Source organism: Halichoeres trimaculatus, unplaced genomic scaffold, assembly GCF_033239565.1.
Source record: "Halichoeres trimaculatus isolate MK-OKI-2021-1 unplaced genomic scaffold, fHalTri1.1 fHalTri1_scaffold_18, whole genome shotgun sequence".
NCBI lineage: Eukaryota > Metazoa > Chordata > Actinopteri > Labriformes > Labridae > Halichoeres > Halichoeres trimaculatus.
Window position 1 is genome coordinate 8,802,426 of NW_027437196.1, and position 285,447 is coordinate 9,087,872.

The window sequence follows — 285,447 nt, forward strand, 5'->3', positions numbered from 1 at the left end:
TTCAATAATCTGTTTACAAGCTTTGCAGCTGAAGGGAGGCTAAATAAGATGTGATGTTGGAGCAAAATCCAAGTGAAACAGCAAGAATAAAAAGAGTTTAGTGTTACATATAATCACATTTGTCTAACTGATCCAAAACGCTATAAATTTCCTATTTGCCTCCTTTATTAACACTGCTGTAAGTGAAAAGTTAGCATTTATAAGACAGCAGACATCAGTGCTAAATCCTAAACGTATTTTGTTCAGATAAATAGAAGATTAAATATTCATGTAATACCAAAAATACAAATAGTTACAATCTAATGTTATTTTATCAATAAATCCTATAAGCTCAGATACAATAGCTGCATCTTTCAGACTGACTGATTAAAAAAAAAATTACAAGTAATTATATTATAAACTGTGTATAAATGTATGTTTTATGAAACAGAATTTGTGACTCTTTCAAATTAAGAAGGTAAAGAAACCTCTAGATCTTGTGTGGTTGCCCCATTGTTTGCATTCAACGATAACACTTTGCTTAAGTAATGCAATTTAAAAAAGGCAAAGTTTCAAAATAAAAGCACAGATAGAAATATAATTATCGGGAAGCCATTAACATTACATGAAAGTCATGGAGGTATTATATAATTTTTTTCTTAGGAAAATACAACTTGATTTAACTCCTTTAAAAAAAAAAATTATTACGCTTACAATTTCTAGGTGGGAACACATTTTTATTGGTAATCTTTAAAGGGCATTGAGTCCAGGAAATCGGATAATTGTCACGGAAAATGACACAGTATCAACTGCCAATGAAAGATGTATGTATATGTACTATGCTACTATGTAGTATTTTTTTTCTTTTGTGGGTATTTTAAATTGTATAAAAATATTTTCACTCCTATTTTATTGGGAAAGGGTGATTGGGAGAAGTCAATCAATCCCAGAAATTAAACCTCATAAAACTGTAAGTTTTGTCAAACAACTTTTCAACTCCTTTTTTTTTCTTTTTCCTCCGAGGCAACAGTGAAGGAGGCTTCTGGAATGTTGAGTTTCTTTGAACAGTAGCTAAAAATGAGTGGGTTTTAAAGATACTATTGTGATAAAGTAGAGCGTTGTTGGATCTTTGACTCATTTATACCATCACAAAGTTGGTACAGAGATATAAGATTGATAAAATAAAGCCTAAAAAGTTAGCATGATACCCCCTCTTTAATTTTGACACCGAGCTTTTATTTTTGAGTACAGCTGCAGTGTTTCCGGTTCAAGCTGAGGCTTCCTCCGGGTTACGGTAGAGATTTGTCACATAGCTCTCGCATGGCATGGTTGACAGGGTTAGCTAACGTTTCAGCCACAGATCCAGGGTGGACACTTTTTATCAGCCTGTAACTGAGGTCCAACCGTCAGATCGAGGACTAACTCCGTCTCTCCTGCCTGTCCAAACCTTTTTTTTCTCCCTCTGTGAACAGATTTTCACATTTGTCATTGCTCGATTAGCTGAACGTTGTTCTTTGAAAATGGCGGATGTATCAGAGAAGAGTCTGGACGATTTCTTTGCCAAGCGGGATAAAAAGAAGAAGAAAGAGAAAGGAAAGGGGAAAGAGTCCACAGGTGGGGGACCTACGTCTGCTGCGGTGAAAAAGACAAAGAGGGAGAAGGAGAAATCGGCGAAAAACGATAGTCAAGACGCACAGATTGAAAAGGTAACGGATTGACACACGGATTTCTGGGAACTTTTTTATACCTACTGGTGTCGTGTCAAAATTTGCGTCCGCGTCACAATCTGCTTCCTCTCCATACGTAATATCACTTTCCTTGCTGTCAGTTATGATAGTCAATATTTCATCAATGAATCGATGATATTTCGACGTGAGGCATGAAAACGCCGGTTGCTAGCTAATGTAGCATATGGCACTCAATTTTAAGGGATACCAACTTTTTCAGAACAGCGTTTCTAGCTTTCGTGGCATCCTTTAGCTTTTCGTTGTATATTGTTTAGCCGTTATAAACATTAAAGGCCCTGCTATTACATAACAGTATGACAGTGGCCGTGTGTCGGCTTCTGTCTGCTGTCATTCACTTGTTTGAATCGTGGCTCTCCGGCTAGGCCGGGCCGCCATTTGTCACAAGTTGTTTCAAAGCTAACTGCCATTTAGCTTCAAATGACACGAAGTAACGACTGTGTTACTAAGTTAAAATGTCAACAGTTGAGTTAAACAACATCTCAAACTTATTGGACGTTGTTGAATCACCGTGAGCTAAAGAAAACTTACTCTACGCATCTTTTTTTGCCAAGGAGGACGAGGAATGGAAAGAGTTTGAGCAGAAAGAAGTGGACTACAGTGGGCTCCGGCTTCAAGCTTTACAGATAAGGTGAGGGCCACTCATGTATTTCATTATAACGATGCTGAAGTGGGGACCAGCAGAGGACCATATGACTGGACTCTCCATCTTCCCCCTGGAGTGGATGGGTATACTAGTTTGATATCCATCACTTGGGGCTACACTTGGATACTTGCGTTTTGTTTTTGACACACATATAAAGAGGTATAATACCATTAATATAACTGTGTTATTGTCATAAACCTTAATATTGAATATTTACAGTATGTCATGTTACAAATAATGCGTTATCAATGGGAAAATAAGTATTCTATACGAGGATAGTCTTAATTTCTTAAGTCTAAGTTGTGGATTGATGTAGTTTATTCACAGCTTCAAACAAGACTCTTTCCTGTGCATTTTTTTTTTAACCAAAACAGATAAATGCATCTTAATTTACACCAATAGGCTAAAAAAGTTGTCATATAATTACTTTTTTCCATACTTAAGTTTTTCCCATACATTTTCAAAAGAGCTTAATCTAGATTGAATGTTTTCAGTAATGTTTTTCTTTATTGTTCTGTAGTTTCACATTCTAGGTCATATCACCCACCCTTACTTCCAACCCCTAAAAAGTATAAGTAAACTGTAGCTGCTTAAGTATTTTGTCATTGCAAGTTCTTATATAGTAAATGAATTATTTCATTTATTTACTTGGTTAGTTTATTTGTTTTTTTATTTTTTTGTTTTTGTTTTTACATTTTGGGTTTTTTTATAACTTTATTCAGAGAGGCCGGATTGTAATGCTTATGACATCACCATTTCCGTAATTTTCGCACCAACGTCTATGAAAACTGTCCTCAGTATTCAACAACATTAAACCATAACATTCTCTAATTTATTAAATTATCTCTCAGCGATGAAAAAGAAGAAGAGGAGTATGAGAAGGAGGAGGTTGGTGAGGATGGGGAGATCATTCTGGTTAGTGGAGACAAGGTCTCAGGTCCCTGGAACAAGTCTGGTGTTGCTCCAGCTCCAGCTGCTGCACCTGTGGGTGAGTAAAATAAACTTACCTCGGATTGAGATTATTGTAAATGCGCTCAGGCATTAAGTGGTGTGTGGCACCATGTATGAAACTAGATAAGTGGATTTTTATCTTCTAAAAGGGTTTGCTTTAATTCCCTAATCCTATCTTTTGAAATATCAGGGATTGCTGTGGTCTTGCATGTCTTTTAAAATTCCTTAATCCATGGGTGCACCAATCCAATTTAGTTGATATTTATTTGAACTATACATTTTCTAAATGTTTAACAGCAGTTTGGTTATAAAGTGCTCCAGAATGTACAAAAATTGTAGAATTTTACACCCTGTAGACTAAGGGCTGATACCCAATAGCATGATCAGAAAGGTGCATCCCTACGTTTCTCAAATGTTTCTGATGTTCGAGTTTATAATTTATCCCCATTCTTGACTCTTTTTTTTCCAGAGGAAGTCGAGGTGCCTGAGTCGAAGCCTGCTGGTGTATATCGCCCCCCAGGGGCTCGGCTGACCACCACCAAACGCACACCCGCCCAGGGGCCTCCTGAGATCTTCAGCGACACACAGTTCCCCTCTTTACTGGCCACAGCCAAGCACGTGGAAACACGCAAGTAAGCAGTAAGACTAGTTTTTCCAAACGTGGTGCATTTTTAAAATTTCTTGATTTAACTTGATACATGGATTACCTTAACTCTGTACAATCTGCAGAGGTTGAAGGTTGAACTTTATTGTTGCAGCGATCAATTGTGGTTAGTTATGGTTACATTATTCTACATGGAAAAATGAAAAATTCTTCTGGCACTTGATGGCATCACCTGCTGCCAAATAAGAAAACCATCTGCTACATGAAACCGTAGAACTGTAGAACATGTTTTTGTTTCAGGGACAGAGAAATGGAGAAGACCTTCGAGGTGGTGAAACACAGGAACCGTGGCAGAGAAGAAACCGGCGGCGGTGGTGGAGGCGCTTCTATGCAGCAACTGCAGCTCGACAACCAGTACGCCATCCTGGGGGATAAATAGAGCCGCTCCCCTCTGCCCCTCCCCTTGCCCCTTCAGCACGGTGCAGCCCAGCCCCTCCAAGGAAGCTGAATCCAGCTGCGTTGACTGCAGTCCTGCCACCATCTCCCCACACACACACACATACACAGAGCCGCATTTTAACAAATCCATCCACAGAACACACACACAGATACCCCTTTTATTACATCAGCAACACTCTCTCCATACATTTGGTTGGCAAAACTGAAGGACTGCATCTGAAGGGGCTGCCGACAGAGGGAAAAAATGAAACGGAATTAGCAACAAACACCCAAACGAATAAAACTGCAGCAGCAACAAAAGGCGACAGTCGTCCTTTGTGGATTGTACTCAGAGCAGCAGTTGTGTGGTGCAACTTTCCACCGGACCTCAACCTGCTTCGACAAGGCCACAGAGGATTGACGATAACTTTAGGCAAGACGAATTTACAAACTTCTGTGAGAATATCTATTTTTTTGCAAGATCGTTCTAACCCAATCGCACATGGTATCTTGGGGTGGTTTTTTGAGTTGCGGTTGGGGCTTTTCGGGAGCGGGGATACTACCTCAGCAGTACAGCTGGTGGTGACGATGAGGACTGAGCTTTTTATTTTTTTGTGGTTGTGGCGAAAGGGGTGAACACCAAACCCTTCTTCCCCCTCCCCACACACACATACACACACAAACACACACTCACACATAGAAACTCTTTGATTTAGAAACTTGAAGCTTTGTTTCCTTCCCTTTGTGTTGACGACTCATTGCAAAGACCTATGGATGAGAAGCGACAGGTTGTGGTCCTGCTTTAGAATTTCTTCATAAAGTGGCCTTACTGGTAGAGAGAAACTGCTTCGTCATCTGGAGAGAACTTTGCTTGTTGTCTCACAGGACGCCGCCCGCCTGGATCTCACCGCTCTGTGACAGAAACCTGCAAAACAAAACCCTATTTTGTTCAGGAATGTAGTGCTGTTGAAGTTTGCTTGATGAGTACAATTACTAACTTCATTTTTCATATCTGCTCTTTGATTTTGCTGCCCTGACTTTATTTTGGTCTCCCTGCACATTTTTGATCTGAAAGTCTTCTGGTTTCCAATGCTTCCTGTAGATTGATGGTTTATATTACATTATCAAGAGCAATGACAGGAATCAACTTCTTATATCGAGGTTGTTTGGCCACACATCCCAGTTTTAGATTTCTTTTATTGAAGTTTTTCCCTCCCTGAGTGAACATGCTGTCAGAGAACAGGGTCTACTTCCTGTCTACTTCACCAAACCAACAGAGTACTCTATCCACCTGAAGAGACGTGGGACGCTCATTTAAAACCAGTTGAGTTTTTAACACACGCATAAAGAAAGCTGAAGATAACTGGATAAATGTTCTATGTGTCTGTCCTCTCCGAAGATGTCAGGGAGGGTCGATCCTGCTTAGGACACTTTTGGTGGACGTAGATAATATTTGTAATGAAAAGAGAAGAGCCTAACATAAAAAAAAAATAAAGTGATCCTTGTGAATGAAGTCTTGTCTGAATCTGTGGATGTGGAAAACTGAGATCCCTCACTTTCTCCTCGATGTGTCTGAAGATGTTAACGTTGACAAACCGTGGAGGACATTGCAGCAGTTTTTTGAAAGACTTTTCAAACGACCTCATACTAAAGCAAATTAACGAATAAAAGAACTTTCCTCACACATCAGGCTTCAGATGTTTATTTGAAGGAGGCAGTAACACCAGCAGAGGAATTAAAATGTCATCTCTGTCACTTTGTCGACGTCTGGTCAGCCTGTTCGTGTGTCTGCTGTAATTTTTACGCTCCCTGAAAGAAAGTAAGGTAATGTTTAACTCACGCAGCGTACAATAAAGTAAAACTTAAAAAATAATTGTGTCACACTCTCCTGCTTCAAGTTCTTTGTAGTATTTGTGTTTTTAGATGTTGGAATAGGTTCTTACTTCAGTCACAGTTCCATCAGTTGGGTCGTTTGTTTCAGGTTCAAGTGTTCGTGTGTTTTTGAAAGGATGCCATGAATCTGATACCTGAAAAAAGGAAGTTTACCAAGTTCATCATGTTTAGTCTGAACAATGAACAAATCATTTATTACTCATAAAATATCAAAAACATCCAGATGGTACTCAAAAACCTTTAACCCCCAAAATAGTGGTGCTAGAGGCAAATAACCCTCTGCCAGGAAAAGTGGGACTAGTCTAAAAGGCCAAACCAAAAACAAACAAAAGGAAAAGAAAAAAACTGCGATAACAGAGTTTGCTGCAAAAAATTAGTCAACCTATTCTTCATCTACTTCCACTGATACCTCAGCTCTCTTTCGGCAAAAAAAGAAATGTTGAAAACTCAACAAACACTTTTTTTTGCATGGTTTTATGCCGAACTTAACTTTTTTGTTAAAATTACAATACTGGAAAAAACTTGCTACTGTAAAATTCTTTTTTTTTTTTTTTTGAAACCGATCACGTCACAGCCTATCAGTGCTTGGGAACCAGTGTTTCTCTGATTCCTAGATTTTTACTAACAGTAAATTCTTCAAAACTACACAGAGCAATTAAATTTTTTCTTTCTGCTGTGAGCGTTTTCATCTTATACTGTATTAATTATGTCACTAAAATTAATTACTTCAGTCAAATGCACAAACAAAACCAAAGTATATCTAGAAATGTCTCACTAAACTACCGTGCAAAGGCTACTTGTATTAAGCTAAAGCTTTGTGCATTTTGCAGAAGCTGAAGAGCTCCTGAAGCTGATGTATTTATTGTGATGTGAAAATTTGCTACATGAACATCCAGAGTTCAAAAAACGGATCTTGTTGTTGTTGATTGAAGTTGAGAAATGGGGCAGAAAAGTGGTTTAGAAATCTTTTGGTGATAAAATCCAGATCATGAGCCTGCAGTAAAAAATATTCCTGACATATTTTCTTCATATCGCCCCCTAATGGAGAACATTTTCTTTGGACAGAAGCAGGGTTTGTTGATGTTTACGCAGCATGTAACCCTGCAGAAAACTGACCGCTGATTATCTGATATTAAGAGACAACTGAGGGACAGGTGAGGTTTGATTTCATCACTCTGTAACTATGGCACAGGTATGTTTGAGCATGATTAGTGACTGATTTTTATCAAGGAAACCTTTTAACAAACAGAACATTCATATGTAACTTTCACAGTTGAAAATTGGTCAGTAAGAGCTAGTGGTCCTTGTTTTTTTTTTTGTTTTTTTTTGTTTTGGTTTTTTTTTACAAAATCAAGTATAAGCCAATTCACTCTCCATTTTTTAAGATCTCATCCACCATCAAGTTTTTTCACTTACCCAAACCTTCTGTGGCTGCACAGCTTTTGGCTTCTCAGCCTGAGCGTTGCCTCCCTTTGGCAGCTGAAATAGAAATTCAGAGTAGTTCAGTTAGAATAGACAACTCAAGAAACAAATGCACAACATTAGAAGTCTGGGGAGGTCTTTGTTTATTTTGCAGGGTCACTGACACAGGATTAAAAAAAAACCTGAGCAATACGAAATAAAACAAAAAGATAAAGTAGACTGTTTCAGCTCTGGGGAACACAAATCAAGCTAACAGATTTTAAGTTTAACAAAGTATGAATATATAAAAAAACTTGCAAAATCAAAATAGCATGACACGAACAGAGTTGTTATTGGTTTTTCTTTGTTACTAAATGTGAAAACCTCCCAGTAGTACACAGTCTTACCGAGGAAGCAAGGATGAGCCCCACCAAACACAGCACAATAAGTCCTCTCATTTTAATAAAGTGGTGTCAAATCAGCTGCTACAACAGCTTTATAGTTTTGATGTCAGGAGGTGGAGTCTGTGACACTTCTTTCTTGCTACAGGCGATCAGTTCTGGTTTAATATCAAAGTCCAACACAGAACATTTATTTGCATAAGCGATAGTCTGCAAACAAAGTCTACATCTTCTATTTTACTGATACTGATACCAGATTTAAAATGTGTTTTAACTCTGAACTTTCAACACACTGAAATGTTATTTTTTGTTACATTTTTAAGTTATTGATGTGATATTTTTATGTAACTACTCCTCACAAAAAAGCTTTCTACTATTTTCAAGTCAAAGGAAAAAAAAAACAGTTAACAGTATTTTTGTCTTATATAACTCTTATTTATCTATTTTGTGGTTTTTGAATTCAGGGACATTTGAGAATATAGATCTTGTATACACTAAATACATCAAGTTTGCGGAATGGGGGACATTTTTACCGGCATTTTATTCTATCTATCTTTTCTTTGGAATATACCAACAATATTCTGCCAGCCTTATAATGAAGAAATAGGAAAGGAAGGGTGATTTACACAAATGCTACTGTCTAATGCTGACAAAAAAAAACATAAATAGAAAATAAAATAAAACAAAGAATCAGAAAAAGAAGATTTTCATCCATTCAGTAATACTTCTTCTGGAACTTAAGTCAGTTCTGCATCTCTGTCAGCATCAGTATCAGTCTTTAAAAACAAAACAAAACAAACAAAAAAAGTATCTGTGCTGAGAAAGAAAAACAAACAGAATCCTGACATCCCAAGTCAGAATTAAAGAAAAAAACTCAGATATCTTTTATCTTTTTGTATAACTGGCTTTCAGTGGCCCTAATCTTTTGTTGTAAAATCCTCTCACCTCTGAGCCCTTTCTTTCAGCAGGAGGTGTCAGGATCGTGGAGTTATCACTGGTCGAAGTCTGCTGTTCCTGAAAAATTTAATAGGATGAGAAATAGTTGGAAGTCTTGGCTGATTAGTTTATATATAGTTATATATATATATTTATATATAAAAAGTGAGCCTGTTTTAAGATCAGTCAAAAAGGCCTGACAGTCCCCTTAACAAAGTTTCTGAAGGAGGTATTAAAAGACATAAACCCCTTTAAGGGAAGTGAATTCACTCACTGTTGATGAGTTGGTTGTTGCATTAGTGATCCGGGTTGTTTCATTAGCCGAGTTGGTTGGTGTCCTTTCATCTACAACTTCATCACCGAAAACTGGTATCATACCTCCTGAAGGCCACTGAAAGCAGAAATAGAAGTGATTTCATATTAGTTTATAATATTTGTACGGGCATTTTTGTCTTTGTTAGATGGGATACCTAATGAGAGGAAATGTGGAGAGTGGAAGGTTGAAAAGTTTGGGGCCAGGAGCTGAACCAGCAACTACTGAAGACTGTATCTTCTGTAGCAGGAATGCACTTAAACTACTCAGCAGGTGCCCCGTCAAAGTATGGATTTTTAAACCAAACAAAAAGAAACAAAAAGAGAGTGGATGAATTGTTTGTCATTGTGACAGTACAAAATTTGATCGGTGATTAGTGCGTTTCCTCATTGACTTGATTCTAAAAACATAGAGAGGTAAAACACATTTTCTTAGAGTGTAATCCACATAGATGCAAACAAATAACACTTATTCAATATAAAAGAAAGAGATTTATATGGTTTAGAAAAAAATTAACTTGCAAAGTGTCATATTAAATAACAAAGAAACAAAAAACAACCATTTGTCTATTGTTTCTTGTAAATATTTTAATCTATATTGTTCAAATTTGATAAATAATAACAAAATCTGTGGTTTTGATACAAATCTTTATAGGTAAACATTTAGACCAACCCCACAGCCAAACTCCTATGCAGTTTTGAAGTACATTTGATAGTTTCCATTATGTAATAAAAAAAGATGTAGTAAAAAATGATAAGATGACTTTCACAGAAATATTTTTTTCACCTTTCTAGGCCGTGCGTTAAACCACCACCAATCATTCTGTAACAAGTGCTGGAAAAGCTTGCAGTTTAAAACTGTTTGTATAGTGAGGGCGCTGACCCTGAATTTCAAACAGCAGCCACACAATCAATAAATTAACCCATTATATAGGAACAGCCTGCACAAGATTTTGAAATCTTTGCCTTATTTTTCAGTAAAATAAGAGAATTGGAGACTTAAGATTTGTTAGTTTGATTCATTTTAATCGAACTTAGAATAAGTTAATTTGTGGAAAATTACATCTCTCACCCATTGTGATGCAACAGCGGTGAATCCCACCAAACAGAAAAGCATGAGCTCTCTCATCTTGAAAACAGATAAGCCTTCATATTTCACACACTCCTACTTATAGAGTCCATGTCAGTGGGTGGAGTCTGTTTCTGGTGGGTATTTTTTGTTGTTATATTAAGTAGCCATGGCCTCCGTTTGAGTTAAGTCCAAAACACCAATATCTATTACTTAAAACTTTTCATACTTTTCTAATTAATAGACAACATTTAACTTAATGTTTGTTTTATGAAAAGTGAAAAGCATCTTTTTTATCACTTTGTAACAATGTATGGTACAACAAAATCCAAGTGCAGTTTTGAAACTGATTGGCAAGAAGCACTTCTAGTACAACTTACATAACGAGCCATCATAGGGAGGAAGATACTTGGAAAAACAAACAACAAACGACTTTTGGAAAAATCTTATAGTTTATTATTCTAATCTATAATACTTCCAATTTTTCATAGAGAAAACAAACAAACAAAAAACTTACTACTTTTTAAGTTTTTTTAAGTCACTATTATGATTTCCATGAATGCTCTTATGGTACATTACGAGCGCGCGCTCTGCCACTGCGCGCGCGCTGTCGTTGCCATGACGCTGAATGGAAACTCCAAAAGATGAACACAGAGAATGGACTGCAGCTAATAAAATGAGATGTAATTACCCTCTCTCGCTAAAAAAAAACACCTACATTCAGAGTAATTAAGGTAGTTCTGGTTTATATTTTTTCATCTGTCGACGGTTTGTGAAGCTGTTGACTGTTTTAATTAAATTATCGTCGAGTTTCTTGTCAGAGGAGTTATGAAGGCTCAGAGCAGCGGGGTCGAAGTGTTTGTCCGAATCAGACCAACGGCTAACTTCGCTCAAGACCTCATTGAATGTCTCCCAGACGGCCAGGTAACTATTTTAAAGAACTGAATATGAGGGAATGAGCCGAAAACTACGTTAGCTTGCTGGTTTAATACCATTTTGTAGGGTCTCTTGTTTAGGTTGAAATCAAGCTTGCTTCACAAATTCAGAAAGTAGCTTAAACGTTAATATACGATTATTCGCTTTGTAAGCAGTCACAAGAGATGTGCAGTTTAAATGTCTGTATTTTAGTATTTATTTGTAATGCATTATTTAAAGGAAAAGTGCATATAAATTGACAGAGTAGAGTTTTTAATAATAGAAAAGAACCATAGAACTAAAACCCAATCAATTTAAGCAAATTCAGGCTAATCCCATAGTTAAACTCGGTAATTTGAAATTTGTTTGGCCATGATGAAGCCCAGCAAACAGACTTTGACAGCTCATTGTGATTAAACCATTTATGTTTAATGAATGATTCCTGTGTTTGATTTTTCAAGCAAAAAAATTACATTGCATCCAGAGGTGTAGCTACAATTAGGCAAACACAGGCAGTTGCCTGGGGCCCCAAGATTCCAGGGGGCCCCAAAGCATCTGTTAAAAACTGATTTATGAAGTTCTCTTCAATTGAAAGCATTTCTTTTTTCTAAATCTTACTTCACATTCTTCAAAATACATCAGAAAGCTAAATCTTTCATGATAGTTTTTGGGTACTCCCCCTCCCTTCTTATTCAATGGGCTATTCCATGTTACAACACATCTGAAAATTTGATTCAGCAAGAAAGTGGTAAAAAAAAACTTTTTTTCCCCATTTTTTTCTTATTTTCAACCAAGTGGGAAATAAAAACAATGTTACTCTGAGATCTGAGACAAACATATAAGACTTTAAGGATTTTAAGGACTTTATCTAGCCCGGGAAATAGGATAATTTTCTCAAAATCAAACTTTTTGAGTTGGTGATACACATTATTGTACAAAATCTCTTTTTTTTGATACATAACTCACTGGACAGGGGGTCAAATAAAAATACATTAAATTTAAAATAATAGTACCAAAAAGTATGGTAACTGTAAATATCACCTCTTTCAGTAGATTTTTTTCCAGTTTTATGTTGTGCTTGATATTTACATATTTTTTCTATAGTAAATTATTTTTTTCAATATTTACCTATTGTAATGTTTTTCACTTCATACTATCTTGTTTGTTACTGTTACTCTGTAAATTCCCCACTGTGAGACAAATAAGCTGTCAATTGACCGTAAAAAAATGTCAAATCCAAATTATGTATTCACTTTTTTCAAAATCAAACTAAAGTACAGAACTTGAGGAAATGCATTTGGTTGCGTTAAGTTACCATGTACAAGATTAGCACTGTCTCATGCCTTGATTCTGGGAAAGAGACAGTGGACCCAGGGAAGGCCAGTCTAGCTCTGAGGAAGATGGGTTACAAGGACATGGAGGGCCACATTAACTGGGTTTGCCTTGGGCCCCCAAACGACTAAATATGCCCCTGATTGCATCTCATCTCCCAGACAGTGAACATCCACCACTGGAAAGACTCCAGGCAGCTCCATGAAAGAAAGAAATTTCAGCTGAGCTCCCAGTCTTTCAAGCTTGAAGGCATCCTGCAGGATGTGTCTCAGGAGGAGGTGTACACTCGAGTGTGCAGACGAGTTGTCCTGGGAGCACTGGACGGCTATAATGGTAGACCTGTTAATCTTCATGTAAAAAGTGTGTGGTTTCAGCGACAGGATTATTTTTTTAGGATTTGTTTGTGTTTTTAACATCTTGTGCTGTATGTTTTTCAGGTACCGTGATGTGTTTTGGACAGACAGGCTCAGGAAAGACCTTCACCATGACAGGATCCATGGACTCATACCAGCTTAGGGGCATCAGTCCTCGGGCCCTTCAGGAGGTAACTCATTCATTTTTTATTTCGACACCCTTGACTTATGGGTTAGGGAAAATTAATTTATTCACATACAAATTGATTTTAGGTGTTCCAGGAAGTGGAGAAAAGGACAGAGCATGTCTTCTCAGTGCACCTGTCCTTCCTGGAAATCTACAATGAGACCCTGGTGGACTTACTGTCATCTATACGAGGGTCCCCGCATCCGTCTCCTCGAGTGATGGTGGTGACGGAAGAGCCGGGCAGAGGTGTATTCATCCGAGGCCTGTCGCTGCATCTTGTCCACAGTGAGGAGGAGGCACTCAATCTATTGTTTGAGGTTGGTGGTCTGGAAACAAAACCCCATAGAGTTTAAGGAGTAAATTATCAAACCAAAACACAGCCAATAAAATATGATTATTCTTTTTTTTTTATATATATATATATATTTTAAGAGTTTTTCTTCTGAAACATAACCTTAATAAAAGTTATTTTTCTACAACTCAGGGTGAGCTGAATCGTATTATTGGCGCTCATGCCTTGAACAGGAACTCCTCCAGATCTCATTGTATCCTCACTGTGCATATAGAGGTATGAACACAAACATCTCAAAGGCTTACTACAGTATTTTGTGCTTTGGTTTTGGTGTCTAACGTGATGTTGCCAATAAAGATGCGTTTCTGATGTACAGTCTCACTCACGGACTCTGTCTGAAGGGAAGTTTGTCACCTCCAAACTGAATCTGGTGGATCTGGCTGGATCTGAAAGGCTGGGAAAGACTGGGGTGAGGATGAAAATGTCTGACAAACATGTTAGATTGCTAAAAAATTCACACCATTTCTTACGTATTGTTGCTTTTCTCTCCTCCCAGTCAGAGGGTCAGATGTTGAAGGAAGCTGTGTACATCAACAAGTCCTTGTCTTTCCTGGAGCAGGCCATCCTGGCTCTGGCAGACCGTCGCAGGGAGCACGTTCCCTTCAGGCAGACTAAACTTACACATGCCCTGAAAGACTCACTGGGTGAGACTTGCAGGCTCATGGCTTTTATCAAATTTGATAGTCAATACTTAAATTAAAGCATTTGTGTGTTTCTGCAGGAGGGAACTGCAACACTGTGCTTGTGGCGAACATCTACGGTGAGGCTGCACAGATCGAAGAAACAGTAAGGATTGTAACAAAAAAAAAAATAAAGTCAGATTCTTACCCTACATGGTGTCATCTTTGCTCCAAGTGATCATGTTTGTTGTCTGCAGCTCTCCACTCTGCGTTTTGCCAGCAGGATGAAGTGTGTTCAGACTGAGCCTGCCGTTAACGAGCACATGGCTCCAGCGGTGAGATCACACTCTGCAATAACTGAAATCTAAGCAAGGGTTTATGTCTCATATTCAATAAAACAACCTAAGATGAGCTGCATCCACATGACAAGTCCTGTAAAAACAAAAATCTGCTAGTGGGGTAAAAATAGACAATTTTTTTCTAGTATGGAGGAATTATTCTTATATTAGTTTTAAGAAACTTTTGTTAGTAATTCAGTCATCATTTTTGCATTTTAAGATCTTGAAATAACATTTTTTCTGGATTTGCCAGATGAATGCGGCTCATATTGTGTCAAGTTAGACAATTTTTACAACAACACAAGACATAGACCCTTGCAGAGTTTTACTTTTTGCAGTGTACACACAATACAATACATAATTGACAGCTGGATGCCTAAAAGTTACAATATTGATAATGATGTCCTGTGTCATTCAGGCTCAAATCAAGTTACTTCAGAAAGAGATTGACCTGCTTAAGGAGGAACTGTCCAAATACAATACACTGGTGAGTACAGCTAGCTGGATTATGGACTAACAACACAGATATCTATATGAAAATGTGTAATGAAGGCCCTGTGAGGACTTATAAGTGAAATAGTTTCCATCAGTTTGCCATCCATCCATCTTTTGCCGCTTATCTGGGGTCAGGTCGTGGGGGCAGCAGCCTAAGCAGGGAAGCCCAGACTTCCCTCTCCCTAGCTACTTCGTCCAGCTCTTCCCGTGGGATCCCGAGACGTTCCCAGGCCAGCTGAGAGACGTAGTCTCCCCAGTGTGTGCTGGGTCTGCCCAGGGGTCTCCTCCTGGTGGGACGTGCCCTGAATACCTCACCAGGGAGGCATCCGTATTAGATGCCCGAGCCACCTCATCTGGCTCCTCTCAATGCGGAGGAACAGCAGCTCTACTCCGAGGTCCTCCCGGATAGCCAGGCTTCTCACCCTATCTCTAAGGGAGAGCCCGGCCACCCTAGGAAGGAAGCTCATTTCGGCCGCTTGTACCTGCGATCTTGTTCTTTTGGTCACTACACACACTACTACAGTGTCTAAACAAGACACAAGAGCTTTGCCTTCCGGCTCAGCTCCCTCTTCACCACGACAGACCTGTGCAGAGTCCGCATAACCACCAATACCTAAACTCCTCCACTTGGGGCAGGATCACATCCCCGACCCGGAGAGGGCACTCCACCCTTTTCCGGCTGAGGACCATGGACTCGGATTTGGAGGTGCTGATTCTCATCCCAGCCGCTTCACACTTGGCTGCGAACCGGTCCAGAGACAGTTGAAGGTCACGGCTTGATGAAGCCAACAGGACCACATCATCTGCAAAAAGCAGTGATCCAATCCTGAGGTCACCAAACCGGACCCCCTTGACACCCTGACTGCGCCTAGAAATTCGGTCCATAAAAGTTAAGAACAGAATTGGTGACAAAGGGTAGCCCTGGCAGAATATTTTCACTTTGACATATTTGCCTGTTCATAATCCATGAATTAAAACGAGATTATCAGCAACAAAATTGGTTATTTCTGAATGCTATTTCTCAGTATCCTTGGTTGGGTTGGATTTTCCTAAGTGAATACGAACCCATTTACAGCACTAAGACAGAAAGTCCTTTTGATGACACAATGCTGCTAAGTTTCACAGTGGAAAGAACAGTTTCAGAATGTTTAGATCCTTCTGAGAAAATGTACGGATGTCTTGTGCCTATAAACCGTCTTTTTCCAGGTGAACAAACCAAGAATCACATACGAGCCACTGACTGAGGCCCAAACAGCTGAGATTAAAAGCCAGGTTCAGAGTTACCTCGATGGAAGCCTTCAGGACATCAGTGTAAGATCACTCTTTCTAGAAAACCACATCCTAATTAACCATTTAATGGTATTCATTGTGTCTGTGAATGACCTTTTCTAACAGATCCTAAGTGTCCGGCAGGTCCAAGCAGTGTTCGCGCAGTTCAAGCTTGCTGTGCAGTGAGTATCATGGTGTAATGTGTGCAAGGATTGGTGTGTTAACTGTACGTGACTCAGCATGTTTTTGTAAACAGGGAGCAGGAGCAGAAGGTGAAGGCTCAGCTCTGTCAGACCTCCAGCTCAGAGGAGAGATCAAAATACGAGAGCGCACACACGGCTGCTGTCAAGGTCAGCCAGCGTCAGATGGAAATGAGCTGTAATTCTGTTTGTCTGTTGTTAAAGTGAGTAGTTCATTATGTTGGAGACTTGATGAGATGCTGTGTCCCTGTAAACCCTTTAGTGGGATGACAGACGACGTCCAGGCTCGACAGGAGCCAGAAGTAAGAAGACAAGGGACAAACAAGAGTGAGTCCTGTCAGAATTAGGCAGTAGCCAGCTTACAACATCTTTCTTCTTAACCTTATTGAAACACTAGTTTTTTAATGCACGTTTGGTTTTTCTCATGACAAACAGAATGTTGTCCCACTACAGCAAAAGCAAAAGACAGAGTCCAGGTTTGAAGAAGAATTTGGAGACCGCCTCCAAGTCGACACTGAATTCCAGCCAAACACCTGAGCTGGAGTCACCTGACACAGAGAGCCAGGACAGACAGGAGAGACATGAGTATGTGAATAATCCATCAAACACATATTCTGAATTATTCTGTGGTTGTAAAGTTCAGTGTTAGTATTTTGCCTGCTTTCCCAGCTCTCCTCCACCTAAAGCCGAAGCCTTCGAGGATTTCAAGTCAGGACAGGGAAGCAAAATTAACTCCATCCTTAAGGAGAATAAGACAGTGCTGCTGGAGCGCCACAGTCTCCTTTGCCAGCTCACAGAGGAGGTGAACGCTGTGAAGAGAGAGATCGACTACACTGCAGCCGTCATCCAGCAGAACAAGGAGATGACAGGAGGTACTTTCCACTTTGTGTAGCTTTAAGAAAACTAAATGTTGGTTCCATCCAGAGGTTAAACTGTTTCCATTGTTTGTTTTTGATTGAAGGTCAGTATCTGGCCATGGGGGATGAGCCAGATGCCACTTTATTAATGCAGCTCAGAGACTTAAAGGCTCTGTACCGACAGAGGTATAAAGTGCTGCAGGATATAAAGGCAGAGGTCAACTACTGTCAGCATCTTGTGGATCAGTGCAGAGTGCGGCTGCTTTCAGGTCAGTTCTTGTAATCAGTTTATAACTTCTCCCTCACCAAAGATGCCTCATAAAAGTTGGAGAAATAATCAAGTGCTGTGGTTTTTGTCCTAGAATTTGAGAGCTGGTATGAAAAGTCTTTCCTGGTAGCTGATGAGGAGCTGGATGTAATGATGGAGAAGACGCAAACGCATGTGAGTCTGCAAGTTTGCTGTAGTGGATCTATCTTGTAGGAGCTCCGTTTATTTTTCTTTAAAATACAAGAAAACTTAAATCTAAAAAAAAGAAAAAGGCAAAATTTATTAAAACTTAGCACAAAAAATAAATTTGCGTCATACACTGTTGGAAAGTGCAGCAGAGCTAAGTATGTGGGTTTCACCCATGAAGAATTAGCCAAATCTTTTTTGCCAGTGCCAAACAGCTTAGACTTTTTCGAGCTTTTGGTATTTCCAGGTGCTGACCACAAGGTGTCTCTAAAGTGAAGGCAAAGTTCCATATGCTCTATGGTGTATTTGGCGTCCCAAGAAGATGCTCATCATCCAATCCGCCAAACAAGAGTCAACACCAGAATACGGTGTTGGCATTGGCAGAGAAGATTTGGCAAAAATGATTTTTTGGGGGGCACCGTAATTTTTTTGAATTTCTATTTTAAACATTTAAGCTTCACTGCTGATAGAGAGTTTTTATCTTCTTTTGACTTCAGGAAGAAGATAACCAGCAACCGTTTCATGAGCCTCCTCCTGATAGCAGCAGCTCGGAGTCCTTCTACAACGCCCGAGACAGAACGCTGAGAAGGGTGGGTTGAAATAATTCGGTCACATTATCTCAAAAGTCTCATGCTTTAAAGGATGCGTTTGGTTTATACAGCTTTTACATTGTTTATAGAATGAAGTAGAACAAAATACTCACCCAGAAGGCTTTCCTGATCCAAGCAGTGCTTCGGGAGATATTTAGATCCAAAATCGTGCAGCGGACGTCCGTATAATGGGATCCACCGGGGCATAGACAGCGCCGCTCCTAAAACTGCATTAATCGTCCAAAAACTTGTGTTTTTCACCCATATTCCTTCATGGTCCGCTCCCGGTTAGTCCTCTGCTGCAGTCTGTGTCACTCCAGACAGCGCTGTGTGGCTGTAATGACCTCTGAACTGACAAAGTCTTTGTTTACATTTGCCCCTCAAAGAAAGGAGAAAGTGGAGTCAGCTCTCCAGAGAGTACTGCGCATGCGCAATGAGGCAAACTTTAACAAAGTCTTTGTCAGTTCAGAGGTCATTACAGCCACACAGCGCTGTCTGGAGTGACACAGACTGCAGCAGAGGACTAACCCGGAGCGGACCATGATGGAATATTAGTGAAAAACACAAGTTTTTGGACGATAAATGCAGTTTTAGGAGTGGCACTGTCTATGCCCCGATGGATCCCATTATACGGACGTCCGCTGCACGATTTTGGATCTAAATACCTCCTGAAGCACTGCTTGGATCAGGAAAGCCTTCTGGGTGAGTATTTTGTTCTACTTCATTCTATAAACAATGTAAAAGCTGTATAAACCAAACGCATCCTTTAAATGCTTAGCTTAAAGACACCTTTGTCATTTGGGGTTTTTAACTATTTATCTCTAAAAAAAGGTTTGTTTTTTTTCTGTGTCAGAGGAATAACAGGATGCTGCCGTCCACTCCAGTTCAGAGGAACTCATCTGCTGGACAGAGACGACTCCCTCCGATTCAACCTGTTCCCTAAGTGAGTTTATTTAACAATGTATGTCGTTTTTACAATCATCGGCCACAAAAGACAAAAACACAATGAATCAGCTTCTTAAATGAAAAGTAAAATTTATTATTCCTGAACCACAAAATAGACTTCTTTGGTTGTACAAATTCACTAGTTACAGTCTTGTGTGAGCTCTAACCCTTGACCCCGGGACTTCCGACCCCTTCCCTCTGTACTATTTGCAAGAAAAAGCCCCCAAAGAGAACTCAAGACAAAAGAATAAACACAAAAACTTGAAACACTGCATTAATAATGTAGTGAAACCCATCTGAAAAAAAGATAACCTACTGTAAGTTTAAGAAAAAAAAGATATCAGCCAAATGTTATCAAACAAACTGAATTTCAGTCAGTGAGAGCAACATAGAAAGCTATCATTAGAAGACCCTAAGTTAAATTAGAAGAAATGCTACTACTGTGATTCTGCAAAAATACCCATCAGATACATAAACTGACAGAATGTCAAAGCAGTGAGCTGAATGTTTAATGAGATCAACGTCATGAGAGGGATTTCTAATCAGCTCTGCCTCTCTCAGCTCTCCCAACGAACAAACCAATATACATGCAGAGAGCGTCCACGCCAAGCCCGTCTGAACCCAGACACATCAGCAGTTCAGACACTCGCTTGGTTTAGGTCAAGACTGGCTCAGATTCAAACCCAAAGTTTGTTTCACTTTCAGTATTTGTACATTATTCACACGATAGTACATGACTTTTTTCAGTGGCATCAGATTTAAATTAACCATAGACAGAAATATAAAACACCTGCTACCTTCATGTCACTCTGGAATACCTCCAGATACTTTTAATGATAGACACGAAACTTTCACATTGAAAGAATGAAAATCCCTAAACAAGAAAGGGGGAGTACCGTCGGTTAGAAATGATGCTTAAAGGGCATGTTGCAAAACGCATTTGATATGTTGTTTTATTCTCTCTGTGGGGGAATGTAACAAAAGGCTATCTGATGAGTAAATATATAAAATGAGTTATAAAAGATCCATAAAGTGATGTGCAATATATAAGTTGCAAGGTATGAATCATAACTTGGATTAAAAATGTTTCTGATAACCTACAATAAAACTCCCAAAAGGGTTAAAATAGTGTGAAACAGAAGGCCTTCAATTTAAAATGTTAAAAACAATAAATTACTTAAGATATGCATCGTTATAAGCTGATATATGGCAGTGCAAAAAAAATAGATATGTTGTTTTCCCAAAGATTCTCCATGACCATGAAGGTAGCAGGATGTTCCCTCCTGAATTAATATTTACACTCATATCTGCCCGGATCTAAAGAACGCCCTGACATTTTACAATCTATTCACTGAAATTCTAAAAATATCATTCGACAAGTTAGTATAGCTATAACCCATTTCTTTTCTTTTTCCAGTACGACTTTTTTTTAAAAACAGCAATTCATTGGAGGTGTGAGAAATCAAAAGTAAAATCTCCTGTCACCTCGTTTTAAAAATACATCTGCTTCTACTTGGAAAACCGAGTGAAGAACAAAAAAGATTAATGGTCTGTGAGAAGCGACTCTAGCTAACCACGCGAGCTCTTTCTTGCCAGCTCATCCACTGACTGTATAGGCAAGACTGGCACGCAGGATATAAGTAGGTGTGTATGTGGCTATCAGCTTCATAGTCTTTGCAGTGGTTATATAGGAGAGTACATCTCTTCTATGGACACTCTGTGTAGTGTGTTTAGTGACTCTGCACCTCCTGCGATTCCACAGTGTGTGTAAAAATGTGTGTTTGGGTTGTGTCTTCAGAGTTTTCTCCCAGTGTGAGGTGTTACGTGGGCACTGCGGTTTCCAGGCTGCGGCGGCCCTGCCTCAGTTTGCGCTTGTTGCTGTAGAGAGCCATCTCTTCCAGGGCGGAGGTGGCAGGTAGTGGGGCGGGAACCTCAGCGTCAGGGCTGGCAGCCGGGCCTAGAGAACAAAAACAACACAGCTTCAGTCACAGGACAGCATCTATCTGAAACACTGCTGTGAAGCTGCTTATTCGCGTTGCAACCTGAGCGGGGGCATTTAATTAAAAAGCAGATGGATCCCTTAAACCTGCGAGAGAAGCCCAACATTTAGATCAGCAGCAGGAAACAACCAGGTCCCAGAAATTTGAAGCAAAACACTGAAGCGCCTTAGTAATTTTATCTCCTTCTGCAAATCATTGGTTTTCCAGACACTGGTTTCTTGATTCAGGTTAGAAAGTCTGATACCTTGCAAACTTAATGGATAATTGTTCTGTTTTTTTTTTTATGCATGGCAACTTGAAGGTGGATTGATTGGATTTTTTCACAAAAAAGACTTGTTTCCCATAAGTACCATCACCAACTGTTGCAAGGACGCAACTCTTGGCAAGACATGCATTTGTTTGGAAGCAAGTGACGGCAGGGTGGATCATCTTTCCAGAAAGACTTTTCTTCTCCTCTTTAAAGTGATACTCCGGGATGGAACAAGTTGGGTCCTATCACAAGATTTAGGGCAGAAATTACCCCTACAGCAGTGCTTTTGTGCAGCAGAAGCCCAGGGCGCACGCACCACACACCTCCTCCCTGCTTCTCTGCCGTTTCCTCTGCACTCAGACGGGGCCATATTTTACTTGACCAAAAACACAAATAAACGGACTCCCACCGAAAAAATCTGATATCGGTCTGTATTCACGCTTTATTTAGAGAATTTTCAGCCTGTTACTTTCACATAAAAACACCGCTAAATAAGGCTCTAGTTCTCATCGTGTCTCTTCGTCCTGGCAGACTGCCTGCGTTTGTTTATATCTGGCACGCCGCGCGCGCAGACTGATACACTAAGCGGTGAGCACCTCGTAGCCAGCTGTGGCTCTGCAGCAGAGGTAGCGCCGTTTTACGACACAATGAGAGCTAGAGTCTTAGTTAGCGGTGTTTTGTGTGAAAGTAACGCGCTGAAAATTCTCTAAATGTTCCAATGAAAACATTGAGAAATGTGTTTTTGGTCAAGTAAAATATGGCCCCGTCTGAGTGCAGAGGAAACCGGCAGAGGAGCAGGGAGGGGGTGTTTGGTGCGTGGGCTCTGGGCTTCTGCTGCACAAAAACACTGCTGTAGGGGTAATTTCTGCCCTAAACCTTGTGATAGGACCCAACTTGTTCCATCTCAGAGTATCACTTTAATGGATAATTGTTCTGTTTTTTTTTTGCATGCCAACTTGAAGGTGGATTGATTGGATTTTTTTTTTTTTAAAAGACTTGTTTCCCATAAGTACCATCACCAACTGTTGAAAGGACGCAACTCTTGGCAAGACATGCATTTGTTTGGAAGCAAGTGACTGCAGGGTGGATCATCTTTCCAGAAAGACTTTTCTTCTCCTCTTTAAAATGCTACTATAAGATCATCTGTTTAAGGCTACTTATCTTGGATCATCTTTCAGCCGATGCATTTTGTAGATCATCTTGTAACACTAGTTTTTTGGATCACTTTTTTGACACTACTTTCTTGGATCACCTTTCTAATATTACTGTCTTGGATCGTCATTTTTACGCTACTTTTCTTGTGTTGTCTTTTTAAAGTTGTTTGACTTGGTTCATATTTTTGACAACATTTTTCTTGGGTTGTTTTTTTAACGCTTTTTTTTTTTTGAATGTTGCAGATACTACAAAAATAGCATTTGGAGTTAACCAAATTTGCCACTGATAGTCTGATTCTGAATCTTGGATTATGAACAAGCAATTATATAAAAGTGAGACCTATTGCAAGATCACTTATACAGTCTTGACAGGGCCCTTAGTTATAAGTGTCTTGCTTTTGGATTTAAGTCTTAGGTGAGACTTCTGTAAGCTGGCTACAACACATCATGGTGCTACATTTCCTACCGTAAAAAAACACTTTGGAAGATGAAAATCTTTTGTAAATAAAAGTTTCAGTCAGCACTTTTGAGAAATCCATGCATAACTTTTAGTTACATTAGTAACACCAAATCTCTGATCTATGTTTGGAGAGCAGCAGCAGGCAAAGCACACCCAAGTAGACACACACCCCATCCTGATACCTGGACCCATAGTTTGCCACACAACTGGTTAGATTTTAAATTAAAAACCAAATCTCAGTCTTATATCATATGAAGTGTACAACACACGCTCAAATACATGCACATGGAGTCGTACCACAGAGGCTGCTTATCCCAGGTATTCACCTGAATCAGAAGGGATAGAAAATTCACACTTGCTTACTCACTATTCCCTCTCACAACATGAGTTAAATAAAACACTGAATAGTTCATGCACTCACCTGGGTTGCTGGAGCCATCATCAATGAACTGCAAGTCCTCGACGGGGTCAGGGGACTGGAAGACAAGAAGAGACAGTGAATACCTGGTGGTGGAAGTAAAGGTGTGTCAGTGACCTGTGTCCCAGGAGAGGCCTCCACCATGAGCAGGAGACTGAGAAGATGTGCCAGCCGCTCACTGAAGCACTGAAGCTCCCAATCTGTCAGAGCCGAAAGCCACAGTAGCTCTACTCAGAAGAGATTGGCATGTTAAAGAAAAGGGAGGTTAAGTTAGGTCATCAGTTCCGGGGTTTTGTTGTGATGTGCAGCCAAATCCACAAAGAGACAGCGTTGCAGAGCGACATTGCAGCACCAACACGAGTCACCAATGCACAAAAGAATCCAAGCAGCATGTTCACTTCACTCTGTGTGTAGTGCAAACAACATGATTTATGATTCATATTTGAAATCAGAAGTTAAAAACTGTTGATTAACTTAGGGACCACTGCAACCTGCAAACTCAGTGCTATCTTTATTGTGTGACAGTTTAGGCCACTGGCTGTTGAATCAAGTGTTGTACCGTGCAACTCTTACTTAAAAATGTATCTATATTTCTTGCGTGTTAATTTGCAATCAATATGTGAACCAAAAAAGTTTGTCAAACTGGATAACTTGTAACTTTTTTTGTGTTCTCTTCATCTTTTTTGTTTTCAATCTTGTTGAGCTCTTCTGATGTTACCTGCTTGTAACGTTGCCTAGCTTGTTCTATTTTTGTTTCCTCTTCTTCCCATTCATCATATGTTTTTTTTGGTCCAAAAATGTTGAAATTGACTTCAAAATCCATATTTCAGCGCTCTTGTGTTATCCTCACCCCTTGAAATGTGTGTGATGCGTTGCTATGGTAACGCGCACAGCGGAGTGATACAATGATTTAACTTGACATTGGAATTCTCACTGACCATGGTATAATATTGATTAATCATGGCTACTGTAGTCAGGGGGCATCGCCGAAGTAACAGTGGTAAGAACTGGTAAAAAGGAATTCTGGTAAGTGCTAACGTTAGCTCACAGGCTGGCCTGGGCTTCTTCTCTTGTTTATTGTCAGAACAATACAGCGCCCCCCAAAGCTCTGGCACATGAACTGATCTCTGGAAACGGCTTTTGTGGACGGCAGACACAGCTTCGTCTTTACAGCGCACTTTTTTTGAAAATGGTACAGAAAATAGTTGGATAGGAAAATGTGCGGCTCCGTGTGGATGTAGCCTGAGTTTGACTGACTTATCTGACTGTTTTGTTGACATTCCCTTCTGCCCAGCTCCATATAGTGGATGCATAACGCAACCCCAGCCACTACTGTAGCTCCTATTCTATGCGCCCATATATGAAAACAGTTTTCAAATAGGCTATTCATTGAAGGTGTGCCTTATACTCCGAAGCGCCTTATAGTACGGAAAATACGGTATATGGATTCCACACTTTTGTTACCCTTGGTTTGCAGATGACAGTGGTTCCTAAGTCTCCTGTATGACTACAGTCTTTGTGGTGAACATGCTGATGGCAACATCTGTGCATTGTAGAAGTCTGAAATGTATCGTAACACTTAAAGTAGCATCAGTTCAGTTACATACACCAAAAAGAGAACAAACTCAGGTCAATGTGCACCAAACCACACAAGATCCCACTGTGACAGGAGTGCAGACTGACAGTAACAAAGACGACCATAAATACTCGCCCACCCTACAAAATGAAAGACCACTTCAAGGCAAGCACTGCTCACTCAGGCACCTCCAGGATTCCCCTGCTTCCCCCCTTCAAAGTGAAGACTTCTACTACTCAAGCCTACACTGACTCTCTAACCTGATGACAGGAAAGGAAATCAGAGGTTTTAAAAAGGAAGTCCTGGGGGACATATTTACAGTCTGTGTGATATGAAACTCATGCGTGGCTCAGACAGCTGATGGACGTGAGAGTGGATGAGATGTTTTCCCCCGGAACCAATTCTGGTTAGTGGGATCAAAAATCTGTTGGCATTAGTGCTGAAAGATGACTGGGTGAATGGTTACTGCTTGAAATGCTTTTTAGTCGTGAGTTGTCAGGAAGGGGAACAAGGACAAGAAGGCAGAATGTGAGGAAGACCCAGAGGGAGGCTGATTTAAGCTGTCAGTCATTACAAGTAGAAGAGCAGGAAATTCTGATCAATCACAGAGCCACAACCTCGACTTTACACACACTGATGCCTCTTGATTAAGTGACAAACGAAAAACTAGAGTGGGGAGTCAGCAGGAGAAGCCAGGGGTGATGGGGGGAGGCCGGAGCCCCTGGAGCTCAGCATGCAGCCAGTACCTGGATGTCGTATACGGGTTTGGAAGAAGGAATGGCAGCAAACTGTCGGTAGTCAAACTTCTTTGACGACAGGGACTAGGAGGATAGGAATGAGCAGAGGTCAAGGGAGGAGAGGGAAAAAGAAGAGGAAAGAGGGACAAAGTAAAAGAAAAAGGAGGTTGGAGAAGTCAAAGAGGTGAAAAGGATGAGAGAAGACTAATGGATGATTCAAACAGCCGGCTGAGGCTGATCGGCTGGAGTGACAATGAGCAAGATGGTGGATTAATGCCAATGTGTTTGAAGCAGATCTAGATTCATCCCTTTCCAGTCCTATTGTTGCTTTTCACCGTAGACTCCTGAAATTAAACTGCAGTCCCTGTTACAGCTAAGTTCAGATATTTGATGAGTCACCCTCAGTAAGTCTCCAGAAGACACGATCAAATGTTTACAACTTCAAAACGGCCAGTGGAAAATCTGATCATCAAAAACAGGCCAAGTAATACAGGTCGTGCTTACCAGCCTGCCTGGAGAGGTTAGTCCTCGGGGGCTGAGCTCTGAAACAGAAAAAGTAAAGTTAAAAAAGAAGTAGGTTGAGAAAAACTATCACTATTTGGATTATAAGCAAGCAAAGTCCTGAGTTAACAGCTGCGTCCTACCTTCCATAGGTGTTGGAGAAGGTGTTGGGACAGGCGAGGGGGACTCCGTCAGCTGGTCTAGCGTCCCACGTTTCTTTCCGTCACGAGACTTGGCGATGACCATCTGAGCTTTCAGTGCATCCTGCTCCAGAGACTTCATTCTATGAGGGAAACAAAGACTCTCCGATAAGTATGCAGCAAAACAAGACAAGAAATACCAGAAGAAAAGTGAACAGGGCGCACACACCCCTAAAATGTGGGTGTTGCTGTCACTACTTATTCTGGAGGCTCCTTGTCCTGGTTTGCTGTGTTTCAATTTCACTTTCTCAATAAGAGGCATTCCAGGAAAAGGACCACCTCACCCTCAACTCACTAACTGCTTGCAAACTTACCGCTAAATATGTGTTAGTACTATCAAATAAAGAGAACAGCAAGAGGCAAATGAAAGGAGTGCAGAAGAAAAGAAAAAAGAGAAGGAGGGACGAGGAAAAGCAGAGACGTGCAGAAGCAAAACAGCACTGGAAAGGCAGCGAAGCACCGTCACAGCGTGGCTGTGAGGACTTCTTTCGACCTTTCCAAACTCAGCCTTGAGCAAAAGTACCCCAAAGCACCCCAGCACACCCCCACGATGCCGTGCGTCTGGCCCTGGTGGCTGAGGGCCGAGGAGCAGACCTGAGCTGGGAGGCGGCAGAGGAGGAGGAAGAGGGGGGTTGGGGAGGCTCGGCTGTGCCCTGAGACGCCCTCACTCTGGCCTGGTAGAGCCTCTTAGCAAGGTCCTGCTCATACTGCTTAACATCCTCCTCTAGGCCGTACGGCCTGTGTGCCACGAGGCCAGGGAGGGGAGGGGAAGGAGAGGATGGAGGGGAGACCAGGATGAAGGAGGGAAATGATGAAGAAAAGGAGAGAAAGGCATACAGAGAGAAAAAGAGAAGACAACCAAAGAATGGAAGGTAAAAGACACATCTAAAACGCCAGGAATAAGAAGACTCAAAGTTTAGACAAGAAAATATAGAGAAGAGAGGAGACAAGCTAACACAGAGAACACCGTGTCACAGCAGAATGATCTGTGAACCAATGCTTGGATTGGTTGGTCAAAAGATCCCTGAACCCTTCAGTTGGCTCATACATCAAACCTGGTGTTCATCCACACTCTGATTCTACTGATGTGCTGGAAATAGTCCGTGAAACAAAAGGTTGTTGGCCCTAAACGTCATCTTTACCTTGCTGCTCTCCACATGGCTCTTTTCTCAGCCTCCAGAGCTCGCTTCTCAGCAGGGGACAGGTCCTTGTCAGGGGCCACGGCAAGTTCAGGACTCTGCATTCGGAGCCTCTCTTGATGTCTGCGTTCTGCTTTGGCTGTGCGGATCGGAGCAGCGGACTCTCCTGGGTACACTGGAATCAAACTGAAAAGATGAAGAAGAAGCAGCAGTGAGTACAGTGATGAAAACAGGAGATGATGCTCAGATGTTGATCAGTGTAATCACCCCGTCATGGAGTTGGGCCTTTGGTCATGCCTGAAGCCATCTTCCAGTGAATTCCTCTGAGAGTCTCCTTTACCGTCGACAGATGATGGCCTACAACAAGAAAAACAGTTAGCTGAAGAAGCTAAGAAGAATATATTTGAAGCAGAAATAATGACGAACTTCTCACCCTGAGCTGCCGCAGTAGCTCGGTGGCGTGATGTTATAACACGGTGGTGTGGAGCAGTGCTGGGATGGGCTGGAAACCGGCTCCACCTTATACTCCACTCCATCCAGCAACACTTTCCCAGAAGCCTTCATGTGTGCCATCTGCCTTGCCAGGTCCTCTTCCTCATCCTCCTCTTCTTCATCCAGTAGATACTCTCTTGCCCGCTGCTCAAACTTCCTCTCTGAATTAAGAAGAAGGGATAGGTTTGTAAATTTAAGACAGACTTTTAAGTGTTACTGATAAAGGAAGCTTGGAGACAAACAAACCTTCTTCCTCCCTCATCTTCTTCAGGTCATCCTCTCCAACAAGAGAGACTCGAGGTTTGGGTTTTTCTGGCGTCTGCTGCTTCACGTCAATCTCGAAATACTTCTGTCTGTCCCTGAATGAGCGCTGCTCAGGGCTGTTCTTACCGCTTGGAGAGGGACTCTATGAAACAAAGAGCAAAAGACAAAAATGTTGTTCCTTTCCATTCAATTTTCAAAGTGCACCAGAGGAACCTGCAGGGTTTATTATGGAAGATCAGAACATAAGGGCTGGAGTTGACCCATTTGCCAAAAGGAGCCAAGGAGCAAAAGACACAAGAGGAAAATCAAGACTAACTGACAAAGGAGAAGTGAAGAGAACCCAGCACCACAAAGCTGATTAAACATGAATTAGCTATCAGTCTTATTGACAGATTAAACATTGGTCTCCCAGAGTCCAGGAGCAGTGAAACCGCCACCGTCAAGCCGAGCACACCACAGCCCAGAACACAGAACTGCTGCTGTAGATGTGGCGGAGTCGGTGGATACCTGCAGCTCCATGCTCGGCCTGGAGAAGCGAGGCACTGCGGCCAGGCTCATATACTCCTGACGTGGGGAGGGCTTGCCAGTCGGACTCTGACCAGCTCTTTCCTGACCATCTATGTCATCATCAAACACCTCGTTGTTCAGCTCAGGCTGAAAAGGCCACAGAGGTCGTCACGAGACTGTTAGAAAATATCATTGGCTCTTTGCCTTTTACTCTGAGTATGCTTGGTACGTCAAGTGCATTACCGCCACTGACAGTGTTACCAGCACTACTACAATACCACAGTGCAAAATAATGGCCTGTTACAGCTACAGTGAAGTAACAAGAAAGAAATGCTGGTGACTTTGTCTCGTCACTTCTCAGTGTCAAGCTGTTTATTGACTTTTATTAAACTTTAAATTAGGGCTGCAGCTATCGAATAATTTAGTATTCAAGTATTCTACTGAAAATCCCATCGATTAATCAAGTAATCGGATAAAATACATTTTTGTTTAGTTAAAGAGCAGTTATTTTTCAAATGAAAATTTTTCTCTTAAAGAAATATAATTTTCTGATACAGCATGTCAATAAGAGCACTTGCTTTGGTAGCTCCAAGATTTGTAAACACACTTTGACACATTTTTTGTGCCTTGTACATCTCATCAAATGTTGCGGACCCAAATGGCACCTGTTTCGTAGAATGACCCATTAGTCTCCAAACTCCAGAAAAGAAGCTAGATTTGTTGCTAGCTGCTATTTTGTATAAGAGGTAGCTTGAGGGGTCTGAAAACTCTCTAAATATGACCTCAGCTCTATTTGAAATACCATTCTTTGATCTTTTTTAAAATTAAACGATTCCTCGAGGCGGAGAAAATTACTTGAGTATTTTTTGTAATCGAGTACCTCGAATCATTCGAGGAATCATTTCAACTCTACTTTAAATCAATACTCTAGTAGCCGTTTGGCGATCAGCTTTACTTCTGCTTTTCAAAACTGAAAACCTCAACTCAGATCAAACAAACATACTAAGCACTACATTCATAAGTTGTATAAGATGGTTTTGAAAACAGCCAATGTTTTTGACCCCCTCCTTTTTTTAAACATTTTCTTCCATTTAGTGGAAAAAAAACAAAAGGCTGTGCTATTAATATTTCTGGTGTAGACTCACCTCTGGAGAAGGCTGCTTCAGGTGGAAATTGTTCCTCACACCGTACAGATCCTGAAGAGAGAGAGGATGAACAGAAAGTTGTTGGACTGAAGTAAACTCAGACTGAAGACAAACTGAGGTACAGAGCAGGCAGACTGGTAAGCAGCTGGGATATAAAACGTACGAAAAGAGGGAAGTGATTCCATATTAGTACACGAGCCACACATGGATGAATGAACGAGTCAAGACTGAACAGCAGAATGACAGATGATGCCGCAAAACCGATGATGAACGCATTCCACACGTCACAGCACGTCACAAGACTCCCGACAGGGTGCAGGCTCCGTATTGGACAGCCTGCTCCAGTCAGGAGGGGGCAGGGGGCGAGACCATCCAATCAGCACAGCATGCTTTCTGTTGTTGTGACCCGGTGGAGCCCGGGCAGCATGGCCTACCTGCGGCGGCTCCAGCACTGCCAGTGAGCGAGGCACGGCGGCAAACGCCTTGTATGCCTGCTTGACATTCATGGGGAACTCGTCGGGCGAAGTGGGGGAGGGGGCGCGAGGCTGCAGGGGGTAGTTTGGAGGGGTTGGGAGGGGGGTTATGGAGAGAAATGGGGTAGGATCATATGGAGGAGGAGCCAAGGGGAGGAAGAGGACGGACAGACAGAGACATGAAGGAGAGGGTAGACTATGAAAAAAACCAGCAGAGTTGAAGAAGACTGTGGAGGAGAACAGGTGAAGAGCATGGCGGCTGGTTTCATGTGACAGAGGAGGGGAATATGCAGAGAAAAACACGCAGTAGGGCCTGGAAAGTCCAAAGCCATGAGAGATTTTCCTGAATGAGCTCCTGTGTGAAACCAGGAAGGTGCGATTTGAAGCAGTGCTCCTCATTTTTTCACTTATCCGACTATACTGCTTGTGAAAGTAAAATTAGTGGAACAGTTTAGAAAACTGTAAATAAAAGGAGTCATATTTGACTATTTTTGAAGCCCTTGATGCTGAGTTGGCAGGTGCTGTACCTGGACTCAGCTACCCTGAAATACAAGTCTTCCTTTCTTTGGTTTCAAGCCTCTTTAGAGGCCAAAATCATTTTGATCTTAATCTGAAAAGCCGTGAGACAGCGCTTCGGTGTTTGGAAGCTGAGGTGGCACAGAGCTGAGAGTGGAGAGAAAACAGCACTATGTGGTGGTGAGGGGTCTTACAGAGGTCTGGGAGTTGAAGGGGGAGGGGCCATGCTGGAAGGGGTTTGGACTGTGGCTGTCCGGAGTGACGGGAGAGGTACTTGGCCGCACACGCCCAACTGGCTGGATGGCACCTGGTCGCGTCTGAAGGGAAGAAGATGTTAATGTGAGATCAGTGAAATGATTTTTGAGTAGAACTTTAATCCGTAGTAAACTAAATTAAAGTGATCACAGTAAAAAAAGGCGACAAACTTTGCAACGAATGACAACTAAAAATGAATGAGAGTCAATGGAGGACGACAGCTGCACTGTTTCAAAAGCTCAGTTTTAACAAAGAAAGCTACTCTTGAATACATAATCTTAATCGCCAACAGAAAATCCTCTTAAAAGTTTTAGTTAACAAGTAAAATGCCAGGAAATCTGACTACACACTCTATCAGTCTGTCTGAAGACCTATTGGCTCAGCTTGTTGTAAACATATATTCAAACTCTGTTAATTCAAACTCACTGATGATGGTGTTTCATCCCTGGGAGTGGGAGTGGAGGTGTAATGAATGTTTGCCTGGAAACAAAAAAATTGTTTAACAAAATAAAAAAGATGCATGGATTGTAACATACAAAGACAGTATTTATACTGTTGGAGCTTTTTTAGGATGATGCCAGGCCAAAATGTCACACTAAATCCCCGTTTCCACCAAGTGGTCTCGTATGGATCAGTACAGTTTGGGTCCTGTTTGAGTTTCCACAGCTAACTATGCCTCCCTTGTTAGGCAGGATGTAAGCTTGACGCCGACAGCTGCGTCAGCGTGTGGTATCAACGAATGGCATGATACCACAGCAGCGCAACACAGTGTAACCCACTAAATCCACTGAATTAGAAAGACGCAACACAGTAAACAAGGAGCAACGAGGGACGACATCTAACAATATGCCATTCTCTAAACAAAAAGAAAGTTATCTTCAAAAAGTCGACTGGAGATCTAAGCAACAACAAGGGTTATGTGTTGTTCTTTGTCACCACTGTCACAAAGGAAGTGACGATTCTTTCGACCAATGAACATACTGCAGTGTATCTAGCTCCACCTTCTGGGGTCTGATCAGTATGTATGGCCCCCCAACAGAAGGTTACCAAAAAGTGGGATAGTACAGATCAGTTATTTAGGGACCTGCTCCACTTTAGTCAAAGGAAACACCACAAACTGTGTACTGTACCGACACAAACTGAATTGGACAACTTGGTGGAAATGGGGCTCAATAAACAATGCAACACTAGTGAAATCACCAGCAGGGCGTCACATTTTTCCAAGCCATCTCAATTCCTCTTAAGAAGTTAGATATCTTGTTTGTACAAAGCTAATAATATTGCTTAAAGAGGGGGTTTTGTGCTCTTCTAAAGTTTTATAATGTAACTCTGGTACCCTCGTATAGTTGCTTTGCGTGATTTACACCAATTTTTCCTCACTGTTTTGGAAATGCTTTATTTTAGCTACTGTATCTTTAAGGCTCCAGAAAACCTCCTTCGTTCCAATTGGCCCCCTGGAGGCCTGTCAGGGGCAGAGCTTCACGTTTGAGGTCTTGTGCAATGATGTTAAGATCTTGTGCTATTTTTTTAGAACAGACCATTTTTGAGCGGTTTACAGACAGATTCAAGGATTTCTGCAACATATCATTGTATAGCATCTGAAAATCTGCAAGTTTTAAAATGAATTAGCCTAAAGCATAGTACCCCCTCTTTAAGGACAGGTAACATTTTATCCTGATCCTGCTTTGAGAGAATGAGAAGCCACAGCCTGTCAGTATAAATGCTGAGAAGCAATTGTCCCACATCCAGTCTTTGTAAGGCAAAGCATAAGTCATGAACTGGCCATGGAGAAGTCACATGCTTTTCAGACAAGACCTGTAGCTCATTGGTAAGGTTTCTTAGAGCAGCAGGCACATGTGCTACATTTCTTTTGAATCCAGGCCAGAGCAGAGTGCCACGAGACCCACTTACAAAGCGAGTCTCCCTGCCTGTGCACAGGGAGCTGTTGGAAGAGTGGAGGCTGGGCTACAGGTGGGAGAAGAAGTCGGAACTGTCAATGGCAAGACATGTCTTCTATAGAGAGGAGGAAATGACTCATGGATAAGGAGAAAACAAAAAAAAAAAAAGATGGAAGGAGAGGAGTGGGTGATGAGGCTGCTCACCGGTTGAATTGTGGGAGAGTACGGTGCTTCCCTGATTGGGCTGTCTGTCCGGGTGAAATCGGAGGAAGGTGCCTGGGAAAAGAAACATCAAAACAGTTAACAACATGCACCTGTTGCAAAAAAAACAATGTGGCAGCAAATGACAAGAAAATAATCATTTGTTAGTCTTGCAGAGGATTTGTTGTCCAGTGAATTTAACCAACTACAAGCTCTTGCACGTAAACATGCACTTTTCTGTGCAGGTCGTGGGTCCATGACTGTTGGCCTCCCTCGCAGCTGTTGAGACTGGCATTCCTGTCAATCCGGACGATGTTCTGACTGCACGCCTAAATACCTCACGAGGGGCTCCAGGCTCCATGCTCACAGCAAAAACATGCACCAGTTCAGAATGATGTACAACCAACTGTAACTTTAGCACACTGCACAGCCAAAACATGTTAACCACAGTGCAGGAATTTCAAGGTTTACCAAGTCCAAAATTTATACCAATCATCTCTACCACTTTCTTTGCCCCCAAATTGAGGTCTCTTAGGTCTCTCTAACCTGCAATAAAAGATAATTCTTGATGTGCCAAATTAATTTTTAACACGATTAGCAACCAGTTAGCAAAGCTGTTAGTGGACCACTTTTTGAAGATAAAAGCAAAATATTTATGGTTTTGATTATCATCAATACTTGACAGCAAATTTTGATGATAATTCATTGCTTTGAGTCAGATTCTACAGGATTCTTCTCCAAATCTCGACCCAATATGCGATCCATTTCAGTCCCCCAAGTGAGCGAAACACACTGTGCATTAACACACCATGCTGCCTCCAAACCACACATAGCTAGCCGGGCTTGCCTTGCTGAACAACCACGGCTGCAGCTGGCCTTGCCTCCCGTATCCAACGGGAGGCCCCGACAGGATCTGCTCTCCAGGCGGACGACCCTTTCCTTTCCGATTCGCTACCAAGAACGGATTCTCTTTGAAGCATATCGGCTGAGAGTCCACCAGACATTCTTCTTCGTCTTCTGCTAAACATGTGGAGGAACTGATGGTTGTTGAGGAGCCTGCGCTGTCGGATGTGGTAGTTCCATTTGTTGAGAACTGAGATCCATGATGGATATCATGATCTGCGTTCAGACTTGGGGAGGACTTGAGGTCCATGTGAGGATTTGTTGGTTGAACTAAGCTGAAGCCCAAAGGCTCCAAAGGGACTCCATACTGAGCCTGAAGGGGGGCCTCCATGGGAGCAGTCAGACTTATAGAGGTAGAGAACTGGACAAGGAAGAGTGGGACAAAGAGTGACTCACAAAGACAGGAAAGGCTGCATCACACAAAGGAAGTGAAAGGTTCGAAAGTAAAATTTAAGAGAATGCAAGCTGAAAGTTTGCATCCCAAATAAATCTAGGAAGCATGAGTAAAACTTTTAAGCTTCAGAAATGAATAGTCAATATTTTTTTAAAGTATTTTTGCTTGAAATGTCTGTCCCCAAAAATTAAGGAATCCAAGTACATCTTTGAAGGATGAAGTGTTTAACCAGGCCACAGGCTGTAAAATTCAGAGACAGCTTTCAGTAAATAAAAAAAGAGACAACAAATAAGACATGGAAGAGGAATTCCCCTCTCTTTTAAGTGCTTCTTGAAATAGACACACGAGTCTACAGCTGCTACAAACAGTTCCTCCCATCGCCTAATCTTTCCTGAAGCCTTGAAGATAAATGTTTCAGCCTCATCATTCATGACATGTTGGCTGCTGCAGTGTGCTAACGGACACATTACAGCTCCCCAGGCTCTTGGGTCTCTTCCTGAAATAAACACATTATCAGTTCAGGAAGATATTCTGGCTCCAGATAACTTTCAGCGACTACTGTACAGAGCACAGAGGACAGGTGATGTCACTGACCCGGCCCACGCAGAGAAACCTGATACTGTAACTGAAGCTGTGGAAGTGTCGTGTTTTTACACACTGAGAAACACCTCCTTAGAGATCCTCACATCCACCCAGATAACTAATAGATGTGACCCTGATTATTAAAATAGCCACCCTAAGAATACAACACGCATTGTGAGGCAGTAATGCGTCTCTACATGCTGACTATAAGAGTCTGTGGTGGGATGAGGGTCACTGGGATGGAATGTGAACGAGTGCCCTTTTGGCTCTGACACAGACTGTGAGGGACAGCTGGGGAGTGAGAGGCTGATGCGGCTCTATGAGCATGCCGAGGGGCTGAGGCGGCCATGCAGGGAAAAAACTGTGAGTCTGAGAAACTAGGAACAGAAGTTTTTTTTAACCATACACTTTTACAAAAGACTGTTATTTACTAGGGGTTAATCAATGGACAGACTTGGGTTATTTTTCCAGTTTAACATCCTTTTCATTAAACTATTTACTTCTTGGTGTCAAACAACTAATGCTGTTTCTTCATGATAGACTTTACTCTGGTTATACCAACAAAAATGTGTGTGATATTTTGGCCTTTTATGCCTTTGTTCAGAGAGGACAGGACAGAGGATAGATCAGGAAACAGAGTAGGGATGAGGAGTGACACGCAGGAAAGGGGTAGATCTGGATCGGCAGCTCAGAGTCTAACCTCATACAGCATACAAGCTAGCCGTTCAGCTTTTCTGACGCCAAATATCTGTCATTTCAAATAAAAGTTCAAGGGCAGATTGCAATTCGTAGATTTCAGGGAAAGACTTTGTCAGGAGGGTTTGGTATCAAGAGATGGTTTCTGTTTGGAACCATAAGAAATCTCAAAGATTCATAAAATCAATAGAGCATTTTAGTTTTACTTGTCAGCCTCTGACTGAAAATTATCATTGCAGACCACAATGAGTCTATTAAGTTTTTTTTAAAACTTTTTTCAAATATACATATTTATTCTAATATGATTTATTATATTCTCTTTCAAGAGACATTCTTGAAACATTATTTTTTTCAAGAAAGGGTGATGATTAATGAAACCAGAAGAAAAGTCATTCTCACAGTTGAAAGTTTTCTTAGGGGAGGCAAACTTTTCTTTCTGTAGTGTTGATGATTTTTTTTTTACTTTCCAAAAATTGATAAGACTGAAACAATACCAAATGTATTTGTCAGAAAAACGGTGCAACATAAAAATTGAAAGTTATGACTTTATAGGCCAAGGCTCCCTGTTTGACGCACATCATACTCTAATCGGTTATCTCAAGATTTCTCAATTCAACATTTTAAAGTTAAACAAACAGAATTGTTTGTGAGAAAACATTTCTCTTCTTACTTTATCTTTCTAGGTAGTTATTAAGAAGCCACTGCAGTTTGAGAGACCACGTGTGCTGGAGCAGCAAATCTGACCCTAACACCGCGGGCACTAACAGCTGCTCATGAAATGTGGGTTAAGTATTCTCAGACAATCTAACCAGCCACTGAATTACAAGTAGGGCACAACAACCGAATCGGGATCCGTCTTTTTGAAACTTAGACAACTTTCATTCAACGCTGAATCATTTAACCTGAACCAAATGATCCCAAATAGACTAAAAAAATTACAACTCCAAATTTTTGCAAGTGAAAAATGATCACATGAAGCAGAGACAGATAAATACAAAATGAAGACAAAATGAAGGAAGTAGAAGACAAAGGCACTACCTTTAGGATGGTACCAGAACAGAGCTGTGTCCACACGAACTTACTCCTCTGAGCGTTTTAAGGACTCAAACTGAAACACTTGTTGCCCCTCTCAGATCATTCCCTCCCTCTCCTTCTAGCACCCCACCCACTACAGAGGCTCCATCCAATTCAAAGCCAGATGCAGGTTTGAAATACCGCTGAGGATAGGCTGTTTGATAGCGTGCAGCTGTCCCCTTCCCCCCTCTTCCAGCTTTTTCACACACTCACACTTTCTTTTTTTTTTTTTTTCCCTCCATGGGAGCAGAAAGTGTTGGGCTTCTTCCAGAATTTGACTCTTCCTTGTTCTGTTTTGAATTTCTAGTCTTGATTGGATCCTCTTTCAAACTTCTTGATCAGTGTTCTTCATGTCTTCCGTCCAATTCGTTCGTATGTTCGACAAATTACATCACACTGACTCAACATGTCGTATGGGTTTGGCCTTGGAGCCTCCATCTGAGGTGTTGACTTCGAGGTTATGCACATGCACGGAGGTCGACATTCCTGCTCCTGGAGGGCCAACTGTTGGACTCTGGGTCACTCAGTTTCCCAGGATATGAACACAAGGGATTCCAAAAGATCTATTCTGAGCTCTGAAGGCCATTTCCAACATAGTGCAACTTACACCTTAAGTGGACTGTACTCTTTTTGAAAACCTGTGTCATGTAACAGGGTCATAGTGGTAGATTCAGAATCAAAAGCGTCTTACCCTGTTGACCTTCTGCAGGCTGGTGGTCGGCAGGGCAGCCAGGGTTTTGTAGTCAAGTTTTAGAGGTCCAGTGCCAATATTCTAGAGAGACATGAACAGAAAACAGAGGTGAGAAGAGGAATGGGCAAAACTTTGATGCTAATCAGACGGAGCGTATGTAGAGGGAATCATTTTTAGTTGAGGAAACTGTGTCCAAACTTTTAGTGAGCCTTTCCTTCATGTTGTTCTTTCCTTATACTTGGAAGTAGGGATGGACTGATTATTGGCTGGGTCGATTATCGGGCCGATATTTGGCATTTTGAAGCATATTGGTATTGGCCTTTTTTTTAACCAGAAGGCTGATAAGAAACAAATTCAAAACTACGTTGTTGCAGCTCTGATGCAGCCGCTCCGACTGTCTGCAATCACTACTCAGTCCCCAGCACTGTCCGACCCACAGTACCATCTGATTGGTTATGAGCAAAGCCATGGCTTGGGAAACAGCCAATTTGCAGCCTAGCTATTACAGTTATTGCAGTTACATTGGAATTTTGGAAAACTTTATTTACTGTACAAAACTTAGTTTAGCTATTTATTTTTTTAAGTTTTTATTCAAAGGGGACATATCATGCTTGTTTCTCCTTTTCACTATGCCAGACTAGGATGCCTGTAAAGCATTTCTGCCCTCAGTACAAGTCATTTAGTTCCTTCATTTCCCCACAATAGCGTTCTCAATATCCTCAGTTTAGGCCATTCTGAAGATCTCGTTGAAACACTCCGTTTCGAGAATGACCTCCAGTAACCTTGCAACGTCACAGCCTTTTGTGCTCTGATTGGTCGGTTCTATCAGAGGGGCGGAGGGGGTAGAGCCAGGGGGCGGTTTTTGCAGCATGGCAGTGTTTACAAAATCGCCATATTGGATGGAGCAGACCGAGCGAGTTTGCTGTTTGCCAAAACTTCACCATAAGGCATTGATAGCACTAATAAAATGGCAGAGTGTAGGATACGTCCTTTTGTATTGGACCCCGAGTCAGACCCGGACGGTTCTGCAGCTCAGGAGGAAGAAAATCCACCTCGACACAGATCATCTCAGGACGCTTCAGTGTGGTGAGTCAAACCGGTACTGTAACATGTATAGTTTATACGTTTATACTCGGCTCTTGGTGGGTGTATCCCTCGGTGGTGGTTGTGTGACTAACTGACTTCACAGAGGAGGAGCTGCTTTATCAGATTACTCCAATAAAAAGAAAGGATCCTCGTGTCGTCACAAAGGTCGAAATCTCGCAGCCAAATGTCAATGACCTATTTTCAGAGGCATCAAATCTCGTTCTAGGATATCAGAAAAAAAACAATATCTTATTTTATGAAAATTCAGGGGGTGAAAGGTCTTGTTTTCAAATTTATTACATCATATGTAAGTATGAAATCAGGGATCAGCATGATATGTCCCCTTTAACTTTGTAAAACATGATGCCAAGCCTGGGAGCTGTTTAATAAACTCATGCTTAAAGGTATTTGAATGCAGGTAAGTGTTTGAGTTTGTATTCAAATTTTGACACCAATATTTGCACTTTGACTGCAAATTAATATCGGCTTCAAATATTGGTTCTCGGCCTCCTTGGCTACAAATAATCAGTATTGGCCGGGAAAAACCCATATTGTTCTACCTCTACTTAAAAGGTAAGGTGATATCCTAGAAAATACTGCAATAAGCTGATTCAAGTATCAGCTTAGGACATCCTCAGGTTTAAGAGTAAGGTGTCAGACAATAGATGTTCAACATGAACGCCTGGCATTCAGTCACTTCGACATACACACAGACCCTTTTTTACTTCTGTTGGCAAGCATTTCAAAATAAAGTTCTTATGCGTCACCAAGCATTACCAAAATAAGGGTTTACAAAATAATTATATGACATTTCCAGACACAAAATGCATCTAAACTCTTTTTTTTTTTTTTGCTTAAAGCTGTTTAATCTTTGAAGTTTGACACACGTTATAGGTTTTTCTGGAGATCCAACACCTTACTTTGATACCTAGGGTTTTCTTAAATGGGGTTTTGGAAGGTTTTTCTGCTGCTGCAGAGGTCTTGACCACTCACCATGAATTAAAGTTGCTGTGCTATGTTTCTCATAAAAGTGACTCTTGTCACTTGAGTGAATTTAGAAAATAATCCCCCCAAAATGACAAAGTTTGTCTCTTTTTCTTTTCTCTGTTCTCCGGGGGAAAAAAGAATATCAAATGTTGAATCCTGATCTTAAAAAATAACAGAAGTGATACAGTGAGTTGTTGTTATTTTAAAGTATTTTCATATTAGAGAGAAGTCAAAGTGGCCTATCAAATACAAATATGAAAAGTTTTGTCCTTTTTTTACCCTTCCAATTAAATGTTGGGGCTTTTATTCTCACAACGCCAAACTTATAATCTTCCACCACCAAGATACTCTTTCTCACTGTTATCCTGCACCTACGAGTGTGACACAAAACTGATCTTTCTAAAAGAAAAAAATCCAAAACCATGAAAAGACAAGCCAACGATGAAAGAAATGCTACAATTCGGGAGAGGAAGTGTGTTTTTCGTGTCCCTCTCCACAGACTGTAAGGGAGTCTCACCTCAGTCTCCTCTTCTAGCAGGCGAGTTGCCTCCTCACGCTCCAAACGCATACGCTCCTTCACCAAGAAAGTCAGAGGAGGAGGAGGAAGAGAGTACACCCAACCACATTCAGCCACACAGTGATGCAATGAGAGGTTAGGATGGAGGAGTCACAGAGGAGGAAAGACGTGTTAGGGGGGTGAAGAGGAGGAAAAAAAGTGGGGGAGTGACGTGGAGATGATTGGATGATTTCGTATCACACCAAACACACCAAAGAGGAGAGGAGAGAGGAAACAGAAGGGAAAGAAAGGATAGTTTTCACACGTTAGAAAGTTTTCTATTCATTAGTTATGGGAGCAGAAAAAGCATGCAAGGTGGGACGGATCTGTGAACACTGTATCCACACTGTATCCACACAGGGGACGCTTCACTCAGCCCAAAACAAGATTCAACCTAAAGGCCCCGAACATTTAAGTCTCTTCCCTCCATGAAGCTTTCCCCAAACAGAAACAGATTTCACAGCTTCACTCACCACTTTCTCCATCTCTTCTCGCTCCCACTGTGACGTTTCCCTCACCATCTCAGACTCCTGAAGAAGAGATTTGATAAGCACTTAAAGCTCATCCTTTAACGCGCACACACGGCCTGCTGTGATAGGGGAATCGTACGGCACCAAAACTCAAAGTGAGTGTAGGAAAAACAGCAATCTAGCCGACCAACAAGCCCCCTGACATTCCTCTAGTGCGGGCAGTCTCCCAAAAGCTAATCTGGACAAAATAAACAACTGTGCTGGCGCTTTCTGTGTGCTGAAGTGAAAAGATGGGTATGTGTGGTGTTCATGGTTGGAGTGAGTCAAACTCGCTGTTGTTAAAAAAAATTCCACCTGCTGACACCAAACTGCTGTGGAAGCACAAAAACATCTCATTCATGTGTTGACGCGTTACCACATGATGAGCAGTTTGTGTTATCTGACGGTTTGATTCTGCCTCTTGTGCTTTATCCTGATTACAGAGTTTTATTGTTTAATGTCAGATTTAAAATGTTAGAGCCCAGCGATGGAAAAGAGAAAAGAGACGACAACTGAAAATCTGCAAAGAGCTGAAAACTCTCTGTTTCATCCTTTGTACTGCAACTCAAAATATTGAAAATAAATGAAACTTAAGTAAAATTTAAATGCAATCTGTCAACAATCTGTGTTGTACCTTCTGCATGATGTCGATCTCCTCCGGGCTCAGGTCTCGGTCTATCGAAGAGATGCTCTCCATACTGTTCTTACGTACAATGCCTGTAGCAAACGGGTTGGCAATGATACCAGGAGACGCCTGTAAATAGAACAAAATGGATGTTTGTTTTTTAAACACTGCATCAAAATCTCAACAAAGAAATTACTAAAGTCAAGTTAAAGTTTTTTTTATTTAACATTTAAAAACAACAGGATTTGACCAAAGTGCTGTAAAAGTTAAAAAACAGAGGCAGAAAGTAAATTGTGCGTTTAAAACAAAATAAATGAATAGACATAAATATAGAAAAAGTAAACTCTATATGGTAAAATATAGAATAATCATAACAAAAAAAATTGGTGGGGCGCAAATGGCCTAGCGGTTTGGTTGCGCAGTATGAGGTTTGGGTGGCCACCGCCCTCTGCTATCTAATCAAATGAAACAAAAAATACAATAAAACAAAATAACAAAACAAAAAAAAAAAATAACATCAACAGATAATAAGCTATTAAACTACAGATTTGGTTGTTGAGCCCTGTTTTTGGTAAACCCAATAAACAAGATAGCATAAATAGTGTAACTAGCCCTTTTTTTGCTTTGTACAGTCCCCTGTTTGTTAGGAGTGTTTCAACTGAGTCTCTTTTCAAGGATTAAAGTCCATCTTCCTCCAAACAAGTTCAAAAAGGTTTTTCCAAGTTTATCACCTCTGGTCAGGATGCAGCTGTGCACTGACTGAGAAGAGACGACTGGATCACGCCACGCTTCTACTGGCCTCACTTCACTACACTGGCTTCCTGACAGTTACAGAATCCGATTTAAGATGGTTTTGCTGGTTTTGAAGAGTTAATATGGGCTAGCATTATCATACCTGTCTGAGTGGTTTTTTTTTTTTACCAACATGCTCCAGCTAGAGCTCTGAGGTCAACACATTTTTAGATGTTGCAAAACCCAGGTTCAAAACCAGTAAAAAGGTTCAAAGCTCTAGCATTTTATACCTGTTAAGCTTGACATCTTCACTTTTTAATGTAAGGCAAGACTTAACTGATCTCCATTTAAACAAGTGAAAAAATACAGTTCAGTAAGGTAAGGATAAATATAAACTAAAGATGTTCACAGTGTGAGGCAGAAGTTACTTTTACAGATAAGTTACACTTGGCTATTATTGTTGTTTACTGTCTTTTAATGCTAACTTTTCAACCAAGATTTTTGTTTTTATATTGATATTGTCTTTTAAGCTGTACAGCCTTTTGGTCAAGTATGTTGTCTTTTTTTTAAAAAGGGCTACATAACTGAACTTTGCTTTGACAAAGCCAGTGTATCATTGACTAACATTTCAACCTACCCAAAGACACTAGTTTGATTTGTTCACGTTTCATATGAATTCATAATTTGTATGTATTATGTTAATTTCTCTTTTCTGTTTAGTCTGAATCCAGCGCCCTCTCACCTCCACAGCAGCCACCGTCCGAGGGTCAAAACCGTCGCACACCAGCATGCTCAGAGAGTCTCCCACAGCTCTGAGCACCCTCACCGCCTCAGTGTGCGTCATCCCCAGCAGGCTGTGGTTGTTCACCTCCAGGATGCGCATGCCCACCTGCAGTCGGCCGTCTCGTGCTGCTGCGCCGCTTGAACTCACCTGTTTGAAAATCAACCAATAAGATTCTGGTTTTTGATACAACTTTCTTACATGTTTCACTTTTTTCAAAAAGCAATCATTTCAAATAAAATGTTTCAATATTCTTTTGATATCAAAGTAATCAGCTAGAGTTGTTGTACATATGATGGTTTTAGGACCTTAGAGATGAAGATTCCTTCATCTGTCGGGTCAAAAGGATTCCCTGCGTGTCCCTTTGCTCCTCCTCGTATACTGATCCCAAGCTTCTCTCCAGGCTGCTTCTGGATCATTATTTCCTGAAACGCCACAAACACGGTTTGTCAGGCGTGGCGAGCTTAGCATGAAGGAGTGCACGTGCATGTTTGATTCTTTGTCTAACCTGCATCCCAGGTGGTGAGGGGTCCCTTCGTACTAACATACGGATCTCCTGCTTGTTGGAGAGCAAAGCTCGCACTGCTTCCTGGTGTGTGGCGTGACGCAGGTCGATAGAGTTCACTTCTAAGATCCGGTCCCCAACGCGGAGTCCGCTTTGGCATGCAAGGCCGTGAGGGATCACCTGATGATGAAACAGGCAGCGTTAAGTGACACATGATGAGACTTAGTGGATGCAAAAACAAAACTTGGCCAGTTGTGTGGCTTCATACCTTTGAGATGAACACCCCAGGCTCGTTGATGCCAAACGGATGGCTGGCGTGATCACTTCCTCCCACAATGCTCAGACCTAGAGGACCACCTGACTTCACCAGGACCACTTCCTGTTAGGATGAGAGGGAGAAAAGTTAAAGCCTGAAACCTAAAAAAAACATCAGGTCCCTAAACTTAGCACAAAAAGTACGGCAGTTTGTGTCAGATATATTTTTGTGTTGCAACGGTGCTTTTTGGCAATAAATGTCATACCACTGATAGGAATGGGAATTGATAAGATTTTGTCAATACCGATGCCCTTATCAATTCTGCTTATCGATCTTTCCTGTTGTGAATTTTCTTGGTACAAAAAGTAGCTTTATAGGTTTTCTGTGTCAACAACATTTGATTGAGTTTAAACTGTAAGTGAATAAAATGTAATTGGTCCCTGAGTCTGGATATTTCTGGGCATAATTATACAGAAACAGGCTAAAATTGCACACAATGTGACGTTGATGTACTGTTGTAATATATTAATAATTCAAGTAGGCCATCTAGTGTCTCAAAATGGTTATAGCAATAGTTTAAGGTTTTTGGAAGCTTTCCGTTGTTATGAAGTCAGCCATGAGCCTTTCAATTGCCTGTTTTTTTTTTGACATTTGAAATTCTCAGTATTTTTTTACAAAGAGTTGATGTGATATGTTTCTGTGATGAAAGTTAAAATTCTATTCTTAAGCTGAAGTTATACCGATGTATGCTAACTGCTAGCATATCAATGCAGTTTCCCATAAATGTTAGCTTCAAGCTTGTGCTATTTTGTTATTTTGGTAAATAAGGTGATTTATACCATTTTAAATGTACTGAATATGAATCTCCTTAGAGAGAGCAACGTACATTTCTTTATGAAGTCAGTTCTTCAGTAAAACTTCAAGCTGAAAACCCTAAATCAGAGTTTTCTTGGGAAACGTTATCTAAGATAGCTGCAGCAGACTAGTCGACATAAGGCCTGGCGGCTCCGGCACAATGTAAAGAATTGATAAGGAAATTGTTAAGCACAAAGGCCAACGACATCGACGGATTGAAACATTTCTTAAGGATTCTCAACAGGAACCGGTTTTCGATTCCCATCCCTGATCACAGGAGAGGTTGTTTATTTCCTTTAAAATGGTGCCATATTTGTGGGATGAGCAACATAGTCTGGTATTTGGGTTGTGCCCTTGAAAAAATTTGCCAAATAGCTTATTCTGCTTTACATATTGACTCTTGTTTTGACCTTCTGGTACCCCCAGGAGCTCAGTTGGTACCTGATGGTCTTGTTTGTTTCTTTAGACTTTAATTATCCAAACAGCCAAACAAGAGCCATAGCAAAATAAGCTGTTCAGCATTGGCAGAGAGTATTTGGCAAATTTTTATTTGCTATCCACAAACTCAGCTTTGCTGCTCATTCCACAAATACAGTGATATATGATTTATTGCCAAGAAGCAGTTACAACAAAGAAACAATCTACCAAACAAATTGTCAAACTTCTTGCGCTAACTTCAGATACAGTTGAGTCTACATTTTCTTCTAACCAACACAAATGACTCTACAGCATGCACGTGTATCTCTGTACATTACACTCTGTAAGATCACATTATTATCGCATCACGGACAACAGGGCTGATGTAGCCATCATTACCAGGCTATCATCTACACTACTACATTATTTAAATTCCATCAAGCCTTCATACCATGCACCATCTTCTCTGGAACTGGACAGCATTAAGGATGAAGCGAGGCCCAGATGAAAGACATTAACGCTAAATGGCTTAATGAGGCTTCTGCAGCATCGTCCAACAAACTTAAAAGCTATGAAACGTTTACAAAGTGCTGAAGTCGCTCACCTCGATGGGATACTCGTCCTCCATTTGGCCGAGGTGGTTGGCGTGAAGGCCGTCCTCCTCCTGGTCGGGTGAATCTGACGGCTCTGGAGGCGGAGGGGAGTGGGCTCGTGCCCGGGACTGACCTGGTGAGCCCCCTGGAGCTTTGGGGTCTCGCTCCACCAGGAGGGCGATGGTGGGGGAGGTGCCGGTAAGGAGCGCTACTGCCTGGTCATGCCTGGCCTCTGTCATGTCTACACCATTGATCTGGATCGACAAGTAAAACCAACCACGAGGGGAGTCAGCGCACCGAGACGCTCCCGATGACATGAGCAACGATGAAAAACAGAAACATGCTGGAAACGGCATGCTGCCATCACTTGTCCTCTATCTTACTGCAGAAACAGTCTGATTTTAAATCATGTGAGTGAGTCAAAGTGAGTTTTGTTATTTTAAAGAAGAAGCCGACACCTGGATAGAGCAACAGGAACAGGCAGAGGAAGAGAAGGAGCGGGTAACAGCGGGTCGCTGCAGGCAAATTAAGCTACTAGCAAGAGAAGCCATTTTTATCCACATGAGATAAAACTATCCTAAGCTAGCTTGTGATGCTATCTGTGCTATCTGTTCAACTTTTTATCACCCAGTTCTGCCTTTGTTTACTTAAAACACATGTGGAAGCTGGTTGTTTCCTCAAAATGTTTGATCTTAAGTCAACAAAGGCAAACAGAGGAGTCCTGTAACAATCTGGTTTGATCATTAGCTTCTGGGTTTTCGATTAGGGTTAAGCTTTCAAGCATGCACAACCTTCTTAACTGCCCTCTAGTCTAACGTGACAAGCAGAGGTCAGCACTGACCCGACAGTACCAGCTCTTACCACCGGCTGAGGTGCTGCCGAGCCCGCTGTGACGGTAACACCACGTCTACCATGACAGCAGGACGACACGCTCAGCCCACCCCAGCCCAACACCGAACCCACCACCAAGCAGGCAAGGAGATGCATTTAACGCATTTTAGTGAACATGCAGATGTGAGGAGGACAGCGAGAAAGGAAGCAGCATACAGATTGTGAAGCAGTAAGAGACTAGAAAAGAAGCTGCTGGAGGAGAAGAGGAGACTTGGAAATATAAGCAGAGAGGATAATTCAGGAAGGGCAGAGCAATCTCAGGACGGACAGAATCAACCATCATCAGTAAGTTTACAGTAAAAGTTTGTATTATGACAAAGTCTGACTATATACACGTGCAAGATCTACTTATATGCTGGAGAATGCATTTCTGATCTGAGCTTGGAGTGTGAGTGAAAGATAAACAAACATGTGGAGGTCATGCAGACACATGACATCAGTAAAACATACAGTTCAATGTCAAAAAGAGGTGTATTAGTCACTAGAGTGAGTCTATTAAAGGTGTTTTTCAACAATTCCTGGTAAAACATTCCCAGGAACTACATGGTTCTTGTGGCCTATTGTGTGTTTGTTTCTACAAAGGGCCGAAGATCAGAGTAGATTATGCAAATCAGGCCAGTGATATAAGAAGAAAGAGATAATAGTAATTGCAATGCACCTCCACACCACTAGGAGGCGATGATGATACACTGGCATCCTTCGTAGCACTATGTTAGCATGAAAAATATTCCGCTTTTCCTAGTTTGATTGTGCTTTAGGCTTTTTTGGCTAAAAGAAAAACCTTCCTAATTAACAACAGACTTTGCATCCTTTTCAAACATTTCTGAATTATCATTTTATAATTATCTAATGAGCACTTTTGGACACATATATGAATCTAATCCAGGAAGTATTCCCGAGCACGTCTGTGTTTCAACAGCTGCCCTTCCTAACTCCTTTCCTTTCGACTTTACCTTAACCCCGATGGAAAACGTCACAGGGTCAAGGAAAGGAGGGAGTAAGAGGAAAGGAAAGGAGAACTGCGATAAAAGAGAAATTCGACTTTGCACTTTGATGTCATATTTATGCAGCGACGGCTTCTTCTGACGTTGTAAGCTGTGACAAAGTACAACGTTCCGAAAAAGAGATCTGCAACAACCGCCCTTGAGATCTGCTTTACCTCACTGCAATGTTTTGTGACCTGTTAACATCAACAATAGGTGTTTTTGCTATGACCATGCATTGTCTTTTCACAGCTGTAAGGTTAGGGTAAATAATGTAAAATGTTTACATATTAAAACCTTAAGCCTGCTAATACTTGTTTATCTTTTTCAATTACACATTATCATTGAGAACGATTGTAAAATAATAAATTGTCTCTCTTTTATTGATTGTTTCATAGTAAACATTACTGAAGACCCCATTGTCCTGTCTTATAATTGGAAAGATTAACTTCATATATCAAGACAGATGAAAATATGGTAATTAGTATACATATATACAGTACATATACAACATTATGGGTAATTATGGAGAAAAGTAAATGCTTGAAAGTAACTGCCTTATAAATAATAACATGCAATTATTTATGTGTCCACCAATAAATTAAATGTTAAAGATAAGAACAGAAAGTTATCTTTGAAGCATATATTTTTCTTTATGCCTGCCCAAATGTTTACTCTGTATAAATACAAGTGACATATTTATAGACGTCAGCTGCCGCAATGCATTATGGGGCGTCCTTTCTCCTTTCCTTTCGTAAAGGATGGTCCAGTTTTTCCTAAGCTAAAGGAGCTAATAAAGGAAGCAACGACCTTCCTTTCCTTAACATTTGGTGAATTCGAACAGCCTTTATAATGGCCGATGCTGAAATACTTCCAGGTCATTTCTTCAGCAAGGAAGGTTCCTTACCAAAAAGGAGTTTTTGAACGCACCCTATTTCCCAGGAAAGTTCCTATGATTGAAAAACACCTCAAGTATCCATATTTGCAGCCAAAATTATGCTTGAGTTAGGAGTTAGTGTTAGTTTGAGCTTTAGTGTGCATGTCAAGACTTTAAAGTGTAGTGAAAAGTTTAAGCAAAGGTTCAAATAAAGTTTCATATGTCACAAAATAAACTAGATTGTTTTGAAAAAGGACATGAGGCTGCAAAGACACCCAGGCCCCCGACTATTGCTGAATGTGCTTTGAGATATCCAATTTTAATTTGTGTAATCTCCACTTGAAAAGGAAAAAAAAGATGCTTTGAGCCATGTAATCCTTAAAAAGGAACTCTGTTTTCATCATGTGGTGTGGTCTAGAGCTCCTATAGAGATGAAGGGCTGGATGTGTAACACTCACAGAGATGACTCTGTCGCCCACACGCAGTGTGCTGTCTCTGTGTGCTGCTCCACCTTCTGCGATGCGAGAGATGTAGATTCCCTAAAAAACAAAGAATAAACAATCAAAAATCATTAATCTACAGATTTATTTGTAGAGGAATTACACACATGCAACAGAAATGTTTCTTAAATTGTAACTAAAACAGATCTGTAAGCTGTAAAGTTACACCATAAATCTTCTTTGGTCTCCCTGGTGTTTGAGATCAGAGGGTCAGGGTCAGACGTAAAATGGTGCAAGAGGCTGCAAGCTGCTATAAATCAATCTTCTAAGTGTGAGCTGTCTAAAAAAAGGGCAACCAGTCAGGCTGTGTGTGGTTTTGCTAAATCTGTGCTCCTGTGCTCATTTCCTTTGGGATGATATGTTTTATGAAAATGTGAGCTGCAGCTGCTTTAAAGGTCACAGTGTGTCGTAAATATTAACAAAATACATGAATCAGAGTTAAACAGCAGCTCAGTGCTTGATAATCAAAACACACAGCAACATTTGTTTACCAAATATAACCTAGCTTAACTCATCACCTGCTCCAAACACACATACCAAACATGTAAACACACACAGGAGTGAAGTCCACAGCACCTCCTCCTTACATCAACCAACAACCAGCCAGGTCCCTGCGTCAGTTTCAAGCAGCTTTTGAGGCAAAGGTGAGACTTACAGTCGGACACGCCTGAATCTCAAGTTTATGAGTCCTTTCCTTTGTGGGCCCTGTGAGCGGCACGAGCTGCAAAGCAGTGGCCAGTAGCACTGGCCCAAATATGCGCCTCACCCCGTCCAATTACAGCGACTATCGGGTGTCAAGTCTGGCTATTCATATCTCCGTCGTCCCGGTGACGACTGTAAACGCTGCTGCTGGAATAGACGCTGTTAAAAGATGCTTTCTGCAAACTGTTTGTGAGCTAATCTCCTGTCTACAAGAGTGCATGGATAGCTGCACTGGAAATATATATTTTTTTTCATTAATGTAGGTTTTTACTGTCAGTGACTAAGGGAAATTTTCCTCTACTTCGCTCAAAAACTTTCCAGAAGGGAGAAAAGAGTGTTTCTTTGTCTAACCGTGTCTCCTGTGCGGTATGGCGTGGATCCTTTCCCCCCTGCGATGCTGAACCCCAGCCCCTTGTCGTTTCGTATCAGACATGTGGAAAGCCTCTGCAGAGGCCCGCTCGGCGTTGTCTCCAAATTAAAAGCGAGACCGCTGCTCCGCCTCTCCCTGGGGAAGTAGTCGTCCTCCGGCCTCAGCGGTGTTGTAGTGATGGCGTTCTCCGGCTCCACCATGCGCTCCCGCAGCACCGTCATTGACACAGCAGCACCTGAGCTACGGAGAGCCTCCACTGCGGTGTGATGCTCTGCCTCATGGAGGTCGACTCCGTTCACCTGAGAGGAACAGAAAGAGACAGTAACTCACCCATGTCATAAAAAATGTCACTGGAGACGAATAAACCATGAAGACTTTACCTCTAAGAGTTTGTCTCCCACTTTGACTCCTGCTCTGGCTGCAGGGCCCTCTTCAGACACTCTGGAGATAAAGATCCCCTGCGCACACACACATACAAAGACACTTGATTTACTTAATCTGTGGCTTCTGATTCCTAGAGCTAAATCAGACACCAGGAACACATCCTACCTCGTCATCTCCCTTGTAAGGTGTGGATCCTTTACCTCCAGCGATGCTGATCCCCAGGCCGCCTGTTTGTCTCTGAATGGTCAGGTGGTGCTACAAGTTGAGGAAGGGGAGTCAGCATAACGAGCAGTGAAACTCCTCTAAAAACCATGAGGGACGAGCCCATAAGACTATCTATGTTTAGAGTAAAACTGTCAAAAACTTTCTTAGTTTGAATCCTACCGAAACAATAGTTTGTGTATGTTTAAGGAATGTGAATAAGCTCTACTATACTTTGTATTTACAAGCCATGCAACAGTGGTGGAAATGGAGATGAATGATGGAAGGAGGAAAAAAAGGAGAAATGTGAAAAAAGAAGAGTGGGCATTGTCGTTATATTATGACACTAAATGACTCAGTTTTGCACATTTATACCTCAGCATTTGACACTGTTTATTTGCTATTTTACAATTTTGTGGCAATAAATGATTTTTTTTATGTTTATTGTAAATATTTAAAATGCTTGTGTGTTTTTAGTATCACGGTGAACAGAGCACAAGGACGACTCTTCCCAGATGCCAAGGGCAGCTACACTGATTTAGAAAGTCTTGTGCGCCTTTTTGTTGGTGTGCTTCTTTTTTTATTTTTATTTTTGGGCTTTTACATCTTCATTTTCAGAGGACAGGATCAGAGCAGGTATCAGGGTAGGGGAGAGCAGGGCTACGACATCCTTGGACTGGGTGTAAACCCGCCCCGAGCTGCCTGCCTGTCAGATGGGCCTGTGACTCAACAACCAGGTAAGGCACACGCCCATGAGGCGGGAAGTTTTTTTAACAGAATTAGAATGGACAATTTCTGAAAAAACAGTTATATAGTTATTCACCACTAACAGGAATAATGAACAGGGTGTTATTTTTAAAGAGCAGCCTGTTTTATAAGCGCAATTCAATCACTATTATTCACTGTCTGGTGATATAAAGGTTGCCTTGGTTCAGGAAATGTTGCACAGAAACAACTAAAGCAAGCTCTTTAACATTGTCCTTAAAAATTAGCATAGGAAAAGAAAAGGGATTTGGTTTAGGTTGTTAAGAGGGTCGAGATGAAATTCAGCTTGCTGGTGCTGCTCCTTAACCCTTAAAACCCGACCCATCAAAATTAGCATGAAAATTCAATTTTTTTTGGAGAAGAGATGTTTATTAGGGATGCACCTACATGAAAATTTAGGCTGATACCAATATTCGATACTACAGTTGATGTTATGGCCGATATTTACTGATATCGATATATCAATATTGGTTAAAAAATAAAAAATGAATCTGAGATGATGTGTTGTGGTAGTTCAGAGAGAAAGAGTGGCGCAATCGTAAGAAAAGAGGACCACGGAGATGATCAAAGGATGGAGCGCCTGGGATGAACGAGATCAAAAAAGTTTTGTCCGTTTTTTTGATCAAAAACAGGAAGAGAGACATAAAAGAAGAGAGTCCACTCTCCACTTTTGGTGTTTACATAGTCATAGGAAACAATATTATTTGGGTTTTGAAAGATTGTTCAAGATACTCTGAAAATGCCAGCAGCTAATGAGTTAATATTTTCCAATACCAATAACATGTTGGCTGATGCCGATATGTTAAAAAAAAAAGACCAACATCGGCCCATATTGATGTTGATAATCAAATTTGATAAATTAAGCAGTTTTGGCAACTTTAAAATAAATATTAAAGTAAATATTCACTTTTTGATGCAGAAAATACGTATTTAAAAAATGAGTAACAATCTTGATGTCACTCTCACTGCTATTTCAAAAGTGTGTCGATGGTTTCGTGAGAGCAGCAATACTTTTTTAAAAGTTTTTTAAGGAAACTTTTTTTATCATGTTGATGAGATAGAGGTCTTCTAAACTCCTGTATGAAATATGATACATTTGGCAATTTAGGATGAAGGGAGTGTCAGTTAGGGTGCATAAGTTAAGAGGAAGTCTATGTTTTTTGATGTTATAGTTCTTTTTGTTATTGTTGCATCCGTTTTCCTTTTCTATAATGACCAAGCTGCAAACAAACATCTGTTAGGGTAGTAGAGGCTTTTTACATTGTGCAGACTTGTGTGGTCGCAGATTCATTGTACCGCACTCCAATGCACATGCAAGTCATGACTTACATACGATCTAAACGAAAAAACAATATTAAAAAGGACAGCTGAGCATTCATCTTCAACAATCTGGAGGTCTTTCTCTGGTCTGGAGTTCATTTCCCTGTTTGTGCCATAATATTTGTTCCTGGAGAAGCTTGAGAAGCTTGTGAAGCAGACATCACTCTTTCACGGTGTAACCAGCCCAGTCACAGCAGGGAGACACAGCGGGGAGAGGAGGTGAAAAGAAGCAAAAAGCAGCAGAAGCAGAGGAAAGGTGAAGTAGCAGAGACGCTGTGTGGTAGAACCTGATGCTGGATGAGGCGTGAAAGTGAAGCGTTTAATTTTAGATTTAGAAAAGGTTTAATATGGAGAGCCCTTGCCTTGTCGGACATCCGCAAATTAAAGGTCGGATAGATTGGAAACAAACCCAAGCTTATCTTCCTTTCTAACTGAACTGTCTCAGATACATACAAATAGCTTATCTATATTGTCATGAGGCACTCGCAAACAAAACCTTCATAAAGCCTCCTCAGCATTTCAAGTTCCTCCTTTATTCCTGCGTCCAGGTTCTGCCACACTGGTTATCTCGCTGAAAAGCGGTGGTTAGGGGGTCCCTAGTGATTGGCTCAGATCAACCATTGATTTCTGTGTGTACTACTTCCTCCTCTGAACACGGTTGGGTGGGTGAATGAGTGGATGAGTGAGGGAGGGAGACGGAGAGACAGACTCGACGGGAAAGAGTATGTACAGACCTCTTCCTCCTCAATTCGAGCAGGTTCAATCAGCAGATTATTGACTTGATCAAATGACACCCCCTGTTAGGACAGGAACCAGCGAGAGGCATGCGGATTAGTCAGGCCAAAATAAAAAATATGCTCACACGCACACTTAAAAAAATAAATCAAATGAAAAAAGAAAAAAAACTCATTCTTGACTTCAACACACCCACATTCATCCGTCTGCTTCCAGGATGTGGAGCTCCCACTGTGGAGAGGCCACCGTGAAGCAGGCGTAATCCCATCACACACACTTCCCCCAGCCACCAGAAGCAAATACAGGCAGAGACGGAAAGACAAGACCCAGGAGTGGAGCTGCAGGGCAGTCAGTGTAGAGACAGCGGACAAGAGAGGGCAAAAGCTCCCAGCCTCCACACCACAGAGAGGAAACTCCTCCAGTAACAGGGTTTAACTTAAGACAAGAAGATCCACTTCTTTGGAAATAAAAACTGTTTGAATACTTAAAGATTTTACAAATTTTCCAAAAGCCAACTACGAAAACTTGTAAAAAGAAGTTACACAAACATCTTTTGGGCAATTACTGCATATATATTGCTTAAATTCTGCGTTTTGAGTAAAAAATAAATATATTTAATTACAACGTTTCTGGAAAAAATGTTGAAAATCTAAAATAATAATCTTGTCTATCTCCTTTCTTTCCTCTTTGATCATTATTATCAAACACAAACCAGGGCTTCTTGAGTTTCACATTCCAGCTCTGCCGGTATACGCTTTGGTTGGTCTTTGTACATGTAACACACAGAACTTCATTCATTAACACTCACACACACTCACACTTAAAAGATTGGGTCAAAAAAAAATCATTTCAAATATTTCACTTAGAAAACTACGATCACTGAGGAGAATCATTGACTTCACTCATACTGACAGTCACACAGGCACAGTGTTATGAGAGCAGAGTGTGAAAATGTCATTATTTGATTAAAAACCAGCGGATTATGGTGAGAATTAAGTGCTGAATTTTGCCGGTGTTGTTGCAAAGAAAAGCCGCTCGCAGCTGCATGTGTGATTAGACGTTGAGAGTTCTTCTCAGTGCAAAGAGAAGGGAGTTTTAAACACTTTTATTTGTTTTCTAATGTGGTAAAATGTGTCATTTTTTATGTGTGTGAGTGTTTTAAGTGTTAAAGGACATCACTGTATCAAACTCCTACACTAGGGTTTTCGTGCTCAAGGTTTCGATGTCCTCATTTGCACAATGACCCTGCATGCAACGCCGCATCCTCAAGACGAGCTGGCAGCACATTCCAAACTTAATGCAAGTTTCAAGGTGCTAAAGGCGCTCTATGCATACAGTATAAAGTGCTGACATAGAGGCAGTGAGCAAGCAAAATATATCCAACTTAATATATCCTTATAAGAGGAGGAGTATGGAGTCAGAACACTGACAGCAAGATTTGGTATTGAAATAGAAAACTGGCATTGTAGAAAAAGTTGAATTGAATCTGAAAGAAGGATTGGTATTGCAAAATGTTGAACTGAAAAAAAAGCAGACCTTAAAAAAGAAACTATTTTTTGAGGATTTTTTTATATGTTATGATGTGTTTTTCACTGCCAATATTCAGATATGTTTATAAACCTTTTTTTTCTGGCATGCTCACTGCAGCGTTTTCAGTCCCTCAGCGTTTCTGTTTTTTCACTGTGCTTTAGTGTTTTCCGATGAAATGTCGTGTAAACGGGGCCTAAGTCTTTTTCTCTTGGTCAGTATTTTTAGGGTCGGACGAGGACACTATTTTCTACGCTGCTGTCCTGTTATCCTTCCTCTCTGCTATCTGCTGCTCAGTGTCTGTCCGGTCGCGCACTCTGGTCTCCAATGTGTTGATGAAGGGAGGTTACTTCAGGGCCAGTCGGAAAAGTAATTACGTACCAACACTTCATTAAAAACTGCATGCAATAGGAAAGTAAAAGACTGATCCTGCTACACATACATGGATCCTGAAGACAGTCGTTCTTTTCAGTACCTGGTGTACTACAGGTAAACATCAGGGCAGGTTAAAATGATGAGAAAAAGTCAAAATAACCTCTCCTGAGGTTTACAAATAGTACGCCAGGTACCGTCAGCTCCTCAACAGCCACAGGCGCAACTGACAGTAGTAGTAGCTGCCATACAGGAGCCTCAACGACAGTCTTCAGGATCTGTGTGTGCATGGGTGTGTGGCAGGGTCAGTCTTTGACTTTTTTATTCCATGCGGTGTTAAATGAATTCTGCGTATGTAATGACTTTCCCAACTGGACCTGAAGTATCCCCCCCGATCAGCTCATTGGAGACCAGCGTGCGCCACTACAGGACAGACACCGAGCAGCAGATAGCAGAGAGGAACGACAGCGGGACAGCAGCGTAGAAAATAGCGTCCTTGAAACAGATTTGGGCCCCGTTTACACAACAACGTTTATTCAAAAAACGCTAGAGCACAGTGAAAAAAATCTGTTTACACAGAAAAGTAGAGGAACTCAAAACGCTGTAGTAAGCATGCCAGGCCTGTAGGTGGTGCTATAACGGCTGTCCTTGACGGCAGCGTAGAACATAGTGTCTTCACCTGACCCAAAAAATACCGACCGAGAGAAACAGACTTACTGGCAGTTCGTGAGTTCGAGGTAAACGATCATCGCCGCGGGGGCAACAAGTTGCTGGTAACCAACAGAGGTTGCCCTCCTCTCCTGAATACCTGAAAGTGTGCGCCCCGAGCCCCACCCCGACCCCTCCCCTCCATATCTAAACACTGCCAGTAAGTTGAAACTGAAAAAAAGAGAATTGTAATTGAAAATCTGTGACGCTCAAATAAATAATAAAAAAAGAAAATAAAAACAGATCTGAATACTGGCATTGAAAAAAACATCACAACATAATAAATCCTCAAAAATAATGTCTTTTTTTAATGTCTGTCTTTTCTTTTTGAATTCAACATTTTACAATGCCAATTCTTGTTTCAGATTCAATTCAACTTTTTCTACAATGCCAAGTTTCTTTTTCGATACCAACCCTCACCATCAGTGTTCTGACTCCACAGAGGAGAAACTCACAAGCTAAATGCTTAAGTGTGTATTTTAAAGGACTGAATAATAGAAGAGGAAGCTCTTTCTATTTTAATATCTGAATTCCTGTGTAGTACCACTCTCCTTTACCTTTACTTGACTGGAGTTGCTCTGCTGTCGGCTGTCCTCCAGCTCATCCAGTCTGCGATGGTGCAGAGGTGTGCACAAGCCCTGCTCCTCCTCCTCGTCCTCCTCGTCCTGCTCGTCCTCGGCAGCCTGCGTCGGGGAATTGAGGCCGTCTGGGCTGAATCCCTTCAGCAGCGCGGCCACGGTCTCGGGCTTGGGCAGCTTGGTGATTTTGAAGTGCTTCTTGTAGTGTGGCGTGTCCTTCCTGATGAGACGCTGCTTCTCGGCGGGGATGGCTGGCCTTTCGTCGTCCCCGTCGCTCCTTTCGCCGTCTTCCCCATCGTCCTCCTCGTCCTCTTCTCCCCCTCGGATGATAGGCTCCTCTGCGAAGTGCACAGTGGGCTACAGGAAAGATTTAAACAGGAAAAGTAATTAAAAGTGAGGTCAACTCGTAAATATTGGAGGAAAAAATGTGAAAAAAACTCACCTCGATGTACTCCACCTCCATCTCATCCAGCTCTTCCTCCTCCTGAGGGGAGTGGCCGTCCACAAGGTCCTCCCTCTGCGCGGTCACATTTTGTCTCTCCTCGTGGGAGGTGGCTGACAGCGTGCTGTTCGACACCTGGGAGTCATGGCTCTGATTGGACAGATCACTGAGACGCTTCTCCTGAAATTAAATCATCAGTTTGATAACTCAGGATTCATCCCTGTTGCATACTTCGTACATTTGCCACACAAATTGCTGCATCTACAATAAACCTAGAAGCCTTGAAACAATCATCAGAGTGAAATGTATTTACATGTGGATCATGGAAATCGTCTTCTCCATCTTCCCTAGATGTGTACGCTTCATTCCTCCTCTCCTCGATCACCTTCTTCATCACTTTCAGCTCACTAGGATGCGGTGTAGCTCTGCGCTGAAGCCCCTGAAACACAGAAAAAATGATTAAAAACAAGAACACCTCATTGGATGTGTTTCCTCTCTCTGAATTGTTGTGTTTCCTCACCCTGCGTTCTGCGGCAGCCTCATCGTCGTCCTCCTCCGCCTTGGTCTCCTCCTGGAACTGGATGACTGACACTCGGTTCAGGTTGCTGTCTGTCCAGCTGTCATCCACGCTGTTCTGCAGCAAGTTCTCTGCACAGAGGAGGATGTGAGATGTCAGACTGAGTTAGAGCTAAAAAAAGAGCTTGGGGAACAGAATCTTTGGAAGCTTGGATATGTCACACGCTTACACAGACTTTCTGATATTTCAACTTCTTAACAACTGACCGAGACTTAAATAGAGGAAAAACAATGGCAGACCTTTTGAAGATCACACTGCATTTCTGAGTGCTCCTCACCTAAGCTTGGAGACGGCTGCTGCGGCAGTAAGTAGCACGTCAGCACCTTCTCTCCCGTGCGCTCATCATCCTCCGTCTGGAACTTGAGCATCGGCTGTGATTGGTTCTCTGCGAGCCACATGGCCTTCAGGTTGAGGTTTGTCAGGGCGAAAGGCAGGTTTTGTAATCTAGAGAAAGAAAGATAAGCGTTAGCTTTCATTTTTTACATTTTCAGACGAAAGATATAAAAATAAATCATCATCCACTGAATCCTCTGTAAAAGTCTCTAACTCAAAAATAAAACTTCTGTGAAGCGCTACGGCTCAGTGAAGTCAGCAAGTATTCATTAGAGGTAATCAATGCTAACTTTGTGATGAACTGTTGATTTTCTCAGTACACTTGGATAATTTGATTATACAGTTGCTTGATCAAACCATTCCTCAATTATATGATTATCGATACGATAATTTGCCTATACAATTACTCCATTATTTGATTATATGATAATTTGATCATTCTATTGATCAATTATATGACTATATGATTGCTGGACTGTTCTATTATACAGTTCAATGGTTACTTGATTATACGATCAATTGATAATACAATTATTCCACAATACAATTACTCCATTAATTAATTATATCTATCAATCAATCAGTCAGTCTTTATTTGTATAGCACCAAATCATAACAAACGTCATCTCTTATCTCGTCTTAACCCACCATGAGTACAGGACTTTGCAGTATTTAGCAAAGTTACAATGGCAAGGAAAAACTTCCCTTTAACAGACAGAAACCTCAGACAGAACCAGACTCATAAGATTATTAGGTTGATCGGTTATGATAACTCCATTATTTAATTTTTCTATTATACCAGTACTTGATTGTTTGGTTACCCTGAAAAAAACTAAAATCTTATTGATGGTTTTTGTCTTATTTTCGTTAGAATTGTCTTAATACATGTGACATGAGCCACATTCAACTTATTAGTCCAGGAAGTTGTCTTGTTTCAAGTTATTTATGGACAAAAATAAGGTCCGAATTGCTCGTAAGAAGTAAAAATTTCTTCCGATGGCGCAAGAAAAAATTGCTTGAAACTTGAGTAATGTCTTAAAGTAACGTTTTCTCTTGTCTCATTGGCAGATTTTTTCTTACTTTTCCAAGCAATTCAGACCTCATTTCTGTCTTTAAAGAACTTCATATAAGCAATTTCCTGGACTGATCAGGTGAATGTGGCTCATATTAAGTCTAAAAAAACATTTTCTACTAAATAAGACAAAAAACACTTGATAAGATTTCATTTTTTTGCAGCGTACTAGATTGTCTGATTATACATCTATTCTACTATGATTATATAATTACCTATTTATTTAGTTATATGATAACTAGATAGTTCAATTATACATTTATTCAACTACAATTATAGGATCATTCAATTATTGGATTATTAGAGTTCCTGCACCCCTTCAGATTTAAGGAGATAGTGATCCTTTTCAAGACAGTAAGAAAACAAATATGTTAAATATTATACATGAAGGGACATAACCTAACCATACTAGTTTCACACAGAAAAGGTTTCACTTAACCTCTATTCATTTTTTTTTTCAAAGAAGCTTTTTAGAAGTTTCTTTGGGGACTTTTTGGCTCTGTAGATGTCTCTGTTTTCCGTTGCCAGTTCTGAATCTCAGTGCTGCAGTTTTTCATGTTACTCTCAAAGGTGTGTGTTACTTTAGATGCCCTGTAAACACTGTCTAGTGGTTGCATCACATTACACTCAAGGGGCAGTAAAATCAATTTAAAAAAAAACAAAAAACATTTTAAAGATTAGCTAAGATTGACTTGAATTATTTAATTTTTCATAATTACACTACCAGCTCATCATGTGTGCAAGAATAACCTATTTTAACCTGTGGAAATTTCAACTTCACTGAAATTGGCAACCTTTGACAATGACTCATGGTCTTCTGGTTTACTAATACCTTACTCTCATAGCGTGGCCGTGCATCTTAAAATGTAAAAATGTTACATAGTTGCCCTCATCACTCTAAAAGAGTTGACTTGGAGGAAAGACATATTATTAAATGCTGTTAATTACAGTTACCTGTTTCCAGCCACATCCAGCACATGTAGATCAGTGGCATCTGCGAGCTCAGCGGGCAGTTTCCCCAGCCGGTTATCTCTCAGCGAGAGGACGTTGAGGCTGGCACAGCCGCCGAGCTCTTTCGGCACATTGCCCAAGCGATTGCGGTCTACATTCAGATTGGTCAGCTTCTTCAGCTTGCCCAGGGAGCGAGGAAGTGACTGTAATGAGGGAAAGCCATTAATAAATGAGAGGGTTTAATAGCTGTTAAATGGACACAGATTTTAATGGAGAGTGAAAGTGGTTTATTTCTCCCTGCGTACCTGTAAAAGGTTTTCTGTCAGGATGAGCTCTGTGAGGTTTTCACACTCTCCTATTGAATCAGTCAGAGTGGTCAGTCTGTTCTGGTCCACCTTCAGGATTGACAGCTGTTTCAGGCAGCCTGGATCAAAATAAAACATGAGTCAGCTGAACATGACATCAAATTAAAAACAGAGACAGAAAAGATCATAGAAATTACACCTTAAAAAAAAAATTCTGCTACTTTAATTCCTCTGCAGCTTCTCACTGGCATCATTTTTCCAGTAGAGGGCAGTGCTGGTATTATCTAACAAACTAATGTGTGCTCACGCTTCTACCCAAAGCCTCATATCTCCTGCAATCTTGACTGAATGCCAAAACCTTCAGTGCCCAAAATGATCGATTGAACAGAGATGGGAGAATTTGATTTGCAGATTATTTGAAAAATTCCCGCAAGGAGATCCATTTATTACAGTGCAAATTTATTGCAGGCTTGATCCCTATAAAAACAAATGAAAAAGTACATTTTTAGGGTGAGCTGATAGTCACATGAACTACTCATTTTTTTTATTATTAGCAGATTTTTGGAACATTTAAAAATCATAGCCCATCTGACCAAAACACAAAAATGAAGCTTGCCAAAATTACTGCAGTTCTTCCATTTTGTCCCATTCCTTTCTTATTTGTAAAGAAAAACATAACAAATTAAGTTTTAAGACACACATCTGAGGTAAATATGAGCACTAGGGGGTTTATACAGGGAGCTAATGTAACCTCATCATTTCTATAACAGTTAAACTGATTAACCATATCTATCCTCTTATTTATAAACTGACTGAGGCAATGGCCATACGTCCACTTGTTTGTTTTTTAAAAATACTTTTGTCCACATTTAGCATGCAAATCTGCTGATATGTGCAGCTCAAGGCATGCCAAACACATGTTTGTCAGTGTTTCCCAGATGTAAAACCCGTGCCAGCCAATCAGAATGAGCCCCCGTCATTTAGCTGTGCCGTTTGAGAACTCTGTTTCCCGGCGTCCACACGAAACCATGAAACCAAAATCTTCACTTTGGCCGAAGTTTTCAGAAAACACCCTTTTTACTGTGGTTACATGTGGATGACAAAATATATGCGGTTTCCCAAATACCTGGCCATTCCTTTAACTTGAATGGGACAGATCTGCAAAACTTGAGAACTTCAGACACACTGATATTGTGCGAAATTGCTGAACATGTCCAAATCTTGGCTAAAACGGCGTGCATCAAGGCCCAGCACTGGCCTGTTAAAGGGTCAAAGCTTGTGCCCTGATAAAACCTCGTCTCTGCTGTGTTTTTTCTCACCTATACTGTCTGGGATCACATCCAGCTGATTCTGTGTAAGCAGCAGGTCAGTGAGAGCCAGGAGACCGTTCAGCTCTGAGGGGAGCTCCGCCAGATGATTCTCCGACACGTCCAGACACACCAGTCTGCGGAGGTTCCCCAGCTCCTACACACAAACACACACACACAGATATTAAAAAAAACACTTGTTAGCCAAAGAGGGACAGTGGGAATTGTAAAGAAGAAATGTCTTTGTACTCACTGGTGGTAATGAGGTTAGCTGGTTACGGTCCAGCCACAGCTCCCTCAGGTTAGGGAGAGCACCGAGGGTGTCCGGCTGAGATGCAGAAGGTGAGAGAAAGCCAAAATTGAGAACACAGGTTGACTATTTTTATATTTTTTTGTAGTGCAAAATCTGAGGCTGCATGCTCTGATAAAAAAGATGAAACAGTGAGCTGCTTTGAAAAGCATCGTAAGGGTCGAGACACAGCTGAAAACAGAAATATCTGACCTAAAAAGCGCACAGATGAAAAAGGCATGGCACATTTTAAAGTCAGTTTATGGGACAAATTTCTAGTCTTTGATTTTAAGTTTTCAGTGTCACCGCTGCAAGATTTAAACGATTAGTTTGACTGGGATCTTTTTTTGTGGCAGAACAGACTCTGTTAAGGTGCATTAGTTTACAATTCTGTGGTGAGTTTAAAACATGACATGAAGGAGGAGAATAAAGGCTGTCAGGCAAGGTTTCGTCATTATGTCAACTGTTTGCTCAGCCACCGCCCTTGTCAGGTCATGAGGCATTGTTTACTCTGTCCTGTTGAGACAGGTGGGCGTTCCCGCTGCAGGATACACCGTATGAAAGGCCTCAGGTGTGACAGACTGGCTCTGCCGTGTTTCTCAAGGTAACATGTGGTTGGGATTATGTATTCTAAAGGGAATGTGAAAAAGATACTTGTTCGACATGTCACTGTGTGTAGCTATGCACACATGAGGACCAGAATCTTCTATTTACTCAACTTTAGTGAGTTATGTTGAGTATTTTAAATTACAGGGTTTAAGGGGATTTGGTTACCAAAAGTTCCAGTTCATTACTGCCCAGGTCCAGCTGTTCCAGTTTCACCAGGAAAGAGAGCGACCTGAATACACACACACACACACACACACACACACACACAGAACATACAGTTAGTCACAGAAGTATGCGCCCTGTTCGTTAACATATGCTGACAAATGCTAAGAATGTTTTAAAGGGAAGCTGAACACGTGGGTTGTGCCTCTGTCATGTTTATTCATGCCTTTACTTTTATCACACTCAAGTTCTGCTTTGTGAGGTTTTTCTATCAAATATCTCCTAAGATAAGCGACCCATATGTCACTTACGTGGGCAGAGACTTCAGCAGGTTCTCCCTCAGCTCCAACGTCACCAAGTTGGCCAGGCTAAATAAAAAAAAAGAAAAGAAGAAGGCGAGTAATAGAGACAGAGGAGAAGGAGTTGGCAGTGCCGTGAAGAGAGGACGGGGGAGTCAGTGGAGAAGGAGTGGAGGCAGGTTGGTTAGTCAGATGGCAGGTCTGTTCGTCTGGGCTGCCTGGCATGGTGAGGGGGCTCCTCCATCTGTGTGAGGCCAGAAGTGGCCCAGAGCCCAGAGACCAGCTGCCTCGCAGCCCACTGGGCAGCAGAATCACACTCAAAGACCTGCTTCTCATGTAACAAGGACCTGACGGAGTACAAGTCCTTCAGTCTAACAATTAACACCAGCATGGGCTCCAAGTGGTACAATTTGGACACAAATCTGATTTTGTTTTGTTTCTGTAGTGACATCATCTTCTTGTTGCCTTTTTATCCCATTCCTATTTATTTTAACAGTTGTATTTAACAGATATTTTATTTTCCTCTACGTTTTATGACTGTGTTTTATTTTCTTGTTGTTTTTAAAATTATCATTACCACTTTTTTATTGTTTTATATTTATTTATTTTTCTTTTTTTTTTTTTTAATTTATCTTTGACGGCTTCCAAATTTCTCTTTTGCATACTTCTTTTAACCTCTGGCCCTTGTGGTCTCAGCCTATGTTGTTGAATTTCTATTTCTATTCCCCCCCCCCCCCCCCCCCCCATAGACTTTATAAAACATGGACGTAGTTTCCACGATGTCACCCGTCTGTTTCTGTTACCATGAAATGAAGCCAATACGCCGATGCATCCACATTTGATTCAACGCAGTCTTTGAGCTTCCGTTCTAACAGCTATAGGGTGCCCGTCAGTCATGTGAGCTGAGCTGTGTCTCTGATTGGACAATCAGTCAAACCTAATATCTTAACGGCTGAGTTGGTAAAAAATTCACCTCCAGTACAGTGTGTGCTGATAGAGAAATGAGTGTTTCAGACCTAAGCTGTTTTAGAACCAGGCTGTAAATATGTTTTTTAATGCTATAAAAGTCTGTTTTTTTACTTGTTGTGTATGTGGTTTTTTCAGTCTTTCTGCAGCCTCAAGCAGCTTCTCAATGCATAGATTTTATTTTCTAAACTGGATGCCACCCAATCGTTTTTTCTTGTCTTTTCTACAACTTTTCTTGTACAGTGCCTCATAAATGAATTTATAATTAATGACATTCATGCAGGACATGGAAGTTATACGCCAAGCCATTTTTAAGCCAACAGCCAAGAAAGCCTGCAACACCAACTATAAATGTAATACCATTTGGCAATAAAAAGCTAAATCTATGATGGGAGTGTTCTTGACTGATTTTTTATTACCATTGTCAATATTATAGGCTTTAACCAATAACTTTTGTCATCATCAATTTTTTTCCACTCAAAATAATATTTGCTAAGCCTAAACCTCAAAAACAAATTTGGGAAGCTTTCAGTTTCCAAAAACCCAAGCATTTGTTTATAAAACGATTGTTTCCTTCAACCAAATTCCAGCTTGTCATTCATTTGTATTGTTTATGCAATTTTAAGATGCACAAGTATAATTATATTTAACAAAAATGCAAAATAACAAGTATTTGGACTCCATAATTATCAAATTTGAAATAGCCACAGCCTCAAGAAGACACAAAAGTTTATCCTCTAAAGATTTAAAAATGCAAAATTAACTTATCATCCAGGAGAAAATGAGCATATGTGTACGTACTTTCCTATGTCGTTGGGCAATATCTGCAATGACACATTGTTGAGCGCCAAGTGAGCCAGCGCTCTGAGCTGAGTGAAACCATCTGGCAATCTGGAGCAGAGAAAGCATAAAGAGAGATTTTAAGGGGCTTCCTGTTATATGAGATCACTAGAAGCACAAACACAACAATATGGAGCCTTTTGATCAGTTCAAGCCTCTGGTATCTTTGGTACCTTACCTGGAGAGAGGGTTTCCACTGAAGTCTGCGATCTCCAAAGCTCTGCAGAACTTAATGCTCTCGGGGATCTCAGGAATGTCTTCAGGAGAAAAGAGAAGGTAGAAGAGACGGGAAGAAGCAGTTAACAGAATGGACACACAGATGGAGGCATATTTTACAGAGACGATCATTTCAAGTTCTTTGTAATCACAAGCAGATGTTCAAAAGCAGAAGAGGAAGAGATGGAGGTCGTAAAGTCAAGCTTCACTTCAGCTGCATTGTCCTCTGACTACAATGGTAATTAAAGGAAAAATGCAAAAAATGATGACAACAACCTGTTTCTGGATGCTCCAAACAATGGCAATGTAGAGTTCAATGACAGCTTTGATTGTGTGAGTTGTTGTTTCACAACTGTTTCTGCAGCAGGCTGGAATGTGATGAATGTGATCTGGTCTTTAAAATCAGGGATGTCCCGATCAGCATTTTTTTTCCCCCGATCCCGATGATTTTCTTTCTCCCTACATTTCTTTCCTTTATACGGCGACATCTTTTCAACCCGACTGCTTGCTCAGCCTGATGCACAAAAAAGAAGAAACCTGACACATCGCCCTGACAAGGTAAGAGCCTCGGCCCTCCTGAATGCTGCAGGTGCAGGTTAAGAAATCCCTGCTGAGGCGAGCAGCCTTTGACGTTTATCTGGCTCAGCGATGTCCTGCAGCAGAGGAGCGGGCGCGCAGACAGGCAGACAGATGGGAAAGGCCCTCACAGGCCACTGCGTAGTGCTCACACAGCACTTGATGCAGTGTGGAGCGGAGCAGATGTCTTCTATCTATCTCGCATGCAGGGCCTTCCTGCCACTACAAGAGTGTGTGAGTGAGGAGTGGTGCAAGGACATCGAGAGGGCAAGATAGAGGTGTGGGTGTTGAATGAGTCCAAAGCTTAAAGCCCCACCAAGGGGTTCAGTTTGGTTCTCTTCAGTATGGATCGCATTTTCAGACTAATTTCGAACAAAGACGCACATGACAATAGCAAAGAAGACAAATCGCTGGTTGTCTTCTATCATTGCTCTTTTACTGTGTCACGTTTTTCTTCTTCATTGGATTTATTAGCAAGGTACGCTGTGTCGCGCTGCCATGCCGTCACTCTATTACTCAGCTGATGCAGCACGGCGCACACCAAGAAGAGCACAACTGGCTGTGGATGCCAACAGGATCAGGCTTTACCAATCTGACCCTTACCAAACTGTACTGACTAGGGATGGAACGATTTATGAAAAAAATCTGAAACGTTTGGTTTTCGTGACTTGGTTCGTGGGGCGTGTGCTTCGTTCGGTTCGTGTTTTCCTTCATTTTACAACTCAGTTTGCAGCAAGTATGTAGTTCCGATCATGCATGCACAATTCAAGGGGAAACAGTACAGCAGGACAGTTGTGGGGAAGCACAGTTAGAGGGTGTACCTGTAGCGTTGTGCTTTTCTGCTGCCACGAGAACTTTAGATTTAGCATGAGCTCTGAGGACGGCAGTAACAAAGTGGAGGATAAAACCACGACTGAGTGTTATATATGTATATATGTATTTATATTTAATGACTTTTCAGACCCTCTCGCAATTTTTTTATTTAATGACACCAACTCCTGTTTTCATCTCCTCAGTGGTGTACCATGGTGGGCTCCTCCCCTATCCGAAACACAGAGTGAGACAGTCTTCACTCACAGCAGATGAAATCATACAAGTGTGTGTCTCATATGGTCACACGTGCCGGTCCCCAGCCCAGATAAGGGGGGGGGGGGTATTTGGACATAAAAACAAAAAAAAACAAGAATGGGCAGAAGAAAGTTAATTTGTAGCTCTAAACATTTTATGAGGTTGTGTTTTACCTGCTCTGTCTCTCCCACATTGTTTCTCTTTCCTACATAGCCCATTACAATTACATGCAAATGGTTATGAAAATTGGACAGCAGTCATTTAGTGACTTTTTGTGACTTCTGTGACAGCCAATAGTGACGTTCCTTACTGAGGAGTTGGCATGTTGAAACTAGCAATGTTTCACTCAGCTTTAATGATGTTTTAAATGGGAAACAGCCTCATTCTTTCAGGTTTTTCATGACTATACATGACAGAATTGATTTAATATAACTGGTTAATGGTGGACTATAAGGGTATATGTAATCTGTGGTGTTAAAAACAACAAAAACAATGTACACTAAACCAAAGCAAAAACTGTTACCACAAAACCGTGATAATAACCAAACTGTGACAAAGAAATCTGTAAGTAAGAAAATTCTTAAATTAAGTTGTTATTTTTCTTTTATATTTACTGTAATGGCAGATTTTTAAGCAATCCAGGCATCATTTTTGTCTTTTGATATGTTAAAATAACACATTTTCTGGACCCGTCAATTAAAAGTGGCTCATGTTAAGACAGATTTTGCCAAAAATAAGAAAAACACTTGATTGGATTTCAGTTTAGTGCTCTTGGGTTGATGATAATCTCACAAAGAGGGGAAGTAAGTATCTATGACCCCTGCTGCTTATATGTTGATTCTCCAACAGAGCTGACAACTCTCCTGTTGCTTAACCTCCATTAGAGATCACTTTTACAGACATTACACTGCACACGTTAATCCTCTTGTTGTTGTGTGTCTACACGGTGGTCTCATCAAGCTTATTCTAAAACAGGTCATTAAGTTAATTGTGTGTTAATTGGTTGCACAGTAAACTTCTCCTGTACCGTTTCTGGAGATGTCCAGCTCCACCAGCTGCATGAAGTTGGCCACCTCAGGGGGGAGTCTCTGGATCTCATTGTCACTCAGGCCGAGCTTCCGGAGGTTCAGTAGTCTGAAGAAAGGCTGTGAAGACAGAATTATGGTTTGTTAGTTCAACAAAACATGACTGACAACTGCAAAGAGGGAGGATGCTGTAAGACTTTTTACTTTCAAATTTAAAGAGGGGTATAGTGCATTCCCATACTTTAAACACAGGTCATCACATGGATTCCTGAACTATTTCATGACATGTTGGAGGCCTCAAACACCAAGCTCTGCTCCCTACATAACACCAGAAGGCTGGCCAATCAGCAGGAAGGGGGTTTGTGGAGCAAGAGCCTTAAAGAGACAGACAAAGGCTGTAATAAAGGTTTTCTAAAACACCACTGTGAGAATGTAAAGATACTACAGGGGCACGAGAGGGACAGAATAAAGACTGATTTTTTAAAACTCATTGTTCGGGGCTGGACTTTTCATGCCTTCAATGATAAAAGAGAGAAAAGTGGATAGAGTAGGAAAGGCGGGAAACGGGCCACACGCTGGGCTTAAACCCAGGCCACCTGCTAGAAGGCGAACCACATGGGGCAAGACCATAGACTGTAAAAAAATGGACGTCCGCTTGCTCGGCTTGAAGTGAGGTCTCCACAAAAACTGCTCCCCCTGGTGGCTGGCTGCGGTATAGGTTTAAAAATACGTCTTTCCAGCCATTCCAGATGGGCTGTGGTCAAACTTTAAAAAGTTAATACTCCTCATAGAAATGTTTCTCACGTCTGATTGTTGTGGTAATTTGAAGATATTATTTGGCTGTCTTGTTTCCAAGTCCTCTTTTTTCTGAGAAGTTTCGTTTTCATTAGTTATACGAGGTTAAAAACAAGGCTTCACGTAACGTTTAACGATGATTGACAGCTGTCGTTTGTCGTGTATTTTTTCAGGATCATAAAATATGTCGGGAAGTAGTGTAAGGAAGTGATCAGACTCACGAAAGAAAAAAATTATTATAATTTTTGTCAACCAGCTCCACTCAGATTCTCCCAGAATCCCTCATCGTCTCTACTGCGCAGAATCTGGCTCCAAACTGCTACAATGGTGGCGCCTGAGACAGCGGTAATTTTGCTTCAAAACCGTACAATGATAAATGGCGGAGCCACACTGTCCACTCTATATACAGTCTATGGGCACGACCTTAACCGCTGGGCCATCTGTGCCCCAGAATAAAGACTTTAAAAAGTAAAATAACCCCTCTTTAAGAAACATGGTAACAGAAATATCTTAAATATTGTATGAATGGGGCTTCAAGTTATTTTTATTAAGCAGGATTTTTTTTGTTGTTCATGGAAAAACTCTTACTTACATATGGCCATATGTTATCCTAACTTGCACATTCATACTGACCAACTCTCTAGAGCCTCAAAATGTTCAGTTAAACTTCACCAAAAGACAAAGATAGCAGATTTTTACATACAGTAAACTATAAGCTAAAAAAACTCCTTGAAATTTCTAAAATTATAAATTCTTCTTTGCTGTCAAACTATAAAGAGTACACACAAAGCTTCCTGTATATTCAGACCAGGCTCGTCTCCAGAACCAGTTTTAAAAACATTCCAATCATCATATTCCCAAAAACTCCTCCTCGCCATGGCAACACCAACCAAACAAAGTGGCTTTGGATAGGACGGCGGTGTTGAGTGCTGAGGCTGTCGCTGTGCCAAGTGCTTTCACAAGAGGCTGGTTGTTGGATGGGACGGCGTTCAGAAACATTCCTCCGCCAGCCTCACTGTGAGCGCGTCTGTCTGTGTGTCATCTGCTGTTAGGATGGACAGACAGGACAGACTGGCCGGGAGGAACAAGCCAGAAGTATGCAGTTATTAACCCCTCAATAAGTCCCAGTTCTGGAGCCCACAGAGGACCCAGTGTCTGTCTCGAGCCAGCTCTCAGACACTCTGAACTTGGCGGCTTCAGACTTGGATAGATAACAAAATTGGAGCCTTGACCTTAATTCAAATCAAACTACATGCTGTAAGAAAGAGCCTCAGATGAAAACAACCAGTGTGTCAAATCTGAGACATTAATACACAAAAGAATCCAAGAAATTTCTCAGCTCCTCCTTCATCCCTGGGACTGAAATCTGAAAAATGTAGCACTCTTACACTCCCGTGAGCCGACTGTTGCACAAACACATGGTTACACAGATAACACAAGAGCTTCTTTGATGTGTGTTGTCAGGATTCTGCTTGACAGAAGCGTGAAAACACACAAGTACAAACACTCAAGACAACACACAGACAGAAAGTGCTACAATTATGCTGCCAAGAAAAAGAATGCTCCAGCGCCGCTCTGCACTGTTTCTCTGTGACAGACATTTCCTGCTCTTAGCGTATTCTGCGTTTTTTGAGTTGAGGTGGCTACTGAAGCATTCTCTTTTACACAATCAACACAGGAGTTTGCTGGAAGTGCAAGACAGAGCTTGTCTGTGTTTTTGCAAGATTTCCGATCCAAATGAACAACAAAGTCTTATCAAAAGTGAAATGAAGGGGCGGTATAAATGCAGGGACAGGAGTGAGACAGATACAGAGACAGACAAAGAGGGTGTTGGCTCCCCATGCAGCAGGTGACAGGTATCAGATGGCTGGAACAGGAAACAAGAGCTGTGGGTGACCATGTGACAGAGCCAAGCCCATATGGGAACCAGCCCCCAGGTGGGGGAGGCAACCTGGCTGGCTGACACTCAGGCTGAAGCCTCTAAATTTCGCAGAACACACTGAAAAACTAATGCTGCAGGCACAAGAACACACAAAACAGCATGTTTACTATGCGTTCATGCTGATGGAGCTTGTCTTTTCACAATGAGGCACGGTTCAAGGTATGCAAAGACATATTACTGCTAATAGACAATCAGCCATTACTCCGTGTAGCTAATGCGTTCATCTAATTAAAGCGTCTGCATCAGTGCATTCCTCCCCACTCTTGAAGTCATCCAGAGTTCCTATTAGCAATGAGGGGAGAGACTGTAAACAAGTTGTTATGAACACTCATAAAGATAGCATTCACTTCTTAGCTGACAGTCACGGCCAGGATTTATACAATTCAACAGCCACTGGTTACTATTTGACGATTAATCGAATAGACAATCAACAATTGAATTGATAATTAAGGAATTACTGAGCAATCAAATCAAATTGATGATTAATCGAATTAAATCCCTGATTAATGGGTGGACATTTAATGAACTGAAGATTAATCAAATTGAATCCCTGATTAATGGATTGATATTTAATTTTATGACAATTAATCAAATTGAATCCCTCATCAATGGAAAGGCATCTAATGAAATGACGTTTAATCGAATTGAATCCCAGATTAATAGATAGATTTTTAATGAAATTGATGATTAATCTAATAGAACTCCTGATTAATGGATAGACATTTAATGAATTGACGATTAATCAAATAGAATACCTGATTAATAGATAGATATTTAATGACTAGACGATTAATCAAATAGAATTCCTGATTAGTGGATAGACATCTTATGAAATCAGGATTAATAAAAAATAAGTCCTGATTTATAGATAGATATTTAATGAATTGACAATTTATCAAATAGAATATCTTATTAATGGAGAGGCATTTAATGAACTGACGATTAATGGAAATGAATCCCTGAATCCCTGATTAGTGGATAGTCATCTAATGAAATGATGACTCATCAAATTGAATTTCCAATTAATGGATAGACATCTAATGGATTGGCGATCAATTAAATTGAATTCTTGATTAATGGACAGAAATTTAATTTATGGACAATTAATCAATGAATATTTGATCATAAACAAGAGATGATTAACCAATCAATTGCACAGCCACCAACCCTTATCTTGGGGTCATTGCTCTCAAAGCTGTCAAAGACCAACATTAGGCTAGTTTGCACACGAGTTTTGTTAGTTCAGCTTATTAAGTCAAAGAGGTTTGTCACTGTGCTTAAAGATAAAAACAGTCACTGGGATTTCCAGTCCCTAATCTGAAGAACCATCGTTTGCATGGTGCTTTTGGTAGTAATCCAATATTATGAATCATACCTAATTCATACCACTGCAGTAAGCTGCCACTGTAATTCACCATTTACAGTGAAATTGGGACTCTCCAGAAACTAATAAGAAGTTGCTCCCTTTTAGGGGATGTAAAAGACTGAAAAATTACGGTCTCTGGTCCTGGATTGACAAGTATCTTGACATTTTTGATACAAAGGCAGTTGCTTCTCAGGTTGACCATAAACTATATTGCAAATAGAAAAGGAAACTCCAGCTACACCAGAAATACTGAAAAGTTGGCCATCATTTACAGAAGTATAAACTTAGACGATAACTAATGGTTGGTAGTAAGTTACATGAACTATTCAATTCTTTTTAAGGTAAACGATTATTCAAATAACTGGAAATCATGACTTATCTAGATCACAAACTTCGTCATCTGTAATTTCACAAAGAATTTCTTGGAAACAAATGAGATGCAGATTACAGCTATCAAACCATCTACTCAGACATTAAATGAGATTTAATGTACAATTTGTTCATCTATTTATATTTTCTCCAACAAACAGTAAGACGCTGGACTACTCTAATCGAATTCTGAAACCCAACAACCGCCAAATCCATCAATGAAAACTGGACCTAATGTTCCGGCTGTTTCCCACCCACTGATTAAACAATAGGGAACCAAACAGCGCTATACGGGTCAATGGGTCAACTGGAATAACAAGTGGGAGGAGAGGGATTTAGTGTACCGCCACCGTCTCTTTATTGTGTTATTAGTGTGCCGCAGCAGTCTGCTCAGTCACTCAGGCAGCCTTCACAGAGCCGAGCTGAGCTGGTGTGAGGCAGCACGTTGGTGAGAAGTAGTGGGCTACATTTCCTTTCTCACTTTACAACTGGGATGTTTTAATGAGAACTCCTTGTGAGAGTTGTTTGCTAAAGGAAGGGAGTGAAGCTGTGAGACAGGAGGGATAAATACAGTGAGGGAGAAAGGGAGGGTGAGGGTGGGTAAATGATAGTGTCAACAGAGGGCGGTGTGAGGTCTCAAGTGCGCAAAATAACGTTCTCAATTAATAGTTTGCATTGACTTTGCTGTTTAAGGGCTAATTTTGTTCATGTTACCAAATGGAAAGTATAATTTTAGAAGCTTTAGTGCCACTGTATTCAGAAATGGTAGTTTTGTAACATTTTTAAAGACTTACAGCCCATAGTGTAAAATATCATTGCATATTTCAAACATACATCTGTTTTAGAAATGGTAGAGTCTGCGTTTAAACTTGAAAAAGGAAAATCATTATTACATGTCAAGACTTATTACTTTTAAATGATCTTTTTTTTTAACAAAATATGCACTATTGGACTCGAAAATGGATCATGCAACTGTTTCTATTTTTCAAAGGATACTTCCATTGTAACAGAAAACTGTCTCAAAAAAATATCCTCAATATTACAGTTTATCGACAATAACTGTGGGACAATATATCGTCCCACAAAATTTGGTATTTGCCCACGCCTTAACACAGTCATGAGCACTGCACATTTCTGCTGTTATGTTTTCCGAATTGCTCTGCAGTACTCCTCCAAAACACATGAGGACAGTGTGACCAACAAAATGTATGTTTCGGATGCTGATATGTTTTTTTTCTTGCTATTTTCAAAGTAGTTTTGAGTGTACTAATTTAAAATGAAGCTAATAAATGTTACCATACACAATCATAGACTGTAAAAAAAATGGACGTCCGCTTGCTCGGCTCGAAGTGAGGTCTCCACAAAAACTGCTCCCCCTGGTGACTGGCTGCAGCATAGGTTTAAAAATACGGCTCTCCAGCCATTCCAGATGGGCTGTGGTTGAACTTAAAAAAATCATGACACCTCGTAGAAATGTTTCTCACGTCCGATTGTTGTGGTGATTTGAAGATATTATTTGGCTGTCTTGTATCCAAGTCCTCTTTTTTCTGAGAAGTTTTGTTTTCATTAGTTATAAGAGGTTAAAAACGAGGCTTTACGTAACGTTTAATGATGATTGACAGCTGCCGTTCTCATGTATTTTTTTCGAGGATTGTAAAATATGTCGTGAGGTAGAGTCAGGAAGTGAAAAATATAAGAAAAAAAAGAAAAAATATAATTATTATTTTTGTCACCCAGCTCCACTCAGATTCTCCCAGAATCCCTCATCGTCTCTACTGCGCAGAATCTGGCTCCCAACTGCTACAATGGTGGCGGTATTTTGGCTTCAAAACCGTACAATGATAAATGGCGGAGCCACGGTGTCCACTCTATATACAGTCTATGTACACAATGCAGTGAATATCCCAAGGGAGAATATAATGGAGATGTAAGAATCGAAAAAAAATTATAGCTGATTAGCAACAACTCTGGAAATGTTGACACAGAAAGGACCATATCAATTCAGTGCAGAAGTAAAAAAAGAAGTTTTTGTCATGAGGCATACTGCTTGAGCCATCTCCAGCTCCATCTCGTTAGGTCAACTAAAATATTACGTTAAGTCAACATTTTAGAATTGTAGAGTCTAAGATGAAATACAAAGTTGAGTTTTTCCCAGCTGAATAGGTGGCTTAAGTATCTGTGATCACTTGATGTAAAAAAGTAAGATCATATCTGTGTGTTCTCTCTTAAACTGCTCCAAATTCAGAGACTGAAGATTACGCTAATGGTGCTTCAGAAGGCTTTGGGAACAGACACGGCTCACAGATTCTGTTGGACGGTGATAAGGTTTGACACAGGGGAGGATCTGCTCCGTGTAACACTCACAATGTGACCAACTCAAGCTAGTGTGAAATGAGTTCTGTGGTGCAGGTGCTTCTTCCAGTCATCCTCCATTATAATTATACAGAGAATGAAGCCTCGTCACCCCTGCTCAACCTGAGTCGTAAATACTCCACTTGTCTGATCTGCGTCACTCTGCTTAGCGTGCATTCCACTCAAGAGAGCGTGGTTATGCGCCTCAGGATGTATGCACACACACTTCAGCGTTTTGCAGACGTCCTTAAGTCACAGGGGAAAGGATCCTGTGCTGTAGGTCTTCAAGTCAGCACTGTTTACACAGTCTTAGTATTTTTTTTTAGTTTCTGCTAGAGGTTGCCAAAATCTCTGGCTGCAGCAGTGAGACTCAGCATGTGTGTGTCAGTGGGGCATAGAGCAGCATTTTAACGCGCATATTTGTGTGTTCATGTGTATTAGCAGCCGTGGGTGTTTGTTTAACAGTGTTTATGAGTGTGTTAATGTGTGTTAGAAGAGACTGTAAATTCACAGGAGTGGAATGTTAATGTTTGCAGACCTCACATCACTCCAGAGGAGCTAATTAAAAAGTAACGGCAGATACCCTGAGAAGCAAAGTGTGTACGTGTTTGTGACACAACTGTGTGCTCTCTGTATGCTGATGTTCACAGAGGCTGCACTGTTCCAGTCAAGTGACTCCATTTAGGTTACAGTTTCCCTCCCACATGCCATCGGAGTAGAGAGCAGACTGCTCCAGTCTTCTTGGAGACCGTTTGGTGTGCAGGAGACCGTAGAGAGATCCCAGACACTGGTTATCAGGGTATCATTCATTCATTCCATATCCGTTTTAGAAACCAAAATCGGAAAACGGATTAGGGCTGCAGCTATCGAATATTTTAGTATTCGAATATTCTACTGAAAATCCCATCGATTAATCGATTAATCGGATAAAATACATTTTTCTTTAGTTAAAGAGCAGTTATTTTTCAAATGAGAAATAAAATTTTCTGATACAGCATGTCAATAAGAGCACTTGCTTTCGTAGCACCAAAATTTGTAAATACACTTTGACACATTTTTTGTGCCTTGTACATCTCATCAAATGTTGCAGACCCAAATGGCACCCGTTACGTAGAATGACCCATTAGTCTCCAAACTCCAGAAAAGAAGCTAGATTTGTTGCTAGTTGCTATTTTGTATAAGAGGTAGCTTGAAGGGTCTGAAAACTCTCTTAATATGGACTCAGCTCTATTTGAAATACCACTCTTTGATCTTTTTAAAATTAAACGTTTCCTCGAGGCGGAGCAAATTACTCGAGTATTTTTTGTAATCGAGTACCTAAAATCATTCGAGGAATTGTTTCAGCTCTTAAACGGATAACGACTTGTTATTCAATTTCTCGATTTCAAATCAAAAAACAGAAAACAAATAACGGTCTATTTTTCGCTGTTTTGATTTTGTTTTGAAATTAAAATTAGAATATGAGAGAATTAAATTATCATGGGATTTTCAATCCGTGTATGGTTCGTTCTTTAGTTATTCTGTTTCAAAACAAAATTAAAAAAAAGAAAAAACTGACTTGTTTTTTTGTTTTAAAACCAAAACGGGAAAAACGGAATAACACGGTTTTAAAAATGAAAAAAAAACAAAAAATAATAAAAAATTGTGTAAAAATTGTCTGTGTTATTTTGATATTAAATGTGAACTCTATATAAAAATCAGACATGTAACTCACATTGGAAGTTTATACAGACATGTTCCTGAGCTTTTTTTTTATATATAAGTAACAGATCGCTGACGATCCACTCCATCTCATTCACATTTAATATCAAAATATCACACAAACGAATTTTGACACAATCTTTTATTATTTTTTGTTTTTTCATTTTTAAAACCGTGTTATTCTGTTTTTACCGTTTTGGTTTTAAAACAGAAAAACGAAAAAACAAGTCAGTTTTTTTCCTTTTTTCGATTTTGTTTTGAAACAGGATAACGAAAGAACGAACCATACACAGATTAAAAATCCCATTATAATTCCATTCTCTCATATTCTAATTTTAATTTCAAAACAAAATCAAAACAGCGAAAAATAGACTGTTATTTGTTTTCTGATTTTTGATTTGAAAACGAGAAACTGAATAACAAGTCAGTATCCGTTTTCCGATTTTGGATTCTAAAACGGATATGGAATGAACAAATGATACCCTGAAAACTGGTCTCTATGTTTGTGCTAAATCATTAACCTGAGCAAGATTCATTCTTTAATAAAACTCTGGGTAAAGTTGCAGTGCAGATTGGCATGAATTCTGGGAATTTCGAGAAGCTGATCCAACATCAAGTCTCAGCTTGACTACAAATCCTTGCACACACACACACATCTCCGAGTTCACTAAAAAACGGAAGTCTTACAACACTTTCTTAACCTTTCCTCTATTCTTCCTGTAACACACTTTTTTGTGTTTTATGCTAACACACTTCCTTTCCGCTAAGTGGAATTCCTTTTCACATTCCTGTGAAACATTTCATTCACATTCCTGAGCCGCTTAATCTCATGCAAAATCTGCCCATTCGGCCTGGTCCTCATGTCCCCACTCTTTCCGATATCAAGCACACACACACTGCTGGGGTGAGGGGGTCGGAGAGAAGGGAGGGGATGGAGTTGGCGACCACATGCTTTTGTGCTGGTCTGGATTCTCTCAGTGTCTGGGGGAATAAAAAGCAGAGGGGATTTGGTTGACTGAGTAACTTGCGCGGTCACTCTAACGGCGAGCCTCATTACTGCACATTTCTGTCTATAGATAGCTGCTGTCATTGTGCAGTTGTAGGATAAACGAAACACATGAGTGGCCATGAGCCTGCTTCAAGAATCAGTCCCTTTCGTTTTGCTAGTCTTCATACTTTGAGCAATGAAGACGTTATGTTTACTTCAAGGCTGATATAAATGTAGCAACACAGGTTAAAGCTGCTCTGCTACTTGTAGTTTTTGCAACTCAAAGTTCATGAAACTTCCCCTCATGAATGATACTACTCCTCTTCCCCTCCTCCCCACCTCTCTGGGTTCCCTCCATTTTCCCTGGCAGAAGGACAAAGGCCAAGCAGGCAGTCCCACACAGCAGGGTCTGTCAGTCACAGCCAGGGGATTCCTCCATTGTCCGAGGGGGCACAGCCAAGACGAGAGAAGGAGGAAGCAAGAGACAGAGACGGAGGGGGCTAGTTGTGGAAGGACATGAAAGAGGAATGAAGCAAAGGATCACAAAAGGCAGGAATGAGTAAGAAGGGTAGAGAAAGGGACTAGGGAGGGCAGGGCTGAGCAGAAATAGGAAGATTGTGTGCGACGTGGAGAGAGGACAGCCAGGAGAAAGGGAGTGATGGTGGATAATTAATGAAGAATGGAGGAGCAACAATGGATTCCCACAGAGCTCTAATGGGGACAGAGACTTCAGCCACTGACCAACAAATTATCTCAACATACTACGATCCCTACTCCAAAAGTTCCTTGTTTTTCACTTTGGCTCCTCTGGACATTTTGTCACAACAGTTCTTGTTATTAGTGTAGTCAAACTTAATTTCCAAGTGGCTCCTCCAACTTGCATCATAGACAAGCTGTTTAACAGTTTCAGATCATTACATTAAGGCACTCTGAGAACATTAGTAAATCTTGAAATAGTCTCACTTTTATTTATTTGCCTGTTCATAATCCAGTGTTTAAAATGAGATTATCAGCACCAGAATTGGCTCTTCCTAAAAGACTATTTCTTAGTATCTTTGGTCGGTTCTGATTTTCACAGGATAACACAAATCCATTAACAGCACATAGACTGTACGTCTCTCCGAAAACACTACACCATTCGGCAAAGGTTAGCATTGAGATGTACGGTTTGCATGAGACACATTAGCGCTCCAACAGAGCATTAAGGCTCCGTTTACACATCAACGTTTCATCTGAAAATGCTAAAACGCAAGGGACTGAAAACCCTGTAGTAAGCATACCAGGCCTGTAGTTGCCGCTATAACTGTCTTTTCCTGAGGCTGCTTTTGGTAGAGCTCCACTGAAGTAGAGTTGGGCCAATCATCTGGTGTAGTGGCGAATACCAAGTGCAGAAGCTGAGCAACAGATGCACATTTTGTTGAAAGACAGTCAGCAGATTCAGCAGATTGAGCAGCACAAGCACACATGGTAGTCCGCGACAATGGTAACCGTAACAACGGTACTGTTGTTCTGTTATACGCACTAGCACACAGCAGGGCATGGCGTCAGTGTTTCCACTAAAAACTCCGGCTTACTGTTTACACGGCAATGTTGTTGGTAGAGTTTCGGAAAAATTCCACTCTGGGGGCCATTTTAAAAGTTTGCACAATACTTTTGCGTTTCACCCTAAAACCGTTGTGTCACCAGCTCCTAAATTTAATGGAGGGAGACCCCACCATTAAAGGCGCTAATGTCAGGATTACCCCATCTGTTAGCCTGTTTTATAGATGGCAGGCATTGTGCCCATTTGTCACTGTTTAAGAATTCGTAAAGAGAACGGATGATAAAAAAACAAATGAATTATTTTGAAAAGTACGACAATGTGGAGAAATTTGTTTTTCTTGCTCTCATGCCTTGTTTATCCCTGTTTTTTGGGGGGAATTAGGGGTGTAATGGTACACAAAAATCACGGTTCGGTACGTACCTTGGTTTTAGGGTCACGGTTCGGTATATTTTCTGTACAGTATGGAACAACGCAAAACCATTTGCTTGTTTAGCATTTTTATTAAACCAAAAACTTGCCATTATACAGCGAGGGGGGAGGCTCTTCAAGCTCCGGTTGGTCGTTAGCAGTAGCCATGATGCACAATTCAGACACAAGCTCCTGTGGCTACGGAAGCTCTTTGATATTCATCTTCTGATTGGCTCACCGTGAGACGTCACGTCCACATGATATGCACATGATCGCAAAGCAGGAATCACAGACCACTTTCCTCATGAAAATTAAAACGCCTTCCCTGCGCAACCAATCATAGACGAGTACTCACGTGAATAATAAAGAGCCATGTGCAGCGGCTAACGTAAACTTACTATACTCATTCGAATACAGCACTGTACTGAGCCGAATGGCCTTATGGAGCGGTTCGGCACGGATACATGTACCGTTACACACCTAGGGGGAATGCATGCACAATTCCAAATTTGTTGGACAGGAGTTTTGCAGGAAGGTACCAAAAAACGTGTCTTTGTCTGGGAAAAACACTGTCAATTCTGACCACTAGTGTCGCTGCAATCAACACAAAAAGGATGGTCCTCAGAGCCTTTAAATTGGGGTTTTCTGGCCATGAATTTTTTTTTGATTACTTATCCAAGTCACTTTATGCTTCATACCGTTGACACCAGACTTATGAAAATCTATTTTCTATGCATTGAAAAAAATGAGTTCTATAAATGTGGTTCAGTTTGGCTTACATACAGTTAGTGTGGAGAACCATCCCCTCTGCAAACACATCAGATTAACAATACAACCATAAACCTCCACTCTCACCCTCTCCCACACACACTCCTTCTGTTGCATCAGCTCAGGTGCATTTGTGCACAGCCACAACCAGGTCATCTAAAACGCACGCACAATGCAGCTGCACTCTATACCGCATCTCATCATGTGTGTTAATTCAGTTATCTATGAGAGAGCCTGTTGGCATGTTCGTGCTTTTGTGCCATTATGAAACACAGCACATCCGTGTGTGTGACTGTTTGTGCTTTGCTTAAGTGGCACTTAAAGCGGTGACTACCCTTTCTTCAGCTTCAGTCACTCAACAGGCCACACAGTGAGCAGGGCGTGGTAAAGCCGGGATGACTGACACAGAAGTTAACTCCCATCTACCAACACCTGTCCTGGTGGCTTTGATCTGTGCGGGGAGCAAACACAGCCCAAAGCCAGGACCAGTCATCTGTAAGCTGAGGACATCACGTTCAAGTCACCAAACCCAGGCTGACAGTGAGAGATTGGGAAGATAAAAGCTGTGGTTCAGCCGCAAAATTTCCCTGACAGTGGTTCATCTTTGCTGCTCTCAAAAAGTGCTTGCTAGTGCTAGCTGTAAGAAATAAAGCCTGGGGAAAAGGAAGCATTTTATAATTCTTAAAGCTCTTAATGAGATAGAGCAAGAACTCTGCCTTAAATTTGCATCCCTCACTAATATTCACTTGTACTTCCCAAGGCAACCAGTAGCTTTAAACATACTGGTATAAATCTGTCGTCTTCTTTCTGCCCTCTGGACATCCTGTCCTTTTGCTGTGCTTCCATGTTTTCTTAGCTGTGCCTGTTTGGGGACAGAGTTAGAGAGGAAAGGATGGATGGTCTAAGCTGTCCTGGCTTTGGTTGCTGGGGATTTACATGTACACAGTTTATGTATGTGTGTTTATGATTGTGTGTATGTGAGGGAAGTTGTATATACACTTGGTGGCTTCCAGCGACCGTTTCTGGGTAAACACGGGGCAGACAAACCACCATGAGGAAATCTGCTTTAGGAAACAGGGGGAACTTGCATGTAGCTCGTACAGAATGTAACCATGGCAAGTTGCTAACAATAAACACCTTAAAGTAGACACGGAGAGATAGTGTTAAATCTGAGAGAATGAAAAACTTCTGCTGACGTTGACACGATTAATAAACAACCAGAGGAATCAAGGGCTTCCCCTCCTGGAACTTTTATGTTGCAGCTGATCTTGAACGTTTTGCCTGGTATGTTCAGTTTATAGATTCCTATCTAACAGCTGTATATACGACACCAAGCAGCACTATATAACATAAACAGAAAGCTTATACCACAGTGGTGTCTGTTGATGTGACTCTAGAGGGGCTGAAGATTGAGAGAGAACAGGTGGGCATGGCATTGTGTGAGGGTGAGAGGCTCTCCTACTCCCAAATAGATAAGGAGTGCTGTGGTGACACGTGCAAATGGACTGCATGGTTTTCAACAATGTAATCCTTCTTCATATATAACTATCAGAATACAAATGGAGTTGTCAAATTGAAACTTTAAAACTATTACATTTGAAGCCAGAAAAGAGGATGCTTCACTTAAAATCGGGGAGAAGTTGCCTTTTTCTGATAATTAAATAATTCTTTAACAAAAATGTTTTTAAAAGGAGTAGATTATGTGACTATTATGCCATCCTCAATAGGGCACCTTTCACATTTGAAACGATATGATACCAATTCCTGGAACGTGGCAATCTGTACCGGTGCTCAACAGTACCAATTTTCGGTACTTTTGTGTGTTTATGTAGTAAAAAATATCAATTTGTTGATACAGATAAAATTTTAATTCTTTTCAATTTGACATTTTTATTCTTCAATATATAACCTTGCAATGCTGTGTTCATGCCCAGCATGGAAAATCACCTATTCTTCCACTCTCTCACAGCCACAAGGATGCATTTAGGTACCTTAACACGGTACCTTTTGATTTTACATGAATCGGTACCTGGTACTTTTGACAGAATTCGGTCGGTACCTTTAAAAGTACCTAATTCGGTACCCATCCCTAATCCTAAACTGCATTTTGTTGTTTTTATGCCACATTTCCACCAAGTGGTTCAGTTCAGTTCATCTCGGCACAAACTGAATCCTGCTACTGGCATTTGAAACAATACGGTACCAATGCCCGGTGCCTGGCAATCGGTATTGGCACTCAACGGTATAAATTTTCGGTACTTTTGGTCATTTAACATATTTGTTCTTCAATATATAACCTTGCAATGTTGTGTTCATGTCTAGCATAGAAAATCGCCTACTCCTCCAGTCCCTCACAGTCACAAGGATGCATTTAGGTACCTAAACATGGTACTTTTCAATTTATTTTAATTTCACTTTTGTGACTTGGTACCGAGTACGTATGGCATTTGTCATTACGTATAAAAGGGCCAAATTGGGTACCCATCTCTATTGTTGTATGGATGACTTTATTATGCTAATTGTGTTTTATTATTGTGACATCATTATCTTTTATTTCTCGTTTTTTATACATTTCTATTATTGCAAGCTCTGACCTGTAGGAGACTACAGGCGAAAAATTAGCATTATAGCTAACTTTGGCATAGTGACATTAAAACTCCCCTGAAATGTTCAGTAATTTGCACTTCACTTTAGATAAATAAATAGAGGCCGAGGGGAGAAGTCAGAAGAATGGACTTTCTATAAGACTGTAATCAAGTTTTAGCTTTATGGGAAATTAATTCAAACATTGAACTTAGAAAAGACAACTTCCTGACAGTGTAAATGTTGGAACAATACATTTTTTTATTTTACAGCAATACAACAAACTTTGACAGCCAACAGTCAACATAGTGGCAATCTTGCTTGGCTTCCTACAACAAAGAATGGTGACTGCTCACTTCAGTAAAGCGATTTCCAGTCAGCATTTTAAAAATAGTTCAGTAATCCCTCAACCGTAGCCATATTGGTGGGCTAATCACTGCTTTGGTTACTAAAACTGTTGCAGTGATAGAGGGAGAAAGAGAGGAGACGGCTTGCCTCACCAGCCCTGGGACACCGTGTTCACGACTGTACCAAAACACACAGGAGAGAGTCGCAGCATGGATTTGCAATTCAAACCAGATTCAAATCAGCAGCCAGACTTGAACTTTTGGAGCTCTTACTCTGGCTTGTCGCTTGCTTTGTTTCAGGTGTCATAAAGCACATTGACCAGCTGACTAAAACAATCACAGCACTTCAGAACGACAATCAATAAATCTTTCTTCCTCACTTCCTACTCTGTTAAAAAGATGGGTGGTCACCCTACAGGAGATAATGTAGTGTTGAATCAAATCTAAAGGCCCCTATTCAAAGAAATGTAAATGATGCAGGTGTCTGGAACCTCGTTGAGTCCATTATGACCACAAAGCGAACACAAAAGGAGGAGCCTCAAGTTTTGTTTTCACTCATGTTCTAATAGTGAGGGCAAGTGCACACCGCCACCATTCAGACTTTTGTGTTGAGTTGAACTAATGGCCGGAGAATCCCCGGCGATGCTCTCACACAACAGGAATGAATGAGTTCACAGGCAGATCAGAGTAGGCCCTCCACCTCTCACCTCCACCCACTCCCCCTGACTCCCATCACATGCTCTACCGTTCCCACAAACATGACACAAAACCAGAGGGCCTATTGTTTACGGTCTGCAGAGGACGTTTGGCTCTTTCCTGGATGGGCTGGATCCGGTATGTGCTGCTGCCTGCCAGTTCTGCCTTTGTCCCAGAGTGTGGCTGTGCTGCAGGGGACTAACATGGGCCTAGCTTTGTATATACAAACTATTTTCTATCGTATAAATATACTGTCAACATTTTGTGCTTGATTCTTACAGTCTCTTTCAAGATTATCCTCCTCAAGTTGTGTAAGAAGTTATTGGAAACACTTTCAAGACTGGCTACAAGAAGCCTCTTCACTCCTGTACTACTGGGAAAAAGTCGAGTAGTGCAGCTGAAAAAACTGACTGAGAAGTTTGTGTTTGTGTGTTGCAAGTGCAAGAGCAGCCTCTGCACAATTGATGCATTGTATGTGTTCCGGTTGTGACCTCCCCTCGAAGGATCATGTGGTGCAGTCTATCTTTTCCAGTAACAGTCTTGGCATCCTCTGTACTGCAGTGTGCTACACAAGGATGTGTCTTTATACTGTTCTCCCAGGAATGTACCCTGACCGTTTAAACCTGACCTGGTAGTAGACGGCCAGGAAGGTACCACAGTTGAACCAGCTTTCCTAAACGGAGATAAAGTTTTAGCCCACATTTCTGTCTGATTCTCAAATCTGGATGACACACCTCAACAGTTTTGATGTACAAACCAAAATCTCAAAGAGAAAGACACTAAGGGAGGCAGTAACAAACACAGACAATGTTATTTGAAGAGTCTTCACGTCCATGTGGTGACTTCCACAACAGAGTCATGCTTGTTTTTAGTGCAGTGCCAAAAGCCAGAAGATCACATCGATCCAGGATTTGGATTTGATCCTTGTCCCTTCTGTCCCTTCAACAAAGAGGTTTTAAGATTCTTTAAAGCTTTTATTTTAAAGCATGTGGGCTCATGCGGTGACTTCCACTACAGAGTTAGGTCTGTTTTTAAAGTGCTACTCTGGGATGGAACAAGTTTGGTCCTATCACAAGGTTTAGGGCAGAAGTTACCCCTACAGCAGTGTTTTTGTGCAGCAGAAGCCCAGAGCGCACGCACCAAACACCCCCTCCCTGCTCCTTTGCCGGTTTCCTCTGCACTCAGACGGGGCCATTTTTTACTTGACCAAAAACACAAATAAACGGACCCCCACCGAAAAAATCTGATATTGGTCTGCATTCACGCTTTATTTAGAGAATTTTCAGCGCGTTACTTTCACACAAAAACACCACTAAATAAGGCTCTAGTTCTCATCGTGTCGTAAAACGGCGCTACCTCCACTGCAGAGTCACAGCTGGCTACGAGGCGCTCGCCGCTTAGTGTATCAGTCTGCCCGCGGCGTGCCAGATATAAACAAACGCAGGTAGTCTGCCAGGACGAAGAGACACGATACAAAGATGTCTCCAGGTTTTTTAAAATATTTTATGTTACATACAGTAGATAATTCAATCCCCAAATTCTTCACAATTTTTATCTCAGAAATACTTTCCAAAACTTGTGGACTACTTGCCCAGGCAGTCTCTCACAGAGAGGTGAGCTTCACTTCTCTGGAATGCCCTTTTTGCAAACCTATCACAAATCATCTACAATAATTGGATACTGGTCTAGATACTAGATACTGGTCCAAGGTTTGGGGTTTGTTTGATGACCCATTTTATCTACTTTTAAGCACATGCTTTTGTACTGTTATCAGCACAGATAATCAGAAAGAGCATACGTCCACTACAGTAAGTCTACAAAGTGGTCAAATAGCAGCACCCAAGGGCTGATAGAAAAATAACTGCTCCACTTTAGGCTTTTATTATCAAACATCACCATCTAGCTGCTTCAGCTTCGTTTCAGCCGGAGGATAAAGTTTGGCTTTGAGACGAGCTGGTTGTCCTCTCTGATCTCTGGCTGAGGTTGAGGCCTGCAGATATACAAGAGCAAGCGTCTGCTCTGTGCAAACACAGAGCAGAAGACTGTAGCTCTGTTGTTAAGGGGAAGCCCCTGCTCTCCGGATGGCTCTCCCTGACAACACAGGGTAAACTCACCCTAGCATCAGGTAGACTATGGTCCCTGAGAGAGCCAGTGCCTTGGAGACTAGAGTGTGTTGGCTGAATTTGCCAGGGCAACAAGGGAGTGGAGACCTCCCTAGTGACGCTCGTGTGACAGCGAAATGAAAACTGAGCCCAGCTTGAGCCAGGAAGAACTATCACTGTGATGCAATCTGGCTCTTTGTGGTTTATGATTTCCTACATGTGTTGTCAGTCTTGACAAACACCATGCAGAGCGAACACAGTAGCAAAGACTCTTATCTTTGACACGACTAAGTAGACAAGCATGTCGTTATTTAAGACTGTGTGCCAAATCCCATTAATATGTCATGAAGACGGCATAATTACAGAGTTATCCACACGCCCCTCCTTCACGACTCCAAAGAGGATCAATGTCATGAGCCATCAAAACACTCGCCTTAAGCGCACGCTGATCCACCGAAACACTGCTCCTCCACATGACCAGCGTCATGAACCTGGTGTGTGATCGCAGATCTATAAATACACCAAGAGGGAACCTGATGATACACATAAAAAGAAGTGCACTGTACTTTAGAGCATAGATAGCATGTTGTACCTCTGCCAGCAAGCCATGTTCTTTGTGTTGCACGATACGAGGTGGCAGAGTCCAAACACACATGGTGCATGTATGCCCAATCTGGACTTGCCCTTGAACTTACCTGACATGCTGTTCATGTACTCAAAAGAGCTGCTGAGCTGTAGCAAAGGCCTCATATGCTCACATGATCACTGTGCACAGACTAACCTGTAGAGACACAATCTGCATCTGGTCTGAGCAATCCTTTTAGCCTGCAACCCTTTGCAACCAAACATCAAGAATTAAACCAGAGCAATGAGTAAAGAAAGTCTGAATCCTAGCGAATTGTATGATTATCTACAATGAAGATGCAGGCTAAAGCTGATACATCCAACAAAACCCTAACAATACAATTAGCATAGCTTTTGTCTCATCAAAGCTTTACGTGCAACTGCAACAGTTTCAGCTTCTTCATACTGCAGAGTAGAAGAGATTAAAGAAAAGGTTAAGTGAAGCGTGTGCATGCCCACTCAAGCTGAACTATTTCCAACTTGAGGGTGAAAAGTTGCATAACATAGATCAGATCAGAAAAAGCAAGGACTTTTAATGCATGGTTTTATTGCAAATACATAGAATAGAATAGAATAGAATAGAATAGAATAGAATAGAATAGAATAGAATAGAATAGAATAGAAAATACTTTATTTATCCCCGAGGGGAAATTCAGGAGTCACCGCAGCATTTAAGAAAACAAAAGTAAGAAAGAGTATAGAAAGTGCAAAAATGTCCATAAGACATGACAGAACATGACAGAATGTCGAGAAAAATAAGCAGATCTTTGGGTTTAATACTCACAAAAAATCAATTCAACTCTGAAGTAATGCATTATTTGAAAGGGATGAGTGGTAATTTTCAATTAGCTGTTCATTTAAAAAGACCTGAATAGTTTGATTAACTGGTGCAATTAATTGCTGAACAGTTCCCAGTGACCACAGAATAGCTCTGATGTTTCTGATTAATTGATTAATTGTGAGAACGTTCCAAGTGAGTACTAAATAATTTAGAGTAACTGTTTATTCTATTTGATTGATATGTTGGAATTAGGTACTTTTATAAGTACCGAGTAGGGGTGCACCAATCAGAATTTTCTGGCCGATCATCGATCACCGATCTTTAAAAAGCCTGACATGCCGGGGTACCGATTTTTTTTTTTTTTAAACTGACAGCAAATACCTTCAATGTTCGAACCTTAATTTACTGAAAATCATTGAACAAAACCTGTGAAACAATTAAAAATATATATATGTTTTAACTTAAACAACCAATTAAGTGTCCCAAGTTTTGGGACTCAGAGCAAAAAGCTACAATGGCTGGCTGTCAGACCTTCCAGGAGGTATATAAGATCAGTTTCATACGTAAGGATGGGCCAATTGCTGACCTCCCAAAATTAAGGTGATCCGAGTGATCTGTACTCCATCTGTAGTACCAAGTACCATTTCACATAAAATCAAAAAGTACCATGTTAAGGTACCTGAACGCATCCTTGTGACTGTGAGGGGGTGGAAGAGTAGGTGATTTTCCATGCTGGACATCAACACAGCATTTGCAAGTTTATGTATTGAGAAATAAATGTTAAATTGAAAAACTGTGGGATTTATTATTTAAAAAAATTCATTAACACACTCAAAAGTACAGAAAGTTAATAAAACATAAGACAGTTCCCGTGGCTACAAAATAGTTCAGATTAATCTTGTAATCCATTTGAACTATCAATTATGAATGAATAAATTAATTGGAAAAAGTTCCTAGTTACTGATGAAAAAAGAAGATTATATCCATTAGATTAAGAATGAAGAAGTTCCCAGTGACTTATAAATAGTTAAGAATAATCAATTTATTTATCAAATTAAACTATTAATATTGACTTTTAATTGTGAATAATTTCCAAGTGACTACCGTATCGTTATGATTAATCAACTAATGTATGTGATTAATCAAGAAAAAGATTCCAGTGACTACTGAATAGTTCAGATTAATCAATTAAATAATGAATTTATACAATTAATCTTGAAAATGTTCCCGGTGACTACTGAACAGTTTTATTTTTAAAAAAATGCCAATAAGATTTTTTTTATTTTCAGCCTTACTTAAAATGAATCTTCTTGGTGTTTTTTAGTGTTTAGTGAACTTATAATTCAAAAATCTCAGGGATTAACATTTTGAAACCTATTTCATACACTTCTCAATATGGCTCTTATTAATGAGCACCATCATTTATTGCTGAAAAAGTCAAAATAGCTCACTGAGAAAAGACAATTCAGAACAAACAGACAGAAAGAAGAGCTACTTCTTCACACTTCCATCTAATCCCCTTCCTGGAATTCCCATCTGTGTTTCCAGTCCCAGTCGTTCACAAGCTAGATTAATTAAAACCCCATTAGAAATGAGCAGAGGCTCATATTTAACAAGGCGTAACTGAAATTACGCCTGATTAGCTCGACAATTTAACCAGAGCAAGATGTGTGTGAGTGTCGTGCTTGCTTCAGCGTTTGTCTAAGTATAGAGTCTGTGTGTGGGCTTCACCAGCAGGAATCTGCTGTGAGTAAGTTCAAGTGTGTGAGGGTGAGTGAGAGGAGTGAAGGCAGGGCAAGCTCCTGGAGATTCCAAGCATGCCTGTGTTTCCTCTGGTGTCACGTGCTGCAGTGCAAACAAAGCCACGCAGAGTTAACAATACGAAGGGCTCACACTTTCACACAAATGCACACTCATTTTAAAGAGAAAGTTGTACAATGAGTAAGTATATAAGGAGTAAAAACAGCTCTATTTGACTGTGTTCAAGCTAAATGGGAGCTAGACTTAGTTTATTTTCAACTTACAAAACAATAATGGGACAAATATTATTAGAAAGCTGCCTGGTGGGAGAACCAAGAAAGAGGAGAATACAAAGAGTCGTATTGTGTCGCTGCTATTCCTCGCTTTAAAATAACTGACCTTTTACTCTAAACAATGCCTTCACTGTCAACACTTGCTGAATCAGTCATCAGATTCTACTGTGGGGACCACGACAGGGCCGACTCAGAGGCAAAGATGTCAACACAAATAGAAAGCAAAGCAAAGGGGCATGAACCACAGCGAGTGTGAACTCCTGCCGTCTCCTTTCCCCCCGACATGTAACTTACTGCTTTGTTTTTCCTCGCTGACATGAGCGTGACACATACATGCTTGCGTGCTGTTATGCTGTCTCCCAAGAACCCAGCTGTGCTTTGTGTTGACCTCCCTGATCTGTGCTCTGTCATACACACAGAGACATTCACCCATCAGCACCTCTATTAAGAGACTCAAATTGGTCATGTGGAACAACACACATATTCAACCTAAGATTGTCTTTGCTCAATCACCAAATAACCAACTGTGACCGTGCATCGTTTAATTTCTGACAAAAGAAAGTGTCCACAATCAGGAGTTTTCCACACAGGTGGCCCGACGGCAATATATCATCCCTCAGAAATACTTCAACATTTCAAAGGCAGCACTAATAGCTTCTCTGAACTCTTACGCAGCTGTGTCGCTCGAGGGAAAACATATTTCCGAGATCGTTGCAGGCCTCGCTTTTTTGTCTCTTTCAACATTTTTTTTCAATGTTAACTGGCAGAAATCAGACTCTCTCTTCTGACAGTAAAATACAGATGTAATGTTATAAATCTAATTAAATAGAAAAGCATTTATATGGATTGACTAATCCAAGCAATTGTTAAAAAGAAATAATCTACTAAACACACATTTCCTGATTTTTTCGAAATGTTTATGAGGTGTAGAAAACTTAATGGTAGAGTCCGGGAAGGATTTTCCTAAAAAATAGAATGTCAACTTTGATAGGAATAATCCTGCATAAGAGTCCCCTACAGGCCTCTATACCTGTGTGTCAGTGTCTGTGTCTGCCTCAACCCCCTCCTTAGCCTGTAAGTTGTTGTTTTGGTTGTCCTGGGACGTTTCTGGGCAAAGAGAAGGCGTGGTTACCTCAGCCAATCACAGCACACGCAGTGCGCAAGTGACTCTGCGTGCTGATAATAGTGAGTAGAAGAAGCCATCCTGGGTGGCTATGATAGTGGACGTAGCACAGAGGAAGATGAACACAACCAAAGTGAAACAAAACCCCAAACAGATAAAGCTTTTTCCTAAATGATGGTGAAGCTTGGCTCAACTTTCATTTGCTTTCAGGCACCTGGAGAGCAGCAAAAGTGAATAAAGTGTTTCTTGTAGACATGAACTTTGTCCCAGTGAATTAATCTGTGCATAAACAGGCTCAAAAAACACTTAACAGTGGACACACTATGGCTGATTATAGACCATATATAATCCAGCATGTGCAGCTAAAGACATCATAATTAATAAAACATGGCTGTTTTCCTGGTATGCATTAAAGGAAAAATGGTTCCTATAACACTCGGTTGTCCTTCAGCAATTCACTGGCTATAAGGAGGTCTGATCAATAGTGTGATCAATATGGAGGAGAAGTGGTCCACACAGCAGTTAAGATGAGCCGTAAAGTCCAAAATTGGTAAGTATATTTCATCAATCAGGAGGGGAATATTGTGCATGAATGCAATACATGAAACAATAAAAATGCTGTAAAATTTTTGGATATTGCTTTAACTTTTGCATAATTTACAGACTGGGTATGTGAAGTTATGATATTGATCATGGACGCTTTACAGCAGTGTTGACCAAGTAGAGACATGGCAATGATATACTTTCACAATAACTTATTAAGTTTACTGTCTTATTTTCCCTTGACTATTTTTATAACCTTGTAAGGCAAAATAAGAGCAGCTCCTTAAGTTTTTTCTAATTTTTGAAATGGTTTCCCTCCAGGGAGATAGAGATTCATTTAACTACTTTGCAAAGTTGTTGTAGGCTGGCCAGATATGGGGATGGTCTAAGTATTGTACTTTTACTTAGCAAGTTCAGGATTAACCAAATTTTTTGTGCCAGTCATTGTTGAGTATTTTCACTGGTGCTTTCTTGTTGAGGTTTTTGGATTTTTTTAATGTTACCCGAGGATTTCTGTTCTATTAAAGCAAATGTGTGTAGCTTTCAGATGCTGTAGCAGGGATGGGTAGCTTTCACTTCTAAAACAATATGGTAGTGATGCCCAGTACCTGGCAATCGGTATTGATACTCAATGTAGGGCTGCAGCTATCGAATATTTTAGTATTCGAGTATTCTACTGAATATCCCATCGATTAATCGAGTAATCGGATAAAATACATTTTTGTTTAGTTAAAGAGCAGTTATTTTTCATATGAAAATTTTTCACTTTAAGAAATAGAATTTTCTGATACAGCATGTCAATAAGAGCACTTGCTTTGGTAGCTCCAAAATTTGTAAACACACTTTGACACATTTTTTGTGCCTTGTACATCTCATCAAATGTTGCGGACCCAAATGGCACCTGTTTCGTAGAATGACCCATTCGTCTCCAAACTCCAGAAAAGAAGCTAGATTTGTTGCTAGTTGCTATTTTGTATAAGAGGTAGCTTGAGAGGTCTGAAAACTCTCTTAATATGGCCTCAGCTCTATTTGAAATACCACTCTTTGATCTTTTTAAAATTAAACGATTCCTCAAGGCGGAGCAAATTACTCGAGTATTTTTTTGTAATCGAGTACCTAAAATCATTCGAGAAATCGTTTCAGCTCTAACTCAATGGTACCAATTTTCAGTACTTTTGTATGTGTTTATGTGGTAATAAATATAAAATTGTTTAATAATAAAATCTAAAGTTTTTCATTCTAACATATTTATTTTTCGTTATATAAACTTGCAACACTGTGTTTATGTTCAATATAGAAAATCATATTCTCTTCCTTCCCTTACAGTTATAAGGATGTGTTTAGGTACCGGAACATGGTTCCGTTTAATTTTACAAAAATGAGTACTTGGTACTACAGACCTAATTCAGTAAGTACGTATAAAAGCACCTAATTCAGTAGCCATCCATATGCTGTACAAACACTGCCTGGTGGTTACATCACATTTCACCCAGAGGCTGGTGCAAAAAGTTACAAATAAAAAGAAAAAAACTTAAGGTTATATTACAGTCACATGATCAGTTTGTATATTTATTATTAAATGATTATTTATTATTTGAAAATCACAGCTCCTCTCAAGTAGTTACATAAGTTATATTCTTAGCACCACTTCTATCTTCTTAGTTGTTAGCAATGGTATTGGGAAACCAGGACCCATGTATCATAACTAATATGATATCCTTGACATGTCCCAGCCCCAATGGTGCACAAAACATTTCTATGATTCCGAAAACGTACCACAGTCATTTGGAAGCGCTCATCAATCATAATTGCTTGGTATTCCCCAACTGGAACCAAATGTTCACTCTCTGAAGATGAGAAGCAGCGAGACACGGTACACAAGTAAAGAGATCTCAAGTGGCATTAACACTGCCATCATGGTACTAAACACACTGCTGCTGCCACCAGAGTGTTACTTTACTCCTTATCATGACTCAGGGGCTCTTGGGCTTAACATTCCTTCACGGCTTGGCACGACATCTTGTAAGATGACAGAGGAACAAGGTGTTTTACATTTATTATGAAGTCTGTCAAGAGAGCTACTTAGTTTTTACACCACAACAAAATAGAACATGAAACAAAAAGCGTAGGCACGTGTCTCTTAAACGACTTTTTTGTGCCTGGACTTTACATTTCCTTACAGAGTCCAGAATGGAGATGGCATACAAAAACAGGGCATTCCAAGCCTCACTTGATTATTCTCCCTTCCTGGATGCAGAGACTCTCCCAACAAAAAGGAATCAACAAGAAAAACATTGGCGTCAAAAAGAAAAAATCAGGCTGGCTGGATACAAGACGTTGACTAAGTGACTGAGTTGCCCGGCAGGAAAAAAACAATCAGGTCCCAGTTTGTGGATACTGAAGCTGCTTTGACACCAGTATGAGCCCAGGCAGCTAAACGGTGGTTTAAGTGGTGATACCTTTAAAGGTATTTTTTTTTAAGTGGTTAAAAAAATCTCCCTCTTCTAAATCTTTTACCACAAATATTGTGTTGAATTGTGATAAGGGAGCTGAAGGTGCAGACAGCACGCAGGGTGATGGATATGAGGGCTATCAGGTTTCAGAGACACAGATAGCGCCTTCAATGACTGTGTGTGGTTAGCAGATAAAGGCCAGCGTTTGTGGTTGGTTTTAATGCCATCTCTGGCAACCTTTCCCCCCCACAGTGACATCACTCGCACCCTGCCGGATTAACCTCAAAGGACCATTTGTGATACCCAAAGTGCGGATCCTGGGCTTACGTGTGATCAAACAGTTGAGAAAAGGCATGGGAAAAGGTCACCGGCAAATTCAACGCATCAAACTTCGCTTGTTTGCTGATGATGACTTGCTTTTTTTTGTCCTGAGCATTTCTCCAGCAGCAAACAAACCGCATGACCCACAGGAGAGTTTGACGGATTAAAACTGGTCCCTGCTTTACATTTTAGCTTATGTATGTTGAAAATGAGGATTAAGTGTACAGCTCCTCTGCCCTTTACATCTGAGCTTTCTAAACATAAGCGACTACCTGGTGGAAGAAATCAACAGTGATAATACAGCGTGACAACAAAAAACGGCGTCACTTTGCACATCTTGTCTGAGTTGACTTAACGCCTGTTGTCAACAGATCCTCCCTCCTATCATAGCGCTCCAGCAGGGCATGCAGCACAGACTCTCCCCTATCGCAAACAGCTGCCACTGCCACCACAGCCATCAATTATTCACAGGAGCTTTGCCTCTGTGTTTACCTTTGAGGCTGATGACCAAGGCCGCAGAGAATGGAGGAGTGGTGAGAAACGGCAGGGTGAGTGTAAGGTCCAAATCGCACTGCTGATTGAAAAGTCAGGAATCATTGGACTCGTCATGTGATGGCTCAGGAAGTGCTAGTGTACCAAAAGTCAACAGGATGGAACACAAGAGATTATAACAAAGAGGCTGTGAGCTAAAGAGCAGGGTTGATCTTCTCATTGGTGTGCAAAAGCAATTTAAGGTTGAATATGCTAGCTTGTTTTTGTCAAATACATCAGCTAAAAAGGTATTAAACACAGGAAAACAAGGCACAAACACAGAAAGGGTCTAAATTTGAGGAGCTTATATCAGCTAATGTAGGCATTTTTTTTCAAGATGAGAACAAAATCGTGGCACATGAGAAATCTGCAGTTTTTCCAAGTGTCCACTTAAGGCTAGCTGCAGAAACACTGAAATTGCATACACACGAATGCAAAAAATACTGATTTATCCATTTTCAATAAACTTACGTGCAGCCTAGTACAAAAAAACTGTTCAGGTCTGAATATCTCATTTCTTTCTGCACACACTTGGCGAATACGATTTGACTTACGATTTTTGCCCATATAAGGGCAAAGCTGAGTTTACTGACCCTTGTGGCTCTCTGCCAAGAGGCATAAGCCCCACCTCTTTGCCTCATCAAAACTCAAAAAAAGTTAAAGCTGCAAGCAGCGTTAGACAGACCCCCCTATCGCGTTTCCCTCCAATGTGTCCAACAAAATGAGACCAACATTTTGGCGTTGGTTTCATGTCTCTACCACATTCCTAGCCCCAGTTAGGGCTGTTTTGGTGTGCATAGGTGGAAGTGAGCCTAATGGCACTGAGAGAATATTATGGTATGTCGGGGAGTCAGTTGATACCATGGTAACGTATCCTCTGCTATGCTGAGTGACATCACCAGCTGCTGCATGGATGGAACTCCTAATTAGTGTGACACACAAATCAAACAGAGTGTAGGGGGGGGGGGGGGGGGGGGGGGGTTAAGATAAATTCAACCCACAATTCAACCCCCAATCTGTTTGAAAATATCATGTTTTTGAAGGAAATTTTGTCAGGAATACATTTTTGGCATTTTTAAAGCTGTGGGATTTTTACTTTTTTCTCTAGGGGCCCAAATGCATCAGAAATACTGAAAATATCCTGAAAATAGAGGAATTATTTTTAGAGAAATGTCCAAACTACTTGTCCTATAGGCCAAGATGTTGACTTAATCTGTGTAAAAATATGATAAATTTTGTAGGAAATTTTGTCAGGAATCCAACCATGTAAATTTTAAAGCTTTATGAGTTTTACTTTTTGGTCTAAAGGCCATAATGCAGCACCTGAGGTGTGCGTGCTTGGAGCTGAAATCTGTTCTCCTCATCTGTTAACATGGAGAAGGCCAAAAGCGGTCGGCGACTTTGAGAGCTCGCCAATAGAAAACCGAGCCCGAAATAACACCTTCCTGAACAACTTTTGTAGAGCAGGGTCTAGTCTCTCATGTGAGCCAATTTTCAAGCCAGTACCATTTTTGGTTTTTGACAAGTTAATTTTTGCAGAAAGGGTAAAAAAAAAAAAAAAATCTTATTTTGAAAGGGAAATTGCTGGCTTCCTGTTGGAGATAGGTCAGGGGTATCACTGTATGATTTTTTTTTTTTTTGTCTCAATGAGCTGATCGTTTTGGTGTTGGTTTCATCTCTCTACGACATTCCTAGCCCGAGCTAGGACCGTTTTTGTGTGCCCCATTTGCTGTACATAGCTTATTGTGGGATGTCGGGGTCATGTTTGGTATCATACAAAAAATTTTACGGGATTCTGAGGTGCTTGCCAATTTTGGTGAATCTTTGAGCATGTTTAGGGGGTCAAATTAGCGTTCAAAGCGCGTGTGGAATAATAATAAGAAAGAAACGGACGAAAAACAATAGCTCTTGCTAGAAGGTGCCCTCTTCTCAGGCCGAGGACCCTAACTAAGCCGAGTTCAGCTTTTTTAATTTGACGTCCACCAACGAATGGCTTTGGAACTCTATATTACAAACAAATGGATGATGTCACAGAAACTGCATATATTATGTAGTCTATGTGCAAAACAAGCAACACATCAGCAGAACTTTTGTTGATTTTTTTGAACATGGTGCATTATGCAGGAATTGAACACCAGAGATGCTAACAATGCAAAAAACGCTAAGTGCAAGGTTGCACTGGAACTTCCTTGCAATTTGCCGAGAAGGCTGCATGATTTCTTGGGAGGGAAGAGTGTGTGTCAGAAAAAGAAAGCACAAGATTCTGGAGTCTCTTGGGAAACAGCTGTTAGCTTTGAGACTACTTCTCTAGCTGCTCTTTTCCCCAGTGACACTGCACGTCAGCTCAGACTTACGGATGGATGGATGGACCGACGGAGCACCAAGAGGAGCCCCAGAGGAACGGGGATCAGTGGAGCTCAGCTTCCTGATCCCTTCCTTTAGTGTAGGTACCACAGCCCCTCCTTCTCCTGTTAATCCATCTCCGGAATAAAAATACACCCCCACCACTACTTACTCACTCTTTCACTCACACACACACACTTTACCCCTCTGTCCCCCCAGATTGGGGGAGGGTGGGCAGGCAGGATGTGAGACCAGCTGGTCATCAGCTCAGACAAAGAAACCTGCTGAATGTGCTCTTGCATCAAAAAGAAAGCCAGATCTCTCACGTTGCTGTTTCTTCATGGCCTCTCTTTCACTTTTCAGGCCGGACTGTTTGGAGGTTTGCCTGATTACAAAAGTTTCTAAGAAATCTCTACTTCTCTTTTCCTTCTGCATGGAGTTGTCCACTTTCAGGGTGGGGGTAGGGTCGATTATAACCATGAATTGAGGAAATCTTGTAGTCTAGTGTGAGAAAACAAAACATTCACACTCCATATCTTACTTTGGATCTCTTGACAGTTTGTGAACAAGAGAAGTGCTGGCTTGAAAATGCTTCCCCAGGGCAGGAAAAAAAGAGAGAGACAAAAAGCTGAACTAGAAGAACGATGTGGTTTTACTGCAGAGAGGCCGGTGGCAGGTGTAATTTATCTCAGGGACTAGCCTAGATGAGGCAGTCACAGGGGAGAGACAAACCAGGGCTCTCCAGTAGAGTTAACTGGAAACTCAAGGAGAGGAGACAGAGTGCAGAGCTCAAGAGTACACAGCAAGGTTACGATGTGAAGTGTCCTAGTTTTCAAACCAAACTTCTCTCAGTGTGGGGAAAACTTTTGGCATTCTACAGGCCTCTAAAACCTTTTATAGAAATTATAAGCTACATCGATGCAGCTTCAGTTTCTATACAAAACAACCTGGTCAAAAAATGGTGACATAATCACGCTAAGTAAGAGTTGAGTGAAGGGGCCTAATTTGGGTTTCTCTTGACCCGAGGCGAAAGATACTCAAGGGACTCAAGAGAAAGGCAGTCAGATTTTATCAGCACATTTATGTGCTTGAAAAGAGACCCAAATGGCAGAGAAGTGGATCCCAGAGGAAGCGTATTCTGAGATGCACTCGCCTGTGTGAAGAGGGGGAGGGTTCAAAAATCGTCGTACTGAGGGGCCTTTTCACGGCCGGGTGGAGCCTTAATCTGCCCTAAGAGCACGCACGCACGCACGCACACACACACACACACACACACACACACACACACACACACACACACACACACACACACACACACACACACACACACACACACACACACACACACACACACACACACACACACACACCAGGCGCGCATAAGACTTTAGTGATACGTGTGGATTAAAGCCTGATTTATACAATTGTGTATTCAAGTCTGTGCTGTAGGTTCACAGAGCCTTAACATATACAGAGGCCAACTTAGCAAGCATGATGTGACCAACTAAATCTCAATGCCAAGTAGTATCCAGGCTGAGTGTGCAGAGCTAACTATGGAAGTGTCACTTTATGGTTTTTGTAAAAGGTTGCTAACTGTTGTAATACTCCCTACGTTTAAACAATGCTAAAAATAGATTTATTGCCTCACTCCGACTAAAACTAGACTTTTTAAAACCTGTCCACATGGTAATCGGACAAACATTGCACAAGTCAGACAAATGTTAATAACAATGTGGTTTTGAGGGATGCACCAATCAAACTTACCAATACCTTGGCTGCGGTATCAGCCAATACCAACAGTGATCCAATCTGTTATCAGTATTATTTTCACAGTCTCTATAATTGAGCAAATCTGCAAAATGAGGATGAGCTAGAGAATACTGTATTTAGCAACATCAGGCTTTGACAACTTGATTTTAAGAGTTTAATCCTAAAGATCCGCCAAATATTTGGTCCCTTGCCACCAATTCAGATCAAGCTTTTTGAGACTGTATCAAATAGATACTTGATTGGATCAGTGCATATCTAATAGTCAGGGACCAGACCCACATTTTCCTATGGACTGGTAAGCTTTGACCCACATGTCAAACAGCAAAACCTCATAAAAAGAAGAAGACGACAAAGACGTACAGAAAAAAAATGTATAGAGTCGTTTCAGCATTCAGCACACAACCAGAGTGCCTCTCTGCAAATCCTTGGTCGATTATTTTGTTTTGGACGAAATAAAACCATCAAGAAACAATACAACATTAACTAGCTGAAAGGGCGCTTGTTGCCTCCTTCCATAGCAAAGGTGAAAAAAGTTTTCTCACTAAATTAATTCTCGTATGAGGCAAGGATTGGATTGCCTAATCAAGGAATAACTGTACATAATGTCAGTAGATTTCCGCAATCTTTTAGGAACTGGTGAGGTAGGAAATCCTACTGTAACATATCAAGTGTACCTGGAAGCTCTCATTGGGTAATAATACCAGGAGAGATGTGCATAAAACCTGTTTGACAAAGTCTGATGAGGACACACCCATCAGGGATTTGTTCCCTATTTCAGCAACGGAAACCAAGTTCATATACTGGGTCAAGTGTATGTGTTGGAGTTGTTTCTAGGCTGCTGCTTACTACACCTGCAGAATATTTACAAAGTCACTTTGTACTTTTCAGCAGGTGGAAGTGGCCCACAATACATCTCAGAGCTCATGATTTAGGTCATGGTATGCCTGTAGACTTAATGTACGCCTTGAGACGGCAGAGCAGAGCACACAAAGAGCCATGACATTGGATATGATTGGGGGGGACAATCAGAGTTGTGAATGGACTTCTTTGTAACCTGTCATGGGACTTAAGGAGGCTTAAGAGATGATTGACCCCAACATGATCTTTAAGGGAGGGTTGTTTGTTTTTTTGAATGCAGCAGGAAGATAGGGTTAGGGTTTTTTTTTACCATTTTTATGAGAAATGAACTTAAAACAAGATTTTAAAGGGCAATTAGTTGAAAGAAAAAGCAGCTGAACAAACAACCCCTCATAGACAATCTTCAATCTTCTTTTTGGAGGAGAAAACAGAGCATGGACAGCTGAGGATGTATGCATATGAGGGGAATTCCTCAACAGCTGCTACTCAACAGGTTCTCTAAACTCAGTCTATCCAAATAAGTCATCCTTTGTGCTGCCCATTCCTGCCTGGATTCAGTCTCAGAGAAACAGAAACTACAAATAATGTTCTTGATGTAAATGGGGAGATCATTACAGTTGAGAGTATAATCTAAGATTGGTGAGGCATGCTGTGGGGGTAAGTCAATGTTAAGTTAAGAAACTGTCAGGACGACTAAATCTCCATCTGTCCACTGAGTTAAACCCCTACAAATACCACGTGGACCTATCAACACCCAACAGCACCATGATACATTTCTTTCTATATCTTAAACACTCCAATTTACATTATTGCTCAAATAAAATTCACCCATGTTAAAACATTAAGATAGTTTTTTTTAATATCTTTTCACATTTTGCTTTTTTTTGTTTGTGTCCGTATTGCAGGACACATTTCATTACAATGGAACAATCCAATGAGCAAAAATGACCCTCAATACGAGATACATAAATTAAGTAGTAATACTTTATTCAGCTGTTTGCTAACTACATTCTGTAGCAGGAGAAGAAGAATGGTGGCTGAAGGAAACATTAGTGACAGTCTCTTGGTGACTGTTAATAGTGCTGCAAGATTCAAAAACAGTGAAAAATGTACACGCACGTTGTCACACTGTAGTGTCACAGAAGTTTCGAGGCAGGAGCCACAGGTTCTTGCTACTAGCAACACCTAGCAAGTGCTATTTAAAGTGATACTCTGGGATGAAACAAGTTGGGTCCTATCACAAGGTTTAGGGCAGAAATTACCCCTACAGCAGTGATTTTGTGCAGCAGAAGCCCAGAGCGCACGCACCAAACACCCCCTCCCTGCTCGTCTGCCGGTTTCCTCTACACTCAGACGGGGCCATATTTTACTTGACCAAAAACACAGATAAACGGACTCCCACCGAAAAAGTCTGATATCGGTCTGCATTCACGCTTTATTTAGAGAATTTTCAGTGCGTTACTTTCACACAAAACACCGCTAAATAAGGCTCTAGTTCTCATCGTGTCTCTTCGTCCTGGCAGACTACCTGCGTTTGTTTATATCTGGCACGCGGACAGATACACTAGGCGGCGAGCGCCTCATAGCCAGCTGTGTCTCTGCAGCGGAGGTAGCGCCGTTTTATGCCACGATGAGAACTAGAGCCTTATTTAGCGGTGTTTTGTGTGAAAGTAACGCGCTAAAAATTATCGAAATAAAGCGTGAATGCAGACCGATATCAGATTTTTTCAGTGAGAGTCCGTTTATCTGTGTTTTTGGTCGAGTAAAATATAGCCCCGTCTGAGTGCAGAGGAAACCAGCATAGGAGCAGGGAGGGGGTGTTTGGTCCGAGCGCTCTGGGCTTCTGCTGCACAAAAACACTGCTGTAGGGGTCATTTCTGCCCTAAACCTTGTGAAAGGACCCAACTTGTTCCATCCCTGAGTATCACTTTAAAGATGTTTTTGACCAGAAATTAATTAATGATCGTTAACATATCCAGAGCTTGATATAGGACAATGCTTGCAATCTGCATCCTCACCCTGGACGGTAGATTGACTAACTCCACCGACATCCCTAACATGAACACACAGTGAAAAGAAAGCAGCACACATACACACACACCAAAAAAAACATTAAACCCAAGATTGTAATTCACTCATGAACTCATTATGGAAATGCCATTCAACACTATCAGGGCCCTTGTTCCTGACCCTGCATAGACCTGACCCTTCACACTCCTCCAACCCTGAAGCCTCACAGGCTGAGTGGCACAGAGAGGGCCCATATGCTTTATGTCTGCACGCCACACATTCACAGCGACCACATGAGACATTCTGTCACCATGCATTTATGTCTCCTGGTTGAAGCCTACGCCACAGAGAGAGAGACTGGCGGTTAGCCGTCTGCGCCAAAGTGTTGTGGCGTGTCTGTCGCTCAGCGTTTCAGGGGCTGTGCACCAGGTACACTGTGGATGTTGGACAGGTGTGAGCTAAGTGGTGGGAATTAGGGCTGCAGCTATCAAATATTTTAGTATTCGAGTATTCTACTGAAAATCCCATCGATTAATCAAGTAATCGGATAAAATACATTTTTGTTTAGTTAAAGAGCAGTTAATTTTCTGATACAGCATGTCAAGCACATTAAGAGCACTTGCTTTGGAAGCACCAAAATTTGTAAACACACTTTGACACATTTTTTGTGCCTTGTACATCTCATCAAATGTTGCGGACCCAAATGCTGCTAGTTGCTATTTTGTATAAGAGTTAGCTTGAGGGGTCTGAAAACTGTCTTAATATGGCCTCAGCTCTATTTAAAATACCACTCTTTGATCTTTTTTAAAATTAAACAATTCCTGGAGGCGGAGAAAATTACTTGAGTATTTTTTGTAATCAAGTACCTCGAATCATTCAAGGAATCGTTTCAGCTCTAGTGGGAATGCAATATCTGTCAGGGTTTTCGGATTGTGGGGCCAGGTAGAAGCAGGAGGAGGCCCTGATGACACTTGAGAATTAAATATCGAGACATTCCGAGACTTGTTGAGAAAGAGAATGGATGGCAAATAAGAGTCTTTAATTATCTGGTTGTCTGTTCACCACTTCAAAAAGAACAATAAAAATAAACTGTTTCTTCAGGACTTAAAACTTCTTGTCTCGTCTTTCTGTCACGAGCTTGCTGAACAACATCTTGCTGACGTTGTTTTCTTTGAAACTGCTTCTTAAAGTGTTTTGATTGGTTTTAATTACTGGGTCTGTTTGTTTTGGAGTGGACGAACCATCTGCAGACAATCCAGCTTAAAAAAATAACCGAAGGAAGATTGACTAAAAAGAAAATGAAATATGTTTGTAGCTCCTCTGAATGTACTTTGTCTGGAGTTGCATCTTGGGAACACTGGATTATGAAATGGCTTTATTCAACACAGCTCTCCTTTGAGGTGAAGTAACTGGGACCTTTTCCTGCTTTTTAAGCTGTTTCTGGGGGATTCCCAGCACATTTTAGTTGACTATTCATCAACAACTGTAATTGTGTTTTTGTGAGCAACGTTCTGTCCATCCAAGCAAGGTAACAGAAGACAAAAGCTGTTTCTTGAGATTGCAAGACAATGCAAAAAACTATCTTTTATCAAACTTACTCAGAACGGAGGAAAACACACTGCAGACTGTATTTCAACCAACAGATGCATCCATTGCTGCAAAAAAGTTCTTTTGTTTGTGATTCTCACAAGGTAACAGACGCCCTGTGTCAACTCTCCAGCCTCTGTTGACCTCAACTTGTTAACAGTCTTCATTGGTGAGTGTGCCACTTTTCCCTTTCACCAAAAACCATGACATGCTGAAGGCCGACAATGTGCCTACTGCTAACTTCACACAAGCTCCTTTCTCCATCCCAGCCACAGCCAGCGCTTTGTCCTAATAAACAAAGTCCCGTCCAGTCAGAGTATTTTGTTCCAGAGCTTTAAAGACTGAGAGAAAACAGACCAGCAACCACTCTGTTCTCCTTAAAATAAACTCAACAGAACTTTTGTCATGTTTGAAATAGTCAGGCTGTGGGTGGGGACGGCGTTGCAATTCATTCCACACATGCTTTCTTACACTGCATTCAATCCAGCTTGCCGCTAATGCTATTACTACAGGCAATATGTTGTGTGCCAGCTGTTTTGATAAGAGTAAGTCCCTCTGATCGTGCAAGAGATCCACGCAAGAAGTGTTACATCTTTTACTCAAGGCCTCAGCGTTCTTGTTGATATGGTGCCATGAAGCAAAGATCAGCTTTGCCTGGTTTTGTGACTCAAGTTGGGTGCTGATCCTGAATATGTCACCCAACCAAAACACTATTATTGACATTTACATGTGCGAAGGTACCATGTAATGCCTGCTACAATTATCTAAGGCTGTATCAGCATTACTGAGCAAAATGGCCAAACCCATTTCTGAGGAAGCAGGGAGGGCTTGCTGGAGGGAAGTACCTGAGCAGGTGATATCATGAGCTTTATTCACTGATCATATCTCCTGGAAGGAGCATTTTCACATAGGTTGATTGCATACAGAGTAAGATAGAGGGTGAATGTATACACAGGGTGAGTTTAAAGCAGATAGAAGTAGACAATCGTTTGATCATGAACCCCACGTACCTTTGGTAGCTCTTTGAGTTGGTTGGCATCAAGGAGAAGCTCCTCCAATGTGCGGCTGTAGCGGTACACTTCATCAGGAACAGTCTGCAGGCTGCAATGCCGCTTATCCACCGACTCGACGTGGCGGTTGCAGCGCCACAGGGGGATACACTTCAGCATGTCCGGCCGCCGTAGGGGATTTGGTTGCCGGTGCTACTGCAATCTCCGCATCGGAGTAGGTCGGGAGGAAAGAAGGTACTTTTTTGGAGGGAGTGGGCTCCCTCAATGTCAAATCACTGACCGTGTTCCTACGATGATCCTGAACAGGAGGCCGAAATCCACTTAGAGACACAAAAATAATCCCTTCGATCTGCTCGGGATATTCCCAGTTTTAGTTCAGTCGTGCTGAAGGATTTGTCACCTCCGTCTTCGTGTCATCCAACCCGGAATTGCACCAAAAAACACCAACACATTGGATATCTTCAACTTAACTAAAGTGTTCCCTCACCTCTCACGTCTCCATATAGTAACATTAGCTTGTTTAGCTTTCACCAACATCCCTGGATAAGACCTACAGCTCTGTCAAGGCTAGCTTACAAATATACAACCAACGACACAGCTATGCAGGGACGTTTCTTTTACTATCCTCGTCATGAGTGGAAACTGCTAACACAACCACCTGACATAAATCACAGATAAAATGTTACAACCCAACAGTTAACACTTCCCACGAAGGAAGTCAGCAGAGATTAACCTGGGGCTGCTCGTCCTCACCGGCTGTGTTGTTAGCAGGCTAGTAACCGTTAGCTTCTACAGGCTAGTATGAGCCTTTGTGCTAGCAATCGTCAGCGAACGCTAGGGTAACAAAAAACTACCGAAACACCTTCTTCCTTTTGTGTATCGTGGCGGCATCTCAAAAAAGGCCAAAGGAGCTGCCCTGTTAGTGTTGTTTCACTGCGACGAAGCTAAACTGCAAGCAGCGAGACAAGGAGCTTCACCAACTGCCGCGCATCCCTCCCCTTGTGGAGCAGAGGCAGGTTTGGCGTGTTGGGGGCTGGGCTCGGTGTGGGCTGGAGCAGAGGCCACACGAAACTAGTGCTTCTGTAGTAGACACCATAGCACCACCCAGCGGGGGTAGTTAGTCATCTTTAAGTCTTAAATAAAAGTAAACTAAGAGTTAATTTCTTTTGTAACGACTTTTTATATGTTTTGACAGTCTTTACAGGTGTATATCACCCAATACGGTAATTTAATTCAATGGCATTTCTTATTATAACAATGCCAAAAACTACAGCTGAAGCCACCAAGTCCCTCTCAATTTAAAGCCATGGTGTGGAAATGTTGCCATCATACCAATTCATTATGGGATAAAGTGAAGTGGCCTGGAAAACACAACTTTAAGTTAGGAATTTAAAACTAAACTTTTAATGTCAAGTTTACAAAAGTTGAGAAGGATACAGAAGGTTATATCAGGGTATATGCTGAAACCCAGAGGTTAATTTCAATACCTTTTAAAGACTTTTTTAAAAAACCTTTCAAAAGTTTTAAGACCTCATCGCAATTTTGAGCTGTTGGTAGCAACCCATCTTTAGTAGCTGTGGTTTAAATTTTAATAGAAATGAGGAAAGCTGTAAAGGAATAAAGCAAAATAAACTGTTTCTTCAGGACTTAAAACTTCTTGTCTCTATCTATCCAGGACCTAAACTGGTCCAGGACCAGGATGCGAGCTGGTAACATCTTTGCAGACCCCTCACACCCTGGACACACACTGTTCAAATGACCTTCTTTGCACTGTTTCATTTAAATTTTCATAACTTACTTCGAACTCCCTTTTAGTTTTTATATTAAAGTATTTTTTCATGTCGTGCAGGGAGAGTACCGTCTCAAAATAGTCAAATTCCTTGTATTCTATCAGAAAGTACTTGGCAAAGTAGGTGATCCTGATTTATATTTGATGTAAAACTTTAATCTTCAGGTACACAAGCAAAAAAAGCGACAAGTCATAAGATCTCTAACCTGATCAAATTGTTATAATATCATTTAATTCCAGTGTACATGGTTATATGGTTGATTCAATGGTACTAAAGAAGGTAAAGCACCAAAGAAATTACAACAAATACTTCAATAACAGTGATCTGAAGGAAGGGTATTTTTTTCCCCTGTAATAACCAACTCAACAAATGCTTAATGAACCAAAGGTTGAAGTTTAATCGTAGAAAGAAAAGTGTTTACATGTCCGTGTAGCTTCATGAAAGACAAAAACAAAAATAGGCTGAAGCAGGGAAAATGTTTCAAACAGTTAGTTACAAAATTTTGAAATCTGCACCAAAAAAAAGTCTTCACAGGAAAAGCAACATAAGATGAAAATACCTTTCATGGTTCCTCCCAATGGAGCGTTGAACATTGATATCAACAGCAATAAAAAAAACAAAACAAAAAATAATTACAAATTTCAGAGGCCCGCATGTCTCAGTAAGTGGCTGAAATAAGTTTGGGCAAAAGGTTTTAGGATGGATGCTGGTGAACGATGCAACACGTTTTACGCAGAGAGGTCACTGCTGTTGAATCGGTCTTGGTCATACACCTCTGCGACAACTTTGCGACCCCCGAACCAGCGGTCGTTGAGGGCCTGAATAGCTTTGTTCATCTCTGAGGCCATAGAAAACTCTACAAATATTTTGACAATGATGTCTGCATCCTCCTCTTCGCCTTGTTTTTCTTGGTATATGATGACTCTGTTGACAGAGCCGAACTTGCCGCACTCTTCTGTGACCTCACCCTCGAGGTCGTCATCGATATCTTCTGGTCCTACCATATTTCGAAGTACCATCACTGTGGACTGGAGTGGAAAAAAAAAAAGAGTTAGAGGAGTAAAATCATTGTTGTGATGAGTGGTAAGCATTTTCGTTTTTTCCCCAGGTCTTACCTCTGATTTTCGGAGCAGTTTCTGCATCACCATGTGCCTCGCACTGCTGCCTGAAATGCTCATATGTTCTTGGTCACTCAGCATCTCCTGCCCTGTTCCGTCCTGCAGCATCTCCTCTTTCTCCTCTTTCCTCTCTTGCTGGCCTGAAGCACCAGCTTGATTTGACAGGACGGGTGGCGACGCAAGAACTGGGTTAACAAGACCGACCTGGGGAAGCACCGGTATTGGAGGACGCACAGGGGTCACACCTTTTAAAAGGAGAAGAGACAACGTTATGAAGTGATTAGGCTCTTAAAAAATTCGACGAAACAAGTACTTACAGAGGTGCCATGTGTTGCGGCTCTTGCAACTTAAGAATAGCAGAGCTCGCCAACCAGCAACTAGTGGCGTACCAATGTAAGTGATATTAAAATCAAGCTAACTACATTTTTACCCGTTAAGCAATACTAAGGATGCTACGATTCTGTCTACGTAAGTGATAAAAAAAGAAAAATCACTCGTGCCTTGGTACGCACCTGTGATGACCCCGGGCGCCTGGGCAGCCATAACAGCCTGAGGTATTCCCATTTGCTGACCAAGAAGTTGGGGCGCAGCTAACGCCCCCAGGACTGATGCGCCGGCTACAGCCTCCTTAAGAGAGGGGGCCGAAGACATTAGGTAAGGGAAACACACAGAACACAGCACAAGGCAGCACAGTCAACGATCACACAGTATGGCACAGAGTGAGCTCAACCTCAACTGTTTGTGGCGAGAATCAAAGTCAGAATCATCAGGTATCCTTAGCAGGTCATACATTCTGATATGAGCATCTTGAGTCATGGTTGTAAAGATAACCGGTCAAAGTGTTTGTGCTAAGAGAGAAAACTTAGCTTACACACCCAATCAGTGAATGGGAGGAGAAGTAATAAATCACATTACTGTACAATGTATAGATAACATGACATGATTCAATCTTTAGGTTTGGCTTTGAAAACATGAATCTAGATAAAGCTTAAACCCAGACTGTAATGTGTTTCATAGCTGTTAGATTGACACTGTCTGGGCAACTACAGTTTTAAATAATCCCTGCAGAACTGGCCTTCTCCCAGTCACCTCACATAAAAATAATGCCCATATTATCTGTGCTTTAGTGTCAATTCTAGCTAGATCTGGGTTATATTTACCTGGAAGGCCATTAAATCCCTTTGGAAGGGATTCATACTTGCCTGGGCCGTAATCTTAGCGGTGGCTGCCGCCGCAGCCACTGCTGCGGCAGGTGGCAGACCACCAGGAGTCGTGGGGGTCAGTAGGGGCATGGGCGGAGTCACTGCTTTGCCCACCCGTAGGTACTGACCCCCCAGGTCAAAGAGGTTCATAGAAGACACAGCGTCCAGGGCTGACTGAGGCTTTTCATACTCTGCAAGTGAATAAAACACAAGTTAGTAGCAAAGCAGAGGTAGCGCTGAGAGGACGAGCGAATGAGGGCCCTCTCTCCAGCTCACCGATGAAGCCAAAGCCTCTGTGTCGCCCTGTGGTGGGGTCTCTGGCTAAGGTGCAAGACTTGATCCTTCCAAAGGCCTCAAACACACTCTTGATGTCATCGTCTGACAGGTCCGGGTGGACAGACGCCACATAGATTCGGTTAAAGGCGCGCGCCTCCTCTGCCAGCTGGTCGATGATGGGTTGCGCCTGACCGATGTTACTTGGCCGCCCAACCTATAGCACAGATAATACCAGCAGGGCGACTGAGTTCCGAGTTCACAGTGCGTACCGAGAATGCTCTCCCTGAAATCCCTTAACACCTGCAGCACGAACTTTCGGTAGCCACCGAGTTCAGTCAAAGCCACTTTCCTGATGCAAAGCTAATCTGCAGGATCTGCAGCGTATTCTCTGGTAATTATCTTGTTATTACTAAACTTCTTACGTCTGCAAAAAAAACCTTTCTGGCCATTCAATCACCTCTGCGTTGGGCAACCAAGCACAAAAAACTAGATGATATTTTAAAAAAAAAAAGATAACTTTAATTTTCAGTTCTCTCATTTCAAATTAACTGATTTCAAAACAAGTCAAACTGTCCTTTCCAGATATCCCTCTGCTACACTTTTTTTGACAGCTGCTTCTACATAAAACAGAAATTAGCTCCTGTCAGTTTTTTGGAAACCATTAACCTAGTGGGGTTTTTGTATGCAGCTGCAGAAAGGCTATAGTCCTCATTGGATTAGTTCCTGATTTGACTTTTCACTGCATGTCCTCTCCGTCTCTCTACTCCCAACATTTCCACTCTCTTTCCAAGCTATTCCATCCCTAAAGTCAAAAAAAGGCTTGAAAGTATTTCCAGCGCAACTTTTCTTTCATGTCCTAGTACAAGATTACATTTTATTTTAAATTCTGAATTAAAAAAATCAATTTTATAGAATAAAAAACTAAACTACAAAAGAAATATATGATTTTCTCAAAACACTACATCCATGTGACAAGCTGAGCTGGTGGCAACACCGAAAGGGGACGCATGTCTACAACTTCCTCTCTCTTCCCTAAAAACTGCTCTCCATCTGTCGGACGAGGATCTTAAAATCACGACTGGGATCTGTACTACAGATGAGGCGGCCAAGCAACACCAACCAGGCGCAGCCCATCATCAGCACATCAGGGTTTCAGAGTCGCACGCTGCTGGGCATCCTGGTCGCTAAAATAGCTCTGATGAAATCATGAAAGCACACACACACAAACACACACAGAAAGAACAGCAGCACACAGAGCACACATTCGACAGACGCACCTGGGAATCGAGACACAAAAACAAGCACAGAGGAGAGAAAGGGATAAGTCACATGTGGTTATTTCAAGTCATCAGAATGGTGAAACTGACTCCAAATCCAAAAGAAAAACAAAGCAGGTTACTTTTTTTAAGTCCTCAAGAGAAACTCATACCTACAGACTACTTACCTTAATGTTTCGTCCCCCCAGCATGACCGAGTTCATCTGCTCCAGAGCCAGCTGAGCAGCTTCTGGCACATCATACTCCACAAAAGCAAACCCCTACACAGCGAGACAGCCCAAAAGAAACAGAACACAAAAGAATGAGCAAAGGTGACCCATCAGCTTTTTTTTGTTACACATAATGGGCGTTAAAAGCCACTGACCTTGTGTTTCATTGTTACCGAATCCCAAGACATGTCAATGCTCTTGATCGGGCCGAAGGGGGCAAAGGCCTGTCTGATGGTGTCCTCACCAAGCTCATAGTAAATGGAGCCCACATACACCCGACACATGATGGCGAGGGCACGCTGTCGCTGAGCTGCCACCTGCCGACCGGAAACAAACAACACATGATTAGCATTAAGAGAGAAAAAGAGAGGAAAAACAAAAACACACACAAATTAAAAATGTGTATTTTTCTACTGTGCTTGCTTTTCCCAAAAAAAGTAGTTAAGAGGCCAATTCCAAGTTAGGGGGGTCTGGACAGGTAGACTAGGGAAGTAATGAGATACTGAAATCAATGGACAGAACATTGTGAAGAATGCTAACATGTATAACAGTCATCAAATTTCAGAGTCACCACTGGAAATTACAGTATGATCTCTTTGCTGTTACTTTGGAACAGACAGAATGGAGAAAAAACAACACTAGAGTGATTGACATGCACAGCCCTCACAAATATTTGGCTTCAGAAACTGACCTGTAGTCCGTGGGGTTGCAAGTAAGGTAACAAAAGTAATCGTGGAGTTCAAACGAAATCCATACAAAGTCTTGATGAAAGCATTGCAAACTTTCTTCTCAAGTCTAAGGGGGAGGGAGGGATGCTGTGTCTGCTTTTGCTAGGATAATTTCAAGGCTAATTGTGGTGAATTCATGACATCAAAGACAGTTAACTTGTTCAATGACAGAAAAAAAACTTGACTTTGAGATGGCCAAAAAGGTTCCTGTTTCAGCAGTTCTCTCAGTTTGGTCCATTACAGGGATTGCTATCCCTCTTTTGTCCCATGCCAAGAATTTTCTGGTTTCAAGTTGAGCAAATGCATATTTTTCAGAGAAGTGACTGTAGTTTAAACCTGTTCAAAAGTCTTTCAGAAAGCATTTTATGGCTTTAAAAAAAACTAATGCAAATCTCCCATTGAAACTCAAGAAGAGGGAAGAGCTTCAAAGATGAACACTGATTTATCTCACAAAAGGATTACAGGCAGGTTGCAAGTGCATTAGCAGTGGAGAGCCACGTTCCTTACAAAATATGCATTCTTGGGTTAGACAAAAGGCAGGGATTGTTGCCAAGCAACCAGTAAAAGAAGGGTAACAGTCCTTTTCCATTGGGAATGCGCACAGAAAAATAATTTAATAATCTATTGACCGATTGTAAAGGTGAGAGAGGATCTCCAAAGCCCATTGTCACTGCTGCCATCTGAAAGACAGTAAAGATGAAAAAAGTGCTGAAAAGTAGGTTAGATATCCCTTAGCTTTGCTTTTTCAAAATTTTCATTGCTTTGCTAGATAGACAAAAGCGCTTAAGCTAACACCATAATCAGACACTCCCTCTAAACAACATACAGTTCGGGGATTTGCCTCCCCTAATCTAAGTTACAAATAACCACACAGCAATAAACATAAAAAAAGTTCCCAAAGCATTGAACATGTTAACCAAAGACTTCAATGATGATCGTCTCCATCTGAAAAAGAGCAGAAGCAAAAGCAAGGGCCCCAAGTCTACAGCTGCAGTCTTTCTTTCAGTGCATGGAGGAGGGAGGGATTTAAGACAAAAAAAAAGGAACACTGACTACCTAAACCTACAAAAAGAGAGGTCTGACTGACTAAAAAAAAAAGAGAGAAATTTATCTATCTATTTAGGATACAGACTCACAGGTGACACACACAATACAAACATTTTGTTTCATTGAGGTATCACATTGTTTCACTCAATCTCACCTGCAGGTTGGTGAGCTGTTGTTGCTGATGGGCGATGGTCTGCTTCACCAACACACTCTTAATGCTTTGTTCCATGGCATACTTCTTTGCCTGCGGATGAGGATGAATGCATTACTTGAGTGGACCGCAATGCTTTACAGGAAAATATTGAGCTGAAAGTGAGCGGTCGCACAGCTGATTAATTTTAAAGATTTGAATGTCAGAGGTGCTCCACATTCGGCCTGACAGAGTAGAAAGTGTGCAGGTAAACTGTGTGATCCAAGTAAGTCAGAAGGTAGGCTATTCATTTAACTTAAGTAGGGCTGCAGCTATCAAATATTTTAGTATTTGAGTATTCTACTGAATATCCCATCGATTAATCGAGTAATCGGATAAAATACATTTTTGTTTAGTTAAAGAGCAGTTATTTTTCAAATGAAAATTTTTCTCTTTGACAAATAGAATTTTCTGATACAGCATGTCAATAAGAGCACTTGCTTTGGTAGCACCAAAATTTGTAAACACACTTTGACACATTTTTTGTGCCTTGTACATCTCATCAAATGTTGGGGACCCAAATGGCACCCGTTTCGTAGAATGACCCATTAGTCTCCAAACTCCAGAAAGAAGCTAGATTTGTTGCTAGTTGCTATTTTGTAGAAGAGATAGTTTGAGGGATCTAAAAACTCTCTTAATATGGCCTCAGCTCTATTTGAAATACCACTCTTTAATCTTTTTTTAAAATTAAACGATTCCTTGAGGCGGAGAAAATTACTTGAATATTTTTTGTAATCGAGTACCTCGAATCATTCGAGGAATCGTTTCAGCTATAAACTTAAGTGCATATTAGTTATGAGTCTACTGACGTCACTGTGTCAGCTGGGTTTGAAGCCTCAAAACGTTCACTTCAGAGAAACATATTGAAAGAAAGACCCAGAGCTTCATCTGTCCATCACCACATTACAACTACAAAAAATGACATTACATAACAATTGCTTCATTTTTAAGATTATTTTAGGGCTTTTGATGCCTTTGTTGAAATGATAAGATATCGTGTGCCTTTTTTGCTCTGCGCGCCATTACATTTTGTAGTGCTGTACAAACCAAACAGTGACTATAGGGGCCTATTTGAGACCCCACCACTCCCATCAAGGAAGCCTTTCCATCCAGAAGTGATAAACGTGAAACTAAAAACTGAAAAATCAAGGTGAAAAGTTCATGTTGTCCTGAAATTTTGAAGACTGCAGGTGTGTAAGGGGGTTGTAACAGGTCTCCTACCCTCTGAAGTGCCTCCTGCTGCTCTGGGGTGAGAGGCGGAAGGCCAAGCTTGGAGCCTGTGCCCTGTCCATTCTCCATCGTCAGAGCTTCACCTCCCTGCAATCAAAAGATATCCACTTAAACCATCACATGTTACCACAGGAGAATGGATAATCTGCGTGTATGTACATCCATGACTGCAATTCCCAGTTGAAACAAATCCTCAGTGCAATCAGAAGTCACATCACATTATTCACAACAGGGTATAGATTCAGTGTACAGCATATGCAGGACATGCACCCGGATTTAGACCAGGTGGGACCGGACGAACTCCTTACCTACGTAACCCGCTAATCGCTGGGTCCACCAGACTGAGACAGGAAAGCCCCCGAAGGGAAGAGGACTGATGGGAAGCTTTAACAACTCAACAAATTCTAGTGGGAAATAAAAAATGCCTTCAGACTACTATGTAAAAATAAACAGGCAGCCAGCATCATTTTCCATTTCAGTCTCCATAAACCTGCCCGTCAATTCGTTAATTTAATCAGCTAACGTTAGCGTGATGAATGCTAATGGATTTCATTGTAGCATAACCGTAACGTAAACAGAGAAATAACGATCAAGGGATAAAGTTTATCCGGAGGTTATCTTATTAAAAAGTTGATTTGCAGATATTTATCAACATACTCCCACTAACGTAGCTGCACAATTGTTCTAAACGCACAATATGATAGCGAGGCCTAGTTGCGACAACGCTTCGTTCCTGCTAAAGAGGCTAACATTAGCTAACCTTATGCATTCATTTCTAAGACCCGCGAAGCAAACGGATTCCCGTTAAGACTACATTTTAAAAAGATATTCTACATAATTTAAAATCAATCAGACATTGCGTAATAACTACGCATAGTCCTTGGTGGCAGAATACCGTCCATTTCATCTATTTATCGAGAAATATATTTACCGCAGCCTCCGTAACCGCCATGAAGCACACCGTCTTGGAGAGGCCCTCGCGCTGACGACTCGCGAGATTCCGACTGTTTCAATGGAAGTTATCGCGATAACTAAAACCTCATTATAAATGAATGCAATTTTTAAAAACAGCGTTTGAGCTTTAGGAATACATTACACATCATGCATTTGTTGTTTATATCAGAAGTTAACGCTAAATTGCGTGTAATTTTTTATTTTCAAGGTACTATTTGCTACAATTATGGTCACATCTTTTTGCATTCATATGCATACCAAAAAAGCATTTCCATACTTTTTTTCCCACCCTTTTTTTCATTTTCTTTAAAACCTTTTGGCTTTAGGGTTATAACAAGGCTTAACCTAGTAATTGTCTTTTATTTGTACATATTTCTTCTAAATAGTAAACAGTGTGTAGTCATTTGGAATACATCAAGATATAATGCACCTTTTGCCATCCTTTCTGTGAATTTGTTGCTTTAAGTGGAGATCCCCATTAAATGAAATCACAATTCTAACTTTGTAGTTAATATTTTTTAAGTATGTTAGCAAATACTTGACCCTTTTGAGTCGACTGAGTTGTGTCTCAGAGTAAACCAACAAATAAAATGTAAAACTTTTATTCATCAATACAAGAAAAGCACTCCAGACACATTCTATATGTCACATATTGTTTATTGTTGTCTTTAATTGCAGGAGCTACAATATTTAACAAAAGTTAAAGAACACATCCAAAGGCAAGTGTAATTCAACAAATTCACGGGAACTTAAGTCATCAGACATAAAATAAGACTGATATGGATGCTCTTTTTTCATATTTGAACAGTCTAAACATTCATTTTCTTAGTCAGGTCCTTTGTAGGACTGAAGTGAGACTGACAAAAAGGCAAAATGCAGATTTCTGGATGGTGTCAGGCTATTAAGACATGCAGCTTAATAGATCAAATAAGCCCAGTAGTGGCACTGTTTTGCATTGAATGTTTGCCTCAAAGTAAACCTCTTTAACAGCCACAAACAAATATGTACACCACAGCCTCTAGTAGTTGAATGCTTTGCAAATTTCCAGACTCTTGTCTTTAGAAATACACAAGTAAGAAGGCATGACACAGAGAAGAGTAAGTAGTGTAAGCTATGATTGTACAGCGGGTATAAAACAGTGACCTCAGAGACCCAGGTTAGCAAACGAAGCATTGTTACTTGAATCAAACAAAGAGTAAAATGCTGAAGACCAATCAGAAAATGTTGTATTGTTTCTGCCGTCCACACATATGCGCCAAGATTCTTGCCAAGCAAACCTGGCAGAGCTTAAGGGATGTATTCTATTTTTGTGTTTGTGTGGGCTGCAGTGCGATCGGTGTCAAAGTTCACTCTGAAAATGTCTAGAGAAAAAAAAAGAGAGTGGATGTGTTACTAGAGAATGAAGCAAAATATTCCCACTCTAGTAAGAGATATATTTCATCACATGTAGCCCAGAAAACAACAAATAATGAACATCAAAAACTTAAGGGTGGATTTTTCCTGTAAAAAAAAAACTAAAGACATATTCACAGAAAAGAAATGGAGATTATTTATTTTTAAGTTTTGGATATATGGCAAAATTATTGTGTCTGACTTAAATATCAACAAAATGGCCATTTTTATAAACACCCACACCCTTTCTTCAATTTATATAGTCACAAGGTTTCTGTGATATATTGAATTTTTGTACACAAGCTGCAGCTCTTCCAAACTAATTGACAACAGATGATCCATAAATATACATACAGTGGCTGCAGCTTTATACGGACATTCACAAAAGCCGACTTCTTTAGAAGTCTAATTTATGCATCTAGTTTTGACATTTTGAAAGTCATACGTAGGCTGTATAAAAAGATGGACAACACAGCAGGTTCTCAAAAGTGAAGCCAAAATAAATAGATACTGATTGGCTGCAGTGTAGGTCATACAGCCTGGCTCTTTGTTGTAATAGATGGTACAGAGGTCAAACTTAAAAATGAAAACTTGCAGTTAATTTTCTGAACATATGATTTCTGTCCATGTAGTTAGTTCATTTCATTCTGATTTACATCAATTATTATTTTTTCTGAAAGCTCTGTGGAAAACTTTGGCTACTGTAACACTGCACAAGATTGGTGAATTAGAGGAGGCCTCGAATGAAATATTTAAAATAAACATTGTGCTAACCCAAAGGATTTGACACTTTATCTCTAAGTTTAGGAGTTAGCTAGTTTTTGTTTTGGTTGGCGGGTTGGTAACATGGCTCCACCTCCATACTATACCAAACTACTCTAAACTCTTACCCGACAAAACAGAGCCACCAGCCATTGAAGGAGGTTTGGCATCATTTACGTAAGTAGGAAGAGCTGGTGATGGGTCCATCTTTACATACAGCCTGAATATGTATCACTGAATAGATCGGATGGGAGCGATGCCATTTCATTGGGATTTTTTCGTTGCCATAGCAGGCACTTCTCCAAATCTTTGGCTTTCAGAGCACGTTCACAGGGAAAACCCTTAAGAGCACTGCAGGCTTAAAAGAGAGGCATCATCCCATTTCTTGTCACTACATTTAGGCATGGCGTGTGGATCCAGGGGGAAATGACCTTTAACCCAAGAGGGCTTGCGTTAACAGAAACAGAACAGGCTTGTGCAAAGCTCCTATTGTTCACAGTCAGAAATAAATATGTCAACTAGAGGACGGTGAGTGTTGGACAGAACTGAATCCCAAAAATAAACTGAAGGGTCAGGTTTGTGAGAGAGGCAGGCTTTCTTCTGTGTATGATTAAAATTAAATTTAAGTAGACACTGGAGTGCATACAGGCTTATGAGCTCTAAAATGTCTTTCTGCTGCATTTTATGTAAAACATTTCTGCTCTGAAAAAGTGGCATTATGGAAACCTAAGCTGCAGTATATATTAAGGCGTAATAGCCCTTTTAGGCAGGGGGTTTGTCAATCTTCCACTGCTTTGTGGGATTGCTGAACACAGCCATGATGCCTCAGGCCCTCCAAACGGAGGTTTCTTCCTCTGGAGTTCCTTCCGAAGTCTCTCTACGATGATTTACTGACTGTTGTGACCCGGCATCCTTCGGTATTTGTCCCATTTTTACCCCATAGCTGGGTCAGCTCAACATCACTCTCTCTCAGTTCCTGGCTGTGTGATCCCAACTCTCTTCATCTAACCCATTTGGGTGCTTGGGCTCCTCAGTTTGGGCCAGCAGCTGTGATCCCTTCTCACTGCGTGCTCCCAGCGGCGAGCGCTCTGACCCGGTGTCGGTTGATGGCGTCCTCCAGGAACCCTGCAACCTTCTCACTGTCCTCCTACATAACAAACAAGACAGTTATATCACCAAATATGGACTGAATACACAACTTTCTGCCCTGAGGGCTTTTTAAAACACACAGAAAAATAGAAAAATGTCATATTTACCTCAGTAATGAAGGCGTAGTGGACAAGCTCACTGGCAAGGTCTTTGGAGGTGTCGGCTGAAAGTTTCACACATGAAGTACTTCAGTTACACAAGTCTGGTCATTTTATTTTCCAAATTGTCAAAAAATCTCACAAAAAGACCAATACTGAACTGTGCAAACTAAAATGCAGAAGTGTACTCCTATGTGTCGTTGATTCAGAAGCCATATGTTCCATTTATCAGAGTATTGATGTGATTGGATGTATTCAGAGCTATACTAATAACAAAAAAAGTTGTACAACGGAGCATTCATGTTACTTAAACAGCATTTTAACAAAATTGAATGCTGTCCTCTTAACAAGTTTAGACACATCTTCCCTGGAGTGCATGTTTTCTCAAGTTTGAATGACTAAACTTCAAATTACACATAACTTATAAAACATTATTACATATCTTTTAATAAAAGTTTACATTTGTGACTTGTTTTGGAAGATTTCTGAAGTAATCGGTGAGCTCAGGTCTGACTTACTTGGAAGGATGTCACAGCTCAGCTGCCGATGAAGTTTGTCATCCATCTTCAGAAACAAAGAGAGCTGCAGAGAGATAAAACGTCACATCTAAATTAAGCTTCTCAAAGGAAGACATTTTTGTTACATAATGAAGAAGCCCAACAGAAGTTTAAGCTGAAATGGGCAAAGTACCTGTAATACTGTGTGACTCACATGAGTTTTGGTCCCTTCTTCAATTGACTCCAAGTTACAGTGCATCTGAACAACCTGCAGAGCCAAAAGAGATTTGTTTGCATCATGTATAAACCTTGCATCTTGTGGTTTTCTTAGCAGTGCAATGAATAAAATGATATTTTGCCTCCTCAAGCAGTGTTGTGTTGCAAATTTCTTTGTGTTACATAACCTGAAACATTAACAGCCAGACTGATTATTTAACAATCTTTGCAAAATGTTTGAAGTCTAACCTTCCTGGTCTCTGTCTCCTGAGGCTCAGGCGTTGGCGTTTTCACCGTCTCTACCTGCTCCTGAGACAGGGAGAGGGCTCGGGGGACGGGATGAGGCCGAGACGAGGCAAAGTTCATCAAAGGGTAAATCCCGTTTCTGGAGAGAGGAAAGGACAAAATGTTGAACACTCTGAGTATTACTGACACCTAAGAAGTCGCAGACGTTTGGCCAACTTACTTCACGTCTTCTAGAAACTTGTCCAGTTCCAAAGGAGACACATGGGAATATCTACAGAAGAGGAAGGAACAGAGAAGAGCAGAATGAGTGATGCGCACCAACTGACATGAATCATGTTCTGAGTTATGTGAACATTTAAATTTTTGGTCAAGTCCACAAAGACTGTACAACCTCTATGAAGCTAAAGCTCTGTATATTCTGCAGAAACTCAGGCACTCTAACAGCTGATGTCTTTAAATAAACGTAATTATCATGATGTCAAAATGTGCTTCATGAGCATTCATTGTTTAAAAAACTCATTAGAGGATACAAGACTAGATTTAAGTTATACAATGGAGCAGAAATTGCAGGAAACAGTGCATAAAATGGTTCAGGGTGCAGGAGAAGAAATATTTAGGGCTAAAAATGTTGTTTGCAGGTCAAAATAGTCTTAAAATCCACATCCTTATCCTGTTAGCATGTAGCAATGCAAGAAAACTATTCACTTATCATCTGGTATCAAGAAACATCTGAGGGACAGGGGAGGTTTGATTTCATAAGTCTATAACAATGGCAAAAATATGTTTAATGTCAAATTTGGGGCTAAAAATCACTAAAAGATACATTCGTCAAATCGAGCACTCATACATTTCTTTAAGGGTGAATAAATATGTCAATAAGAGCTGCTAGTTCTTGCTTGTTTGTGTGATTTTACTTGAGTTGAACTCCTTGTCTGTCTTCGTGTTTGATCTCGGCCATGACAGCGTTCGGGTCAAAGGACTTGGTTTTCTCTTCCACACAGTTCTCTGGAAGTAAATCTGAGGATGTAGAGGAAATTTGGACATTTATTAGCAATGTTCATGTTTTTTTTTTCATGCAGTCATAATTTCAACAGTTATGTGTTAAAGGTGCAATAAGGAGGATCTGTTTTGATTGCACACCCAGACACAGATCTCTGTGTTTTATCTCTTCTCACTTCCTAAGTTAATCAGCCGGCGTGGTGTTGTCATAGAGACCGAGACGTGCCATAGATCAATCTGGTCCTAGACGACCCAAACTGAAAGCTAAGAAGTAGCTATTTAAAAAAAATTGTAACCAGCAATACTGGGGCTTATAATCTCATTTTAAAGTGTGGATTAGGATCAGGCATATATCTACAAGAGAGACTTTTTCAAGATCACTTTCAAACTCCTCACAGCCCCTTTTAAAAATCAACTTTTCTGAGATGTTGGAAAACTGGTCTGCTTGCTAAAGCTAAGCAATATACTATTCAGAGAGGGAGAGGACACCTGTTCTTACATAAATGTGATGCTATGTTTTCACTCTCTGATAATGGTTTATAAGGGTTTATGACCTTACATCAAACAGATGCACCATTTTCTTCACTTTTTGAACCAATATGTAAAAATCAAGCTGATCTGATGCATAAACTGGTAAATATCAGCACGGAAAGAAGAGCACATTGACTTTGGCGTGGTTTGTCGGCGTGTGGAGGAGAGAAACTCACACTGGTTGTTGATGAGGCAGTGGGCGGCGAGCAGTTTGAGGGAGTGGACCTCGAACAGGACTCGGTGGAACAGAAGGTCGTGGGCCGTAGGACGGAGCTTGGCTTCATGACGCAAACAAGACTGCGTGAACTCCTGCGGCAAAATTGCAGAAAGAAACTGAGTCCGGCATGTAGGTGAAGAGCCGAACAGTATGTCCCAGTTTATCAAACTTCTCTTTGTGTTCTCGCTCTACTGGAAAACACATTACAAGTCTTTTTGTGTGGTGCGAAATCAACCCAGAAGCAAGGTGGTGTGTGTAGGCGAGTGTTAATAGAGTAGGAAAGTGGGACAGTGTGTCTTCATTATCGTGTTCCTTCTGTTAAGCTGCTGTTTTTATTTAGGACGTGAAGTATTTTTGAGACTCACTCTCATGAGAGGATCTTCCAGAGATTGACCTGCATTGATGATGGCCTCTTTGGACACAGCAGTGTCGCCGTTAGCCTGGATCTCCAACACTGCCATCTATGGGTGCAGAAAATCCGTCAGAGCAATCACACTGAAAACACTTACACAGAGGGGAAACAAAAGCAGGGTGCACACAAGATTATGGGTCCAATTTTGAGTCTTCGAAGGCCATGATCTGATGGTTCTCCTGAGCTATAAGTTTATCCTACAAGTGATTCCACTCCCTGTTCAGGTGAAGATACGGGTGGCCTGGATTTGAAATCACAACATGCTCGGTGTTTATGTGTGGACAGATGTAATGCTCCATGTGAAATGGAATGACAGCCAATGAGGAGGAAGCAAAACAAAGGCAGCCATGATGGAAACAGTGAAAGTGAAGCATTATGCTTAGATGGATGTCAGAAATGAGAGACCAGCAATAACAAGAGTGTTTACACAACATGTCCTGTGAAACTTACCAAAATAAAGGATGACAGGTGTTATGAAGAAATTGTGACCGCAGTGAATGTGCCAGATTGTAAAGCAATGTTTTGCTTGAGATCATCCCATCATCCACCATGTTTGTTTACTCTAAAGCTACATTTGACTTTGAGAAACTCTGCCAGGTTTGCAGTGTTGAGAGTCATGTGACTCTGGCTGACTAATGACTATTACATGTTTAATTCTACTCATTATACATCATGCATGTCATCATACATGGAGCCAGTCACATTTATAAGACTAGAAAAGCACTTAGAGAGCGCAGACCTCCACCAAGCATATTGTGATTGTCACATAACACTCAAGTCCTACTTTAATGTTATACTTTCTTTCAGCAGACTGTCTGCTACAATTTGGTGTTAGTTGCAGGTTTGTACAATAATTTGTTACCTGACAGTGTAACAGTACATATTTCATATTCTGGATCTTGGTATCCAGAATATTACCAGGATCTGGATCGTACTTTTACATCTGTCAGAAATTATGGTGACTTTGTCTTGTATTGTTTTGAAAAGCAATCTGACCATTTATGGTGGAGTTATATACACATATGGGGAAAACGGCCCTATCTCCCAATGATAAAGAATCCTTTTGAGAAATCCTGGATCCAGACGGTGATTCGGATCACCTCCAAAATTTAATCACTTCTTCCTCATCCCATTTTGAAAATTTCATCAAGATCTGTTGACGGAAGTAATCAGTTGTGACTTTAAATATCCCTGCACTAAGCTCTGGGTCTAACCCGAGGCACTCAGGAGCCCTATCAAGTGCTTGAGCCACCTCAGCTACATGTCCCATCTGGTCTGGGTATGCCTCAGGACCCCCTCGAGAGGGAGCAGGAATACATCACAAGGGGAAAAAGATGTCTGGGATGTCTCACTAAGACTGCCGCCGACCGGATGTGATTTCGAACAGGTGTATAAAAATGTATTGATTTTAATTATCCTTCAGTGAGGGCCGAGCTTTGTAGATGTGTTTCTCTTACCTCCAGAGCACAGATGCCGAAGGAGAAAATATCTATGGAGTAATCATCTTCACCAGCTGGAGAAAGGAGAAGAAGAAACAGAAGAGATGGAAAAATGAGATTCATCATTTAGTCTTGTAAGAAAATGAGTTTGAAAAAGCACCACAGAGTTTAGAGCTCAGATGTGTTTTTATGTTTAATCTTTGGTTAAAATATCACATTTTGGGGCTAATCTGTTTCTCTTGGACTCAAAGAACTCACACTTAGATAAACAAAGTAGAATTTTTCCTTCAAACAGCTGCTTTAAGGAGACATAAAAAGTCTCCTTTAATCAAGGACATTTTAGAAGACAAAAACATGCCCAGCTTGATTTCTGTTTTGTGTTTTCACTTGTTCCAGATGGTATAAATTCATGTTGGAAGAAGCTGGTATTAACAGATTTTTTGTTATTGGTGTAAACAGCTGAAGAATAAAACAACTGTTCACAAGTTCAAGGTACAAAATTCCCTGCTCTGCTCTTACCTCCATACTCAGGAGCAAAGAAATGCAGATTCCTCTGCTCATCGCGGTGTTGCCTCCCTTTATTGTGCACATTAGCATCTGGAAACACTGGATATCGCAGACACAGACAACATGGTGAGGTTAACTTAAATTAACAATGATTGTATAGGATATCAACAAAGTTATCTGTTTCTTACCGTTTACAAAAAGCCGATGCCAAACTGTGGAAAGAAAAAAACAGCAAACTATTATTTTTTGTTTAAAGTTGAACTGCAGAGATCAATAACCCCAGAAATCCACAACAGTCTCAACAGGTGCAGTTACATAAAAAGTCCTGTGGGGGGCAGACCTGAGCCAATCTTGATGAGGCCGTTGTGCTGGATGAAGATGGTGTCACACGTCAGGTTGCCATGGATTATCGGTGGGTCACAGGAGTGCAGATAGCTGCCAGAGCATAATGAAACACCTCGTTAAGGGGATTGATGTGGAGACAGATAATCTCTGATGATTAAAATCCTGCAGGAGAAATGAATCTGTACCTGAGAGCAGAGAGGATCTGGGTGCACCACCTTTTCCAGGCCTGAAAGACAGCGAGACAGAGAGACATGAGCGGACCTTTCTGTGTATTTTTATGCAGGAATGCAAGAAGAAGTCCAATTTCAGCTCTGTTACAGTGCCTTATCTGCAACATGAAGCACTTTATTCTTTGATTAAAGCTTTAACTGTAATGGGATGGACAGAATATAAAGGACAAGAGGATGCTGGGTAATCCACAAGCAGTTTTTAAACACTATGAGGATAATATATACATCCAGGAAGACTAAGCCAGCAGGGCTGTTCAGTTACATAACCTCTAATCCTGTGGGAAATATGGATCTGAATGAGGATTTGACCGCAGTACCCCATGCTGCCACAAGGGCACAGACTGAGACACTGTCGGTATGTGATCAGAGTGAAAAAACTGACCTTCACATTCATCGTCTTGTGATTCTTCTTTGTTTTCTTCAGAAACTGCTTCAGGCTGCCGGACGACATGTACTCTGTGATGAATATAACCTGCAGGGCACAGACAAAGGAGAGGCAGAGAGACAGACAAAAAGAAAGAGACAGAGGAGGCGTTAATGAAGCAAAGTGAAGTAAGAGGACAGAAAGGAGAAAGGAGGAGAGGGAAGATGATAGAAAACTGTACCCGGGCCTGGCTGTCCTTCATGTCCAGCCAGTATTTGTGGAACTTGACAATGTTCGGGTGTTCGACCTGCATCAGGTTCTCAAACATCTCCTTGATTTTATCCTAAGAAAGACACATGAGTTAGTATAAACAGAAAACTTGTTGTGTTTCATTTTATGTCATTTTTTTTTTTTTTTCTAATGACAAAACATTTAGAAAACAGTCTTTAAAAGTGCTATGTTATATAAAATAATGTTAGATATTTAAAGCAAAGGCTCTTTTAAACCCAAAGGGTCATTATCCTCTTCATTTCTTTCTTCTGTGCACTTAACCTCATATATTGCAAGCCTTCAGCTTGAAATAAAAGCAAACACACCTAGCCCCAAAATTCAATCACGGAAAAAAAATTACAAATCCTGTGTTTTTGTGCTAATATGTGCCCCAGCGCGCCCCCTGGGTGAGAAAAACGCAGCCCCTCCAGCTACTTTAAGCTACAGCCCTGAATTTTTTTGTGCACAAAAATTATACATGCACCTACAAAAAAGTCTCTTATTACTTCAGAGAATTGTGAACAGGAAGTTTGGAAATAGGAGTAAACTGTTGATGTTTGACAATATATCGGGTATGTGTTTGAATGAACTAGTTGTTTTTTTTCCACATTTGTTGCAGTTTACGCACTTCATTTACTGTTTTAATTTACAGCAGACTATATACTACATTTAAAAATTATTAAAAAATGGTTGAGGTATGTTACTCTTTTCTAATAAGCCTGACCATTTTTATTGTTTGCCTGTAGGTGTGGTAGACTGTTCATTAAAAAAGATGAAGATAGAGAGTGAATGTTCTGGAGGATATTCTTATCTGTGGACTAAAGCCCTTACAAAACATGGAGGTTGAAATGAAAATAGTTTAGGCTGCAGGAAAACCCTGCAGCAAGTTATGGAGGCTGAAGTCACCAGTCACCAGAGACCTAAGATGTATAGAAAAGCGACCCTTGTTTAAAGATGGTTACTAATGAGTAGAATAAAAGGAGGAAAAGCTTTATCAAATGAAATCTAACATATTCTAGTATACTATTAATTCCTGTATGCTAAGGTTAAGAGGGGTTATAAGATGAATTAGTATGATGGATTTGAAAAGCTTGATCTGGTTAAATTTCAGGTCATGCTTTTCAAATTTAATTTGATGATTCAAATTCAGTTTTCAAGTGGCATAAATCTCAGCCTATAAAACACAAGTCCCCAGACTCGCGTCATCACATTCAAATAGCTTGAAGCTAGCAGTGGTAACAGCCTGCATCATTCTATTATAGACAGGCTTTAGCTTTATCATGCTGCATACTGCTTTACCTCCTGTGCTTTGAAGACCTTCTTGTCAGGAAACAGCACCTCGTTCCACACCACCTCCACACCCTCCTCGGTGTCCATGGCCAGTGACGCGCTCTCCACACCTGGGACATTACCTTGGCTCACCTGTAGGGGGCACACACACACATGTGGGAATTAGCTTGATGCTAGCCAACTAGCTGTGTGAATTTTACTAACTTACACTACAAATATAACATTTAGCCTACATTTAGTTATACTTTGTCAGTTATGCTAAGCTAACACACCACCATCAATTTACTGAGTTCATGTTAGCAAATACATGCTACTTTTAAGCTAGGTTTAGAAATGCTAGCATTTGCCTTGAGTCATGTTTTTAATAATCTGTGTCCAATATTTCATATAACAGCTAATGTTTAAGTCTTAAAACCAAAACAATGAGCAGGAAGATGCTAAAACACTGATAGCACATTGGAAGGCTACAGAAATTTGGTGAAAACTAGCTTTGGCTAACCAAACTCTTTTTTATGAAGCCTGAGTCAACAGCAGCCAAAGAAATACATAATTTACACCCACATGAAAGGAATGATAAAGGAACAACAAATAATTTATTACAGCAATACAATATGATGCAATGACACCCTGCTAGCTTTGCTATCATAGCCCAAGAAAGCCCAGAAACCAGGCAACAACATAATTTTGTACAGATGGAACGTAGTTCACTGTACTGATAGTTTATGTACATCATGCTGCCAGTTTAACAAGCGTAAAGGGAGTGATGGGATGAGCAGCAGCTGGCGTAAAGAGGGAAGAGATGGATTAGCAGGAGACCGAGAGAAGCGAGCGGATTGAGGGATGTAGGATTTAGAAGAGAAGTGAGAAAAATGGGAGAAGTGAAGTGGAGTGGAGAGGTAGTGTCTATAATCTGACAGAGACAGACAGCTCAGGGCTCTGACAGCATTTTTTTAATAAAAAAAAAGCAAAGAACGCTCATCACAGGATATTGCTGCCTCAGCGGAGTTCACCTGATGTTACCTCCCAATACTGGATCCTGAAGGCTCAATTCAAGTCCAGAGTTATTGAAAGACCCTCAAATGCAAGCTTCTCCTGAATTTACGATCTTTTAGGACGGGAGTCTGCAACCCTAACCCTTACAAAGAAGCCATTTAGCCTCAGCTTACCTGGATTAAAGTCATTCAGGAGCCACAAAATCGCCATTATCTTCACAATAAAGACAAAAAAAGTGTAAAAAAATTCTAAACATAGTGAAAATCTAGTGAATAATTATCTTTAGATCAGGGTTAGGGTTAGGGTTATTTTTTGTGTTTATACAATTGTACGTGTGATGCCTAACTTTTTTTGTATTTTTAATAAGTTTGCAAACAATTAAAAAAAAGAATTTTTTTTATCGTCATATATATATATATATATATATATATATATATATATATATATATATATATATATATATATATATATATATATATATATATATATATATATATATAATTTAACTATTATTTAACTAAATTAAAAAACCTTTTTTCCAAGGGAGCCCTGGCCAAGACTGGCAGCAAATCAGATTCCAAAATTTTTCAAACATTTTGCAACTTAAAAAATTTACATTTTCAAAAAATGTGCAGTAATTTTTAAAATTCCCAAAGACTGAAATGTCCAAAAAAAAAAAAAAAAGTTTCATAAATTTGAAAAAAATAAAATAAAATTCAAAAACATTCAATTTTTTTTTCCAAAAGTTGAATTTAAATTATTTGCTGAATTTAAAAAACTGCAAAGGTTTTTTTTTTAAAAAAAGCAAAATCTTCAAGAAATTTAAATTTTTGTTACTGAATTTGAAAAAAAATATTGATCAATTTGAAAGCTCCATTACAAGAGGTGATGCATATCTAATTCAACAAAATGTTCACGCAGGATTTTATTTTGTGTCACGGTCTTTAATCATCAATACCCTTTGTAAGAAAAATAAAAATTTGCAGGTTGTCGCAGGTTGAAGACCCTTGTTTGAGGACATTGTAACCTGACTTCACAGCAAAGAATCCTTATCAGTCCAGGAACATGGTCTTTTGGATTTTTTGCTCTCTTTTGGATTCCCTCACAAAGATCGATAAAGTATTAACTTTTATAGCTACAGGGAATGCTTAATTATTGATCTTGGTTCCAATGACCCAAATTAAAAATATAAATCAATCAGTTTCCAAACTTCAAGAGATAACATTACCAGCACGATGCTGCAACCAGGCCAAAAGCAGAAAGTCTAATTTTAGAAACTTTTTCTCTATTCTTCAGTCTCAGACTAAAGGTGAAGTACTTTTGCACAATAGACTATTTTCTTTGAGAAGCAGGTAAAGAGCACAAAGAAAACAGTTTGTCAACACAATCTTTCAGCCTGTCAGCTGTAACACTCTGTTTTCATTGGAGCGATGATGTTGGATGATTTTAAAAAGCACACTAACAACCGTTGAAGCTTGTTTGTATCAGGACCCCAGGTGGGCTTGTTGCTTTGTACAGATTGTGTGGTTTTGAGGTTGAGAGTCTTTAAAACAAGAGATTTAATCTTTGACTTCAGAGGCGACAGTGTTGGCAGTAAACATGACGACAGCAGTAGCTTTTCAAAGCTGTGAGTCAGTCTATTCAGTATTCTTTGTGATTACTCATTTCGATCAGGGTTTCAACGATAGTCAGCTGGCACTCACTTTTGTTCACTGACTCAGTGAAAAGAAAAGAAAAGTGAAGGACAGTCTGAAGAGAGTGTTTCAGACAAGAAGTGTCAGACTGAGGGATACCATCAAGTAAAAAAAAAGGAGTGAAATGAATTGCATCTCTATTTCTGTCTTCAAGATGCACTACACATTTGTAGAAGCGTGTGTAAACCCTTTATCCTACTTACTCTTTAAGATGTTTTTTTTTTAAATTTTCTTCCTGTTATAAGACCACTATTAATTTTTGAAGATAGCAAACAGACTCTTAATAAAGATATATAGCACCAATATTGTTAATGGAGCCCAATTATTGTTATAAATCAGGCTCTGTTAACTTTTACATACAATTATTTAAATACTGTTGACAACAAAGCAGCCATTCCCCACTGATATTAAGCTCAGGGAAGCTAAAGCTAAAATGCTATGGCAGTGTCATACAGCTTTACTCCAGGTTATCCATTCCCTAACATTAACAAGCAACAGAAAAGACAGAATACTAGAGAAGTTTTGGAGGATATATGTTTTTTTCAAAGATAAAACATCACATTGGATAGTTACAGTCAGATTAAGGCTAACGCTAGCATACAGCCTTTTCCCACAAATTTTTCTAGTTAGCTAGCATGGTGAATTTTGATAGAAAGTTTACATAATACATCAAGTAAGTCCTTTATTTATGAGTTAAATCATTAAACTAAGATATAGTTTACTTACAAGCTAGGTAATGTTAGCTAGTAAGCAGTAGGATGTTAGCATTAGCTGGATTCTTGGAGTAGCTGAAGAGCTTATTATATGTTATTTTACTTCAAATTATGCCTGAATTTCATTTCCATCTTTTTCTTTATCCAAATGTAATAAAATTATTTTTTTGTCAGCTTACATATATTTATTTATTTTTTTACAGATAAACAATCCTGAAGTACAGTAGCAAAGCTTAATAACAGCATTTAGCTTCCAAGCCTGAGAGTAGCATCAGAGGAGAATTGTGTAAATTAAGTGAATTTGTGGCAAGTTAATACTACACAAAAGACAAATTGGGACCCATATAATATTTTTGTGACACTTTTTAGGTCTATAAGTTGAACAAAATAACTGAACAAGATTCTTTTACAAGCCTGGAAACCAGCAGGATGTTAGTTAGCTCTTTAAAATTTACCTCAGACCATAAAAACAGCTCCTGAATTGAAGCACACAAACTGTGGTTCAACAGGTTAAGTTGTTTGAAAAAATAGGCATTAAATCTGCAGCACACAGCTTTACAGTGAATCTTCAACATATTGCATTTTAAACCCTCTCTGTAACAATTTCCTGTTGTTAAATCTGATAAAGTACACTCCTCCATGTTGGTTGATTCTGCTCCAAAGTGAGCCTCTGTCTTCATCTTTCATGAAAGTGAAGCTCTGAGATGTGAGGCACTGAAAGCATAAGCAGCACTCCTCTTTCATCATCATCATCATCATCATCATCATCATCATCATCATCATCATCATCATCATGTCTGGGGTCTTTCAACATCCTCTGGTGGAACAGCTGGGAGCTCACACAGAGCTTGATGACGGGGTTGTGTCTAAAGCAACTATTATTTCCACCTCGATTACCGCTTCTTACAGCTAAAAGCCAACCATTGATATATTCTACAGAGCTCTGCTTGTGCCACGCTTCATGACATCATTAGCCAGGACTTGGAGAATGAATGGAGTCAAAAACACCTTCCTGTATCCGGCTCCATAGACGGAGGCTTGTCGACAGAAACCAAACAAGCAGAAAGCAGAAGGAGCACAAAAACCGACATTAACATTCAGGTTTTAGTCATTGCAGTGAGGTTTTCCAAGAAATATGTCCCCCAAGAGAAAAAAAATAAATGTGTCATGAAATGTTTTTGGTCACTGCGGTTTTTTCATGGCTCAGAGCAGCTGTGAATCTCACTGCAGGCGAGATAAGACATATAATCCTGCTCCACTGAATTTTCAAAAGGTGATAATCTGATTATAGGTATTACAGAGCTGGAACACAGCAGAGTGGATTTCTCCGCTTCATTATCTGTAGAGAAGGACTCATGTAAGTCCCCCTCTGGCGTCAAGCCTCGGCTGTTGTTTATTTTCTCCCTAAGTTGAGAAACACTCGTTCCCCAGTCCCAGTGTCCACGTCCCAGAGGCCTGTTGCTTGGTCGTGGCAGCGTGAGACTTGTAAACAGCACACAGATGCTGGCCTGTGATTGGCTGCAGGAAGGGAGGTGGGTTCAGGGTGTGGAGAAGGATTGAGGGATCGAGTGTACATGTCAAAACAACACCGACTTTCTATTCTAATGTTTGTTCGCTCTACATCTGAGCCGGGTTGAACTGGAACTCGAAGGGTGTAACACTAACCTCTCATTACCTCCATGCAACATGTTTCCTAGTGCTTACACAATCCTGTTTTCTGTTTCCTATTTCTATTTTGAGTTGTAAATCAAAGATAATCCTTTATTTCCTGACTTTAACACCCGTGTTAACAAAAGATGAGATTTAAAGCTGCAAGTAGAGCAAATTTCAGCACAGGGATAAAAGTAAAGGCTGCTTTGGCGTCCACTTTAATGACAGATAGGAAATGTAGGGCGTGTAGTGGCTTAAGTCATCACTTCATTCTCTTTTTACATATAAAATAAGACATATGTATCATCTGTAATCATAAGAATATAAACAAAAAAAAGGGTTAGAATAAAAAAAAACTAGAAAAGCACTCAGAGAGCGCAGAGCTCCACTAAGCATATTGTGATTGTCACACTTTTATGTTATACTCCCTTTCAGCTACTGTCTGCTACAATTTGGTGTTAGTTGCAGGTTTGTACAATAATTTGTTACCTGACAGTGTTGAAAATTATGATGACCCAGTACATATTTCATATTCCGGATCTTAGTATCCAGAATATTGCCAGGATCTGGATCGTACTTTTACATCTGTCAGAAATTACGGTGACCTTGTCTTGTATTGTTTGCAAAGCAATCCAACCATTTATTGTGGAGTTATATACACATATGGAGGAAACGTCCTTATCTCACAATGATAAACAATCCTTCAAAAGAATCCTGGATCCAGACAATGATCCAGATCACCTCCAAAATGAAATCACTTCTTCCTTCTTCCATTTTGAACATTTCCTGAAAATTTCACCAAGATCCATTTGTTACTTTTTGAGTTACGTGCTTCACAGACAAACAGACAAACTCTCCAAAAAACACAACCTTCTTGACGGAGGTAACCATACTAACAAAAAAAGTTTGATCTGTTTTCCACTTGTCTCAGCCAGAACAACATCAGAATAAGTATCTTGGAGGTTGCTGATCTCCAGCACCACTATTTCGTGGGCCAAGGCTGAAAAGTTTTTCACCCCTTGGAGCAGCGCTCTCAAACTCCAAGTACCCAAGGCCCGCTGAGCATCCAATCTCATTACAAGGGGGCCACTTCAGGTGTTCCACACAAAAATAAAAAAAACTGAACTACTCAACATGAACTATTTCACAGTAATATCTGGCTTTTCTTGCTGAATGCTTGCTGCCGGACATCTAAGAGTTCTTCTTCTCATACATCTAGGCCACATTTGCTCTGAGGGAGGTGGCAGTTAAAACCCTCAGTTTGGCCTTAAAATGGACATCACTAAGTCTTGACCTGTTCTTTGATTTGTCTCCTTTTTTGCTCTCTGGAATACATTTTGTTGCATTGACAGCTCTTTTTTTTTAGCTGTGAAGCTCATTATGTCTGCTCAACTCTCTGGTCCTTTGCATGCTACTTCATATGTTAAGTTGAATTATGCCACGTGAGGTTATACTCCTTGACAACAACTTTCTCTTTGCATACGAGGCAGGTGTAATTCCCTTTAAACTCCACAGAAATAATCATTCTCCCACTACCACTAACCTTTCTTTTGGTCTTTGAAAGAAAAGTTTTGTTTCAATAATGTTTTGTCAGCGTGACAAAGGTTTTGTTTTATCACCGGGCCGTGAAAGTGGTGGCCCAAGTTTCACTTCAGTTGATATCAAGTGGTGAACTGTTTGAAATTGTTTAGTGGGCCAAACCAGGCATGCAGGACGTGAGTTTGAGACCCCTGCCCTGCCCAGGAGGATAGCTAGACCAGCACACTCTAGGTTTCTAGGTTTTCATCTGCAATATCTTGACCATATGTTTTAGAAAAAAAAGTTGTTTTTTTTCTTTTAATTCTTCAGCAACCTCTGCTATTAATCAATAAATAAATAAAACCAAAGCTGAAGGGCAAAAAACTGCAGTTCCTCAAGCCTCCACTAGAGGCTGGCTTCAAAAGCCACATTAACAACATACTGTAAAAACACACAGTTGGAGGATACTTTTTTTAACAGTCATCTGTTTTGCTGATAAAGACCTTTGTGGCATTGTGGATACAAGTGAATGATTTAACCGACATGTGGGTGTGTCGTCCATCATTTCAAGCATAGTGACCACAATCAATCAGGCTCATTACACATCTTCACAAATCAGTGGGTAAAGGGTGACATCACTGGGTCTATATGTTCTGAGCTCTTTATCTGATTGACTTCATGCTTGACAGGTGTTAACTAGATGGGATGAGCAGAGCATCACAAAGCAAACACTCAGCTGGTTTTAAACTGTACTCTATGTTAGGGGTTCCCAAACTTTACTATGCCAAGGTCCCCACAAACAGCATTTGCTCTGGCCGGGGACCCCCTTTGGAAACAGATAACAATTCAAAAGATGTAGAGAAATGTCATCTTTAAGAATGTATTATTCAATTTTTTATTTACTTTTCAATAGTTAGTATATTTCTTTAGCAAAGGAAATAACTAACAAAAAATGACAGACTCACTCAAAGAAGGCATTTCAGGGCTCTGTCAGCCAAGGTGGGACACTCCTTTCTTACATGCAGTCAGTAGTTAGACAGAGGAAGAGCCTCAGAGTTCAGTTTAGTTTTTTAAATGGCTTTATAACAAGCACAAACCGTTAGGTCAACAGGGGTCATGACATCATTATTACAAGGCGTGGTTGGATAAAATCTGAAACTTGAGAATCTGATTAATATGGCACTACGTGTTGTGTATTCAAGGAAAATGGTTATAAAAATCAAAAAATGAAATAAAAAAAGAAAATAATACTAATTTTTCTCTTCCCTCCAATCTTCTGAGGCCTCCCTTGTGCCCCCTGGCGGCCCCCACTTTGAAAACCCCTGCTCTATGTAACCAACAGAGACACTGGAGGATGCAGCAGGTAAATCTCGTCTTTTATTGGTGTCTTCATTTTCACCAAGATCAGAAGTAATCAGTGAAGTAGGCTAAACACCAATCCAGCAGAATATCAAAGAATATCATGATGCACATGAGAAAAAAAGACTGAGAGAGCTATCTAATCATAGAGTGAGGCGCTTGACCTCCACCACTGAAACACTGTCTGGACCTTTGGCAGTGACAGCTTCATCGCCCTGGATCAAAGCAGCATCTCTTACATGTTCCTCTAAATGAGAAGAGGTGAGGGGCGGGTCTTCAGATATGTATAGTACAGTGTCGCACTTTCACTCTGCTTCTCCCTGCAGAGGCTTCTCACATGAAAGCACGTCTTTGTCTCAGACTGTGTGGGTCCAAACCTCGCTGTGACAAAGAGCTTTGTTTCCCACACATCAGCTTCTCCCCTCGTATCTCCACGACGAAGAGCTACGCTGCACCGCATTAATATTAAACAAGTAGGTTCTGTACAGCAAAAAGGCTACACCCAGTGATCTGCATTATGCAGCCTGTAGCAGATACGTGTTAGGTGTCTGTACTGTATGTAAATGAGAGCAGGCTGTTTTCTGGGCTGCTCCGAGATTTCTCTCTTTGAGACTTTAACGGCACCAGAGAGGAGCAGGATCAAAGAGATGAAATGGGTAAAGGGGAGCGGCAAAAACTCTGCAGTGTGGATCTGCGAACGAGGAGAAATGCAGCCTTTAAAAATTAACCCTGTTCAGTGTTTGAATCCAGAGAGGTGCATGGAGCAATAACCTGAAACTCCCACATCAATGTTTTTAAAGGCCCTGTGAGGCCTTTAAAAAGTGATGAGTGATCTTCAAACAGTCTTGTTTTTGTATATTTGCCGGATCCAAATCCTCAAAAATGTAGATTGAAAGTCTAAAAACAACCCTATGGATTCACTGCATTCAACACCAAAAGGATAGTCCCCACTGCTTCTTTATTACCAACTGCTTGGAATTTTTCTTTTTTTTAAACAATATTTTTATTAAAGTTTTAAAGTTTAGATACATATCAAACTTTGTAAAAAATGTACAAACATTTTCATTTTGATTTATGTCCCCTCAAACAACTGCTCATTCACACATACACAAAAAAAAAAAATAATAAAAAAAAAAAATATATATATATATATAAAATAAATAAATAATAATACAAAAATAATAATAATATATATATATATATATATATATATATATATATATATATATATATATACACACATACATATATATATATACACATATATATACACATATATATGTATGTGTATATATATATATATATATATATATATATATATATATATATATATATATATATATATATATATATATATATATATATATATATATATATACATTTGCTTTGTAAATTTAAGAGATGAAGCTCATAACAAACTGTTCCTTACTGCTTGTTTTGTTTTTTAATTCAACAGTTAAGTAAATCACAGCCAGAAAATGTCTTTACCATAGTTAGTCGACACATCCCTGTTTCTGACAAAAGAGAATAAATTCTTCTGTGTTCTTCACCTGATTTCTCAATAAAGAAGTCAAGCTGACCGGAATCCTCCGTGAGCAAAACACTCTGAACTGACAAGTTTCTCATACAATCCATATAAAAAATAAACAAAAAAACTTCCCTATCCATTCCTCTCACGCTTAAAATCCTTCCTCTTCCGTCAATGAAACAATAGCTGTTTCTCAATTCAGGGGCTGCTGCCTTCGAAAGCTGCATTTGAAGACCAAATGTATCACAGCAGATGTGTCCAAATGTGTCCTACATAGTGCTGCATAATTTGGCAAGACCATGCAATTGTGGTTATTTTGGACAATATTAGAACTTGCCATTGCAATCAGAGAGCGCAGACCTCCGTCAAGCATATTGTGGTTGTCACGCAACACTTTAGTCCTACTTTAATGTTATACTCCCTTTCAGCAGACTGTCTGCTACAGTTTGGTGTTAGCTGCAGGTTGTACAATAATTTGTTACCTGACAGTGTTGAAAATTATGATGACCCAGTACATATTTTTCATAAACCAGATCTTAGTATCCAGAACATTGCCAGTAAAATGTAATCACTTCTTCCTTATCACATTTTGAACACTTCCTGAAAATTTCACCAAGATCCATTCATTACTTTTTGTTTTATGTTGTTCACAGACAAACAGACAAACTCTCCCAAAAACATAGCCTCCATGGCGGAGGTAATAAACGATGAGTCTACATGCTTTACAAAAAAGGAAAATGTAGATTATTTGTAGTTTTCAAAAATGTACTTCTCAATTAAAAGCAAAAAATATGAATTCATATGTTTTGATTTGGGAAAAAAAACAACCAAAGAAACCTTACACAGAAGTGTTTTTCGGCTTTGTTTTAGTCCATTTTTTTTTTTTTTTTTTCAGTTTTTTTTTTTTATGAAAGTTGTAGCCTGTTGATCCTGTATTTTATTACATACAAGTAAGCAAAAAGAAAGGCTTTGTATTTGAGGTTGGGCTCACATAATTCATGCCCCCCCTGCATAAGTCAAAGCTCTGGTCAGGGCACCCCAGTCTTAAAATCCTGGACACACCCCTGCTTGTTGCTGCGTGCCTCCTTGCAGGACCATCAGGTTACTTTCTAATGAATGGATGAATTTCTGCTAAATGGAGAGTTCAGTTTATGAAATAGATGGAGTTACAGTGAGACACGGGACACAACTTCTCAATTTATGAAAGCCAGGCTCTCTAAAGGCTGCAACACCTGAATTTGGACACAACTATTGTCTAGGTAGCTAACATGCTAACAAAGAATCCCCAATGCAAGAACAGACGACACCCAGGTGTCACCCTATAACCCTGAACCATGTCTGGTTATTTCCCTTGTGTTAAATCAACTATACGGGCTGTGTTCCAACAGGCTTCTTTGCATTTCAATCAAAGACAATTCTATTCATAAGTATTTTACATATTTAAACTGAATGTGATTTATTTTATTTTGATTCCTTAAATAAAGAATTTATCTTTTAAGAGTGTTATGCATGTAGTAAAAGTAGATAAAATTGGTGGAGACAGAAAGGGTTAATAAAAAATGGTACGGGGCCATCCCAGTCGAGAAGTCTGGATCCAGCCCTGGAGAGACAGATCCGACTACACTGTGGTGTCCAAATTTTCCCGCTGCTTAATGACCCCCTGTCCCTGTCCGGTCAGCGCCGAGGCCATGAGCCACTGACCGTCTGCTGACCTTCACCGGCCACGAGCTGCTCTACTCCGTCTCTCACATCTCTATCTCTCTTTCTTTCCTTCCCTCTCGCCCCAGGATGTCACGTGTGCGGCACACAACCAGGTCAGCGTCTCAGACTGTGCATGAGTGTGTGTGTATGTCTGCTCAGCGTGAAGTGTAGCGAGATGGCACCAGCCGCTGACGAGTTCAGCAGGGGACAGAGAATTTGCAAATCGACCGTCTAGATCCCCAGTTAGATGATGCTCTGTTTAAACCATCAAGAAAAATGCGAGGAGTTTTTTTTTCCTCTTTCACGTGTCAGATTATCAAAATTTAAACCTCTGCCCAGACCTCGACTAAAGGACCCACAAGGTCAAAGAAGCTCATAACCAGACAGATCAGCACACATCGCCTCTCACTTTTTCATTTTCTCACAAAGTGTTTAAAGCTCCCTACTTAGAGGAATGTAGGACAGAGAGGAGCAGATGGATACAGCGGGAGAGCTGCTGCAAAACAAACAGAAACAGGACACAATGTAGACAAAACAGTGAGAAGCAGGGAAACTAATTCATAGATCCCAGGAGATAATTCAAAAACAGGGAAAGAAGGCTCTTGTGCCCTGCAGAGCTGTGATTTTCATTAATTTTAACTAAAAGACCTTCAGCAAAAACAGTCTGCCTCATCAATCTTATGTTTGAGGCTTTCATAAAAGATTACAAAACAATAAGTACACGCAGATGTTTTTAAATTAGTAGCATTTGTGTTCCACTCGTCTGTGTGTTTCAGTCTGCACCAGGCCTGAGAGATCACACTGTCCACGCTGTCCTCGCTCCCATTGTCACAGCGACAAAGCCCCAGATTTATAAGGCCAGCAGGAGAGAGATGGGAACACCACAGCTGCATTCAAGAAGTGAAAAGCTGCTCAGACTTGGTTGTGATAAGCTTGGGAAGTGTTTGGCAGACTCGTTACATAACGCCTTTTTACCCAGCGACAGTGATCCTGCTAAATTAAAGCGTTGATCATACGTCTACCTGTGGGACGTGAGGGTGAATAATGATGAGTGAGTGTGTTATTCTGTAAACATGTGTGAGTGAAGTGTTGTTTTCACACCAATTTACACTGCAAGTCTGAATCTGTCTGAGTAGTCTTGTGAGCAATTCTTGGGTTTAGTGTTAGGTTCATTTAGCACTTCAAAACCCAAATGACTAAAGCAGCTGACATCATGTCTACCTTGATATTTAAATCTACTATGAGTAACTTTCATTTTGGGATAATTATGGCATCCTGTGAACAAAACAATTCCTCCCATTTCTTCGCTCTTTGTTGTGTAAATATGGGGTATATTAATATGAATCTTTGTCTAATCTTGTGACCATTCAAATTTTCAAATTACTCTACAAAGCTCCAAAAATTCTAAAAAAAATAGTGGTATGCCAATCAATCTAAAATATTGATATATTGATGCCAACTTTGTGATCAGTATTGATCAATTCTTGGGTGATGAGGTTGATACTTAAGTTTCACTTTCTTTTCTCTACATCGCTAATGTGCCCATAGCTATCTAGATAGATGGAACTTTATGTCTTCTGCAGTAAAAACAGAAATTTGTCTTTGACACAGCTCAAAGTACGAATTGAGACACACTTACAAACACAGTAAATGTCACTTTGAAAATTTTATGTCATTTTGTTTATGTGTGAGTGGAAGTGTCAAAGTTTTGCACAGTAAAATTTATCATGTGTTTCCAGCTTTATATAGTTATTTATGTGAAATAGTTGTATTGTTTAGGTCATTTTTCCATTTGGAGTGAATCATTGCTTTGTGTAGTTTATCTGTTGGTCATGGACACCAAACTGGTTTTGTCTTCAGTGATATTTTTGCTGTTTTTGCTTCTGTGTTTGTCTGGTGATCCTACATGTAACCATGGCTGCATTGTTTAAATGTGAAAGCTGTTAGCAGCCTGTAACATGTCAATGCTAACTAGTGCAAGGCCTGATGTTTCCCCCCACAAGGTGAGAAAAAGGAGGTGAGGAGGACTTGCTGGTGGAAGAAGTGACAACATCAACCTGTCCTTCCATCCATTGTTATTGGGAAAATAAGATCTATCACCAATAAGATGGACGAGCTAGCCATGCTAACCCAGCTATAGAGGGAATACCAGAAGGCAGAGTAGCATTATGCTTTTCACAGACATGGCTAAAGGAGCTAACACTGGACATGAACTTGACCTGCTGTGGACAGACAGGATCCAGGAGACAGAGACTGAACAGACTGCTGAAGAAGCCCAGTCCTGGACCCTGTGGAGGTGGAGGCTGGCTGAACTGGACAATGATGGACAAGCTGTCAGCATCTATTTTCTTATGGACCTTTTTTCACTTTCTTACTTTTGTTTTCTTGATTGCTGCTATGACTCCTGAATTTCCCTTTGGGGATAAATAAAGTATTTTCTATTCTATTCTATTCTATTCTATTCTATGTAGTATATCTATATGGTAGCTTTAATTAAAATGTACTTTTTATCAAAACAATACATGTTTTTTGACATGACTTTCTTACATTAAATCCATCAGTAGCTTTTATAGGTATACTGATTCAAAGATATAACACTCCAGTTCTATTTTATGGTTTTCTCTTTTTATAATACCAAAAACAAAGTAATGAGTTATAAATAGCTGTCACACTGTGATTATTTAAGCAGCTATTGTGGGATAAAAGTCACAGAAGAGAGCCATGGGCTGATAACTCAGTCTGATAATGAATTATCTTGCCTCTTTGTGCAGTTTTCACCTTTTATTGAAGAGCAAAGGCAAACATGGAGCCAGGTGGCTGCTGAGGTGATAAGAAGGGTGTTACTTATTTTAATGAGGCCTTTCTTATTTCCTCCTGATAATCACGACTCTGAGCCAAGATACGGGCTCACAGGTTTATCTTAAAAAACATCTATTACTTCTACTTTTTCTCATTGTCCATGCAATGCTGAGTCTTCAAATGTAATCTTTCATAAATGCCTGAACAAATTTTTTTCCTTCTGTAGAGGCTGAGCAAGAAAATGAGTAAACACACTCAGTAAGTGAGTGGATAAATTGGTGAAATGACCTTGAACTTAAATGCAAGAATGTGTGATTGAAGGGTTGTGGAGCTGTTCAGCTCACTGCGCCGTCGGCTCCAGGAAAGATTGAAGGGTCAGACATGGAGCAAGTTCACAGCAGAGTTCAAACTTATCGGGATAATACACTGATTCAGATAGAGGAGATGCTAATTGGTGCTGAAACAATGGATCAGTCATTGGAAAATTAGCCAATTAGCAGTCAGTCTTTGAGCCACATTTGCTGAATTAGCATTTTGAATATATGGAATTGCTATTAATGCAAAAAGAATCTCCGCTGTACAATATGCATCACTTTGAGCAGCACATATCCAAGGTAAATAAGCTCTGCAGGAAATTACACAGTCATTAGGTTTAGCTTAATTCACATAAATTTAAAAAATAACTTTGGCTTCTTTTGATTGGAAAAAAACACACTTGTTTCAAATTTAATCCCGTGGCTGAATTGCACATCAAACCTCTCGTCTGGATGATTATCTTAGATCCTGTGGTGCAGCATCTTGTCTTGTCTCTGTGGGGGTCTGGGGTTAACAAGGTGACCTGTGGTTTGTGTCGTTTCTAATAAAGCAAACAGACCTCAGATCAAAATGGGGTCCAGTCTTGTTATAGTCCTTTAATGTATCAAGGATTAAGGTTGGTTTGTGTGAGTTAAACGTCAAATATATCGATGTGAGTTTGAAAGTATTTGCCGTGTTAATGCTGCAGAGAAGCTGAAAAGGTCTAACCCTCTTTCAATTTTCCTGCTGCAGCATCAAAATACAGAAACTTCCCTTCAGCCCCTGCAGCAATTAGCCTGATTCAGTCTCTTTTTACAGCTCCTGTACAGTAAAAGATTTATGCAGAGTCAAGATGCAGGAAATTGGTATGAATCATCAAAAGCTGCCTCTGCTTCAAAAGCTGATTGATGTTACAGCTGCCTGCAACACTCACATTTCACATCATGTCACTCAGGCAGGAAGGAAGTTGTTGTAATAAATAACACTAACACCTTTGTGCCGCCGCTGACAGGTAAAAGTGCCCCCTTTTCTGTGACTGACATCTTTAAAATGACGTCTCCTTTCCAGTTTCTTTTTTTTTTTCTTCGAACAGGAAGATGCCCTTTAAGAGCTGCCAAGGTCCCAGTTCCAGTCTCCAGCCCTGCAGACTCACAGTCTCTGACTCAAGTCCAGGATGGCTACCGGATTTCCCACGGTAAAAACAACAAGTTATTAAAGGCTCTCTCAGACTTTTTAGCCCTTTACTCATACTTTCCATCAGTCTGTGGTCAGCCCTGGAATGTTAGTAACTCAACTCTCGTAAGTTACTTTGGGAGGCTTGCATTTCATTTCACCTCAGCAGGACTGCATACTAAGTATTTTATTATGATAAAGGCAAATACTCTGCATTTTTTACATAAAAAAAGGAACAAAGCAATTTGTTTTATTTTTTTTTATTCACTTTCATGTGTCAATTGATTTTTGGGCCACCAGGGGAAGCACAGCAATCTTGGTTGTTGTGTTAAATAAATTTGTAAAGTGTTTTCAATTTACATCTATAGCAAATGCTGACACTCAAGTTCAAAGTATTTTGTCTTGTTTTCACTCTTTAGGTCTAACATCAGTTCTATAAAGATTTTTAGTTAAAAACTGCAAAAAAAACTAAAATCTTATTAAATGTTTTTGTCTCATTTTCAGTAGAGAATGTCTTTGTAGGCTTCATATGAGCCACATTCACTTGACTAGTCCGGAAAAATGTCTTATTTCAACTTATTTAAAGACAAAAATGAGGTCTAAACTGCTTGACACAAGTTAAAAAAATTTGCCAATGGAACCAGAGAAAAGTTACTTGTATCAAGATATTTTAGTTTCAAGCTAATATTTTTTGCAAACTTCTCGTTCCATTGGCAGATTAATTTTTCATGTTACAAGCAACTCAGACCTCATTTTTGTCTTTAGAGAACTTATAACAAGACATCCTTTCTGGACTGATCAGTTGAACGTGGCTTATATAAAATATAAAAAGACAGTTTTTACTTAAAATAAGAAAAAAACACTTAATGAGATTTCAGTTTTTTGCATTGTAACTGATGACATAACAGCGTACTGTAACACAGCATATTGTAACAGCATATCATAACAGTGTACCATAACACAGCGTATCGAAACACAGCGTTCCGTAACACAGAGTACCGTAACACAGCGTGCCGTAACACAGCGTGCCGTAACACAGCGTGCCGTAACACAGCGTGCCGTAACACAGGGTGCCGTCACACAGCGTGCCGTAACACAGCGTGCCGTAACACAGCGTTCCGTAACACAGCGTATCCTAACACAATGTACCGTAACACAGCGTATTGTAACACAGTGTATCGTTACACAGTTTATCGTAACACAGCGTACCGTAACACAGCGTACCGTAACACAGCGTACCGTAACACAGCGTACCGTAACACAGCATACCATAACACAGCGTACAGTAAAACAGTGTACATAACACAGCGTACCGTAACACAGCGTACCGTAACACAGCGTACCGTAACACAGCGTACCGTAACACAGCGTACCGTAACACAGCGTACCGTAACACAGCGTACAGTAAAACAGTGTACATAACACAGCGTACCGTAACATAGCGTACCGTAACATAGCGTACCGTAACATAGTGTACCGTAACATAGTGTTCCGTAACACAGCGTACCGTAACACAGCGTACCGTAACACAGCGTATCGTAACACAGCGTACCGTAACACAGCGTATCATAACACAGCGTACCGTAACACAGTGTATCCTAACACAGCATATTGTAACACAGTGTATTATAACACCATGTTTCACAACACAGCGTATTGTTAGGCAGCGCAATGTAATGTAACTGGGCAATGTAACAGTGTTACACAGCCTAACACAGCGTAACACAATGCACCATGACTTAATGAAAAACAACTTATCGTAACCTAAAACATTGTAAAATAACAGCCCAACACGACAGGGAAACTTAACACAATGTAATGCAACAAAATTTAACAGAACACAATATACTGCATGACGTGCCATCTCGCCCCAATACAAGTAAGCACAGATGATGTAAAATGACAAGTGATAAGTCATAATGTGTGTTTTGATAGCAAATTAAATGACTCAAGATGTTTGTATGTTATTTATTCAATACTTTGTAAAATCCAGACAGTCTAACTGCTGTCTGCAGAGAAGGACAAAGGCAGCCACATGTTGTATTTCAATGGTTTTAATAAAATGAAAAAGAGAAATAAACGTTTGATTTTCCTGGAACCCATTTTCAGATTTGAGCCAACAACAGAAGTGCTGTTTCATTTCTTAGCAGAGAGTTGGTGCTCTGGCCCTTGATGACGTCAGTTTAAGTTTAGAGAGTTTCACTGCTTTGGTCTTGGGTGGACATAGGGAGTGGGTTGCTGTCTGATCCACTTAGGGCTCAAAATCCAAACTGGCTCCAAACTGAGCCTCCTTTGGTCTTACCACAAAACTCACTATTTTGTATTTGGCCTTTTCATTTTTTTAGTGTATTCATGGTTCTTAGAAAAACAGCAGGGGTTTTAATCCAGCTGCAAGAGAGACGTGTGTGTGGATTAGCTTGGACAGGACACTGCCCCCACTTTTCTGTAACTTTAAAAACATGCAATCAGTCTGGTTCTTGGAGAGCCTTAACAGTGTCTGGCAGAGTCCCCCTGAGTATTTAAGTTCCACAAAAAGCTGGGTAATTTCTGCCCACTGGATTACTCAATCCATGCTTGTAAATCCACACACACAGCTCGCTTCATTGCTACTACAAACCCAGAGGAAGAGTAATATGTTATGTGAGCTCCATTGACCACACACATCCCCCCTCCATTGCTGCTCCAGCAGAGGTTACTGCAGTACAACTCTTCAGCAAGCACAAGAGGTAATTTGGGGTAAAACCTCAATAGACTTGGCCTATAGCTGAGTGTTAGCCATCCAGCAACAGTTAAAAGCTTGATTTTAGTTCGCAAGAGCGTGTTGAGACACACATTAGCCATTAACACTCCCATTACTGGAGGCAGTAAGAGGAAAACTACATTATCAGGCAAAGAAACCACTTAAAAGGGCGGTTAGATTGTAAGTAGTATTTTCTCCTCCTGGCTATTATTGCGTTCAGAAGCATAGATTGTCTCAGTGGCTGATATGTAAAGAAATTTCTATGTAAAAACAAAGAAAGTGAAAAAAATGGATTTGCATAAGATGACACAACAGAAATGGGTTGTAGTTATCATGCTGTGTTTATCTTCCACGAGGGATTAAGCTGAGTAGTGAGAGTCAACCTGAGCCGTCCCTTTAGCGCGTGTTCAAACAAAAGCCCTGTTGGCAGACGCGCATGGAGACGACGAGCTGCTTTTTTACTGCCTCTTACTGTTATGTAACTTTAAAGACAAAGCTCAATGGGAGGGTTTGTGAATGCACCATGTGGGGGGTGAGGGTCTGTTTTTCTAACCCTTCACCTACACAACAACCAAGGGCTGTCATCTGCAGAGTGTTGCTGATGATGGGTGTTTTTTGGATTGATCGCCAATAAGAGAAAGAGCAGAGAACTGGACGCACTGATGCACTCTTTCAAATCAAATCAATGAGGTCACATGGGTGTGGAAACTTCAAAAACTACTGCAACAACAGCAAAAACAAGATGCTAATTGTGTGCTTGATATATTTCTAAAGAGTCAATTTTTGTACTGAATTAGTCCAACACCTAAGGCGGAAGTTAAAGTATATTTCCTTTTTTGAGTTGGGTTTTAAACAATAGATGTTCTTTAGCTTGGCCCTTCAACAAGAAACCACTAGTACGCAAGCTAGGCCGAAGTTTTTGCAGACTGGGTCTAAGCCTGGCTTGTAGTTAAGCTCATTGACTCCAACCCGAGAAACCATCTCAAATTAATGAGCTAGAGTTTGTAGAGGAAAAAGAGACTCTGTACATTTAGGGAAAATGCGGAGAAACAGCTATGCTAACTGGAGAGCAGTGATAAATCAGGATTTTTGAATATTCAGGTTAGCATTTCAGCATAAAAAATGTCATTCAATAACAACAACTTCCACAATTATGTCAAAACTTTCCAAATTACGTGAGGAAGCATAGGCGCATGTTGTGGGTAAAACAGATGCACTACTGTGAGATTAAGAAGTAGAGAAAAACAACATTGTGTCATAAAATGGCGGTACCTCCGCTGCAGAGCCACAGCTGGCTATGAGGCGCTCGCCACTTAGTGTATCAGTCCGCGCGCGCGGCTTGCCAGATATAAACAAACGCAGGTAGTCTGCCAGGACGAAGAGAAACGATGAGAACTAGAGCCTTATTTAGCGGTGTTTTTGTGTGAAAGTAACGCGCTGAAAATTCTCTAAATGAAGCGTGAATGCAGACCGATATCAGATTTCTTCGGTGGGAGTCAGTTTATTTGTGTTTTTGGTCAAGTAAAATATGGCCCCGTCTGAGTGCAGAGGAAACCGGCAGAGGAGCAGGGAGGGGGTGTTTGGTGCGAGCGCCCTGGGCTTCTGCTGCACAAAAACACTGCTGTAGGGGTAATTTCTGCCCTAAACCTTGTGATAGGACCCAACTTGTTCCATCCCAGAGTATCACTTTAAACCCTAACCCAATGCAACAAATGACAAAATTTATCTTTAATTACAAGAGACCTAATGTACTCATTGTCAGTTTTCACTATGTCTGTGGTATCCGTGGAAACTCTCATTTCAGACCTTTTCAGCCTCAGTCTGAATTGCCTCATCTGGGCTTGGCAAAGTAATATCTTCAGCAACAATTAGCTCTCAACACATTTCTTCAGTCAGAGGAATAATTAGCACACTGTGTAAATGGTGTTTGTCGCAAACCAAAAGTATGTCTTTACTTTCCTTAGGCTGAGGAGCATCTCAGGTAGTATTCTGTCAAGTTGTCACTCTACTGATAAAACTTTACCATCCATAATTCAATATAATGCCACATGAAGCACATTTCAGTCCGTCCTTCCTGGAGAGATCTCTGGGACGTGACCTCTGTCTGCTCAATGGCCCTCGTCCTCACCTTTCAGCACAGCCTGCAGGCTTTTATTCATCAGCTTTATATTTAATTCATCACACATCCCTCTGATTGATGGCTGCCTGGGATGCACTTTAATTCAACGGTGGCGCCTGTGTGAGAGCAACCTGCTCCACTTTCTGCCTCCTGAGCAGCACAAACAACACAGCCACATTCAAATTCTGAATGCAAATTAGACGTCATCTTCCACAACGGCAGATTCATGAGAAGGTGGAAATCTGATTTCAGCTTGTCAAGCCCGAGCAAAATGATATTTCAGCTCAGGAGAATAAATAATGTGAGGCTGGATGGAAATGTCTGTTTTTGTTCAGGTTTGATTTGATTACTTTATGCAGGACTGGATGTTCTCGCTTCATCTTCATTTTCATAACACCACTGAGAAATGGTTCTTGCATTAATTGACGGATAACCACCAGAGCTGTGAGCAAAGATTTTTATTTGCCTGTGCTAATACCAGTGTAGGGGCTTGGAGCAGGTGCAGCTTTTCACAATTTTCTGATTTTTGCTTGGAGACTTAACAGAAATGATTAAAGCCTAAGGCTGAAACTTTTTCTTTTCAACAACTCTTGTTAGAAAGAAAAGTGTGGCTGGAAAAGTTGGTCGAGAGAACACATCATTATTTCAGCAAAGGAGGTTGTGGTTTTGGTCTCTGCTAGTGGGTCTATATTTATGAGATTTGGTGAAAAAGTGAAGTTTGGGTCAAGAAAAAGACCACAAAACTTTGGATCCAATCAGACTCAAAACCAAGTAACAGCACTGACTATTAGGGGTGGGAGAAAAAATAAAAAAATAGATATATCAGGATTTTTTGTTCGACAACATCAAAATCGATCAATAATTCTTTGTCAAAAAATCCTATTTTTTTTTTCAAATTCAAATTCTTCATTTTAGTCTTTGTTTATAAACTGGATTGGAAAAAAGTTACCACTTTTCTCAGGTAGAGGGTGAACTGTTTCTCTCTGACCCTTGTGATGTGCATTTTATGGGAAAATATGGCTCCTGATGTAGTCTGAAGATATTATTATTATTTAACTTTTTCACATGGTCTGGTGTTAAAAAAGCAAACTAAAGATAGCAAAGGTTGTAAATATTGAAGAATAGCGATTTAAATCGAATCGGCACCCCAATAATTGTAATAGAATCAAAACACAAGATAGCATATTGTCCCAGCTCTACTGACTAATCTAGAAACTAGTTTCTGAATGAAAGCAGTTTTTTTTTCTACTAAGGACACTGTTACACAATGAGAAATATACAGAAGTGCATGTACAAAATGTCAAACCAGCATCAATATGTGCAGTAGGGATGCACCAATCCAGCTTTTCTGGTCCCGATACCTGGGCTTTGGGTATCGACCGATACCGATCTTGATCCGATACCAGTGTTAAATAATGACCTACATGCTCTACTGTGGGATACAACTGGTAATTTTTGAGTAAAAGACAAAAATGAGTACATATGGCATCACTGAAGTTAATATTTATATACTTAATGTACTGACGAGTTTGGACCAATCCTTTCCCACCGATACCTGATATAGGTTTGAGGGGCTGGATCGGAGCCGGGAGCCGATACCCGATATCCGATACCCGATACCCGATACCAGGATCGGATCGGTGCATTCCTAAAGTACAGGTATTCCAAGAACATTTTTATCCACTGACGTCCAAGGAATCCTGGTTAATGCAGAAAATGCACTTTTCAGGAGTTCCACTTTGAATTCTAAATTAGTCTCCTTCAGGTTTTTTGCATGAAACTATAATTCCCTGCAACAGAAAGGCATGAATGGTGTCAACCCCTTTGATTTAGTTTCACAGCAAGTCTGGTGCAACCAAAAACAGAGCTGTTGCTGTGACGGGGCTGCACCTGCATGCTTGACTCGTAAGTTGTTGCTCAAATGTGATGAAGTTCAGCGATTTGTGAACTTCATTTGACACAAAGTGCAAATATCTTTTGAGTTGCCAACTGAGCAGTTTGGTAGCTTTTTATAAGTGAAACTTGCCATAAAGTGGTTCTATAGCAAAGTCCCGCAACAAAAATAATTTCCATGGAGTTTTCTCCATTTTTAAAGCCCTGTACAACTTTTGGCAGCCATTTGTGAAACAAACTCAAAATAAAATATTTTTATAAAAACCTTAAAATTACATACCAGATATTTTGCCCACGACAATAATAATATCACAACACAGCAATTCAGCAATAAATAATACATTTTAAGACCATCACAGATTAATTAATCATGATGGTTAATGAATAACACAAAATGACCCTAAAAAGCGCAGGATTTGTGGGGGGGGGGGGGGGGGGGGGTTGTGACATGATGTATGGTGTTGAAGAAACAAATTGTTGAATGAATTATTGACCTTTGAAGTGATAATTGTATCTCAGATGACAGCATACTGTTGTATTGCCTTTCATAAAATAGAAGTAGAAAACAAATACCTGACTGTAAAAGGAATCAAACCAGGATATAGACTTGACAGATACGTAGAAACAGAAGAAGATGACGATATTGGATTCTTAAGATAAAATCCCAAGGCATTACAACGTAAGATAAACACTTTTAAGAATGATACACTCCTATATTCACATTTGAACAGATCTTCAAAGGGTCCTTTTCTACGCAACCAACTTTTCATGTGCACATTTCACACACACACACACTTACACATGCTCGGACACAGACAGATATCCATATTTGGTTTCAAAGGTCAAGACAGAAGCTGCCGGCGTTGAAGTTCAGAAGAATAAATCAACACTTTGAAACCTTCACACACACACCAAACACACACACACACACACACACAGAAACACACACACACACACACACACACACAGATTTCATATCAGCTGGTCAACAAAGCGAGGAAAGCTCTTTGAAGCTCTCTCAGCATATGAAATGTTTCGCAGCATCTCTGCTTGTTTAAGAGTTAAAACTCAGCAGTCCATAAAGCCGATAGTTGTGTTTACGGAGGCTTTACGCAACCGGTTCACACCTGCCAGCAGCTGCGAGAGCTCTCTGCAGGATTTGTGTCATGTTTTCAGAGCTGATAGTCACACACATGCTCTTGGATCAAAGTTATGTAGACAGGGCAGATGTGAGGAGGTGGATGGCCTTGGCCTTGGCCTTAAAGCAAAGGAGAGGAGGACACTCGCACAATGTAACAGCAGCAGCCTGACCATCACAGTCTGCAGTCTCCTCACTTTGAGGGAAAAATCCTTTAAGCAGGCCTCGGACTCGACGGGAATCAGTCAGCACTTAGACAGCGAGAGGCTGTCCAAGGAGCTTTATTAAAGGAGTCATATTACAGCATAAGACAGGAAGAAGGCTCTGACTGAGACTATTATAGCTTTGAGCGTGTGCATCACAATCACAAGACTGTACAGAAAAATTCCCTTCTCAGTCAGACATTAGTCAGACGTTTGCATATTGTTCTACATAAAAGGGCTTATGTGGAAAAAAGATGGACTGTTTTGGACATGGACATTGTCTCTGTGACATCACCCATTTGTTTATGATGCAGAGTTCTGAAGCTGATTGTTTTCTGTTGGCATATGGAGAAGATGACTCAACCTAACTTTGGATCAAGCTAGAATTAAGCAAAGAGTAGGGATGGGAAATCGAGAACTGGTTCTCCAAATGGTGTAATCCATCGACATCATTTACATTTTATCTCAACAATTCCCTTAATTATTTCTTTTTTCCGGGTGCCTTGAAAAACAGTCTCACGATAGTCAGTCTATGCGAACGAGAACTGAAACTTGGAGCAAAAATACATGGCAGATCATGGCAGACGATACTGAAAGTCGGCAAAAAGGACGTAATACTGACCAAAGTACATGCTGTACAAACAGTTTGTCGTTTGATTATTTTTAGACGATAGACTGAGTACCTCTGCTGCTTCTACTATTTTTTTTTTAAATCAAAGAAAGAAATTGATGAGGGAATTGTTATAAAATTGAATAGATAAGAAGAATTGATAATGGCATTGAAATAAAAAAAAATCTTATCAATTGCTTAGTTGCTTTCGCCACTGTCCATGACTCTCTGAATAAAGGCATAAAAAGACAGCAAAATATTTGTATTGATTTTTATTTTTAAAAATCATAAATTTAAATAAGTAAGTATACATTTTAAAAAATATAGTCTTAAAAAAATTTATAAATGAACTACTCATACCAAATCCATTTTTGAACCAGGCAGAAAACATGTTGATTTTTGCTGACATTTTTTTGAATGTGTGTGTATGTGGTTTGGTGCATCTTCAACCATCCCCAAGAGGACACTAAAGGAACTACATTTGAAACTTCAGCAACAGTTTCAAATTTGAGATCAGAGATTGCTGCTTGGGAAGAACTACAGATTATAAGTGGATAAAGAAAATTGAAGCTCTCAAAAAGTGAAGTCAGAACATTTAGAGCTCCCCCTGGTGGCTGGCTGCAGTATAAATCATAAAGCCCGCCTCCTACATTCTTATAATGCTGATTTCTATATTAGTATGGTCATTTTTGTGAAAAAAAATTAGTTTTAAATAAAAATTTGATGCCACAAAAAGATGTTATGCCATTGAAAAGTGGAGAAAAGACTCCAAATGGATGCAAAAAAATGACCAGTTCAAGAGTTTTTTAGGTCTACAGAGCCATTCATAAACCAACTTTTTTGAAACAAAAAAAATACAAGAGGACAAGCTAAAAATACATGACTGATAAAAACTGACAGATGTATGTGTTGTGGGTATTCTGTACAAAGGATTTCTTTCTCTTGCCTCAGACTTCCAGGACAATAGTCTGGCTCGTCTAGCTCGTCTGGCACAGGCTCTTGCAGTGGGAAACCAAAAGTTTTTGTGATTAAGCTCCATTGTTTCTGCCCTGAAAATATCTCCATGTGATGTAACTCTGTTTACATTTGACGGGGCACCAAGAGAAAGGGAAAGAAGTACATCAAAGAACAATAAAAGAAACACAAAGTGCCGCGTCTGCTTGTTAACTAGGCTCCAGAGTAAATGCTGATAAATGAGGAGAGATGAATAATGACAGTTTGATTTATGCAAAACAAATTGGTGCTATTACAACCTCAGTCAGTCTTGTGAATTCAGAGAGGCAAAAAACTGGAAACTGAATTCTGTTTTATATCTGCCAACATTTAAGCAACTTTTTCCAAAAGATGTCTTCAGGGAGCCTCTGTCGACTAGAGATCTCACAGACTCTGGGTAGATCATGTTCGAGTAAGTGTGAGGCATTCCTCTTGGGCCTACGTGTTGGTGGGATGTGAGCTACTCGGACAGCTCCGTGAAAGCCTGCAGCCAACATGTCAACCATTCCTAGAGGATTCCTTTTCATGCCAGCTTCCCCCCGTCTGACCGTCAGAAAATCTGGGTAGCTCCATTTCACACAGCTGGAGAGTGGAAAACGCTGACTGATGCCTCTCAGTGTATCCTCCTGTCATATCTGAAAGACCTGCTCACATTTTACTAACCAAGTGACAGGTTTCCTGAAGACAACACCACTCAGCAACATTTTCATTGACACAGCATGACATGAAAATGCTCCAAGGTGAGAGGGCCAAGGTATAAAAGCACTAAGAGCCAGGTCCATGTGCAGCGTGTTCATAATGGAGCCTAATTGGTTGGACACCATCTGTTCTGCTGTTTGCAGCAGTTCAAAGCTCATATAAGTTCACCATACAAAGTTCACCGCAAAAAAAGAAAAACAACAGATTAAACCTGCAAATACTGGTGTATTTGACATCCTGGGCTGTTCAAACACGACATTTCAGCACAAGAGCAATACAGTGATAGTGGGAAAAAAACAAGATTAGATAAGGTAAGGACAAATGTCAGGATTTATCTCTCTTTTTTCAGGATTCAATCATACTACTCTGTAAATATCAAACAATACAACCATTCATGATGGCTGCCGATATATATCATATTATAGACATGTTTTGTTAAACATACACTATGAGATTTTCTCATTAACGTTCAGTGTTTCCCACCAAAACTACTTTTGTTTTAAAAGCATAATGCAATTTCTCTGCTTACAAAACTGAAAGGACACAGAACAATTTCTGTGATTAAGTTATATTTTTTATCACGTGATTTTTTTGACCCAAACAGAAATGAGCTTTATTCTAATCAGAGAATACAATAGTTACAAAAATGTACCCTCATTAAGTGCAGTGTAATAGGAAGCTAACAAACTAGCTAGTTGTTACAACCAAAAAACTCCCTGTTAACCAACATTTAAAACTAACTAAACTTTCTACAACTCAAAGATACTTACACTAAGAGATATGGAAAGAGTTGTAAAATTTGGGGCTGAGTTGACTGACAGCTCCAGGCTCCTTTAAATCCACCTCTTTATCTGTTTCTTGTAAGGATGTTGTAAAGTGACTAATTTTTTTTATAACAGAACTTTAGATTTGACCAACTAGCTAGTCTTAAAGGTGAGAAAACATCCTGAGAAATAGTGAAAATTCATCACAATATATGGTACTGAGCTCAACACCTGACCTCATAGTCTGCAGATAACCAATGGAAAATGTTTGGCTAATGCTAGCAGTGCTAACACCTGTTTGAACAGACACAGACACAAACAACTTTTTCTCCATTTTCTAACCAAAATACCTCTAAAACATATTGCACAAAAGGATACAATCTGTTTTTGTTTGTTTTCTACATCTAAGAAGAGTGTCAAAATGGCAGCAGCTCCTGCTAGTGGCGGGTGACGATGCAACAGCTTCAACACACTAATGACCTTTGGCCTAATGTCTATAACACAATATCTATAAGTTGTGTTACCAATGAGTTATTCTGGTGCTGAATTATGACGTTGACATTTATCCGACTAGTTAAAATCAAAAGCTAGCTTAAGTTAGCATTTTAAAAATGGTGACTTCCAACCTTTTACTACAACACACTTCTTCAGAAACCAACAGGTGTCATCTCAGACACTATTCATGTTTTTTCTATGGTTACAATGTTCAAAACAAAATTTGTCTGGTAGCTTCCAGTAGCCGCAACTTAGCTAAATAGCTAGCCAGCAGCAGTTAGCTGTTTGTATTTACTGTATTGCTGATAGTATTATTTCAAAGTTCACAGTGAACTTTGTGCACCAGTTTGTTGACCCTGAAGCTCTCTTTGCCAAGTATGAAAGAAATTCCTGATCACCTCGCTCAAAGCCTGATGTAACTGGCTAATCCTATTTAGCTGTTAGCAATTAAGGTCTCAATAATCTTACACTAATATCTTTTAAGGAAACAAAGAATTAAGTTATCAACTTGAAGGACACAAATGAGTGAATTAATATAATCCAATAAGTATATGAAGCACATGAGTCAGCAATTTGCAGCCACATAAACAACAATTAGCAGGAATTACTTAGAGAGAGGGCAAACAGGGGGCATGCTGACTTTAAAAACAAGATATTTCAACACTCTGTCTTTAAACTTTTATAAGTGGAACTCAGCAACAGGAAAATTACAGCCTTCTCCTCCTCCTCTCCCTCTTCTCTGTTCAGCCACCATAAAGTTTATTTGCCAGCTGCAGCTACCACACTTACTCTCAAATGAACTCCTGGAATGCACTCAATATCACAAGTCGATGATAACAGAGGGAGGGTCAGACATTTCCTTCAAACTGTAGAAAGCTGGAGGTTAGTAATAGCTTCCATGTTTGAGTGCTGACTGATGAGTAATCAGCTCCTAAAACCCTCATTTGTACGCAATGCTAATGCTGCTAGCCTGTGTTTTGTATAAACAAGCCTCCTCTGAGCATGGGTGAGAAAAAGCAGCATGGAAACATCAGGAAGTATTCAGCCCCCAAGAAGAACCAGCAGCTCTTATCTTTGTGTGTTCACAAACAGAAAACAACAGTGAGCTCATGTGAACTACGGAGTGACACTGTTAATCTGCTTTGTCACTCTCAACACTCCCGCTGACTAAGCGCCGTGTAGTAAAACTGAACGATGACAGCTGTAAACGTACAGATGAAAGTAGCATGCCACCGCCAACGAAATCGATCGGGTAGGTTCAGAGACGCCCTGGCTGTAAAATACACCGTCTGAAAACATCAGACGGTAAATTACACAGTGTTGTGTAATCCAGAGAAGGTGGAGCCGCACAGTTATACTGCTTGCACAGTGAAAGGCAAGTTCAACTGGTAAAACCTTAAGTTTGATCAACACAGGTGAAATAATTGACACACCTTGCTATAAACATGTGTCCACAATAAGAAAATAAGGTTAAGAAACACTTTTATTTGACTAAAGGAGAATGAATTGAGCGTTTTTTTCCCCCCTTGGCACTATGTTGTGACGTGTGTTGTTCTGTCTTCTTTTCAATATCTCAGTACTTCAGTATTCGAGTATAGTCCAACAAGATGGACAGGATAACTGCTCCCCAAAAGTGAAGCCAAAAAGTAACAGCTCTTCCAGGTGACTGACTGCGGTATAGATTTTAAAGCCCACTTTCTAAATTGTAACTGATGGAACATGGGTTAAACCACAAAATCCTCACTGTCCCCTTACTCATGTCTGAATGCCATTAGCATGTGTCATATACATACCTCTGTTTCCATTTAACAATCCTTTCTGCACTACTTCACGTGATTTTTCACCAATTATGTCAGTCTCCAATACTAAGGTTTTTTAGTATTTAACAAGCATTTTAATATTTTAGTGTCTGAGTTTTATAGCATTTTATTATCTAGGCCAGTGATTCCCAACCTGTGGGCTGCGCCCCCCTGGTGGGCCGTAGAGGTATTCCAAGTGGGCCTCAAATCATTTTCGAAATAAAATATTTTTTGTGGGGGGTGTAATTTTATAGAAATAAAATTTTTTAAAAACTAATGTTGAATGTTGAATCTCAGACACCCAAAAAACAATTTGAAAAGGTTCAAATATTATTTTAATTATTTTGTTTTATTTGTCCTTTAAATTTTAGACATGATAAGCAAATAAGAGACTAGATCCTTTATTGTTATGGGTCAGATCACTTTGCAACAGGACCACATTTCAACATTCAGTCCGGTTCTTTTTGTTCAGTCTGCAATGAGAAAAAAGTGCTCTCAGGGGCCGTTTACACAACAACGGTTTTAGGGTGAAACGCAAAAGTTTTGTTGCTTTTCAGCCTTGCGTTTACACGGAAATGGCGTTTCAGCCGCCCTAGAACACAAACTTTTGAAAACGGCCTCCAGAGTGGGATTTTTCTGAAATGCTGACAACACCGTCGCCGTGTGAACGGTAAGCTGGCGTTTTCAGTGTAAATCCCGATGTCACACTCTGCTTCCCACTAGCACGTACAACAGAACAACAGTACCGTTGTTACGATCGTCACAGACTACCGTGTTGTGCTTGTGCTGCTCAATCTACTGTATCTGCTGACTGACTTTATACAAAATGTGCATCTGTTGCTCCACTTTTGCACTTAGTGTTCCCCAGTACACCAACTCTACTTTGGCTGAGATCTCCCAAAAGCGGCTTCTGGACAAGACAGTTATAGCGCCAATTACAGGCCTGGCATGCGTACTACAGCATTTTCAGTCCCTCGGCGTTTCCGTTTAAACGCAGATTTTTTTCACAGCGTTTTCGCTGCGTTTTAGCATTGATTCATTAAACGTTGTCGTGTTAACGGGGCCTAGGAACGCATTACATGGCCTCCATATTTATGGGGTCAGAGGTGGGCCGCGATTATTTTTTAGACTTAAAAGTGGGCCCTGAGTTAGCAAAGGTTGGGAACCACTGAGCTAGGCAATTGTTTCTTACTTTTTTTATCTTCTTGGATTTAGAATTTTAGCTTTTAAAACAGTAGACTTTGAAATTTAATGCAAAATATGGTCTGTCAATTCTGTTTGTTCTCATTTTTGTTGACTGCTCCATGCACCTTTAACTGCCTGTCTGGGATGAATAAAGTTTTTTGAATTGAACTGAAAATGAAAATGTAGGAGATTTCCACGAGACTTGCTTGAATGATAGGTTTATTATAAATGCTCTCCTAACTGGTTCCAGACACATTGGAGGGTCGGGCCTCAAACACTAAGGTCTGGTTTGTGCAGCAGGGAGCCTCAGAGAGACAGAAGCTAATACAAAGCTTTTCCTCAAATGACCATGAGTATTGGTTAAAAAAAGAATAAGTCATGTCAAATTTCTTGAAACCCAAACTTACAGGCAAATATGTTAACACCTATGGCTTACTAGCATCTTTAAAGTGTGCAGAGAGATCCTCAGGGAATAATGGTTGTTTCTACTAAAGATTTTCAGTTTGGATCAAAGTTGTGAACAGACTACCCATTAGATAAGAGCTAGCCCTCTGGGATTTCTGCCCATGCCGCTAAAAATAACCACAAACCAATGGTGTCATCCATTTAAACCATTCCTTTGTATTCTAGGAATGAATGGATGTGAGTGCACCTCATAGTGACGCTTTAAGCCCTGGGCAACAGACGGCCGCTGGCAGAGTGACCATGTTAACAGGTGGATCAAAGCTTACTGTTCCTGCCCTGTGTTTCCTCTCCAGTGGGGGAAATCTGAGTGGATGTCATTCCTCGCAGGGCAGCTGTCACACCGACAAACATGCCTGCATGGCTGGATTATTATAGAGTGTAAGTCATTAGGAGGATCCCCTCAGGGCGGGCAGCACTTAATGCAAGCCACGACCTGACGTGAGCTTATGAGGGGCGGTCGTTTGTGCTGGGGTTTTGTTTACACAGTTTAAAGGATCATCTTTACGACGAGACATTAAATGCATCATGGACACAATGCACTACAAAAACCTGAATTCCAAGCAAGTGTTTGTCACATTTTTTGTGAAAATTATCTTATTAGGCATGATGTGAGCAATATTCAATAACAGTAATCCATCTTCATCCTTTTCATTTCTACAACAAAACAATAAACTTCTCCCTCCGTGCCTTAAGCTACATTTTATTCATAAAACGACATCCATCCAGTGAAGGAAAACTGTAAAAATATATTTCACGCTCACTTAACTGATCAAAGATGAGATGTGTCAGATTCTTGACAGCCTACTGTTTCCCCTCTGGTGACTGAATTAATGAGGGTAATCCTGAATATCACCGCATAATTACACCACCAAGAGTAATCCAGTGATTAATACACTGCAGGACCTTTTTTCCCAGCAGACATTTGAACTCGTCTCAGCAGGAACAACACAGATGTTGCTAAAGACACAAACGGTGGCCAGCAACCTAAGAGCAGAGCAGCTACCTGGAATTAAGTTAGGTTTTCTCCAAGCAAGCATTAACACATGCATGATATTTCACTTGTCATACACATGCAGGAAATGGCACCTGCTCCTTATATTACATTACACCTCACATATTCATCTGTGGTGTCATTTAACATCGTGACAAATGAATGCAGACTCCCCCCGACCCAGGCTGCCTCATTTTCATCTCTTTGTGAGCAGATGGAGACGGATCCTCAAAATAGAAGATGGAGCAATTACTGGAATGAGTTCTGTGCACCACAGTGTGGGGAAGGGCGTGGATTCACTTCAGGAGGTCTGCTGTGCTGCAGTACAGAGCCAGGATCACAATAGAGGGAGTGAAAATGTTCAGTCAGGGTGTAAATACTACTCTGCTGGTAAAAAAGAAATCACATTTATATCAGGTCCTTTTTTTAAATTCTCACTATGTTGGCCTCTGCCCATTAAAACTGAGACAGGTATTTAAAATTTTCATGAAATCAGCCAGGTGCTACAACTCTTACATGGTTTTCACTATATTGTGTGTGCTGGTGAAATGTGTCTAATGTGGCCACTGGCTACTAGATGGTGGCTGTGCTACACATAAGCTACTAAATACCTACTGTGGGTGTGTGCTCAAGCGCTCTACAACCTGGATGTAAATAAGCACGTGCTTTGAGCTAGAATATTTAGATTAAGTTGTATGTTGGCCAATGCAGATGTTAGGGGTGGGAGAAAAAAATGAAAATTGATTGATCAGGATTTTTTGTTTGACAATATTAAAACCAGAATTCTTTGTCCAATTTTTTTTTCAAAATTAATTTCTTCATTTTAGTGTTTTTTTATCAACTGGGTTGGAAAATAGTTGTCACTTTGCTCCAGCAGCGAGTGAAATGTTTCTCTCCGACTCACGTGATGTGTATTTTATGGAACGTTATGGCTCCTGATGTAGCCTGTAGACATTATCGTTATCATTTAACTGTATCACATGGTCTGGTGTTAAAAAAGTAGAGGTGTCCCAGTCCGATATTAATATCGGATATTGGTCCGATATCAGCAAAAAAAACAAATATCGGTATCGTATCGGAATGCATCTAAAATCTCCGATATAAGCACTCCAATATAAGCAGTCCATTCCAGACTCCGCTCCTGCTGTTTTTATTTGATTTATTTAGGTTATTTTCTGGGTTTTCTAATTTATTCTTTATTTTATTCAATTACTAGTATTTTTTATGTTTAATGTTAAAATTTCTGTTACCCGTCGGTTAATAATAGATGGGTCCGTTTTTCCTCATACCTACTGTTGCTGACTGCTGTTCTTTGTTTGAATAAAATCACTGAATCAAGCCTTTTCTAAAATTACAGACATACTACAAAATAAGTAATAAAAGTATGCATGTTAATGCTGATATCGTATCGGATTAATATCGGTATCGGCCAATACTCAATGCCGCAGTATCGGTATCGTATCGGAAGTGAAAATGTAATATCGGGACATCCCTATAAAAAAGCAAACCAAAAATTTGCAAAAATGTTTAATATCAAAGCATTGCAATTTAAATTGAATTGGCAACCCAAAAATTGCAATAGAATTGTAATATAAGGGCTCATTGTGCCAGCCCTAACAGAAGTGCGAAAAACTGCAGTTCGTCAAGTGTCCACTTGAGGCTTGTTGGAGCCCCATATGTAACAACAACCCAAAATGTCGTAAAAAAAACCTGCCCTTAATGTGATAACTGACCCAACATGTATCAAGATGCTAGACCCAAAAAGTGAAAACAATTTGCCAAATTAAACTATTTGAAAAAAAAATCAAATACAAATAGATGTTTTTTACAAATAAAAATTAAAATTCACAGCCTGGTACAAAAATTGACTTCAGTCTGAACAGCTTGTTCCTCTAACCAATCTCATCTGATCGGGAGATGGGCACCCTGTAGCTGTTAGTGAGGTGGCTCAAAGCCCGCCTCTTCACCTCATAATACCGCAACAGAAGCTAGTAGAGGTTGGCTTTTTGGATATGGTGTCTGACAACAGTTGGTTTTAAAACTCTGCATCCAAAACAGACGAGTCTTTTATCAGCTGATTTGAAGACTGAACTGGAGAAGTACATAACCAGCACAGGCATGGATATGTTTGTAACAAGGATTGGAGGTTGGTGGTGCTAGCTCTGCTATTGTTAGCCACACTCTGCAATTTAGCCACATTTACTTGCAGACTTTGTGATCCTGTGTTTAGCCACTTAAATGATATAATGCTCAATTTTGACTGCTTTAAAAGAGTTTTCTTACCCTAAGACTTGCCCAAACTTAACCAACATTTAGACAAATAGGAATTCTGCTAAACATATCGAATATGAGCAGCATTAAAGGTCGACTTAGCTAACAGTGAACAACTGCCATGTAAATGTCTAGGGTAGGTTTTGGAATGAAATCCTTGGACAGTACTGGTCGTATCTGACTGATTTTATAAAAAGCAAGCATCAAGTTTTGTTGATGAGGTTTAAGTGACAAATTCTTCTGACAAAGGAGTGCAAGTCTTGTCGCAATCTACATGACTCAGGCATTGATAAGAACTAAAAAGCAGCCATGAGCTACGTGACAAAGTGGAGCCATTAGCTTCAGCTGCTGATGGTGTTAAGAACTGGGCCTCTTAACTCCTGATTATTAGCTCAAATCTTCTGCAAAAGTGCACCTAAAGTCTGATTTCTACATGACTGACAGAATCAAAGACAACTTTTCAAAAAAGAAAGTATTTGCCACAATCACGTCCCAACAGAAACAAGTTGTGAGTCATTATTTTGACCGTGTCAAGAAACACCCTAATGTCGCCATCCTGGGGAGGAAAACATTACTCATTATGACAATCAATGCAACCACTGACAAAATCAAAAGCTTGTAAATCATGTTGCTTCTTGATCAAAACAGTGCAGCATTTCAACACTTTGTGCAACCCACTTTGGTCACACTAACAATTCAGTTACATTAATTTGTGCAATCTTTTCCTTCTGTGCTGCCTCAAGGAATTTCTCCATCACTTTCTTTGAGCCAGAGAGGTTTTTTCACCATTTAACCACAGCATTAAGAGATGTTACGCTGTGTCTCACTCCACTGCACAGAAAAACGTATGCTCTGTGTTGAGTCAAGTGTTGTAAATTGACTTAAAGGGCAGTGCACTCATTCAGTTTAAAAATGTAAAACTGTTCCTGCCTACAGGTCTGCTGGGAAAAACAATCCCATGTGCTGACCATGTGACCAGTGTTTATTTTAATGCCTGAGATGAATAACAGATATAACAGCTTCACAACTTTCACCCACTGGCATATTTACTGAGCATTTGTGTACTTTTCAAGCCTGCTGCTCAGACACACCCAGGTTTGCTGCAGAGGGAGACACCCAACATGTACGCATCAAAACGGACAGAATAATGTCAGCGTTTTCTTGTGGATGATTTCCAAACTACCGGACTACAAAACCCCTGCATGATCTCACCTTTCGCTCAGCACAGGGATGGCTTCAAAGGTTAATGACGTTATGTTTCTAAGCCGTTAGAGCTGCTTCATGAAGGCTTGGCAGGGAAGCTGTTGGCTGAGCTTGTCCCTGCAGTGATGGTATCACACGGGTTCATTTTGTTTGTGTGCGTCTCGATCAAACGTGTACAAACAACCAAAAGCTGGCAGCTGTGGCACATTTGCAGCTTGTTGTTTCACCTCAGAAGTATGTCTGCTCGAGGTGGAGTTTGCGCAATAGGAAGGTGAGCTTTTATTCAGCCACTGAGGCATTATGGGAGCAAATAATGAGCTGTAAGTCGCCTAAATGAGAGTAGATGCAAGGAATACATCAATAATAGGCTTTAGTTTGACCTTTAATGGACTTGTGTTAAGCTAATTCGCTCAGTAATAATGACTTTATCAGTTTGTTGGTTGTGCAGCAATGTGTGCAGCGTGTTCAAACAAATTTCTCGGTGGGGAAGGTAAAGTGTGCCTCGTGGTGCCAAATTTCATTATACTATGTTAAATTGCACCAATCTGGAGGATGTTGTTTTGTTTCATATCTTTTTGAATTAAATTGTATCTTATTACCTCGGCGAAGGAAGTTATGTTTTTGGGAGAAATTGTCTGTTTGTTTACTCATCTGGGATAAGGAAGAAAATGATTAAATTTTGGAGGTGATCCAGATCACCGTCTGGATCCTGGATTTTTTTAAAGGAATATTTATCATTGTGAGATAGGGCCATTTTCACCATACATGTATATAACTCCACAATAAATGGTCAGATTGCTTTGCAAATCAAAAAAAGACAAGGTCACCATAATTTCTGACAGATGTTCAAGTACGATCCAGATCCTGGCAATATTCTGGATACTAAGCTCCAGAATATGAAATGTGTACTGGGTCGTCATAAATTTGTATCAGACAGTCTGCTGACAGAGAGTATAACATTAAAGTAACATTAAACTTTTCTAGTTTTATATATCCAGTAGAACAGTCGCACTAAACATTATGGATAATAACTGTCTTTTTGAAAACATGAAATGCTGATATTGTGCTCAAAGTCAACATACAGTTTAACTGTTTATAACAGAGTGGTTCATAATAGTAATGCTTCTTTGCCAGAGACTATACAATATACGGATGTAGTCTCCGTGACATCACCCATCTGTTTCTGATATGAAGTTTTGAAGTCTGCCAAGTTTGGATGAGATAAACAGGGGGGCCTTTAACCTCTTCGCAGACGGCTACAGGGTGCCCACCATAGATTGTAAAAAAAAAAAAAAAAAAAAAAAACCGTCATCTTGCACAGCTCAAAGTGAGGTCACCAGGAAAACTGCTCCCCCTGGTGACTGGCTGCAGTATAGGTAAAAAAATCCAGCTCTCCAGTCATCCCATATGGGCTGTGGTCAAACTTTAGAAAATTAATACACCTCATAGCATTGATTCTCACGTCTGATTGTTGTGGTGATTTTAAGATATTATTTGGCTGTCTTGTATCCAAGTCCTCTTCTTTCTTAAAAGTTTCGTTTTCATTAGTTATGTGAGGTTAAAAACAAGGTTTTACATCACGTGTAACAATGATTGACAGCTGCCGTTCTTGTGTATTTTTTTCAGGAACTGTAAAATATGTTGGAAGGTAGAGTCAGGAAGCAATTAGACTCGTGAAAGAAAAAAATATATTATTTTCGTCATCCAGCTCCACTCAGATTCTCCCAGTCTTTACTACCCTGACTCTGGCTGCACAACTACTACCAATGGCTGCACCTGTGATGGAGAAATTTTGGCTTCAAAACCGTTCAAAAGTACATGGTCGAACCATGCTGTCCACTCTGTATACAGTCTATGGTGACCACCTGTCAGTCAAATCAGCCATGTCCATATACGGGCAAAACTCGTAAGTTTAATAAATTTAAAAAAAAGAGAGAAAAATGAGCTCTCCAAACCGGACTCATTTTTTGAACAAGGCTTACATATGTTAATCATTGCTGTAAAAACCATCCTTTTCAATTTGGTGTGTTTGTGGTTTTTGATCTTTCTACAGCCAGCCCCAAGTGGACACTTAGAGAACTGCAGTTTCTGGCACTTCATTTGAATGGGTGACACTGGAGGACAGATGAAGAACAAGCAACAGGAGCCAAAGAAGTTGTTAACAAGCTAGCTAGCTAGCCTTTGCCATCATGTGTAGCTTTCACTAAATAGCACTTTAAATGCTTTTTTGGACTATTTTGTATAGGTACATTATTGCGTTCTTTTAAAAGCTGTCATGCTATATTGTTTCGGTCTGTAATCCCTTGTAATTGATATGAATGCTGCTCTGACCTGCCACAGACTATGGGTAAAAATTAGTCCTATGGCTAGCTCTGGTATATTTATATTGATGCTAGCCTGAAATTTTAGGTGCTCATTAAACTAATGAAAAAAAACAAGTAAAAGGGATTAGTTTGCCTCTACTACAAAACATTTTTTGTACCAGTTTGGGCGTTACTTGGATATCATATAGAATGTGTTTTTCATGGACTCCAGTCTGTAGGAAATGTGGAACAACAGTTACTGCAAAAGAGAAAATATATAAACCGAATAAAGGAAACACTGAAGACACGATCAATAGACATTAAACCAAAGATATGCGAGTGGTTTGCTGCCTGTGGTCTCACACTCGAATCCTCTGTCCCTGCAGCAGATCGTGATTTTAATTTAGGCAGCATATTGTTGTCAGATGTTGGCCTTGCGTATGTTTTGTTCCAAGTTTATCTGGCTGCCTTTTCACTATTCATTTTAGGCGTGTCTATATTCTATCCTCGTATTGCTGATAAAATTATTCTGTAAAATTAGAGATTCTAAGCATACTGTGTGAAAAACAATAACAGAATGAGTTATCAGTGTCTGCTCTTTGGTGCAACATAAGGAAATGTTGACCAAAAACTTTATTAGTTTTCACAATTCAGTACTCAAATTCCCTTACATAGCATTAGCCAACATAAACTAATTACCATTGACAGTGTGATATGGATTTTTACAGCGACAGACTTGTGACCGGTGACTTGTGGAGTGAGGCACAGTGGAATCATTTTGATGGGTGATCAATGTGTGGAAAAACACCAGGGTAGGGTGTGGGTGCGTTTGTGTTTGTATATTTCCACGATGAATGAAGTTTAGTGGCAGAGAGGTCAGGATGTAGCAGCACATGGAGAGCTGTGTGTGTGTTCCAGAGATAACCTTCAACTTAAATTCTCCTCCTTATCTGGAGCTTTCGGGTGAAGCTAACACCCACGTCTTCACATCTGCTGCGAAGCTCCTTCCCTCTGTAATAATTATTCACCTCCTGAGATGTTTTTTTGTTCTTAGTCTCATACTCTTCACATGGAGCATATTTTTTTTTTATGCTGTGAAATCTCAAGCTGAAACCATGCTGCTTTCTGTGTCACTGATTAAGATGTTAAGACAATGATGGGGTTATTTATGGACAAGAAAGCTGAAAACAAGGCCACTGGCTTCTCTTTGTGTGATGTATCGTCTACTGATCCTCACAAGGAGAAAACAGAAGAGTCAAAAACAAAGCTGCAGATGTGGGATGGACGAGGGCGCCTGCTCCTCAGTTACATTAAATTTAGAATGAAATATGCTGTAATATTTCTGCTACAAGCACAGAAACACCCAGCTCCTCTGAAAATTAAAAAAGCTGCTTTTCCCAGTCAGAATTTAGGATGTCATCAGTATGAAACCTTTTCATGGACTGTGTTTTCTCATAAACAGATAAAAATACAGCAGTAACAGTGAGCTTCATTTTCAGCTGTCAAATTGGGTTTTAAATGAGTTGAAGTTTATTTTTATACAATAACCTGCTAAGTTTTTGAATATACAACAACAAAAAAGAAAAAAAACTTACTTTTTCTTTTTGAAAAGAACATCTATATCCTATTTTTTAATGAATTAATTTTTCAGAAGAAGGGCAATCCTAAAGAAGATTGTCTCATCTTGCTAAAAAAAAGCCCTATAACTTTACTTTATTTTCCATAATTTAGGTGGTTAAATGAATAACCATAGGAAATAAGAGATGCACCAATCCAACTTTTCGGATCCCGATACAGATACAGATACCTGGGCTTTGGGTATCAACCAATACCGATACTGATCCAATACAAGTGTTAAATATTCAGCTGCATGCCCTACTGTGGGATAAGATTGGTGATGTTTTGAACAAAAGACATAAAATGGGTACATATGGAATTACTGAGGTTAATATTTATTTAAATTAGAAGTGTTTAAATGTTTAACAGCAGTTTGGTTAAAATAAAGCTTTAGAACTTTCAGAAATTACTTTTCAATTGTGAATTTTATACCCTGCAGACCAGGGGTGGCCAACCTGCGGCTCTTTGCCTTTCGGTGTGCGGCTCTTTGATCCATTCATTATTGTTATGAGTAGCCAATCAATCTAAATTATTGATATATGGATGTTGTGATCAGTATTAATCAATACTTGGGTGATAAGATTGATACTTGAGTTTCAGTTTCTTTTCTCTACATCGCACATGGGCTCATAGCTATCTAGATAGATAGATGAAACTTTGTCTCTTCTGCAGTAAAAACAAAAATTTGTCTTTGGCCAGGCTCCAAGTACGGATTGAAACACACTTACAAACGCAATAAATGTCACTTCAAAATTTTGAAATCTTTTGATTTTCATCTTATGTCCTTTCGTTTATGTGTGAGAGGAACTGCGTGTGTGATGTGGCTCTTTGTAGTGCCAAGGTAATTTTTCTGGCTCTTGGTCTCTGACTGGTTGGCCACCCCTGCTGTAGACTTAATCAAAGTTTAGCCCTTAGGTTCAAGTTCTGGCTTTAATTGAGCTATTTTGTCCATTTTGGCACACCGTACATAAGCTGCTGCAGTGTCTCCCTGCTTCCTGCTGCCTCATAATGGTGACTACAAACACAGGGCTAATAAACTGCACAAATCACTTACCAAAGTGAAGCATACAAGTCAAAAGTAGAGAGTATTTGTGCTGAATAGAATAAAAATATCACTCAGGTACTATGAGCATACAGGTGCAGCCAGTTGTGATGAGATTCACATTAAAATCCTTTGAAAAATAAACAGATTAAGCTCTTTTAAGGTGAGTCATATCTCTAAGTCATTGTTTCAGGTCACACTGGTGTTGCAGTGCCACATTTACTTGAATATTAAAAGTAGAAGTCAAGATCATAAAGTCATTTTATTTGCATTTATTGAATAAGAAATAAAGTCACAGCTAAGGACTATTTTGGAAACATGACCTTTTTTTGAAATCTAAAATAATGGAATTTTATGTGATAAATGATGCATTTAATTGTGTCTAACAAGTGGAACTGTGATTAATCGTAACTGAAATTGAACAGCTCTGCTCAGAAATTCTGATTATTCTTGGTTTTGTTCAATAAATAGTACAAAAATCCAATTTTCACTTCCAAAGAGCAGATCTTTAAAAAGTCATTAGAATTATGAAAATTTTACCAACACTGTGACTGTAGCTTTGATATTGGTTCACTGAATAATTTAACTACTTGCATCAGCTTTAGCCTGCTCTTTGAACTAAATTAGCCCAACTCACACTCAGCTGACTACATGAGAAGTCTTTATCATCTATGTTTTCCACTTTTCTAAAATTCCCCACATCTCTTCAGATCTACATCCCTTCTCATGTTAAGTTTTCATTCTGGGGGAACCTGTCTTGTATTGCACATCCCAGTGTTTGAGTGCAACCCTGAGTTATAGAGTCAGAGTGCATCATAAAGTCCCAGGTCTAGTGTCAAGATCCTGCATAGGAATCCTACAGTGGTTTATGCTTGGATCTAAATGGAAAACATCAAAATCAAGCTGCTCCTGTCCCTGGGAAACACTGAAATAGATTTTATGTGGGCTAAGCCGATCAACGGATGTGTCACAGTGTTATGGTGGGTTGGTGCAACAAACCATGGGGCAATAATACCTCGGCCTGGCTCGAGAATTGCATAACTGAGGATGTCCAGCATGATCAGAGAGGGCAGCCTGGGTTATTTATTACCTGACACACTCACACACACATGCACACACACACACACACTCACAGACCAACCTGCTCTTTCCGTTTCTGCCAGCGTCCGCACGGGCTCTCCTCCAAGATCTCACTCTCATCCTCGCTCTCCTCCTCTTTCCCCTCCGATCCTGATTTCCTCTCGGGGACAGACATCGTCATTTTACCGCCGTATATTTCCAGATTTTCAACCCCAAATTAGATCTCCTCCTCTTCCTTCGCTCACTCCTTCTTCCTGAAACTGTCTGCCTGTCTGTCTGCTGTGGATCAGAGGAGACGAGCGGTAGCGCAGAGACGGTCCGCCGCTTGTCTGCGCAGTGAAGACTCCCCCCCTCCCCTGATGACACCAGCCGCTCTCAGCCCCTTGGCGCTCAAAACATCTTGCAGGAAAAGGTGGATTTCGCTGCAAACAGACACTCTTCAGTCACAGAGAAAACCCTCTACACTCCCTTTAAATGCAAAATGACAGAGTACTCATTGCAAGGTCGCTGGAAGAAGTGAACAGGGTGGGAAATATATCCCAGACTTCATGCGCCCAAAGCTGTATGCAAAACAGCTCGCGAAATGGTTTTCAGCGTATCTGTCTCGTTAAACTGAAGCCACGCGGGAGTGAAAGCTCGGTCAGTGGAGTGAAATGTTTCCCAGTGGGTCCTCTCGGTTCACCCCACGCTTCATGGATCTGTTTTACTGAAGAGAGAGAAATCTTCGACCCTCGTCCACACGCGTCATTGTCGGTGTTGCTGGATCTGAAGCCGTGGGCTCCTGCCAGGCACGGTGCGCAGAGGGGATGGAGTACCGTAATGGCTGTAATACGCACGCAGCGGAGAATATTTTACGGGAGCCCGTTTCGGCCAGGTAAAAAATAATAAAAAATAAATATTTCTAAAAAAGTATTTATTTTACAATTATTATTTTTTAAAACTTTATTTAAAAAGAAAATATTAAGTGGCAGTGTTAAGGGTTAATGCAGGATGTTTTTACTTTTTGGTGGGTCTGAATGCTTACAATTGGTATAAAAAGTTTTACATTGCTGTCAAAGATCATTTTAGTCAACAAAACTGAAACAAGCTGCAATAATATCTCTGGAAACACATGTGAGCCACAAAGTTAGGGAGACAGGGAGACATTTTTGCATAAATCCAAATGTATGAGAATTCACCATCTTCCTAATTCTAGGACTTTTATTTTTCTACTGTATCTTTTTTAAGCTTTTTGGGATTATTTTACACCTTTTTGCAACCTTTGGTCACGTTTTTGTGGTTGTCTGTTGCTAGTATTTGACATTATTTGCCATCTTTGCAGCTTATTCTTCAACTTGACCTGACATCTACTCAGTGCACTACTTTTAACTTAAATTGTGTATATATTTTTATTCTACTCTGTACAAAGTTCTTTGTTTAATATTGTAAATATTGTTATTTCCCCTACTGCTTAAGTTCTTTTTTTTTTTTTTTTTTTTTTTTTTTTTAACTTTTTTAATATTTAGTGTTTCTCAGTGTTTTTCTATCTACAACATTTGTACTGAGAGAGTGCAGTTTAAACCAGAGTCAAATTCCTTGTATTCTTGGAAATACTTGGCAAATAAAGCTGATTCTGATTCTGATTCTGAACTTACAGAAGAGAACGTTAGCAAATACTTGATACAGAGGCTGTGATTCAGTAGCACCAGGTCTGGCCTGTTCAACTCATGCAGCAATTTGTCTATGGCGGAAATAAGCAGGCACCCATCACCCTCAGAGTCAGGAAAGTCAGGCATCAGCTGGGGCCAATTAGATCCCAGCATGACCTGTGCCACCTCTGACCATGTGCATGACAGCTCATAATTTCTGAACATTTCCTGTATCTTCAATCTCTGCCTGTGAATGGTTTGAGTCTCTTTGTCTCTGTTTTTTCTGCCTTATTGTTTTCTGAAAAAATCAAACCAGTGTGCTCAGTAATGTATGTCAGCACGGCCCAGAACGAAACCATCAAACTCTGCATTCAAACCCAGAACACTGCTACATTCACTGCCCTCCAGAACCGAAACCAGAGCAGGGCACTGGGACGTGTTTATGTGTTCATAAAAATTAAAGAGCAGAAAAGGGTCTTTAGTATTTTAAAAAGGAGGTGGTCCAAACTTTTTTGCAGAAGAAGAAACAGAAACTGTCTGCAGTTTAGCACTGACTGTCAGTGGATGTAGAAGTTTGCAGAAAGGAGCAAAGAGAGCAGGCATGTTCGGAGCAACTGAGTGTCTGATTTAGAGTTCATCAAGACTGAGATCTCACCTGCAAAATACAAAGGCTACAGGCCTTATACATGGATTTAATGCCAAGAGTAGATATTTTCCAATGGGACTTTATATCTGTTTAGACAGAAATAATAATTCTGACAAACTGGCTACTTCAAAAGTGAGGAAACATTAAGAATAGATTTTAAAGTAAGCATAATTTATGTAAAATATTCAAAGAATCTGGAAAAAAAAACTCTGTTATGCATTAAAAACTGACATGACTCTGTAGTGGAAGTCACCACATGGGCCCAGAATGACCTAATAAAACCATTTTTTGCTTAGGCTTAAACTGCACCGTGCAAAGAGGAAACCATACAGAAAGACTTCACATGTAAGTGTGTCTGTTTTAATGAAACCTAGTTTTAGATTATTAGCAAATCATCAAATTCTGTTTAGGGAAACATTTTACAGAAGTGTCCCAACTTTGTTTTGGAAATGAGGCTGGAAATTGTGCACAGGAGCAGTTGTTTCATTTTGAATCCAATGGAGGGAATTAAAGATGTGTAATCATTTTTGTTTTTGAAAGTTATTCAGAGGAAAAGACAGTGGTTTGAGAAGGAAACAAGGTGAGAGTGGGGAGTGACATGTGGGAAAGATGCCCCAAATTGGATTCAAACCAGAGCCCTGGAAAAGCCGAGTGTCCATTAACTTCAAAAGTCTCAACATGGAGATGACTTATATTCTGCTTTTTATCTTTTAAAAAAAAAATAGCATAAAATAATCTTTGTGGTCTGTTGAGTTTTTTTTTAGTGTTGATCTAATCTCTGTTTTGGCCAATCTCTGCTTTACTTGGCTGTGGAGGGATGGTTCACCTGTCTCTGACACTGTTATTTTGGGAGTCTTGAGCAGATAAGTCCATACACAAAAGTGTATCTGTAATGAATCAATTCCAGAGAGTTTGACAATCTTAATGTATTAGCAGTACATCAACATGAAGATAAAGCTGTGGCTGTTTAACTTGAGCTCATTGTTGAGAGAATACGGTACTTAGTGCGCATTTCTAAGTATTAGGCAGTGGTGTGCATTACTTCATGGGAACTGTTATTCCAGTGTAATTCTAGCCTGCCATCTAGTGGATCTGGAATAAAATTACCTCAAAAGTTCTGAAACTGAGAATCAGAGCATGTTTAAATAAACTGAGAGCCCCAGTTCTGCCCATTCTTCTGGCTATTAAAATGTTTTTTTTTCTCTGTGTATGAAGCAGAGCTGACAATGGTGCAGTCTGGACGAGCAACAATAAGGACAGAACACAGTGAAAGGGGCTGTAAAATACTGATGAGTGGAGATGCAAAAAAAGAGACAGTGATTCATTAAGACCTAAAATATACATTTGCTGATATAGGTTTGAAAAAATCTTAAAAATTAGCTAATATGAAAAGAATCCATTATCATTTTATTTCATTTATTTATAAGAGCTTTTGAGCCGTTTTAAATCAGATTTTAACAAAAAGGCTTTTAATGAAACTCTGCAGATTAACTATTTTTATTATCTCCATATCTACCATTTTGAATGCACTTGGTTTTGTTGTTTATCCTCCTTTACCATTTTATTGTTTATTGGCTCAGTGGTTTTATTTACTTTAATTCTCTGACACAGCCTTTGGGTACAACCTGAATTTTATCTTGCACAATTACCAGCGACACATTTTTTCATGTTTGTAATGAAGTATACAATAAATAAATAAATAAATAAATAAATAAATAAATACATATGAGGCTATTAATAAAAAAGACATATGACGTTACATATATATATATATATATATATATATATATATATATATATATATATATATATATATATATATATATATATATATATATATATATATATATATATATATATATATATACATGAAATTTTTATTTTATTTTATTTTCCTTCCTTATTTGAATTAGACAGCATGTCAGCAAATCTGAGTTAAACACAAGAATTCAACCAAACTTTTCAAGTTCTGCTTAAAAAGAAAGAAAGAAAGAAAGAAAGAAAGAAAGAAAGAAAGAAAGAAAGAAAGAAAGAAAGAAAGGGAAAAAAGGAGAAGGGGTTAAAAATGTAAAAATAAAAAAATCATCGAACCATTGTGGACGTGGCTGCAGACATGCAAAGCAATAGTGTGACACCTTGTGGTTACTTGAGGCAGTTACACTAAATAGCTTTCTTGAATACTGGTTAACAGTCCCTGCACCATCCAAGGTTTAAAAAAAAATAAGTCACATATGGCCAATTTTTATTTGAGCTGTCAGGTTTTTTTTAATGTGCTAATCAGGAATGAAATTCTCATATTTTTTCAATCAATGGACGTAATATCTTTCATTTTGACTCACTTCATCTTACTCACTTCTATGGCATTGCCCTGATAACTACAGCCAGATGATATAAGTTAAAACTGAGGGCCTCAACTAGAGAGTATAACTGTTTAAGGAAACTTCACAATCAAAACCAGTGCAACAGAAAATTCACATTTTAAAGGCAGAGTCTGCAGGATTTTTACTAAATAAAAAAATAGAATGTCAATTTTTACAGTGATGATCCCGCTCAGTTGTCACCTCTGGGCCTGTATACATGTGCATCAGTGTCTGTCTCAAACCCTCTCCTCAGCCTTTATGTGAAGTTTTGATTGTGTCGGGACGTTTTTGGGCGGTGAGCAAGCATAGTTACATTAGCCAATCACACCAATTTCCCTTACTATCAGGAACTGGAGAGCAGGTCGGGACAAAGAGGGACTTTCTCAGGGCTTCCCAGGGCTTTCTGCTGAGCAGATATGTGTCAGATAACCCAGTGATTAGCTGGTGCTAACATGCAAAGTCAGGTGCATTGCTCTCAAATCTCCTAAGTAGAAACAGGATGCTACAGGTGGTTGCTGGGCTAGTGAACATGTTCATGTAGTCTCGGTCGGGGGCTGTGGGTGTGGGCTGCAGCTGGCACTGATCCAGGGAGGAGGAGCCAAGATTGAATGTTGTGTTTAACGAAAAATTTCTGCAGACCCTACTTTTAACTTCTGTATACTCTTGGTTGCACAAATGTTCATAACAACACATGAAATTTACTTAAAATGTATTAGCTATGCAAACGACATCACCAATATATGAAAGAATATTTAAGGTTTAGTGTTAGCACACTGAGTTTATACATTAGAAGCTTTATATATGGTAACTAAAAATGTCCCCCACCCTAACGAGTTTTAAATCATGTCTTAAAACTCAGTTTTATTCTTTGGCTTTTAACTCAGCATGAGAGTTGTGTGATCCATGTCCTTTTATGTCTTTAATGGTCTTAACCCCTTTTTTATGACTCTTATTTGTTTCTATGTGTTATTTTAATTGATTTTATTTCTTTTATTGATATTCTCATATGTTATTTTCACTGTGCAGCACTTTGGTGAACTTAAATGTTTTTTAAAATGTGCTATATAAATAAAGTGGATTGGATTAGATTGGATATAGGCGTTGACTTGACTGTCTTTCTTTCATAAAATTTGCTGAAGTACCTTCATTAGATGCAATTTTAGACAACTTCTTGAATACATCTCAAAAATTATATACAATACTTTTCTTGAGTTTATCTATTCATTTATTTGTGATAACCCATTCAGTCTGAAAGATGACAAACACTTGTTAAAAATCTGCTTTTATTAGATGACAGAGTAACTTTTAGGATGGTAAACAGAACTTCATGCAGACATTTAGAGAAGTGAACTTGATGGATCATCTACTTTTTGCCCCTGGAGTCGGCAGAGCTCCAGCTTTTCACGTTTTCCTTGAACAACACCAGGTTTCCTTCATTAGTCAGCTCAAGACGGCAATCCATCTGTGCACCTGCTGTAAATGTTCCAGTGTTCCACCTGGGTACATTAGAGTTGTTGTATATGACCAGGTTACCGTCACCCTGCATGACCACGCGGGAACCATCAGTGCCATCAGTGTCTGAAGCCCACACAGCTTTCCAGCCGTAGATCACAAAGTTACCATCGTGCTGCAGAAAGAAACAGACATATTGAAGTTATTCATGTTTCTAATTTGACCACCAAGAAAGAAAACTACTGCAAAAATTTTGACTCACTGACCTGGAAAACAGCCTTCCACAACTCATTACTTGATTGAAGAGACTCTCCTTTTTGAAGGTCTTGGTTTGTGTTTAAGACATTCTTCATGATTCTGACAGAAAGAAACAAACCAATCCAATGTAGAATCAGGATAAAACACTAAAGTTCAATGAAAATTAATTTCCCCATGATGCTTATTGATGAGTGATGAAACCACTCGATAAAGCAGAAGTGTAAAAGTACTCACAGGCTCCAATGTTCAACACCAGTCCTTCAAGAATCGAGTGAAGATGATACAATCCAAGACGGACCTTTATACATCCTGGGCTACAGGGGTGGAGACAAACAGGACAATCATACACCCTCCCTGTAAAATCAAAAAAAGGAAAATTAATGAGTTGATTTGATTTCCTCATATAGTTCCCCTGCCAACAGTGTGTTTTATTTATTTGTCCTAGTTGTATCCTGGAGCACAGCTAGTCTCCCTGGGTCCAGGCTAAAAAGACACATATTTACAAGCATATTGTATTATTCATGTTAAAAATTACAAGAACAAGAAAGCAACACTTTTTGTGCAAACCATCACATAATAATAAAAAAAAAATTCCACTACACAAAAATTTAGTAACATAAGATATCCATTAAATTTTACAATAATTCCTGTTTAGAATAAAGACAAATGTCTGCAAAACACTGATGCACGGGTTAAGATAAGAAAACTACAACAAGGGTTGCCCCTTAGGAATCAAGTATGATGATTCTGTGTGATATGATTAACATAAAGCTGAGATCTACCCATATATTGTTTTGTACGTTTATAATAAAGGCAAAAAAAAAATCATCACCTGTAGTTCGCTTCTAAAACAGGAAACCAGAATAATATACTAAAAATCAGATTCAACAGAACAGCCATACTACATACTACATGATAAAGCATTAGGTAGTATGTAGTGCCTACTACATACTATAGTCACATGTAGTATGCAGTAGGTTGTTTGGAAAACAGCCTGGGAATTACCTTTCATCAGTAGTAATTTTTTTTGCTGTTGTGCTGCAAGGCGGATTAATTGGACTACAGAGCCACCTTCTGGCCTGGAGTCTCACGCATATTGTCGTGAAGACCTGACTTTTGACGAGGTGTGTTTGTTTTGGAAATAAATGGAGATTGGATCGAAACAAATTATCTTTGTTCAACAAATTACTCTATCACTCTCCTGTTTAGCTTTCTTCTGTTCTTTTTCTTTATACTCCATATTGAGAAGCCTCATTCCTGGAGGTTTGCAGCCTTGGTTTTAGTTTCTACTTCCACAATTGTGTATCAAAATTGCACAACTTAAAGATATGTGGCAGGGTTATTCACTTTATTGCGAAACAAAGCAGAGGAAGAATCTCATCTGTAAGTAGCAAAGCAGAATTACATGATTGACCTGACTGACCGTCTGTGCAAGTGCAACTCACCAATACAAGGTCACGAGGAAAAAACGATAACATGGGAACTGCAGTAAATCAGAGCAACTGATATCAATCATCACTGCCATATCCCTTCACCTGCAGTGTCTCAAAATTCTTTTCTGTGCTGTTTTTGTCCCATTTAATTCAATAACCCACCACAAAAAGTTGTGTGTAATTAACCAGACTTTTTTCAGCAAAGTGTTTTAATCATAGTGAGTCTGCTTGAGGCTGTGGTTAGAGTGGCATCAGGGTGCAATCAAAGAAATGACAGATTATAGCTATGGAGTACGAACCATTTCAATCATCACCATCATGCAGGCTAATGAATGTCAACTGGCGGCTGATAGGCTAAATCTGGCCTACTGTCAAATCTGTCTTTAGTCATCAACAATGAAAAACAGTTTGCATGCAGAGATGCACTTGTCGCCCTCTCTTATTTAGTGGAAGTTGGGTTTGTAACTCCTCTTGCATGGAGGTATTGAGGATTCAAAGTAGAGATCTTTCTCTGACTGACTCTTTGAGGCTTGTATGCTTTGTGTTGTGACGCCTCAGATTATTTGCTTTAGCAACAGCAACAGTTTGACTGAAATGAGGCAAACAAATACAGCATTTCCAAAAGTTGGCACTTAAAGTTCAAACCTATCGGCCCAAAGCTTTTCTACATCAACGTTTCCCTTTCCCTGCTTTGATAGTGAGATTTTCTACTCTTTGAATATACCAAGGAGGCCTTTCTCCTGTTGATGTTCCCCACAACATGCAACACTGCTTTTGATGGATTGACAGCTTGGTAACTTCTCAAACATGAAACCTGAAATACTGCAATTGCCCCCCTGGTGGCTTGCTGCAGTACAGGTAATAACAGTTTATTAACACTGACATAAAACTTACAATAACGTACACTTGAAATGAAAATGAAATTATCAAATAGTAATATATTGCTAAGGATACAATATTAATTTTATTTCACGAGAGGATTTAGCCATCACAGAGTCTGCTGAGAAATGTTTGGCCTTTGGACAAATGTAGTTGAACACTCTGTAACACAGCTGAGTCTGTATTAAGATAAGGAGTTAAAATGAAAACTATAATGTAATTTACTGTAAGTTAAACTCAATATGTTTCCTATTGGGACAATTTTTGTTCATGTTTTTTGGGATTGGACGAGTAAAGTTGAACAGCGATATGCAGACTACATTAACCTTTAAATGAAACCATGACGACCCATTCAGTCTTAAAGAACCACACACACCTTTTCGCTGTAAGAATCTGCTTTTATTAGACCGAAGATAACATTTCAACTCAACTCTGAGAAAGATTTCTCTTACAGTGCACTCAGTTTCGAGCAGCCACTCGAGTAATGACATCACTTCTAGGTGCTCCAGAGTTGTTTATTATCCCTGGTCACCACCAGTCTGCCGTCATCGGTCACCTGAAGGCGGCACAGGTTTTCATTTCCCGGCTGATGAGTATCTGTGTGCCACTTGGCTTGATGTTGGTCATCATACAAGACCAGGTTGCAGTCCTCCTGCATAACCAGTTGGGTCACACCTGTTCCATAAGTGTCTGAAGCCCATATGGGCTTCCAGGTATAAAGCACAAAGTTGCTATCCTCCTGCAGACAGGTGGGAGACATTCAGCTGTTACTGGAAACACCAATGTGACCACCAACACAAGAGAAACTAAAAACAGCAAAAATTCAAGCTCTCTTTTTTTTTTTTAAATTAGATATAATAATATTGATTCACTGATTACAAAAGCTAAAAATAAGACATACAACTTGTTTGGCTTTGAGTTTCTGCATTGAAAAAAGAAAATGACTAAGAGCACTGATTTATAGACCTGGAAAACAGCCTTGAACTGCCTGTTGTTGGACATCAAGAAGTCTCCTCTGTGAAGCTGTCCTCCCTGGCACATGAAGCTCCTACTCATGGTTCTGAAATAAAAAAAGAAACAAAAATATAATTTACACAAACACAAACAATGCAACAGCAACATGATTGTCTTTTCTAATCCAAATTTTCAAAAGTATGAAAAGGTTTGAGCAACAATAAGTTTAATATAAAAGTGTAAATGTACTTACATCCTGCAGTGGTCAACACCTGTCCTTGAAGAAGTGAGCAAAAGTGGTGAAATTTACAACAGGTGAGTTCTTTATATATTCTGGGCTACAGGGGTGGAGACAAACACGATTTGCATGATGCCCTCTTCACTGTACAAGAAAAGCAAAAGTAATCTCTGAGAGCCAGACAACAGGGCTGTTTTTGCTGACAGGGTACAGAAAAAAAGCACATGACACATTTATGCACTGAATGAGTGCCAACATCACAGTTTTCCATCAAATGAGGAATTTTTTCCAGCAAAATGACAACACGGGGCTGCATAGACCCCAGACCTAAAGTAATAATTTATCGTTCTGAAGCAGAGCAGTAAAAGATCCTGGGTCACATTTTTGAATGAGATTTATTTATTTTTAATTGTGTAAAATGTTTCCCTTTCACAGATATGGGGTGACAATGTTTTATGATGTACTTACTTTATGTTCTGCATCCCTAAATCTCAGTACTAAGCAAAGCTATGATGACATTTGAAGACACCATTAGAGAGTCGTGCACTTTGTGCCTGTTGAGTTTGTGAAATGTAACTTCAACAACATCATCACGCCAACATCATCAGTGCCTATGCTTTTGCTTTGCTTTTGAGTCCTGTTGAGATAGTCAGACATAGATATTTCACTCCTGTGGCTTCAGTGATGTTTTTACTACTTTTTCTCCTGTGTTTGTCTGGAGATCCTACATGTAACCATGGCGGCATTGTTTACATGTGAACTCAGCTGTTTGTAGCCTGTAGCATGCTAATGCTAACTGGTGTAAGGCCTGATGTCTTCCCACAAGGTGAGGAGAAGGAGGTGAGGACGACGTGCTGTTTCTCAGGTGTGAGCTAAGAAGTGATGGCATGGAACTGTCCTTCCATCCATCGTTATTGGGAACATAAGATCTATCTCCAGTAAGATGGAGAAGCTAGCTGTGCTAACCCAGCAACAGAGGGAATACCAGAGGGCAGAGTAGCATCATGCTATTCACAGACATGGCTAACGGAGCAAACATCAGACACCAACGCAACATTGGAAGAGCTTCACCTGCTGTGAGCAGACAGGATCCAGGAGACAGAGACTGAACAGGCTGCTGAAGAAGCTCAGTCCTGGACCCTGTGGAGGTGGAGGCTGGCTGAACTGGAGAATGATGGACAAGATGTCATCATCTATTTTCTTATGGACCTTTTTGTACTTTCTATACACTTTCTTACTTTTGTTTTCTTGATTGCTGCTGTGACTTCAATCTAATTGTACTTGTTACAATGACAATACAGTACTATTCTATTCTGTTCTACTCTGTTCTATTCTATTCTATTCTATTCTATTCTATTCTATTCTATTCCTGTTTTCTTATGCTCCTCATAACAACAGTCATGGTGTAGCAGTAGCTGCCTGCTGTTTTCCTTTACTGTCCACGGGCTCAACTGAGCTACACTGACTGCCATTACAATGTCATGATTTTCATTGTGAACATATTACGCTTTCTGGTCAGAACTTTCAACTCACATTGCCAAAATAACTTGGTGAAAATCTTGTTTTTTTCTATAAATCTGCCTATCTCATTTTATTAATCTATTAATTCATCAGTTTATCTTTTGGATGGGATCTGCTCTCCTGTCTTTTTTCTTTATACTCCGTGTTAAGAAGCTTCATTCCTGGAGGTTTGCAGCCTTGGTTTTAGTTTCTACTTCCACAATTGTGTATCAAAATTGCACAACTTAAAGATATGTGGCAGGGTAATTCACTTAATTGCGAAACAAAGCAGAGGAAGAATCTCATCTGAAAGTAGCAAAGTAGAATCACATGATTGACCTGACTGACCATCTGTGAAACTCATTAATACAAGGTCACGAGAAAAACGATAACATGGGAACTGCAGTAAATCAGAGCAATTTAAAGGTCCCATATTATGCTCCTTTTCTGCAGTTTAATATGGACCATTGACGTTTTCATGAAATGGTAGTCACATGTTTTGGTCCAAAAAGCCAATAAATCAAGCACAGCAGCATTGTTTCCAGGCTCTCATAGCCCCTCTGTTCAGAACGCTCTGATTTAGTGGGGACAAAAGCCTGAGTTCCATCATCTGGTTTAAGGGGTATTCTTGAAAGTCATGGGGAAGTTATGTCTCTTTAGCTATGTGTCAAAAACACTGACTGCTTATTTGCCATAAGCTGCAGAGTGGTCAATAATGCATATGAGGCTGTGAAAGTCCTGACATGGTGTGACCCTGAAGTTTTGTGGTTTCATGTTTCATAGTTTCATGTGCACAAACAAGTAGATACCTGGACGTTTTAGTGCGTCTAACACTGGAACAACACTGACACATAGCTTTTGGGCAGAGTATTACAGATCAAAACACACACTCTGGCAAGTTTGTTCTATGCTTTACTTACTTCTCCCCTTTCTTTATCTGGGTGTTGTTTAGTGTTACATATAACCGGCTGAATTGTAGCAACCCATAGTCTTAAAGAATGTAACAGAATCACAACGTACCATATTATTGTCCAACACATCATAGGTTTCTTAGATGCCAGTGGAAAGCAAAGTAGTGCATGTTTCACCTGATGGCCTGAGGACACTGAGCAGCTTCTGTGGAGGGGTTGGTGAGGAGGGTGCTGGTGCTAATTTTGTTGAAAGTGGGTTTTATCCATCTGAGCGTAGAAACTAAAAAGAGCATGGGAGAAATAGTAGCTGATTAAACAAGTCAGCAAAGATGCAACAAGATGCAAAGATGAACAGCAATGAAAATGGCTCCTGTGACTGACCCATTAAACTATTGATAGGGGCCTTACTTTCCATTTTAATCAAATTGGAGGACAAAAATGAAGCAGTTGACAGCTCTTTATTTTAATTTTAAATGGTTGGTTTTTTATTTCACACCAAAAATAACACACTAAATACCTGTGTCTTTCTGTGTCTCTCTGTGTTTTTTACACATCACAGTGGCATTTTACCATGCTGCAGTCATAACAGCAACTTTATGTTGCCCATGCCATCAATCAAGCTCAGACAACCTCTCCTCAGAGCGAAGTTTTGTTTTCGCTTCAGTTTGGAGAATTAACGTTCAACAGTTGCTGAGACAGAGGGTGCTTATTGCTCACTTTAACTTCAGTTATCTTGCAAGAATACACTGTGCACAAACTAAACGCTACCGCTAAAAGCTACTCACCGGGCCAGTTGATTCTCCCGACCGTCGGCCGTTGGCATCGGCAACTACAGCCAGGTTAGCTCTTAGCTCAGGGCAGGTCGTGGATCACGTGACCGAACAAGCTAAATCTAAATTATTTTAATTTAGTTCAATTTTATATTATTTTCGGGCAACACAGCCAGATTTTCTCACGCACGCCTACTAAAAAGTAAAAAAATAAATATCATTTTGACAAAAGGGCACTTTGGGCATCAAGGGGCAAAGGGGCACGTGCTCAAGCACCATCCGCCCCTACGTCTGCACGTGCCTGCTCATCACAACAAAGATCGTCTCTGTTCACGTCTGAATGATTGAGGACACAGTTGTTCTCCTAACTTTTGGCTGCATCCTCCACCCACCCTGGGCCTTTTGTAAGCTTAAGATTGAGAACATGGTCCAAGAGTGTGATAGATCTTTATGTTCCTTTTACAACCAGGAAATTGGTTGATCATTGGTTGATCTGATGCTTCACACATTTCCATTTGTTAGGAAAAAGTCAAGATTGACCAAGGAGTGATCAACCAATCCAGACAGATTTAGAAAAAAAGTCTAATGAAAGTGTGTGGAAAGATGCTAGATATATTATAATAACTTGTTGAATCTTTTTGCACGTGAAGACTTGTACACTGTAAAGAGACACTGTAAAGACTGTTCAACAGAGACCAATGATAATCTATTTTGATAAACATGACAAAAGCACCTGATAATGTAGGAAACAGTAGAGAATTTTACATAATCATTTGCATAAATGTCCCAAACCATCCAAACTAGTTCAAAATAATAAGAAACTGCTTATTTGATGTACAGAAGTGACACAACGATGAGAAAATTGAATAAGTAGTTTAGAGAATTTCATTTCTGATCTTATGAATGAACCAAAGAAAAACTGAAAAGTACAGTTAGGTACTCCAGTGGCAGCATCCCAAATAAAGCAGGGGACTGCTTTCTCCTGAAGGAGTTAAAGGTTGAAGTAGAGCTGTTATTTAATGGCTGGCCGTCCCCTAACAGCCACCACTAAAGCAGCTCGGTAATGGCAAAAAGTTTTGACCTTGAAATTGGTGATCGCAGAGCATTCTGTCAAGTTTTCACTGATTATTGTCACTTGGTCGTGGACATGGGACTCAGAGGCACAATTGTGTGAGACAGTTCTCGATTAAGATGTTCTTTTCTTCCTGTCCAAATAACTGACTTGGGGCGCTTCTTTTTCCTCTACTTGTTGGGTTGATTCTAGCACAAACTGCCAGCTTCTGCTGTAGATGATATATAACCAAGGAGTCCACATTTCCACTTCATTTTCATATTGTTCGCAATCGAGCGGGGCAGGTTTGATAATGATGATGCAAATGATCTGTTCCTATGAATTTCAGTGATGTCATACATTGGCCATGACTAGAGATAACTAAAGGCGCCCTGTCCTTTTTTCAGCTTCAACTGAAGGGGATAATGAAAATGTGTTCCCTCTATTGCATTTTTATTTGAAAGAAGTCCTAAATATGCCAAAATGCCATTGCAGACACACCACTTTTTAAACTTTTGGTCATTGTTTCACTCAGTGATCACTTAGTTGTTTGATTCCCTAGCCTGACAGTACTTTTTTATATGTATGTCTCTGTGTTTGTGTGGTGTCTCTCTAGATACTTTAACTTCCTTCCTCAGTCCAAAAATTAATCTGGGTTGACAGTGGGAACTTTAAATGTAAGCTTTATGGATATAGGTGGGTCGGTAGCAGAGTCATTGTTGAAATTTGTTTTCTGCACTTCAAGAGTTTAAGTTTAGTCCACACAAGTTATCAAAACTTCATCACTGACTTACTTGAATTAAATTTATCCAGGCTGTGCACCTCTCGTGAAATTTCACAAAACTTAGTTATAAAACCACACAGATTAGTTTCTACAGATTATCAGTTGTGCCTTATACTGAAATCTAATCACAACTCTCCAAAAGGTGATTATCCTTCACTGTGTTGATTTGTGCAATATGTTCAAGGACAGACAGGAAATCTGCCTTGTGTAGTCTGCTGCTGTGTGCATCCTTTGTATGAACTTAAGGACATAATGTACCCTACACAACATACAAACTGGGATGGGATGTGAGACAGTGAGCTCTTTTTTGTCACACACACACACACACCCAAAAAGTTCCCTGTTACATAACCACTGCTTTCACTAAAAACCTGCAGGCGAATTGATTCAAGTGGCAGATCTGATGATCAAACTGGAAAGCTTAGTTAAACAAAAGTTTGTGTATGTACGCCTTTTATATTGTTTAAAATCTTTACAGTATGTATCGATTAAAGATTTCATGATCAGCAAAAATGTGTCACTCGCTTCTCTTTGGGATAAAAAAATGATAACACAGATTAAACTGCTGCATGTGAACCTTTTTTTTAAAGGTGTAATCCAATAATTTCTGCAAATCTTTTCAAATTTATCTTTAAAATTTTCCTTCTCCCTCATGTCATATATAGATCATGCTTGTACTGTACAGCAGACCGGATCTATGATGTCATGGTTTTACATCTAGGGGATTCAAGCAGTTAAAGATACTGTAACAGAACATTCAGTTCCCAGTGAAAAAAAGAGAAAAGCACTCCCTCTGTTACCCCTTTTCTCTCCACCCTCAGCTGGAGAAGGATATAAAACAGGAGTGGAAGTCCACTTGCTGCACTTCACTCCTTTTCCTCTGGTCTGGCTGAAGTTGGATGCTCGAGTGTGTAAGTACGCCATCCTTTTTTATTCATCACTGTGCATGAGTGGTTTAACACATGGGAGTTTAGTCTTAATGAAGTTAAATAAAGTAAAACAGCTGCTTAAATCTTTTTTTATTGTGCATGTAGCCTGGAGAACAAAGTGTGCTAATGCAAACATGTTTAAGATGGATGAAGCATTCATTTTTTTGATTGCAGAATCATGAGCAAAAACTACCTGTCCAAAAATGATGAGCTCCGCAGAGGAGACTTCCTGGTTTCCAACAACGGGGAGTATAAAGCTGTTTTCCAGGTGAGGCTTCTAAAAGAGATACATATTATGATGTAACTGCATAAATACTGGGATGTTTCATAAATCATAACACATTTTTTCCACCTGCAGGAGGACGGTAACTTTGTCGTCTACGGCTGGTCCCCCGTGTGGTCTTCAGACACCGCAGGGACAGATGCCATACGCCTGTGCATGCAGGCTGACTGCAACCTGGTCATGTACAACAAGTGTGACGAGCCCCGGTGGCACACTAACTCCTCCAACTCCAAATGCAACATGTGTCGTCTGCACCTCACCAACGACGGGAAACTGATGGTGAACAGAGAGTGTGAAGACGTGTGGAGCTCCGCCAAGTCCAAAGGCATGAAGTGATCCATTTTTTTAAATGTGAAAATTCAAAATAATGTGCAACAAATAAAAACTTTTTTAAAAAACATTGATATAAGCTGCCTTCTTGCATTTCACAAACTAAATGTGGTTTCAGAGTGAAAGGTAAGATATTTTAAAGAGATTCACAGAGGGTCTTGAGCTACAGCACCGATAAACACAAACACTAAAAAAATCAAAATGGGGAAACCTTTTTCTAAGTGGGAAAACAATGAAAAAAAATCACAATACTGGATGTTTTTGGCAAAGTTAACAAAAAAAAAGACGCAAAGCTAAAAAAGACATTAAGAAAACCAAACATTTGAATCAAAAGATGATATTTCAAACAGTATCATCCCATAAAAAATCACTTGAGTGAACAGTCTTTCCTCTGTAAAGGCATAAAAAGCCCTTAAAGGTCATGATTAAATTAATTATTCTTTACAATTTTTTCTTTCTTTTGGAGAAAGTTAATTACAGCTGTTTTCTAGAGATCTTATCCAGCTTTTCTCATTATCTTAAGAAAATGAAGCTTGTTTTCCTGAGAAAAGCTGATTATTGAATGGTGTAAAGATCAAATCAGAGGCGTGGGCTTGGCCTTGTGACAAAAAACATCAACTGGCAGCATGCAGGCCAAATCTAACCCCACCAAAGCTTTTAACCATCTTCCATATTTTTTTACTGGAAAACAACCTAGTAAGAAGAAAAAACTTAATTACTTAATATTTTTCTAAAGGTTCCATATTATGCTCCTTTTCTGCAGTTTTATATGGATCATTGGTGTCTTCATGAAATGGTAGTAACATGTTTTGGTCCAAAAAGCCAATAAATCAAGCACAGCAGCATTGTTTCCAGGCTCTCATAGCCCCTCTGTTCAGAACGCTCTGGTTTAGTGGGCGTGACCTTCATATGTAAATGAGCCTGTGCTGATACCGCCCTGCTCTTCCGCGTCACTGAGAGCGGGACCATGTAACCATGACTACCGAGCTCCGAATGCTCAATGTTTAGAAAACAGCGAAGCTCGTTTACCATAATAAACAGGCTAAAACAACAGGCTAACCGCAGCTTAGCATCCTGAAGCTAACACAGAGACAGGGGGGACGCTGAGGAAAAGCTCTTACATCTGCTCCACAGCACACAGCATTTAAAATACTCACATTTCCAGGGTCTGAGGTTTGTTGGCGGATGGTTGGTAATGCGCCTGGATTCAGGACCAGTCTATTCGCTAGCCCTCTGTTGTACTGTCCAAAGTTGGAAAAGCAGTCGGCCGTGAAGTGACTAGCACACACATGCACAGTTTTATTGAGTGTAGCTGGCACATTTCCTTGAGAAATGAACTCTAGCCACTTAGTCTTGTCTTCTTCCGAGAAGGGAGACTTTTCTCTCTAGTAGGGGAGGGGAGTGGGCGGGGAGGGGGTTCGAGGGTATCTGCTCCGGTGGACCAATCAGGTCAGACTTGCTCCTGATTGGTCAAAAAGGGAATGACTAACGTCTGCAAATCCCCAAACTCCAAACAGCTTGTGTTAGAGCAGGATTTTACATTCACAAGCATTACTAAGTACAGGTTTTGTCATTGTATATCACATTTTGTTAAGAACACAAGGATATAACTCATAAAACATAAACAGTTTTTTAAAATACCATTTAAAAAATTAAAAATGTGCTATTTAGCCATGTCCTCAGTGCCCTTTCCACTGTTTCGTTCAAGAAAATTATGTTTTGTTTTGTTTTTTTTTCCAAAATATTTCTGGATATTTTTATTCAGCTATAAGGGGTTCTTAAGATATTTAATAATTTCATCAGCAAAAAAATATATTTTTGTCATAAATTGCAGTTTAATATTTGTCCCTGGATTTAGTGTCCACCCTGTTATCCTAAGTTACTGTACGTCTAAGAAGGCTCCACCCACATCAGCATGATGCAGTCTTTTGATGTGATGTCATTCCAGAGGAGGGAAATTTAACAGTGGTAAGATTACTCACTTTTCTTTTGTTAATTTAATTATAGTTACTCTTTTATGATAAAGATCTAATGTGGTCAATCATAAAATGTCCACCATGTTATCCCAGTTTTATGAATAAAATTATCAAATATCATAATTTTAAAAGGTTGATTTCTTGTCAGCTATCCAAAATCCTGTTAGCTTAAATGCTAATAAAGCTAGGCTAAAAGATATATTTGTTGTAAAAGGCTTTTCATAAAGCTTAGAGTCATGTTTTGAAGAAGAAACATCAAAATAAAATAAAAAAGATTTTTTTTATTTTTTTTATTTTTTACCATTTCTATGACTCAAAAGGCACCACATTTAAAGACTGACTGAGGAATTGAAATCCATGAATGAAATAATAAAATATCAATTAGGATATAGTATTATTCTCATTTATTTCACATGAACATCTGGCCCTCACAGGGTCTAATGAAAAGTTTTTGGAACTTTGAGAAATGTAGTTGATGATATCTGAGCCAGTGGCCAAGTGGGAACATTTAGGCCCTTTTCTCCACACATCATTCTCCCAAATTCCAGCTCTATCTACAAATAAAGTTGTGAATTCCCCCAAAAATTCAACTTTAGAAATCAAAGCAGTAAGTCAATCCCTATCATTTGCCAGGAGATGGCGTTATTTTGCTGCTTAATGAGAAGCATGAAGAAACAGAGAAAGGGTTAGCTAACTACAACTTACTGATTCAATTTTTGATTTCCAGAGAATAATTTTATAATGGGAAAGATAACGAGAAAAATAAGTTGAGATCACAAGGAAACAAAATGTTTTTGACCCTGACCCCTTAGGGCTTCCGTGGTGTAAAATAAGCTGCCATCAGGCCTTACTGTTATACCTTTTTATGTTGTTGTTTAGTTCACCAACACCAAGTCTGAACTTTTTTCTGACAAAGCAAATGAAAACAACAATAATCTGAACTCAGTTTCCTGCTCTCAGACTGTCATATTGTCACTGATGATCATAAGCAAAAAAATAAAAAAATCACTCATCTCTGTATTGATAAAAAAAGCTCTTTTTATTTGATTCCAGAGCAAATCAGTAGTAGAACGTTGAATAATTCACACCTCATCACTTCATTCCCTTGTTTAAGCCAGAGCTCCAAACTTGCTCACACTCTCTATCCAGCACCAGTTTCCCCTCATCAGTCAGGCGAAGACGACACATGTTGCAATCGGCTTTGGAGGAGTTAGTGTGCCACCGGGGCTCGTCACACTTGTTGTACATGACCAGGTTGCAGTCAGCCTGCATGCACAGGCGTGTGGCGTCTGTCCCTGCGGTGTCTGAAGACCACACAGGTGACCAGCCGTAGATGACAAAGTTACCGTCCTCCTGCAGGTGAAAAAAAAGATCTCCATTCAAATAATGTTTTATTTTTCCTCATGGTTTATGAAACATCCCAGTATCTACACTGTAACATCATTAAATGTTTCTCTTTTTGGTTATTTCTCACCTGGAAAATAGCTTTGTACTCCCCGTTGTTGGAAACCAGGAAGTCTCCTCTACGGAGCTCATCATTTTTGGACAGGTAGTTTCTGCTCATGATTCTGCAACATTCAGAAAATTAATGCTTTATCCGTCTGAAACACATTTTTGCATTAGTTTACTTTAATCTCCATGTTATAAGTGCAATAAAAATGATTAAAAAATTGAAATAAGATTTCAACTTTTTTTTTAAATGAAAAAGACGTTTTTTAAATTTAAGACACTTCACAGAATTAAAATCATACAACTATGCTAACTAACATCAGCACAATCATCTGTAAGCTGCTACCAAAACTCCATCCATCAAACTGCTCATGCACGATTAGTTATAGAAAACAAAAACAACTACTTACAGGCCTGAGCATCCAACCTCAGTCAGACAGAAGCAGAGGGAATGGCAACAGCTGAAAGTCACTCCTTTTTTTATACCTCCTCTCAGCTGGAGGAGGAGGAGGAGGAGAGCAAAAAGGGGGTACGGAGAGGGGAGTGCCTCTTTGTTGTTACTTGGAACTGAATGTTCCAGTAAGTGGATTCAGATCGGCTGGACCCCCTGAAACATTGACTCATGACATCATGGATTCAGTCAGTAATCGATGCAGATATATGATACACATTAATAGATAGATGATATATTCATACTCCTTATTGTGTGCACAAAAAGTGCTGCATCAGCTTTGAACATAATCAAGGAAGTGGTTTCATCCCCCGAGAGAGCCGATGTGCATGTTAGAACTCGTTATAGGTCGTGTAAGGATGTAGCGTGAGAAGAATAAAGGTGTTACATAAACTTTGGCAAATCTCAAATGTCAGTAATAACTTTGATAACAGGCCTAGTGTTTTATCTCACTATTCACTAACATTTCAAGGAGTGCCGTCATTATGTAACAGGGAATCAAAAATCCCCTGTAGAGTGTGTCTTAAAGCAGCTGTGAAGAGTTTCAAAGGCCCGTTTACATGATAACGTTTCATCTGAGAATGCTAAAATGCAATAAAAAAAAAAATCTGCGTTTACACGGAACTGAAAACGCTGTAGTAAGCATGCCAGGCCTTAACTGCCATAACTGTCTTGTCCAGAAGCAGCAGAAGTGGAGAAGTAGAGTTGAGCCGATCATCTGGTGTATTGAGGAATACCAAGTTCAAAAGTGGAGCAACAGATGCACATTTTGTTAAAAGACAGTCAACAGATACAGTAGATTGAGCAGCACAAGCACAACATGGTAGTTCACTACGATTGTAACAATGGTACTGTTGTCCTGTTGTATGCATGAAGCGCGAAGCAGTGTGACGTCATTATTTCCACTGAAAAAGCCGTCTTACTGTTGACATGGCAACAGTGTCGGCAGCCTTTCAGAAAAACCCCACTCAAAAATTTGTGTTTTAGGTGGGCTGAAACGTAGTTTCTGCGTAAACACTAGCCTGAAACACAACAAAACTTTTGCATTTCACCCTAAAACCGTTGTCGTGTAAACGGCCCATAAGTGTTCAGTGCTTTTCACTTGGACTGGCAATAATGGACACTGGAGCCTAACTTTCAGTTAGAAAATGGACAGAAGATCAGAGGAAAGCTAATCAAGAGAGTGATAGAGCACGAGCTGAAACACAGTTTAAACTGTTAGTGATACAGTTGATTCCAACCATAGAATGTAAAAAAATATATACAGTCTATGATTCCAACCCACATGCAGCAGTTATTCTGCAGTGGTCTTTTTAAACTTGAGAGTCTATCAATAAAATGAAGAGTGAGGTTATGTTCGTCTCAGTACGGCACGCATTTTGTGGCGTTTTTACTGACTTATCCCGGAACAGATCCCCAAATAACCCAGACGAGCTGTCCTACTTTTTGGGACCTTTTCGTATGGGTGCCAGACTAAACCGCTCTCGGAAGGTGGAGCTACAACACTGCAGACCGTTGATTGATCGATAGACTCGTCACTTACCCCGACAGCAGCTGCATCCGGCTTACACGTGGCCTACCTCGAGAGGGCACAGTTTGCTGTGGAAACGCAAACGGGATCAGACTTAACTGTACCAAACTGTGCCAGACCGTATTGAACCGGACTACTTAGTGGAATTATTTGTCACTTACCAAGATCTGAATTCTGAGATTTAGGCCTGAACCACACGTATATGGATATATTCCTAAACGCACATTTTTCTGTTTCATTGGGCCTCTCAACCACACGAACACGGCGATTTCACCAACATAAACGGAGATTTTTAAAAACAGATAAAAAAGTGAAGAAATAAAAAAATAAACGGTTGAGTGGATCCGTGAAGCGGTGTTAAACAGCGCTGGTGTTGACGCGATGACGTCAAGCGCCTAGCTACAAGTAGTGATGGTCCGCTGATACCCGAGGCTCCGACACATGCGCCGTAGCTCATGAAGCAAACGTATCAAAGCACTGTGCCGGAGCGTGTATCGGTCACGTGCCAAGTGACGTCCGAAACAGTTGAGTGACGTATGAAACTGTTGAGTGTATCGAACCACTGCTGTGGCTCGGACATCAAACGAAGCACCTGATTTGCAGAGGTTCGGTTTGACAGTTACATTCAGTACTGAAGATCCAACATAACATGATAGACTACTCTGAGTAAAGTAAAACAGTTATTGTAGGGCTAAGCATCAAAATATGAGAATTATATATCACACAGAATCATGTCACATAAAGGTGCTTTGTAGTGAACTGCTACTATATTGGACTCGTAACTAGCATTTGTGAGTTCAATTCCTGTCAAATCATGCCAATGGTAATATATTTCAATTAACAATATTAGACACCTGGCGTCAAAATCATCATCGAAATCTTTTAAGCTATGTGATATTTAAATTTGTTTAGGGTGTAATATGACTACTGTCAGGCTTAAGTATGGAGCTACTGTGAACTTCAATCAGACGTCACAAATACATTGTCTCTATTTTTATTTTTCAAAATGTATTTTATTGTGTGAGAGTGTGAAACCATTCATCCATGCAGTGTACGCAAACAAAAAAGCATCAGTGGCTCAAATCCCAAATGACTCATGAAACAATGACTTCATCGTCATTTCAATTGCACTTCATTTTATTGACCACTAGATGACCTACTCGAGCATTGTATCATTGAAGCCTCGAGCAATGAAGCATTTTTTTCGAACCAGGTGTCGAAGCCTCAACAAAGCCTCGAGCGCCCATCACTAGCTACAAGTCACTGTAGCATGCTTCTTTTTCCTGTGTTTGACTGTGCATGCTCATTACCATCTTCTTCTATGGTTTTCACATTTTGCTAACCTGCCACTTATCAGCCAGGCATGGCATTGCAGGCTTCAGAGGTGATTGTTTTCAGTTTGGCCTTCATATGGACAGAGATATTTCTGTGGTGTGGACGGAGATTTTTTTTAAAATGAGGACAAAGATATCCGATCAAAAAAATATCCATATATGTAACGTATGGTTCAGGCCTTAACCATGGCAGATTTTTTACCTTCTTTTTAAAAAGTTTCACAATTCAGTTAAAAGCAGTTTAAAGAAGATAATCAGGTTCCTTCACCAAAATTCTCTACAAAACAATTTGCGTAATTTAATACTGATGCTTAATACATCAGTTGAAAGTACATTTTAACCACTTGACTGAGTGGGGGGTCCCTGCTCCATCCCTTCATCAGTGAAGTGGTCCTTGGTCTGAAAAATTTGAGGACCCTTGTATTTGGGCATTTAATTGCTGACACCTGAAACAAGTTAGTACAGCAGTTTGAAGACATATGGTTGAAAAAGCTCAAAGCTAGTTACGGAAATGTCAGAAATGTTACAACTGTCCCCGGTCTCCCCTGGAAAAAAGATAAAATTTCCTTGTGTTCCTGTGTTTTCTAGCTTAATGAAGGGGGAATGTGGACTCAGCAGGGTTTACAGTGGCTTCATTTCCTGTGTCCAGCTGCCAAACAGAGCTCCAGCCAAAGTTCAGACTGGACATCTGTACAGTAGGTCGTGTGCGGCGTATTTTTCTACGAACCATCCTGCAGCAGTCCCTTACCTCATATGATTTCATGCTGACAGCGGTAAATCTGGTTACAACTTGTAAAAAGGCCTTACTTGACGAACCAGCAATGACCTTTAGTGTGAATTCCTTTATCACTATAATCTTAAGCCCTTTTTTTTCACCTTTTGTAGGTTGATACAAGCTGCTTGCCCAGACTTCCACCTCTGATTAAAGAAGGTGTGTTTGTTTGTGGGGTGGATTTGCTGAGGGGAAATCTTTAGGCAGTAAAGAATTTGAACTCTTGAACAAGTCCACACACAACAACAAAAATGAACCCAAGTTACATAACAGCGTTTTTATTTTTTCATCACACATTAGGAGTACAGCAACTTTAAGAGAGTTGAATATAAAGAGAAACTGCATTTCCAGATCTTTGTGGCTGCAGCAGAGTTATACACAAACATAAACAGATGCATTAATTAAAAGATTTTCAACAAATGATGCCTTGAAGGAATAAAAACTGGTCTGACAAAGTTAAACAAGCACAATTTACTACATATTAGTGTTACAGATATTTTGCTTTAACATTTGTGGGATGTAAATTTTGTTGTTTTAATAGTTTTATTTTAGCTCTGAACAGCCAACAGTGTGGGAGCTCCGCTGTTGTAACTCATTTTTTTGCAGTGCTCTGTCCTGGTCGTCCTCATTACCTGAAACAAGTCAAGAAACAAGATTAAATCAGGTGATGTTTGTTTTCAATGATGATGTGAAAATTCTCCACTAGGTGGCAGAATAGAGGATGGTTTACACTGAATTTGTGCATTAATAAAAAACTACCTCTGTGAGCCTCGGTCTCTGGATGCAGTGGATGTACGGCTTGGGGTTGGGCTCAATCTGGCCGTCTGTGGTCTTATAGCACACGGCACAGTCCATCAGAGGCTGGAAAGGTTAAAAACAAACATGAGGATGCTGTTTTATGCTATGATCTCTCTTTATGTGCTCAGCTGTTAAAGTTACTTACTCTGTCATTCCTGAAGGGACATTTCTGAGGGCTGGAGTCAGCCGTTCCTTTGGCACACTTGGTGGGTTTCAGGTAGAAGTGATGGTACAGGTAGCTCACACCAAATCCAGACTGTTAGAGTGAAAGATCACAAGACCTTATTAGATGGTGTCGATTCATCTATGCCTGGAAAAAAAACTCTGCAGTCTTAAGTGCCTAATTTAAAGTTGGGTTTTTATTGGCTCTTTTAAGGAAACCACCTGATGTTTTGTCTGACCGGGGCGGCCCCTCATGGCCACAACACACCCTGAAGTGCCCTTCTTGATACCAAACACACACTGAGGTACCCTCTTAAGCCACCCTCTTAAGACCGGTTCGTTTCAGTACGGCGTGCATTTTGTGGCAGTTCCACTGACTAATCCCCAAATCCAGATCCCCAAATAACCAAGACGAGCCGTCCCACTTTTTGGGACCCTTTCGTTTGGGTGCCAGACTGAACCGATCCGTTCTCGGAAGGTGGAGCTACAACACTGCAGACTGTTGATTGGTCAAAAGAATCGTCACTTACCCCAACAGCGGCTGCATTTCCCCTGTTGGCACACAGACTTCTCTAAGTCGAAGCTTGATTGCACTTTGTATCAAAGGGCTACATGCCAATCACAATCCCTGTTAGTGTTTCCACTGCCAAACGTGCCCCCTTGTGGCAGCAGCATGTCATGTCAACAGTAGCATCAGCTACGTGATAGCGTGACACCATAGCAGCAAGACTCAGTGTAACCCACCAATAAATCCAACAAAGAAGAAAAATGTGACACACTAAACAATGAGCAATGATGTGGGACATCCAGCAATTTGTCTCCTTTGTGATTTCCTTGGGGCTCTTTGTTACAAAGCACAATCAAGCTTTGTTTCAGAGGAGGATGTATGTTGCAAGGAGAAATACAGCTGCCGTCGCATGGTAAGTGACGGCTCTTTTGTCCAATCAACGGTCTGCAGTGTTGTAGCTCCACCTTCTGGGGTTGGATCAGTTTATCTTGGCACCCCTGTGGAAGGGTCCCAAAAAGTGGGATGGCTTATCTCGGGTATGTGTGGGTCTGTGCCGGGATTAGTCAGGGAAAAATGCCTCAAAATGTGTGCCGTATTGAGACAAACTGGACATGCGCTAACGCCCTCTTGAGGGGCAACACATGCACAACAGTGCTTGCTTTGAAGCCAAAATCATACACTACAGCGTCCTCTGGCGAGCCACAACGTTGACTAAATTCTTTTTTCTTTTTGTCTTTGCCTTTCAAAAAGTCTGTGCATGCCACTGCTACAACTGATCCCACAAAACCTTTGTAGTTAAATTACAAAGTAGTCGAAGAAACCAGTCAGTTCTAACATGCGAGTATTTTGATGTTTTTGTAATTCTTGAGGCCTGAATTGATTCGATGGAAAATAACTGCTCATTTAACCCGCCCACTGAGCCAAACATCCCTGAGAAGTGGCACCTTATCTGAGTTTTTGTTGGCCAAACCAAACCCCTGCTGAAAACATGTTGATTCAAAGGGCCGTTGACCTAAAGCAGATGCAAAAACAAGTGTGAGACACATTTTCCTGAGAAGGCAGAGGGAGCAGAAAAAAACCCTGGCATTGTTTTTTACATTTGTTTAGTTTTTGATGGAAAACTTAGACTGGTTAAAATGATAAACTACTTTAAGGTTGTTTAAAAGTTTTGGGACAACATTTTCTGTATATCTGCTGTGTCGTTAATTTTATGAACTTCTACTAAAGCTACTATATTTGGAGTTTATAAAGTATCTCTTAATGACAAGAAACAAAATCTGAGTTTTGAATCTTACCTCGATGTCTGACTTTTCCAGGCTCCTCAAAAAGCGAAAATGATGTTGTACCCCAGTGTGGGAGTTCAGCTGCTCCAAGGCCAGATCCACTCCCTTCTTGTAGTTATCAGGCAGCCCATCATAGGAATCCTGTGCTTTAGTGGAGTACAGCAGAGCCCCAGCACAAACCAGCAACAGCAACCCAGCAGCCATTTTCACTGCAAGTGTGTGACAAAGAGGAGCAGCTCTGTTCAAACAGTGAGCACCCTCCTCTCCCAGTGGGATCAATACTCACAGGCAAAACAAGTCCTATTAAGGCTGTGTGAGCAGCAGGTCAGCATCAGAGCGTCTGCCGTCATAACCCCGGGGGGATGCAGATTGGAGCTTGTCTTTCTCGGCAGGGAGTTTCCACAGACGGGAACCATTTGCAAGAAATTCGACTCATATCCTATCACTCAGATTAGTAATCCGTATTCCTGGAAATAAACTCAACGTGCGTTAACGTGTCGTTTGCCCCAGAACAAATGTAAGGGTCAGCATCTGCCAGCAGGAGGGGGGTGAACTTTCACTTCTGCTCCATCAGTTCCCTCTTTGCACAAACAGGAAAGTGGGTCACTTAAAGGAAATGGTGCCAATCTTTGTGCGGTTTCAGTTGGAGAGTAAATGGAGCCATTTACGCCTTTTCCCTCTGGTACAAACAACTTTTAGGCCTTTTGGTCCATGTGGGTCATGATGGCGGGGGTAGAAGGACAACATAAACACTGTAGACGAGTAAAAGTGTTGTTGTGACTCAGAAGTGGGCGATCACTCAGACTTTGGACCAATGTCTGGCTCATGGGGCTGTTGTTGTTGATGTTAAAAGTGGTTAACAGCGCTTCAACCACTGTGCAGTTCCCTAGTTCAGACGTTTATGCATCAAGTAAAGATCTTAGATTCGTGCATTTATTCACGCAGCTGAAAAGTTGAGAGATCTGGGACAGATTGACAAATGCACTTTAGATTACACAAGCACTAAACAATACCCCTGTGACAACAATAGCTTTCCCGTAGCCTGTCTGTGTTCTGGGGAAATCGGTCTTTGTTTCTAATGAGCTAACTACTCATGTGAAAAGAGGCCTGTGCAATAACGCCATGGTAACAGTTGTGTTGTCTTAAAGAGGGGGTATGGTGCTTTTTTTGGTGGGGGCCCCCACAGTGGCTCTACATGGTTTACAGGTCAAATAAAAAAATTAGCCCTACTTTCTCACACTGGTGTTTCAGAAAACTCCTATTCCATACTCTGTCTGACGCCCCCTTTACACAAAAATCACAAAGTTTTAGGTTGGCTGAAACGCCGTTTCCAGGAGGCCGAAACTTTTGCATTTTACCCTAAAACCGTTGTCATGTTAACAGCCCCCGAACTGCTGTCTCTTTAAGGCTCCCCACTCCACAAAACCCCTTCCCTCTGATTGGCCAGCCCTCTGGAAGACTGTTACGGGTGGAGTTATGGGCAGACCTTGGTGTTTGAGGCCCATTCCTTAAGCGCTGACATGCTATGAACAAGTTAGAAGATCCTCATGTGATGACATCATCATTTCAGCAAGTCTGGTGAAGATCTTGTGCTTTTTTGGGGTCCTTTAAAATGGAATACGCTTACCTGTGACCCATTATTAAAGGTTAGACACTGATATGATCAGGAATAGTGACACAGATGCGCTTTTATCATTTTTCAAAGTTTTTCAATTTAACATGTCTATTCTTTGGTATATAACCTTGCAATGCTGTGTTCATGTCCAGCATGGAAAATCTCCTTCTCTTCTACTCCCTCACAGTCACAAGGATGTGTTTAGGTACCGAAACAGGGTACAGTTGATTTTACTTGAATCGATACTCAGGGGTCGTTTACATGGCAAGGGTTTTAGGGTGAAACGCAAAAGTTTTGTTGCGTTTCAGCCGACCTCAAATGCAAACTTTTGAAAACAGCCTCCAGAGTGGGATTTTTCTGAAACTCTGCTGACACTGTTTTCATGTAAACAGTCAGCCGGCGTTTTTTTTAGAGGAAACGCTGACGTCACACTCTGCCTCGCGCGAGGACATACAACAGGACAACAGTACCGATTGTCGTGAACAACCGTGCTGTGCTCGTGCTGCTCAATCTACTGACCATCTTTTGACAAAATGAGCATCTGTTGCTCCACTTTTGCACACAGTATTCACCAGTACACCAGATGATCGGCTCAACTTTATTTCGGTGGAGATCTCCCAAAAGTGGCCTCTGGACAAGAAAGTTACAGCACCACCTGCAGGCCTGGCATGCTTACTACAACGTTTTCAGTCTCTCAGCATTTCTGCGTAAATGCACATTTTTTTCCACTGCGTTTTTAGATGAAACGTCGTGTAAACGGGGCCTTAGTACTACAGACACAATACCTATTGAGTACCTAATCATCAATAAGTCTACGTATTAAAAAAAATGAAAAAGTGTGAAAATGGAAAAGGCAGGATTCATTAGAAATAAAAATAACTACCTTGATATTTTTTATTATGAAAAAAATAAGGTCACAGTGAAACTTTTTTGTTCACAAATTACACTTTATTAATTGTTTTGTGAAACAAAATCAACACTGAAGCTTATTCCCCAAATTTATCAGAAGAGTTCAAAAAATGTGACACAGAAACATTCATCAACGTAATCAAATGTAACTCCAGGAGAGAAACTGGGGACAGAATTATACTTAGGTTAAAAAAACAACAATGTTTATGGAGTCACATTTAGGACCAAATAAGTCATCCCAGAGCTTAGTTTTCACCAACCACCGTCAGAAGAGTCGGGGCTCCGCTGCTGTAACTCATCCTGTTGCAGTGCTGCACTCGAGCCTCTTTCATCTCCTGAAATCCAGAATAAAAGAAGAGTTAATCCAACCTTTTCTAAAGGTTTGTTTTGTGCTTTTGCCCAGGTGAAAGTGAGCAGACTTACTGCTGTGAGCGTCGTCTTGTGGACACAGTGGATATAGGGTTTTGGCTCCTGTTCAATGTTTCCTGTGTAAGTTTTGTAGCAGACTCCGCAGTCTATCAGCGGCTGGGTGAGCGCACACAAACAGACAAGTTAGAGCAGGCGTTCACTCACAGATCCACATTTTTCAGTTTTGTTAGGCAGCTTAAAGTCTGACAAAACTCACTCTGTCGTTCCTGAACTGGCACCCTGTGGGGTCAGCTGTTCCTTTAGGACACTTTGTGGCTTTGAGCAAGAAGTGATGGTAGATGAATTTCACGTCAAAACCAGGCTGGAAAAATAAAGAAGAAGGGATTATCACCTTTCAACATCTTTGTGAGAGTTTTATCTGATGAAACCACAGCATTCTTTTACAATGAGAGCTTTCCCAAAGATATTACTCAAAGTAAATCCCAGGAAACCACTCAATGATTAACCACAGCATGAAAAAGATAAACACTGATTTGATGAGTACACAAACCTCGATGTCTGACTGCAGCAGACTTTTGAAGAACAGAAAGTGTTGCTGGATTCCAACGTGAGAGTGCAGCTTCTCCAGAGCCAGGTCCACTCCTTTCTTGTATTCATCAGTGAGTCTGTCGTAAGCCTCCTGTGCCTCAGAGGGGAAGAATGAGGCCCCAACGGTGAGCAGCAGCAGCAGCAGAGCAGCCATCTTTCTCCCTGTGTGAGGGCAAGTGGGTAGAGTGACAGCCCACCCTCTACCTAAAATTCACCAAACAGGAGGGAAAACCCAGCCCTCTTTCACTGACGGGAAGCAAAAACTCAGACAACGCAGGAAACACCTTTAAAGAGCTTACGCCACTCAAATTACGATAAAGAAGAGATACCAAACAACACAAGTCCAGGCTTGTTTTGAATGTTGGGTTCTATTGTTTTGTCTTTTTGCAGCTGAAACAAATGAGCTGATAGTTTTATTTTCTATATTTACAGCATATCACTGTAATTGCCAACAGTTTCCAATTAAAATTTACTTTTTTGTCATGTTTCTTTTTTTTTTTTTTTTTTAAATGCACCACTGTTTTTTATATGTATTTTAAGTACATTTTTATGCTTTAGTTGTTTTTTTCCTCCTATAATCTTTCTGTAATGGTCACTTTTGCATTGTTTCTTTTTGTAAAAGAACTGCATTTCTGATTTTCTTTTTTTTTTCTTTTTCTTTACTGTGTTCTGTGTTTGTGATGCATTTACTCAGTGGAGCTTTGTTTCCAGTCTTGAGTTTGTTTTCCATTTGGACAAAGAGCATTTTTTGTTACATTTTCTTCATTTGAAGTGCAATTCTTCATTATTTTTTAATTGATTAATTATTACTATTATTATTATTATGATTTTTTAAATTAAATTGTGTTTACCTTGTGCACTATAGGTGTGGGTTGGTGGGTTGGAGTTGGAGTGGGTTGTACATTGATGTGTGTGATTATGTGGGTCTATCAAGTCACTTATTACTATAATTATTAATACTTTACAATAATAATAATAATAATAATAATAATAATAATAATAATAATAATAATAATAAAAATAACAATAATAATAACAATAATAATAATAAAAATAATAATTATACAATAATAATAATAATTATTATTATTATACAATAATAATAATAATAATAATAATAATAATAATAATAATAATAATTATTATTATTATTATTATTATTATTATTATATTTTTTTATGTTCTTTTTTTGGGGCATTTATTGTAAATGTGAAACATTCTGCAGTTAAGTCATACATATTTCTTGGGTTCGGTTTACGCCTCTTGTTTATTTTTTTGAGGGGATTTCTTTGATTTGGAGTAAAGTATTTTTTAATTTGATAAATGTAAACAGTTTTTTATTGTTTGCAAATATCTTTTATCATAACTGATGGTGTATTTTCGTTTGCACTTTCATGTGTATTTCTTATATCCAATGAAAACATCACAGAAGAAGAGGCAGAATAAATAGAAAATAACTTTTATTCATCATCAATATTTCATCCATTAATCCACAAGGGGACATCAGCGGTCGTCCCTCTGACTTTGTATTGCTTTTGAAATGGAACGACACAACGGATCAGCGTTTCACAAATTTGACAGATACTTTGGCTTACACAGACTACCTTCACTTCATTCACAGGCACAATAAGCAAACACAAAACGGACACAGGTATCCACTGCCTTCTTCTTCTCCTGAACACCCTCTTTCATTGTCCACGGCATGATGCAGCCAAATGTGTGTAATTTACAACAGAGAGACTAATCCTTCAAAAACAGCAGGGATGTTTCATACAGCAGCAGATAAATAAAGGAGAGATGTCTGATTTATATGTGTCTCTAAAGTGCAAACTATCGTAATACGTTTGTCGCCTTTACAAACACAACACACACTTGTAGCGGATCACTTCATGGTCCCACAGGCACTTTGATTTTGTGCGCCTTTGTGACAGCAAACAGGCACAAGATCACAGCATCAGTCAGGCTGAGACAGGACAGCTAAGAGGGGGAAGTAGTGTCTGAAATGCACACGTTAGAGTAACAGAGGACCAAAAAATTTAATTATTTGACACAGTCAAAGCTTTAACCAATCCATGTCACACTGATACAACATGACACAAAGCAAAAAAAAAAAAAGAAAACAGAAAAACACATAAATAAAATCCTTCCCTCTCAGTGTTGCGTGGAGATTGTCTACACAGCTTGTGTGGAATTTTGGTCAACTGAGTTAACATGAGAGTGAATGAAATGTTTGAAGTCGAAGCCAAAATAAACAGCAATGTAATGATAAAATGAGGAATGTTGAGCTGTGGATTTGACGTTTTTTCAGCTAATGATGTTTTGACGTGTGAGATATTTGAGCTGCAGCTTATTTTTCTGACCACAAAAGTATTTACAGCAGACGTTTGGCACTTGGACAAAGAAACCAATAAATTACGGTGACTCCCGTTAATCAACCACACCAAGTGAGACCTTTAAAAAAAATCCCTACGTTAGTAAATTAGTGCTCTAAACCTGTGTGTGGAGACAATAAGAGTATATATTCATGTGTTAATTCTCTCATGATAATATGTTATGTAAAAAGGAGCTGTTCTATCTTTAGTATGTTTACCTGCAAGATCTCCCTCTAGTGGTGATCTTACTTCACTGCAGGCACAGAATTCTATCATCTAAACTGCTGCGTTTGAGTACACTAAAAAAAATGCATGATGTGAGTAGGATAGGCTTAAAATCAACACAGAAATTCATTTAAGAAGCACACTTAAGCAACACTGATGTTTAAGGGACTTAGGCAGACTCTCGGGAAGATAAAATGATCACATAAAACACAGTCATTGTTCAGATTTGGTGTGGTTTAAAAAGTGCTACGAGCTTCAGGAGGCGGGTAAAGTGATAAGCTGTCTAAAATAAGACAGAATGAGGAAAAAAACACCTCTCAGTATACCGTTTTGTTTCCGTCGTAAGGCGCTTGGTGAGCGTGAAAAAGCGACGAGCTAGTTTAGCAGTAACTCAGCATGTTAATATAAAAGAATAAGTCCCATTATCCTCCACATATTCAATGTGAATCAGAGCAACCTTTCAGGGCTAAAAATTAATCTTGTGATTCTATCTATTGTTATAGCATTTCATTTAAACTCGAGATCATTCGATTTGGAATCTCTTGTCCCCTGAAATATATGTTTTTAAAAAGTATAAGTGAACACTTTGTGTAATCTCCTCAGACTTTGTTCTCTCTCCCAACAATCGGACAAAAAGCTACAAGAACTGTGAGCCACGAAACAACCAACCAGGCGCCTGACACACTGCACTTGTGTTTGAAAAGAAGTCCAGCGGTGCACAGCGGTGTGGAATCATAAGTGGATGTTTCGTCTTCAGTGGTTGGCGGTGTCACAGACGGGTTTTGATATCATTAAGAGTTCAGCGGTGATGTGAGAGCGCGTTGTTGGTTACACCGGCATGTGCATCTCCGAATACTCATCGTGACAGTCACGCTCGACGAACTTCGGCTCCGCGTCATCGGCGTCCAGCTGGAGAAGAAGGGAGAAACAAGGATTTGTATTTTTGAACAACTTAACTTTTTACACTGCATGTGCGACCAGTGGGAAACAAAAAAATGTTCTGAGTTGCCCTTCCTGATGGATAAATTGTGATTTAAATACAAGAAAAATCTTCATGGATACCCCTCTTGTGGATAAAATGCAAAAGACAGTTCCCCCTGGATGCTCTTTTAATGGATAAAAAAAAACAAAAAAACAAAACATAATAACAATGAATGTAAAATAATAATAATTATTACAATAACAAATAACAATAATAAAAGTAATAATAATAAAAATACATTTATTCTGTACAGCGCTTTTCAAAGTACTAAAAGACACGCAGAATGTGATAAAAAAAACATAAAAGGCACATTAAAAACAATAAAAATGTCCTCTGGATGCCTTACCAGTGGATAAAATATTACAAAAGTTTCCTCTGAATGATCTACTGGTGGATAAAAAAATTAAATTTCCCAATTAAATCCATTCCAGTGGATGAAATAGTATAAAAATGTCCTCTGGATGGCCCTCTAGTGCATAAAATGTAACAAAAAAATCCTTCCGGTGCCTTTCCATTGTATAGAATGTAAAAAAAAATCCTTCTGAATGCTCTTTTGGAGGATAAAATGTTAAAATTGGCCCTCTAGATGTCCTCATAGTGGTTAAAATATTAAAAAAGTTTCCACTGAATGACCTTCCAGTAGGCAAAAAAATAATGTTCCTTTTATAAATCCCTTCCAGTTGATACATTAATATAGAAATGTATTCTAGATGTAATTTAATGTAATGTAAAAAATATATATCTTTAGATACTCTTAAGGAAGATAAAATGTACAAAAAGTTCCCCTGTAGATGCCCTTCCATTGTGTAAAATGGGCCCATTTCATGCCAACCCATTGCATTAAACGGAAAAAAAAGTGTCCTTCAGATGTCCTTCCAAAAGTTTCCAGTAAATGCCCCTTTTAGTAACAAAAATAAATTACAGGATGCTACTCTTTGATTCTTTTCCAGTGGAAAAGATGTAACAAAAACACCCTCTGGAGGATAAGATCTACAGAAGCTTCTATGCATATTCCCTTTAATAGTATAAAATGTGAAAATGAAATGAAACCCTTTCAGAGTCTAAAATAATAAAAAAGAAAGAAAGAAAGAAAAAAAAGAAACCCTTTAAGATAATTTTCTAGTTTTTTTTTATTGAAATGTTTCTTCTGGATGGCCTTTCAGTGGATAAAATGTAAATGAGTTATTTCTGGATTCTGTTTCAGTGGGTAAATTGTGAAAAAAGCGCCCTCTGGTTGTCCCCAAGAGGATAAAATGAAATTAATATTGCTGTTATGGCCGATAACTTTTATTCACCTATATCAATATTGGTTAAAAAAAAACAATCTGAGATGTTGTGTTGTGGTAGTTCAGAGAGAAAGAGTGGTGCAATAGTGAGAAATGATGACCATAGAGAGGATCAAAGGATAGAGCGCCCGCTATAAACGCCATCAAAAACATACGTTTTTTTCTGTTATTTGGATCAAAAACAGAAAGAGAGACATAAAAGAAGAGAGTCCACTCTTCTTAGGTAGTTTTGGTGTTTATATAGTCATAGAAAACAATATTATTTGGGTCTTTGAAGATTGTTCAAGATGCTCTGATTCAATGTAAGAAATTGCTTCTGGATTCACTCCAAAATGATTTGAAAAATAAAAAATAAAAGAAAAAAAGCCCTCTGAATGCTTCTGAAAGGTCAATCTTATAGATAACAAATTTAAATTAATGTGTGAATAAATAAAATAAATTAGTGTTTGAAGTGGTCGACTTACGCATGCTATCTCTCTGACGGTGAAGATGCGGCGCAGCAGGAAAACCTTAACGGGGATGGTGAGGATGAGGACGAAGGGGAAAGCCAGAGAAGCCTGCGTGGACATGACGGCCCAGAGCACGGCCAAACACACCAGCTGGATGCAGGTGAAGAGATGCATACGCAGAGTACGGACCTGCGGGAAACAATACTACACTTCAGAAGACCTGAGAACGCTGAACAGAGCAGCTGTTTGCCATCACTGGATCCAGTTAAGACTTCTGACACTCTATTTGTCCTCTCACCTTTCGAACGTAGGTGTGATCAGGGTGATACTTAGGTGGCATCAGCAGCAGCATCATCCGTTCTGTGAGCTGGATCCCGTTCAGCGACATCACACCCATGTAGAGGAAGATACCAAACAACACTGCCAGAGGAATCTGACGCAGCAGGTCTCCAATCACGATAGACATACCTACGGAGAGGAGTAAAACACAGGATTAAAGTGTGTAATGTCCCTTTAAGCAGAAAAAAAGTAGTACCGAGTTTGTGATGTGTGATACTCACCAACCATGATTGCCACCAGGAGCCCGGTCACCCTCTGCTCCTTCACCTCCTGGATACGAGGCTTGTCTCCAGGAGCCACGGCCTTGCTCATGACAGTGAGGGCATTGACGTGGGTCACTGAGCGGACGGTCGCCGCCGCCATCCACGGCAGGCCAAAGAGAGCTGAGCTGCCGCCCAGCACCACGATCAGAAGCAGGTCCAGATGGAAACCAGAACCCTTCACCAGCATACGCTCTTTCTTACTTACAATCAGGCTGCAGGAGAATGAGGAGGTGGAGAGGAGGCGGGTTCAGACAAATCAAGTTAAGTTCAGTTCATACAAATCAACAGGAAGTGAAGCTACGTTTATCTTTCCTGTGTTTCTTGAAAATATAGATTTATAAACTGTAGTGTTTTTGAAGCAGCGTTAGACCAGTCTTCACGCTGTCGCTGTTAAGGTTTTATCCCTTTATAATGTGTTTGTTATAAAAAGATAGCATTTCCCCTTCTTCAGTGAGTCACACGACTAGCTTCTCTGAACTTCTAATGAATGTGTGACATCATCAACTGCGCCAGAAGTGAAATTGACAAAAGTGTTGGAAACAACTCCTCATAGATGCCACAACTGCAGCCAAATCTGTGTAAAAGTATGATATTTTTGAAAGAAATTTTGTCAGGAATTCATTTATGTTATTTCTAAAGCTGTAAGACTTTTACTTTTTTGTATAGAGGTCTAAACGCGGCAGCCTGCGTGGGCTGGAATCTATTATCCTATTCATTCTAATGCAGGGAGCTGAAAGAGCTTCTTCTGGGTTTACCGACTTTGAGAACTCGTCATTCGAAACCTGGGTCCGAAAACACAAAATCCCTCACAAATTTTGTAAAGCAGGGTCCACTCTGTCATCTCAGAAAATGTCAAGCCAATACCACTTTGGGTTTCGGAGGAGATGTTTTTTTAAAAAGGGTAAAAATGCATCGAAAGTTTACTTGGAAAGGCAAATTGCCAGCTTCCTGTTCGAGATAGGTCAGGGGTGTCAGTGTATGATTTTTGTATCTCAATGAGACAAACATTTTGACATTGGTTTCATCTCTGTGCAACATTCCTACTGGCCACTAGGTCTGTTTTAGTGTGCCTAGGTGGCGCTAGAGAGCATATCATGGGATGCTTGGGGTCAAGTTTGGTACCAAATTAAATATTTTTGTGATTGTGAGGTGTGTGCCAATTCTGGTGAATTTTTGAGCATTTTTGGCAACAGACGCTGAATGGTGTCAACTTTGGCGCCCCCCTGTGGACAGGTTTCTAGTCTTGTCTTGTAAGAAATACATTAAATTTGACCCCAAATCATAAAAGTGAGTCTTATAACCTTTTAACGTGTTCATTAAAAGATCCCAGGGATGTATTTTGATGATATTCTTGTCAGACTTGCAGCGTAACTCACGTTGTAATTTGTGTCTCCATGAAGATGAGGATGAACACCAGCAGAGCAGGCAAACAGCAGCCAAACATCATCCAGATGGGAAACGGACTGTCGGTACCCAGTGGGCTGATGAACCATCCACGTTTGTCGGGACTTGTCACAGAGAAACCTCGAGGAACGCTCAGTTTCTACACAGCACAATGTAAAGCGTGGACGAATGTAAGTCAAGTGTGAATTTATGATGCCATCAAGCGATGGAAGAACTGAGTCTCACCTGTGTAAATGTGTCGTCTACACTGTAATCCACAAGAACCATGATGAGGATGGCGATTGGAACACCAAAGTCTCCGATAATCCTGCGAAACTGAAAACAACATGCTGGTTGAGTAAAACTAGCTTTATGTAGTCTGCATCACATGTTACTGCTCAGGATGTTAGTTCTCAAGACTCTGAATAAAGGATTCAGCTATTTACAATCATTAAGTTGTATTTGGTAGCATGACTCTGTTCTGATACTTCTCTAGCCTTCCACATGCCTTTTTGGGATGCAAAAGCCTGAGGCAGGAAGAGTACGGCTCCCATCTTTTTCATATGCATACATGAAAAGCAGAGGAAGGGAGAGCACCAGCAAAGACAAAGCTGTAGCAAGTGATAGTTTATTTTATCTGCAGTAGGAGGCGATGTAGTAATTCTTTTGCTAAGCATAGAGTAGCTGAAGCTGATGTTGTGCTCTTCCTTATGTCGTGCTTGAGCGTCCGATATGAGCTGATCCATGTGCTGAGTCAGAGTGAATCTCTCTGACTGCAGTTTGTTCACCTCAGCTGCACTTGACCAGAGGGGTATTTAAACCAGGTTTTAGGCCTCATTTACACAACAACGTGTCATCGAAAACGTTTAAATGAAATGGAAAAAAAACTGCGTTTACACGAAAACACAGAGGGACTGAAACGCTGTGGTAAGCATGCCAGGCCTGTAGTTGGCGCTATAACTGTCTTTTTTTAATTTTTTAATACTTTATTTTTTTGATGTTTTTTTCCCAGATAAAGGGAACAAGCATAAGAAAAATAGTACAGCTCAAAGATAATGAACAGAGCGTCATCCATACATCTTGATGTCACTGTGACAAAGGAAAAAAAAAAAGAATAACAACACAGTCAGTTTATACAGTAGTGGTTCAAGCCTTCAATGACATATACACAATCCATTTTTCACAGTTTTGCAAAAAAGTTTCAGCTCTTAGGTTAAGTGAGAAAGTCAATCTTTCCATACCTTCAATTTGAGACACAATATTGATCCAGCCAGTCTTTGTTGGAGGATCGAGTTGAAACTGTTTTTGTGTAACAGCTATTTTACTAGCTGCTAATAAAATCTTTAATAGGTACCTATCTGTTTTTGAGAAGTGGGTAGGGATGTTACCAAGATAGATTGTGGAAAATGAGCTGTCAATCCCAGGATCAAATATGTCTTGTGATGTCCTAGTTGCTTCCCCCCCAATAAAATTGGATTTTGGAGCAATTCCAAGCGCGATAATTATCTTGTCCTGAAGCCGCTTTTGGGAGATCTCCACCAAAGTGGAGTTGGGCCAATCATCTGGTGTATTGGTGAATACTTAGTGCAGAAGTGGAGCAACAGATACACATTTTGTTGAAAGACCTCCAGCAGATTGAGCAAATTGAGCAGCACAAGCCCGACATGATAGTCTGTGATGATTGTAAGCGTAATAATGGGACTGTTGTACTGTTGAACACGCTTGCACAAAGCAGAGTGTGACGTCAGTGTTTCCAATGAAAACTTCTAGATAAATGGGCAACGGTGTCGGCAGAGTTTCAGAAAAATTCCACTCTGGAGGCTGTTTTTAAAAGTTAGCGTTTTAGGTCGGCTATAGGTCGAAATGCAACAATACTTTTGTGTTTCACCCTAAAACTGTAGATGTGTCAACGGCCCCTTAATTTGAACCAGGTCTTTGTTTAAACCAGCTCTAAAGGTCTGAAGCTGGCGGCCTGAAGGCCTGTGTGACATGCAGCAAATAGTCCCTGCTGTACTTCACCGATATTAAAAACATACATTTATCTTAAGAGGTTTAATGTTGAAGCGTCTCACCCTTCCTGGGAAGAAAGCGCTGTTCTTGAATTTACGCAGGTAGAAAGCGATGAAGAACGTTCCAGCCATGAGAACCAGAGAAAGCAGCGCCGTGTTGGGTTCTCCTAAAACCTTCCCAGCCCCAGGTGAAGTCTGGTTGCTCAGGATCAGCGGGGTATCTTCTACTGAGGTGTTTCCTCCTGTGCTGTTGTCCAGAGAACAACGTTTCAGCGGGTGATCTTTGAAAATCTGCCAAATGACACGGAGGGCTCAAATTAGTGCTAAATATGTTGCAAAAGAATACACACACACTCACCTAAACACACATTAAGACACACGTGCACCTGCTGTGGTTTTGGTTTTTTGGAGGGCTGTGTGGTTTTTTTTAAATCGCTCCATGAAGGAACCACAACCACACTTCCTGGAAAATAAGATTATCCTTTCAAGTTCTTGCCATGAACTAAAAAAACAAACCCTCCAAATTACAAACCTGGGACAATCTTAAACTCTTAATCCAATAAACTTTCAGAGCCAATCAGTCCCAGAAGATGTTAAGGTGCCCTTGCTAGAAAAACATACTCATTTCGACCCCGAGGTTTGAAAGTCTTCCAAAGATCAGTCTGTTCAGCTTAGTGTCGGCGACGTGAATCGCAGTGTGCCAACAAAAACTTTTTCTTAATGAGAGGCTGTTATTTCGAGTCTGAGCTGTACCTTGATGAGCTTGATGAAGGTCTCGCAGATGAAGATGAGGGAGATGAGGAAGGAGAAGATCTCCTGGGTGAAGCGGGAGACGAAGCGGACCAGGAAGCTCCCTTCAAAGGCCACTGTGACGATGACGATGATGATGAGCCAGAATCCGATCCAGACTCGGCCCGTCAGGTACTCAATGCCGTTTGCTGTGCAGAACTGTGGAAACACAGAACCGAAAAGAAAAAACCATCATCACTGAAAACTTTCACAGCAGCTAAAAACCTGAACAAAATGTCCTGACAAGACACTATCACAAACTCAGTTTTAGTATTCATGAAGGAGAACCAAATTGCTTGCTTTTAGGGAAGTGAAAGTAGATTGATGAACCTTAATGACATATTGGTGAGCTTAAAAGGCGCAGTTAGCCATATTCAGCATCTTCATTTCACAGACTTAGTCAAAATGTAGTATCATATTCAGTATGTATGTTAAAAGGGGCTGTAAGAAGTCTGAAAGTAATATTGAAAAAGTCTCTCCTCTAGATATATGCCTGATCGTAATGCACACTTTAAAATGAGATTATCAACCCTGATGTAGGTTCTTGACGAAATTATACTTTTTAGCTTCACGTTCGGGTCGACTAGAACCAGATTGATTTACGGCACATCTAGGTCTCTATGACAACAACATGCCGGCTGATGAAGTTTAGTAAAGAAAGGCTCAGGCTGTATCACTCTATAACACAGGGGCTAATCTGTTTGTGAAAGTGTTCATTCCAGCCCTCAGTCAGCAGTTTTTCTGCAGTGGTCTGTTCAAACTTGAGAGTCTATCAATAAAATGAAGAGTGAGGTTACGTTAGCTCTGCTTGGTAGCATATTTATAGCCTAGTTAAAAAAAAACGGTTTGGGTCTGAAACGCTAATTTTATCATCGACACACTCTGCACAGGGGGTGAATATTTTTTGGTGACTTAGTGGTTTAGAGATATTAGGATTGTCTGATTGACTTATCTGCTTGAGATTGTTGCTCGTTAAATCAAAATTTTAGTATTTTAAAGCGTGTGTGAGGACCTTTTAGTTTGTACAATTTTGGCACCCCTTTGTGGAAATAAAGCACAATTACTCATTGTGTCCTCTATATTCTGAAGTAGAGTCTTCTGATAATACATGACATATTCATGATCCACTTGTTTTTAAATTATACTCTACTTTAATCAAATTAATATCCTTTAATTGTTGTTCACTGATGCATTTTAAAGAGCCTGTTTGTGTCAATTTTGGTGCCCCCTTGTGGACAAAAAGTCTTTGCTTTTCTTGTCCTTTTTATTTTATGTAGAGTTATCTGCCAAAAAACATCAACATGCTGATTTCTGACAGTCAGATATGTCTTCAATGTTAATATAAAAAAAACTCGCCAAAAAACTGGTGACGCCTACCCCCATCAGTGATTTCAGTTGTTAAAAATAACAATATTAAATCGTTAGTTTTGTTCCTGGTGGTCTTGTTTGCTTTTACGTCATAAAGAAGCATGAATATTAACTTTGGTCTGTTTTGTAACCCCACCAAAAAAAACCCACATGAGCTCTAAGAAAAAAGTATAACAATTTATAGCTACTGTGACTTAAAATCCAGTGGAAGTATTTAGTCCTCTAACTTACGGTATAAAAAGCTTCTTCAAAGACCAGCAGCGGTCCAGAGAAGCCCACGATGAGTAAAGGCTGTGCTCCGAGCAAGCAGAAGATCACACCCTGCACAGCTGTGGACACGATCAGCTCTGAAACACCAATCAGACCGTCCGTCTTCTCACCTGGCAACAGGAGAACAACATACAACCCCATGATTAACACCAATTAGGCTCATAGAGTCTTTAATAAGTAATTGACAGGACCGTTTATACACAACAATGAAAGAGTTTAGAGGCTTAAGGCATCATTAAGTGTAACTCTACGCTTGTTTTCCAGCTCACCCAGCAAGCCTCCGAATGTGATGGCCGGAGAGAGCGCGGCAAAGTAGATGAAGATGACAGCAGCCATGCACTGACTGTTTAAAGCGTCTTTAAAGTCACTCAAGTACTTTGGGTAACGCCGCTGCACGTCCCGGATCAGCCCACCAAAGGGACGCCCACTGCGCTCTAGGGGGTCGTCTGACTTCTTCAAAGGTGTGAGGAGCGATTCTGTGAGATGGGTAGGGAGAAGGTTAGAGATGATTCAGACAACAGTGAGCGCTTCTTTCGGTTTCTAAAGGATGCGTACCTTTCTCCTCAAGACTTTTCGGCTCCTTGGCGAGCAGCTTGACCCCCTGCTCCTCTCTCTTGCGTAGCATCTCTCTCTGAAAGCGAGCGACTGAGCGCAGCAGCTCATCGTCAGCCATCTCTGAAGGCGGGAGCACGATGCTGCAGTCTAGGAAGCTGTTGATGGCGTTCAGAAGGTCCTGCCTGTCGTCCGCCAAATAGGCTGCCTCGTGGAATTGCTAAATGGCCAATCAGATCATAGAATGTCAAAACAAAAAACTGAGAATATTTTCAAAATGATAATCATGTGAATCTGTCGTCATTCCTCACCTTGTCAGACATCAGAGTAGAGATGGAGCGTCCAATCTGGTGATAGTCCATGCTGGAGGTCTGAGGTCCGAGCAGCACGAAGAGGAACCTGACCGGCACAGGAACCTCCAGAACTGACTCTAGCTCCACCGCCTCCTGCAGCCGCACAAACGCCATCGTGGGCTGCTCCAGGAAGTCCACACTACCTGGAAGACAACAAGACATGATGGTTAACATTAAGAGAGCACCACACTGTATAGAGGGATTCTCAGTCTACGTAATCACAAAGATGCGCACGCATCTCGACCGCAGAAGCAGCATTTAGCTCCATTCATTTAGACAAGATAGCGTTTTTTAAACACTAAATTAAACCTGTTAGAAACATCAAAATGTATCAAGAGCACTAGTATCTATTTTGTGCAGTTATGCTATAGGCCTATTTATTATTATTAGAGCACGGTAACTTACCCACAAGAACAACCGTGGCCTCAGCGTTTTCAGGGATCTTCTCCAGCAGCTTCAGCTCATGTTTGGATTTGGAGCGGTGCATACCGTACACAACAGGCGGCTCCTTCTGCTGTAAAAAGTAAGAATCAAGAGCAAAAGTATTAAAGATAAAAGCACCTGATTAATTTTGAGCACTCCAGCTGTTTCACTCACCTGCACTTCGTTCTTCTCCATTTCTATACGTGTCTCTGTTTCCCCCGCCACATGGATGGTTCCCATGAGCGGGTCGGTCACCGACGGCTCAGTCTGATGGATGTGGTTGGAGCTGTGGTTGTGCGTTATCAGACTGCCCAGGCTGGCCGCGGAGATGTTCCTGGGGAAAGGGCTACTGTGCTCCTTCTCATCGCTCGGGTGACTACAGGAGGCAGGGAAAGAGAGGGTGAGGTGGAGGAAGAGAGGCAGTGACCAGGACGGAAGCCATCTAAGTAGCAGGAGCGCACAGCAGCGAGCAGTGAGGAAAGAGTCGGTTTAATCAGTCACTCAACCTTCAACCAGGGTAACCGACGATAATAAACAGAATGCATTAAAGGCGCTCTATGAGGACTGTCCTGAATCTGTAGTGGTTTTCAGGGTCAAAGACTCCATTTCCCATGAGCACTATCATCCACTGTCATAAGGATGTGACTCTTCCAAGGCGGGTGTTTGTTTTGTACCACTAATTTCTATCATTCAAGACAACTTTTTCAGGATACTATGGAGGACTAGAGGAGCACTCAGAAAGCGCAGACCTCCACCAAGCATACTGTGATTGTCACGCAACACTTTAGTCCTACTTCAATGTTATACTCCCTTTCAGCAGACTGTCTGCTACAATTTGGTGTTAGTTGCAGGTTTGTACCATAATTTGTTCCCTGACAGTGTTAAAAGTTATGACCCAGTCCATATTTTATATTCCAGATCTTAGTATCCAGAATATTGCCAGGATCTGGATCGTGCTTTTACATCTGTCAGAAATTATGGTGACCTTGTCTTGTATTGTTTTGCAAAGCAATCTGACCATTTATCGTAGAGTTTTATACACATATGGTGAAAACAGCCCTATCCTCCTGGATTGAGAAGATCAAGTTAGAAAAATATTCCCAGTGCTTTTAGTGTTGCCTACTTGCCAATACAAACACAAATAAATAGTTAAAATAATAATAATAATAATAATAATAATAATAATGAATTAACTAATTAATTTATAAAAAAATAAAAAGGAAACTAGTTTTCATGTTGATGAGATACAGGTCTTTAAAACTCATGTGTCTAATATGATACGTTCGGCAATTCAAGATTTATTTTAGTTTTGGAAGTCAACATTCATGTTGTCTTGTGTCGTTTCGTGCAAGGACTGATGGCAAAGCAAAGCAAGGTAAGTTCATCTATAAAGCGCCGCTCATCCATTGGGGAAAGTGCTTCACAGAGTTAGAACAGTATGACATGAAGCAAAGACAAAGCAGTAAATCAATGAGGCTTTGTTGGTTTCAGAGACAGCTCAAGTGGACACGCAAGGAACTGCAGTTTTTCCATCTCGGCTTTAAACCTACAACTGCAAGTCAAGTAGAGTGATGAGGGTAGTGACCAAACTTTATGTGCTTCAATTAATGTATTTAAGAGCAAACTTGAGGATGAATAATTTGTCTTTCACCTGTGTTTGAGCAGCAGAGCTCTCAGGACGTTGGCTCGGTCCTCAGCTTTGATCTGGTCTGAAATGATCATCTGCTCCACCACCTGGTGGGCGATGCCAGGCAGGGTCTTCTGGTCCAGGTCCAGCAGCACGGCACCTGTGGACCCACACAATTGGGGTAAAAACTTAACACTCTGTGAGCACGCTCACTCGCTGAAGAGCTCAATCACACCAGGTCTAATTTACCGTGAGAGATGGTTTTACGGAGCTCCAGCAAACTACGGAAGGACAGCGAGGCCACGTGAGGTTTCCCCCAGCGGTCGGTCTCTTCCTCTACGTCTTCCTCAAACTTGATCCATCGAGCCGTCTCCTTCCACTGCATCTCCTGGTTCTTATCCATCGTCAGCTCGTTCAGCTCCACAAAAACCTGGTGGTGAAGGAAGAAACTCGGCGTAAGCGAAATGCAGAGACCTTCCATGAAACACAAGAGACATGCACGTTCAGCATGTGCCAAAGATCTTTTTTACTGATGATGCACAGTTTGGTTTTATTACACAACTTGGTTAAGTGGTGAAGCAGTGTTTGCATGTCAACATCAAATAATAGGCTTGAAAACCACTTTCAACTCACTCAACACACAAAAAGATTTTGTCTGTGTTATGACTTTAGAAAGACATCCCATTATATATGACAGGAGGGACTGAAGTCTGCCTCGTCCAGCCGTCCCTGCATTAAAAATCTGATGACAAGTTATTATTTTGAACACCATGCCACTGAAAAAAACTTTTTTTCAATCCTCCCGTGCTGAATTTCTTCTGCAGCATGCCTGTGAAGTCACGCTCACACGACTCAAACCTGATGCCGGCCGGTCACCCAGCCTCACCTTCTGGTACCGAGCCATCCGACTCATATCCGTGTCCAGCAGGACGCCTTCAAGCTGCGAGGCGGAGCGGTATACAACCACCGGCAACGACTGGAGGAGCGAGACGATGCAGGAGAGGACTCAAACACTGATACAGCCACACAAGGAGTGGACCCTTGCCTTTACACACAGGTAACTTTTCCTCATCACACACACCTGACAGGGACCTGTTGTTTACTGCTGGGTAGAAAGGTAGGTGGGTGGGAGGGAGGGGGGCTTAGTGTGTGAGAATGTGTGTGTGTTTGTGTGTGTGTTAATAAAACATAGCTCTCCCTCTCTCAGGAGCTCCCAGTGTCTGGTTACCTCTGCTCCTCTCCCCCCTTTTTTTTCCTCTCCACGTGAAAGGAAAGAACTCATTCATTCATTTTTAATTGTCTCCTTCCCTTTGGCTCCTGTCCACAGAAGAGACAAGGCAGCGCTGGGTTTGAGAAACAGAGAGGAGGGAAAACATTTCCCAGGATTTGAAACATGGATTTTATAAACAGCTTCATTGGGAAAAAAACAAACAAACTCAGAAACAGGAAGTGCTAGGGCCACATTATAAAAGTTAATTGATGGGGAAAAAAGCTGTAATTTTAGCCTTTGATTCATATTCCTTAGTGTTGGAGTGATGCAACTTTATTTTCAAAATCTTCATTGTTTTCATCCTTATTTTGACCCTTATTGCCCGTTGTATGCACCTTGCACTGGCAAGTTTTCTTATTTCGTACAATTTGACTCACTGCTTATCCCGTAAATCAGCATTTCTTTCTCTTTTTTGGAAAGTGACTCTTCAGCAGCTTTGGAGAGACAAACGTCTCAAACCCCTAAATGTTTCAAGTACATGTCATCCATCATTTTGTGACAAATGTGCAAATTTAACTGTAAACACCAAAGACTAGAGGGGGTTAGACTCCTGGTATTCAAGGAGGAGGATAGTATTCAACACATTTCTGCCTCTCAGACCCATGATACTTCATTTTTTAAAACTTTGACCTGTTAGCCACATTTAGGGACACTGCCTACATCATCTTTCTGGTGAAACAGGGTATTTAAGTACAATAACACTACTAACAAACAAATAATATAGATTTCATAACACAAATAATCAAACTTCCCATACTATGACTAAGTTTAGTTAATCAACTTATTAGGTCTTACTTTTCCCAAATAGCAAGGTGAATTGAAAATCCCACACCAGAAAAAAAGCTTGGGTCTTCAGAGGTTAAGATTAATACGTTTATACTCAGTTCAGAAGAGCTCATTTGTAAATTGATCAAATTCTCAATCAGATAAAAATTATTGCCAACTAGTTGGACCATAAATTAGTAACTGGGATGCCTTTCAAGCACAGAGTGCCAAGTATGTGCTTGCTTTAGTCTTTCAAATGAGAGGCTTTCTGCTTTTGAGGTCTAGAATTAAAGTAAGGGTAAAGTTCACCAGTTCAAACAGGAGAAAGAAATTCATGTTTTTTAACCCAAAATTTGAGCCAGCACACTGGATATCACTGAGATTTAAATTATGCAATCAGAGGGCTCAATCTTAGTACAACAAGCACCATGAATTTATATCTTCTGTAAAATGCATAATTTAAAGCTCCAGTAAGAAATATTTTGCTAGTTATGGAGTGGACTGAAATTAGCATTTGTGCCTCTGAATGATGCAGGAATGCAAAGAAATCCCTCAGAGACAATATTTTAAATCCCTATTCTATATTTTCAATACTTGAAAATGGTGCAGGGCGGGGGTCACCTTAACAGCTGTAGAAACAGTCTTTTGTAGACCAATTTACAGTTGACGTCATCAAAAATATGCACACGTATTTGGGCAACAGAGGCGGTGTTTGGCTGCATTTATTCAGACGAGTCAGCGTTCTTTTAACACTTCATTAAAGCCATAAGCAGCATAAACAACAACATCTGCGGCTGTGTTATCAAATGTTTTTTTTTTTATCCAACCTCAGGTAAAAAGGTTTGACTGCAGAGAAAGAACTTTTACTGCCTTTATTCTAAATCCACTTTTTACTTTATGTACTTAATGAAAAAAATGGTTTTGATGACATAGTTGCATTTCACCACTAAATACGTCCATCCACTGAACATCTGTCCACTTTTTAATATTTTCCATCCACTCACTGACTCCTCACAAACCTGTGAGTCATTTACCAACCCCTCAAATTGGTGTTAATTAGGTAAAAAATGTTTTTTGGCAGTTAGCACCCTCACGTCACTTGACAAACCATTGTAATCCACAGCACTTCTGTTGCCAAGATGTCTGTTATGATAGTCTATGAAGTTTTCTATACTGAATATTCATTTGGACTAATCTTACGCATGAAAAAGACGAGGAAAGAACTTTTAATCCACAAGGGGGCGCCAAAACTGACACATAATAAAAGGTCCTCACAGGAGCTTTAAGATTTTTCAGACACTGTATGGTTAAACACTTATTAGTTAACTATTATTCAATTTAATCCTTTAATATAAAAGTATGAACACTTTTGGCTCCGTTTGCACTGACTCGTGTGTTCAGTAACAACAGAGATTGTTTTTAAATTAGTTAAAGATCCTGTCCTAGTCTTTAGTAGCTTTTAGGAATCCAAAATGAAACAAGTTGATAGTTTTATAAAGCGGAAACAGGGATCAAACATGGCATGACCTAACAAATGTGTGAGTCTTGTCACGTCTCACCTCATGTGGGGTTCGATCCTGCTTACGGCTGCGAGTGGTCGGCTCTTTGTGGTCCTTCCCGATGTGCACCACTTGTCCTTTGGTGCTCTTTCTGACCAGATGTCTGCGCACGCCGGGGACATCTTCAAAACGGTGACCTGGTGGAGGAGAGGAGACGGATGAGATTAGTTTGATGAGAGAGTCTGGTTCAACTTGCATGATTTCAAAACTTGGAATAAAAGGTGTGCAGAGTGGACTTTGGGTGCACAGGTTGACCTCGTAGCACAAGTTCAAATCTCAAAGCACCAAGTCACACAGTGCTGTGCCAGGTTGCTTTTGTTTGGCTGGTCCCTCATCAGGGAGTAGAGTTACTCAGGCTGGCAGAATAACAGGTGTTGAAAAAAGTGGAGAGACGCAGGATGGCAAAGACGAGGCAAGGCAGGGTTCAATTTTAAGATCTTAAATAAAATAACGACATCACCCTAAAATCTGTACATCTGGAATATCCTCTTTTAAAAGGAAAAGGTGAAAAATCTTGAAATGAGCATTTTTCCACTGAGGAATATCATCTTTCTTACCTTCATGAGAGCCAGGGATTCCAATGAAACAAACAGTGACGCTTTTATAGTTCTTCATCAATGTTTAAGCTCATAGTTAAAAACATCAGACAGAGCTTTCAATTTTAAAACCACATCTTTTGGTTTAAAATCTCCTCATTCTTGATTTACTTCTCTACGTCGTTATCTCAGCGGGCCTGTTATCAAGCTCCTCCATGATGTCTGAGTGAAGCATGGCGCAGCCCCTGGAGTAAAAACCAGGCCTGATTGGCACACCGTATTTGAAGGGTGATAGGGATTTGTGGTGGGCGTAGGGTAAACGCTGGCACGGCTGCCCGACTACGTGCCCTTGAACTGCAGCGTGCCACTGCTGCAAATTGTGACTTATTGGAAAAAGCTGCCACTTCTTGACCAGCGCATGACCCCGCCGTGGCTGAATCTTTCACAATGCATCAGCAAGCAGAAGTGCTAATTCACTCAGGTCAGACAAAAGGGGAGGGACAGTGATCTAATAATTCCTGTTGTTGAGCTGCAGCCAGAGACGAAGACACTTTCCCAGGATGATTTATGGCGGGGAGAAGGAGATAAAAGAAGACGCAGAGAATACGTGAGGATGAACATGTTGCTGGGCTCGACTTTGTGTCTCTAAGCCTTTAATGACGGCAGATCTGGATAATATCAGCCCATACGTCCTTCCACTACCTCTTTTTTTCCTCAACTCTTCCCCTTGTTTCAGCCCACTAATGATTAAAGGGTCTTAACCCGGGTCCAGGTTTCACAATTAGCCACCATGTTGGCTTGGGCCTGTGTCCAGGGGCCTCAGCTGACAGCGGGATCGGCTAATTTAATAATGCAAGCCTGTCCGACACACTCTCTGATAAGCTGCTGCCCTCTGCTGAGGGGTCGGATCCCTGACGTAAATCTCCCCGGCCTTGGACACAACCCCACGCTGGGCCGGGGGGGCAGGAACGTCACCGGACAGCAGGGTGTTGAAGAAATGTAGGGGGGACTAAAGGCGGCCTCAACCTGATGTTTCACGAGGAATCTGAGCATCAACAAGATCGAGGCTTCATTATCGTTACCACATAGCTGGGTAACAACTATTCAGTGGGAATAAATGGAGCATTTTTGGAAAGCTAAAAATACTCAACGAACAAACAGAAAGCAACACTGGATGGGGGAGTATTCATGTTAAAACACTCAAATTCCTCATGGGTTGTAAAGAAAAGACTCATATCTCAGTTTTTTCTATCTAATAGTTGAAATCAAAACACCTGCATCAGATTAACCCTTAATTAACCATAAAATGTACATCAGAAGAGCTTTATGATTAAGAATGATCAACAATGGATCTGAAATCTTTCAGCTCCAGAGATGAACCAGACATGGATCTGGTGGAATTGAGCCGTAACAGTGCAGGAAACATCGACTGTTAAATAAAAAACAAAAAAGGTGTCATCTCTCAGCTGCTCCCCCTGGTGGCTGGCTGCATTATGGGTAAAAACTCCATCTCCCCTGTTCATTTGAGGCTGCTTTGTGTTCAAGTCCTCTTTTTTTCTGAAAAGTTTCTTTTTAATAAGTTATTAGACGTTAAGAGCAGGGTTTAACAATGATTGACATATTGGACTTTCAAAAGAAGTAACTAGAAAAGCACTCAGAGAGCGCAGACCTCCGCCAAGCATATTGTGATTGTCACCAACACTTTAGTCCTACTTTAATGTTATACTCCCTTTCAGCAGACTGTCTGCTATATTTTGGTGTTAGTTGCAGGTTTGTACGATAATTTGTTTCCTGACAGTGTTGAAAATTATGATGACCCAGTACATATTTCATATTCTGGATCTTAGTATCCAGAATATTGCCAGGATCTGGACCGTACTTTTACATCTGTCAGAAATTATGACCTTGTCTTGTGTTGTTTTGCAAAGAAATCTGACCATTTATCGTGGAATTATATACACATATGGTGAAAACAGCCCTATATCACAATGATAAAGAATCCTTTAAAAAAATCCTGGATCGGGATCCGGTTCACCTCCAAAATTTAATCACTTCTCCCTTATCCTATTTTGAATAATTCCTAAAAGACTTTCTAGGAGTAAGCTACAGTAGACAGTAAAGCTGTCCCTGTCTACAGTGATTGATAACCTTGTTTTAACCTTGTACTTACGCAATCAACTCAATACTGAAGAGTATCTTAAAAAAAGCACACTTATGAAAACACAGAACTACCCCTTTAACTCATCTGTTTTTTTTCCCCAAACATGAATAATAATCCACTTTGATTTTAACAGGAGGCAGTTTGTTTGCATCTTTCCATGAACACCTTTTTCACATTTTCTTTTCAACACCAAACGATCATATGATCGAATAATGCTGTTGATATGTTGATGAGTTTAGCGAGTACTTTTTCTGTTTACGTATCCGAGAGGTGGAGACAGAAACCAACTGTTTGGCTCTGTTTCTGTTTCCACCTCTCTGGCGCTAGTATCTGGTTTAATGACTTCTAGATACTTCATGTGCACCATTTGGAGCTGTATGCATAGTCGTCTACTAAAGTTCCAGATCAGCTGCTTTACACAAAACAAAACAAAGAGCTGAAAGAGGGCAAAATGCAGAGTAAAGCTGCAAGAAGCTGCAAATTTAAGGAAGGATTTCTTTACACTAATCTTACACATGCAAAAAGAAGTCAACTCAGGCACTGATTTGTCAAAGAGGCGCCTTTATATATTCCTGTACTCACTCTTGATGCCATCCAGGTCAGCTGAGGCCAGTGTCTGAGCCTCGCTCTCATCCGTAGGGATCCGCTGGTACTTGGCCTGCTCGGTACCCGTCATGTTGCCTGTGCGCCGGCGCTCCTGCAGGTCGTAGCCGCGGCTGGCAGAGGACACCCGGGTGAGTGGTATGTGCTCTGGGGGCGCTAACTGGGGAGCAGGGCTGGAAGCTTCAGGTGAGGTCGGTACACTGGATAAAAGCAGAAGAGAAGACCAAGCTGTAGCTCATCAGACGGCTCAGAGTGTGTCAGAGGAGTTGTTGAAAAGTTTCCCCCTTTTAACAAAAGTTCACAACTTTTTCTGCCTGATTCTTTTTGTTTCTGCCACTTTTCTTGAACACACAGGTATTAGCCCCGTCTCTGGTACACTTTCCAATCTCAGCACAAAGATTCAACCCCAATTTGAAAGCAAATTAATGGATCGTAAGATAATTTGTTGAAATAAATGACCAGAAATGGACAAAATGAACTCACCGACAGCTGTCCACAGAGTTTTAAGACTGCAGAAAACAACTTCCTTCAATTATTTTCCTTTCCGTTAAACAGTTTTGTGAAATAAATCCAGTTCTATTTCAATTCCTTAAGATCAAAAACCAAAAGATGCATCCGCAGTTTCATCCCAGCCCAGATTAAAGCCTTGTGAAAAGGAAAAGTAAATGTCATGAAGGAGCCTGGGGCTGCTGAGGTGTACGTGTCGTCTATAGCGACAGGTGATATATGGGTCTCTGAGGAGCGGATTATTCAGGTCCATCAGATCAGGCCCAGCAGGCCGTCTGCATGCCTGAGACGTGGTAACGTACAGTGTATGCCCGGATGGCCAATGGAGCATGTGCCTGACATTATGCAATCATCACAGCAGGTGAAGCATGATCTCTCATTGCCCCTTTCTCTGATTTGTTTTTCCATCCAAGAAGTTAACCAGACTCACTCTGAGGAAGTGGCATCTTCAGGTTCTGCTCCCTCTGCAGAGTGATGCACAATTTCCAGCTCACGAGCCGAGTGAGGGCTCTCTTTGCCACGTTTGGCCACATCATCGTCCTCGGAAAGAAAGAACTGTGGAGGGAAAATAGAGCACAAGGGAGACGCTCAAAACAAGGTTTCAAAAATGTGTGACACTCGGTTTAAAATGACTTTCAACATTAACAAAAGTTAAGTTTGAGAAAATCAAAGTGAAAGCAAAACCTCCACTCTCATTCATACTCTATAAATTCTGCAGCTGTGAATAGCATCAGTGTCATTATGATCAGGTAATAGTTGCTTTTGTGTTGCAACAGCCAAACATGAAACCCACTGTTGAATGATTGAGACTATAATGAAAAATTCATAGAGGAAAATATGTTGATGCTACAGCAGGAGTGAGCAGGTTAGTTATCAGAGTATTAGCAGCATGTTCCTGATTCAAATCATAACTAACACTTAAACGTTTCAACAGTTGAAGTAACATCTCCAACAACCTTATTTAAAATATTTTATCCATAATAATTACAGGAGTATTTTTTTACCTTTTTCAAGACATAATGCACAAAAACAGGTTAAAAACATGCTGCCATGATGGCTTTACTCATTCCTGATTAATTAATAAACTTACATCTGAGTAAAAGTGCCTTTTTGTTTCAGATACCTTCTGTAAAAAGTCAGATAAAACAACAAAAAACATGTAGAAGATCAGAAATTGCTTTATACAGTAGGCTATCGTCTGCATAGAGGATGACTCATTTCACAAAAAACGCAATATCTAACAGGCTCTGCAACTCTTCCCAAGGCTTCCCTTGGGGAGGAGAATGCTGAAGTTGAAGAGCCATCACTGCTTTGTTTTTGGCTATAAACAGCCACATAGTTCCATGCACATGCTTCCCATCTCGGAAGAAGACAAGACTGAGTGGCTAGAGTTCATTTATCAAGGAAATGTGCCAGCTACACTCAGTAAAACTGTGCATGTGTGTGCTAGCCACTTCACGGTTGACTGCTTTTCCAACTTTGGACAGTACAACAGAGGGCTAGCCAATAGACTGGTCCTGAATCCAGGCGCATTACCAACCATCCGCCAACAAACCTCAGACCCTGGAAATGTGAGTATTTTAAATGCTGTGCAGATTTAAGAGCTTTTCCTCAGTGTCCCCCCTGTCTCTGTGCTAGCTTCAGGATGCTAACTCTAGCTGCGGTTAGCCTGTTGTTTTAGCCTGTAATGTTACGGTAAACGAGCTTCGCCGTTTTCTAAACATTGTGCACTCGGAGCTTGTGGCGCCGCTCTCAGGGACGCGGAGGAGTGGGGCGGTATCAGCGGTGGCTCATTTACATATGAAGGTCACGCCCACTAAATCAGAGCGTTCTGAACAGAGGGGCTATGAGAGCCTGGAAACAATGCTGCTGTGTTTAATTTATTGGCTTTTTGGACCAAAACATGTTACTACCATTTCATGAAGACATCAATGTTCCATATTAAACTGCAGAAAAGGAGCATCATATGGGACCTTTAAACTTTTTCTTGTTATAGACAAAGGTAATCTTCAACTTTTTCTGACCTCTTCTTGGCAAAACTAATGATTGAGACCTAAGTGGCATAACAGTTGATGATCAAAACCACCATTTCATGTGTCACTTTTTTGAAATAGAAACTACAGATTAGTGTCTGTAAATCCTTAATGTGCTGTCAAAAGACTAAAACCTCAAACTGAGACAAAAAAAGACAACACTCTAGTTCAGCAGTCTCCAAAAATAGTCATAAATCCAATGAAAGATTTAAAAAGAGTTCAAGGAATTACCTCCACATCCTTCACTTTCTCTGACTCTGAAGGAACAGAAGTTGTCTCCGTCACCTCGTCTTCCTCTTCCTCCTCATCCTCTCCCTCCTCAATGGGGCCACTGCTGGGGACTTGGCTGCTTTTGTGATCTTTGTCCTTCTTCCTTTTCTTGCTGCTCTTCTTCCTGCGTCCCTCAGAGGGCAGTTTGGACAGAGGGCGGTGGATGTGGTGAGAGGAGTGACGGTGGTCTGATGAAAAGAAACCACAGAAATACATGTTTTTTAATTTAAAAGAGCAAATGAAAGACCGCTGTTGCTTGTAATAAGGCCCCTATGGTCTTCTTACATTCGATGTCCTCCTCATGGTAGTTGTGGTGCTGTTCGTCAGGTATGACAGAAGCAGGGCTGAGGATCTGCTGGAAGCGCTGGACTCCCAAAGCTTTGTTCAGGTCCCCGTCGTCCTCATCATCAGGGCGAGGGGTCCCGTGTGATGAGGCAGCAGGAACCTGTGGCTGCAACACAGAGAGATAAGAATAAAAAATGTGCCTTCACAACATATTTCAACCATAATTTTAAATGTATCTGCTAATAAACAGTTTTCAGATGCACAATATTGCAATTTGGGTGCCTAAATTTGAGACTCTTTCCTTAAACCACCACTAGAGGGAGTCCTGGTTCTACAGATACAGCCCTGTCTCGACATCACATGACAAGCTCTTCCAGACAGGGAGCCTCAAATTGGAAACAATCACCATGTGCATTGATCAGTTACTCTTTGGGATCATGTGATGAAAACAGATCTGTTTTCTTGCAGCAGGACTGCTGCGCCCTGCTGTGCCCCGCTCCGCCGGAGGGTTGTTGTGATAAGGATTGGCCCGAGCAACCGGCAAGTGTATCCACTCAAGCTAACAGGATTGTTCTTCAGCTGCCCTGAAGGAGAGTAGATGTTTCCAAGGCTATTGCACAGGTAGTCAGATCCTGCAGTGACCCCTTACCGTGGCAAAACTCAGGGCTAAGAGGTCGTCAGATTCTTCCACAAACAGTTCTCAGGACACCCAACTTGGATGACATATCCTCAGCTTTCTCCTGTGCTGCAGGGAGCAGCAGAAAACGTGCAGATTCTGTTTGGTTTAAGGCCTAACTAGCACGAAAAAGGCAACAACTACGACTTCATTTCAGATTAATATTTTACAGGAACACTTTCAATTCTATTTTATAATTTGGTACACTAAGACTCTCAACCTTTGTGCCATGTGACCTCTTATGAAAACAAAAGCTTTATCTAGTGATGTCTTATCTTTATAATCTGGGAGCTGAATATCAGGGTTGATGAGTTCATTTACTTATTGCACTTTTATTTTTCTTCAGTAGCAACTTAAAAAACAACAACACCTAGATTCTATTCTGACTCTAGCCGATTTTTTTCATTCCCAGTTAAAATCTATTTCAACATATGCTGTTATTACCTTTGCTAAGTAAGTTTGTCTGTCTGTGAACAACATAACTCAAAAAGTAACAGGTGCATCTTGATGAAATTTTCAGGAAATGTTCAAAATGGGATAAGAAAGAAGTGATTAAATTTTGGAGTTGATCCAGATCACCGTCTGGATCCAGGATTTTTTTAAGGATTCTCTATCATTGTGAGATAGGGTCGTTTTCACCATATGTGTATATAACTCCACGATAAATGGTTGGATTACTTTGCAAAACAATACAAGACAAGGTCACCAAAATTTCTGACAGATGCAAGTACGATCCAGATCCTGGCAATATTCTGGATGCTAAGATCCGGAATATGAAATATGTACTGTGTCATCATAACTAACAAATTATCGTACAAACCTGGAACTAACACCAAATTGTAGCAGACAGTTTGCTGAAAGGGAGTATAACATTGAAGTAGGACTAAAGTGTTGTATGACAATCAAAATATGCTTGGTGGAGGTCTGCGCTCTATGAATGCTTTCCTTGCTTTTTTTTTAGTTTAAGGAGTTTCTGATGTGTCTTGTGCACATATAAGCCACTCTGAGTTGTGGTGTGTTAAAAACGTGCTGCCTGAATCAACGTATAGAGTTGGTATATCATTCTGTTGTACTGGTTCTGGCAGTAATTTGCTTCAAGTAGGTTTAAAAAATGATCTTTTGTGATGGACTTCGAAGAAACTATAGAGATGCAGTCAGCAACCCATGAAACGTCACATGTAGTTTGTGCTTTGGCAGGAAATAAAGCACTAGATACAGTACTCAAGAGCTACTGAGTGGTCTTCTTCAACAGAAATAAACAAACTTAATTAAAAATGAAAAAGAAAAAAGGACAGAGCATCCGACAGGAGGAAGAGTTTGATCGCCTATCTCGAATTAGGGCCACAGTAAAAATTTTTTGGAAGGTAAAGCCAGTCACAAAGATGACAATATAACATTTTTTTCTTAAACAACCTGACTTTATCTCAAGATTATGAGAAAAATTAAAAATGTTGACTTTAATTTATGAGTCTGAGATTGAAGTTGGCGTTCTGTGAAAAAAAAAAGATTACAGACTTCAGTCTAAGGATTAACCAAGATGGTGGCGCCTACAGACACAGCGGACCCTCTCTGTCCAAGCTCAGTGTGGACTAATGTATTTTTAATGTTTGCCTAAAGAAAGTGTTTGCGTGATTCACACTTTCCTTTCTTTATTTTATTGTATTTTTCCCCCAAATTTGTATGTTTTTATGCTTTAAATTTTCACGTTTATATTGTTTGAAGACAGCAACATCTCCATTTTTCTGTATGTGCTGTAAATTTAATAAACTGACAATAAAAATATGTTGAATTTTGAAAATTTCTGAGACAAAAATTACAGAGTGAAATGTCAGAATTGGAGGATTTTTTTCTTCAAGTGTCCCTCCTCATCTTCCGTACAAATGTAAGTGGAAACAAGATATTAATATTTTGAGATACAATTCTTTTTATACAGAGCTTTACTCGTTATGGCATTTTACAGTGGCATAGTGCTGCTTTTACTAGTGTATAGAAATATCCTTACAACACCCTTTGTCAAACGTTTAGTCAATTAAATCCAACAATAAAGTAAAACCAAATCAGATGGACAACTTTCTTTAACTGAAATGAAGTCATAGATGCAGTACATCACCTGGTAACTTTTTAAAGTACATTCTCAACAAGCTTTGGCTCTTTTTTCCACTTTAACAAGCCATTCAAACCAATTAAGGCAAGAAAGTACAAACAGGAAACTCAGGAGCTCATCCACATATTTATAGCTCAGCACATGTCCAAAGAAAGTGAGAAAAACTGATTCCCATGACCCACACAGGCACAAAGTTAGACTCTGTTCTGGTTTAACATGCCACACACAGGTGACAGTAGCCAGCAACCCTGCCCTGAACTCTAGACGAGCTGTAGGAAGAGATGTGGAAGGAGGGACAGGTGGGTTTTCTTGGGTGTTCATTCAATATTGACCTAAAGGTTCCAAGTGTTTTTCTCAACAGTCAAACAAAGTCTCAGGAAAGCAATAAGCAAGCTATATGTTGACCTCTCAGAGAGCAAACTCCCCTTAAATCACTTAAAGTAGCAGAACAGATTCCTCAAACTGCAGAGCCCCAGAGGAAAATCTATCATAAGTCTTTTATGAATCTAAACTTTTTTACTATAATCAAAACATGTCCAAAATTAAAGAGGAGCCCCTCTTTAAAGCTCTGTCAACACTTGAAAATTTAATAAGAAAACGAATCCCGTCCAGATGTGAGCTGCTACGCTATCCTTCAGTTTATTTTCACAGAGCTCTCATTCATATCACGGTTTCACAGTGAATCCCTAGAGGTGGGAGAGATGTGTGAGGGATTCTCAAGGAGGTGAGAGAATTTTCCACAACCGAAACCATGTGCAAAAACAAGCCTGAGGGAGCTGAGTAAAAACAAAACGGAGCAGACAATGAAGGAGACTCAGGCTGAGGGGACTCTTTAAAACCTCAGAGAAAGGTTTCAGGGACTCGCTTCACATTGGCAAAGAAAGCTCTAACACAATTAATGCTTTAGTGAAAATACGTCTCACTGACATCCACCATGACAAATGGAGCTGTAGCTCTAAACACCTCTATTAGAGAATTACAAGCTGGAGATATCTTAGTGCCAAAGCTTATCAAAGCCCCGTGATGCTCTAATCAGGTTTGTATCAACCAACCTGCTGCTTTAACTGCCTCGCCCATTGTGTCTGCGAGGATCAAACGGTGCTCCCGTTCTCTTTAGAGGCAAATCCAAGCTGTGTTTGAAAATTACTTTTTCTATTTTTAGCTGAAATTAATTAGTTTATGTGAGATCTTGCTATCAATCCTGTTTTAGCAATCAGTACAGGATGAATTTAAATACTATAAAAGATCAGACTACATGCTCACTTTAAGAAATCAGTGATGAAGGAATCTTAGCTAAAAGAGACGACAACAAAAATTGGAAACTGAATGACATACAGCGCTACAAGCCAAAGGGAAATCCAGATGGGCGTCTAAATTGTTTTGTAAATATGAAAGAAGTATGAACCAAGATTTAACAGCACTTTATCTTCCTGTCATAGTTTGTGGGAAATAGAGCCAATTTTTCTTGAAGAGTCGCTTTTATTAGTTATTTTCATATTAAGAAACAACTAGACTAAACCTCAACCAGACATATTGTCTTGCAACACTTCAGTCCTACTTTAATGTTATACTCCCTTTCAGCAGACTGTCTGCTACAGTTTGGTGTTGAAGGTTTATATGATAATGTGTTACCTGACAGTGACAATATTACCAGGATCTGGATCGTACTTTCACATCTGTCAGAAATTATGGTGACCTTGTCTTGTATTGTTTTGCAAATCAATTCGACCATTTATCGTGGAGTTACATACACATATGGTGAAAAAAATCCTGGATCCAGACAGTGAACCGAATCACCTCCAAAATTTAATAACTTCTTTCTTATCTCATTTATAACATTTCCTGAAAATCTCATCAAGATCCGCAGTGAGGAGGAGAATACCAAAGTTGAAGAGCCATCACTGCTCTGTTTTTGGCTGTAAACAGCCACATAGTTCCATGCACAAGCTTCCCATCTTGGAAGAAGACAAGACTAAGAGGCTAGAGTTCATTTCTGGGGGAAATGTGCCAGCTACACTCGGTAAAACTGTGTATGTGTGTACTAGTCACTCCATGGCCGACTGCTTTTTCAACTTTGGACAGTACAACAGAGGGCTAGCGAATAAACTGGTCCTGAATCCAGGCACATTACCATCCATCCGCCAACAAACCTCAGACCCTGGAAATGTGAGTATTTTAAATGCTGTGTGCTGTGGAGCAGATGTAAGAGCTTTTCCTCAGTGTCCCCCCTGTCTCTGTGTTAGCTTCAGGATGCTAACTTAAGCTGCAGTTAGCCTGTTGTTTTAGCCTGTAATGTTACGTTAAATGAGCTCTCAGCGCTGCTTTCAGCCGCTTGTCAATTTTTGAGTTATGTTGTTCACAGACAAACAACAAACTCTCCCAAAAACATCACCTCTTTGGCGCAGGTTAATATTAAGTTAAAATGTTGGACGTAAATACCAAATGTTGGATTCATCCCAGAAAGCTTCACAGGACAATACAGTGAGGTCAACACAAGATTTGACAAATTTGTGACATCACCAGTTGGTGAAGCTTCTAAAAAAGGCAAATCTGGGGTACCTGTACAGCCAAGTGGTCTAGGTTGTGACCCCCATGAGGCTAGTCCTCAACTGGCTTAGAATCCAAGCTGCAGCACTATCCCACTCTCATCCTGTTTTCTGCTATTTCCATTGAACTCTATGCTCTTAAAAAACACTATTAAGAAAGAAAAAGGACAAATTTGTCACTTTGCAAAGAGAAGCACATATTTGTAGCATGGCAACAAAGGAGGAGACTCTGGAATGCTGGCCTCTGGTCTGCTGATGTTAAGCCTTTAATACGGAGGCATAAAGGACAGGTTGCAAAGACACCAGCCTTTTAGAGCTGCAGATCATGTAAAGCTACAACAAAAACATCAGAACAACAACAGCCCTCTTTAAGTGTCAGATAAAGGCAACAACAGCTCTGTAAGAATGCTCTGCAAAGCAAAAGTCTGAGCTTACTTAGCTATTTGCTAATGCTAGCATTCTATGCTTTTCTCCATGATCATCTTCTTTGTTGAACAGAGTTAAGCATGCACATATTTGATTTATGATTACAAATGAGACTAATAGGATGACATCTGAATTAGTGCTTAGTCATAAATTGTGTAAGTTCACATTTTTACCGAGTGATGGCGCTAAAAGCACTAAATGCTTGAAAAGTCGTAAGTGCAATTTTTCCAGACAGATCCTGTTAATGTTTTAAAATATGTTCAAGGTTGGACTTTGCCTGAAAAAAAAACAAAAAAATAATGGGATTTGTGTCTTTAAGCTGAAATGTACCAAAAGTAGTGATGCATGAAAGAACAGCATGAGTGACTAAACCGTTTGATCTAGTGAAGCAATATTGTTCAAAAAGTTTCAGAAGTAGCGTGCTGTGCATGTGCAGAGGCCAGGTTATGTAAGAGGCGGACACTCGACAGTGTGTGGAGGCAGCAGAGGAGATTATCTGTGTCGTGAGGTAGGCTCAAATCCCACACTGTCAGCACTTGGAGGGGAAAGGGGGAGATACTGTAGGCTGTGGATGTTGCTGTGATCATGTCGTACCGGTGGCTGATGAGTCACTGCATTCCTGTGTATCATTACACGAGTCTGCAAGGCGATCTGAGCGTACAATACGCTCAGAGTTTATAAACTGTATGCTCTGAGTTTGGAACAATCTGCAGAAGCCCGAAGTGACTGATTCACAAGATAGACAGGAAAATAACACCTTATCTGAATTCTTCAAATCTAAAAAGTGAAAATGACTTACTTGACTGAAATAAATGTGATGTATTGGCTTGCAAAGAAAGCTATTAATAGTCTGTTGCTGCCTAAAAGTTGATTTTACCTCTAGACCAGTCTCTGAAGTAATTGGCCAATCATATTTCAGGCTCATATTTTACCTCTTTGGTCTGCCCCTGATTGTAACCAAGTTTTTTATCATGAAAACTGTAAATGTTGTCATGTGCAAGCATGATTTCCCCACTTTCCTGTTACATCACAAATTAAAGTGCCTTTTTCTTGCTGCATGATGTAAAAAAGTTGACATACTTTCAGAGGAAATTATCAAGAAATCCTCCATTCAAGGACCAGGAAATACATCTGTTCACTCCAAGCAGTGTTTCCAGTAGCCAGACAGAAGAACTCTATATGTTTTTTACTTCTTAATTTTATCTAAGTTCAACATCTACTGATAAACTCGGAGGCGGTTAAGCGAGAGGGAATCTGAGTTGACTTCACAGGAAGTGTGTCAGGTTCAAAGTGTCATAAAACATGATAGGTAGGAGGTGTGAACTGTACCGCATTAATGCTGCCTTCTCAGATATGGTGGCTCACTTCCAGACAGCGAATGTCTCAGTGACAGTGGCTGATATGCACATTAATCTCAAAGCTCCCGATTGCAATGCGAAGTGATGACATTTAGTTTTGGTACATGCTGTGATCTCTCAAGGTAGTTCCAAACTTTGAAGCCAAACCGCTAAATGGAGCTTCAAACCACCATGGGACCATGTGGCAATCAATTGAAACCAGTGTCAAAAGTGGGAAAAAGCAAAACAAAACTGTAGTTCTTCAAGTGTCCACTGGAGGCTGGCTCCAAAAGTTAATGATACATCATTAGAGCCCTTACGAAAAGTCTTATTAATGTAGAATCAAACAAGTTTACAACCTCGTAAAAATATTAAAAAATGCTTTGGTCTCTATAGCTCAGGGGTGGCCAACCAGTCAGAGACCAAGAGCCACAAAAATTACTAATACTTAAATTATTAATACAAAAAGCCACATCACACACGCACTTCCTCTCACACATGAACAAAAATCAACTTGGAGCCATGTCAAAGACAAATTTCTGTTTTTACTGCAGAAAAGACAAAGTTCCATCCATCTGTCAATCTAGTTAGCTATGAGCACATGAGCCAAAGAGAAGAGAAACTGAAACTTAAGTATCAATCTCATCACCCAATCATTGATCAAAACTGATCAAAACTTTGGCATCAATATAGCAATATTTTAGATTGATTGGCACACCACTACTCATAACAATAATGAATGGATCAAAGAGCCGCATGTGGCTCGCGAGCCACAGGTTGGCCACCCCTGCTATAGCTCATTATTTACAATAGACTTTAAAAGTGAATTTTGATTTCAAATGTTTTTGGTGCGTTGTGGCTGTTTGCAAGGCAGCTAGGCAAGCAGCTAGCTTGATTTTCAGACGGGCTCAAAGTAGGTTTGAGTAAACAATTTGAATATGCCAATGATCATGTTTGTGCTTCAAAATGCCTCTCCAGAGACCAATGGTGTTGTCACTAAGACAATGTCCATGTTTTGAAACCTCTTTGGAGAAGACAAAAAAGCAAGACGATTCCAAAAAATGTTTTTAATTGGATTCTCTTGCACCTTTAGTCGTCCATAATAAATTGGTATGTATTAGTAAAACAAAATTTCCAAGCCATAGCTTTTGTTCAGGAAATAGTCTGTTTCTTTGAAGAGGGAAAAGCTGGGTTAGCTATACCGGAGGCTAATTACAGCTAATGTGCTTGGCTGAAATAACTGTGGCGTCTTTCTAGTAGTTAAAGTTAATAAGAGGAAAAAGTAGCAGGCGATTGGCATTGTAGAAACTGGAAACAGCTAGGAACACTGGTATTTTGAAAATACGTTTTAAAACACATTTTAAAATGGTTCCCCTACTTTTTACAGCTTACATGCAAGGCAAAGCTAGTCATGGCACCTTTCCGTAGGAATATTTTATCATTTGCAAGATACTGATTCTAAATTTTGCAGATAGCTGGATGCAGTAGTTGCTAACATTTTTATGTTAACACAGAGCTACAGCTAGCAGCAGACTAGCATAGGTAAGTAAGGGGAAACGGCTGGTTTAACTGTGTTGAAAGCTAACAATATCTTCAAATCAGTATCTTTGAATATGTTTCTTAAAAATGTGTCCATTCCTTCCCAGACATTGTGCTAGGCGAAGCTAACGGTGGCATCTTTCTAGAGGAATGTTTCAATATTTACAAAATGCTTGTGTTCATATTCCCAGAGAGGAATAGATGCAATGGCTGCTTTTATGTGACCAATGGCAGCAAACTAGCTTATCACACAGCCTGGAATCACAAGGAAAAGGGTTAGCTTGACTTTATATAAAGCTAATAAATCTTCTAAAAGGTATTTCTCAAAACATATCTAGAAAAAAATATCCTCCTCTTTCCAGCAAGCTAACAGTTTTTATAAAAGGAATATTTCAACATTTTTTTTAGATATTACTTTTTTTGAAAATTCTTATTTACAGGAAAGTAAATTAATATTACAGTAAAGCCAGTTTAGATCACCAAAGAGGTTAACTATTAGCTTGGCCCAGTACAAAGCAAACAAGATCTTCCCACCAGAATCTTTGAGCCATGCGTCCACTCCTTACTAGCTTGTATGCTAGGTTAGGCTAAAGGTCTACTGGCTTGAGCCTTGTGTTTACATTACTATTATTAGAGAGGTGGAAGAAAATGACTGGAAGTACTCTCTAAAGTGTTTTATAGTTCCTTTATGGGAACATTAACAACATAAAACCAGTGGTCTGGATAGTTTTCGTTTAACAGATGGAGCGGTTGTTTTTGACTTCAGCAGTCAAGAAATGTTTCACCATCCATCAGATACCAAAGTGGTGAATATCTGTACCTGGTGACACATTAAGTTAACATAAGGTAGTAATTATTACCCTGGATTTCTAATGGCTGAGAAAAGTCAATGAGCTGTTGACTAAGTGAAAGCGCAACAAATAAGCACCGGTGAACATTAACCAGCTGCTGAGTTCATTTTGAGGTTAAATTTACCTTCAACTAAGTGAGGGTACCACCGTGCTTAAATCTCTATTTGCCCTATAGACACAATGTTTAATGTCCGGCGGGAAATGATAAGAACAAGACTAAACATCACAAATAGAGAGCGGGAGCACACCACGTTTCAGACACGTTACCTCAAGTCTTCACAGTGAAATAAACTCACCTTTAATGAGATTAGAAAGTCAATAAAGTCCATTGAGACAGACGCCAGTTCACTGCTGCAGTTTAGAAATTCATTAAGATAGTAGATTTCACTCGTCCAATGTTGAAAGTAAAAGAAACAAGCGCTGTCACTTCTAGGGAAGACAATCTGTGTCTCATTTCAGCTTGATCTCATCACGTGACCGAGGCAGATCTCTATGACATTACTCAGTTTCACAATGTTAGACCCTAAAAATCCTGAGAGGATTATCTCTGTGAACACATACACACACACACATATGCACACGTACACAAACACACATTGTTAAAGAGATAATAATTAACCCAGAAAGAGTTGGAGCCAAGAGGACGACCAATAACAGCAAGGACACAGTCATACAGCAAACAATGTTATCTGCAGTTTGTGTCTTGGTCACCAGACTACCGGCTGGCCAAATACATTAAAGCAGAATCGGCTGTAGTCCACAACTTGAGTAATTTTAATTGTAGGTGACTGTTTTAGTGGCTATAAGGCACTATAAAGTCTTACGCATTGGATTAAAAGTGCTTTGAATGTTTTTTCTATATCATTTGACACAATTTTAGTGTACTAGTTAGGACCAATCAATGCAAAGCTTGTAAAAAATTATTCTGTTTAACCTGCAGAAACACAGCTGAAACCAATAAAAGTAACTCTGTTCCTGATGCTGTCGTGAAAAACAAAAAACAGAGGGATAAAAATACAAACTGAGTCACCCAAATGCTAAAAATAAAAAATGAGGGGGGTTAAATCCACTGCCTCTGTGCCTCCAGCAGTCACAGATTCCCCCTCTTAAATACTCCACATTCTCAGCCCGAACTGTAAGGCTTACATTTCAAGCTTCGACAGCACTTGTGTTGTTTATGTCCGGCGAGTATAACCTAGGCAGATGTTACACTTTGGTCGCAAAATTTTGCAACACTGGAAAGGGAAGCAGCTGAACACACATTGACAAAAAAAACTGCACAGCTAAGCAAAAGTAAGAGTTTCCTTTAAGTGTTTGCAGTGAGGAATGAACTGGACTGTGGGCAAAAGTAGCAAAGTGTGAATTCTCAGTCATGAATAAAACCATGAGATGGTGAAATCTGTCTGAAATCTGTCACCTTCTCAGGTAGATGTAGCTCATACATCTTACTTTTCTGACACCTCCTGCTTAAAACCCCAAAAGTCAGAAGGATCATGAGGCCCCGCTTCAGTCTGATTTGACAAATCTTACTAAAACAAGACAAACACTTGGTTAGATTTCAGACTTTGTTGAGTATAGATTATTATGAAGAGAAATTGGTATTTCTGCTGCTTTGAGTATGCTGTTAAACAGCATGACTTCAGCGTTTCCCATGGCTGTTTATACGTCAACCGTGTCAACAGCGTTCCAGAAAAATCCCATTCTGAAGTTTGCATTTTAGGTCGGCTGAAAAGCAGTTTCTGTGTAAACTCGATGCCAAAACGCAACAAAACTTTTGCGTTTCACCCTTAAACCGTTGTTGTGTTACGGCCCTGTGGGTCACGATACAATAGTATCGCAACGTATCATGATATCACAATATTGTGATATACTGGGTTACTCTACACAGTTAACTAAAAAAAAAACCCGAGATGATGTTTTTGTAAATAGCGCAATAGCACTTAAAATTGGAAGGACAAGTTTAGTCAAAAGTATTAGCGTTATAAACACTTAACTTAAGGTTGTACCTTAAACTACTGTGACGTTAAAAAAATTATCGGATGAAAGACATGGTCAACTGGTGGACTGATAAATGTCAACTGGTGTAACCATAGACTGTAGAAAATATGGTCGTCTGCTTGCTCGGCTCGAAGTGAGGTCTCCGCAAACACTGCTCCCCCTGTTGGCTGGCTGCATAAAGGTTAAAAAAATCCAGCTCTCCAGCCATTCCAGATGGGCTGTGTTCAAACTTTAAAAAATTATTTGACTTTGTAGAAATGTTTCTCACGTCCGATGGTGTGGTGATTTGAAGATATTATTTGGCTGTCTTGTATTCAAGTCCTTTTTTTTCTGAAAAGTTTCGTTTTCATTAGTTATACGAGGTTAAAAACGAGGCTTTATGTAACGTTTAACGATGATTGACAGCTGCTGTTCTCGTGTATTTTTTTTCGGGGATTGTAAAATATGTCGGGAGGGAGAGCCAGGAAGTGATTAGACTCTCAAAAGAAAAAAAAAAATATTTTTTTTTTTCACCAAGCTCCACTCAGATTCTCCCAGCATCCCTCATCGTCTCTACTGTGCAGACTCTGGCTCCAGACTGCTACAATGGTGGCGCCTGAGACGGCGGTATTTTGGCTACAAAACCGTACAATGATAAATTGGGGAGCCATGCTGTCCACTCTATATACAGTCTATGGGTGTAACAAATGTTTCCCATAAAAAAAATCACAAAAAAAGTCAAAATAAATATGATTTTAGCAGTGTACAACACTGTAAAAATGAATTGAATGACCAAATGACCAAAAAATAGAGAGGAGACATGATGTCTACAGCGTACTGTTTTTTTTTTTCAGTACAACAAAAAACCCGTACTATGAATTTTAGGAATAAAATCTAACATACCTTGAGATTATATTTATTATGGGTAGCATATAGCAGAGTAACTCTTTGGCGCCATCTACTGCAGTTGGGGTGTGGATGTTGAATTTTACTTCCAGTTTGGCAAAACCATTCATTTTTACTTTTACAAAAAAATGCTATCAAGAGTTGAAGTATCGATTTTTCATCAGAGGTCGAAGTACCACGATATATTACTCTATTGATATTTCTCACATCTAATATACAGTTTTTGTCCCTAACTGAGTAAATCAAGTAAAACAGTAAATGATTGGTAAGGTTGGTGTCAATTACACGAAGACAAAAGTTTTGTTGCATTTCAGCCTAGGGTTTACATGGAAACGGCGTTTTGGCCAACCTAAAATGCAAACTTTTGAAAACAGCCTCCAGAGTGGAATCTTCCTGAACATTGCCGCCACCGTCATCATGTAAACAGTAAGCTGGCGTTTTCAGTGGAAATGCTGACGTCACACCCCACTTCGTGCAAGCAAATACAACAAAAACCGCTGTTATGATTGTTGCGGACTACCATGGTGTGCTTGTGTTGCTTAATCTACTGAATCTGCTGACTGTCTTTCAACCAAATGTGCATCTGTTGCTCCACTTCTGCACTTATTATTCCCCAATACATCAGATGATCGGCTCAACTCAACTTAGGTGGAGATCTCCCAAAAGCTGCATCTGGACAAGATAGTTATAGCGCCAACTACAGGCCTGGCATGCTTACTTTCAGTCCCTCAGCATTTCTGTGTAAATGCAGTTTTTTTTTTTATGTGTTTTAACGTTTTTTGAATGAAATGTTGTCATGTAAACAGGACCCAAGTTGAAATTTTTCTGGTATCCAATTTGACATAACTCCTGGAGTTCACCAGCCGTGACAAACCAACAACATCCAACAATATGAGGCTGTTTTTCCTTTAAGCTTGTCATATTTTCAGCTGCAGCATCCTAATCACCCTGAGATGAACTTGTTCAGAGCTTCTTAAGTTAAGGAATGCTGCTTTCTTTGGCTGCAGACCAGCTGCCCTCTGGGCACCATGCTCATCACATTGACCCCACCGGCAGCCGTACAATTACATTTTTCATTACGAGCCAGTATTATTTCCAATGCTGGTGGTGAAACGTTAAATTAAAGAAAAGAGGAAGGAAACTGTTTGGTTCATGGAGCTGCAGACATTCTTCAGTACTCTAATGACAAGGGAGGTTCAGCAGCAGCGGCTCTAGATGCAAGTTTAAAATATTTCTGGACGTTTTATTTTCATAGTGAGAGTTGTGACTAGATCTGAACACACACACAGCTCTGTCCAAAAGCCATAACGTCTGATGCCAGAGAGGAGCGAGGAAGCTGATGCAGCATAAATTTGCAGCCAGAATGTGAAACTTCAGAGCTGAATAACCAGAGTCTCTAGGAGCGAAGAGCCTGGTCTGTCAACAGGGTCACGACCTCCTCCTCATGTGCTTTATCATGTGGCCGAATCTGACCTGACTGTTGTGTACATTCTCCCGTGTACTCACGCTGTGAATAACCGATGCCACAGCATCTGTAATCTTGTTTGGAGCGCCGGGGTTGCTCATGGCTCCACAGTGAAGTCGCTGCTGGAGAGCTGACTGGAAAGCTGGGTTGGATTGGTGTGGCTTTAGCCCTTCTCTTTCTCACTGGGACTCAGACAGCTTTTGGGCAGCATAACCTGGAGGCAGAGTCAGAGATTTTGTGGTTAGATCACATAAAGCGGGAGATATGTAACATAAGAAAAGCACCCTGCTGCTTTGAGTGTGATCAATGGTGTGAGTCTATCATTTTGCCTTAGTAGGATGTAAGATAGTGGTAAGAAATGCTGAATTGCAAGAATTACTTTATGTTTCAAAATTGCAAAAATGAGAGCGGAGGAGTCTCAATGCTATTAGAGCACGCTTCACTGCCCAAATGTTGTCGGGCCTGTGACGTGTGGTCTAACTCAGGAGTAATAAAGGATATCCTGGGAGTCGCTCAAGTACCTATGGACCTTTAAAGCACTAAAGAGAAAAACATACAACCTGAACTGAGTGTCGCTTTTATGGTTAAGTGGACACACTAAATTACATAACACCTCCACCATGGAGTACAAACTGACATTTTTTTTTTACAAACACTGACTCTGTATCTTTTAATTTCTATGCTTCTTGATTTTGAGCACTCTACAACTGAAGGTCATTAACCATTAGAGGCTGATAAGAGCCTGATAACAATGCTACTGTGCAGTGGACCCTTTGATAAAGGGCAGCACGAGCCTCAGAAAACCTCCTCAAGTCGTCACGCTACGAGAAAACAGTTTGACCACAACCAGTCGAGCAAAGACTGTTAACAGAGACGTAACCACAGGAGATGTAGCATTGTGTTTGGAAAACCATCAAACAATGATAATGTAGTCACTTTGATTATTGTCTGTTTTATCTGATGTTTAGTCAAAGCAAGTGTTTATATTTGCCGACATCAAATCTTGATTACGGATATAAAAGCAATAGGTCGACATTAGCCAGGTAACTGCCGCTCATCCATTGGTGTTAGCTTGTGTGTGTGGTTAAATCAAAGGTTGTTTACTGCTACATTCTACTCTTTGCTAGAGGCAAGAAAGCCCCAAATATAGTTTTGTTCAGTTTTAAGTATCGTCAGCGCGTAAACGTCCTCAGTGTCAACTGATTTTTATCACTGTGCTCCACCACTGAGTTATTTTCGGTGAAGTATTTGGACCCAGGGCGTTTTTTAGAGTCAGGTTGTAAAGATATTTATCAATGCTGTAAAAATCATCTTTTTCATGTGGTGTGTATGTGGTTTCCAGTTTCCAGTCAGCCTCAAGTGGTCACCCAAGGAACTGCAGTTTTACACTTCGCAATGTCTTCATTTCTTACGGTTGGAGGTTGTTGCTTGGTGGCAGCTGATTATTTTTATCAGCATGCTCTCATTTCAATTTACAGTACATCAGCCATGCTCATCAATGTCACTTCTTGATCACCGGCCAATCAGAATCAAGAAGGGGCCAAACTTCTGAAAACAGCTTTGTCAACAACAATGGCTTTCATGATATTCCTGAGAGAAATTTCCATGTCCAAATCTGCCACCAATGCTGTAACTTGTTTCTCATCAATTGTTTTTACATTTTATTTTGAAGTTGACTTTGAATAAAAGCAAATTCAAAGCAAATGTCCCATGGGAAAACTTTTGTAACCTTGCTGGCCAGAAGCATCTTTAAATTGAGGTTACTGGTGCTTCTAGCACAAGGGTCTGCAACCTTTTCTTTAATAAGAGCCATTTTGCCTCAGCTCACGTTGATTTAAGTCATTCTGGAGCCGCAAAATCTACTTAACGCCACAATAAGGACTTTAAAGTGTATAAAATACTAAATGCAGTTAAAATCTAGGACGTAATTACTCAATGAATCTAAACAAAAAAGTTTTCTGAATGTGTTAAACTGTACATGTAATGCTTAAGTTTTTGTTTTTAATGAATATGCAAAGATTTTACAAAAAATTAAATTACAAAAAATTGCAAAAAAAAAAATTGAGTCTCAAAAAATTTGCAATTTTTTTTTAAAATAAATGCAATTTTAATAAAAAAAAATGAAAATATAAAAAAACTGCAAAGAATTCAAAACTATAAAATTCAAGGTATAGAAAAGTTGTAAAAAAATTACAAAAATTAGATGTATTTGCCACCAATTTTAAAAAAAAGAAATCTTAAAAAATTGTAAACATTTCAGTTTAAATTTTGAAAAAAAATTCAAAACTTAAAAAAAATAATAATTTTATATTTCATTACTACACAAAATGAAATTTAAGAAATATGCAAAAAAAATCAGACAATTATGAAATGTCCTGAATTTCAAATTTTCAAAAAAAAAAGTTAAATAAAAAAAAAATGACATAACACTTGAATTTGATTACAATTCATCATGGTATTGATTGCTGGCAGAAGCAAATGATCAAATAAAGAAAATCTTTGTTTATAGATTTTTATTTAGGTTGTGCAAACTATTGCACAGTTGCATGCATTAGAAAGATCCTTTAGAGTGGTATAGCTCAGCTGACAAGATGCCTCTGTCAATTTTAAGGCTTTTTTGGCTAATATGGTGGTTCAAGTGGATGGAAACAGGAAATACAGAAAGGAAGAGGATGAGATATTGCCGGGACTGTGCTGATCCTGTGACCTCCTGCTTCACCAAATGAGCTAAACCAGCACCCCAAGTTTCACAGCTGTTAAATAAACCCCAGTAATCCTTGTTAGCTTAAACTTTCCTGAAATCCATGTCAACTTGTCTTACAAGCTGCTTTACAACAGAGCAGTTGTTTTTCCTCCTGTCTAAAAGCAAAGAATGGCTCTTTTTCTTCACTTTTCTGTGTCACAGTTTGAAATCTCGTCCTGCCAAAGCCACCCTGGCTCTCTGACAGCAGCTATCAAAGAAACGATAATCCTCCCTGATGGCCGAGCACAATCATATCAATGGCCTTGTTGACAGCACGAGATTTCTACGAGGTACAGTTACAGCATCTTTCACCGAACACAATCAATGACAGGAGATTAAATGTAATGCAGCATAATTAAGGAGCTGAACAAGGGGACGTTGTGTTTGAATGTGGGTTGAACAAAGACATCACGTGCCAAGAAGAGCTGAAACTGAGATGCGGATTTGGCTACAAAAACATTCTGGCGTTGCTCCTTGTTTGTTCTGCCGCGATGGAAATCACTTCGCCAAATCTAAATTACATCCAAGCAGCTGTTCTGTTCACGAGAACAGCTTTCCTTCGCCTGAGAGTGACACGCAGCAATCTGTGCGGTAATGGCGATAAAGGAGTCAATTGAAATCAGCTTGCATGTTTTTGAAGATTACTTTCTCAGTAAACCTAGACTCCCCCTACTGTGGAGAAGGCAGGGCCGGCTACACAGGGATAAAGTTACTGAACCCTGGGATACCGAGGGGAAAGCATGGGAACCTTCCTCAGGGCACGTTTGTAATGATACTGATAACAATAGTCAACAGAAAAAGAGAGGAATAACTCCTTAATGTCATTTTTTTGTTTTAAAAAATCCCTGACTACCTGAGAGCTTTCTGTCTGGCTCAGTCGCTCAAAGTGTTGTATAAAAAGACTTTGCAGTCCCTTATGTAACGACCAAAAGGACAAAAAGGACAAGGCTGAGCGCTGACGGTGCAGGAGGAAGCTCGAGACACTCAGGACAAGATGCTCTCTGTTTCTCCTGGAATAACTCCATCACTTCTCCCCACGGACACCAGGAAGTCTAGTGACTCGCAAACCGTTCCTCCTAGGAGAAGCTGAAGTGGAAATTTTCGACACTCCTAAGTTTTTCCACACAGGAGTTAGTCAGAGTCTTAAAATGTGCATGAAAGGCTTCGGGAAGGCTGTCTTTGTGAAGGGAAGTAGGAATGAAAACAGGAAGAAGGCAAAGGCTTCAGACTGCAAAGGAGGAGCTGATATTCTCTCTGAAGTAAATAAATCAGACCTGTCACTGAGGTTAAGGGACTGCACCGTTATACCAAAGCTAATCTGGATTAATCTTATCAGTTAGAACGACTTTCACAGCATGACAGGCTGCGACTGTCATCATCATGTGTCCCTGCTACAGAGACAGGAGAGACTAAAGAAGTGATCTTATCTCGAGGCCAACTGCTTCAGAGCCTCCGAAATTAGTCTGACGTCATTTAAACTTCACCACAATGTTCACATTTGTGTGATTACATTAAAGGAAGGTGACAGCTGCAGAACATTTCTCTGTCATCGTGAAGCTCTGTGATGTGGATATGATGGTGACTCAGCTCTTCCACAGAGCTCAGACGTATCTGACAAAGTCTTTTTGGTATGCTGTACAAACACAGAAATGTCAAGTTGTTCTTACAAATATTGTATGATAGAGGATCTGAGTCTTCTGAGGCATGTTTATCTCTGATATAAAGTTAAAGACTTATAACTTATGTTGTCTGCTAGGCGCCGCCCTGTTGGCTATGGCTGCCTTTTGCAGCAGCTCTCTCTTCTTATCCGTTTCATGTAATTTTTCATCTCTTTTTCGTCATTGTTGTATTTGGAGTGGGTCATTACTTTGTCTGGTTCATTGTTGGTCATGGACACCAAACTTTTTGTGTCTTCAATGATATTTTTACTACTTTTTCTCCTGTGTTTGTCTGAAGATCCTACATGTAACCATGGCTGCATTGTTTACATGTCAAATCAGCTGTTAGCAGCCTGTAGCATCTCAATGCTAACTGGTGCAAGGCCTGATGTTTTCCCACAAGGTGAGGAGAAGGAGGTGAGGACGACGTGCTGGTTCTCAGGTGTGAGCTAAGAAGTGACGACATGGACCTGTCCTTCCGTCCATCGTTATTGGGAACATAAGATCTATCTCCAATAAGATGGACGAGCTAGCTGTGCTAATCCAGCAACAGACGGAATAGCGGAGGGCAGAAGAGCATCATGCTATTCGCGGACATGGCTAACAGAGCTAGCATCAGACACCAACGCCACATTGGAAGAGCTTCACCTGCTGTGAGCAGACAGGATCCAGGAGACAGAGACTGAACAGACTGCTGAAGAAGCTCAGTCCTGGACCCTGTGGAGGTGGAGGCTGGCTAAACTGGACAATGATGGACAAGCTGTCGTCATCTATTTTCTTGTGGACCTTTTTGCACTTTCTATAAACGTTCTTGCTTTTGTTTTCTTGATTGCTGCTGTGACTTCAATTTAATTTTACTTGTTACAATGACAATAAAGTTCGATTCTATTCTATTCTGAAATTAGCCACTGGGTGATATAAAGCAATTCTATACAGCGAGCATCATTTGGTTGCAGATAATAATGTATTAAGCAACAAGTGTTTGCAATATAGCAGATTTACCACAACCATCTTTTTAAGATAATCAAAAATGCACATTGTGCTTAAAATAAGTCTACGCTCAATAATAAGCTGGATCATTGTAAGGGGTATGTACTGGTTTATGAGGTTGGCTCCACAAGCATCAGAAACATCACACACACCAAGCCAAAAGGAGCTGTTTTCACAGCAGAAATAAACACATTTACAGCCTGGTACAAAAAACTGTCTCCTGTCTGAACAGCTGATCACAATGAATGGTGTTTTTTTTTTTTTTTTTACTAACAGTTGAGTTCAGAAGATATTAAAATGACATGTTAATCCAGTCAGAGGCACAGCTCAGCTGACTGACAGGCTGACATCCTATAGCTGTTAGTGTAAAGCAGGGGTGGCCAACCAGTCAGAGACCAAGAGCCCCAAAAATTACCGTGGTACTACGAAGAACCACATCACACGCGTCTTACATACACACTTCCTCTCACACATAAACGAAACAACATACAATGAAAATCAATACATTTACAATTTTCAAAGCGATTTTATCAAGAGATTTATTGTTATTGTAAGTGTGTTTAAATTTGTATTTGGAGCTGTTTCAAAGACAAGTTTCTGTTTTTACTACAGAAGAGACAAGGTTCTATCTATCTATCTATCTATCTATCTATCTATCTATCTATCTATCTATCTATCTATCTATCTATCTATCTATCTATCTATCTGTCTAGAAAGCTATGAGCACATGTAGAGAAGAGAAACTGAAACTTCAGTACAAATCTCATCACCCAAGTATTGATCAATACTGATCCCAACGTTGGCATCAATACATCAATATTTTAGACTGATCGGCACACCACTACTCATAACAATATACACATATATATTTATGAATGGATTGAAGAGCCGCATACCGAAAGGCAAAGAGCCACCTGCGGCTCACGACCTGCAGGTTGGCCACCCCTGGTGTAAAGGATCAAACCCTGCCTCTTTACCAATATGGCTCCCGTCAACAATTTGCTTCAAAGCTCGGTTTCAGAAACAGACGGGTGACATCATAAACACCATGTCCATTTATCATACAGCCTATGGGCTACCACTGCAGCCAGAGCTGTTTCAGAGACAACCAATAAAAAGTAAGGTACTCTTCCTGCATCCTAAAAAGTTTCCTCAACATTTTTTCTTATAATTTCGGTGGGATTTTGCATGGGTTGTGACATGCCGTTGACCTAGCAGTTTAAGCGTTGGTTTGTCTACCAGCCACAGTGGTGGACTGCATGTCTTCTGCCACTCCACTCTCCATGTTTCCTGTCTCTCATCAGTTGTCCGATCAAACAATGCTTCCACTTGTCAAAACATAACTATTTAAAAAAAAAAAAAAAAAAAACAGGGTATGTGCTAACATTTGGAAGACATGCGCTCAAGCTCTATGTCCACTAATGATTCTGTTTTATCTGACTCATTGATGGCAGATGTTAGACAATGAAGATGTTTCTCATATCATCTACTTACATAATCTTTCTTTTACATTTTTCATACAATACTGGTTACAAACTCTCTTGCACCTCCCTGTGCTTGTTTTTAGAGTATTCCAACAACAAATAGTTGAATAAGTGTTTTTTTTCTCCAAGTTTCCTTAAAATATTACAAAAAATAGCATCACTGTGAATATTTTTGGCTATGGTAATCACGCATTCTTCATACCTATGGTACGTTTACACCTGTTCGTGATGAAAAAACAGAAATTGACAGCACAAACTGACTGATTGCCATTGCTTTCAATTCATGTTACAGTAACAGTTACAACCAACTAGCAAAACTAGAAAGAAAACTGGCTGCAAAATATTGACACCAGGGCTCTGATTTGAAAAATTCTGCCTTCACACTTGCAGCTCACCAGAATAATTTTGGGAAGTTTTCCAGATTTTTGTGCAAGTGTGAACGGTGCTGAAGAGAAAAACCAAAGTAATCTGGATGCACACTGCACTGTTAGTAACTTTTTTCCATTGTTGTTTAGTGAGCTTTATATTCCTGCATTGTACTTTATTTATAAAGAGTTTTATTACATAGCCATGTGCTACTGTTGTCACATTTCACACCCCATCTGTAAGAGCATGTGACGAATAAAACTTGAGCATCTTCTTCCTTTATGAGGAGTATGAGGATCATAAGAGACAAGGCAGTAAAAATAAGACGTTAGCTTGAACAGAGTAAGGAACTGCAGATGTTCCCTTTCTGGAATGATGAGTCAGCAGAAAATACATTCTTGTGTTTTTGGGTAAATTAGAGTCTCTTATGCAATTACTGACAGTGCACACATTTTAACTATTTCTTTCTATAATCTTAATCCTTTTTCTGTCTCTCTCTGCCTTTCTTTCTCTCTAGTCCCACACAGTGGAGGCATGTTGCTGTTCTCCATGAGTCTGAATCTGATTGAGGTTTCTGCCTGGTAACAGGGAGTTTCATGGCCCCTGTTGTGGATTCGGCCAAGGGCTCACTCATGTAGATTAATGTTGGGGCTTTGCAATAGAAGCCCTGCAAAATGACCAAACAACTTATTGTTCTGACTTGTCTGGGAGTAAAATAAGACTCAGAAAACAGTCAAAATCAGAACAATTTATGAGTATCTGCAGGTGATGTTGAACATGTTGAAAAGTGGCTAACGTTCGCAAAGGTAGCATTCCCATACCTGAGCTACTTACTCAATATAACCATTGTTTCTGCAGACACTTGTTAAACTGTGAGAAATTAAAAACAAATACTTATCCTTGCTGGCTTCTCACATGACCTTTGACCCCCGTAAACATAAAAAAAAGCATGAAAGCTATGATCTGGCCTCAAACTTGTGTCAGAGGTCCACATGTGTCCAAACCCAGTAATCTCCCTGAACACCCAGGCCAGTGCCAGGCTTCAGTCGCCAGATTGGCTTGTACTTTACAGCCGCTGTCTGCACGTTCGTCTCCAGATTCATAATTAAAGAACAGTTCAATAAAATGCACAAACTCAAAATCAAAATTCCTTTTCCAGAAATAGACGCTTGATCACAACGTCCAGACCTCAACCATCGCACTGACCGGTACTTATGAAATAAAAGCATGACAATGACAGGGAGGAGAGGAGAGGTTTAGAAATCCATTAAAGAGCCAGATTTCTGTAAATAAATCTGATTCATTTACATTTCTCCAGATTGTGATAGCTGCAAAGGACAAGAATTTAGTGGTCTTAATGTTTAATCAAACACAATAACACGCTGTTACGTACTGAACGCTGCTCTGCACAATCACACTGTTATTGCTTGTTTTTGTGCTGAAAAACTTGTGTGTGATAACAAGAAGTGGGTCAAAAAGAGAGGTTTAAGAACCCTTGAGGGAAATCAGGCCTGTTTTTAGAAACTATGAGTGGTCAGCTTTTAGAGAGGCATCACTTCCCCAAAACATGTCCTTTAAAGGCACTAATTTAAGATTCATTACTGTGGGAGATGTTTTTCCTGATCTGAGGAGTTTTCTGCAATGCAACCTGTGGATCTGAGGAGGATTTGTTGACAGGAGCTTGTGCTTTGGTTGAAGATCATCATGGTTTGGGTCAGCTCTGATGTAGATTTGATTCAATACTCTTGTTCAGATGACTAGAATTTCAACTAAGATCTTGGCTGAAATCTCCTTCTTGAGGATGAATCGTTAAAAACGCTGAATTACACAAACATGAAAGACAACAAAAAGCAAAAAGAAGTCTGAATTTCTCATACCTTTGTGTGCTTACAGCAGAGAAGCCGCCGCAGACATCGTAGTGCAATTCTGAACTCTGCTGTGAAGAGAGACCCGGGTCTGGTCAGAGTGCAGGAGGAAAGCAAACAGAAAGAGGGAGAGAAAAGAAACAAGAGTTAGAGATGTGGAGCGTGAGCGTTGGCAGAGCGTGTGCGGTCCAGCCTCTGGTCGAGTGGAGTGCCTCTCAGAGCAACAAGCAGCGACTGATAGCAGCAGCCTCCCTCCTCAGGATTATGTTTCCTCCTCTAGCCTGCTGACAAGTAGCCATGTGACTTCAGGACCCAGTCAACACTGAGTCAGAGGCTGCTGCCCAGACACACTAATCTATATGTACGTGCACACACACAATGACCTCAAGCTTCAGGTAGAAATTCAACCCCAGAGATCAATATCTGCCTCCAACAACCAAAACGGTTCTGCACGCATTGCAACCTGTTTGGCTCGTGACGTTTTCAAAAACAAGGAAACGTCTATTTCCACCTCCTCATCTCACACATCACTTGTTGCACACATCTCTCAGGTATGACAATTTTACTCAAACTGTCATTATCTGAATCTTTTTGCAAACCATGAACACACAAATCACCAGTAATTTACTTAGAAACACAAAAACCAAACCTGTAGCTACAGAGTGCAGAGGCTGATGAGTAAGGGCCTGTTTCCACTGACAGCTGTTTTTACACCAACAGTTCCTATTTTCTAAACAAAACCAATGCAGTTAGACTTTTTGAGCACAAAAAACACCCTCAGCTCCAGTTGTTTTTTTCACACCAAGCTCACAACACCCTCATTTGTCCAACTTCTGGAACTCTGCAGTATGAGCAGCGTTTGCTACAAAAACATGCAATATTCCTTTAATTAAAGCTCCAAAATGTCACAAAAACATGGGGTGAAATTTTTTTAAGACACTTTTTTTAATTACATTGAGAAAAATATTTTTTATCTCAGTCACATTTACTGTCGTGAAAATTATAATGAGTATACCACTTTAAGACTTTAACGGTCAACATGGATCTGAGTTATAAAGGTTATATCTAATTTTTGTCTCTAAATTTCAAATGTTTGACTTGAATATTAAATATTGTTCAGCTTTCCTAAATATTTAAGAAATATACGCAAATTTATTTGAAAGCCTGATATGTGACAATGACCTCAACTCTAATTTTAAAAAATGTAATAAAACCCAAAATGTGACAAGATGCTGATCCCAACATGTAACTTTTGCCCAAACGCAACAACTTGTTACATTCTTGGTCATTTATTACATATTGAGTTTTAGTCCTTTGTTTTTTCCAAACATTTCAGGTCATTGTTTTAAATCAGGCTCTTACATTTAGATGTATTACATGCCCAGTAGACGTATTAAGTGTACCTTTCTGTCTGGCAATTATGGCGGGGGATCAGCTAAGCCAAACAAGTTTTTTCAACCTTGTCCAGACCTGATTTTTTTTTTTTTTTCTGGAATAATTCTACATCTGCTGCTGATTTTAGGTCATATTTCCTTCCCAGTTGTTTCAGAGATTTGCCTTAAAAATTTGGTCACAGGTGCTGCCAGTGCAAAAAAAAAAAGGTTGTCTGTGGACACAGGCCCTCACTTTGCTCGGACAGTAACGAGTCAACGTGTTAGACAAATTCTAATTTAAGCATAACATAGAAAAATTAACAAAGTCACCGGGGTGCATCATTTGTGAGCCGCTGAGGTCACTGCTGAATTTCAAAGCTACAACTTACATAGCTATTGGTTTAGTTCATTTTGGATAGTTGATAGTGTAAAATTTATGACATCATTTGTACTCTGTCAAAGGACGCATGATATAATGATATGATAAGAAAACATACAGCCATTATTTGGAAGGATACAAAAATAGCACATTCATCATGACAGGTGGGACTAGATAAAGTGGAAATCTTTATATTCATATAACAAAAGCAGCTGACTCACTTGGCCTCATTGTAGTTAAATATGGATTGAGTCATCTCATTTAGAAGGTTAACTTTGTGCACACGAAAACATGCAGAAACACTGTATAATCCTTTAATCCCATGTAGATTACAACTATTGAGAAATCATGTCTGTAATCTGAAGACCTACAGCAGTCTCCTTCTGAATCTGCAGGACAATGAGTGACCAGCAGCTAACTAAAGAAAACCTCTCAACATTATATTAGTCAAGGACAGCATGAAAGAACAGCAGCCTGGTTTACCACCACAGTCAAGTGAATGAATGACATCTTTCAATTCCAAACAACACAGACTGCAGGAGAGCCAGTGAGTCATAATGCTGCGGCGGCTTTCTTTAGAACGTTGGGCAATTTAACTTCTCATAAAAAGGCAGCGCTGCCAGGAGGCTCACGGGCATCTTAAATGAGAGGGAATAAGTCATCAACTATTGAACAGGATTCTGCAACACCAGCTTTAAAGTGATCGTAAAGACACTGTGGGGACTATCTGATTGGTGTTGACTGTAGTGACACCTGTGGCCAGAATCGGTAGTGTTTCCCATGAGCACTATCATCCATTGTTGCAAGGACGTGACTCTTGTGACTTTTGTGCGTGTTTATGTCGTAATATTTTTTTTTCTTTTAAATAAATTGTCAAAATTTTTCAATTTAACATACTTATTTCAGCATGGAAAATCACCTACTCTTCTACTCCCTCACAATCACAAGGATGCGTTTAAGTGCTGAAACATGGCACCATTTGATTTTACGTGAATAGGTACTCGGTACTACAGATGGATTACGATTGATGCCTACAAGAGTACATAATTCCGTACCCATCCCTAACAGTAGGGCTGGGACGATTTTCTATTCTTGCAATTCAATTGTATTACAATTTTTGGAGTGCCGATTGGATTATAATTGTGATTCTTCAATATTTACAATTTTTAGTTTGCTTTTTTAACACCAGACCATGTGAAAAAGTTCTACAGACTACATCAGGAGCCATATTTTCCCATAAAATGCACATCACGTGAGTCAGAGAGAAACATTTCACCCTCTGCTGGAGAAACATGATAACTTTTTCCCATCCAGTGTAAAAACATTGTCAAACAAAAATCCCAATAAATCGATTTTTGATTTTTCTTCTGTCACTCCTACCTTACAGGGGGCAGATCTTTTTAATTCTATTTTTCTTTTTTCGAGACAACTTTTCCCAGGATGCAAAGTGACCATGTGTTTATTTGCAGGGGCGTAGTTAGTCGTTTGGGGGCCCAAGGCAAACCTAGTCAATGGGGCCCTCCATGTCCTTGTAACTCATCTTCCTCAGAGCTAGACTGGCTTTCCCTGGGTCCACTGTCTCTTTCCGAGAATCAAGGCATGAGACAGTGCTAATCTTCTACATGGTAACTTAACGCAACTAAATGCATTTCCTCAAGTTCTGTACTTTAGTTTGATTTTGAAAAAAGTGAATACATAATTTAGTCCACTTTGTCCTGGATTTGAAATCTTTTATGGTCAATTGACTGCTTATTTGTCCCACAGTGGGGAATTCACAGAGTAACAGTAGCAAACAAGAAAGTATGTAGTTAAAAACATTGCAAAAGGTAAATATTGAAAAAAATAATTTACTATAGAAAAAATATGTAAATATCAAGCACAACATAAAACAGGAAAAAATCTACTGAAAGAGGTGATATTTACAGTTACCATACTTTTTGGTACTATTATTTTAAAGTTAATGTATTTTTATTTGACCCCCTGTCCCGTGAGTTATGTATCCAAAAAAGATATTTTGTACAATAATGTTTATCACCAACTCAAAAAGTTTGATTTTGAGAAAATTATCCTATTTCCTGGGCTAGATAAAGTCCTTAAAATCCTAAAAGTCTTATATATATATCTCAGAGCAGCATTGTTTTTATTTCCAACTTGGTTGAAAGATTTTTTTTTTACCACTTTCTTCCTGAATCAAATTTTCAGATGTGTTGTAACATGGAACAGCCCATTGAATAAGAAGGAAGGGGGAGTACCCAAAACGATCATTAAAGATTAAGCCTTTTGATGTATTTTGAAGCATGTGAAGTAAGATTCAGAAAAAAGAAATGCTTTCAATTGAAGAAAACTTCATGAATCAGTTTTTAAGAGATGCTTTGGAGGCCCCATGGAATCTTGAGGCCCCAGGCAACTGCCTGTGTTTGCCTAATTGTAGCTACGCCCCTGTTTATCTGTAGTTACGTAGCGCTATTATTGGAAACCTGACAACAATCAAACTTAATAAACTCAACTTTTAGTTCAGTTTCCAGAAGGATAGCAGACTGTTCAGTGCCCGGTGCTCTGAGACGGGTAATTAGCATTAGTGAATCCTGGTCACATCCAAACAGTGCTCATCTACCAACTACAACCTCACCAAGTAGAGCCAACGTAACCCAGCTCTATCACTCTTCTGTTTAGTTTTCTTCTGCTCTTCTGTCATTTTTCTTTTTGCCAGTCCAGCTTTAGTGTCTGCCAGTACAACAAAATAAGTCCAAGAAACTATTTTAAAAAAAGAACAGATCCTATTTCTCACAGCCAAACTTTTCCGGCATGTGTAGTGTCACCAAAAGGGACTTTCAGTCTACGTGCCGCAGATGGATTCATGTTCTCTTGGGAAAATCCAGCCCAACACTGATACTGAGAAGTAGCATTTAGAAATAACCGGTTTTGGCGCCGATAATCTCGTTGTAAATCGGGGATTATGAACAGGCAAATATATAAAAGTGAGACTATTTCAAGTATGGGATTAATTATTAACGCTATATGTCTTGTGGATGTTAAGATTTGTAAACTTCAACTTCAGGTGCCTTCTGGTTTAAAGTTTCACCAACACCACATACTGGTGCAAGTAAATATGTATATGTTTTTCAGTAATTCTCCTCATAAATGCAACTTGGCATGCTGCAGGTTCTTAGTGTTTGGCAGTGGAAAGAAAAACATGTCATTTCATGGCAGAATAAACACAACTGCTCCATTAATCCCATCCAAAGTCAAAAAAAGGCCGCCAGATTAACCGTGTTTTCGCAGCGAACAAAGAACAATCCTGTGATCTAAACAGGTTGCTTACCCACTCGCTAAATAATCAAACTGCATTCCACATGAGCTTATATGAGCCTTAGGGCTAAAGAAATACCTAAACTCAGGAGGAGTGATGTGTGTGGATGTGTGAGTGTGTGTGTGTGATATAATTGTTTGTCCCCAGTGAGGGATGTGGAGTCACATGCATGTCTTGCAAGGGGGGAGAAACAGAGTCAAAGCCTTGAGCGGCTAAATTTGAAGTCCACTTCAAAGTCTGGGGCTTTCCTCAGTCTCAACAGTGTGCAGATAATAATAGCATTATCCAGCGCGGTTAGCTATATAAAGAGGTGTGATTTTATGCCTGCAAGGTCCTTTCACGGCTATTTCTTAACCATGACCAACACTCAGCACGCTTATTTCACAAACACTTAACCACACTGTCAGGATTCTGCTTGGTTAGTGACATTTTTTTGATTAATGTGGTAAAATAAAAGCATGATGAGTGAGTTTTAGAGCGTGATTTTTCTGGTTAAATAAATAAAAGGGCAAAAATAGCACTTGATATTATTATTTTTTGCACAATAACGTCCTTCCTTCTGTTTTTCTAGCTTAACAAGTAGTGTTAACAAAACTAGGAAATTCTCCCTCAGGCTTCCTGTGATTCTTCTCCGGCATCAGGGCTAAAACAAGTCATCCAGGCCGTGCAAAAAAACTGCAACCCTTGGGGTGCTGATGGCAGTGAAAAAAAAAACTGTGAGGAATAATTCCACATCCATAAACTGGAATTGACAGGGACTCACCTCCTGTTGTAACATAAAGACTGACCCCTCCACAGCTGTTCTGATAGCCGCCCCGTTTGTGGATCCCTATGGGGATCTGTTGGTGTGTGTTGATAGCCGCGCCTCTGTTCCCTCTGAGTGTTTTAGCCTGAAATAGCTCAGCACTTTAAAAGTCACCCGGCCACGTCCCGAGTCTTTCAACACACAGACGTCTCTACCTCCCTGCTCCACTCCGCTCTTCACAGCCCAGTAGCCACGCTGACTTAACTCAGGGCTTGGCAGGGGCCAGCACTTTTTAGCATGACTGTGCTAAGTTATGTGCAGACATACTGGACCACTTCCAGGCTACAACAACCAACAGCTGCACACGGTCGATGCAGGCCCTCGTCTCGATCTGGCTCTTTGTCCGGTCCCGGGCTTCGTGCTGCCAGTTGAGACAGCACCTGTCTCTGGGTTGGAGAGGGATTGAGGAGGCCACTAAAAGCTTACATAACCACTGCCCGCAAGCCTCTGCCACCCAGAAAAGAAAAAGCGATCACCGCTCAAGCATCTTTATACCTTCAAAAAGGATCAGGGTGTTTGAAGTGTTGCAGGGGGCCAACGCATATTTTCAAATGGAAACAAATCTGCAGCACTGTGTTCAAAATAACAAGTTGCATTAGGAAGGTAGAACATCAAAAGTTCACGTTCAAACAGCAGCTTTTCATGAACAAGTTTCTTTTTGGTCTTGTACAACACAAAATGAAACCTGGTGACACATAGCTGTAGTCTAGAAAAGTGTGTTTCCTTTTTCCCCCCACGCCTGATTTTGACTTCGGTGAGTTGGAATGTGGCTGATGTCAAGAAAACAGCTCAATAAGTGATGCAGTTTATGTCTGTCAACCTTAAAGCTTCAGTAAGGATCTGTTGGTTAGGTGTTTAAAGCATTAACAAGAATTTAAAGAGGGAGTATTGTACATTTTATTTTAGTTTCATACTGTCCCTCTGGTGCACCTGTAGTAACTTTGATTTTCAGCTCATAAAATGTGACACAGTAAACAAAGAGCATTGATGAAAGACATTTAGTCCTCTCTGTGATAAGCATGTGGCTCTTTGATAGAAAGTGCAATCAAGCTTTGTTTCAGAGAAGTCTGTGTGCCACCAGGAGAAATGCAGCGGACGCTGTCGCACGGTAAGTGACGATTCTTTCGACCAATCAATGGCCTGCTGTGTTGTAGCTCCATCTTTTGAGATTGGATCGGTTTAGTCTGGCACCCCTACAGAAGGGTGCCAAAAAGTGGGATGGCTCGTCTCAGTTATTTGGGTTCCTGTCCCGGGATTAGTCAGTGGAAACACCGTAAAATGTGTGCCGTGCCGAGACAACCGAACTGCACTGCTTGGTAGAAGCGGGGCTTTAGTATAGTTACTGTCTCTTTAAGGCTCCCTGCTCCATAAAACCCCTTCGCTCTGATTGGCCAGCACTCTGAAGGCCTGTCAGCTATGGGCAGCACCTGGTGTTTGAGGCCTGCACTTACTTCTAGCATGTAATGAAACACTTTAGAGGCCCTCATCTGATGAGGTCATCATTTCACTGAGTCTTGTGAAGCTCTTGCAAAGATTTTACAAAGATCCTTGTAACTCAAGCTATTTTTTAAAGGAACCATTAGGGATGGGTACCAAATTAGGTACTTTTATAACCGAATTCTGTCTGCCATGTTTGGGTACCTAAACGCATCCTTGTGACTGTGAGGGAGTGGAAAAGTAGGCAATTTAGCATGCTGGACATGAACACAGCATTGCAAGGTCACATTTTGAAGAATAAATATGTTGAAATAGTTAAATTCTATACTTTATCATAAAACAAATTGATATTTTTTACCACATAAATACAAAAAAGTACTGAAAATTGAGTACCGGTACTGATTGCCAGGTACTGGGAATTAGTACCATATCGTTTCAATGTGAAAGAAACCCATCCCTAGGAACCATTTCGAACTGTTTACAGGCAGATTCATGGATTACTCAAACATATTAAGGCATAGCAGGCTAAAAATTGGCACAAAATCAGTTGCACATTCAACATTGATTCTTAATATCTATGTTTAAAATACCCCCTCTTTAAGTTACTAACAGGAACTTATTCGCCTTTTTTCTAATAGTCTTATTTACTTGTTGGCCGTATGTAGTCATTACTCTTCATCTCAGGGTGGTCCATAAGTATTTTACAACTCCTTGCAAGACCTCAGCTCCAACAGCTCCAAATACCAGGCTCTTCAGCTGCCAAATTCTCTGCTACGTTCACAGGTAGTTGTAAGCTTCGTCTTCACTGTGCAGTTTGTGTACAGTGAGAGAGCCAGACTGCAAGGTTTCCTGGATTTGGCATCATCACTAAATTGATCCCTCACACATTACAGAGAGTCATCTGATCCATCGATAATATGCAGATATTGATTCGTACAGCTTTAAAGTCTCAAATAACAATTTCAGCCCAAGCTCCAGAAATCTAGCGTAGGATGCCGACCAAGAACAACACAGAGCTGGCTCAGACATTTCATTACTGTAAAGCTCGTAGGAATATAAAATCTGATGAGTAATTACAGCTCCACAGTATGTCACACAGAAGAGTTTAACGTTCATCCAAGAAAGACAGAGGCAGATAAATATTATGAAAGAGTCGGTAGTGACCGGTCCAATCCAGCTCCTCTATCTATCTCGTGTGAGGGCGTTGCACCGTCTAGTCAAAACTGCACGCTGCTCGGGTTGCACCATCCAGACAAAAGGTAAGGCCCTGTTCTCACAGAAACATGGTAATTGTGGACCCGTCTGTACTTTATAATAACTGTGTTTACTCCCATGGGACTCAGACTGGGATGGGAATAAAATATCCCCTGGGCTCCCAAAACGAAAACAAAGACCTCTCACTTCAGTGGAACACAGATCAGCTATTTATCCATTTCCTGGGAAACAAATTATATGAAAGGAAGTGAGAGTGAGCGCGAGGAATCAAACCTCACAAGAAGAGGGTGACAACAGCAAAAAAAGAGGAGGAGAGATGTTTGACTTATGGATTTGAGCGTTGCAGATGATGATAAAGCTCCAAGATTTTCAATGGACAAAGGGGACATGAAAAAGCAGTGTTTACTGAAGGTTGAGGCTGATATCCAGGCGCGATGTGTTCAGGGACTTGCTGAGTCTGTTTATCTGCTTGGGGGACGGTAAAATAAACATGAAGACCCGAGAAAAATAAGTTATCTACCTCCTTTCCTTCCTCTTCTTCTGCATGACCAAGCAATTCACAACAGGAATGTGGACTCTCACTGCCTGACTGTTTGTGCTTCTTTGACCGCTACAAATCAGTTAACAAAAAGTCGGTTTGACGCTTTGCACTGAGGCGGGGGAGAACAAATAAAAGCCAAGAGTGTGATTGAGAGATAAGATGCTGTGTTTGAGCCCCGCGCAGGGTTATGCGACAAAAAGTGAAGCCAAACTGCTCAGGAATTTGAGAGCAAGGTCAGATCCACCGAGACAAACATTACAGATTCTGCTGATGTTTGAGTCCTTGAGGTGCTCTGGTGTTATAAAGTGATGTGGTTAGACTTTGATTTAAGAGTCTCTAAGAAAAGGTAATCACTTTTATCCTGTGTACCAGCTTTGCATCACAGTTAAATAGTTCCTCGAATGACCTGCAGAGCACGTGGAGATGATTCTGGTGAGTCAGCAGGACTCACACATCCTTCCTCTATCCTGCCCAAGGGCATGTCCTGACGTCTCGCAGTCATGTGACAGATAAGCAAATCAGGGACCGTGGTGCTAAAAGTGGGGTGCATGGTCCTAGAGAAGCTCTTTGCACACAGAGCACAATGGCTGAAGTCATTAAGAGTTACAATGAGTGCTTAAAGCTCCTGTGAGGCGTTTTTTAACTGGTTATGAAACAGACTGGAACAGATACAGACGCTTCTTTGGGGTCTACAAAAGCGAAGTTCCTAATGGCTTTGATTTTTCCACATAAAAATAGCCACTTCTGATAAAAACAGTGATTAATTTGCTGACATATTTATCTCCTATCCTCTTCAGGAAATAACAAGCAAACCCACTGTGCATGATGTAATTGTGCTTTTTAACGAAGCGTCAAAATAAATAGATAAATCAGGGGAAATTGGTCGCATAAGGGAAAAAAATAATGCTTACGTTCCAGACCTTCTGAGGCAGACCTCTAGGAAACGCACACAGGTGGAACCAATAACTTAAACGACGGCTGAGGTTCACTAAGTACATAAATACAGCAATTAGTGTTATTAGTTTCACCTGCATTTACAAGGGTCAAGTGTTAGCTGTCAAAATGTTTCCTTAACCTCAGCTCCAATACATGTTTTCATGTGTGACACGGAGGATTGTTATGTGGTTTAATTCCACAGCCAGAGTGGGCTACATGCCAAAAATGTAGACATTAGCTTTAATTGTAAAAGAAAATTGATCAAATTTAAATTATTAGACTAATACTAACTGTTTTATTTGTTTCTGTTAAATTTAGTTCTTTTATCTTGCACAACCTGAGTGTTAGACAAATTACCATCAAATTATACAGATGACAATTTAATTCATGCTTAAATCAGAAGATCATTAGTACAACCTCCACTTCATACGACTTAGGCCAGAGGTCTTCAACAGGGGGTCTGTGACATTTTTGTTTGATTAGGCAATTTTATGTAATTTCAAGAGAGACGTTATCTTTCAGCCAGAAATGAACACATTTAGCTAAACACAGGTTGATTGAGCAGTCACTTCTCGCTGCTCAAGACAGAGGAAGCCCAGCCTCTATCACTGCTCTGCCAATCACGCATGTTTCATACTGGCTCTGTCAGGTTCCCTAGAATAGCTTAACACTGAATGCACACGTACAAGGTACATAGTACTGGGTTCAGTTTAATTTAAACATCGTTTTATATAAGGGGATCCTGCCCTGTCTCTCCATCATTTATGGGGTCCTTAGTCTGAAAAACGTTGAAGACCCCTGACTAAGGCTACAAGAGTTGGCCAAAAACTTTGTCACATTGTGCCACAACAAAAAAAAAACAGAAATGAAAGATAGGATAAGTTTCACTGGGGAGAAAGTTAAACAACTCCATAAAAAGTGTTCCTACGTAAAGGATTGCAAAAGAAAAAAAGTAGGAATTTATGGATGACAGACTCAGATCATCTGGAGGCCTGTGGCTGCTTTTTATACACATCTTTCTTAATGTTGACATTCTGGGAAAAAAAAGTGTTGTGTCATGCTTCCTTATTGGTACAGTTTTATTTCCTGTGTTGAAAATGAAAAGCTGTAATCAAGGGTAAATGAGATCTTGGCAGTCTTGACTTAGCTGTAATGAGAGCAAAACGAGTCACTTTATCACTCCTTGAATGCCAAAACAAGAGAAAACTAGAGATACACGAACTAAAAAAAAAATCTAAAGCTGTGCCAATTCTAATTTTAATTCATTCAGATCTTCATTACACTGTCTCTGTGTGAGAGCAGTCCAACGGGATAAATTTAGATAACCTTCAAGTTTTATGTTTCACAAAAACAATTCCTGACTGCCTCGGGAGGCTTTAGCCTGTACGAGCATCAAAACTCAATGATAAGCAAATGTACTGATAAAGCAATTCACTAACAGACAACCCCCTGTTTTTAACCAGAATACTGTATAATAAAATTAGGAAAGTGAAAAATAAAAGATTGATTGAATGAGTGACCCCGAATAATGGGTTCATCCATCCATCCATCCACGACGGCTAAACATACTGCCCATATTTCAAATTGTTTGCTAATATTGGCTCACATAGACACTTAGTTGTTCTACTGGTGAATCTTGCATGTTTAATTCGTACTTTGGGGGAATTTTCTTTATTTACAAGTTATTTCATTGTTAGTTTAATCATTTTGGTGTCAGATTTTTGGTTCAATGAATAAGTGTGATGGTGTCTGAAAAACACCAACCACATGAAATGGTTAATGTTGCAGTCATACTGTCTCTCTTTATTCACTTTTTAGGCCATATACATCAGAAAGATTAATTTCATCTCTAACTTCCAGAAGACAGGTTTGGTTTAATAATCATGTGACCCTATGAACTCATAAACAACATACATGTGAAATTGCTCATATAAATGCATCATGAATGAATGAGCAACAAAGCTGACCACATCCTGAGTGTCCACACACTGCCTCCCTAAAAGCCTCATTCAGTTATTAATAGGCTAAAAACAATGAGTCTGAATGAGGACCCATCCCAGCCATTTTACAAGATGACCACAACACAAGGAACACCTTTGACATTATCTTTTCCCTTCCTCCAGTCACCCAACAGCCTTAAACCACAACTGAACTGGAAGTCCGAGCACATTTCCTGGACTTTCCCTCCTCCGTTACCTTCTTAACAAGCCGAGGAACAAAGCGAAGCCATCCCCCGGCAGTTAGCGGACACTTGAATGCGTGTGTGGCAGTTACACCGCTGGCTGTCAATGTCGCTTCTCTTCACGGGAAATTAAGTCAACGGTCATCACCAGTTCGTGACCTTCAAAATAAATCTACTTCGAAGCAAAATTGAGCAGATTTCGCGAACATGATTCCTTTCGTGGTTTGAAATCACATACAAAAGCTGGCTTATTTACTCACCGGTGCCTGGTACTCACCTCAAACTCTCTCTGAATGAGTTGCCCAGCCGGCGTCAATTTACTAATATAAAACGACTTTCACTTCCGGTGGAAATTTCCAATTCAATCCTGCTCGTGACTCACCTCTTAAATACGTGCACTTTACCAAGCTAAATCAAACTATTAAATAAAATAACATGCTCGCTGAGTACATCTTAATAAAGGTAGCCTTTTAGGGGAGACATGAATATTTTTGCTAATTCAGACGCAATTCTGTGCTTTTATTCTGAATTCAACACCGGTTTCATTCAGTCATTAAGAGCAAACTTGTTGCCATTTTCTCCAGAGGTAAATTGTTGCGCCTGCGTGAATGATGAAACATATTTCTGATGAAGGCCTGAGGGAGGGCGTCGTTCCGTTATGATGCTCATATCCTCCAACCGCAGAAACAAACTTATTATCACTCAAACGTGATGAGTTCCTATTTGATACAATTTGATGGAAAGTATGAGACTTTTATTGCGCATTTTCCTTTTTACCGTAAAATTCACGTCGACCAAAGTAATTAAATGATTATTTGATAAATAAATAAAATAAATAAATATGGCACTCACATAGGCCCACTCAGTGTAACAACAAAAACGTCAAATACTTACTCTAATTTTGTGATATTTCATACACACGTCATTTTTTTTTATCAGTGATATTTGTTCAATACATTTTAAACCATTTTGATATGTATTCACACTTTCTGATGCAAGTATTAAGGGATTTCAGTGTCTCTCCCTATTTTAACCAATAGCATCCTTCTATTCACTGCTCTGTAATCAGCTGATCATCACCTCTTTTCTTATCTACTACTCATTTCCTCAAGTTACTCACCAAATATAGGCTACAGACAAGACAAACAGGTCACACTCTTTGACGATGGTCTATTCAGTATGATCAAGGTACCTCCCTGTTGATGATCTCACCTCAGTTCTGTTTCCACTCTTTCTGCTCTGTCATACCTGCTTTTTCAGACTGCCACCTGTTGCCAGGAGAACTTTTTCTTCAATTTATATTATTTAAAACTTTTCTTATAAACTTAGTTTTTATGCATTTTTTGTCCCAACAGACACACAACTTTGCTCACTTTTACACAGCCTGAAGATAGTAAGGAATGGGGTTATTTTAAAGGGATTTTTTTCTTTCTATATGTCCCCCTGTTAGATCTGTTTAGGTTGGTCATCTCAATTTGAATGCAGTGACACCTGCTGGTGGGTTTCTGCTATAGACGCTCAGAGGTCCATTTATTGAGCATGAACATCATACTGTTTGTTGAGATTTCTTTTTTCCCTTGATATTAGTTTTGAATAAAGTCGATGTCTGATCCGAAAGATAGAGATTTTTTTAAAATCTGAAATCCAATGTTTACTCAGTCAGAATGTACAGAGAATTGCTCAAAATCAAAAGGTTCACTTGGAAGGTGTAACCATGCTCAATACTTGATTTGTTGAGAATTTATCATTTTCATCTATTTAAAGTCATAAGCCTCTATAAAGCCTGTAATTACATCTGTATTTCTCTCTTTTTTCTTTTCTTTCTTTATTAAATTTCACTGTAATTGTCAACTTGCTTTTCTTCCTTCCCTAATCTTCTTCAAGTGTTTGTAGGAGAAATGCATTGTTGTCACCTATAGCTGGTGTTAAATGCTGAATAATTACTACTACTACTACTACTACTACTACTACTACTACTACTTTAATAATAATAATAATAATAATAATAATAATAATAATAATAATAATAATAATAATAATAATAATAATGATAATAATACAAGTTTATTTTTACAGCACTTACCAAATATGGTTACCATTTTCTTTGGAAATTAAATACAAAAGCGGGGTTGACAACTTCAATGACAACTTTAAATCCACAATAATAACAGAAGGGTAACAAACCCTGTAAAAGGCAACAATACAACAAATTAATAAGACAAAATAAAACATAAGAAGAATTTTATAAAATCTGATTAGAAATATCAAATTTGGAAGTAAAAAAAAAACAAAAAATAAAGATTCTGAGAATAAAGACAACAGCATTTTGAGGATTCAAACAGTAGGTTACCTCAGATGTGTACACTGTTGCATCAATGGAGAAATAAGTTTCAAAATTTCTACTTAAAAACACGTGTGACGCTCATCTAATACCTTTTTAAAAAGTTTGTGCTCGTGTAACATTCATTTTTAGTGTTGATTTCATTGGTGTTTTTAAATGTCAGTGTTTAGAAAAAACGCAGAAGTACACATAAATTATGTACCTCTTGGCCTTCCATACTCGTTGCGTGTGCGCGGTGTTGATTGGCTGCTCTGTTGTTGATATTCTGTCAATCAAAACATACAGAGGGAGAGGTCAATGAAGCTAGCACAGGAGCTCTGGAAGTCAATAAAGTAACTTATTTATCAAAGTCGCACGTCAATATCCCTGAATTCACCCCAAACAACGGCATGAGTTCTTCATCCTCTCCGGTAAGCTGCGAATAACTGAGCTGTGCTGCTTCTTTATTAGCTACCGAGCTACCTTAGCTTTAGCTTCGCTGGAGGACCTAGCGTTAGCTGTAGTTTAGCTTGTTGTTTGTTATTAAGCTTTAAAATGCTGACACTGTTGTGCACTTATCCTGGATGGGACACAGTAACTGACAAAAGCTTATAGACCAAAATCAGCTCAGATTTGCTAAGGTGAAAGGACGATCTTTTGAGCATATTAGTCTGTAATAACGAGGGGAAATTGTAAACAAACGTTTGCTCTCTCTCATAGCTATTGATTTTGGAAGACAGAAAGCTAAATGCTTTTAAAATAGCATGCAACGTTAGTTAATAAATCCATCAGAAAGACCATGAACCTTTCATTGATGTGTGAGGGGCTTTGTTGGTATTTTTAATATTGTTTGACGTTCAAACAAGGATATTTAAATGCAACATTTTTTATTATAACTTTATCTCACTCAAGTTTTCTAACATTTTAATTTAATATTAGCTTTGTATCAGTTTATGTAGTAACTACTCATATTTTTTTATTTTTTTCAAACGATCTTATGTTATTTTGTTTTGTTTTTTTTGAACCACCACCCTTTAATCTGCAATAATATGCCTTTTGAGTTTTTCCATTTGTCATCTTTCTCGTCAGACGATCGGGGAGTTATTCCTCATCCTCAGTGAAATGGGTTTTTCAGAGGAGCAGATCCAGGCAGCTGTGCAGGCTGGGCATTTCTCTGTGGCAGATGCAGCTGAGTGGTGAGTCACCTCAGACTCTTTCTTATCTTTTATACAGAGTAAGTGTCCTTCAGCTCTGTAAATACTGCTTTTTGAGCTAATTCCATCAACTTTCTTTACCTTCAGCTCTGTAAATACTGCTTTTTGAGCTAATTCCATCAACTTTCTTTACCTTTGGTTGATAGGCTCCTGCAGGGTCAGTATCCACGACACAGGTTGGTGAAGCAGTCATCACAGCCGGCTGATACAGCGTTTTCTGCTTTCAATCCACCCAAAGAGGCAGCAGGCACTTCGGATAGCAAAGGTATTACACAGAGCATTTCAAACCTTTTAATCATGTAAGAAATACAACGTTTAGGATGCGAGGAAATATTTGTTTTTCTATTTTTGGTTCTTACTCTAGCAACATCTCCTTCATTGGTGTTGAGGCCATCACTGTCATGCAACCTGTCTCCTGAACCACTACCCATTGAGTCACGCATCAAACAGGACAAGAGTGACTTTGAAGAGCAGGAGAGACAACGTGTCGCTCAGGAGGCCAGAGCAGAGAGAAAGCAAAAGAAGCAGGTGGGTATTGTTAAAAAAAAAACAAGCTGTAGTGCACTGTCACTGAGTTTAATCTTTGAAGTTGTTTTTAATCTCAGATTTTCTGATTTTTTCGACCAGGAGCGTGAGTTGGTGTTGAAGCGAATCGCAGAGGATCGGAAGAGCCTTCAGCAGAAGAACCAGACTAGCACCGCCACAGAGACGTCTCCCCCCAGTAGTCAAGGGCAGAAGCTTGGAGGGAAAGTTCAGACCAACATTGACAACAACTGCATCCTCATGGTGAAGATTTCTTTGATTGTGTGCTGGTGTCATATGCTGCAGGAATGCTTTTTGTGTAACAGACATGTTTTCTGCTGCAGATCCGGCTGCCGTCTGGTGAGTCCATGCGTGAGCGTTTCCCAGCTGATGCTCCTCTGCGCAGCGTCGTGGAGCACATCACCGGACGTCACCCCTCCCTCCCCTCCTTCTCTCTCCTCCAGGGTTTCCCACGGAAACGCTTTGGGGAGGCGGAGCTTGCTTGTTCGCTGCGCTCTCTCGGCCTCACACCGAACGCTGCGCTTTGTATACAGACCACTGCTCCTGAGACACTTCAGGAGGCACAGAGTCCTGTAGATCCTCCAGCAGTGGAACAGAATGAGCCACCTCCATGTGTGACACCTCCTCAACCACAGATCCCTGTCCTGGAAGGGATGGGAAGGCGGGACCTTGTTCCTCCTCCTCAACTGCCCAATGAGCTGTGGGAGGAGGCGGTGAATTATGCAGGAATACCTGGCGCAGGTCCTTCACTGTCTGGGCCTTCTCACTTCTGGGGTAAATGTTAAATACTGTAAACAAATATTAACCATCAATTGATCTTAAAAATAATTTCAGGTTTGCCTCACACTGATGAGAAAAATTACCCACGAGTGAGATTCATGCATTAATCATTCTGCAGAAGTGTAAAGCTCCCTGTCAACATTCCTCAGGCAGGAGTGATTTAAAACTTGGCTAAGTTGTCGGAGCATTGTTGTTGCTCTGCTCTCAGTGTGTCTGTAACAGACATAAACATAACGTAATACTAGATGCTAAAATGACAAACAGAACATCCGTATTTGCTGACCTGTGAGTGAGAGTAGCTGGCAGTGTAGTGGCTGTGACAGAGGGCAGAGCACAGAGACACACTGCAAGAAGAATTGAGAGCAACTTCACCTGCAAACAAACATAATCATTCCCCTTTCTGGCCACAATAAGAAATAAATGACTCTTTCTTTCTTTCTTTCTACTTTCTAAACTTCAAAAACTGTTTTTCCTCAATACTTTAGAATGAAAAAGAGAAAGAATTATATCAATTTTAATCCTTAAAAATACTGAGAGTTTTGACAACCTTTAACTGCACAGACTGTTGCTGCAACAGATAACCATATAGCCATTTTGGGCTCCATGGTTACAATGCTGCGTTCCATTTGTACTCAGAACTGGGAAGTGAGGAGTGGGAATGACGTCATCTCCGAGTTCAGCATTCCAGTTGCCAAGTAGGAAAAGCGTACCATAGCAGCAGTATTTCTGTATATAAACATCAGACAATACTATATCAGGGTGTCCGCAGGGTCTTAAAAAGTATAAAAAGGTGATAAATCAATTTTAGGGAAATTAAGGCCCTTAAAAAGTCTTAAAAAGTCTTAATCGTGGTTTTATGAGGTATTTAATTTTACAGGTATTCAAGCTTTGACTCCAAAATATCCATGAATATTTATTTTCCTCCTCAGGACTGTCCTCATTCGGCTGATAAAGTTATAAAATAAAATAGAATAGAGTAGAAAAGAATTACTTTATTGATCCCAAACTGGGAAATTGTTGTGATCACAGCAGAAATTGACGGAGTCAGTGGAAAAATACAAAAAATAAAAAGAATGAAATAAAATATATGTGTAAAGACTTTAGTAACAAAAAGATACAGCAATAAAGATTGTGAGAGGAATATACACCAGCTATAAATTGATGTCACTACTAGTTTCAAAAAGCGAAATTAAATACAACATTAAAGCAAATCACACAATCTCAGGCACATGTCCTAAATTTTGATAATGATGAAATAATTCCTCAATTTTTTCAGCAAGTTGGCCTTGAATAAGTCTTGTTACTTGTTGTGGGGTTGTCCATAAACCTGCCTTTAGTTTCATTTATTCTTTCAAGCTTTATTCCTTCCTAGCTTACATAATTTCTGTAAAAATGCAAACTACAACTGTTAAAGAGGGGTTGCCAACAACAACTCAAAGTCTTTAAGTCTTTGAGTCCGATAAATATCAATACTCAGTATAATGTAATAATGCTAAAATTTAATATCACAAAGTAATGCCACATTTTTTTCAGGTGTGGCCCCAATATACTTCTGTACATTCTTAAAAAAATGTGAAAAATTCTTTATTTTACTCTTTTTCCCTTTAGAGGTTGTGCAAAACTGCAAGGTGGGAGAAAAATCTCCTTAGGTCATTACCCTCGTGTAATGGAGTCATGAATCTACAAAGCTGTTAGCGTATGCATGACTACCAATCTTAATTATTTTGATCTTGCTTGGTAAAAAGCCAAGTTTGTCACAGTACACTTAGCCTCAATTGATTTTTAAAACATGTAGAAGCCAATCAATGTGGCAAGGCAAGTTTATTTATAAAGCACTTTGCAGCAACAAAGCAATTCAAAGTGATTCACACATAAAAAAGAATCACTACAAAACATTTAAAAATCAATTAAAGAATAAGTAATAAAAGCCAGCTGTAAACAGGCAAGTCTTCAAGCTGAGAGTTTCAGCAGACCTGATATTTCCTGGGAGGTTGTTCTGCATACTTGGAGCATAAAAACTGAACGCTGCTTCTCCATGTTTGGTTCTGACCCGTGATACAAAAAGCAGGACTGTCTTAGACAATCTGAGCGGTCAGGATGGTTCTTACAAGTAACTCCTTTGTATTAATGTTTGATTTTGGAAGCAAAAACAGTGTCAGAACTGGTGAGTTCATTCAAATTATCCCAAAATCAGAAAGTGCACAAGGTGAAAATGCAGTTTTCTCAAAGGTACAGGCTTTAGCTTTCATCTAAAATTAATAATGAACTTGACAGCGTATTAGTTTGTTACTGGATGGCTCATTTCTCAGAGGATTTGGTGATAAAGAGCACAATTCTTTATTCAGAAAAGAAAATTAGAAACAGGACTTGAAATATTAAATATATTTCTGGTGGTGTTCAACAGGGCGAGGTCAAAGGTTGGTACCCGGAGAAGCTGAGGACGCCGCTGGCATAGAAGTCGAAGGAGAACAAGAAGGAGAGGATGATCCACCCTACATGCTTAACGGTATAGCTCCATGAGTCCAGGGTCAACGTGGACACCTTGTCTCTTCTGTGACCCACTTTTCCCCGCCTCCATGCATCTCCTTTTTCTTCATCCAGCGTGGAACTTTTTGTTCTCCCACCCCCAAACTTTTCACCCAGTTTCTCTCTTTCGGCTGCAGGAGTAACTTTCATTCATTTTCTACTCTCTCTGGTTACATAAGTCCCAGCCTGCACAGTCATCAGACTGACCTCCCTGGTAATGAGAGTCGTATGTAAGAAAGATTAGGATTAGGAAATATGTAGGTGAATGCCCCATTTCTGACAAACATATTGCACACAGGGTCAGAAGTGCTGATCCAGACCGGCGGGAACTGAGCTCTCAAAGTGCTTACAGCTGCTCAGCAAATCATATGCAGCCTTTCAGAGCATGTGGTTCAGATATAGTACCCCTGAAACTGGAAACTGGAAAGAGCTGACTCAGACTTAGAGCTGGAGAATCAGAGAACAAGAAGCAATGATGCTGATTAGAGGTGTGGGAATTTTTCTCTTTTGCATAAACTCCAGTACTGCAACTGTATTCTTTTACCATTGACTAATAATGTGCATAGATTTGTGCAGGTTTGATGTCTTTGATTTCCAGTATGGGTAATATCATCATGGATTATTTTCACAGGAATGCCGAGGCTGCCTTTCTTTCCAGAGAACCGGTTTCGTGGAGAGTTTGAGCCCCGGCACCACTGGCCAGAGCAAGGCAATCGGCTCAGGTAGGTTTTTTTTAACAGAGAGATAATAATGTGACCTAATGCTCAGGATCAGTGCATGTCACTACAACAATGGTTAAAAGTATTTTGTAGAAAGTTATAGTTAAAGGTCCCATATTCTGCTCCTTTTCTGCAGTTTGATATGGATCATTGATGTCTTCATGAAATGGTAGTAACATGTTTTGGTCCAAAAAGCCAATACATCAACACAGCAGCATTGTTTCCAGGCTCTCATAGCCCCTCTGTTCAGAACGGTCTGATTTAGTGGGCGTGACCTTCATATGTAAATGAGCCACCGCTGATACTGCCCCACTCTTCAGTGTCACTGAGAACGGCGCCACGAGCTCCAAGTGCACAATGTTTAGAAAACAGCGAAGCTCGTTTACCGTAACATTACAGGCTAAAACAATAGGCTAACCGCAGCTTAAGTTAGCATCCTGAAGCTAACACAGAGACAGGGGGACACTGAGGAAAAGCTCTTACATCTGCTCCACAGCACACAGCATTTAAAATACTCACATTTCCAGGGTCCCAGGTTTGTTGGTGGATGGTTGGTAATGCGCCTGGATTCAGGACCAGTCTATTCACTAGCCCTCTGGTGTACTGTCCATAGTTGGAAAAGCAGTCGGCCGTGAAGTGACTAGCACACACATGCACAGTTTTACTGAGTGTAGCTGGAACATTTCCTTGATAAATGAACTCTAGCCACTTAGTCTTGTCTTCTTCTGAGATGGGAAGCTTGTGTATGGAACTATGTGGCTGTTTACAGCCAAAAACAGCCACAGTCTATTATCTTAAATGACTAAGTGTTGCAAATTGATCTGCAGTTTAATGGACAAACAGTCCTTTGTTGGCCTTAAGGTTTTGATTTATTGTTCATACAAGGGCAATAGATTATATTATATATTATATTTATATGTCATAGAAATCTCAACCGTTCAAAATATTTAGCTCTGAATAAAGCTTCAGATCCTCATGAGACTTGCTAAAATGTTGACATCATCACAAAAGGATCTCCTAATTGGTTAGTGGCACGTTGAATGGGCGTGGGCCTCAAACACCAAGGTTTTTGACCATAGCTCTGCCCAAACCCAGTTTTGCCAGCTCAGTGACTTTTTTCCACAATATTTAGCAAGTTTTCACACCCGTCTATTGATTCTAGTCAAAGTCAAAGAAACTGGCCACAAATTTAACGACTTTTACGGATGTTGTTAAAGATGTAAAGGCATGCATCGTTTTTCCTCTTTTCTAAATTAGCAGTGAGTGCTGCCATGGGCCTCTTTAAGTCTTGTTTAAAGCTGATGAGAGGCACTTTTGGTTTCTTTAAGTTGTGTCGCCCCCCTGTGGACAAAGTCGCACTTCTTTAAATCTTAGCTAGTCTTTTCCTTTTTTTTTCTGTCTAATGTGATTAAGAAAGCATCAGCTTGGGTTACCATAATGTAGAACACATGTGGCTGGTCCCACTTCACTGGCTGCCTGTTTGGGCCTGAGCAGATTCTGAGCTGCAGCTGCAGATGTATAAAATAGTATAAAATGTCAGTTCCTGCTATAAGAAATTTCTCCTGGTAGGTTTTTGTTAAAGGACTCAATCATTGGTTTGAGACGGAGGAGATCTGAAATGTAAAGGAGCCTTGTGTCTGTGTGTCTTTGTGTTTCAGGGAGGCTCCAGCCGAAGACCCAGCAGACCCTGAAGATGGAGGTCGAGTTGCTCCTGTCGCTGCAGGTTTGGCTGCAGTGGAGCGTCTCCAGAGAGCTGCTCAGCAAGAAGACCCCCGTGCCTCACAGGGACAACCCTCCCCCCCGAAGAGACCGTTCAGGACCCCCAGCGTGCCGTCCCTATGTGCCTTGGCCACCCGCGCCACTGTCCACCTCATGACCGGTAAAAGACAGCGCAGAATGATGAGTGCGACTCACAGATTTGTCAGGAAACGTGTCTCACTGCTCTCTTTACTCACTGTCTGTCAGCTCCCAGCATGCAGTACAGCAGCAGTCTGGCAGGACTCACCCCGGAGCTCGCTGAGCTTCTGCTCAACCACATGTCCCGCGAGAGGCTGCTACGTCCACGCACTCTGGAGCTCTTCTTTGGCTGCCCTTTGCAGAAGTTTGTCCTAAACTGTTACCCTTACTCGACTAATGAGCTTCTGCGGCAGTTACGGGCGTTCACGGCACTGAAGCACCTCAGCTTGGTCAACTCACCCCTCATTACAGGTACGATTGTTCTCCAAGAAGGGAGTCTTAAATCATTCATTATACATTTTCTTGAGTTAACTTTTCTGTATTTTTGAATCTTCCAGACTCCGGCCTCTCAATCCTGTCCAGCCTAGTCAAACTCCAGTACCTCAACCTGGCCTCCTGTAGCAAACTAACAGACTCCTGCCTACAGCAAATCACAGGTTGGACTTCAAACAAACCAACTCTCTTTCAAGGATTAGGATGCTGTTATTAGAGAGAATAAAATGTTATGTAACTCCACCTTAAAGGCATTTACGTGCAAGAACACCAGATCCCAACATAAGCTGCTCTGTGCTCAGTGTTTGCTCTTTGTGTTGAAGTTTTGTGATTTTCCTCCCAGGATTAAAGAACTTGTGTTACCTGTCGCTGGACCACACCAAAGTGACAGACACAGGGATGGTTCTGTACCTCCAGTCGGCGCCGTCCTGCCTCTCTCAGCTGAGCCTGAACCAGACGGCTGTGACTGAGGCCACGCTAGCCGTTCTTCCCGGCTGCGTACCACAGCTACGGCTCCTCAGCATCAAGCAGACAAAGGTACTTCAGCTTTACCTGGAAACCTGAAGGACTTGAAAAGAATTTCCCTCCTGACGTTTTGTCCCATTGTCCGTCAGGTGAAGGATGTGTCTGCTTTGGCGCGGCTCCCCAGCTTGCAGACTCTCAACCTGGACGGGACAGCGGTGACAGAAAGCTCTCTGGAGCACCTCGCCTCACACCCTGCTCTGACATCCCTTAGCTTGGCTGGGATCCCCGTTGCAGACGGAGATCAGGCTCTGGAGATCATCTCAGGTCCTTAAATTGAAATAATCATTGATCTAACATTTTCTGTAAAAGTGCTGATGCTGATGCTTTCTCTCAACTTCTTTCTGCACTCAAAGAAAAACTAAAATGTTGTTTTTAAATAATATTTCTAAAGACTGTTTCTCTTGTCTCGCAGGTCTGCGATTGACTCAGCTGACCCTGCCTGGACGCCACTCTGTCACAGACAGCGGTTTGTCTTTCCTCTCCAGACTGTGTCTCCTGTCAGAGCTGGATCTGACCGACTACACACAGGTCACAGATCAGGGAATCAGCCAGCTGTCCACCATGAACAGGTAAATCTTATCTTCTCTACCTGTTTTTGTGTTGTTTTGGAAACATGTTTGTCTGAGTGTCGTGTTCGTTCTGTGCAGGTTGAAGAAGCTGTCCCTCAGCAACACTCAGGTGACGGACGCAGGGCTTCCCTCTCTGCGGGGTCTACAGGAGCTGCAGGAGCTGTGTTTGGACCGGACGGCGGTCACCAGCAGAGGAGTGGCAGAACTCATCACCTGCCTGCCACACCTCCAGGTGAATAGATTTACAGATTAAACCTTGCTTCATTAAGTCGTAGACCCTTTTCAAACCTGTTGATATAAAAACATGATAAGCTTGGCTTAATGTGAGGCTCAGACAGTGGATAGAACTGATTACCTAATGTCCAATATGTTAATTTATGTTATACAAAGAGGATTTGTGACTGGATTAAATGTTAAAAGGAAGATTTTTTTCAGCGATTTTAGAGTTTGGTGTGTTTTTTCCTCTTTTAGGTGTTGGGGTTGGCCAGTACCCAGGTGGGAGACACAGTCGTGAGGAGAGGTCTTATCCGCTGCAATCACCTTGTGAAGCTAAATCTCAGCCGCACGCGGATCACAGACCACGGTAAGATCAGACTTTAAATCTTTTAAGCTTCTTGATCGCAGAAAACAGAAGCAGATCTATTGCTGTGATGCTAATTTTCCACGTGGAAATAGAGTGTAAGAGCTTAAATTTGTATTTTTATGTAGATTATTGAATTCATATTAATTTTATCTTACCAAAATAGGACGCTGAATGTGAGTGGGTTTAACAGCAGTTGTAAGCCATTGCTGGCTCTGACATTTAAAGCTGGGACAATTGGCTTTTCTCCCAATTTTATTCTTTTAAGATTTTTGGGATGCCAATTCAATTCGAATTGCAATCCTTCAATATTTCTGATTTTCCAGATTTTAAGTTTGCTTTTTTAACATCAGACAGATGTGACAAAGTTGAATGATGATGATGATGATGATGTCTACAGACTATCAAGAGCCATATCTTCCCAAAAAAGGCACATCACATGTGAGTCAATTTTTAGGATTTATTCAGGGGGGTCGGACCACAGACTGTATATAGAGTGGACAGCGTGGCTCAGCCATTTATCATTATCATCGGTTTTGATGCCAAAATTCCTCCGTCACAGGCGCAGCCATTGAGCAGTTGTGCAGATGATGAGGGATTCTGGGAGAATCTGAGTGGAGCTTGGTGACAAAAATAATAATATTTTTTTTCTTTCAAGAGTCTAATCACTTCTTGACTCTACCTACCAACATATTCTACAATCCCCGAAAAAAAATACTGGCTGGAAAGCCAGATTTTTTAACCTATACTGCAGCCAGCCACCAGGGGGAACAGTTTTTGTGGCGACCTCACTTAGAGCCGAGCAAGCGGATGTCCATTTTTTTACAGTCTATAGGTCTGACATTATGTTAATAGATAGTCGATGAGATGCTATGGAGAGGATCTGTTTAAATTGGACTGCATCGCCATCTTTTGGCCTGGAGTCTCACACACACACTGTCATAAGAAGTAAATTTTAACAAGGCATGTGTTTGCTTTGGAATTAAAGTTTTTACCCGATACAACGCGCTGAGGTAAGGTTTTTATCAAGAGTCACGTAGCGCTGTTGTTTGAAACATAACAACAAGCAAACGTTGTAAGTTTGTCCCGTAGTTTAACAGCTGGCTGCACTTACGAAAACTGACAGCTCTGTGCTCTAAGGCATGTCCGTAATGTATAATTTTAATGAATCCTGGTTATTTCCTGCCAGTCATCCACCAATCAGAGCTAACGTAACCTCACTCTTCATTTTATTGATAGACTCTCAAGTTTGAACAGACCACTGCAGAATAACTGCTGACTGTGGGTTGGAATGAACATTATCACAAACAGATTAGCCCCTGTGTTAGCCTTAAGCTTGGGCTGTATCACTTTCCTGTTTGGCTTTTCTAGAGCAAAATCCAGTGTGGAAGCTAGGAAGTAGCATTTCTAAATAACCTATAGTGGCGCTGATAATCTCATTTCAAAATGTGGAATACGATCAGGCATATACCTAGAAGAGAGACTTTTTCAAGATAATTTAGAAACTTCTCACAGCCCCTTTAAAAATTTTAAAACAAAAAATCCCAATAGTTATGTGAATTGATTTTTTTCTCCTACCCCTAGTATTTGGCATGTCATGTAAAGGAAGGATTAAATCACACGTTGGTTTTATGAAGGGTTTCAAAAACGTGACTACACTGAGCTGGTTTCTTGCTGCCCCCTGCTGGTAGCTTTTGTTAGTGGTGCTTCATTACTTTTTTTAACTACCACCTTCTACAGCTGCCTACGCAACTGTCAAAGTGATTGCCAGCATTACTTTATTCCTTTATTTTGTTCTCCTCATCCTCCTCCTGCTGCTGCTGCTGCTCTTTTTATTTGCACTCAGCCTCATCCTCTTCACATTTTTATACTCTGGTTTTGTGAGTTTGATTTTAATCTGGCTTGCTTGGTTGGTTGAACAATTCCCCTGATTTCCTCTTTCCTCCTCAGGTCTGAAGTTCCTCAAACATATGCATCTGGCTCAGGTGAATCTCGATGGAACCGGCGTCAGCCTCGTGGGTATTGCAAACCTCCTCTCCTTCACAAACATCAGCAGCATCCGAGCCAGCAACACTCGCACCATTTCCCCCGATGACGTCTCGGACGAAGAATGGGAAGCCCAGTGAGTGTCCGTATCTTGACTTGGTCCTCACATACTGTCACATTCAGGTGAACGCACCTCGTTCCACTGAAGTCCCCCTACTCCCCCCTGCCCTGTAACACGCTGACACCTGAGGACACTCCGACAATCGGCAAACACTCCTTCTACTTGCACTGTTTCAGCTGCAGCTAGTGCCACTAATCTTTCAATCATGCACGCTACCAAGTTGAAACCTTAAACAGGAGCCTTGTGGCTATTTTCAACGTTTACATGTATTTATAATCAATCTGTATTTACTGGCAAAAACAGACAAATTTTACCCGTGGAGAATTTAACCGACTAACTCCAGCAACAGCTTTAAAGCTTTACCCGCAGCCTTAGAAGTTGGAGCTGCCTGCGCTCCTCTATTTAAGCAGGAAGATGTTGAATGATGGAAATGTAACTTAGATCACAGCATGTATAATCAGATTTTAAACTAACAAACTGCTATGTGTAGAATTTAAATCAAACCTCAATAACAAATTTTCACTTTAAGGAAAATATTTTCGAAAGGCTGGGACAAGAGATAGTCTTCCTGAGCTATATTAATGCAATGTTGGATAAATTAAATGGTTAAATTATGTTTAGATAACTTGATGATAATCTGTTTTCTCAGATATTTGGCTCTATTGTTTTTTTTTTCAGGCAAGGGTTAAACACTCCTGCAGATGATGTCAGCTACTTAGGGAAATAAAGATTTTTTTACTTTTTCTTTCGTTTTGGTGAAGCTACATACTTAGAAGGCTAGACATGTCCGTTTGTTTGATTTTTACATCCATAAAGGTTAAAGTCAGTCCTGCCACCGTGACACATATTCATACCATATCTTGACTGATCTAGCATGTCTGAGGATGTAGGCCACAGTAAAACAAAATGACTGATTTTTTACATAACAAGTCACTGTTCAAGATCATAGTTAAAATTTATTTGTAATACACAAGATTTAAGTTACAAGACTAAGGTCAAAATAGTCATAATGTACGAAATAAAAGTTGATTGTTACGGGATTATAGTTGAAAATTAATTTATTGTGTATGGGATTAAGGGCGTGGTCACACTACTCCAATAGGAACCAGGCTTTGGCGGGCGTTTGTATCACACACGCGCATGGCCCTACGTCATCGTGAAGCGTCTGTTTACATGAAGCGTGATGTCATCATTATCAGCACAATGAGACACGGAGAGCACTGCTACAACTTTAGGGACTTTTTGACGTATGGTTAGTCATTTTGGCCCGACACAGCCCTCTAACACCTCCGCTTTGTTTAAAATGATTGCCGAGAGGTGTGCTCGCGGCGATCATACGTCATGGATTACACGCGCTGTCCACATGCTTGTGCTCGTGCTCATGCAGTAAACTGCCCCGACGCCCAAGAGATAACGATCCAACAAGTTGATTGAACTCGCAATAAAGATGTCATGTCTCAAGATTATTGACAAAAAAATTGTATAATGTACGAGATTATAGTTAAAATAAAACTTTAAAGTTATGAGATCTACGTCAACAAAGTCATATTTCACAAAATCATTGTTAAAATAAATTTAAAGTGTTAGTAGATTAAAGTTGAGTTTATTCTAAATGTCACAAAATTTTAGTCAAAAACTTCATACAAGGTAGTAATGTCAAACGATATAAGTCAGTATAAAATCAGAATGTGCAAGATTATATATTTAAAATTAAATTGTAACGTTACCAGATTCTGTCAGGTACATTCATCTGAATGTTAAATTATGGTGAAAAAAAAGTTTCTAAAAGTTTTAACATTAACCAATATTGTCACAATAAAGACTGTAATGTTACAAGACTATCAGCAAAATAGTTATGTATGAGATTAAAGTCTATAAGAAATTAGGATCTGAATTTGTCAGAATTAATTCAAATTTAACGAGGTAATATACTTCAGCATGTCGCCTGTAATTAAGTTGTCTTTTCACAAAATTAAATTTTAAATCTCTTAAAGTTACGACTTAATTGCAATAGCATGATTTCACCATCAAGCTAACTGTTTTACTGTGGCCCTTACCCTCTAACATAAATTATGACACGTTAAACGTTTTGATCAAACAGGATCTGTATGTGTAGTTCCATACTCTTTTCTTGTGATGTCGTTAAAAGTTGACACAAAATCGTCAAAATTAGAAATGTCTCTCAGGGAGGTAAATATGTAAAACATAAAATTTATTATAAAGAATTACATTTTGTGAAACAACTTACATCAGTTAATTGTAAACTGGAGAGGTGATGGGAAAATTGGACTATTTTTACCATTCAAATTGACCAGAAAAATACAGCTTTTACAATCACTCCAGTTCAGTTCTTTGTGATGGCGCCTGTGTAGGTATAAGGTCAGTGTTAGCAAAATGTCACCTTAAAAAAAAAAAGTGTAATTTACCCATTAGGTGCATCCTGGAGATGCTTTAAATTCATTTATGAGTGGAAAACAGACATTACATGCTTTTGTTAGGTTTTGTTATGCAAAGAAATGCCAGCATTTTTGAGTTGGTCCAGTTATTTTCAGAGGACGTAGTGAAAAGTGTAGGGTCGAGTTTGCTATGAGGCTCAGAGGCCAAAATCCAAAGCAACTTCTGTAAATCACTCCATGTTTTTTTGTCTTGTTTACAGAGATGTAAAATAGTTTATTTTCCCTAACAGTTTTTGATTTTTGGAAACAAATACTATATTCTTTAAGTTTTAAATGAATAATAAAGGCTTGTAAATCTACCCGTGCTGTTTTTATGTTCTGTTTATTCAGACAAATCTTTATTGCATTACATTGTTAAATAAGGCAGAACTGCTCTTTTACACAGAAAAAGTCAACTTTTAAATATCATAAAATATGACCTAAAAGCTGCTGCATACATGTGGGGATATAACAGAACATTTGGAAAAATAAAACTTTTCTGTGAAGACAGCACAATGGAATGCATTCCAAAATGCACTGAGATGCGTCAGGTGAATCAGCCAATCAGAGTGCAGCCTGAGGTGAAAGAAAAGGGGAGGGGGGCAGGGCTGGAGGGCTGGGGTTTAGCATGGTGCAGCACTGTCAAACCATGATTGAAAATTACAGTACAACATGTACAAGAGACGTGTCCAATAAGATGCATAAGAGATTGTTTCAGTTCCACTGCGGGTGTTTCCTGGAAAGCAAACAATCCTGCTCGTCCTCTCAGAGCCTGCAGGTCAGATCCATGATGCAAGGTAAAGGAGTGGCTCAGAGTGTGGTTGTGTTTATTTAGATGTCATGCGTTTGTTTTTCAATCTTTGATTTCAAGTGCTCCTTGTATGCCAGGATGTCCCTATTCCACTTTGTGATGGTTTGATTCTCACACACCCAGATCTCCTGAGCCACCTGGAGAAAAACAAACATTGTTAGAAAGAGGAAGTCAGATCCTGGTGTTTGTGAAGCCATTTTCAGCTAAAACTTTGAATTTATTCAATGCATACCTGTTGAATTAGCCTGAAGTCGTGGCTAACCAGCATCATGCCACCGTCAAACTCGTTGACAGCCTCTGCCAACGCGTCAATGGTCTCGATGTCCAAGTGATTTGTCGGCTCATCGAGGAACAGCATGTGAGGATTCTGCCAGGCCAGCCAGGCGAAACACACCCGGCACTTCTGCCCATCGGACAAATTCCTGATCGGACTCACCTGGAGGAGAGACATCCAGGGTTATTTCAGGAAGCTGTGAACAAAAACTCCAACTTCTCTCACAGGACTGATTGTCCTACCTGCTGTTTTCCCGTCAGCCCGTACCGACCGATGATCTTCCTCATCTCCTCTTTTTCTTTGATCTCAGGGAAACACTTCATCATGTACTCCAGAGGAGACAGATCCAGCTCCAACTGCTCTGTCAGATGCTGTAACACGACCAGACACATGTATTTTACTTCCTGAATAAACTCTACTCTTATTAAATGCAGGTACATTGAGGAGTTCTGGTGGTTTACCTGGTGATATCTGCCGATCTTGACGTGAGAATGTTTGCGGATCATGCCGTCAGTGGGAAGGAGCTGTTAAGATGGAAGAAAAATCATTCTGTTGCTCTTTTTTAAAAACAGTGGCAGGTAAATATGGAAATCCACTGTATCTACCTCTCCCATAAGCAGCTTCAGCAGCGTGGACTTCCCTGCTCCATTGGGCCCCACCAGTGCAACTCGTGTGTCCAAATCAATACCGAACTCCAGGTTCTTGTAAATGTGCGGCTACAGGAAATGTAAAAAGTTAATTCAGGGATATGCTTGGATCTTGGAAAACTTGAATGCATAGTGGTGCCTTGACTTGCAAGTTTAGGTCAATCCATGATGGAGCTTGTGACTTTAATTACTGGTCAAATTAATTTTCCCATTGAAATGAATTGAAATGCCATTAATCTGTTCTGGACCCCCCAAAACAGACCATGTTTTTTGTTGTGTTTTAAAATAAGAAAAATACACTTCCTAAGAACAAATAATGTTTAAAAACAAAAAAATAGAGGGTAGAAGAATAAACTGAATTTATCAAGTATAACGTACAGGACTTATCTTTGAGATCAGACGACCTCAGATGCTGATTGAGGTGGCGTGAATAACTGAATCTTATTGGCCGATTTTGACCTTTTGAGCTCTGTTTTATCCGCCTTTTTCAGATTGTTTCTAAATGAGTTAGGCAAGTGTCATCAAGTAGCACTGTTGCATGCCCTGTCTCAACTTTTTGTTGGCGTTTCTTTGGAATAAAATCTGAAAGTTTAGCAAAACAACTGCAAAACACATATGCAAGCACAACACTAATGCTTCCACCGTGAGCTAATGGCTAAGAGTGAATAATACCGGATGGATGTTGAGGCGTTCACTGTGGCTTCTGCTGCACCAACGATCTGTGGGGTGTTCCCAGCTCAGGACTTTTGTTACATATCGACCAGTTATTACATTTCAGGTTTTATTGATTTGTTTGTAGATTACATTTCAGATTGTTGTTACATTTTGGGCTCCAACACACTCAGACCAAAGCAAAAATTTGTCTGAGAAACTGCTCATGTTTTGATAAACTCATAAGTTGGGACACTCATAAGTCAAGGTACCACTGCAGGATCATGTAAAGTACTCACTGTGTTGTCGCTGTACTTGAAGCTCACATTCTGAACCATGATAACAGGAGGAGGAATCTTCCCACAGGGAGGAAAATAAAATGACAGAGTCTGCAGGAGAAAGAGGTCAGTTTTAGAACTATCTCCAAGGGTCACGATTGGTCAATTTTTCAATTTAGGCTAAAGATAGAATTTTCCAGGTACCTTGTCATTCACAACTTTTTCAGTCAAGCCTGATGCCACCATCTTCTGCAGCGTCTTCTCTTTGCTCTGAGCCTGTCGCGCCAGCTTTGCAGAGCCATGACCAAACCTGGCAATGTAGTTCTAAGAGGAAAGAGGAGAGGGAAAAAACAATCCCGATGTGTTCAAGGTTTGTTTTTTATAATTGCCAATCAATGGAAATTTAATTTAGCTACAATCTAAAGAGGTAAACATCAAACATTTGAGTTATGGTTTTATCATCTTTAAATGACCTTAATTAAAAAGAGACAAAAATAGCTCCTCTAATTAAAATAGAAATGTGATTTTATGACACCCTGAGATAAGATTGGTGAAGACTCATTTGGTTGACTTTGTGCAGTGACCATCTTCCACCACTTGGTGTCACTCATTCACCTTCATGTGTGCTATCTGGTCCTGTTCCCAGTTGAAGCGCTTCATCTGATTCTCTTCCAGCTCCTCTCTGGTCTTCACATACTGGTCATAGTTACCCTGGAAGCAAAAATAGATTTGCACGGTCATCGGACGAGGCAGACTACAGAGACACATATTTAGAAGCAGCCCTCCCCCAGTTTCCTTATTAAGCTTTATGAGATCATATATAGCAGACGCTGTTCGCCTCTTGCTTCCAGGTACCCCAGGCTGGTGGAGCTCTCACCGTGTAGTATTTCAGTTTCCTCTGATGCAGGTGGATGATGTTGGTGCACACACCGTTCAGGAAATCTTGGGAGTGCGAGATGAGCACAAGGATTCGCTTGAACCTGGCGTTAAAAAAGAAGCAGGATCAGTGATGCATCATCAAATGCTGGACTCGTCTAAGTGAGGATGTGGGTGTCAGCTTACGATTTCAGCTCCTCCTCCAACCACACACAGGCGTCCAGATCCAAGTGGTTAGTGGGCTCATCCAGCAACAGCATGAAGGGTTTGATGAACAGAGCTCTGGATAAATATAGAAAGTTGTCAAAATATGAAATTCACATTTAACTTCTTGTCTCTGTACATTTCCTGAACCATAACTGTGCACTGTATTTTGTAAATCACGGAGGATGCACTTGTTTCTTATACCTGGCCAGAGCAACACGCATCCTCCATCCTCCACTGAAGTCCTTCAGTTTCTTCTGCTGCATGGCAGAGGTGAAACCCAAGCCGTGGAGGATCCGAGAAGCTCGCACCTCTGCCTTGTCTGCGTCCAGCTCCTCCAGGCGCTCGTAGAGCTCCATGAGCTTCTCACACTCAGCTGTGCACAGAAAGGCGAGAAAAAAGGTGTTTTCTAAAAGCTGCTGTAGGTGTAATCTCTTGCTTCTACTACAACTTTATGCTCATTTCATTTACTTTGATTCATCTGTAACTTACAGTCCTCATGGGCAAGTCTCTCAGCCTCCTTCTCCAGCATTATCCTCTGTTCGTCCACCTCCATGACGCACTGTAGAGCTGTTTTTTCACTGGGCGCCATCTCCCGGGTCAAGTGGTAAATATCAATGTGCTCCGGAATGGGAATTTCACGATGTCCGATGGCCGACAACAGCATGGATTTACCTGGCAGGTGAAAGTAGAAAAATTAATTCTCTTATGACAGAATTAAATCAAAATGTAGCTTTCAACCACTCAGTGTTTTCAAACAGGTGTAAAGACCTCTTACCTGTGCCGTTTAGGCCAATGAGCCCGTAGCGTCTCCCCGAGTTGAGCTCCAGACTGGTGTCTGCGAGAAGCTCCTGACCGTGGAAGGTGAGCGACAGACTGCTGATGTGAACATCAGTGCTATTGGGGTGCGAGGCCAACACGCCTGTCACTGCCCTGGCCTCTGTCTTGGCCAGCTCAAATTCGTCCAGTTCCTTTGTCAAACTCGCAACACCTGAAAAATCAAAAATCAGTTTCACTACTTTGCTTCCAAAGCCATGTTAGAGTGTTGAGTATCTGTTTGAATTTAACAAACTTGGTGCAGATTTGCTCACCATTGCTCTCCGCTCCATTACTCTGCACCTCTGCTTGTTCACCATCTTTGACTTCTTCAGGTTTCTTGGTACGCTGGCGACCTTTTGCAGCCTCCTTCTTCTTCGCTGCTTTCTTCTTTGCTAAATCGGATGGCATTGTGGTGCGAAGCTGTAGAGAGGTAAGACATAAAAGAGTGAGGAGACAGATTTATACACTGTTCAGTTACCATGTGAAGAAAAATATGTCAAATCCTTTAGTTTTATCATTTCATGTCTAATCCTTGTTTTTTTTTTACTAGTTAAATAGAATCAGAATATTAGTAATGTGATAAAAACTGCTGTAGGTGTCTAATCGCTTACAGTATGTGGCAACAGAGGGAGATTAACCGGTGTCAAAATGTACCGGCATTTGAGCTCATGGTGCGACTTCGAAGCCCTGGTATTATGATACGAATAAAAACGTTCAATAACAACAACAGGCCTGACGGATCGAACAGAGGAAGGATGTTTGAGTCACCGCAGCTTGCTCTCTACAGTCCCACCTGCTCGCACGTTGAGCCCTGAACACCACATAGCCTGTTAGCCCAGCTGATGCTACCGGTAGCTGATGCCGCCAATACAAACGGCTCATATCCCATTACACAGTGAAGTTCTCTTATATATAGAGCCCTATAGCATAATAAGACATAATGTCATACACTAAAAGAAGGCTGTTTCAATTTATAGAAAAGCCTCGTTGACTGCGTTAGCTATAATGCTAAGCTAAGCTAAAATGCTAACCTGACGCAAGGCCCAAGTAGCTACGACGGGATCTGAAAGCGGCTAAATCAACCTTTAATGAGATTTTCACTTAACTGTGATTTATTTCAACAGTACTTTGTTTATGTAATCCCAATGTGTCGTCACTGTCACACACTGTAAATATCTCCCTTACCTTGATACGGAATCACTGGTTTCGGGAGCACAACGACGTCTCGTGTCCACTTTTCGCCGGGTGGATGTAGCCACTCGCCGAACCGCCAGACTGGCCATATATGGTGAAAAGGAGGCGGATACAATTCACGTGCCCGCCCCTTCAAGTGGCACTGCAGTATTGCTGCGTTCAAGAGCTCCTCGTATGGATCTATTTCCAGAGTTCAGCTGCTTTTTTTTGCTCCTACCACGAGCTCATCACTTTTATTTAAATACTTCACATACTTGGCTTCTAATGCATATTTGTTTTATGGATATTGAGTGATTTAAACAATCGTTTTTCTTTTTTTGTGATCAATGGTAGTTTCCACCCCTGAAAAATACAAAGATCTTGGCTAACATTTATAACGCTTAAATTATGTCAACTCTGTTAACTCAGCAAGAGAAGCGACATTCCTCCTAAATCACTTCTTAATGTTGGCCCAATTTAAAGGTGCTATGAGGATTATGGACAAAAACACCATTTGATGATGTGATGCTTTTGTAAAAAGATGTCCCTTGTCAAGGCTTTGGAGTTGTTTTTGAAGCAAACAAATGACAATTTCTCGGCTACAAAGCCACAAGGTAATGTATTTTAGCTATTTAGCATGTTGTTAGTTAAGGACAGCCCGGTACCTTGAGACTTGTCTTTAACATGCAACATTAGGGAATCCTGGCTATGTCTTACCAGTGCTCATCTACCAACTCCAACCTCACCAAGCAGAGAAAACATAACCTCACTTTTCATTTTATTGATACACTCTAAAGTGTGAATAAGCCACTGTAGTACAACTTCTTTATATTGGCTGGAATTAACATTATCCCAAACAGCTTTGCCTGTGTTTTGAATTTAAAATGACCTAAAATAGAAGAAATTATTTTCAGCAGAGGAAAGGGGGGATCTTGCTTCTCAACTCCCAAACTTTGCTGGCTGGTGTAATGTTGTTAAAGGGACTTTGCTGTAAATGGATTCACCAGGTCATCCATGAAAACAGAGAAATAGCATTCAAAAGTAATTCAGTTCTACTGATAATAATCTAATTTTGAATCGTGGATTTAGAATGGGCAAATGTGGAAAAAGTGAGCTTATTTCATATGTGAAATTTCTCAAGAAAACTATATCTCTGTTTATTCCGACACTACATGAACGCAGCACAAATGTTCCATCACTGCGTAATTGATTGCAGACTTAATTTATAAATCGATACAATGTGTTTTTGTTGGCTTGGATAGAGTAAATAAGCAAAAAGTCAATTAAAAAGGAAAAAAAACTTTCAGAGCCAACGTATTGTTAAAGAGTTATTAATGTATTATGTTTGCATTAACCCAAACACTTTATGAATATATATTATTTAGGGTTTATGGTACCATCTGTTAATATTCGCTGCGTCGTCTTTTGTAGAAGTTTTTCTGCGTTTACGTGGTCTTATCGAAGACTTACGGTCCCTTGAACACCAGCCGGAGGTGATGCTGCAACAGTAAACGCTCAGTCAGTGATGAGGAGGGTACGAACGACGTGAGAGGGGGGACGTTATTTCTACTGTGTGTGTGTGTGGCACTCGATATTTGAGGAAGTCAAGAAACTGGATAAAATGGAAGACGGGACGATACCTGACGCCTTTCCACATTTTTTAACGAGTAACAACGGGATATATGACATCGAGGGAGCGTACGTGTACATAGATCGAGGAGCGTCTTATAGGCATTAAAACAACGGACGCGATGCTAGCTTGTTAGCTTCCTCTTTGATGTTTGATAACGCTACCGTTGGGGCTTTGATTTGAGATACGGCCGTGAAACATTCGGAAGTGACATGGGAAAAGACCAGAAAGATAAAACTAACCCAAAAACGCAAAATTGACCTTGTGTATGAACGTATTGCTGTATTAGTTAGCCGGTATTAGAAAATGGTGTTAGCGCAACGCTAGCCGAAATTAGTTCGGCTAATTATCATACCGTTAGCTATAAATGCAAAAAATACGAACTAAAGCGTTTGCTTCTTAACATGACACCGACTGGGCAGCTTCCTCTTAAGACGAACTAAACGTTAAAGGTTTTAACCTTTTCTTTTTATCCAGCAAAGGGATTAATTACATTTTCCTTAAGCTTCATTGTTTAAGCGTATTAAATTAACAAGTTAATGATTAACCAGACTGCCCTTTATCAACAACATGTGTACTGTCTCGCCGCGTGATTTTTGATCGGCAGAGCTATTAGAAAGTATTTAACACAGTTTCAGCAGGAAACTATGTGACATTTGAGACACTTTCTGCAAGTGTCAGCACACCAGCTTCCTTATTTTTCTGAGAAAGTGTCTTCAGAGACCAGGAGAGTTGGCTCATCTCAGATGTCCTGTACTCCAGGCTGTAGATTTTTCCAGAACAGCTTCATCAAGTGGAACTCGTAACTGTCAGAAATGCGTCTTTCCTCTTTTTTGGCCGTGTTCAGGCCTGCTTTGCCCCTCATCCTCGGGCTGTCTCTGGGATGTAGTCTCAGTCTTTTGATGGTGTCCTGGACACAAGGGGACACCGACGACTCTTGTGGAGATGAGCTGGGCAATGGGGGTCTTTTCCTGGGGAGAGGAGATGCACAGAGGGACTCTAGAGATGGAGGTGGAGATGAGGACTTCCAACCACGTATTGTGCCCTATCACAAAGACCCAAACAAGCCGCATAAAAAGGTCCTCAGGTGAGTGTGGAAGTCATTTTATGGACAGAAAACTCAAAACACTCACTCAGAAAAATTAAAAACAGATTTGTCAGACATTCCTGTAAATTTCCATTGTGTGTTTTTCTTTTAGAGAGGACTTACTTATGTGTATTCCTTTGTTAATGAGCTTCAGTCGGAGTCCTGCCAGTGCCAGATGTGAAGCACAGTTTGCCTATTGACTAGAGATAATATCCTAATCTCTTTGTACAGACATTCAGTTGCTCAGCTGTAAAGAGAGCAGATGTCCTGAGTGACAGATTTAAACCTCTTCTCGTGCTGTATTTAAAATCCTTGGGCTGCAACAAGCTTCACATGACAGAATCTTAAATCTGACTCAAAAATACGGCTTCAAATGAAAAAAAAGTACTGTTAAGAAAGATTTTCATCTTATAAATGTGTCTTTTTGTGTCTTTCAGAACTCGTTATATTCACACTGAACTCGGCATCAGAGAGCGCCTCCTTGTTGGGGTCCTGACCTCTCGTGCCACCCTCAACACACTGGCAGTCGCTGTGAACCGCACAGTCGCCCATCACTTCCACCGCACCTTTTTCTTCACTGGCCTCCGCAGCCCTAAGGTGCCCCACGGGATGACTGTAGTCGCACATGGTGACGATCGCCCCGTTTGGCTCATGTACGAAACCGTGCGTCACCTCCACCAGCACTATGGATCGGACTATGACTGGTTCCTGTTAGCTCAGGATGACACTTACATGCAGGCGGACCGCCTCTCAGAACTTGTGGGACACCTGAGTGCGGGTCAGGATTTGTACATGGGTAGAGCTGAGGAGTTTATTGGTGGAGAGGAGAAGGCGCGTTACTGTCATGGTGGCTACGGTTATCTGCTGTCTCGAAGTCTGCTGGCTCGTCTGCAGCCGCACCTGGACACCTGCCGGAACGACATCCTCAGTGTGAGGCCGGATGAGTGGCTGGGCCGCTGCATTATTGATTATCTCGGGCTCAGTTGCGTGGAGGTGCACCAGGTAAAAAAAGAAGCATGGACAAGAGTAGAAACATATACACAACATATAACATATATACAACAACATATTAAAGAAGTCCTAAGAACTGAATGTAAATGAGGGGAATCATTACTTCTAAACTAGACTGATTTTAACCTAATAACACTGAAACATGAAAACATAATTTGGCTGCTTTTCTCCTCACAATATCACAGCAGTTCAAGGCTGAAAAGGAGGGAGGAACTTTGGCTGAAAGAGTAGTTTAGTAAAGTTGAAGTCAAACACAGAGAACTTGTAGCAACATGATTGAAAGTGAACCGGCCAACACTGTGGATAACAGTGATGATTCTGAGCAGCAAGAATTACATTTTGAAATGATTTACCTCTGCATTTTTTTCCACTGAACTTGAAGTTAAGGTGGTTAATGTTCCAAATTCCTATAGATCATGCAGGAGCTTTGCTTTGCAAAGTTGTAGAGGGGCGTTGGTCTTGTTTTTGTGTTTGTGCAGAAGCTAGAGTTCTTGTTGAACTGGTTGTTGGATTGATTCCTCGTCCTGGCACAATGCTTGGTGCATGCCATCCCGTCTCTCTCCTTGCTTTCTCTGTCTTTCTCTTGTCAGATAGAAGTTGAACTGCTAAAACTAAAAGGGAAACCTGAGGAAAAGTGTTTGAGGTGACCATTGATGAAAATATAAAATTCATCATATTCCCCTAGGATGGTCTATTCCGTAAAATTACAAGCAGCACAATCCTGCAACAGGGATCTGTTAGACATGTTTAGCAAGACTCTCTGTCAGGTGCATGTAACAACCAATGTAAATGTGCAATACAGTCTTTTTATTGTGTCCATTGTGCATTATACAGTTTCATCACACTTTCTTTTCTTCCTCTATTACAGGAAATGACTTATCGCTACTTTGAACTTGGGAAAAACGCAGACCCAGAGCGTGAAGACAGCGTGCGGTTCAAAAACGCCTTCACAGTCCATCCTGTATCCGAACCCAACCTGATGTACCGCCTGCACAAACGCTTCAGCAAGATTGAGCTGGAACAGACGTACCTCCAGATTCAACAGCTGCAGGTTTGTGATGGCTTACACCGCTCTCCATCAGCTGTAAACAATTATTATCTGATGGCACTTAGATTGCTACGTTGGGGATGAATCATGTGTGAGACGTGTACTGTTATTTTCTCCACCACACCCTCTCTCTTTTAGCCAGGGCAGAAATTATAGACTGATAAAATATTTAATAAGTCAGATCGCCAAGACAAGGATTAGAAGTTTCCGCAGAGGCATGAAGTGAGGTTAAATAGTTCCATCAGGTGGAAACTGTCAGAGTTAGACTCAACTTTGTGTTATTGTTTTTATGCTGTGTGTTTTACTCATTCTTGTGTACTCATCAGATGCAGATCAATAACCTGAGTGACCTAACACCAGAAGGTAAGGCGGGGGTCACGTGGCCTGTCGGAATCAACCCTCCTTTCAAGCCAAGAACCCGTTTTGAAGTCATAAACTGGGAGTACTTCACTGAAGAGCATATCTACTCTTGCGTGGACAGCTCCCCCAAGTGTGAAATGCGAGGTGCAGACCGTGCCGATGTCAACGCCGTTTTAGAAATCGCAGTGGAGCGCCTGAACGAGCGCTACCAGCCTCAGCTACGTTTCCGCAAGCGGCGCCTACTCAATGGTTACCGGCGTTTTGATCCGACGCGGGGTATGGAGTACATGCTGGACCTTGCGTTGGAGGCTTACACCCAGAAGGGTCACAGCCAAGTCATTGCCAAACGCGTTAACTTGTTGCGACCTCTAAGTGCCGTGGAGATCATCCCCATGCCTTATGTGACGGAGGCAACACGTGTGCAGGTGATCCTACCTGTCACGGCCCAGGATCAGGACTTTGTTGGGAACTTCCTGGACATGTACGTGATGAACACTTTGGACACTCATGATAACGTTTTACTCACGTTCTTGTTCATCTACGATCCTTTTGATGCGCAGCGAGTCAGCCAGACTGACGTGTTTGCTGGTATCAAAGCAATGATTGGGGAGGTGGAGAAGCGTTACGGTGATGTGAAGATCCCCTGGATAAGCGTGAAGACAGAAGTGCCCTCACAGGTCAAGCTAATGGACATCATCTCTAAGAAACACCCTGTGGACACGCTGTTCTTCCTCGCCAGTGTATGGACTGAAGTCAACGCTGACTTCCTGAATCGCTGCAGAATGAATGCCATCAGCAACTGGCAGGTGTTCTTCCCAATCCACTTCCAAGAGTACAGTCCTGCTGTCGTCTACCGCGACCAGCAGCCTTCTGCCGCCTCCTCTTCTTTTGCATCTGAGTCACTGCGAGACGGCCACTTTGACCGGCACGTCTTTGAGGAAGCTTGCTTCTACAACGCAGACTACATGACAGCGAGGACAAAGATGGCAGCAGACATCCTGGACAACGAGGAGCTGCTGGAGAGCATGGATGTGTACGATATATTTGTACGATACTCTGGGCTTCACGTGTTCAGGGCAGTGGAGCCTGCGCTGATCCAAAAATATGTGCGGAGAGCGTGTAACCCCCGGTTTAGTGAGGATATTTACCACCGATGTGTCCTGAGTAACTTGGAGGGTCTGGGATCACGGTCCCATTTGGCTATGGCTCTTTTTGAACAAGAGCAGGCTAACAGCACCTAAAGACCCGGCCTTTCAAACGTGTTACACACACTGCCTGAAGAACTCACAAAAACAATGTGAATCATCTTACGGTGCTGTTCTCCGTAGAATGCAATTCGTACTCTTTTGTTTGGCAGAAAGCATCAACAAGCAACATGTTGCTTTTGGTTGTATCGACAGAGTCTAATTGTTTCCTCCTGCCAAACAACTTTTGGCTTCAAACGTGAGCACGTCTGACTCATGACTCCACAGCTCTGCGTCTGTCACGTCTCGGCAAACTCTGAGTCATGGATTTGCCTTCTTGCACAACTCCTTGAAAGTGGACTACTTGTTTTTCTGCCACTGATGTATTCTCACAGGAGCTGAGCAACAATATTTATATTTCCAATTTTCAAAAAAGGAATCAAAGAGGTTTTGTTTTGAAAAAATAAATGAATATTTAAAAACTAAGGGAAGCTCGAGTCACAAGTGCTCCTCAGTGAAGCTGTCGAAGAAATACTGGAAACAAGCTGCCTTTTCTTTTGAGTGTTGATTTTTAAAAAAGTATTAAAAAAGTGATATTTGAGCACAAAGTCTCCTGCGTGTTTCAGTCTCATTTGATAAAAATAACTGTTTGTTGATGTGTTTGCAGCGTGCTTTGTTCTGGAGCCTTCTATTATCTGCTTGGCAGAGCTGAAGAAAGGCAGGAGAAATTAGTCGTGATGGCGTGCTTATATTCAGAATAATACATTTTGAAGTCAGCCCATTTTTGCCCAAAAGCTCTACTGCAGTGCCTGAAGCCAGTGAACACTTTGTTCCAGCCCACCCCGCCTCGTCTCCTCACATTAAGTCAGTAATTCCCCACCCCAGCCCGGGCCTCCCTGGGTTTTTGGCAAGTATTCTGTACACATGTGTCTTCAGGGAGAGAAGTGAACCCAGTGCCCAGAGGCAGGGTTGTGTCTACCTAGCCAAGGTCTGCTACGTAGCGTGGTTGGTTAACCTTCACAGCAAGATGGTTGAATGAGCTGAATGGCCTTCTTCACACAACCTCCGACCCTCCCCCAGCCGCAAAACTTCTCCGTGAGAGAGTCAGTTGGCTCGGGAGGATAGTGGATCAGCAGTGAAAGAAGCTCTTTCTGAGGTGGAGCTGCAGTCGGCTTTAGAGTTCTGCCTCCACCTGCTTCGTGTGGTGAGGTCAGCGCACAATAAAACTTCTGTCTGCCACAGTGAGGAGGTTCAACTCGCCAATCAACACCTTCCTCATGCA

General features: G+C 40.3%; 13 protein-coding genes and 1 long non-coding RNA gene across 36 annotated transcripts; 5 read left to right on the top strand and 9 right to left on the bottom strand.

Annotated features, from left to right (window-relative positions):
* Window positions 1-1,257: 1,257 nt before the first annotated feature.
* On the top strand, window positions 1,258-6,236 carry cdv3 (carnitine deficiency-associated gene expressed in ventricle 3). Of its 2 annotated transcripts, none has more exons than XM_074693937.1 (5): window positions 1,258-1,685; window positions 2,282-2,355; window positions 3,222-3,358; window positions 3,791-3,953; window positions 4,226-6,236. In XM_074693937.1, exons 1-5 carry the CDS (start codon window positions 1,500-1,502, stop codon window positions 4,362-4,364), a joined length of 699 nt encoding a protein of 232 aa, XP_074550038.1. In that variant the 5' UTR covers window positions 1,258-1,499; the 3' UTR covers window positions 4,365-6,236. The 2 variants fall into 2 exon arrangements, with proteins under 2 accessions (XP_074550038.1, XP_074550037.1); XM_074693936.1 differs by having other exon boundaries at window positions 1,259-1,685; window positions 2,279-2,355.
* A 4,850-nt stretch (window positions 6,237-11,086) lies between these two features.
* kif9 (kinesin family member 9) lies at window positions 11,087-43,160 on the top strand. 2 transcript variants are annotated; one of them, XM_074693925.1, is made up of 21 exons: window positions 11,087-11,299; window positions 12,784-12,955; window positions 13,060-13,166; window positions 13,249-13,479; window positions 13,647-13,730; window positions 13,831-13,923; window positions 14,011-14,158; window positions 14,236-14,300; window positions 14,392-14,469; window positions 14,891-14,959; window positions 16,174-16,278; window positions 16,363-16,418; window positions 16,493-16,586; window positions 16,699-16,763; window positions 16,872-17,021; window positions 17,106-17,308; window positions 17,398-17,562; window positions 17,656-17,735; window positions 18,245-18,337; window positions 19,191-19,280; window positions 43,024-43,160. In XM_074693925.1, exons 1-20 carry the CDS (start codon window positions 11,204-11,206, stop codon window positions 19,278-19,280), a joined length of 2,244 nt encoding a protein of 747 aa, XP_074550026.1. In that variant the 5' UTR covers window positions 11,087-11,203; the 3' UTR covers window positions 43,024-43,160. The 2 variants fall into 2 exon arrangements, with proteins under 2 accessions (XP_074550026.1, XP_074550027.1); XM_074693926.1 differs by having other exon boundaries at window positions 16,890-17,021.
* scrib (scribble planar cell polarity protein) lies at window positions 19,338-104,667 on the bottom strand. 10 transcript variants are annotated; one of them, XM_074693914.1, is made up of 44 exons: window positions 103,608-104,667; window positions 67,663-67,780; window positions 64,954-65,032; window positions 64,737-64,826; window positions 62,982-63,038; window positions 62,674-62,737; window positions 61,864-61,938; window positions 61,623-61,767; window positions 60,304-60,422; window positions 60,002-60,201; window positions 57,920-58,086; window positions 57,586-57,713; window positions 57,379-57,504; window positions 57,066-57,245; window positions 56,603-56,980; window positions 53,438-53,500; window positions 50,583-50,672; window positions 50,414-50,491; window positions 50,015-50,332; window positions 48,920-49,000; window positions 45,722-45,964; window positions 43,858-43,968; window positions 43,593-43,769; window positions 43,393-43,509; window positions 43,046-43,234; window positions 41,581-41,700; window positions 40,911-40,967; window positions 40,399-40,455; window positions 37,809-37,889; window positions 33,472-33,543; window positions 31,796-31,849; window positions 31,309-31,431; window positions 30,560-30,670; window positions 30,126-30,176; window positions 28,456-28,615; window positions 28,151-28,370; window positions 27,985-28,074; window positions 27,721-27,903; window positions 27,173-27,316; window positions 26,522-26,661; window positions 26,382-26,419; window positions 25,887-25,961; window positions 23,568-23,622; window positions 19,339-21,239 (listed from the first exon to the last, which is right to left on the bottom strand). In XM_074693914.1, exons 1-44 carry the CDS (start codon window positions 103,764-103,766, stop codon window positions 21,103-21,105), a joined length of 5,520 nt encoding a protein of 1,839 aa, XP_074550015.1. In that variant the 5' UTR covers window positions 103,767-104,667; the 3' UTR covers window positions 19,339-21,102. The 10 variants fall into 10 exon arrangements, with proteins under 10 accessions (XP_074550018.1, XP_074550017.1, XP_074550015.1 ...); XM_074693917.1 differs by lacking the exon at window positions 53,438-53,500 and having other exon boundaries at window positions 19,338-21,239; XM_074693916.1 differs by lacking the exon at window positions 40,399-40,455 and having other exon boundaries at window positions 19,338-21,239.
* A 1,103-nt stretch (window positions 104,668-105,770) lies between these two features.
* On the bottom strand, window positions 105,771-113,687 carry puf60b (poly-U binding splicing factor b). 5 transcript variants are annotated; one of them, XM_074693541.1, is made up of 12 exons: window positions 113,606-113,679; window positions 112,983-113,078; window positions 112,666-112,761; window positions 111,409-111,498; window positions 110,837-110,887; window positions 109,635-109,796; window positions 109,438-109,530; window positions 107,994-108,207; window positions 107,676-107,908; window positions 107,028-107,142; window positions 106,513-106,760; window positions 105,771-106,425 (listed from the first exon to the last, which is right to left on the bottom strand). In XM_074693541.1, exons 3-12 carry the CDS (start codon window positions 112,741-112,743, stop codon window positions 106,126-106,128), a joined length of 1,584 nt encoding a protein of 527 aa, XP_074549642.1. In that variant the 5' UTR covers window positions 112,744-112,761; window positions 112,983-113,078; window positions 113,606-113,679; the 3' UTR covers window positions 105,771-106,125. The 5 variants fall into 5 exon arrangements, with proteins under 5 accessions (XP_074549642.1, XP_074549643.1, XP_074549641.1 ...); XM_074693542.1 differs by lacking the exon at window positions 112,983-113,078 and having other exon boundaries at window positions 107,718-107,908; window positions 113,606-113,687; XM_074693540.1 differs by lacking the exon at window positions 112,983-113,078 and having other exon boundaries at window positions 113,606-113,687.
* Window positions 113,688-114,278: 591 nt separating this feature from the next.
* Window positions 114,279-166,414, bottom strand: nrbp2b (nuclear receptor binding protein 2b). Of its 2 annotated transcripts, none has more exons than XM_074693385.1 (18): window positions 165,686-166,414; window positions 124,602-124,724; window positions 123,274-123,375; window positions 123,051-123,140; window positions 122,624-122,664; window positions 122,434-122,528; window positions 122,282-122,305; window positions 122,106-122,192; window positions 121,605-121,660; window positions 120,101-120,196; window positions 119,695-119,827; window positions 118,903-119,005; window positions 118,209-118,259; window positions 117,992-118,127; window positions 117,720-117,794; window positions 117,548-117,611; window positions 117,039-117,094; window positions 114,279-116,929 (listed from the first exon to the last, which is right to left on the bottom strand). In XM_074693385.1, exons 1-18 carry the CDS (start codon window positions 165,803-165,805, stop codon window positions 116,843-116,845), a joined length of 1,539 nt encoding a protein of 512 aa, XP_074549486.1. In that variant the 5' UTR covers window positions 165,806-166,414; the 3' UTR covers window positions 114,279-116,842. The 2 variants fall into 2 exon arrangements, with proteins under 2 accessions (XP_074549486.1, XP_074549487.1); XM_074693386.1 differs by having other exon boundaries at window positions 117,741-117,794; window positions 165,686-166,413.
* A 5,207-nt stretch (window positions 166,415-171,621) lies between these two features.
* LOC141807836 (B-type lectin plumieribetin-like) lies at window positions 171,622-172,063 on the bottom strand. The gene is made up of 2 exons (XM_074694054.1): window positions 171,977-172,063; window positions 171,622-171,885 (listed from the first exon to the last, which is right to left on the bottom strand). The coding sequence occupies exons 1-2, from the start codon at window positions 172,061-172,063 to the stop codon at window positions 171,622-171,624; spliced, it is 351 nt and encodes a 116-aa protein (XP_074550155.1).
* Window positions 172,064-172,206: 143 nt separating this feature from the next.
* LOC141807751 (uncharacterized) lies at window positions 172,207-183,408 on the bottom strand. Of its 3 annotated transcripts, none has more exons than XR_012599861.1 (6): window positions 183,188-183,408; window positions 181,770-181,973; window positions 181,611-181,694; window positions 181,289-181,428; window positions 178,061-178,163; window positions 172,207-172,322 (listed from the first exon to the last, which is right to left on the bottom strand). It is a non-coding gene; the product is annotated as an uncharacterized LOC141807751 (long non-coding RNA). The 3 variants fall into 3 exon arrangements; XR_012599862.1 differs by lacking the exons at window positions 172,207-172,322; window positions 181,289-181,428 and adding exons at window positions 175,326-175,340; window positions 175,488-175,616; XR_012599860.1 differs by lacking the exon at window positions 181,289-181,428.
* LOC141807750 (B-type lectin plumieribetin-like) lies at window positions 181,362-182,103 on the top strand. Its single transcript, XM_074693946.1, has 3 exons — window positions 181,362-181,399; window positions 181,592-181,685; window positions 181,776-182,103. Exons 2-3 carry the CDS (start codon window positions 181,596-181,598, stop codon window positions 182,034-182,036), a joined length of 351 nt encoding a protein of 116 aa, XP_074550047.1. The 5' UTR covers window positions 181,362-181,399; window positions 181,592-181,595; the 3' UTR covers window positions 182,037-182,103.
* Window positions 183,409-185,031: 1,623 nt separating the features above from the next.
* Window positions 185,032-185,922, bottom strand: LOC141807607 (B-type lectin plumieribetin-like). Its single transcript, XM_074693730.1, has 3 exons — window positions 185,866-185,922; window positions 185,481-185,574; window positions 185,032-185,359 (listed from the first exon to the last, which is right to left on the bottom strand). The coding sequence occupies exons 2-3, from the start codon at window positions 185,568-185,570 to the stop codon at window positions 185,099-185,101; spliced, it is 351 nt and encodes a 116-aa protein (XP_074549831.1). The 5' UTR covers window positions 185,571-185,574; window positions 185,866-185,922; the 3' UTR covers window positions 185,032-185,098.
* Window positions 185,923-194,892: 8,970 nt separating this feature from the next.
* Window positions 194,893-195,968, bottom strand: LOC141807664 (retinoic acid receptor responder protein 2-like). The gene is made up of 4 exons (XM_074693802.1): window positions 195,738-195,968; window positions 195,444-195,548; window positions 195,242-195,343; window positions 194,893-195,153 (listed from the first exon to the last, which is right to left on the bottom strand). The coding sequence occupies exons 1-4, from the start codon at window positions 195,927-195,929 to the stop codon at window positions 195,064-195,066; spliced, it is 489 nt and encodes a 162-aa protein (XP_074549903.1). The 5' UTR covers window positions 195,930-195,968; the 3' UTR covers window positions 194,893-195,063.
* A 1,250-nt stretch (window positions 195,969-197,218) lies between these two features.
* Window positions 197,219-255,941, bottom strand: slc4a2b (solute carrier family 4 member 2b). 5 transcript variants are annotated; one of them, XM_074692991.1, is made up of 24 exons: window positions 255,843-255,941; window positions 243,400-243,478; window positions 234,323-234,495; window positions 220,455-220,620; window positions 220,131-220,357; window positions 218,297-218,421; window positions 217,339-217,559; window positions 214,060-214,196; window positions 210,715-210,895; window positions 210,490-210,625; window positions 209,013-209,214; window positions 208,821-208,926; window positions 208,374-208,558; window positions 208,066-208,282; window positions 207,780-207,986; window positions 207,472-207,620; window positions 205,837-206,031; window positions 205,147-205,374; window positions 203,321-203,410; window positions 203,068-203,234; window positions 201,650-201,903; window positions 201,388-201,557; window positions 201,105-201,278; window positions 197,219-199,281 (listed from the first exon to the last, which is right to left on the bottom strand). In XM_074692991.1, exons 3-24 carry the CDS (start codon window positions 234,380-234,382, stop codon window positions 199,201-199,203), a joined length of 3,678 nt encoding a protein of 1,225 aa, XP_074549092.1. In that variant the 5' UTR covers window positions 234,383-234,495; window positions 243,400-243,478; window positions 255,843-255,941; the 3' UTR covers window positions 197,219-199,200. The 5 variants fall into 5 exon arrangements, with proteins under 5 accessions (XP_074549092.1, XP_074549087.1, XP_074549091.1 ...); XM_074692986.1 differs by having other exon boundaries at window positions 208,821-208,929; XM_074692990.1 differs by having other exon boundaries at window positions 208,821-208,929; window positions 255,826-255,849.
* A 2,233-nt stretch (window positions 255,942-258,174) lies between these two features.
* Window positions 258,175-272,418, top strand: LOC141807319 (uncharacterized). Its single transcript, XM_074693239.1, has 17 exons — window positions 258,175-258,316; window positions 258,975-259,081; window positions 259,246-259,364; window positions 259,464-259,627; window positions 259,727-259,885; window positions 259,966-260,416; window positions 262,827-262,928; window positions 263,580-263,670; window positions 265,326-265,546; window positions 265,633-265,875; window positions 265,962-266,060; window positions 266,240-266,433; window positions 266,511-266,685; window positions 266,834-266,990; window positions 267,069-267,222; window positions 267,462-267,573; window positions 269,521-272,418. The coding sequence occupies exons 1-17, from the start codon at window positions 258,296-258,298 to the stop codon at window positions 269,694-269,696; spliced, it is 2,745 nt and encodes a 914-aa protein (XP_074549340.1). The 5' UTR covers window positions 258,175-258,295; the 3' UTR covers window positions 269,697-272,418.
* LOC141807320 (ATP-binding cassette sub-family F member 2) lies at window positions 272,405-277,960 on the bottom strand. Its single transcript, XM_074693240.1, has 15 exons — window positions 277,858-277,960; window positions 276,945-277,092; window positions 276,632-276,844; window positions 276,346-276,528; window positions 276,058-276,229; window positions 275,836-275,931; window positions 275,651-275,753; window positions 275,389-275,484; window positions 274,978-275,097; window positions 274,795-274,884; window positions 273,803-273,913; window positions 273,659-273,721; window positions 273,440-273,568; window positions 273,156-273,359; window positions 272,405-273,060 (listed from the first exon to the last, which is right to left on the bottom strand). The coding sequence occupies exons 2-15, from the start codon at window positions 277,078-277,080 to the stop codon at window positions 272,944-272,946; spliced, it is 1,833 nt and encodes a 610-aa protein (XP_074549341.1). The 5' UTR covers window positions 277,081-277,092; window positions 277,858-277,960; the 3' UTR covers window positions 272,405-272,943.
* A 1,355-nt stretch (window positions 277,961-279,315) lies between these two features.
* On the top strand, window positions 279,316-284,763 carry chpf2 (chondroitin polymerizing factor 2). The gene is made up of 4 exons (XM_074693945.1): window positions 279,316-280,562; window positions 281,000-281,564; window positions 282,442-282,624; window positions 282,948-284,763. The coding sequence occupies exons 1-4, from the start codon at window positions 280,291-280,293 to the stop codon at window positions 284,220-284,222; spliced, it is 2,295 nt and encodes a 764-aa protein (XP_074550046.1). The 5' UTR covers window positions 279,316-280,290; the 3' UTR covers window positions 284,223-284,763.
* Window positions 284,764-285,447: the final 684 nt, after the last annotated feature.

Excerpts from the sequence above, each read along its gene's own strand:
- cdv3 (XM_074693936.1), top strand. The coding sequence starts at position 1,500 with ATGGCGGATGTATCAGAGAAGAGTCTGGACGATTTCTTTGCCAAGCGG. Across the intron at positions 1,686-2,278 it reads AAGACGCACAGATTGAAAAG|GAGGACGAGGAATGGAAAGA; the intron begins GTAACGGATTGA and ends TTTTTTGCCAAG. Across the intron at positions 3,359-3,790 it reads TCCAGCTGCTGCACCTGTGG|AGGAAGTCGAGGTGCCTGAG; the intron begins GTGAGTAAAATA and ends TTTTTTTTCCAG.
- kif9 (XM_074693925.1), top strand. The coding sequence starts at position 11,204 with ATGAAGGCTCAGAGCAGCGGGGTCGAAGTGTTTGTCCGAATCAGACCA. Across the intron at positions 16,279-16,362 it reads GAAGCCTTCAGGACATCAGT|ATCCTAAGTGTCCGGCAGGT; the intron begins GTAAGATCACTC and ends CTTTTCTAACAG. Across the intron at positions 17,736-18,244 it reads TGGAGAAGACGCAAACGCAT|GAAGAAGATAACCAGCAACC; the intron begins GTGAGTCTGCAA and ends TTTTGACTTCAG.
- scrib (XM_074693914.1), bottom strand. The coding sequence starts at position 103,766 with ATGCTGAAGTGTATCCCCCTGTGGCGCTGCAACCGCCACGTCGAGTCG. Across the intron at positions 57,505-57,585 it reads AGGCTGCCGCAGAACGCAGG|GGGCTTCAGCGCAGAGCTAC; the intron begins GTGAGGAAACAC and ends TCTGTGTTTCAG. Across the intron at positions 43,770-43,857 it reads CTGGGGTGTTCATCTCAAAG|GTGATCCCTCACGGCCTTGC; the intron begins GTATGAAGCCAC and ends TTTCATCATCAG.
- puf60b (XM_074693540.1), bottom strand. The coding sequence starts at position 113,626 with ATGGCGGTTACGGAGGCTGCG. Across the intron at positions 107,909-107,993 it reads CAGAGGCTTTGGCTTCATCG|AGTATGAAAAGCCTCAGTCA; the intron begins GTGAGCTGGAGA and ends ATTCACTTGCAG. Across the intron at positions 106,761-107,027 it reads GGCGCCCGGGGTCATCACAG|GTGTGACCCCTGTGCGTCCT; the intron begins GTGCGTACCAAG and ends TCCTTTTAAAAG.
- nrbp2b (XM_074693385.1), bottom strand. The coding sequence starts at position 165,805 with ATGACGATGTCTGTCCCCGAGAGGAAATCAGGATCGGAGGGGAAAGAG. Across the intron at positions 123,141-123,273 it reads TGAAGGACAGCCAGGCCCGG|GTTATATTCATCACAGAGTA; the intron begins GTACAGTTTTCT and ends TGTGCCCTGCAG. Across the intron at positions 118,260-118,902 it reads AGACAAGGAGTTCAACTCAA|ATATTCCCATGTGTCTCCTT; the intron begins GTAAAATCACAC and ends CCTCTTCTGTAG.
- LOC141807836 (XM_074694054.1), bottom strand. The coding sequence starts at position 172,063 with ATGAAGAATGTCTTAAACACAAACCAAGACCTTCAAAAAGGAGAGTCT. Across the intron at positions 171,886-171,976 it reads TGTGGAAGGCTGTTTTCCAG|CACGATGGTAACTTTGTGAT; the intron begins GTCAGTGAGTCA and ends TTCTTTCTGCAG.
- LOC141807750 (XM_074693946.1), top strand. The coding sequence starts at position 181,596 with ATGAGCAAAAACTACCTGTCCAAAAATGATGAGCTCCGCAGAGGAGAC. Across the intron at positions 181,686-181,775 it reads AGTATAAAGCTGTTTTCCAG|GAGGACGGTAACTTTGTCGT; the intron begins GTGAGGCTTCTA and ends TTCCACCTGCAG.
- LOC141807607 (XM_074693730.1), bottom strand. The coding sequence starts at position 185,570 with ATGAGCAGAAACTACCTGTCCAAAAATGATGAGCTCCGTAGAGGAGAC. Across the intron at positions 185,360-185,480 it reads AGTACAAAGCTATTTTCCAG|GAGGACGGTAACTTTGTCAT; the intron begins GTGAGAAATAAC and ends TTTCACCTGCAG.
- LOC141807664 (XM_074693802.1), bottom strand. The coding sequence starts at position 195,929 with ATGGCTGCTCTGCTGCTGCTGCTGCTCACCGTTGGGGCCTCATTCTTC. Across the intron at positions 195,549-195,737 it reads TGCTGCAGTCAGACATCGAG|CCTGGTTTTGACGTGAAATT; the intron begins GTTTGTGTACTC and ends TTATTTTTCCAG. Across the intron at positions 195,344-195,443 it reads GCCAGTTCAGGAACGACAGA|CCGCTGATAGACTGCGGAGT; the intron begins GTGAGTTTTGTC and ends GCGCTCACCCAG.
- slc4a2b (XM_074692986.1), bottom strand. The coding sequence starts at position 234,382 with ATGAGCAACCCCGGCGCTCCAAACAAGATTACAGATGCTGTGGCATCG. Across the intron at positions 208,930-209,012 it reads TGGAGAAGAACGAAGTGCAG|CAGAAGGAGCCGCCTGTTGT; the intron begins GTGAGTGAAACA and ends TACTTTTTACAG. Across the intron at positions 206,032-207,471 it reads TTGAAGAAGCTTTTTATACC|TTCTGCACAGCAAACGGCAT; the intron begins GTAAGTTAGAGG and ends GTGTTTCCACAG.
- LOC141807319 (XM_074693239.1), top strand. The coding sequence starts at position 258,296 with ATGAGTTCTTCATCCTCTCCG. Across the intron at positions 262,929-263,579 it reads TCCACCCTACATGCTTAACG|GAATGCCGAGGCTGCCTTTC; the intron begins GTATAGCTCCAT and ends TTATTTTCACAG. Across the intron at positions 266,434-266,510 it reads TCAGCATCAAGCAGACAAAG|GTGAAGGATGTGTCTGCTTT; the intron begins GTACTTCAGCTT and ends ATTGTCCGTCAG.
- LOC141807320 (XM_074693240.1), bottom strand. The coding sequence starts at position 277,080 with ATGCCATCCGATTTAGCAAAGAAGAAAGCAGCGAAGAAGAAGGAGGCT. Across the intron at positions 276,230-276,345 it reads GAGACTTGCCCATGAGGACT|CTGAGTGTGAGAAGCTCATG; the intron begins GTAAGTTACAGA and ends TTCTGTGCACAG. Across the intron at positions 275,754-275,835 it reads TTGGAGGAGGAGCTGAAATC|GTTCAAGCGAATCCTTGTGC; the intron begins GTAAGCTGACAC and ends TTTTAACGCCAG.
- chpf2 (XM_074693945.1), top strand. The coding sequence starts at position 280,291 with ATGCGTCTTTCCTCTTTTTTGGCCGTGTTCAGGCCTGCTTTGCCCCTC. Across the intron at positions 280,563-280,999 it reads CCGCATAAAAAGGTCCTCAG|AACTCGTTATATTCACACTG; the intron begins GTGAGTGTGGAA and ends TGTGTCTTTCAG. Across the intron at positions 282,625-282,947 it reads TCCAGATTCAACAGCTGCAG|ATGCAGATCAATAACCTGAG; the intron begins GTTTGTGATGGC and ends TGTACTCATCAG.